The sequence below is a fragment of the Oncorhynchus tshawytscha genome, linkage group LG16 (genome assembly GCF_018296145.1).
Source record: "Oncorhynchus tshawytscha isolate Ot180627B linkage group LG16, Otsh_v2.0, whole genome shotgun sequence".
Taxonomy (NCBI): Eukaryota; Metazoa; Chordata; class Actinopteri; order Salmoniformes; family Salmonidae; genus Oncorhynchus; species Oncorhynchus tshawytscha.
The window spans coordinates 28,544,698-28,795,336 of record NC_056444.1 but is presented as its reverse complement, the minus strand read 5'-3'; the positions used below and the strand labels follow the sequence as shown (position 1 = coordinate 28,795,336).

The 250,639-nt window shown below is 43.2% G+C and overlaps 4 protein-coding genes across 8 annotated transcripts; 3 read left to right on the top strand and 1 right to left on the bottom strand.

Moving 5' to 3' along the window:
* Positions 1-7,324: 7,324 nt before the first annotated feature.
* Positions 7,325-17,849, top strand: LOC112253174 (hypoxia-inducible factor 1-alpha inhibitor). 2 transcript variants are annotated; one of them, XM_024425167.2, is made up of 8 exons: positions 7,325-7,776; positions 10,124-10,374; positions 11,418-11,566; positions 12,534-12,679; positions 12,908-13,014; positions 13,274-13,337; positions 13,626-13,736; positions 15,163-17,849. In XM_024425167.2, the coding sequence occupies exons 1-8, from the start codon at positions 7,588-7,590 to the stop codon at positions 15,217-15,219; spliced, it is 1,074 nt and encodes a 357-aa protein (XP_024280935.1). In that variant the 5' UTR covers positions 7,325-7,587; the 3' UTR covers positions 15,220-17,849. The 2 variants fall into 2 exon arrangements, with proteins under 2 accessions (XP_024280935.1, XP_024280936.1); XM_024425168.2 differs by lacking the exon at positions 7,325-7,776 and adding an exon at positions 7,794-9,698.
* A 94-nt stretch (positions 17,850-17,943) lies between these two features.
* Positions 17,944-52,156, bottom strand: LOC112247188 (1-phosphatidylinositol 4,5-bisphosphate phosphodiesterase epsilon-1). 4 transcript variants are annotated; one of them, XM_042299058.1, is made up of 32 exons: positions 51,890-52,156; positions 50,028-51,450; positions 39,226-39,502; positions 38,532-38,851; positions 38,163-38,308; positions 37,687-37,942; positions 35,802-36,022; positions 34,810-35,494; positions 34,418-34,597; positions 34,063-34,289; positions 33,798-33,920; positions 31,356-31,492; positions 30,420-30,658; positions 30,254-30,315; positions 29,984-30,149; positions 27,523-27,630; positions 27,219-27,335; positions 26,810-26,968; positions 26,520-26,649; positions 26,333-26,374; positions 25,877-25,977; positions 25,589-25,712; positions 25,295-25,435; positions 24,611-24,910; positions 24,039-24,202; positions 23,584-23,845; positions 21,936-22,054; positions 21,596-21,724; positions 21,195-21,431; positions 20,690-20,848; positions 20,323-20,547; positions 17,944-19,923 (listed from the first exon to the last, which is right to left on the bottom strand). In XM_042299058.1, the coding sequence occupies exons 2-32, from the start codon at positions 51,219-51,221 to the stop codon at positions 19,729-19,731; spliced, it is 6,945 nt and encodes a 2,314-aa protein (XP_042154992.1). In that variant the 5' UTR covers positions 51,222-51,450; positions 51,890-52,156; the 3' UTR covers positions 17,944-19,728. The 4 variants fall into 4 exon arrangements, with proteins under 4 accessions (XP_042154992.1, XP_042154995.1, XP_042154994.1 ...); XM_042299061.1 differs by having other exon boundaries at positions 17,944-19,919; XM_042299060.1 differs by having other exon boundaries at positions 25,589-25,694.
* Positions 52,157-52,572: 416 nt separating this feature from the next.
* LOC112247187 (ribosomal protein 63, mitochondrial-like) lies at positions 52,573-53,913 on the top strand. The gene is made up of 2 exons (XM_024415907.2): positions 52,573-52,723; positions 53,422-53,913. Exon 2 carries the CDS (start codon positions 53,466-53,468, stop codon positions 53,775-53,777), a length of 312 nt encoding a protein of 103 aa, XP_024271675.1. The 5' UTR covers positions 52,573-52,723; positions 53,422-53,465; the 3' UTR covers positions 53,778-53,913.
* Positions 53,914-56,648: 2,735 nt separating this feature from the next.
* Positions 56,649-141,966, top strand: LOC112253175 (potassium voltage-gated channel subfamily H member 1). The gene is made up of 14 exons (XM_024425169.2): positions 56,649-56,960; positions 62,258-62,381; positions 64,843-64,949; positions 65,333-65,461; positions 65,814-65,932; positions 66,374-66,541; positions 67,456-67,680; positions 80,199-80,356; positions 81,653-81,924; positions 98,213-98,424; positions 100,081-100,333; positions 106,553-106,749; positions 140,027-140,437; positions 140,548-141,966. The coding sequence occupies exons 1-14, from the start codon at positions 56,888-56,890 to the stop codon at positions 140,995-140,997; spliced, it is 2,898 nt and encodes a 965-aa protein (XP_024280937.2). The 5' UTR covers positions 56,649-56,887; the 3' UTR covers positions 140,998-141,966.
* Positions 141,967-250,639: the final 108,673 nt, after the last annotated feature.

Sequence of the window (250,639 nt, the reverse complement as noted above, 5' to 3'; positions counted from 1 at the left end):
TCCTCTCTAGGTTTCTTCCTAGGTTTTGGCCTTTCTAGGGAGTTTTTCCTAGCCACCGTGCTTCTACACCTGCATTGCTTGCTGTTTGGGGTTTTAGGCTGGGTTTCTGTACAGCACTTTGAGATATCAGCTGATGTACGAAGGGCTATATAAATACATTTGATTTGATTTGATTTGATGTTCATTATTATTAAACTCACCATCTGCACCTGCTTCCTGACTTCCTGCGTTTACGTTACAATCACATTGATGTATGGAAGAAATACTGTATGAAGAAATTAAGGAACTTTACGTCAAGCAACGTACAGGTAACTGCCAAAAATAATGGAAACGCTTGAGTAAATGAGGGATACAAAGTGTATTGAAAGCAGGTGCTTCCACACTGATGTGGTTCCTGAGTTAATTAAGCAATTAACATCCCATCATGCTTAGGGCCATGTATAAAAATGCTGGGCAGGCCATTATTTTGGCTACCATGGCAATGCTACCATCCACAGGGAACGAGTGGTCCCTGAATGGTTTGATGAGCATGAAAATGATATAAACCATACTGTATGCCATGACCGTCTCAGTCACCAGATCTCAACGCAATTAAACACTTATTGGAGATTCTGGAGCTGTGCCTGAGACAGTGTTCACCACCATCAACAAAACACAGAATGATGGAATTTCTTATGGAAGAATGGTGTCGCATCCCTCCAATAGAGTTCCAGACACTTGTAGAATATATGCCAAGGTCTATTGAAGCTATTTTGGCGGCTTGTGGTGTCCCAATGCCCTATTAAGACACTTTATGTTGGTTTTCCTCTATTTTGGCAGTTATAGTTGTGTGTGGTGTAACTTCAGTTGGGCTATCATACGGCCACGGTTCTCTCTCTCTCTCTCTCTCTCTCTCTCTCTCTCTCTCTCTGTCTCTGTCTCTGTCTCTCTGTCTCTGTCTCTGTCTCTGTCTCTGTCTCTGTCTCTGTCTCTGTCTCTCTCTCTCTCTCTCTCTCTCTGTCTCTCTCTCTCTCTCTCTCTGTCTCTCTCTCTCTGTCTCTGTCTCTGTCTCTGTCTCTGTCTCTGTCTCTCTCTCTCTGTCTCTGTCTCTGTCTCTGTCTCTGTCTCTGTCTCTGTCTCTGTCTCTGTCTCTGTCTCTGTCTCTGTCTCTGTCTCTGTCTCTGTCTCTGTCTCTGTCTCTGTCTCTCTCTCTCTGTCTCTGTCTCTGTCTCTGTCTCTGTCTCTGTCTCTGTCTCTGTCTCTCTCTCTGTCTCTGTCTCTGTCTCTCTCTCTCTCTCTGTCTCTCACTCATTGCTCATTGCTCTGTCAACTTTCTCTGTCTTTCTCTCTGTCTCTGTCTCTCTCTCTCTCTGTCTCTGTCTCTGTCTCTGCTCTCTCTATCTCTCTCAGCCATTGTTTCTGTCTCTGTCTCTGTCTCTGAAAAAGAATAACAGACAGATAACAGGAGAAAAATGACTCTGTCTCTGTCTCTGTCTGGTCTCTGTCTCTGTCTCTGTCTCTCCTGTCTCTGTCTCTCTCTAACTCTCTGTCTCTGGCTCTGTGGATCTGGACTCTCAACTCTGTCTCTGTCTCTGTCCTGTCTCTGTCTCTGTCTCTGTCTCTGTCTCTGTCTCTGTCTCTGTCTCTGTCTCTGTCTCTGTCTCTCTCTCTCTCTCTCTCTCACTCATTGCTCATTGCTCTATCAACTTTCCTTTTAAAATAAACTCATTATACACTGCATACTGCCTATCTCTTACAGCCATTGTTTCAATCTCAAGTGGAAAAAGAATAACAGACAGATAACAGGAGAAAAATGACAATTTCGCTCAAGTGATGGACAATTACATTTAATGCCTCCTGGAATCTCTAACTAATAGGATTGTAGGCTTAGTGGATCTGGACACACAACACCCAGAGGGGCCAGGGTCACTATGGATGAGAGAGAGAGAGCAAAGCCAAATAAAAGAGAAGAGAGGCCAGGAGACAAGAGACAGAGACCCTCACAGGATTCCATGAGAAGAATGGTTTAATAACTACTATTACTATTATATTGTTCTGTTTCTGATCTGCTATTGTTGAGTTGAAGGTACAACAGTAAGGAAACATTGAGCATGGGAACACACCAGGAGGCCATCATCAGTCCCGGGGTTGAATGGTGTTAATAGACAGACAATGAAGGAGAAGGAGAACAGAGAGGACAAGCATACCAATAACATGATGCTGCCACCACAATTTTACAGCCTTGCATTCACTCCACATTACTGGCCTGCATGACAAGCAAAAAGAAGGAAGCCTATTTTTAAAATAAATTTAAAATAATCAATTACTTTTGCAAGAAAGTTTTTACAAGACAACATATCAAATAAATTAACTTTTTGCCTTAAAATAAAAACATCAGGTTTGGGTCACATCCAGTGAAAAGTATTGTGGTGGCAGCATCATGTTATGGGTATGCTTGTCACTGTCAGGGACTGGGGAATTTGTCAGGAGCAAAATAAATACTAAAGGAGCAAAGCTCAGGTAAAAAGTAAGAGGGAAACTTGGCTCAGTCTAACCCTGGGATAGAGTTTTATTTTCAATGGGACAATTACACACATTTGAATGCCAAAGGCACACCAGAATGGTATTCTAAGAGGCGTTGAGGATTTCTGAGGGGTCCAGCTTCAGTCCTGACTTAAATTTGCTTGAAAACAGAGACATGGTTTGCATAGTCGATTATGGCAGCCCCCTGCACCTCTCTGATTCAGAGGGGTTGGGTTAAATGCGAAAGACACATTTCAGTTGAATGCATTCAGTTGAACAACTGACTAGGTATCCCTCTTTCCTTTCCTTTCCTTTTATAATGCTGCCCATCAATGATTCCCAACCAAATGTACTGATCTTGAGCAATTTTGTCAAAAACAATGGATATAATGTTGTCCTAAGAGTTGTGTGCAGATGGAAGAATCTTATTCAAAATGATTTGCAGCTGCAATTGCTGTAATTGCTGCCCAAAGTTACTTCCACCAAGTCTGGGGTGTGAAGATATACACAATCAAGACATCTTTGTTTTTCCATTTTTTATGAATTTGAATTTAAAATAATGTCTAGACTTTTTATTTCACTTTGAAAATATGGAGCAGTTCACTTTGAAAGTGTAATTTACTCCCTATTAAGAATAAATCTAGGCATTGTAAAAAGACTCCAACATCCGAATCAAGTACTGTTTTCCATGCTCCAGTTTGGCAGGCGGTACCAGTGCATCAAGGCTCGGACAAACAGACTCCTAAACAGCTTCTATCCCCTGGACATAAGACTATGAAATGGCTAACAACTACTGCTCTCCCTCTCCCACAGACTATCTACACTGACTCTTTGCCCATCCACAGGTCTCTACCCAGTCAGACACAACCTAAGGTTCTGCTACAATTATTATTGATTAGATGTATTACACCATTACGCTGCTGTCCATTGATTATTGATTTCCATTACCATTAGTATTTATATGTTTAACCTGTACTGGTCACGATTACTCCTGTATACGTATATTACCATAAGTATTTACAGTACTGTATATATTCCTGCTACCAGTCACTTTTCAGTCCTGTTTACATATATATCTTATTACCAGACACATTTTATGTATAAACCCACCTCAAACCACGGCCAGTACCCCTGCACATTGAATTAGTTACTGTATATCTTATTACCAGACACGTTTTATGTATAAACCCACCTCAAACCACGCCAGTACCCCTGCACATTGAATTAGTTACTGTATATCTTATTACCAGACACATTTTATGTATAAACCCACCTCAAACCACGCCAGTACCCCTGCACATTGAATTAGTTACTGTATATCTTATTACCAGACACATTTTATGTATAAACCCACCTCAAACCACGCCAGTACCCCTGCACATTGAATTAGTTACTGTATATCTTATTACCAGACACATTTTATGTATAAACCCACCTCAAACCACGCCAGTACCCCTGCACATTGAATTAGTTACTGTATATCTTATTACCAGACACATTTTATGTATAAACCCACCTCAAACCACGCCAGTACCCCTGCACATTGAATTAGTTTCTGGCACTGACCTGTAAATACAATACTTGCATTCTTGTTTCTTTAACTCTCATTGTAGTTCTTGTGTGGTTTTTATTCAGCCTTTTATTTTTTATTCTATTTTCTATTATTATCAAAATAGTTATTATCACTGCCATGTTGGAAAGAGCTCTCAAGGTAAGAATTTCACTGTAATGTTTTACACCTGTTGTATCCTGTGCATGTGGCGAATAAACTTTGAAACTTGAAACTGTAAGTTTTACAGTATAAAATATCACCTGGTATTTATGGCAAAATAATTATTAAAGGCCCCCTCCTCAAAGGTGGTTGGTACAAAAGGTACAGAAACTGGCCAAAGTTACACAGACAAAGTAAAGAAACATAGCCTTGATCAGCTGGTCAGACAACTGAGCAAAGTCAATGGTGTGCAATACAAATAGAATGCTATCTTCAAAGTGACCATAGAGTTTACCCAGGGGTCAATGAAGTAAGAGGGTACTGTAACCAATGTTTAAATATTGACAGACCATTTCAAAAGTATTTGTCTATCCCCTCCACCTAACACACATGCGGACAAATGCATGGACAGACTCACGTAGACACGCACTCCTGTACAGACATGCACGTGCGTACACACATATACATATACAGTATACACACACACACAGGGTTGGGTAGTAACGTATTACATGTAACAGGTATTAATAATGAAAATCATATTACAAAAATAAAGTAACTGTAATCATCCCAGATTCCTTTGGAAAAAATGTGTAATCAGATTACAGTTACATTAATATAGTGCATTCCAGATTTTGTTATGTTACAGCCTTATTCTAAAATGGATTAAGTTGTTTTTCTTCTCATCAATCTACACACAATACCCCATAATGACAAAGCAAAAACAGGTTTTTAGACATTTTCGCAAATGTATTAAAAATAAAAAACTGAAATATGACGTTTACATAAGTATTCAGAAACTTTACTCAGTACTTTGTTGACGCACCTTTGGCAGTGACTACAGCCTTGCGTCTTCTTGGGTATGACGCTACAAGCTTGGCACACCTGTATTTGGGGAGTTTCTCCCATTTTTCTTTGCAGATCTTCTCAAGCTCTGTCAGGTTGGATGGGGAGCGTTGCTACACAGCTATTTTAAAGTCTCTCCAGAGATGTTCGATCAGATTCAAGTCCGGGCTCTGGCTGGGCAACTCAAGGACATTCAGAGACTTGTCCCGAAGACACTCCTGTGTTGTCCTGGCTGTGTGGTTAGAGTTGTTGTCGTGTTGGAAGGTGAATCTTCGCCCCAGTCTGAGGTCCTGAGTGCTCTGGAGCAGGTTTTCATCAAGGATCTCCCTATACTTTGCTTCATTCATCTTTCCATTGATCCTGACGAGTCTCTTCACTGCAGCTGAAGAACATCCCCACAGCATGATACTGCCACCACCATGCTTCACCGTAGGGATGGTGACAGGTTTCCTCCAGACGTGAGACTTGGCATTCAGGCCAAAAAGTTCAATCTTGGTTTCATCAGACCAGATAATCTTGTTTCTCATGGTCTGAGAGTCCTTTAGGTGCCTTTTGGTAAACTCCAAGCGGGCTGTCATGTGCCTTTTACTGAGGAGTGGCTTCTGTCTGGCCACTGATTGGTGGAGTGCTGCAGAAATGGTTGTCCTCCTGGAAGGTTCTCCCATCTCCCCAGAGGAACTCTAGAGCTCTGTCAGAGTGACCATCGGGTTCTTGGTCACCTCCCTGACTAAGGCCCTTCTCCCCTGATTGTTCAGTTTGGCCGGGTGGCCAGCTGTAGGAAGAGTATTGGTGGTTCCAAACTTCTTCCATTTAAGAATGATGGAGGCCACTGTGTTCTTGGGGACCTTCAATGCTGCAGAAATGTTTTGGTACCCTTCCCCAGATCTGTGCCTCGACACAATCCTGTCTCGGAGCTCTGCAGACAATTCCTTCGACCTCATGGCTTGGTTTTTTTCTCTGACATGCACTGTCAAGTATGGGACCTTAAATAGTTATATAGACAGGTGTGTGCCTTTCCAAATCATGTCCAATAAATTGAATTTACCACAGGTGGACTCCAATTAAGTTAAACATATAAGTATAAACATCTCAAGGTTGATCAATGGAAGCAGGATGCACCTGAGCTCAATTTAGAGTCTCATAGCAAAGGGTCTGAATACTTATGTAAATAATGTATTTCTGTTTTTCATTTGAAATACATTTGCAAAAAATTCTAAAAACATGTTTTTTATTTGTCATTATGTGCTATTGTGTAGATTGATGAGGATAATTAGTATTTTAATCCATTTTAGAATAAGGCTGTAACGTAACAAAATGTGAAAAAAGTCAAGGGGTCTGAATACTTTCCGAATGCACTGTAAAGTTACAGTCAACAACTGACTACATATTTGATTACTCAATCTAATCAGGATGTGTGCTAGAAGTGTTTGCCTAAAACATAATAAAATAGTTGTGCTGTGCTGTGCTGAGTAAGCCAGACATCTTGGAAGTCACCTTTCAGTGGAAATTCTGTTCTAATCTATTTGAAATCTGATGCCAAATTTGCTTTCGACAGAACCATTTTGTAACCAAAACTTAGACCCGCATTTACTGAGACCTCAATCATCCCACATTTCATCAGGTTCTTTGTGTCGAAAGGACATTTTTCATTATATAGCATCACCCTGTTCACTTCCAAAGCACTGGGATACAGTATAATTTGATTTCTCTTTAGAGAGGGAACTGATTGGTGTGCAGCATAAACTGAGGAGGCAGAGATGCTGACAAACCAAGGAAGTAATCCAAAAGTAATCCTTAAATTACAAGTAATCCAATGAATTATGTTAGTAATGACTTTTATTGTAACGTAATCTGTAATTAGTAACTGATTACATTTTTTATGTAATCCATCCAACCCTGCACACACACACACACACACATACAGAGAGATGAGCAAATATACATAAAATGTATGTTATTTGCACCAAATTTCAACTCAGAATCCTATATTCTATGGGTGTCTCTCATTTCAAGATTCAAGTGAGTGTAATTCGGAATTGTTTGTATACACTGTGATGTCAGAAACCTGAGCAAAATCTATTTTTCTGACAGTTTTCGTTCTAATCAAATAGCAGTACTCTGACGCCATCTGATGGATGTGTGTGAAGTTGCTCTTTAGCAGTTAGTCATTCAGTACACTAGATGTCGCTGTATTCTCATTCTGGGTACTACACCTCGCTTGGTATTTCCCTTCCAAATACATTTTCGTCGTTAGTTTTTTTGCCTGTCACTGCCGTTCTTATTATACCTCAGTGGTCAATGGTTATTTACACATTTGGCTGGTGCTAGCAAACACTGAGCTTTGGAAGCTTGTCGGCTCGGTGTTTAAATGTATTGCATTGGGAAAGAAACAGACAATTTATGCATGGCAATGTTGTGAGCAAACACGTAGCATAAGTCCTAAAGAAGAGGTGCCAGTTTCTCGAGTCAAGAGAACATCTTTTGACAACGAGCGAGGGGCAATCTTGGCTTGGGTTCGGCACACGGGCATGGCAGCGGCAACAGTGGTCGAGAATGATCCAACGGCGAGCGAAGGCGGTGCCGCATCATTCTCGGAGCCGGAGGTCCACAGCCCTATCTGGAACGACTCTCAACTTCGAAAGTATCCTTTCCAGACCAGACCGATACCCAGACTCTCTCACACGGATCCTAGAGCTGAGATGCTCATAAACAACGAGGTAAAGTGACAGTTGACATGACAATTAATTTGCTGTCGTGTTTTTGTTCAAGTTTGACAGATAGCTCAAATTAAGTAACCCAATTGTATTTGTCAAATGCGCATAATACAACGGGTGTATACTTTACCGTGAAATGCTTGCTTGCTAGCCCTTCCCAACGATATGCAGTTAAAAAACAATACGAACAATTAAAAATAGTAACACGAGGAATAAAATATACAAGAATGGAGCTATAATATACAGTACCAGTACCAGATCAATGTGCAGGTCAAGGGTAAGATCAAGAGGGATTTGGTGAGGTGAGAAACAAAAATAACTAGCTAACGATGGCAATATGGCGAGCTGCTACTTTGTCAAATAACGTTAATCAACAAGTATTTTGTCTTGCACACACCACCTGCTTGTATCCTGTATGTTGTTAGTAAGATAGCCAATGTTCTCTCAACTGAATCAGCTGCTGGCAAGCCAGCGAACACGAAACATGTGTTTTTGACACTGGATTGGAACACAAGCTTGTCTGTAGCCTAGGTAACAACCCCTTGGTCCCCAAAACCAAGGCCAAAGAACACTGGACTTGACAAGTCTGCATGGCATGGCACTCTGCAGTGCAGATAATCCGTTTGCTGGTAACACACATCTGGCCTACCATAGACTATTTTATTTTCTTAAAGGTAGCAGATTTTTTTTCTTCTCCTGTCTGATACTATTCGTAAACTAGGTAATCTGGACCCCTTGTTAGCAATGGTCCTCTCAGTATACACGTGTCACCTCCTTTACTTTATGTTCAATAAGAAAACATGTCATGCCTCCTCTTGAATGCTTCTCTCCAAAAGTCAGTCTGCATTTACTACATCTGATATGACGTTGACTGGTTGATCTCTAACTTGGCCTACATCAGAGGAATGCAACAGTCACACCCTGTTATAACACTGAAATGCACGTACCACTAAATAAATCAGTATTTCTCATATGACTGTCTTTCGCATCCATTGATGTGCCGTTCTTTGAAATATGATTATACAATGCCAGAGATTAGGCTACAGCCTGGAAGATCAATGCTGGCTGTTAATGTGGCATGCTGGCAGCAGGTATGGTACTATGGATGCATATGGGGTATCTAGGCTATTACAGTGTAACTCTGAGACTGTTGACATAAGTGAACTGTAGTGAATATCAGTATATGTTCCATGCATGAGGCTAGCTAGGCATAACTGTTGTGTGCTGAGGGATCCATCTGCAAAGTCAACTTTTTCTGCATGCAAATCACAGGTTTTATTCCTTGGTCTTTATTCAGCTATGTTTATACGAGCAGTTGACTGCGTGTTTCAAATATTGATTTTTTTTTTGGAGGGGGGGGGGCATAGAATGGTTGTGGTTCCACAATTATGATCTGTGGTGAACTCTTAGTGAACACAGGTGGGAGAGGGAAAGAGATGAGGATGGAGGAGAGGGATCGAATTTTGACCAGCCTCATCAATGTTGACTAGGTGAATGAGCTGTATAATTCAGATTTACCGCGCGATAAACAGTAGAGTACCCGCGCGTTAAACAGTAGAGTACCGAATAGAGTAGACCAACAATTTGCTGTTGGCATGAAATTAGTTGAATAGCGTCTTATTGACCCAAGTTAAAAGTCAAACAACATAGTCTGTTGACATGGAGCTTCCGTATCCTATTCATAATTCACTCAGTATATTATACCTCTTGCTTCCGCCCTGCTTGCGGTCTTTGCTGTACGAGCTTCGCTAATGAAATACAGTGCAGCGGCACAGCGCGCATGTGCTACACAGCCTACGTTCCAGTAGTCACGTAGCACTTGCCACTTGTGTCCAATGGGACCATCAATCGCTCTGCTTGCCAGCGAACCGCAGTGTTGTTGATACACATGGCTAATGCAGGCTCTTCCTATTCGCCAGAGACAGGTGTGCCTTTCTTTGCTACGTGCCTAAGGATAATATGTGTAATGTATTAAAAGCTATTACATATTGATGAATTCCCCATGCATTTAATTTGTTCTGACTATAGCCTAACTATTCAATGCGTCAAAGGAAAACTTATTAGATAGTATATTGATATTTTATGGTCTGGTATACCACGGCTGTCAGCCAATCAGCATTCAGGGCTCGAACCACCCAGTTTATGATATTTAATGCATATAACGTTAGGCCTATCACTATTAGGAAAACATGTTAACAAATTCTGTTTAAAAAAGTTTAATACTTTTTGTATAATTTAATGAAAATTGTTGCTTGCTTCAGTCCTATATTATAAGGAATAAAAATATCAGAGTATATGCCGTCTTTTTCTAATCTAACAAATCTTCCTTTTTTGGGGGGGGGGGTTTCAGCAACCGGTGGTTTTAACAGACACCAATCTAGTGTATCCGGCTCTCCAGTGGGACATCCCATACCTGCAGGAGAACATTGGAAACGGGGACTTCTCTGTGTACATCGCGGAAAACCACAAATTCCTCTACTATGACGAAAAGAAAATGGCCAACTTTGAGAACTTTGTACCCAAGTCTCGACGGATAGACATGAAATTCTCTGATTTTGTGGAGAAAATGCATAAAACGCAGGAAGAGGGAGGAGATGAGAGGTAATGTTTTTGTGTAAATGGCTATATTAAACCATCATCCGAGGGAGGGTGATCTGCTGTTTGATCTGCTGACCTGCTGCAGGAGAGTTAGGTCCTTAGGGACATTTTATCAGTGCTTAATATGAGTGAAGGTAATATACAACTTCTCTTATTTGAGTCACAAAACATGTATAATATGGACAGAATCAGATTAAATGCTATCCAGTCTAGGTGTTTGTGTTGCAGGAGTGCCGGGCATTGCTCTTTAGACCAAAGTAAAATGTTGAGTGAGTCAAATTAAATCTAATGCAGGAACTGAAATAGCTAGCTGTCGAGAATGACTAAGCATTTATAAGGCATCTTGGGAACATTTTGTACCACTCTCACCTGACTGAGTTGCTTGGCCTGGGAGAGAGAGAGACACACGCACACACATATCACTTACTACACTGAGCCACTTCCTTAGAACTAATGCTTGCTGCTTGTGTCCATGTACTGTAGATTTGATCAGTTAAATGATGTTTTCTGTCACATAGTGGTGGTTTTGTGCAACGTTTGTTGCATGGCATTACTGTTTTCTAATTGAAATCATTCTTTGTGGTTTGGCAAGGAATGCTTTCTACTGAGCCGAGGTGAACATTTTATATTGGCAAGACAAGCTTTCATTTCTGGATGCATGTACAGTTGACTCCTGATAAGTGCAAACTCTGGAATTGCATTACAACTGTCCTTATTCAATTGCATTTCTCTTCATTCCTCTGTATATCTGTGTTAACCACTGGGCTTAAAGCAGCATATTCACTACAGTTCCAACCCTTTTGCTTTTATCAGTAGTTGACTCTACAGGTACAGCATTACCCCTTCTTTGGACTGTGTTAATGACAAGACTGTCTTGCAGGACAGTCTTATCCTTTGTGTCTCTATCCACATTCTGCTCCAACTAGCTCCAGGATCACTGTACTGCAGCTCCCTCTGTGGCTGTGCTCCTTCCAAAATATGTGCAAAGCAGAATATCCATTTCCGTCTCATCAGATGGTCTAATTCTATTATGTTCATCCTCCCAGGGTGTACCTGCAGCAGACACTGAATGACACAGTGGGCAGGAAGATCGTGGTGGACTTCCTGGGTTTCAACTGGAACTGGATCACCAAGCAGCAGAGCAAGAGAAACTGGGGCCAGCTCACCTCCAACCTGCTGCTCATAGGCATGGAGGGTAAGAGACCTAGCCCTGGCCTATAGGCATGGAGGGTGAGACCTAGCTCTGGCATATAGGCATGGAGGGTGAGACCTAGCTCTGGCATATAGGCATGGAGGGTGAGACCTAGCCCTGGCCTATAGGCATGGAGGGTGAGAGACCTAGCCCTGGCCTATAGGCATGGAGGGTGAGAGACCTAGCCCTGGCCTATAGGCATGGAGGGTGAGAGGCCTATAGGCATGGAGGGTGAGAGACCTGGCCTATAGGCATGGAGGGTGAGAGACCTGGCCTATAGGCATGGAGGGTGAGAGAGCCCTGGCCTATAGGCATGGAGGGTGAGAGACCTAGCCCTGGCCTATAGGCATGGAGGGTGAGAGACCTGGCCTATAGGCATGGAGGGTGAGAGACCTAGCCCTGGCCTATAGGCATGGAGGGTGAGAGACCTAGCCCTGGCCTATAGGCATGGAGGGTAAGGAACTAAGGGGTTTATAGGAATGAAGGTTAAGCAGGGTTTTCCCCAGGATGTTTTAACAAGGTTGGTTCTGCTGGGGATGGGAGGCCTGGAAGGGGTCGGTGCCCCCCTTCGGACTCAGAGAATTTTGCGTTTTTCTGCAGTCTAGGTCCATAAATTACAACAAATAGTTGCTTTTTTAAAAGGTACAAAATCAGCGCCGCTTTAAAATTCTTTGGGGAGAACCCTGGTAAGGAAGGGACCCTGTGGCTTTTAGGCATGGGGACCATGGCTAGCAGGTGATTTCCCTAGTCCTATTAGACAAGGAAATGATATACAGTATATCTACAATGTGGGTGCCATATATCGCTGATGGAAAGAGTGAACTACCCTGTCTCAATGTGCAATCAAAGGCCTTGTGGAAAGGGCATTAAGAAAGAAATCCACTCACCTTAATTTCAGCTGAAATTAGCTTAAGGGCATTGCTCCTCCAGAGACAGACAGGTAATCCTGTGATCTGCTCAATGTTTGTAGGCAACGTGACGCCAGCCCATTACGACGAGCAGCAGAACTTCTTTGCACAAATCAAAGGTTACAAGAGGTGCATCCTGTTCCCTCCCGACCAGTTTGAGTGTCTCTATCCCTTCCCTGTTCACCACCCCTGTGACAGACAGAGCCAGGTAAAACCTACTTTCTGATGTCATTTATTTGACCATTTTAAAACAATCAACCAGACGTGGATGCAATGCAATCATAGAGGATAACACATCAAGGAAAACGTATTTCCATTGTGGTCCCTTTAGAAACCGGTGTTTGATTTGATATGCAGTGGATTTTCTGTTTCTCAACTGTTTCTGTTTGTTTTGAATTAATCTTACTAACAGCAAGTTTGCTTTTGCCATTTGTAGGTTGACTTTGAGAACCCTGACTATGAGAGGTTTCCCAACTTCAAGAATGTGTCGGGCTATGAGACTGTAGTGGGCCCGGGAGATGTTCTCTACATCCCCATGTACTGGTAGGAGCTGCTTTACACTGTTCTACCTAGTATTATGTGTGTGGTGGGATCCCATGTACAGTACAGTGTGTATTGGTAAGAGTCGTTCTGTACCGAGTCTGAAAATAGACTGATTTTGATGCTGTTTTCTGACTGAGGATTCTGTCACTGAAATGTCAACACTGTGGCATTGTGGAACCAGACTGGTCAGTTTGACCTGTTGGTGACATTGTACATGATCTGATAAGTCTGCTCTGTTTTCGTTTCATGGCTAATTCAGGTGGCACCACATTGAGTCCCTGTTGAGTGGTGGAGTGACCATCACTGTCAACTTCTGGTACAAGGTACTGTATGTGCTCACTGATATATGCCAAAATATATCACCATATCAGTATCATCTTTACTACATTCATGTCAACTAATGTTGTGGCACCCTAAAGAAGGCACCATTACGGTCAAAATATTGGTGAAATGAATTGAATATCTTTGCATTGAAAGATGCATTTCTCACTGTGCTCTCTTTATCATTTTTAATTAGCTTGGATCACCTTGATACATCCCTTACTCATAGAAGTAGTATTAGAGGACATGTTATATTTCTGTCCTCACTAAATGATCTGTTATTCCCCCAGGGTGCGCCCACGCCCAAGAGGATCGAGTACCCACTGAGAGCTCATCAGAAGGTGGCCATCATGAGAAACATAGAGAAGATGCTGGGGGAGGCACTGGGAGACCCACAAGAGGTACTGAAACTGGACAGATGAGGAATATTTTGATGGGATTTATTTATGGGAGATCTAGTCTGGTATGTTAAAGCAATTGTACACGAGAGGCCGTGGGTTTGGACTTTTTTAGCACGGCTGTGCTGCGGTCGTAGGTACGAGGCAAAGCCCACCCATCACAATGCTTGTTTTGACCAACCCATTGTAGAAAGCCTGGTATTTTTGTATGCACTAGCTACTTTAGGCATATCTGTCATGACAGACATAATGTCATATCTGTCATGACAGCCATAGTGTCATATCTGGGCACGACAGCCATAGTGTCATATCTGGGCACGACAGCCATAGTGTCATATCTGGGCACGACAGCCATAGTGTCATATCTGGGCACGACAGCCATAGTGTCATATCTGGGCACGACAGCCATAGTGTCATATCTGGGCACGACAGCCATAGTGTCATATCTGGGCACGACAGCCATAGTGTCATATCTGGGCACGACAGCCATAGTGTCATATCTGGGCACGACAGCCATAGTGTCATATCTGGGCACGACAGCCATAGTGTCATATCTGGGCACGACAGCCATAGTGTCATATCTGGGCACGACAGCCATAGTGTCATATCTGGGCACGACAGCCATAGTGTCATATCTGGGCACGACAGCCATAGTGTCATATCTGGGCACGACAGCCATAGTGTCATATCTGGGCACGACAGCCATAGTGTCATATCTGGGCACGACAGCCATAGTGTCATATCTGGGCACGACAGCCATAGTGTCATATCTGGGCACGACAGCCATAGTGTCATATCTGGGCACGACAGCCATAGTGTCATATCTGGGCACGACAGCCATAGTGTCATATCTGGGCACGACAGCCATAGTGTCATATCTGGGCACGACAGCCATAGTCAGAGTTGGCTAAACCCAAGTACAAACATATATCTGTACCAGGCTGCCAAAGATCCCATAGACTCACTAGTTCCAGAACTAGAACATGACTAAATCACATTTTTTCTAGAACATCAAATGACATTTCACAGCTCTGAGATCCCAATGAGATTCCATTGAGAGGAAGATTCTGGCTGGTTCCATAACTAGAACATGACATCAGATGATTGACATTCCATTTGGCGGCTCCGTATTTAGTTGGTCCTGTAGGAATAGTGCAGAAAGCTTGCCATGCCCGGAATCCTTACGGCTCCGGAACGCTGACCCTGATAGCAACCCAATTACTGTGAATATTTATGGTCTACCTGATTTAGCACAGAGTGAATGGAAGAAGGGGGATGTGTGGTACAGCACAAAGACTAGAGGACAGGACACTCAGTGAAACAAAGCTATAGTATCTCACCTAGTAGTAGGCCCTAATAGGGTTTTCAACAATGGACTTGTTTTAGTGCGATTGTATTTTAATGCATCAATGTGCTTTCTGTTCTGTAGGTTGGCCCTTTATTGAACATGATGATTAAAGGCCGATATGACCAGGGATTCAGCTAGAGCTACTGCCTCAGAACTGTCTGTGTGTGTATTTGTGTGAGTGAGTGTGCCCAGGCCTGATTGTGTGTTTGTAGATGAGCATGTGTATGCAGACACGTGTTTGTGCATTCGGACTGTTAAGCTAGCAGTGACTTGGCCAATCAGCCATTTTGACTGTTTTGATTGTCTGGGAGCCATAATCATCACAACTTCAGCTACCAGTGGGAAGACAATAGTGGACAACGGACCAGCCATGGAGACCCACATGCAGTGTGCTGTCAGAGAGGGATGAACTGTGTAAACTACACAATGTAGAGTTGTGGTATTTTAGAGGGAGTGGAGTGATAGGCAACCGCTGTAGATGTCAAAGAATAAACCCCCAAACACCCTCAAAGTGGAAGTTGCCCATAATTAACCATTGATGCAGGGTCAGATATGGGACATTTTATCATCACACCCAATAGGATTGGGAAAATCTGATCCTAGATCTGTAGTTGGGGGCAATTTCTACCTTGAACACTAAACAGGTGTGTGTGTTGGGTGGTTGTTAGTCATAACCAACAAGATACTCCCTTGTCTATTTAACCGTTCCCCTGTCATTACAGTTTGTAACCATAGCAACACACCTGCAGCTTGAATATTAAATAGGGAATAGCTGTGTAGTAACTAAAGTAGGCCTACTTATTTTGTGACAAACTTCTCAATGAATTTGCGACACATGCACCCCGAAAGAGATGAGTCATATTCTTGTTCTGTTGACTAGGTCAGTAAGCTGATTTTTGTTTCTGTATAATTGCTGAACGTTTGTGCTATAGCCAACATACTTTTTCTTTGATGGTGTGTTTTTGTGTACATTCAGGCATAACTGATTTTCTGTTGGTGTGTTATTTTTTGTTGTTGTATATCTGTTATGATACATGGTACAATTAAGCTAATGAGGATGGGCTTAAAAGTATTTCAACTCATTTCAATTGCAGCTGGACAGTAAAATAAGAATATATTACACCTAACATGCTACCAGTGGAATGATTGAAGACATCTCACCAGTTTTCCTACTCATGCATCCTAAAACAAGTTTCCCAAACTCAGTCCTGGGGCCCCCTGGGTACAGGTTTTGGTTTTTGCCCTAGCTCTACACAGCTGATTCAAATAATCAAAGCTTGATGAAGAGTTGGTTATTTGAATCAGCTGTGTTGTGCTAGGACAAAAAACTAAACGTTCACCCAGGACCGAGTTTGGGAAACGCTGTCCTAAAAAACAGTCATGTTTTGCTCCGGTAACAGTCACACAATACGCTAACCCTATATTCATTTAAATTCAATATAATTTAAAATATATTCTACTTGTAGTTATTACAACAGTATTTCTTAGTACTTGTATCAAGAATGTACCTAGTGGATGGTTTTCATGCGTGTGTGCCTCTCTAATCTTACACTTCCCCTACTGTTGCTGTTTTTTCTCAATTATTTTCGGAAGGATGTCAAAGTGTGTGTAGAGTTCAGTTGAATTCCGGTTGTTATTGTGCCATTGTCAAGTGTTTCTAGTGAAGACTTCACTGGAACAGGTGCAGTTTAGAGCACAGGACTTATTTAAAGCACATATTGGCTGTCCTAGTGCTGTGTGCCAAACCAGGTGTGTCCTTACAGGGTTGTGGCTATTTCAATTTGGTCAATTCAGGAAGACAACAACTGTAATTTCAATTTTCTTCTATGATTTTCTGTGAGGAAAATGTGGAGTTGGAATTTTAGTTGACTTTCTTAATGTAAACGATGTTCAAAAAGTTGTATGTACGGAGGCCCTGGTGTGACATTGGTTTGACTTCATTTTAAGCTGCATCATATTCATTTGTTATTAAAACTAATAGCCCAGTTAAACCAGACTGACCACGGCTGTGTGAATGGTGAACACAGCATTCCGTCTGATTTAACTACTAGGCTAATATACTAATGCTGCATGTTCAATTCCTACACCTTCAGTGACTGACAAAATATTTCTAGGGGAGTTTCTATGTTCTGGCCATGTGTATTATAATTATTAGCATTTTTCCAACAGCATGTATTGTACTCCTCTGGCTTTCCAAAAACAAATATGGAATCCATCAACCGGAATGTTCATATCTTATTGTTTATATTTAGGCTAATATTCTAAGAATGTTAAAGTCCATCAAGTGGAATGTTCATATCGTATTGTTTATATTTAGGCTAATATTCTAAGAATGTTAATGTCAAGGGAGTGTATGCTTGATTGTTGATAGTATATCAATATTGTTGATGAATAGACTATTTCTTCAATGAATTATAATTTGATAGTTAAGTCTGAGGTTAAATTGCTCTCTTCTGTGTATTTGTTTCTCCTACCTGTGTGCCTAGCTTGGTTATGACATGGCTCAAGAAACAGCCAGAACAATGATATTTTTATTTAATTTTTGCATTATGTAGCTTTAAATGCAAAACCTGAACATGGTTAAATAAACTCTTTGCTGTGTTTTTTTTTATTTTACAAATACAAAACCGTTTTCTGGGTTCCTGCACTTGTATGATTTGAGTTTGTCTGCTCTATGTAATTTGCACTGATTTCAAAATGACTGCTGAACAAGGAGTTCTATTGTTGTGCTAGTGGCTTTGTAATAAAATCTTAAACTTTTTGATCAAGTTCTTGTATCAGTCATCACAGCGGTTTGGTGTCAAATTCAAGTCTGTCATTGTAGAGATTCATTGTGAGGAAATAGAGCAAAGGATACAGCTATAGCACTGGGAATGTTTAATATACTAATATGACAGTAATATCGCAGTATTGTACACCAGCAGTAATGTAAAATAGAGAAAAAAAATAAAACATGTTTGGAGTTAATGTAGAAATGTGTTTTGAGGGATGATGGGTGAAATTGTCTGTCTGATTATTTGAGTCTGACCATGGGAGATTCTCAATTGGGAAAAAGTCCTTCCTCTCCTCCGTGACCTGGAATCCAGTAAGGGTTTGGCATATGTAGGAGCGTGTTAATTTGTTAATAGGTCAACGAAGGAGTTTGGCTCCTCGACTGCCACCTCCGGCAAAGGATGTTCGGGTGTATCCTGCCACACCTCCTTTGAAACAACTATTATTTTCTCAGAGGGGAAAAGCATGTACACATTTAAAAATTATACTCTACCTATTTATCCTTTTATCTATAAAATGTCTAGCATAACTAGAATTTGTAAACCACTTTAAACATGTATTTTGGGATTCCACATCTAAACATAATTTGCCTGATGATGAGCACATTTATTTCCTGTTTTCATCTCCTCGACTCAAAGGAGGCGAGGAGAGGACGCGAGGAAATCTAATTGAGATTCTTCACATTTCCTCCAGCCACTTCAAACTTGCCAGATTGATGTCTTATGTATCCATCGGAAAGCACAATATCACCATCTGCTGGTCTGTCCTACAGTCAGTGTGTTTGTCTTTCATCTCCGACTGGATTCGAACCTGGGTCTTCTGCGTGCCACAAAGACAGAAAAAAGGAGAATGGAATGGACTCTAGCTACATGTGTATTTATCTTACTGTTTTTAACAGACAATGTGATTCCACCTCTGTAAATGTAATTTGCCTGATGACAAGTGCATTTATTTCGAAAAGGAGGCAAGGAAATCCAATTGAGATTCTCCCCATTTTCGTTAGGCATTTGCTTGGGGAACTAATGCAAGGCTTCAATAAATGCACATGCCGATAAGGTGCCATTTCCAGCTCTAGGTAGACGTAGATTAGGCTTATTGCCTGGTCCAAATCACATCAGACACCTAGGAGTTGCATGGCTCCAATTCCACATCTTCCCAGTGTCAGCCCATCTTGGATATCTTTAATTAGAGTGTGTGAAGGGAGATAAACACACAAACATTATATTACAAGCATACAATAATACTATCAATTGGACAATCGATAGCAGAGAACATAAAATATTACTTTTTACACTTCAGTCTGGTTCCCAGATTCCAAATTGGTTCTCTGCCCCAAATGATGATGCTAGCGAGGTTGTTTAGCTGTAAGTTATGCGGTAGACTTGGATTTGGTTGTACCATGGAGTTAGTTAGAGAAACTCAAGGGAGGGTTGGACCATAGAGTTAGATAGAGGACGCAACACTGCATCTGTCCCATTATGGCATCTATGAGACCATAGCCAGTGCCATCTCCATTTTGAAGTAGTCAATTTTCTTCTTCTACTACTTTATGAGTTGGTAAACAAACTGAAAGGGGTGCATACTGCCACCTGAAGTGTGTTGTCTGGATAGGTATAAAGCCAATGTTGGCAATATGCTGCCACCTGCAGTTATGTAATGTTTGTAATATTCATTGGCTGGTCCATCCTGATGACCTGGATGGAATTGTGTGATCCTTCCTTAACCCATAGGAAGTTCCACCCAGTTGACTACTTAAGAATTGTGAAAGTCCTCAATGGCGCTGCCGATGCTAAGACAGGCTTTTGGGCACTTATTTATCTCTATGAGTTGGACATAGAGATCCTATAATTCACTATGAATACACTGTGTGTAACGTCACTCTCTGGTCTCACTCAGATGCAGACAGCACACAGCCCTCTCATCATTGCTGTGCACCACCTCAGAGCAGGCGTGAGCCCCGATCCATATGGCCCGGCTCCGGCCTGTCAGTCGTTTCAACTCGCTCGCCAACGATATTCCTTTCCGCCGATCCTCGCAAACAGATCTGACACAGTCTTCATGCTGAGCTGTCTGAGAACATTGAAACTGTCAATTATGGCCAGCTACTCCAGAGAAATAACCCTAATTTTGGTCATTACAAAATAGAGGGATTTGTTAAGATTTTGAGACATTTGCAAACTGTTTTTGATTGGGTTGGTCTTGCCATCTTAAACAGAGCAAACATTTTTAGCTAAACATATTTACAGTTACTGACAAATTCAATAAATGTGGCCCATGCAGGAAATCTCATACATTTGGCTATCAACAACACTTGACGTATCTCACACACACACACACACACACACACACACACACACACACACACACACACACACACACACACACACACACACACACACACACACACACACACACACACACACACACACACACACACACACACACACTGTCCTCATCCTATATCCTCACCTCTTTTCCCTGAGCCTGCTCCCTGAGTCTGAGGATGAACTTCCCCTGTCCCCTCCACCTCCCCTGGGCCTGGAATACACATTCCTGGTCCAGGAGGATCCTCTGGGTGGGTCTGGCAGGGAACCTGCGCCCCAGGGGCTCCTTTACTACCTCCTCTATCAGAATGTAGTCACTTGCGTTGCCCGCTGACAGCAGGAGGCTGGACTGTCTGGCTTTCCTTAGTGTCTGCAAGTGAAATGGAGATCAGTTACACGGTTAAAGGCACGATCTGTAATTATAACAGCCTGCCCCTGCAACTTTGTTTGTTTGGTAAGTAATGGGGTTAAGGAAATGTAACCACTCCCGTGACTGACTCCCATATGCTTACCTGTCGGATGAGGTCATTGCCTGTGATGTGTCTGGGAGCTCTGAGGGTCACTGGTGATTGGTCAGGAGATACTCCATGTACTTCCACCAGAAAGGAATCGTCCTCCAGTCCACAGCTGACCTCCATCTCCTCTATAACTGGCTTCTCATCATTCACAAGCTGAAACAAAGGTGAATATTAAAGGTATGGTTAAGGTTGAGTCTTTTTTAGAGACATCAACAACAGTTCATTCATATCTGCGAAGAATGGCATAATCGGCGCATCCCACAGATACATTGAAAGGAACAGGGTCAGTTGCAGTGCAACGCCGCCAGAGCAGTTTTTGGGGTTGAACAAGCTGAACAGGTTGAGTAGATCAAAGAAAGAAATGTCCAATATCATTTGAATTCTAGGCTCTGAAGCAACAAAATTGAAAACTGTGCAATGACTTTACCAATTGGAAGTCATACATTTGGTCATAAGAGAACGGAAAAGGGATTTTGAGAAGGTTGAAATACAACCAGACCTTTTCTCTCGTTTTGAGGCATACTCTGCCAAGGTAGCCTTCGTCAGGGTTCCAGCTCTCAACAACCCTGAGTATCTCTTCCTCAGGCCTGATCGTCCTCTGCAGGAGAGGCCTCCGAACCTCACCCCGAACCTCACCCTGAGCCTCCCCCCTCTGACGGGGCAATGCCACCCTCTCTTCCATCAGGAAGTAAAAAGGGAGCGAGACTAGAGTAGAGGAGGAGAGGGATGGAAGGACCTGGGAGGCAGATATAGAGACAGAGAACGATAGAGATTAAGCATTATATTGCTGCAATTGCACTGTTGAAATGAATCTCGAAGATCCAAATGATCTTAACCCCCCACCAAATGTGTAGAATGCTGAGGTACAGTACATGGTGAATTGAAAGATGACATGCTTACATTGTGTAGGAGCTCTCTGGCAGTGGTCCTCTCACTCACACCCACCACCGTAAAAGGCTCAGGCCCAGGGACTCCATGGACGGTGACTCTGTACTGCACAGCAGCCCTACGCTCCTCTGTGCTGAAGAGCTGGGAGACACAGACACACAGACACACAGACAGCGTGAGTTTAGTGGTTAATGCACGGCTGAATCAAAATCCTGCACACTCTGTAGCTCTCAAGGACAGAAGTAGGAGAAAACCCCGCACTATACACTCACCCACTATACACTCACTACACACTATAGACTACAGACTCACCCACTATACACTCACTACACACTATAGACTACAGACTCACCCATGATGCAGGCCGTGAACCTGCTGTTCCGCTGTCTTCAGATGTACGGCTGTAGATGAACAGACTGGAGACTGGCAGGACCTCGTTGTGCTGATTCCTCAGCTGCACGTGTCTGTATCCTGCCACACACACCCCCACACAGTTTTGAAATGATTGCCACTGTTAGTATTGGGAAAATAATGCTCTCATTTGACAGCATTGCAACTTTTTCTGCCTTTCTTATAGTTCTTTTCCCCATGCTGTCTCTTTTAAACTGAACTTCACGTGGGCATAGAATTTTACCCATTTTGTGTGAATTCAATTAGCTAATCAAATTGAAAAAAGTTGTGTTTATCTCCAACAAGTCAGTTCGTCAAATTTCTGCCCTGCTAGAGCTGCCCCGGTCAACTGTAAGCGCTGTTATTGTGAAGTGGAAACGTCTAGGAGCAATAACGGCTCAGCCACAAAGTAGTAGGCCACACAAGCTCACAGAACGGGACCGCCGAGTGCTGAAGCATGTAGCTTTAAAAATCAAATGTATTATTGCATGAAATATGGATTAAAATGATATGCAGCCATAGTTCTACAACCACTGAATGCCTTCAAACGCAGCATGCCTACCCCCAGAAGAAAAATAAAAAATATAATGAATTATTTTCAGTTTTGAAACAGGGTTACAGTATTTTGAAAATGTCGGTTACATTTATTGCACATCAAACCCAAACTGTCTGACGATACTCATGACTGAAGCCTACCTTCACAGTACGACAGTATTCTGGACAAAAAGATCCAGGTATAAAAGCCTTGAATGGTCATGTGAAGACAAATAGGTACAGGTCATTTGCATGTATCCTATTTGTTTGCACATGGCCATTCCCTTGGTATACAGTATGCCCATTCAGTGTGCATTTTATTCATTTAGCAGACACAGCTTACAGTAGTGAGCGCATTCATTTTCATTTGTACTGGTCCCCCGTGGGAATCGAACCCACAACCCTAGCATTGTAGGAGCCATGCTCTACCAACTGAGCCACATGTGACCATTTGGTGCTCATTCAGAGGCATAGCAGAAGTGTTAAAGTTATAGTCCTTAATTAAAACTAAAACAAAGCATCCACCCCACCTCTGTTTTGGTGAAAAGCTGAGGGATGGGCCTGGAGAAAATATAACCACTCTCAAATTCAGAGACAAAAATATGGATGCAGGGACAGACCATCCACGAAATCAACATTATAGTTTTAACCATGTTTTGAGGCTATACAGTCTTTGCATTTACATTGTTTACAAACATTGGAGTTAAAACAAGCTTATATTTTTGGTTCTAATGGGATATGACAGTTGAACTAAGCTCATGAGGAATTTATAAGGTATATTATTATTTTTATTATTATATTCTTCAAGAATCAATGGGTATTTATTATTATTTATAAGTCCAAAAATGTATGTAGGAACTAAGAATTCTAGCTTTAATGTTAGGAAAGAATGTAGCCCCACTCACACCAGGTGTTCATGCTCGAAATGTCTCATGTGACAATGAGTCTCTTTTCATCTGAAATGACTATAGCTGTACCAGGTTTGGGTCTTCTAATAAAAACACACTCTTTGTGTGTATGCCAGTGTGTGGAAGATAAGTCACAGATTAAATGATGTAGCGTGCGTGTGTGCCTACCTGTCCTGAGTGCTCTGAGTGATATGATTCTCTGAGCGGTGGTCTGGGAGCTGTTGTGTTCCACCACGGTAAATCGTAGGAAGGCCAGGTCAGCCATGAGCAGGGGGAGGTGGAAGCTCTGGTTCCATATGGGGTTCAGGGGGTTACGGTGAACGGGTTTGGTACGGAAGTGACACCCGTCAGCCTGCATCCCCAGGATGTCTACCTCGATGCATGGACTGCCTGCTGTAGTCCCTGGGCATAGATTCTGACCAGAGATAATCTGGAAGGAATGGAAAGAGAGAAGGGGGGGATAAGCGAGAGGCACAGATAGAGAAAGACGTCAAGAAAAAATGTGTTGCACCAGATGAACTGACTGAAAAAGGAAACCGGTTGACACTGCTGCCTTTGAGGATCACTAGCTACTTGTTGTACACATGTATACATTCAATCCATTACCTCTGCTATGTACTCACAGTGAGAGACAACAGGACAGGGCTCATCCCCCTTGAGTCTCTGTCCAGGGGGCAGAAGTGTCCATAGAGTGGGCAGCTGGGGTCCCACAGGACCGGGGGCTTCAGGACGTACCCACAACCCCTGTTAGGCTCAAACATGGCGGCGTTCAGTTGCAAGGGAAGGTCTGTCAGAGAGAGAGAGAGAGAGAGGGAGAAAGAGAGAGAGAGAGAAAGGGAACGAGAAAGAGAACGAGAAAGAGAAAGAGAGAGAAATATGTAAACTATTGGAGAGACTCAAAAATAGGTTTGTGCGCCAACAACTAGACTTTCAGACAGACAATGTCATTTTCAAGAAGCATGTTGTGCTCCAATTTCAAATGACTTCTCTGAATCAACTTCTGAAATATTGAATTCGCCGAACCCCTTGTCCCTTTGTACTTTTGACTGAATGCAGACAGGGCCAACTCGTTCTGGCAATAGGCCAAATATCAGTTCCTCATATGAAGCTAGCCAAATGAATTTCCCACTTTCTCCCACATTTGGCATAATGAAGCAAACTTGACTTAGTTGACGACTCCTAGCGTCTAGCTCACCATCGGTCTGGTAGTTGAGAGCGACCAGCTGTATTCCATGCAGCCAGAAGAGTAGGGGACTAGGGTTGGTGGAGTCGATACGTGTGGCTGCTGGGTAGGTCCGCAGGAGCTGGGAGCTGGTGTGTTGGATCAGCTTCTGGGCGTAGCGGCGACACAGGCGTTTGGCGGCGTTCTCATTGACTGAGGAGACATGGTAGCACTTTGGGGTGTGGATGAGGGAGCTGAGAGAGGCATTACAGGTGTACAGAGGGGAGGTGGGTGGTTCTTCCAAGTTGGAATGGGGGCCCTCTGATGCTGCTCCTTCAGATTTAGGGGGAAAGGGTTATGAGAGGAGTGTGTGTGTTTTTAAAAAATTATAATTATTTTACCTTTATTTAACTAGGCAAGTCAGTCAAGAACAAATTCTTATTTTCAATGACAGCCTAGGAACAGTGGGTTAACTGCCTGTACCTTGTCAGCTCGGGGATTTGAACTTGCAACCTTCCGGTTACTAATCCAACGCTCTAACCACTAGGCTACTCTGCCGTGTCTGTGTATGTGTTTGTGTGTGTGTGTGTGTGTGTGTGTGTGCGTGCGTGCGTGCGTGCGTGTGTCCAGCCTGTCTAGGAAGAAGTAGCAGACCTTAACCATTGAGTTAGAACTACATTTTGATAGCTAGGCATGGGGCAGAGAAGGATAGTCTACCTCTCCCTGGGGTGCGCATCACTGTCGATGGGTCCCCTGGAACACCTTTCTCTGGATCTTTCCCAAAGATGTACCTCCTTCCCTTTCCTTTAGGAGAAAGAACTTCCTGTCTCTCTTTTCTCTCGCTGGAAGTGGATAGACCTGGGACACACAGACTTATACCTTCACAAGGAGATCTCACAAGTCAGGAATATTACGTTAACCTACTCTTGTGAATGTGAGACTGGAACACAAGGCCATTTACAAGGCATTGTATAGTTTGTTTATAGAAGATGATGTAGTGTAAGGAAAGACCTGGGAATTTGACAGCTTGGCAGTAGATCACCAGATCTGAGAGCTCCTGGGCTATCTGGCGTCCTTCCTTCTTGCTTCGAGGCAGCTTGAACTCTTCCTCCAGCTCCTTGCCAAATACATGTGTCTGGGTGAGAGAGTGTGTAAAAATACAAAAGAGACAAAACTCTTGTCTCATGATGTTATTAATCAAATATAACGGGAGAAACTGGTTCATTAAGAAAAATTCCAACAAGATAAATACTTTTGTATTTCTACGTCTGCTGGATCCTGAATGGAGGACAAACCCACTTCTGCTTTGTTGTGAGTAGCTCTCTCGCATTTCTTCATCTTCTTGGGGACTTCGTCACTGTGTTTGGACTTTCCCTCAGGCCTATCCTCCAGGATATTATCTGTATCAATGTAGACATTCCCAGCCAAAGACATTATTATTGCAGTATAAACAAAAACACACATTCATGCAGTGTAATCTAATTTGAGGTTTTCAGTGATCTAAGTGACATTAAAACATGTAGCCAAAAACTATTGGCTTTCAAGCAATCTCTTGTTGTTTTTGACCCACTTGGTAATCCAATTGAGTATCAGTGGGTACTAATTTAGTAGATAAGAAGCTTTGGAAAAGTCACAACACACAGCCAGTGTACTAGAGCACTGCACAAACAGAGCACAAATCTATTCAGCAATAGGACAACAAGCATGCTGTGGAATTGGCAAATCTTAAATGATTAATTTGATTATTTTTATTACCTTCTGGGAGAGAAGAAGCAGTAGATAAAGCCAAGGCGTCAGCTACAGAGGAAGAGAGAGTAGGGGGTCACAGGATAAGTAGAAGAATTGGGATAATCAACATTATTGCTATTTGAGGTTGTTACCACAGAAATGTCTCAACTATAAACTGGCATAAACTGGGATGCTCTTGGTGTTGTGACCATACCATCAGATAGGGATTCATACTCATAGTCGCATTCATCCTCATCCTCTTCTTCCTCCTGATCCTCAATGGTTGGGAAGGGAGGAGGCATCACACTACTGGCCTGAGAATGCATCTGGGCCAACTGGTGAGCCTGTATCAGGAAGAGTCATTTAGGACCATCTTAGTTCCTTCTAATTATGTATCCATGTGCCATCATTTTAGGTATATATAGCACATTATATAGATACCGGACTGGATCAACAACTGTTAAAAAAACTTTTGGTCAGTGTGTTCCTTATCAGTGGCCTTGCCTTCTGTTTGAGGATGTCCACTGGCGTCTGGTGAGCTTTTAGCTTCTTGTTCTTGAGGAGGATTTTCCCCCTCAGTTGCCATGGTGACGGCAGCTGTGGGTCGTCCGAGAAATCACTTTCGAACAGGAACTTTGTCACCAGCTTATCCCCAAACACCGTCTGTTGAAGGACAACACAAACACACCATCAGAGTTCCAATCTGTTCTGAGGGGAAGAAGGAGCCATTGTGATTGACCTGTTAATCGCAATGTAAGGTATATGTCCCGGGTGGTGGTTCAATAACTCTATGACTACCCTGAACCCTTAACCTCACCTCTACTTCTTTTCGTTAAACACCAACGAGCATCAGAAAGAGCCCATTTCACATCTCAACATTGAACTAGACAGGATAGTAAGTAGGCCTACCGACCTTGAATATGTCGGCCATCTTGCGTTGCTGCGGCAGGGAGCAGTGATTCTCTATGGACAGCATCACAGGTAGGTCAGAGGTCACGAAGGCAGAGCGGTTCACTGCCTCCACCACATCCTGCAGGAACGGAAGATTAATAACTCAACTCAATAAATTAAATTCAACTTAATTCAACCCAACTAAACTTAATTAAACTCCGCTCATCTCAACCCAAATCAATTCAACCCAAACAAACTCAACTCATCTCAGCTTAGGTAAACTAAATTCAACTCACTTCATTTCAACTCACTTCAACTCAACTCACCTTGAAGGGTATGCGGGTAGTGAGGGTGTGTCCATGGTAGATGATTGGCATGCCATCATCTCCATCCCAACAGTCCAGTTCAACACTCCTACATCCTTGGAGGAGCACCTGAGACAACAACAAACCAAACAATAACGTAGCGACCTGGACATAACACCTGGACACCTGCACAAAACACCTGGACACAACACCTGGACACAACACCCGGACACCTGGACACCTGGACACAACACCCGGACAAAACACCTGGACACCTGCACAAAACACATGGACACAACACCTGCACAAAACACCTGGACACCTGCACAAAACACCTGGACACAACACCTGGACACAACACCCAGACACCTGGACACCTGGACACCTGTACACAACACCTGGACACAACACCTGGACACGACACCTGGACACCTGTACACAACACCTGGACACCAGGACACAACACCTGGACACAACACCTGGACACAACACCTGGACACAACATCTGGACACCAGGACACAACACCTGTACACAACACCAGGACACAACACCTGGACACAACACCCAGACACCTGGACACAACACCCGGACACCTGGACACAACACCTGGACACAACACCTGGACACAACACCTGGACACGACACCTGGACACCTGTACACAACACCTGGACACGACACCTGGACACAACACCTGGACACCTGTACACAACACCTGGACACCAGGACACAACACCTGGACACAACACCTGGACACCTGGACACCTGTACACAACACCTGGACACGACACCTGGCCACGACACCTGGACACCTGTACACAACACCCGGACACCAGGACACACAACACCTGGACACAACACCTGGACACCTGGACACAACACCTGGACACCTGTACACGACACCTGACACCTGACACAACACCCGGACACCTGGACACAACACCTGGACACAACATCTGGACACCAGGACACAACACCTGTACACAACACCTGGACACGACACCTGGACACGACACCTGGACACCTGTACACAACACCCGGACACCTGGACACAACACCTGGACACAACACCTGGATACAACATCTGGACACCAGGACACAACACCTGGACACAACACCCAGACACCTGGACACAACACCTGGACACAACACCTGGACACAACACCTGGACACCTGTACACGACACCTGGACACCTGTACACAACACCCGGACACCTGGACACAACACCTGGACACAACATCTGGACACCAGGACACAACACCTGTACACAACACCTGGACACGACACCTGGACACGACACCTGGACACCTGTACACAACACCCAGACACCTGGACACAACACCTGGACACAACACCTGGATACAACATCTGGACACCAGGACACAACACCTGGACACAACACCCAGACACCTGGACACAACACCTGGACACAGCACCTGGACACCAGGACACAACACCTGGACACAACACCCAGACACCTGGACACAACATCTGGACACCAGGACACAACACCTGGACACAACATCTGGACACCAGGACACAACACCTGGACACAACACCCAGACACCTGGACACAACACCTGGACACGACACCTGGACACGACACCTGGACACGACACCTGGACACGACACCTGGACACCTGTACACAACACCTGGACACCAGGACACAACACCTGGACACAACACCTGGACACCTGTACACAACACCTGGACACAACACCTGGACACCTGTACACAACACCTGGACATGACACATGGACACAACACCACACACACCTGGACACGACACCTGGACACCTGTACACAACACCTGGACACCAGGACACAACACCTAGACACCTGGACACAACACCTGGACACAACGCCTGGATACAACACCTGGACACAACGCCTGGACACAACGTCTGGACACAACACCGGGACACAACACCTGGACCCAATAACTGGACACCTCTATGGCTTGGATCAGAAGGACACAACATCTAGATACCTCTATGGCTTGGATCAGAAGTTTTGGATCTCTTGATGTAATTGGCTAAGGTTTTGGACTAACAGGCGCAAGGACCCGGGTTCAAATCCTGGTAGGGCTTCCCCCCAAATTCATAACAATAAAGGCTTTTCAATGACAGTTTATCACCACAAAAGCTTTATTGCTGTACACTCAATGGGTTTGAATAAATATCACATGGAGTTTTATCCCCATCAGGGTAATACCAGTGTTCTGACTGTCACCTGGCTGTACACTCAATGGGTTTGAGTAAATATCACATGGAGTGTTATCCCCGTCAGGGTAATACCAGTGTTCTGAATGTCACCTGGCTGTACACTCAATGGGTTTGAGTAAATATCACATGGAGTGTTATCCCCGTCAGGGTAATACCAGTGTTCTGACTGTCACCTGGCTGTACACTCAATGGGTTTGAGTAAATATCACATGGAGTGTTATCCCCGTCAGGGTAATACCAGTGTTCTGAATGTCACCTGGCTGTACAGCTCCACAGACGACTCTCCCTTGAGTTGGTGGGAGGTCAGGTAGGTGTTGTGTGATGTAGCGATGTAGTAGTAAGACAGAGGGTAATGGAGCTCTTCAACATTCAGCGGAGACTCTTCCAGTTTGGAAGCAGAGTTGTCCTTGTCCATCAGATACCTTATAGCAGGGGAAAACCAGTCTGGGTCATTCCTTTTTGGCTCAGTTGGTAACAGCAGGTTCAATTCCCGCAGGGATCACAAATACATACAAAAAATACTGACCGGGCAAATCCCTCAAAGGACATCCAGCCAATCTGATGCAAAGTGGTAGATGGTTCAAATGTCTAGAACACACAACACATTAATTCAGTAGAAGATTGTTTGCCAAAGGACAAACGCACACACACACACACACACACACACACCGACACACTTCATCGTCACACACCTGGATGATTCTTAGGACTTCATCATGTGAGTGGTTCTCTCCCTGACAGTTGACCAGAAAGTCGTTGAGGTGCATGATGCTCATGCCCAGAGCTCCCAGCGAGGCACTCTCCACGCCAGTACCATTGGTCACGATGCTGGCAGAAGCTATGGCGTCTGAAATATGCTTCTGATTGTCTGACATGTGTCTCATGATCCAGATGGAAAGACCAAGGTCCAGGCCATTACGTGTCAGAAGGTCTAGGATGGCGGGGAAACACAAATAAAGACTTTTACACTTGACTTCAAAGCAAATATAGTAGCTGAGTTTATTTACATACACAGCCCTGATTGGCTGATAGGATGGTCTAGAGCTCACCCCCTTACCCAGAAGAATGGTCATTGGTCTATTATAATCAGATCAAATTGTGATGTCATGATCTGGGCCAAAAACTCCATTGCATCTCAACATGCTCAAATTCAAGTCATTCAAGTCAATTTCAGAGTGTTATTTCGACCTCAGTGTGGAAATAAATAAAACAATAAGAATATCATGTTTTTAACTCCACTGCCCCTTTAAGGGCTTTTCACACTGCACAGGCCGTCTTATCCTAGGGCTCAGAGATCCCTTTAAATCTGTAGTTCGAAGACTGTTATTCCTAGACTTGTACCAGATCTGTTTGTGCTTCTCTCACCAACTCCAGCAGTCCTTGACATGCCAAGCATGGCCATACAGCACATACAGATCTGGGACCAGGCTTCATTACTCCTAAATAATCTAAATTGAATTGACCCCAACTGGGCAGGTAACTCACCCAAGAAACTCACCCAAGAAACTCACCCAGGAAACACACCCCGGTAACGCACCCTGGTAATGCGCCCTGGTAACTCACATAGAAAACTCACCCAGGAGACTTACCCAGGAAACTCACCCAGGAAACTCACCCAGGAAACTCACCCAGATCTGGCTGTATTCCTGTGACTCTGTCGTCGATGCGGAGGTGAGTGTAGAGAGGAGCAGGCTCAGAGGCAGACTGACCACAGGACACAGCATGGGCATCAAACACATTCTTCAGGTCCTTACGACTCCGGACACTACATACCAACATGGAAACAAAAAGTTGGAGGCCCCAATTCACCCAATTGTAGATAATGTCAACTTCCTAGGACAGCTGGTGCAAATCAAACACACTACTGAAAGCCCTATCTGGAAATCCACAATCTGCCATTGATTAAATAGTGGCAATTTTGTACGATGGGAAAACACTTAGAAAAACACAGGGAAAATAATAAGGAATCTCACTGCTGTAACAGCTAATAATGTATTACACAATAATACTATATACAGTGCATTCTGAAAATATTCAGACCCCTTCCCTTTTTCCACATTTTGTTACATTACAGCATTATTCTAAAATGGATTAAACACAAACAATTCCTCATCAATCTACACACAATACCCCATAATAATAAAGCATAAACAGGTTCATAAACTTTGCAAATTAAAAAAAAAGAAATAAACATAAATAGCTTATTTGTATAAGTATTCGGACCCTTTGCTATGAGACTCGAAATTGAGCTCAGGTGCATCCTGTTTCCATTGATCATCCTTGACATGTTTCTACAACTTGATTGTAGTCCACCAGTGGTAAATTCCATTGATTGGACATGATTTGGAAAGGCACACGCCTGTCTATGTAAGGTCCCACAGTTGACAGTGCATGTCAGAGAAGAAAACAAGCCATGAAGTCTGCAATATTGAAGGTCCTCAAGAACACAGTGGTCTCCATCATTCTTAAATGCAAGAAGTTTGGACCCACTAAGACTCCTCCTAGAGCTGGCCGCCCGGCCAAACTGAGCAATCAGGGGAAAAGGGCCTTGGTCAGGGAGGTGACCAAGAACCTGATGGTCACTCTGACAGAGCTCCACAGTTCCTCTGAGGAGATGGGAGAACCTTCCAGAAGAACAACCATCTCTGGAGCACTCCACCAATCAGGCCTTTATGGTAGAGTGGCCAGACGGAAGCTACTCCTCAGTAAAAGGACATGACAGTCCGCTTGGAGTTCGCCAAAAGACACCTAAAGGACTCTCATACCATAAGAAACAAGATTATCTGGTCTGATGAAACCAAGATTGAACTCTTTGGTCTGGAGGAAACCTGGCACCATCCCTACGGTGAAGCATGGTGGTGTCAGCATCATGCTGTGGGGATATTTTTCAGCTGCAGTACTTCAGACTTGGGTGAAGGTTCACCTTCTAACAGCACAACAACTCTAAGCACACAGCCAAGACAATGCAGGAGTTGCTTCGGGACAAGTCTCTGAATGTCCTTGAGTGGCTCAGCCAGAGCCCGGACTTGAACCCAATCGAACATCTCTGGAGAAACCTGAAAATAGCTGTGCAGTGACGCTACCCTTCCAACCTGACAGAGCTTGAGAGGATCTGCAGAGAAGAATGGGAGAAGCTCCCCAATACAGGTGTGCCAAGCTTGTAGCATTATAACCAAGAAGACTTGAGGTTGTAATCACTGCCAAAGGTACTTCAACCAAGTACTGTATAAAGGGTCTAAATATGTGATATGTGAAATGTGATATCATTATAATTTTTTCCTCTGCCTTATCTCAGCTCACTGTTCACCATAGCAACACCCACCTGTAGCACGCGCTCCAGCAGGTACATTTCACTGGTCATCCCCAAAGCCAACACCTCCTGTGGCCGCCTTTCCTTTCAGTTCTCTGCTGCCAATGACTGGAATGAATTGCAAAAATCACTGAAGTTGGAGACTTATATCTCCCTCACTAACTTTAAGCGTCAGCTGTCAGATCAGCTTACCGATCGCTGCAGCTGTACACAGCCCATCTGTAAATAGCCCATCCAACCAACTACCTACCTCATCCCCATATGTTTTTTTTCTCTTCTCTTTTGCCCACCAGTATTTCTACCTGCACATCCTCATCTGTACATATCACTCCAGTGTAAATTGCTAAATTGTAATTACTTCACCACTATTGGCCTATTTATTGCCTTACCTCCTTACTTCATTTGCACACACTGTATACAGATTTTTCTATTGTGTTATTGACTGTACGATTGTTTATACCATGTGTAACTCTGTGTGGTTTTTGCTGGACTGCTTTGCTTTATCTTGGCCAGGTTGCTTGTTCTCAACTGGCCTACCTGGTTAAATAAAGGTGAAATAAATAAAAATGTGCAAACATTTCTAACAATCTGTTTTTGATTTGTCATGATGGGGTATTGTGTGTAGATTGATGAGTGGGGGGGACAATTGTATACATTTCAGAATAAGACTGTAACGTAACAAAATGTGGAAAAAGTCAAGGGGTCTGAATACTTTCCGAAAGCCCTGTAGATAGATAAATGTTGAGTTAGAGGAGATTACCTGAAGGACCTGAAGAGTTCAACAAACTCAGTAAAGCTCATGGTGCCATCTGATACCATGAGGTTCTGGAAGCTCTTTGATTGGCTCTTACCCCGGCTAGATAGTGTCTGACTTGACATATTACTGAAGCCAGTAGCCAAAGAAAATACACAAGAGATGTTATGTGTACTGAATTCCAGCATAAACATCAGCACAACAAATTAAACATGAAGCATATGCGCGCAAACGCACACAAAAGAATATACCACAGTTTATAGCATCTTACCCAGTTTGAGCTTTGTGATTGGAAGCTGAGGAAGAGATGGAGGAGGAAGAGGTGCTAATGGCCATGGAAGAGGAGGAGAGAGGCTCAGGGAAACCATAGGAGCTGCTGTCTTCCTGGTCTTGGTCCATGTTGTCTGTCAGGTCCGGTGCATTCCGCCCTAGGATATCCCAACCACTCGTCACCTTCTGTGACACCATCTCATCGTCTGTGGCATCCCCACTGTCCCCCTGTCACCACACACACACACACCAAATGTAGCTATTTTATTGAAACTGACTCAACATGTTCCTCCAACCCAGCTCAAGGCATTTGTGCAGGAGTTGAATCAATCGCTACTGCAAATATGGCTCCTTACCCTGGTCCCAACCTTCTTTTTATTTTTATTGGAGTTAACCGTCTTCTGATTGGTCACAGTGAGATGGTTGTTCTTCTGAGCTCCAGACTTCTCCATGCTACCAGCACCCACACTCCATCTCCTGCCCCCAAACAGCTCGATGGCCTGGGCTAGAGTTGGACCCTCGTACCTGCCATCCTCCTGGAAGAGAGATTAACATTTTCTTGGTACAAAATGGTAAATCACTCACATCTCCTCCCTCAGAGTTGTGGTGCTCGTGTCCAGAGCTCAGACTCGAGTCACAATTTTCATGACTGGTGACACCATTCACACTCTACCAGTAGGGACTGGAACACTTGACTCGGACCCGAGGTTTAGTAACTTGACTCCATCATTGCAATGCAGTCCCTCACCTGATAGAGGTTGACGTACTTCCTCCGGAGCCACTGCAGCCTTTGATCAGGGAACCTCCTCATCCTCCTGTGAACAGCTAACAGGGACTCCAGCCCAGCGTACACCATCCTAGCTGTGTTTCTCGGGGCCACAAAGTGTAATAACCTGTTGTCTGTTGTATGGAGCCCATAGAGCAGACTCACCCCACACTCCTCCAGGCTCAGTCCAAATGAGAGCTTGTTCTGCAGGCATACCGCCTGAATGTCAGCCCCAGGGTGGCCCATGAAGACAGCTTTCGCCACGGAGAGATCCAGGAATCCATCCGCCAGGCTGTTCAGTATTAGCTTCCCACAGTACCCTGACCCAGTGGGGCTCCGGAGCATTGAGGAGTCAGGGCCGGGGCTAGAACCAGGGAGACCCTCACTCTGGAGCTTGGCCCAGGTGAGGATACAATTGTCGGGTTGGAGTCGGAGCAGGCAGCGGGCGGTGAGGTGGGAGTCCTGGTCATAGTGGATCACAGTAGCGCCCTGCTGGAGGAAGTGGTGTACGTGGGGGTGGAGGGAGAGGACGTACCAGGGCATGAGCTCTGTACCGTGGGCAAAGGCCTTCTGAGTCCTCTCACCCATACCCTGGAATTCTGGGTCTTTGCCCTGTGATAGGTCAGATAGGTCACCCACAGACTCGGAGAGATCGCCCATGGTGAACCTGACCAGATAAGAGTGTTTTCAGGAGAGGAAAATGACCAAAAGAAGCTTTAAAAGGATGCAGATATTTTTATCTATAATAAGACACCAACACAAATATTTCTAAAGAAGCAAAATAAATGATAATGCATTGGCAATTATATTAAGAAAAATACGATGTAATATTGAAACGGGGAGCCAACTAGCAGGTGTTGCGGTATCAGTGGTTTCAGATTTTATTGACACTTTCTAGCACATTCAGAGCCAAAATCCAGCACAAACCACTAAAAAGTAGCCGAAAGTTAGGAGGGCCTACTGTGGACACCTACTGGTTGTGGTTGCCATCCTTGAAGGAGTTTTTACGTGAGCCAGTGATGCTCCCATCACCAGACCCTCCAGACTCCTCCCAATCCTCAGACTCCATACTGCGGTTGCAGCTACGGATGGTCTGGAGGATGTTGTTGATGGTTGCTTCCTTCTCTGCTTGGTTGAGCCCATCTGGCCCCGCCCGTTGCAGGAAGTTGTCCTGTCCGTTGTAGTCAGAGACAAACTATGCAGTAGCGGTGCATTGGTAAAATCACCGGGGAAGCCAAGCCAGAAAAAAAAGCCATATTACAACCGATGAGTTAGTGATAATTGCGTTGTTTGCTCTATAACCTGTTAGTTCATATGTCTTGACACCGTGCAGAATACACAGTGGCAGAATAAATCCAGCCACACCAAAACGGGAGAGCAACACCTGCATCGGTGATCTGAGCAGATTATATATTTGATACCATTCCACTGATACTGCTCCAGCCATTACCAGGAGCCCGTTCTCCCCAATTAAGGTGCCACTAACCTCTGTTGAGCTACATGTTGAACTTTCATCCTCTCAGGCCAAGGTCACAATGTATGAATTTATGGGTGGATCAGAATCGCCTTCATAATCATTGGCCATTGCGAAGAATTAAGTAAAACCACAAGTCCAAATCCCTACCTCCATCTATGACTAATTTAGCAAATCGCTAGCTAGCCACCAGAGGACAACAACACAATAATTACATTTTTTTCTGTCAATGACATTTGGCTTTTGATGTGATGTGATTGGTGTGAAGCCAAATCCAAACTGTCTTCCCTTGACAATTTTTTTGCGCCAGGACCATTCACAGTTGAGCTCACTCAGTTTAGCTCAATGCTGATTGGTTATTATTTATTTATTTTTAATTATGAAGGGAGGCCAAATGCTTTGCTTCCCTTGCATTCAATGCTACGGGCGGCAACAATGTTCTAGTCTTTTAGACCAGACAGCATCAGATAGATGGGCTACACATACAGAGACAGACGGGCTCTGTTTTGCTCGCTCGGATGCTTTCTCCAGTGAGATACATTCAGCCTCTTGCGAATTGAAGAAAATTGCCGGAAATAAATTATTTTGTATGTTTTTTTCTTTGTACATTTTTTGGGAATGAATACACACCACTGAAACTATGAAAAGAAGGCATGGTGGTGTTTAAGATGGGTGTCACGTCCTGACCTTAGTTCCTTTTTTATGTCTCTATTTTAGTTTGGTCAGGGCGTGAGTTGGGGTGGGCATTCTATGTTTGTTCTGTGTGTTTGGCATGGTTCCCAATCAGAGGCAGCTGTCAATCATTGTCTCTGATTGAGAACCATACTTAGGCAGCCTGTTCCCACCTGGTGTTTGTGGGTAGTTGTTTTCTGTGTCTGTGTTTTCACCATACAGAACTGTTTCAATTTTCATTTCTTTCCTGCACTTTGTTATTTTGTATTTTCTCGTGTTCTGATTTAATAAAGTTAACATGGACACGTACCACGCTGCATTTTGGTCTGATCCTTCCTACTCATCATCAGACGAAGAAGAAGTTCGTTACAATGGGAAAGGTTACTAAAGTATATTTATAATGAGTAGTGTTGTGTGGAGATTCACTTCTGGCCTGAATGGATGGTCACAAAAAGGTCAAATGCACTTGATACTTGGATAGAACACATTTAAATATTATGTAAATGAATATCAAAAAAGGAATAGGAAACAACTGTAGGAAACAGATTTAGTGATATCAACACTTAGTAAATGTGGCCCTAATTTCTAAGTATAAGGCCAAGATTCCTCTAGCCTGATTCTAGATCTGTTTGTATGGTCTTGCCAACTCCTATGGTCATTGTCACACCCCCCAAACAGATATGGGTTCAGACAAAAAATGCATAATTCCTCACCTCCACAGAGTCCCGTGAGCTGAGGCGCGGTCTGAGGTTGATCAGGCTAGCTGCTCCATCCAGGGCCTCCCCTAGCTCTCTCAGAAAGACCCCAGAGAAGGGCACCACCCTGCAGCCCGGGGTGTGGAGAGCACGCGAGACCACCTTCCTGTACTCTGCAGACGTCTCGTGGTGCGCCATGGCATCCTTCAGGGCACACATGGTCTCGATGTTCGACTGCTCCATGAACTGCCACATCTTTAGCACCTTGCGAGACCTGAAGGGTAGGATGGAGAGATGCTGCTGAGTGAGAATGGAAGGGCCAAAAGTGGACAGTTTAGGAGGCAAAGTTGGAGATGAAGACAGAATGAGCGTGAAAGAAAAATGGTGTGATGTTTATTTACTAAGCAGGAAATTATAGTGGAGCTGATGGATCCGAAACATATTTGCAAAAATATAAAATCAAATAATCAAATGTTCCCTAGCCCTGCTTCTACCTGAGTCCAGCCAGGAACTCCATGACAGTGTTGTAGTTTCCCATGTTCCAACAGCACCTGGCCACATGGACCAGACATGAGAACACCTCTCTCTTCTCCTCCATAGAACCTGCTGTCAGAATCATCCAGGTCACCCAGGTGCTCACCTGGAAACAGGAAAATACAGTAACTGTAAGTGTGACTAACTGGGTTTGAATCCAGAGTCACCTTTCTGCAACAGGGCTGTGTTAGCCCACTGAGCTCAAGCCAAGTTAATAGCTCTGGGAACCAACACTAGTCTTCAGGTCTCAGGCACAGTTACTCAACATATAGGTAGAAAATGTATTCCCCATGCTGAGACACATTGCAGGTTAGTTAGGTCTCTCTCACCTCATTGAACCTTGTGACCAGGTCCTCTACTGCGTTGTGGGGCCGACTGCAGCCAGCCATAAGATGAGGTTGTACAGGTTGGTGTTTCTGCCCCTGGGGCTGTGGCGGGTCAGGGCCCCCCAGGTCGAGGGTGAGGAAGCAGAGGTAGTCCTGGGGTAGGATCCGGCTGTAGAGCTGCAGCTCCTGATCCATGAGGATGTAGGCCATCTCCTCCGGGAAACTGACCAGGGGTTGGAGGTCAGACAGCTCCTTGTTGACCTTCGTCAGTGGAGCCGCCGGCACCACGCTGGATCCCACCATGGGGGAGTGCAGTTGACGCTCTGGGAGGGAGGAATAGGGAGAGGGAGGTGAGGGGTGAAGGAGGAGGGAGGAGGGATGGGAGGGTGAGTCAAGAGGGAGTTAAGAAAGGAGTAAAATACTGTAGATTGTTTCTGGACTCCTATATTGACTCTACTGGTAGACACTTCATGTAGAACTGAATCGATCAGATAACTGTAAGCAATATGGTTATAGCCATAGAATTAGGAATTAGAATACTAATAGTAATTTGATAGGATCTCTATAGTAACAGCTATCCTACTCTCTGATAAGACAGGTAGTATTTTAATTTTGATTAATATACATTTCATATGATTTATTATGTGACTTTACTTCATCAACTTGAATTTCATAAGATTCATATTGGTTATGGGACCTTTCAGGACAGCCCAGCCCAAGAGACTTGTGGTGATACAGGGAGGAGAGAAGTCATTGACGCCCGTGTTGCCGATGGACAGAACCACTTCCAGGAGGGTCCCTGAGATGTAGGCAGAAATGTCAGTCCTCTGTAGGGTTGCTCGGTAGCTACACGCCCCTCTTCCTTCCGGCCATGGCAATGTGGCCCTCCTCTCTGCAGACAGCAGCTTCCTGGAAGACAGGAGTAGAGCTCCTGAACTGGCCACCCTTACATCAGAACTCAGGGCATGGCATGCCTGGGAAGACATAGGAAGATACAGGGTCGCGTTCAGCAAGGCACACTGTAGCAAACCAAAACAATAATCTGTGTTCTCATTGGATATTTTCAGGTGGAAGTCACGAAGTTATAAAACCTTTTCTCCCTACTGAACACAACCCAGGCATCTCATCACCAAATCACACCACAGGAGGCTGGTGAGGGGAGGACGGCTCATAATAATGTCTGAAATGGAGTGAAAGCAGTGGTATCAAAGATTGAAACCATGTGTTTGATACCATTCCATTCATTCCGTTCCAATCATTACTATGAACCCGTCCTCCCCAATTAAGGTGCCACCAGCCTCCTTGAGAATTACAAACGTACAAGACACACAGTAGCCTTTCTCATAAAAGGTGCTAATATAACACAGTCTCTCTCTTTGTGTGTGTGTGTGTGTGTATGTGTGCGTGCGTGCATGTGCGTGTGTGTGTATGTGTGTGTGTGTGTGCGTGCTTGCGTGTTATGTATAGAATCAGGTAGAGCCTCTTATAAATGATTGTATTCCATTTCCGACCACCATAAAACTATCTGAAGTGTCTGTGTGCCTCTGAGAGTCGACTTGGCAGTTATTCTGAGTCTAAAATCAATATATTGGAGTTTGCCTAATGAATTTGCTTGGGCATTAAATCAGTGCTGTGAACATGAGGGTTCTGATAAAACAAAGATCTTCGGGCTGATCTGTGTATTTGACTTTGTACATTGTAGCATTATGGCATGTTAGTTGTTGGTAAACCCTCTGAACCTGGGAAGATTTTTTTAAATGATATTTCCTGTTTTATAAAGATCTGAACTTTGGGATCTTCTGTCTGTAAATCTCTTGTTTATAAGGATGTTCTCAGCTATCCAGGATTAAGGTTTGGGGCCCGTGAAAGGGCGCCTGTGGTGCAACACATTCCCCACCAACACCCCTCCCCAGGACATTCAGCCCCCACCCACCACCACCCCTCCCTAGGACCACCACACTACCCCAGGACATTCAGTCCCCACCCACCACCACCCCTCCCTAGGACCACCACACTACCCCAGGACATTCAGCCCCCACCCACCACCCCTCCTCCCTAGGACCACCACACTACCCCAGGACATTCAACCCCCACCCTAGGACCACCACCCCTCCCTAGGACCACCACACTACCCCAGGACATTCAGCCCCCATCCACCACCACCCCTCCCTAGGACCACCACACTACCCCAGGACATTTAACCCCCACCCACCACCACCCCTCCCTAGGACCTCCACCCCTCCCTAGGACCACCACACTACCCCAGGACATTTAGCCCCCACCCATCACCACTCCTCCCTAGAACCACTACCCCTCCCTAGGACCACCACCCCTCCCTAGGACCACCACACTACCCCAGGACATTCAGCCCCCATCCACCACCACCCCTCCCTAGGACCACCACCCCTCACTAGGACCACCACACTACCCCAGAACATTCAGCCCCCACCACCAGGAGAGAGAGAGGAGAGAAGTGGATCCAGCTGGCAGAACCTAACAGACAATATGCTTTAGCTAAACCATGTATTCCCTGGAGTCTAATATTCTGAAATTATATTCACATCATCATCACCGGACTTTAACCTCCTTTGGTTCCTTTAAAGGGTATGGAACTCATAGTCATGAATTAATTTATTCTCCCGAACACATAGATGAACACACCAATGAACGGACGCACGCATGCACACCACACACACACACGTATGTTCATTCTTTTAGAAAGTCTTCCATACTACATACTTCCATACGATATGTGCAGATATCTTAACCAGCAGGGTGTCTTCTTCCTTACAGACATTACATTACATTCTGTCTTGTTGAGGTTGAGCTTGAGGTGGTGGGGAGTCATCCAAGCTGAGATATCTGCCAGGCACGCAGAGATATTGAGAAAGTAGTTAAGTGTCCTCCACAAAACGCTGATAGGGGAGACCATGTGAGGATGTGACTGAGCTGAGTGACGTGGTGTATAGAGAGAAGAGAAGAGGAGGGCCTAGAATGCTCAAGTGTTTTGGAAAGAAAATAAGAAGGTATACTGGTATGTAGTTTTGGTTTCTTGAGGAAGGGAGTGACTCCGCCATTTTGAAATCAGAGGGGACGCAGCCAGTGGTCAGGGATGAGTTGATGAGAAAAGTAAGGAATGGGAGAAGGTCTCCAGAGATGGTTTGGAGAAGGGAAGAGAGGATAGGGTTGAGCAGGCAGGTTGACGGGCGAACGGACCTCACTAGTTGCAGGATTTCATCTGGAGAGAAAGGGGAGAAAGAGGTCAAGACAGAGTAGTCATGTGTGAGTGGGACCAGTGGATCCAATAGGCCGAGTGAATGAGGAGCAGATGTCGTCAATCTTTTCAAAGTGGTTGACAAAGTCTTCCACAGAGGGAGGGGGGAGGGATTAAGGAGGGAGGAGCAGGTGGAAAAGCGTTTCCTAGGGTTAGAGGCAGAAGCTTGACATTTAGAGTGATAGAAAGTGGCTTTAGCAGTGGATACAGAGGAAGAGAAGGTAGAGAGGAGGGAGTGAAAGAAGTTTCGTTTTCCTCCATTTTCACTCAGCTGCCCGCATGCATCCCTGTCCTGTAAGCTCGCAATGAGTCACTCAGCCACAGACCAGGAGGGGAGGGCCGAGCCGGCCGGGAGGAAAGGGGACAGTGCGAGTCATAGGATGAGACTAGGGTTGAAGAGGCAGAACCAGGAGACAGAAGGATTTAACAGAAGGGAGAGATTATAGGATAGAAGAGGAGTGAGTAGTGGGAGAGAGAGAGTGAAGATTGCAACGGCACATGACCATCTGGGTAGGGGCTGAGTGGCTAGGGTTGGAGGAGAGGGAGACAGAAAAGGAAACAAAATAGTGATCAGAGACCTGGAGGGGGGTTGCAGTGAGATTAGTAGGCGTGCAGCCTCTAGTAAAGACGAGGTCAAGAGTATTGCCTGTCTTGTGAGTTGGAGGGGATTGGGAAGGGTGAGGTCAAGAGTATTGCCTGTCTTGTGAGTTGGAGGGGATTGGGAAGGGTGAGGTCAAGAGTATTGCCTGTCTTGTGAGTTGGAGGGGATTGGGAAGGGTGAGGTCAAGAGTATTGCCTGTCTTGTGAGTTGGAGGGGATTGGGAAGGGTGAGGTCAAGAGTATTACCTGCCTTGTGAGTTGGAGGGGACTGGGAAGGGTGAGGTCAAGTGTATTGCCTGCCTTGTGAGTTGGAGGGGACTGGGAAGGGTGAGGTCAAGTGTGTTGCCTGCCTTGTGAGTTGGAGGGGACTGGGAAGGGTGAGGTCAAAAGAGGCAAGGAGGGGAAAGAAAGTTGGAAAGAAATTAAACGAAGGCAGACGTCAGGAGTACAAAGAGTGGTGAGCTATTGTCCGGAAATTAATTTATCAAGGTGTCAAGCTCATTAAGGAACTCTCTAAGAGCAAGTGGTGGGCGATAGATGACATCAATGTTAAGCTTGAGCGGACAAGTGACAGTGACAGCATGGAATTCAAATGAGGAGATGGACAAGTGAGTGAGGGAGGAAATGTGAGGGAGAAAAAAAAAATCTCCACTTAGGAGAAATGAGTAGCCCTGTGCCACCACAGCGACGACTAGATGCTCTCGGACTGAGAAAACATAGTCAGATGAAGAGAGAGCAGCTGGAGTAGAAGTATTCTCTGGGGGGATCCATGTATATGTCAGAGCCAAAAAGTCAAGGGTCTGAAGCGCAGCAAAAGCTGAGATGAATTTGACGTTCTTGACTGCAAATCGGCAGTTCCAAATGCTGCCAGAGACCTGGAATTCAACATGGTTTTTGCGTGCAGGGTACACTAAATTAGAAGGGTTGCAAACAAGAGGTGGGGAGCGTCTGTAAAGCCTACAGGGAAAAGTGCGAACTGGTATAGAAAACACACACAGTTGCCAAACCTACAATAGAGCAAAACGAGATCATCAGAAAATAACTAGGTAAGATACAATCTGTGCCCTTGAGACGTGGCCACATTGGTAAGAGCCAAAACCCTGGGTCGTATTCATTAGGGAATAAATGGAAGAAAATGGACTGAAACGGGGAGGGACTATACTTGGAATTGTCCAATAAGAGCAGCGTGTTTTTGTTTTCTGTTTCAAAATGTTTTCCCTTAATGAATCTGATCAGCATGCACTGCGCTGGACCAGAGGCTTCCACAGATGTTAAGAGAATGGCCTTCAATGGACCTCATTTGTCAGATGATTGTATCGTCAAATCTGGTCATTTCACTCAAAGCTCAGGATTTTGGTCGATTTGAAGATGATCATAGGGTGCAACGCAATTGTCTATAGTGGTGTCCTCCACTCATCTACACTCCATTCTGTACTGATCATAGGGAAGGTGAGAGCGATATCTTCTTAGTATTTGCATACACCAGTCGGACTGGTCCAGTCCATTTCTGTGGACAGGTTGTGGACAGGTGTCTTTTATACTGATAACAAGTTCAAACAGGTGCCATTAATACAGGTAACGAGTGTTAAAGAAGAAATTACAGGTCTGTGAGAGCCAGAAATCTTGCTTGTTTGTAGGTGACCAAATACTTATTTTCCACCATAATTTGCAAATAAATTCATTAAAAATCCTACAATGTGATTTTCTGGATTTTTTTTCTAATTTTGTCTGTCATAGTTGAAGTGTACCTATGATGACAATTACAGGCCTCTCTCATCTTTTTAAGTGGGAGAACTTGCACAATTGGTGGCTGACTAAATACTTTTTTGCCCCACTGTATATATCCATTGATTGTTGAAGAATATAATTTATAAATCCTTCATGAGCTTAGTTCAACTGTCGTACTCCATGACAACCCCAAATATAAGCTTGATTTATTCCAATGTTTGTAAACATTGTAAATATAAACAAACACTGTATAGCCTCATAACATGGGGTTAAAACAATCATGTTATATCATGGATGGTCAGTCCTTGCTTCCATAGCTCTGTCTTTTAATCTGAGAGTAGTTACATTTCTCCTGGCCCATCCCTCAACTTTTCACCAAAACAGAGGCTGGGCATCCATTTTGTTATTGTTTCATCTGTGGATTTTCCCTTTAAACAGCTGCATATTATCAATATATCAAAGTGTCACCAACAAAAAGGTAAACAATAGGCAAATGCAGCATATGGCATTTATTTCTCACATGTAAATAGCACTTTTCAGTAGTGCTCAAAGCATGCCATGAGTGCAGCATTTATTTTTCAACTCAAATCAATGAGCCCAATCAGTCCTCCATGACAACAAAATCATAAACATCAAGGAGGGGTGGCTAATAATATAAGGGCACAAGGCGAGACCCAAATGCAGACACAGAAGTCAGATGGTAGAGCTCCGATATTTATTATAACAAAGGGAGTAGGCAAAGGCAGGTCGGGGACAGACGAGACTTCATAAACCAGGTCCAAACAGTACCAGACGATAGGCAGTCTCGAGGTCAGGCCAGGCAGGGGTCAGAAACCAGATCGGAGTCCAAAAACAGTACAAGGGGATAGGCAGGTGGATAATCAGACCAGGCAGAGTGGTCAGGCAGGCGGGAGTCAGGACAGACAAGGGTCAAAACCAGGAGGACTAGAAATAAGCAGAGACTGGGAAAAATAGGAGCAAGGAAAAACGCTGGTTGACTTGGTAAGCAAGACAAACTGGCACAGAGAGACAGGAAACACAAGGATATATACACCGGGGATAAAATGCAACACATGGAGGGGGTGGAGACAATTACAAGGACAGGTGAACCAGATCAGGGTGTGACAAACAAGTCTTTAGTTTTGGGGTCATGCTCAGGCAAAACAATTTGGCTAATCTATACTTCCATATTTCCAAATCCTATTCTTGAAGATCAAGGGGTTTAACATTTATTGGAATGACTGTAATTCTGATAGACTTGTTTTTTAATGTAAAGATATCATTTAATGGTATTATTATTATATGTAGTAGAAATTTTTGTCTTCTTCTAAAGCCTCTACAGGGGAAAGGGGAAAGTAATCAGATAACATTACTGAGTTTGGGTAATCCAGAAGTTGTTAGTGATTACAATTTTGGATAGGTAACTAGTAACTGTAACAGATTACATTTAGAAAGTAACCTACCCAACCCCGTGTACAATGATTTATAGGCCTAAACCAATAATGAAAGATTATATCTGTCAGATAGTAATACATGTTTATTACCACCTGTAAACTAAACTGTCTATCAACAACTGATAAGCTCTTTACGACCCCTTTAGAAATGATACATTCAATGTTAAGTGTTACTCAAATACCGTTCATATTGTATATGGCTTAAAACTCATGTCAGTTTATACATTTCTATCTGTTTAAATCAAATGAAATAGAACGACAAATGTAGTCAAGTGGAACGAGAGAGAACACCCTAATACATTTCATCTTGATGTTCTGCTGCTGTTCGGGCAATTTAAAGGATTGATTGGGGACTTATTTGTGGAGGAATGTAACTTGTTTTTCTTGGTGATTTCTGATATTTTATTTGTGCTTCCCATGACTGTGTTTTTGTATTTTAATGTGTATATACAGTATATAATATATATATATATATATATATATATATTGCGCTTGGGTATAATGTGTATATTATGTTGTACATACAGGACACATTTGTAAAAGAGACCTTCAGTAGGTCTCAATGTCTTAAATAAAAAATATGTTTTTGTCAAATTGTGGAAGGTTGCTACAGATGTTGGCCATGGACCTATTGGCCAAGAACAGTCTATACATTGGCTAGAAACTATTCTGCCATATTACACCAAACCAGGGATACACATCCCTCTGCAATATAATCTTGTTAAGGTTTTTGGTATCACTTCAGCCATCCATACAGCCTTTCATAGACTATAATACTACAGCACTTGTCACAAGGATGCATGTAATATACTGTACTGCATGTTTGCAATGAAACCATCTGAAATGATAGTTGTGCCACAAGATCATGTACGGAACCCCTGTAACACTATAAGATATACTGCCATAAGCAACACTCTGCCTATCTTGTAGGGTTTTACCTAACAGTTGAACAGAGACAAATACGACCCGCATTTACCATCAGGAACACAATCACACTCTACCTTGAGCGATCACCACTGATACGAATAACTAAGATGATAGTATGCATAATTTGATAGAAAAGTCAGTTAAGTACTAGTGCTACTGCTTTCATTGAATAAACCATCTGAATGACAAAGAAAATATATTTGACTTACATTAGAAAATCATGCCTAATGCAATACAGCCTCCACAATTAGAGTATGTTTGAGACAGAGATATGTTTCAGACTGAAGAGAAAGAGCATGTCTGAAACCTAAGAGGAGAGAGAGGGAGCAAAACTAGAGAGAGGGGGTGGGGAAGCTCCCCTTATATGGTTAGGGAGACTTGACATCAGTCAGAGGAGTTATCAGGAGAACATGACCATTCTCTATAAAACACATCACGTTGCTCTTCTACACAAACCACTGCAGTTTGGGGCGATCCGTGAACATCTCTATATTGTGGAAACAAAGCCTGATGCTATCACGTTAGGTCGGCAGTGTCTGCACTCAAGAAAAGACTCACACAGGACACACACACGCACATGAAAATCACTCCTTAGCCTGAAGTGGCCCGCAAAAGCTAGCTTTTCCCGTTGTGTGAATGGTAAGACGCATCAGGAGGGTGATCACGTGTGTTAGAAAGGCTGGGGTAATGGGTTCGAGTCTTGGTATGGGCCGACTCAGGAGGAAACGGTACTCGCTAAGCAAGCAGCGTGAGGTCCTTTACACACACAGTTACCAATCACATTGTTTATTCAATTACCATGACTGCTATTTTAAATGCCAATTTTTTTCCCTTCATGAACTGATTTTCCCCTCTGAAATTCCCTGAATTGTCTTCATCCCTGACCCACACTATTGAGTTCAGTCAACCTTGAAATGACCTCTTTAAACCCTGATCACTGAAACAGATTCTGGTATTATTTTCTACAGAAATAACTTAACAAGGATCTTAGAGTCTTATTTTCTGCTGAGACCACTGTGGCTCAGTTCAAATATCTATTGTACAACAACAGTTGCAGTTCATTTCATGTCTTCTGCTGTCAGTTGAATCGGCCATGCAATTTATTTTCAAAAGGAGAGCATTTAATTGACCCTAATTCAAATAATAAAGTATTTATTACAGACTATAATTTATTGATAATTTGAATCAGGTGTGTCATTGCTTGGACTGGAGCAAACATCAGTGTTTTTCAGATTAGATTGGACACTTCTCTGTGCCAATGGTTTAAGTGAGAAGTAACAATATATATCATACCACTAGGTGGCAGTCTAATGTATTATTACCAGCAGCGTACAGTCTATTGCTGCTGCAGAATAAGTACTGAATGAGAAGGTCTGCAGTCCATTCTCTGAGGTTTACTGACTTCTAAAGGGGCAATCTGTGATTGGTAAATACTTTTCTAAAACGTTTGTCTCCAAAAGTGGCAGGGGCCCCACTTTGTTGTCATTTGAATCCCAGACTAGACTGCATCATAACCCCCTCTGAACTCATGCCACTCCTCATTCTCCCTTTTAGGAATGTACTCATAACTCTTTATTGTGTTGGACCACTGTACACACTGTCATGTTTTAACAACTTTACATAAAATAATTGAGGATAAAACATAATAAAGCCCAAAGGCATTTTTCCATTTGGGTTCCTGAGAAAATGCATTTCTTAAAAGTCAACACAGACATCACCATCTTCTCATGATTCCTGGTGAATGTGTAAAGCAGACTGAAGACAGACCACCCCCCTCATCTCCCATGATTCCCGGTGAAGGTGTAAAGCGGACTGAAGACAGACCATCCCCTCATCTCCCATGATTCCCGGTGAAGGTGTAAAGAGGACTGAAGACAGACCATCCCCATGATTCATCTCCCATGATTCCATGATTCCTGGTGAAGGTGTAAAGCGGACTGAAGACAGACCATCCCCTCATCTCCCATGATTCCCGGTGAAGGTGTAAAGAGGACTGAAGACAGACCATCCCCTCATCTCCCATGATTCCCGGTGAAGGTGTAAAGAGGACTGAAGACAGACCATCCCCTCATCTCCCATGATTCCCGGTGAAGGTGTAAAGCGGACTGAAGACAGACCATCCCCCTCATCTCCCATGATTCCTGGTGAAGGTGTAAAGCGGACTGAAGACAGACCATCCCCCTCATCTCTCATGATTCCTGGTGAAGGTGTAAAGAGGACTGAAGACAGACCACATCTCCCATGATTCCCTCATCTCCCATGATTCCCTGTGAAGGTGTAAAGAGGACTGAAGACAGACCATCCCCCTCATCTCCCATAAAGAGGACTGAAGACAGATCCCATGATTCCCTGTGAAGGTGTAAAGAGGACTGAAGACAGACCATCCCCTCATCTCCCATGATTCCCTGTGAAGGTGTAAAGAGGACTGAAGACAGACCATCCCCTCATCTCTCAGTTCTCTCTAATCATCCTTATATGACAGGTTCTTCTTTCAATAGGCTGTGACTGTTTTCACCTACTCTGGGTCTACCTACCAAACAATTACCACAGGTTGAAGCTATAAGTAGGCCAAGTACGCAAGTTGTTCCTTTTATTTCTCCTGAAGATGTTTTTGACTCAGCAGCACCTTAAAAACCAACTCTGGAGCGTGAGTGCTTTGTTTTCCACTGACTGTATTTGTTTTGCATGGTTGAGATTGTAACCATATGCCAAGTGATTGTGATGTAATGGTGTAGCCTAACTTTTCCATTGGGTGTGTACCCACTAGTGCAGAGCAGCCCAGGCCCTGTAGCTGTGTCGCAAATGGCACCCTATTGCCTTTATAGTGCACTACTTTTGACTAGGGCCCATAAGGCTCTGGTCAAAAATAGTGCACTATATAAGGAATATGGTGACATTTGAGACACACCTCTATAATACAGGCCTCTAAAGTTCTACTTAGTTAACCACCCCTCCCCTTTGCTCTCCTACCCAGCTGCCCCAAAATCAAATCAAATCAAATCCCCCAACCCCCATTGCCACTGCAGCTCAGTGAGTTTTGGCTGCAGGTTGGCTTTTATTGGGGTGACTCATATACTAGTGGCAGCTCTGCAGGGAAGTCACTACAAAGTCATACAATCAGATGTGAAACCTACACCTAACCTTAAGCAAACTGATAACCTTATGCCTAACCCTAAAATAAGACCTAAAAAGATACAACAACAACAAATTCATACATTTTTTACATTGCCACTGGCCCGTCTAGTGGAAATCACTCAGCTAAGCCTCCAAGATAAGATTCATCCCAAAATACGTCAACCTGAGTTTTGGCTCACTTTACATAGTGTAGCACTGTACCATTTTCTTTTTTTTTACACACGTTTCCTTTCTGAAACACACCGTGCATGTGTTTGTGTGGGTATGGTCTAGGTGTGTGTGTCCAGTGTAGTCTGGGGATTTTCCAAAGTAGTTTTAAACTAAAAGTGACACAGTTTTGCTCAATGGAACCATTAAAGCTAACTGCGTGTATGCTCTTACCTCAAAAAACAAGTCTCCTGTTTTTCCAAGGAGAAGTTTACACACTTGCAGATGTAGACTCTGAGAGGTTGAACTGTGTCCACTGTATCCCCCAGAAGTTTGGTGGCCATCCTCATCCCACACCTGGAGGGGCTCCCTTCTGCAGACAGTGTTCCACGCCTCCTCACCGATCCTCCCTGTGGGTAACGTCCTGATGATAGCCCTGGTTCCTGTACACATCGACTTCTTCACCCTCTGGTTTTCCCTCAAAAATCTACGGACCAGGACCGTCGAACACTCTTGCATATTATATGAAAAGTTATCCTCAGTCTCGCAGTCAGATCCTAACCCATTGTCTGAGGCCATCTTTAAAGCCGTGGGGCTTTTGGAAGGGCTGGCGGGAAGGAGTGCCAATGTAGAGCACATTTTAGTTTCGGCTTTGCCCCCTGGGCTGATGTGGCCATCTCTGAGTCTATGGACAGAGCTGGTGTCGGTGAATGTTGATGATGTCACCTCCTCTACCAGACAGAAGGCAAAGCTGCCCGTAGTGACTCCTGTGGAAGATGGCACTGAGGACATTGAGGATTCTGAGCCTGACATCTTGCCCCCTACAGCCTCCTTGCCTCTATCATAACCTAAGGAGGTACCAGGGTAGAGCAAGCCCTGAAACCAGTTCTTGTTACTGCCCCCACCTGATAGTGTCAGTGCATTACACAGAGGAGACAACTCCTCTGACTCCAACTCCATGACACTCCTGCATACATCTGTGTCGTGATGCACTACAGTACCTTCAATGCTCTGTGTAACATATCCTGTTTTATCAGCTGTGTACGTCTGAGGTGAAATCTCTGCTCTCTGGACTGCAGAGTTACTGTCAGGGTCCTTGCAAACGTCTGTGATCTGACTGCAGCACAGTACACAAGGCCCAAGGCCCTTCCTGCAGCTTGCGTTACAGCAGCAAACCAAAGGTTTACTGGCAGGCACAGTCACACACTCTCTCTGTCTCGATCCAGCATCCAGAGACTCCATTGCACGGCAGCCATTGCTGGAGTGTTTATCCGGTGGTGGTGGCGGTGCATCTGTGTTATCAGACTGGAGTTGAACTTGAACTCTCTGCTGGTCCCCATGTGAGCCCCTGGGCCTCACAGTCCCATGATCTATCTCCTTGGCACATGTCTCTGTCCTTTCTGTGTTGCTGGTAGAGAAATCCTCCATCTTGCTGGCCGGCCTGCCTGTCTGTGTCTTCCTCCTGGTCAGTATTCAGAGATGTCAGAGCATCTAGAAACAGAGGTGGGTGCAGGTGGAGTCCACAACAGCTGTGAAAGCCAGGAGAGTGAAAGTATTTTGTCAATGCTGCATGTTGTTAAGGAGATGTGTCCCTCATGGCACACTTAGAGATTAACTTTGCTGCTGTGCCAGCCAGGCAGGCACACCCCTCGTAAATCTGCAGGAGACAGCAGGAAAACCCAAGTTAGATATAAAATGGCACTGGATACAATGCACCAAGGGAAGTGACTATAATTTGATGATTGAAGGCAGATATACCATACAATCAGGCTTTCCTTCCTTTCCCTGCCTATAGCCAAACAAAGCGAGACAACATTATTAAGAACATATTATGGGGTAACTGTAACAGAGCTCTGTGCAGTGACCTACTCTATGCGCATTAAAGCTCCTAAAGTGGTGAATGAAAAATAGTTAATAGAATATTGTACCCCATTCTCTTCTGCTACAGTAGCCTATCAAAAACCCTGCATTATCAAAGGTTTGTTTGCATGGGATTATCACATGAAAACCTTGTTAGAATAATCAAAAAGTCACAAGACTAAAACTTCTCAAACTTTTCAGCCTGTGATCTTGTTGAATGATTAGGTTTTCCTTACCTTAGTGTGGTTGACTTGTGTCTCTCCAGTTTCCTTTCCAGCTGTCCAGATGCGTCCCAGGTCCTTCTCTATTCCTGGTATTATAGGGGGGCTGTGAGGAGAGGAAAAGAGAGGAATCAGGGGAGTGGGAAAAAGGGAGTCACAGAAACAGGGATCTCACCAGGCAGGGCTTTCGTTACAGAACTTGGCAGGAGCTTTTTTCCTTTTTTATTCTCACAGCTAACTGGGTTGTTTTGCAATCACACTGGACAGGACCTAATGCTAATACCTTCACAGCGTTTAAAGTGGCAGTCACTTAAATAGACTTGCTTTTATACTCCCATCTATTCAATATGAACTTTGTACCATCAGGTCAATATGGGTGTACAATCATGAGTTGCTTGCTCATTCAGAAAGTAGACACACAAAATAAGGTAAGGTTAGGATTTGGTTAATGCAACACGTGCCTACTTTGCAATTACCTTACTTTCCTATTTTAGCAGATTAGATTTGAGCAGCTTTCTAAAGGCATTAAATAGTGCCTCTTTGATTTTGAAGAACATGACATTTGATTAACTTATCATAATAAAAACATATGAAACCAGAGGGTTGAAAACATTCCGTCTCTGATGAAACAACTGGATGACTGTTTCTGTGTTCTTGTAACCAACTCTGTATAATAGCGCCTCCAGCTGGAATGGAATCCTCATTACATGTGAAATGGTTTGATTCCTCCTGCATACCGTAGAATTCGCGGAAGAAAGAAATGTCTTTCAAACCGACTGGGGTCACGTTTTGCACGAATTACATGAAGACAACATCAATATTGCTGGATTTGTATCGGATAAGTGACAGGTAATCCAAAAGAAATGGAGCTAGGAATATTTTCCTAATAAATTTTTTTTTTTTAACGCGTTTGTAGTAGCTAGCCAAGCTAATGCTACCAACTAGCTAGTAGCATTTACTTTGATAGTGAACACAGCTAGCTATACTTATCGCGTCAATGATTTGATAAATTATTCGGGGTTTCACTCGTAAAATTATATACTCTGATTACTTGGATTAGTCTGAAAATGGGAAAGACCTGTCCATAATAATAACCAAATGTAAATTAGCTGCAGATGCGTCGTTTTTGTCAAGGATAGGGGGACAGCTTCTGTGCATGCGCGGTTCTGTTTGACATTTTTATGGCATTTGTATTTATAAAGTATTCCAGAGTTTTGGAAGAGTATACCCATATATCTCTAGTAATTTTATAGTTTGCCAAATGTAATATGGTCCCGTGTGGCTATACGAAAATAACCATATTATACACCCATTAGAAAACTCACTACTGTAATCCTGAACCTGCTAAATGACTCACGTTAAATTGTAAAATGTAACTTCTTAATTTTTTTTTTTTTAATGATAACATTTCAGGGGGAATTACATTTAATTCCAATGATGAAATTCCCTCCATTGTTTTGCCACTACCACCTAGCTAGTGATCAATGCTCCTCTCCTGTAAGATGGAGCCAATACCCACATTTTTCTCTGTTTCTATCATGTTGTAGTCTATAAATCCACAACTTGCTGAGAAGAACCACCATCCTTCACAATGTTCCTCACCATGGCCCTGCTGAGGAAAGGCATCTCTGGGAAGCAGTGGATCGGGAAGTACCGCCGGCCACGTGCCATCACCTGGCAGATGAAACGCAACATGCTGGTGCACCTGGAACGCGAGGCAGAGAATGAGTATTGGATCTCCAGACCATACATGACCCCAGAGCAGGAGAGAGGACACGCCGCTGAGCGCCGAGCACAGAACTGGCTCAAAATTAAGGAGACCAAGTTTCAAAAGTTTCCAGAACATAAATATGTTGCGGATCATCTAAGTCACCTCAACACAACCAAGACATGGTCCAGTTAATAACGGGGAATATTGACTTTGTGTGGGGGGATGGAGAGAGGGCATGCATGTTGACTCCGGTGTGAAATTTATGTAATGTATATGAACTATGGAGTGTTGGAAATTCTCTATAAAGCCAGCTCTGATTTAAAAACCACCTGTTCTTTGCTTCATAATACATTTCAAATGTTCTTGTGCATACATCAGTGGGTATCAAACCTCTCCTTTGGTACCCCCAGATGTTTCACAATTATGTTGTAGGCCTGAACTAGTGTAAAGGATGCCATGCTGCTTGCTTAGCATGCTTCCACTTCCTCTTGATTCAGCTCAAACCCAACACCTCTGTCTCACAAACATGTGTCTGCCCTCCTGAAGCATCTTACCCATTCGTGCCACCGCAAAGCTAGCTTTGGGCAGCGCAAGTGGAGACACTTCAGGCTGAGGAGTGTGTTTCCAGCTCCCATCTGCTACACTAGCTCATATGATTCACCTATTAAAGGTCTTGATGATCAGTTGACAAGTTGAATCAGGTGTGCAAGCTCTGGAGTAGTTCAAGTAGCCTACATGGAACGGCTCTATGTCCCGATGAGAGGTTTGAGAACCACTGGCGTACTTGACGATGATCTTTCAGAATGTGTTTAAACAGTTTAGGATGCAAATAGACCCACAACTTGTACAAAAGAAGGCTCATTTCACTCTCAAAGGTGCAGGATACCCACGGTGACGATTAAAACCTTCCCCAAACAGAGACCATGTATTGATGGCAGCCTTCCTGCAAAACTTAAAGCGCGAACCACTGCTTTTAATCATGGCAAGGCGACCGGAAACATGCCCGAATACAAACAGTGTAGCTATTCCCTCCAAGGCAATCAAACAAGCTAAGAGTCAGTATAGCGCCAGTATAGAGACAGTATAGACACAAAGTAGAGTCGCAATTCAACGGCTCAGACACAAGACATATGTGGCAGGGTCTACAGTCAATCACGGATTACAAAAAGAAAACCAGCCCCGTCGTGGACGCCGATGTCTTGCTCCCAGAGAAAGTAAACAACTTCTTTGCTAGTTTTGAGGACAATACAGTGCCACTGACACGGCCCGCTACCAAAACCTGTTGGCTCTCCTTCACCGCAGCCAAAGTGAGTAAAACATTTAAACGTGTTAACCCTCGCAAGGCTGCCGGCCCAGATGGCATCCCTAGCCGCATCCTCAGAGAATGTGCAGACCAACTGGCTGGTGTGTTTTGGACACATTCAATCAATCCCTATCCAAGTCTGCTGTTCCCACACGCTTCAAGAGGGCCACCATTGTTCCTGTTCCCAAAAAAGCTAAGGTAACTATCAACTAGTGCCCCGTAGCACTCACTTCTGTCATCATGAAGTTCTTTGAGAGACTAGTCAAGGAGCATATGACCTCCACCCTACCTGACACCCTAGACCCACTCCAATTTGCTTACCGCCCCAATAGGTCCACAGATGACGTAATCACACTGCACACTGCCCTAACCCATCTGGACAAGAGGAATACCTATGAAAGAATGCTATTCATCGACTACAGCTCAGCATTTAACACCATCGTACCCTTCAAACCCGTCATTAAGCTTGAGCCCATGGGTCTCGACTCCGCCCTGTGCAACTGGGTCCTGGACTTTCTGATGGGCCGCCCCCAGATGGTGAGGGTAGGAAACAACATCTCCACCCCGCTGATCCTCAACATTGGGACCCCACAAGGGTGCGTTCTCAGCCCTCTCCTGTACTCCCTGTTCACCCATGACTGCGTGGCCATGCACGCCTCCAACTCCATCATCAAGTTTGCAGACGACACTACTGTGGTAGGCTTGATTACCAGCAACGACTAGACGCCTACAGGGAGGAGGTGAGGGCCCTCGGGAGTGTGGTGTCAGGAGAAGGTCAGTACAGGTGCATCAAAGCTGGGACCGAGAGACTGAAAAACAGCTTCTATCTCAAGGCCATCAGACTGTTAAACAGCCATCACTAACATTGAGTGGCTGCTGCCAACACACTGACTCAAATCTCTAGCCACTTTAATAATTAAAAATGGATGTAATACATGTATCACTTTAAACAATGCCACTTTTTATAATGTTTACATAACCTAGACTACTGGTCTCATATGTATGTACTGTACTCTATACCATCTACTGCATCTTACCTATGCCATTCGGCCATCGCTCATCAATGTATTTATATGTACATATTCTTATTCATTCCTTTACACTTCTGTGTATAAGGTAGTTGTGAAATTGTGAGATTACTTGTTAGATATTACTGCACAGTCGGAACTAGAAGCACAAGCATTTTACTACACATCTGCTAACCATGTGTATGTGACCAATAAGATTTGATTTGATTTGTTTCTCAAACTCGGGTCCTGGGGCCCTGTTACACTTCTTTTATTTTTGCTTGAGCAATACACAGCTAATTCAAATAACCAACATTAAGATTTGATTATTTGAATCATCTGTGTAGTGCTAGGTCATAAACCGAAATGTGTACCTGGGGGTCAGGAACGAATTTGGGAAACTACTTTTCTAGTGGATGTATAATATGGTTCTTTCAGGAGTGTATACCATATATCAGTGGTTCTCAAACCTCTCCTCAGGGATCCCCAGACGTTTCACAATTTTGCAGCAGCCCTGAATTGGCCCAACTAACTCGCCTAGTCAAGAGTTTGATAATGACTTGAGAAGTAGAATTAGGTGCGCTAGCTACGGAATAGATCAAATACATGGAACGGCTGGGGGTCCCCGAGGAGAGGGTTCAGAATCACTGCCATATATCACCGGCAGATGGCACTCGGAGTTTGAATGAAGAACCACAAAAGCCCGTGGACCACAAATCAGGCGCGCCGCTGCGCTCAAACAAGCGCGGAGGATAATTCCCTATGCGCGTCCTGACGTGCTGTTGGCGCTTGCTAGACAGGGGAAGCGCAGCCAGCGACTGGGAGAAGTCTTTGTAGCAGTAGCAGCTATAGACGAGCTCTTTATCTAAAGCTCACTCACTCCGTACAGATAAAAGGGACCATGAAGACAGACGTCTGGAGTTATAGTTTTGCTGACAGCATACAGCCCCACCGACAGCTTCCACACACGGACGACTGAATGACGAACCAGGATGGCCGGAGGAAGGAGAGGACTTGTAGCCCCTCAAAACACTTTTTTAGAAAATATTGTCAGACGATCTAACGGTAAGGACCATGCTCCAATGAGATGTGTAATGCCTATGATAATTATCTTGAGAATGGAGTATCCCTAAAAAACTTTTCTGTTGGGGTTTTAAATATTTGGCATGTAAAAAAGCATACGAATGGCTAGGATCGAGAAACTGCGCGATTTTTCTTCCTCGACGTCGTCGTGACTTGGATTCTTCGGAATAACCATAACACAAATGGAAACATTTTCCATGTCCTTTCCAAACATCTATGCTTAGTAAAAGTTGTATGGTAGTTTATGAACTTATCAAATGGGATACAATTACTAGGCTATTTGTCAGGCACACCTCTTGTTTTTACAGTCAGGCTTGGGCACATCCCGTCCCCAGAAAGTCGCTTCTTATTTGATCCTAAGTGCAACCTTACTACCCTGGAATCAGCAGCAACGCACAATTTTGAAAATTATGCAGCCTAAAAATAGCCTAGGCTATTTCTCCGTAGTCTGCCTATACAGTAAAATAAATCTTGAATAAACACATTTTTATATACTAAATAAAATAGGATGATTAAATTGCACTTTAAAGTTGTTTGGCCTGTCGGCTAGTTAAACTATACTATTTGCTTATCGTTTTGAGAAAATACACCCGAAATAATAGCCTCTTTGTTCCATCCTCTTTATTGGTGTGTCTTTGAGAGGATGGATATAGTCGTTGTTTTCAACATGTAGTCCAACCTTAATACACAGGGCCCATACATGTTTTTTCTTCACAACAGTAGCTAGTAGCTACGGTGTATGGGTCTCATTATGCACATGATTATGCATCGATTACGCATGAAGATACTTTTGGTCATGTAGTGTATGTGGACACCTGCTCCTAGAACATCTCATTCAAAATCATGGCATTAATATGGAGTTGCCCCCCCCCCCACTCTTGCTGCTATAACAGCCTCCACTCCTCTGGGAAGGCATTCCACTAGATGTTAGAACATTGCCGCGGGGACTTGCTTCCATTCAGGCACAAGAGCATTAGTGAGGTCGGGCACTGATGTTGGCCGATTAGGCCTGGCTCACAGTCCTGTTCCAATTCATCCCTAAGGTGTTTGATTGGGTTGAGGTAAGGGCTCTGTGCAGGCCAGCCAATTTCTTCCACACAACGATCTCAACAAACCATTTCTATATGGACTTCGCTTTGTGCATGGCGGCATTGTCATGCTGAAACAGGAAAGGGCCTTTCCCAAACTGTTGCCACAAAGTTGGAAGCACAGAATCATCTAGAATGTCATTGTATGCTGTGCCGTTAAGATGGCCCTTCACTGGAACTAAGGGGCCTAGCCCGAACCATGAAAAACAGCCCCTGACCATTATTCCTCCACCAAACTTTACAGTTGGCACTATGCATTGGGGCAAGTAGCGTTCTCCTGGAGTTTGCTTAACTGCATGGTCAATCAATTCTGCCAAAATAACAAAACAAAGTACATAGTTATTGGTAGCCTTCCAAATGTATGAAAGAAACACAAATTAGTTGGACAGGTGTAGGTGGGATGGAAGGAGACATCCATATCCAATGAGGCAGCAAGGCGGGGCCAGGTGGGCAGGCTACATTACCCATGTGCAATTGCACCAGGCCTACATGTTTGAGGCACACCCCAATTTTGGGGACACCCCTCTCATTCATGAGCATCCCTCCTTGGACAATCAACTACACCTTTGCTTTTGTAAGAATGACCTTATGTAATACCAAAATAAACTAATTGAATGGCACAGTCCTCAATCCATTAAGGTTTTCTCCTCGTCAATTCAACATTTTCAGAAAATACTGTTGTCAGCCATTGTTGCCCAACTGTAGTCAATTGGGGCAACATAGTCTGGTTAGTGATGTATAGTGGTAACCAATGAGTAGAAGCACCAACCAGGGTTGTGTTTATTAGGGAAGCATTACAGTTTGTGTAACTCTAGGTGTACAAGTCCATTTTCTCCTGTTTGGTTCCCTAATGAACAGGACCCTGGGTGAAGCACGGCAGCCATTATACACCAAGCTACTCCACACACCAGTCATAGCAGGGCAGGGCAGAAGGAGACACGTGGCATGGATTAGAGTGGACTCATTGATCCAAGTTCAGGAGGAAGAGTGAACAAGGGCATTAGTATGATGCATTGAGACCGGGCCATAACCCAAGTTGTGTAGCTAGTTCATTGTGATTTTGCAAAGTCACACAACTACTCCTTTTTAGTTCAAGAGCTCAAATAACGTGTGTAACTCAATATGTTGACGTGTGAAATGTTGGTTGTGGAAAAAGCATTGCAAAAATCACTCAAATGAAACGTACCAGTTTGTTTGAAATAAGTTTGTCACTGTTACTTTAACCATTTTTCTTTTCAACTTTTCAGTATGGACATTATCACATAGACAGACAGGTATAAACCCAAGCCATGTTTTGTAGTGCTGCTGCTCATGTTTTCCCCCTAATCTCACCGTCTATTAACTCCATGTACTATGTCTGTTGTTCTGTACCAATTGCTGTTCATTTGCAAAGCAAATGAATCCAAGTCTATGACATAGGCTTAAAACCCTGGCCTGGGGACAGACACCTGCTTCTTATTGCCACCTGTTCTCTTTTCATTTAACATCCTTAACTTCTACTCATTTTGGTTCATAGACACTACCCAGTTAAAGTTTCGGAGACGTTCTGTGCTTGTAACTGTTTGTGACTGTTAATTCAGTTCCTAGGACCCTTGTTCTTTGTTGGGGCATAGATGACGGATGTTTAGCTACCTATCAGCGACGACATCCTACTGTTGTTTTAAAAAACATTGTAAAATAACGTTGGCATGGAACGTTCTTCTTCATAGCGCTGTAGTTGTGCTTGTGTCAGTTATGTTAGTGTTTGTCTTCATTTATCTTGGGGAAGTTTGTAGTTTGGTAAGATAGTTTGTGTATTTTCTATTGTTGAGTAGTACATTTCGTTTGTGTTTCGTTGCCATTCCATGTTGATTCCGTGTGACTTTTTGACACCACAGACATGGCATAATTTTGTTATTTAGTATGCTACTGTAGCATGCCCCTTTTAATGGATGCCAGGTTGACTATGTACTGGCAGATTCAATTGTGCTTTTTTATAACAACAATGTAAACAACATATTGTGCAATAGTGGAGGAATCAACAAAGAGAGAGATTTCCCTGTAGTCTGTCAGGCATGTACCTGTGTCTGTCAGTCCCCTAATCTCAGAGCTGACAGGCCAGAAACCTCCCGGAAGTTAACGACAAGGAGACAGAGCTGAAGCACACACACACACACACACACACTGTGCTATATTGTCTTAGTGATCAATACAGAAGCTATACTATTCGATACAAACTGCCAGCACAGCAGTTTCATAAATGAGACAGACAACACCATGTTTACGGTATGGAACAAATATAAACTCATTTGGGTACTATTGTGTAAACATGTTTTCTCATGGTAATGCTATTTTGCCTTCAGAAATGTTAAATCCTGCCCAGCAACAATACAAGGCCCAGAGTACCTGGAGGAATTTACAGTAGCATGTCTTTTAAAAGCTGCATGGAATGAAATCTTGAGTCTCGACATACACTGCTACGATAATTATTCTCCTCTTCCCATTTCCCCCCCTGGATTCTAACCTACTTTCAAGAGGGTGTTTGTGATGAGCGAGAGCGTGCGCACAAGTGTGTGTGTGTGTGTGTGTGTGTGTGTTGCTTCAGAGGATTGGAGTGAAGTTAAGTTTCCCTTTGAACATGCAGAATAACAGAGATCAGTGTTGTTCATAGGTATTACACCCAACTCATATTGGGACAGGGATGTAACTGCACAGTGGTGTGAATGTACAGTATAACTCGGACTCAGTCTTTCTTCCTTTGTGTTCTGCAGTCAGCAAAAAGGGTTCAATCTGGATTTTATATTTGGTGGAAACCATCCCTAAGATTTGGAAGTTTTCTATAATCCTTTGTCAGAAGTATCCTTAGAGTTGCCAGTCTATCTACTCTGGAACACAGCAAATGAACTGTGTGTGTGTGTGTGTGTGTGTGGCCAGTCCTGTGCATGAGTCCTGTTGACTCCAGTTAGGTAATACGGTCAATGGTTGAAGCTTTAGGTGCAGACTTTCCTATTTCCTAGCTCTGTAGCTGTCTGAGTAGCTCCTATGTCAGTCATTTGTGAATGGATCAAAAGCCTATTTGATCCTCATCACATTGACTCTTGTATTGTTTTTTTAGAGCTTGCTTTTCCTTCCTGCCCAAAATCACAAATTCATACAAATGTGATATTATACATGTGCTATCTAGCGGCATAGAATCGCCATTGTCAGCATAGAAGTGTGCTGTGGTAAGCTTCAGTGAGTCTGTTGGCTGGGACAGACAGGCGTTTCTATGCCTTTCTGTATATCTGAAGGGGTATTACATTACATAAGGGAAAGAAACAACAAACGATCATATTTTATAATCACCTGGTAGTATTTGTTAACCTGTTGATGTTTAAGTTTACTTTAAACCTCTGAGAAGTTAATGTTCTCTGTGAGAAATCATCAATTGTACATGTACTGTACCAGGAACACTTGGAGTGGGATTTTGACAGTGCTAAAAATGGTATCACTTTACATACTCAGCATCATAGCTATCTATTTCAAAACAAATCTACACTCTTTGATTTAAACCCTGTGTGGATTGTCTACTTTCTCATAGGTACAATGAGTGGTTTTGAAATAAATGCTGTTGTCTCCAGTGTTGGGAGTGACTTCTCTAACACAATCTGCACATTTTTGTTCGGTCAAAATGAAGCCCCAGGTGTCATGCATATGTAGGCATTATGTCATGCTTATGCAGGCATTATGTCATGCTTACGTAGGCATTATGACAGTCTTATGTATACCCCTTCCAGCCTAACTGAAACTAACCCTCCCCACATGCAGTGCTTACTTACTCAGCATTAAGGGTAAGGATGGTCTGAGACTGAGTACAGTAGCCGTATGTGAAGGATTATTCTGCTGCTCTGTTTTCACACTGTACTGTAGTGGCTTCCATCGTGCGATATGACTGTGCTGTCGCCTGTCGATGCCGACCCTGGATTGGTGTCAACACCATTTCACTTCAGTTTTTTTGGAACTCACTGAAATTCAATTCATGCATTTGGATTTTCTTTCCAAATTCTGAATTCAATTCAGTTCCTCATCATGACTGTACTGAAATGTAATTGGTCCCAATCCTGCCCGCCTCCACTCTTTTTCCCCACCCCACGTAATGTGTTGTTGATAACTTTGAGCAATCTCAAACGAGTGAGCCTTACCTTCTACTCTGTTCCCCCTCATCTTTGACAGATACCAATTTTGTTCTTGGGAATGCTCAGATCGTGGACTGGCCCATCGTCTATAGCAACGATGGCTTCTGCAAGCTGTCGGGGTACCACAGGGCAGAAGTCATGCAGAAGAGCAGCACATGCAGGTACAGTAAACTGCCTTCCATCTGTTTTGTAGATTTATTTAACAGCAACACTGAACAATAAGCGCCTACATCTCAGAAAACACTGAGGTGCAGTAGTGCCAGAGTTAGCTTTCTTGTACTTGTTGTTGGGTTCTTCTTCTTCAGCTCATTTTACTCCATCGTTCCTACATGCAGAATTATTTTCAGATAATGTATATTCAAATACCAGATTCTTTGCTTCGTTGATAACCTCTTTTACTTCAGCCCAACAGGATTATATAATTATGCAGAAAAATTTACATTGAAAAGAAAAATTGAGTAAAACAAGAGAATCACCTTTCCTTGCCAAACTAAAGCCCATACTCTACAGCTAATCCCAGTCAGCAAAAAATAAGAAACAAACCCCTATTCAGACTCTCCGAAGGTGACTTGTTCAATGTCAGCAAGCTCTGCTTGCTCAGCTCCTAACAAAGCCAGATTAGTTGTTGTGTGAAAAAGCATGGGTGTTTTTAAAGCTCTTCTTACGCATTTTACAATTGCTGGGATAAAGGTATTATATTCCTTATTTAAGGTACTATTCTCTGTTCTTTAAGTTCAAACTAAAGTTGTGAGAACAATGAGCACATCTTCCATATAAAAACAACTGATAACTTGACACCAATACACTTTTCATAGTACTGAGCCGAACTGTACTGGGCGGGCCTGGTGACGCATCACCATAGATTCTCAGACTGTGTTGGGAAGGACAACATGATAAAACATCTGAGCCAACACATTGTTGTTTGGGTCGACCATATAGTGGGGAATCAAACACAACATTTCGGGAACCTTACGGTAACCTTTGTCTGGCAATTCTAGCTGAGAAGAACCTCCGTCTGAAGGGAACGGCACCGATCCTAGCGCGTGATGTGTCGCGACATGTTCCTGTCAGGAGTGATGTCAGATGAAGCCGACAGTCTTAGGGAGATGTTGCACCCTAGCAGTTATTGTCCAATAAGAAATGCTTGTCTTAATCTTCTTTTGCAAAACATTTTGCTGCATTGTGCCCTAATGAACACAACCCAGACTGTCGGTGCATGGTGTGTCAAGATATGTTCCTGTCAGGAGTAATGTCAGAAGAAGAGACTAGTCTTTGGGAGCCGTTGCGTCTTCACTCCTCTCGAGCAGCCCCCAAAATAGTCTCATTAGAATGACCCTGTCATTCACAATTCAAAGCTAACTGAACTCCAGACTTATTTATAGACACACTGGAACAGACCATACCTCGAGAACTGCAATCAGTGGTGTGAAACCAGAGTGTGTTAAACCAGAGAGAGTTAGAGAGAGAGAGTGTGTGTGTGTGTGTGTGTATATATATATATACAGTACCAGTCAAAAGTTTGGACACATCTACTCGTTCAAGGATTTTTCTTAATTTTTTACTATTTTCTACATTGCAGAATAATAGTGAAGACATCAAAACTATGAAATAACACATATGGAATCATGTAGTAACCAAAAAAGTGTTAAACAGAGTTACTTGAACTCTGTGAAGCCTTTATTTGGGCTGCAATTTCTGAGGCCAGTAACTCAAAATAATTTTTAGATATGTATAGTGTAATTGATGTGTAGATATGTGTAGTGTAAATGATGTTTATTGATGTGTTCGTGCAGGGCTCATCTGATAAAGAGACCTTGGTCTCAGCCTGACTCCCTGCTTAAAGGTTAAATAAAGTGTGTGTGTGTTGCTACAGAGCTGACAGTTGGCTGGCTGATCTTTCTCATACCTTTCTTGGAAAGAACCTCTAGCCCACTGTGTAGCATCATGATCAGTATGCCACCACTGTGCTGCTGGAGCATTCTAACATTCTATGGCGGCAGCACCTCTGGGACCACCAGGCCTTTCACATGATCAATTCCACCTCTAGCACACCTGAGTCTAGCTAATGAACCAACACATTAGTTGTTTAATCATCAAGCCCTTGACTAGTTGAATCAGATGGGCTTGAACAGATCTACTAGGCCGGTGTCTACAAACACTTCCTTAGGTGAGAAACAAGACAATCTGCCTGCCACACCTCTCTGCCCACACGGGTGTAATCTGTGATGGGATCTGGGATTTGACTCGCTGATGTTGAGTCACTGTGAGGCCGAGGGACAGAAGTGTGTGTGTGTGTGTGTGTCTTGGAAGAGTCCCCTGATGGTGTCATCTCTGTTAGCATCTACAAGCATCAGCCCATTCGGCCCACAGGGACAGGCCTGTAAGGTAGGCAGAACGTTTAGGCAATGAATACTCCCGGGGTGGGGGGGCGAGAGAAATAGACAGTTAAGAGTCAGAGCGAGGGAATGAGAGAGAAGTGAAAAGGACAGAGAATTCAGATAATGACATTGTTTGTGCAATCATATGAAAAACTGGTAATTACACTTAACACACCCTCTACGTACTTGAGTTTTAATGTTTTTTTTTGTCATAAAAATAAACCCATTGTTTTGTGTTTCCTAGCTTCATGTACGGGGAGCTCACAGACAAAGATACTAGCCAGAAAGTACGGCTAACGTTTGAAAACTACGAGATGAATTCGTTTGAAATACTCATGTATAAAAAGAACAGTAAGTACCAATTGAATATATATATTTTTTAAAGCCTCATAATGCAAATGTATTCAGCCATTTCTTATGAATATGTACAATGATGTTCCAACGCCGCATGGAACCGCACGGACGCTGGCGATCAGGGGCCGCATCCACAAAGCGTCACAAGTGGAGTGCTGAGTTAGGATCCAATTTGTCCTGTAGATCATAATGAATCAGGGGGGACCTGATCCTAGATCAGCACTCCTACACTGACATGCTTTGTGAATACAGGCCCAATTATAACTCCCCAAATATGTTACTGTTCATGGTTGTGTTCCCCATTTGATCGATTTGTATCAAACAAATACTGCTGTAGATGAATCTGTGTTTATTCACCAGTGTATGTTCTCTTGTCTCAGGAACACCGGTATGGTTCTTTGTGAAGATAGCCCCTATACGAAACGAACAGGAAAAAGTGGTGCTGTTTCTGTGCACCTTCAGTGACATCACAGCCTTTAAACAGCCAATAGAAGACGAAACCTCGAAAGGTGAGTGACAGTTTGAGTGGCAGCAGAGGATGTGATCCTACTGTACCTTCCTGGGATAGTCCCCTATAGATTATACAAATCAGTCTTTATTATACAAAGCTTTTTAGGGTAGTCTGTGTGTGTGTGTGTGTGTGTTTTACAATAAAATATCATAACATTAGTATTAAAAAAAACGTTTTGTCTAAAGCCTTTATCAGGGTGTTGCTTTTTATCGAAACACATTGTTTCATTAGTAATATCACTCTGACTAATTAATAAGTTCAATCTTTATCATCTTTTGTAAAACAATTAGCACTCTCATTATCTTCACACAGACTGCTAACCCCAAAACATGTTTTTTTTGTTGCCTCAGGTTGGGGGAAGTTCGCTCGGCTAACTCGTGCTCTGACCAGCAGTAGAGGAGTGTTACAGCAGCTACAGCCTACTGTACACAAGGGAGAGAACGTTCACAAGCACTCCCGCCTAGCTGAGGTACACTCATAGTTCTGTCTGTTGGGAATGTTTATATCTCTACTCTCATAAAGCTAAGGCATGCGTCTGTATTTATGTCTGTTGTGAATGTTTATAACTCTACTCTCATAAAGCTAAGCCATGCGTGTGTATGGGGGAAGATGTGTGTGAGCTTGTTGCCATTCCGTTTGGCTATGGGTGAGGCATGGGTGAGGCATGTGCCACCTGTGCTGTGTATTCATTTGTCTCTGTCCTTTGTGATTACAGAGATGCACTGAAATGACACATGTACACTCATATACACACTCGCGAGCACACATACACACACACTTTTCTCCCACACACCATATATGGATGTAACAATCTGTAAGCAACCTTTAAGTGAACTGTAACCTCTCTGTTTACCCCAAACCCTTCTTTGATTTTATTCAATCAAACTCATCAAAGATATACAATCTGCAGGTCCTCCAGCTGGGCTCAGACATCCTCCCCCAGTACAAGCAGGAGACTCCCAAGACGCCGCCCCACATCATCCTCCACTACTGCGCCTTCAAGACCACCTGGGACTGGGTCATCCTCATCCTGACTTTCTACACCGCCATCATGGTTCCTTACAACGTCTCCTTCAAGGTCTGAACCTTTGAATTGAATTACATATCATTTATCCCTGACCAAGATGGCTGCCATTATTTACATTTTTGTCATTTAGCAGATGCTCTTATCCAGACCAACTTACAGTTAGTGCATTCATCTTAATTAATATAGCTATGTGAGACAACCACATGTCACAGTCGTAGTAAGTACATTTTTCCTCAATAAAGAAGCTATCAGCAAAGTCAGTGCTTGTTGGAAAAGACCAGCGCAAGAAATATAGTGCATTATCCTATCTAGGGTGCCATTTGGGACTTGACCAAACTCAACCATAACAAACAGTATATTATCAACACATTCTAGAGCTATGCAGGCTTGTGACATCAACCACTCTATTTTATGTTATGTTATAACTGTCTCTTCTCTACAAAAATAAAGATCCTGTCCTTAGGGATACAATATAGATGTAATAATTTATTATAAATGTAATAATCTCGGCTGTATAGTGGATTCTTTCCCCTACTGTAACACAGATTCTCTGCTCTACTAAGATTCTCTCTGCTCTACTAAGATTCTCCCACCTCTACTAAGATTCTCCCTGCTCTACGAAGATTCTCCCTGCTCTAAGAAGATTCTCTCTGCTCTACTAAGATTCTCTCTGCTCTACTAAGATTCTCTCTGCTCTACTAAGATTCTCTCTGCTCTACTAAGATTCTCTCTGCTCTACTAAGATTCTCTCTGCTCTACTAAGATTCTCTCTGCTCTACTAAGATTCTCTCTGCTCTACTAAGATTCTCTCTGCTCTACTAAGATTCTCTCCGATACTATACCAAAGATTCTCTCCGATACTATACCAAAGATTCTCTCCGATACTATACCAAAGATTCTCTCACCTACAACACCAAAGATTCTCTCCCCTACTATACCAAAGATTCTCTCCTCTCCTCTTCCAGACCAAGCAGAACAACGTGACGTGGTTGGTGGTGGACAGCATTGTAGACGTTATCTTCCTGGTGGACATCGTGCTCAACTTCCACACTACCTTTGTGGGCCCGGCCGGAGAGGTCATCTCTGACCCCAAGCTCATCAGGATGAATTACCTGAAGACCTGGTTCGTCATCGACCTGCTCTCCTGCCTGCCTTACGACGTCATCAACGCATTTGAGAATGTGGATGAGGTCAGTAGTGTGTGTGTGTGTGTGTGGTGGGTGTTCGTCATCGACCTGCTCTCCTGCCTGCTCTATGAACTCATCAATGTCTTCTAAAATTTGGACGAGGTCAGTCAGGTCTGACAATATATTGGTAATTTAGCTTTTTATAGCTTTTACCCCACATCCCTGGTGTGCCCCTGCCAACACCATGCTTTACCCCACATCCCTGGTGTTGCCCCTGCCAACACCATGATTTACCCCACATCCCTGGTGTGCCCCTGCCAACACCATGATTTACCCCACATCCCTGGTGTTGCCCCTGCCAACACCATGATTTACACCACATCCCTGGTGTGCCCCTGCCAACACCATGAACAACATCCCTGGTGTTGCCCCTGCTAGCACCATGCTTTACCCCACATCCCTGGTGTTGCCCCTGCTAGCACCATGCTTTACCCCACATCCCTGGTGTGCCCCTGCTAGCACCATGCTTTACCCCACATCCCTGGTGTTGCCCCTCTTAGCACCATGCTTTACCCCACATCCCTGGTGTTGCCCTGCTAGCACCATGCTTTAACACACATCCCTGGTGTTGCCCTGCTAGCACCATGCTTTCATCCCTGGTGTGCCCCTGCCAACACCATGCTTTAACACACATCCCTGGTGTGCCCCTGCTAGCACCATGCTTTACCCCACATCCCTGGTGTTGCCCCTGCTAGCACCATGCTTTACCCCACATCCCTGGTGTGCCCCTGCCAACACCATGCTTTAACACACATCCCTGGTGTGCCCCTGCTGCACCATGCTTTACCCCACATCCCTGGTGTGCCCCTGCCAACACCATGCAACACATCCCTGGTGTTTGCACCATGACATGTTGCCCCTGCTAGCACCATGTACCCCACATCCCTGGTGTGCCCCTGCCAACACCATGCTTTAACACACATCCCTGGTGTGCCCCTGTGCACCATGCTTTACCCCACATCCCTGGTGTTGCCCCTGCTAGCACCATGCTCATCCCTGCCCCTGCATGCTTTAACACACATCCCTGGTGTTGCCCCTGCTAGCACCATGCTTTACCCCACATCCCTGGTGTGCCCCTGCCAACACCATGCTTTAAACACATCCCTGGTGTTGCCCCTGCCAACACCATGCTTTACCCCACATCCCTGGTGTTGCCCCTGCCAACACCATGATTTACCCCACATCCCTGGTGTGCCCCTGCCAACACCATGCTTTACCCCACATCCCTGGTGTTGCCCCTGCCAACACCATGCTTTACCCCACATCCCTGGTGTGCCCCTGCCAACACCATGCTTTACCCCACATCCCTGGTGTTGCCCCTGCCAACACCATGCTTTACCCCACATCCCTGGTGTTGCCCCTGCACCATGCTTTACCCCACACCTGCTAGCACCATGCTTTACCCCACATCCCTGTTGTTGCCCCTGCTAGCACCATGCTTTACCCCACATCCCTGGTGTTGCCCCTGCTAGCACCATGCTTTACCCCACATCCCTGGTGTTGCCCCTGCTAGCACCATGCTTTACCCCACATCCCTGTTGTTGCCCCTGCCAACACCATGCTTTACCCCACATCCCTGGTGTTGCCCTGCTAGCACCATGCTTTACCCCACATCCCTGGTGTTGCCCCTGCTAGCACCATGCTTTACCCCACATCCCTGTTGTTGCCCCTGCTAGCACCATGACCTAGTAGTCTAAGCCCAGTGAGCCATTTGAACCAGCCATTAAATTATTGAAATGTCAGAGCGTTTCTTTTCCTGTCTGACCATTTAAGTTATGTTTGGCTAATGACGGCACCTACTGTCCTAATACTTACCCCTCCAGAAACCCAACACCGCCTTTTCTCAGTCTTTTCCTGACTACCCAGAGCGCCACCTGTTATATTGGCTTATTTTACTAGATGTGTGTGTCTAGATATGAGTTCAACCTGTTGACCAGTTTATATTACTGGAAGTCAGGCTCCATTTGAATGACCACAAACCTGCTGGCATTTATTCATCTTATGGCAGAGCCATATTCAGTTATAAGGGTGGGTTGTTGGTTCTAATATGTGACTCCGTCTTCTGTGTGTGTGTGTGTGTGTGTGTGTGCGCGTCACACTAAATAAAGACCCCTCTGGTTTTTACGGTTCTCTGAGTCTCCACCTTTACGACAAGAAGCTGCTCACCAAGAGATAACAAGGGGATGCAAGGAAAGGGAGGATTCTCTTTGAATAGAAAGAAAATATCCTCCAAAGAGAAACATATTAGCCCCGTCCCTCCTACCCTCCTCACACATTATTAAATGATGAAATTAAACCCATTTATCCATGAGTGTTAAATCATTGAGTCACAGGCAAATCCCTTGCAGAAAAACCACATGATTTCACTTGTGGAAAATCACATGACTTGTGTTTTTGGAACACTTTACATGTGATCATGTTTTCACATGTGTAGTTCCATGTTATCACATGTTGTTTATATGTTGTCACATGTTATCAAATGAACTTCATATAAGATTATCTGATCACATTAAACATGTGTTTTTGGAACACTTCACAAATGCATGTTTTTTCCTTAATTAAGGGGGATTATGACTGACTGCTGCAGTAATAGGAAATATAGGCGGAGTTTACAAAACATTACATGCTCTTTCTATGACAGACTGACCAGGTGAAAGCTATGATCCCTTATTGATGTCACTTGTTAAATCCACTTCAATCAGTGTAGATGAAGGGGAGGAGACAGGTTAAAGAAGGATTTTTAAGCCTTGAGACAATTGAGACATGAATTGTGTACATGTGCCATTCAGAGGGTGAATGAGCAAGACAAAATATTTAAGTGACTTTGAAAGGGGTACGGTAGTAGGTGCCAGGCACACAGATTTGTGTCAATCACTGCCACACTGCTGAGTTTTCACGCTCAACAGTTTCCTGTGTGTGTCAAGAATGGTCCACCACCCAAAGGACATCCAGCCAATTTGACACATCTGTGGGAAGCATTGGAGTCAACATGGGCCAGCATCCCTGTGGAATGGTTTCGACACCTTGTAGCGTCCACGCCCTGACAAATTGAGGCTGTTCTGAGGGCAAAAGGGGGGGGCAGCTCAATATTAGGAAGGTGTTCCTAATGTTTTGTACCCTCAGTGTATTATTGCTGTCATTTTAAATCTATGAAGTGCTATGTCATTTTTGGTTACTTAGGGTCAGTCTCCTTACCAGATAATTCTGTAGTGTGTCAGTAGTCACACACTCCAAGGTGATGATGGTATCGATAGATTTGGAAACACCTGTTTCAGATCTGTAAGTCAAGGTAAACATGTCTGAGGCACAGGGTTGGGTTCCATTTGAATTTAGTCAATTCATGAAGTGAACTGATATTGCTTTTGAATGAGGCAAATGGGAATTGAACTTTTCATTTAAAAAAAAACTTGAAATAGAATTGACACCAACCTTAGATGAATAATTGGAGATGACGCCGATATATTGTAAGTCCCAGAGTGTCTTGGGTATGAGTAACAGACATTTCTGAGTTCCTAATCTCGGAAACCCAGAACAAAAACCTTGCGTAATTGCGTCAGATGCTGGATTTAGTTCTGTGCGAAGACGTGTTCTAAAACTTCCTAGAAGGAAGAGTGGAAACAGAGCGGTAGCATCCCTCCTCTCTGGTTGCAAGTTACGGGCAAGTCTATGGGCCAAATGTCTCCCCTCCCATTTCGAAAATTTGAAAGATATGAACACCTGTGAATCGTGATTGGTCCAAATGATTAGTGGCAAAATATCTGCATACCAAAATAGAATTCCTCATTAGTCGTCACATCCACACAGTCTGACAGACACTACGATACCAGTTATGTATACCCTGTCTGTCACTCTTTTCCTTTTGAGATGAGCTGGCTGACATACATTTTTCTCTTCAGGGGAAGGGTTGGGAAACAGATCGAGGTCACTGTGAGGGTAATTAGTCATATTGTCCCCTCCGTTATTACCTTGTGAACAGGGTAGGGTAGGTTACTTTTTAAATGTAATCTGTTACTAGTTACCTGTCTGTTACTAGTTACACCACTACTGTCATCCTTACCGCCAAGCAGTAATGTCACTTTTGGATTACCCAAACTCAGTAACGTAATCTGATTACATTCAGTTACTTTTAGATTACTTTCCCCTTAAGAGGTATTAGAAGAAGACAATATATGCTACCAATTGAACGACATCTATTGCAGGATAAATCAATGTTAAAGTTTATATAGCTGGCCGTATATGGATGTTATATTTTACTTTATGGGTTGGTTATGTAGGCTTCTTCTAACCCATCACTTTCTACTACATATAATAATAATACCATTAAATGATATATATATTATAGAATTTATAAATCCAAAAACGGATGTAGGAACTACAGATAGACTTAAAAAGGGGCAATCGAAAGTGTTTGAGCATTAGCTCTATGGATATATTTTTTTTATCAGCATGAATTAGATTGAGTCATAAAAGCTCTACTTTTATTCTATAGGCTGGGATCCACACTATGCAGCTGTTGCAATAGGCATTTTTTTCTGGGTGTCCACTGGTTTCAAAAACAATGATTAATAGGCAGCTTAAACTTCTTGATTTGAACCATTATTGAGTTCAAATATACATTTTGATTTGTGAACAAGCCATCCACAACAACCACAATCCGTCAGGCGCAAATAGCTAAATGTGAGGGCAGCAGTGTGATTCACATCAATGTGCTTTGTAGATATCAATAATACATGATATCCATATCGCTGTAGACTACACCACTACTGTCATCCTTACCGCCAAGCGTTTATTCAAGTTGGATGATCTTTGGATGCCGACAGCAGTCACACCATTGGAAGACATAGCTTGGACTGTAGCCTACAAAAGCCTGTTCCTATGATCCATCAAATACATGTGGTGTGTCGTGATAGTGGTCTCTGACTTGTGGTCAGACTCACTCAGGTGGAAAAAACCTTTTTCAATTCTGATTTGAATGTCATTGAGAAAACAGAGAAGTATCAAAGATCTTTTTTTCAAACATCCTTTCTGAATTTAAAAGTAATCCTCAAAGTAATCATCTAGTTTTTCAAGTGTCTGTAATCTGATTTACAACATTTTTGCTGGTAACGGATTACAGTTGCCGTTTTTTTGCAATCTCTTACATGTAACGGATTAAATGTAATATGTTGCTCCCTAACTCTGCTTGTGAAGAAGATCTCATAAAATGGAGCTGGGAGAAGAGTCTGCTAGCCTAATTCTTTGTGTTTTACATGTGAATTCTACCCCTAGCCATCAGTACAGCATTTGGTTTGGAGACTGCCGTCTCACTGAAATGCATTGTTAGTTTCTCAACGTGCAAGGAGAGAGATGTAAAGAGACAAAACCAAAAAAGTATCTTTGTCTTTTCTCTCTCTATCTCCCCTTTTCTATAGATTTTCTTTCTTCTAAAAATAACTTGTCCGCCTGGTTTGACGTCTGCTTTAATTATGTGTCAAGGGATTCGGGATTTCTCCTGTCGTCATGTAAATGAGATCTCTGGTGGAGGGGATAGCTGCTGTACCATAGCGTTAGCACAGCTAGCCAGCTGCACAGCTACATAACTAGAATTAGCGTAGCCTTCAAAGTGTAGCCGTAGTGTTAGCAGCGCCACTAGCCAGACGCACAGCTACAGAACTAGAATTAGCGTAGCCTTCAAAGTGTAGCCGTAGTGTTAGCAGCGCCGCTAGCCAGACGTGCAGCTGCAGGACTGGATCTACGTATGTATGAACATTTACCAAACAATGTGTGATTGGCTATGCAGAGGAATATGTACATAGGCCTACACATATACAAAGAGTACATCTCAGATGTGTGTGAGAGAGGTCTAACATTAATTGGTCAAATGGAGCTCTGACCAAACAGGAAGCTGAACCGTAACCCGGAGTCATTTAAGATACAATAAATCCCTCTACAATTTTTTAATATTTTACCTTTATTTAACTAGGCAAGTCAGTTAATTAAGAACAAATTCTTATTTTCAATGACGGCCTAGGAACAGTGGGTTAACTGCCTGTTCAGGGGCAGAACGACAGATTTGTACCTTGTCAGCTCGGGGATTTGAACTTGCAACCTTCCAGTTACTAGCCCAACGCTCTAACCACTAGGCTACCCTGCCGCCCCACAATCAATACACTCCATTTCCCTTCCCCCAATTTAAGCCAAATCGGCACCTCTAAAGTTTCCCACAATAAATCCCACAGCCAATTATTGTTAAAAACAGTGCCAAGTCTATCTAATGGATAGTAACATTGAATAAAACATGATATTGGTGTTTTTTTGAAGTCTTATTGTTCAGTATTGTTCAGGTCCATTCTGATCTCAAGCTATTTCTCGTGACAGATCTGAGTCCGTATTCAGAGTCTCAGAGTAGGAGTGCTGGTATAGTTAAATAAAGGTTAAATAAAAAAATCTATAAATATAGGAACAGTTTTGCTTTTTAGATCAGAATGAATGAATGATTATATGGACAGGTGGAACTATATCCTTGATAGATTTACATTCCTATTCTGACACGCTTAGTAAATACAGCCCTGGAGGTATTCACTGCTTATAGAGCAGGCCATCCATTGCCATTTTAGAGGTCCGATTTTCTCCGTGCAAGCCTTTTATTATAACGTTTATTAATAACGTTCACTCCCTTAGTGAATACGGCCTGTGACGCTACTGGATATGTGAAAGCACAGGGTGTAATAGAGGGTCAATGCACGTAAATGCCATTTAAGCACCTTTATAGTTTGAATTATAACATTTAGTGCATCTCTGGCTCATTGTACCATGCAGGGTTTCGGTGTCAACAGATTTACAGATGGATAATGATACACTACCAGGCCTATTGATTACTCCGGTCACCTTCATTATTAGCATGCACTGCACAATGTGCACACTGTTCTCTCTCTCTCACACACACACACACACACACACACACACACACACACACACACACTGTTGCCCCTATAGGCCCAGGGCAGGGGTGTCAAACTCATTCTCCAGAGGGCCGACTGTCTGCAGGTTTTTGGTTTTTCCTTTTAATTAAGACGTAGACAACCAGGTGAGGGCAGTTCCTTAATAATTAGTGACCTTCATGCATCAATCAAGTACAAGGGAGGAGTGAAAAACCCCAGGCACTCAGCCCTCGTGGAATGTGTTTACATGTGGCCTAGGGCTACAAACGGTTGCTACCTTCAGTTGTCATTTAGACAAACCAAACTAGACTCAAGTTAGGAGCCAGTACCGTGTGTGTGCATGCCTCCGTTTGTGCCTACATCTGTGGTAGCGTCCTGATGTGTCCCTTTGTGAGTTGTTGGTGGATGAAGGACTTGGCTGTGTCGGTGGTATAAAGTGCTGCAGTGGTGCTTAACAGGCTGATGCTAACAGGACTGTGAGAGGCACCAAGTCTATTGTATATGCAGGTACAGCACTTTGTCGGCCTCTAGTCTTTCAGCTTCTCAACTCGCGCCACGGTTAATGCTGACAGACACCAGGACATTCACTGTCAGCCTGATGAGGCTCTGTCCTGCCAGTTGCTATGGACAGGGAAAACGAGGCTCTGTCCAGCCAGCTGCTATGGACAGGGAAAACGAGGCTCTGTCCAGCTAGCTGCTATGGACAGGGAAAACCAGGCTCTGTCCAGCCAGCTGCTATGGACAGGGAAAACCAGACTCTGTCCAGCCAGCTGCTATGGACAGGGAAAACCAGGCTCTGTCCAGCCAGCTGCTATGGACAGGGAAAACCAGGCTCTGTCCAGCCAGCTGCTATGGACAGGGAAAACCAGGCTCTGTCCAGCCAGCTGCTATGGACAGGGAAAACGAGGCTCTGTCCAGCCAGCTGCTATGGACAGGGAAAACCAGACTCTGTCCAGCCAGCTGCTATGGACAGGGAAAACCAGGCTCTGTCCAGCCAGCTGCTATGGACAGGGAAAACCAGGCTCTGTCCAGCCAGCTGCTATGGACAGGGAAAACAACATATACATTTCTGTATGACTGGGGATTCATGTGGCCTAATGTCATTAAAGGGCTTGATCATCAAGTAATTTTAGTACTTTTGGTTGTACATTTGCTCACGTGAATCATCTAAACAAAGCAAAACAATAAACATCCCTTTTTCAGGACCCTGTCTTTCAAAGAAAACTCGTAAAAATCCAAATAACTTCACAGATCTTGTTTATAAAGGGTTTAAACACTGTTTCCCATGCTTGTTCAATGAACCATAAACAATTAATGAACATGCACCTGTGGAACGGTCATTAAGACACTAACAGCTTACAGAGGGTAGGCAATTAAGGTCAGTTAAGAAAACTTAGGACACTAAAGAGGCCTTTGTACCGACTCTGAAAAACACCAAGAAAGATGCCCAGGGTCCCTGCTCATCTGCGTGAATGTGCCTTAGGCATGCTGCAAGGAGGCATGAGTACTGCAGATGTGTAACAACAGCTGCGCAGGATCGGTACATCCGAACATCACACCTGCGGGACAGGTACAGGATGGCAACAACAACTGCCCGAGTTACACCAGGAATGCACAATCCCTCCATCAGTGCTCAGACTGTCCACAATAGGCTGAGAGAGGCTGGACTGAGGGCTTGTAGGCCTGTTGTAAGGCAGGTCCTCACCAGACCTCACCGGCAACAACGCCGCCTATGGGCACAAACCCACCGTCGCTGGACCAGACAGGACTGACAAAAAGTGCTCTTCACTGACGAGTCTTGGTTTTGTCTCACCAGGGGTGATGGTCAGATTCATGTTTATCGTCGAAGGAATGAGCGTTACACTGAGGCCTGTACTCTGAAGCGGGATTGATTTGGAGGTGGAGGGTCCGTCATGGTCTGTGGTGGTGTGTCACAGCATCATCGGACTGAGCTTGTTGTCATTGCAGGAAATCTCAACACTGCGTTACAGGGAACACATCCTCCTCCCTCATGTGTTACCCTTCCTGCAGGCTCATCCTGACATGACCCTCAAGCATGACAATACCACCAGCCATACTGCTCGTTCTGTGTGTGATTTCCTGCAAGACAGGAATATCAGTGTTCTGCCATGGCCAGCGAAGAGCCCAGATCTGAATCCCTTTGAGCACATCTGGGACCTGTTGGATCAGAGGGTGAGGGCTTGGGCCATTCCGCTCAGAAATGTCTGGGAACATGCAGGTACCTTGCTGGAAGAGTGGGGTAAGAACGGGCAAATCTGGTGCAATCCATGAGGATGAGATGCACTGCAGTACTTAATGCAGCTGGTGGCCACACCAGATACTGACTTTTACTTTTGACACCCCCTTTGTTCAGGGACACATTATTCCATTTATGTCAGTCACATGTCTGTGGAACTCAGTTTATGTCTGTTGTTGAATCTTGTTAATTTGCTGAAAAAAATGCTTTATACCTACAAGGGATAAGTACAGCATTACTAAGATATGTTTAGTTTGAAAGTTAGCTAACACATTCAATTCAACAAAGAGCACAACCGAAACAGTCCTGTCTGGTGCAGACACAAAAACAGAAAACAACTACCCACAAAACACAGGTGGGAAAAGGCTACCTAAGTATGGTTCTCAATTAGAGACAACGATAGACAGCTGCCTCTGATTGAGACCCACATACGGCCAAACACACAGAAATAGAAAACATAGAACAAAACAGAATGCCCACCCCAACTCACGCCCTGACCAAACCAAAATAGAGACATAAAAAGGATCTCTAAGGGCGTGACAGCAGTCTATGGCAAACGTGTCTGTTTCGAGTCTAAACTGCCACTACAAATAATCAAGTGGAAATGTTGACTTTCTATTACATGTACTAGGAATAGCAATGTTTTTTTCAGTTTGCAGCTAAAAAGCCACAGTAATCTGGGGACGGAGTAGAGTTGAGATCGTATAGGGTGGAGCCTAATCAATCAAAGGAGTTATTGAGAACGGAGGACAACTCCAATCAGATGCTTACATATTACATATCTTTGTTTGCAATCATATCATGAGTGACCTGCATAATTTACACATATAGCTTAAAATGGTCTTTCCGTCATTCTCTGTGCCCCAGATCACACAGCAGAGGCCTCAACTCATGACAATCCAACCTTGAACTGGCTCAAGCTGTACCCATAGTAGCAGATATTTCTCTGCTCTCATTGCTCAACTGAAAGTTGTATCAGTTTCATTTCAGCCAACGTCTGCAATGATGCATGTATACGGAAATCAGGATGACTACATAATCTTGAGACAGAAGAATATAATTGTCTCACTGCCTTTGAGCTGTTTGTCTTTTAACCCCCAAGGTTATTATAACATTCTACTCTGATCACCAAAGAGAAGGCGTGCCATGCAATTCATTATGTACTATACCCTTGCGTCTAAGATGTATCTTGCGCTCACATCTTGCATATTGAATGTAAATGCATGTATCCAGAAGAATTCGGAATTCAATTTGTGACTTCGACCACCTCCATGGCCTCGCATCTCCTCTCTCTCCAGCCATGTCATCTTATCAGAAATTACAGGTCTACAGATCCTTACAAAAATTACCTAAACTCAGCAAAAAAAATAAACGTCCTCTCACTGTCAACTGCATTTATTTTTAACAAATGTAACATGTGTAAATATTTGGATGAACATAATAAGATTCAACAACTGAGACATAAACTGAACAAGTTCCACAGACATGTGACTAACAGAAATGGAATAATGTGTCCCTGAACAAAGGGGGGGTCAAAATCAAAAGTAACAGTCAGTATCTGGTGTGGCCACCAGCTGCATTAAGTACTGCAGTGCATCTCCTCCTCATGGATTGCACCAGATTTGCCAGTTCTTGCTGTGAGATGTTACCCCACTCTTCCACTAAGGCACCTGCAAGTTCCCAGACATTTCTTTGGGTAATGGCCCTAGCCCTCACCCTCCGATCCAACAGGTCCCAGACGTGCTCAATGGGATTGAGATCCGGGCTCTTCGCTGGCCATGGCAGAACACTGACATTCCTGTCTTGCAGGAAATCACGCACAGGGGGAGCAGTATTGCTGGTGGCATTGTCATGCTTGAGGGTTATGTCAGGATGAGCCTGCAGGAAGGGTACCACATGAGGGAGGAGGATGTGTTCCCTGTAACGCACAGTGTTGAGATTGCCTGCAATGACAACAAGCTCAGTCCGATGATGCTGTGACACACCGCCCCAGACCATGACGGACCCTGCACCTCCAAATTGATCCCGCTCCAGAGTACAGGCCTCGGTAACGCTCATTCCTTCAACGATAATTGCGAATCCGACCATCACCCCTGGTGAGACAAAACCGTGACTCGTCAGTGAAGAGCACTTTTTGCCAGTCCTGTCTGGTCCAGCGACGGTGGGTTTGGGCCCATAGGCGACATTGTTGCCGGTAATGTCTGGTGAGGATTGTGCGTTCCTGGTGTAACTCTGGCGGTTGTTGTTGCCAACTTGTACCTTTCCCACAGGTGTGATGTTCGGATGTAACGATCCTGTGCAGGTGTTGTTTCTCGTGGTCTGCCACTGCGAGGACGATCACCTGTCCGCCCTGTCTCCCTGTAGTGCTCTATTAGGCGTCTCACAGGACAGACATTGCAATTTATTTTAGGGACCCTGGGCCACATCTGCAGTCCTCATGCCTCCTTGCAGCATGCCTAAGGCACGTTCATGCAGATGAGCAGGGACCCTGGGCATCTTTCTTTTGGTGCTTTTCAGAGTCAGTACAAAGGCCTCTTTAGTGTCCTAAGTTTTCAGAACTGTGACCTTAATTGCCCACCGTCTGTAAGCTGTTAGTGTCTTAACGACCGTTCCACACGTGCATGTTCATTAATTGTTTATAGTTCATTGAAAAAGCATGGGAAACAGTGTTTAAACCCTTTACAATGAAGATCTGTGAAGTTATTTGGATTTTTATGAATGTTCTTTGAAAGACAGGGTCCTGAAAAAGGGACGTTTCTTTTTTTGATGAGTTTATTTGCAGCTTCACTGTAATATTTTGGGATGTGCATTGAAATTGGTCAACTGAAATTGTTACTAGGTAACATGTCCGTCGCATTCCAACATGCTCAATAAACCACAGTCGTAATAAAAATCAAGTCTAACAGAGATTAGGTTTAGTGTCGCAACCTTTTGTATTTTTTTTATCACATTATCTTTTTTACATTGTGATTTACCTAATAATTTGTATATGTTTAGTTTTTAAAATTTGATCTTCTTTTCGGTTTTGATCATGCTCACTACTTTCTTTCTTTTCTTCTTCGTCCCCCTGTTTCATTCTGTTTGCATGGTCCTTCTACCTGTGTTTATTTGTGGAACGTGAAGAACTGGAACCATCGAGCTGTCACTCAAGTAGGCCTTTCATTATCAAACTCACTGAGTTGGTTTGGGTAAACATATGATGCAGTTGTGTTAATCCTGGTATATGTTTGCACCTGAAGTAATGGCTCTTAAAATACCGGACAACCCTACTGTTTCCATAGAACTGAGACATTATTTAAATCTCTCTCTCTCTCTTTCTCTCTATCTCTTTCTCTCTCTCTCAGGGGATCAGCAGTCTGTTCAGTTCTCTGAAGGTGGTCCGGCTGCTGCGTTTGGGCAGGGTAGCTCGTAAACTGGACCACTACATTGAGTATGGAGCCGCCGTCCTCGTCCTGTTGGTGTGTGTCTTTGGCCTGGCTGCCCACTGGCTGGCCTGCATCTGGTACTGTTCTGACTGATTTACTGTATATTAAAAGTAGATTCAGTGAAATGATGTTGTCACGAGCAGCATTGCAATAGCAACATGCAAGACTTTGCTCTCACAGAGTCACACAAAGTATCTGAGCATGTGCACAGGTTCACTGCACGCTGTTACAACATGGTAGGTACGGGACAAAACAGAGGAGAAGTTTAAGCTCCTGCTTCAACGGTCTTATTTGCGGAAATTGTCCCACTATGCTGTTCACATTGTGCATCTACGTCATATCGCTGAGTCTGCCTTTAATGTGTTATGACAGTACTTTCCAACCCTCTCATCCAGGACCACCAGATGTTGCAGATATTTGCGGTAGCCCTAAACTGGCACACCTGATTTTAACTAGTCAAGCCTTGACGATTAGACAACAAAGATGTAAACCGTCTGGTGGTCCCCAAGGAGAGGGTTGGCAAAACCTGTTATAGGAGTTATTCATGTGATAGGAAGCCATTACGTTGGTACCCTTCAAAATAAACTTTTATCATATTTTGATATATGATCACAGTAGTCAAAACAATCTGACTACTGTATTTGTTAATTGCATATTTCTTCAGTGTTTCTTAATCCATCCCCCTCTGATCCCCAGCTGTGGCATGCTTTTGTTCTACCACACCTAATTGAATTAATCTAGAAGATTAGTTGTGGATTAGTGTTCAAGTTGAATCAGATGTCCTAGCGGTGGATTAGAACAAAAATACAAAACAAAAGGACTTGGGAGACAATGAGTAACAGGGTTGAGAAACAGCACCTTTAAAAACCACCATGCTCTGTAGTGTTGACAATGTCATGTGGGAGAAGTACGTTTCTGTTTCTCACCAGCGTTGACATGCATTATTTTCTTAATCCCCTAAGCAAAGTGAACCAACCTCTGACCTGTGTTGTAGAGGTACCCTTAACCCTAACACTAACACTAAACCTAACCCCTACCCCTAAACATAAACCTATCCCTTCCCTTACCCCTTAACCCTAGCCCCTAAACATAAAGCCTACCACTAAACAGAAACCTATCCCTTCCCATCCCTTCCCATCCCCCTTAAACCTAACCCCTACCCCTAAACATAAACCTAGCCCCTACCCCTTAACCATAACCCCTAAACCTAACTCCTACCCCTAACATGGTTCTTTCTCTTCTCAACCTAACCGGTATCACCTGGTTGGTTGTCTAACTAGGCTTTAACAATAAAGGATACATTTTTTAAAGCAAACTTCCATTGTTCTACCAAGAGTGGCTGAATATCTTTTTATCTTGACTGACTATAACAGGTACAGTATTGGTGACTATGAGGTGATAGACGAGGAAACGGGCATCCTGCGGACAGACAGCTGGCTGTACATGTTGGGGGAGACGGTGGGCTCTCCATACCGCTTCAACGCCAGCGGGACAGGGAAATGGGAGGGCGGCCCCAACAAAGACTCGGTCTACATCACATCTCTATACTTCACCATGACCTCTCTGACCAGTATAGGGTTTGGAAACATCGCCCCTACCACCGATGGAGAGAAGATCTTCGCTGTCGCCATGATGATGATCGGATGTGAGTACATGGGATCTAAGGCAATGTTTCCCAATCCTCTCCTGGAGTACCCCCATCCAGTCCACATATGATGTATTCCAGAATTATCGCCGCTGATTTAACAGATGGGCTTGATGGTTAGGTGACCATTTGAATCAGCTTTGGATTCTGGAATACATTCTGGACTGGCTGGGGGAACTCTGAGAGGTTTGGGAAACAGATCTAAGGGTTAAGGTTCCTTTATGTTTGCTTTTTCCCCTTGTGGTAGCATTCTGAATGAATAAATGATGCTCTCAAGTCTCATGATGTTGTTGTTAGAATTGAATTTATTGATTCTATATAAACAGAACACTGGAGCAACTCGATCTGGTAATATTGTCATGTTCACCCCATCATACATTTGGGCTCCACTGACCCTAAAAGGCCAAGGCAGTCAAAATTCAGTTTTTCCTCAGTTTTGTATCATATTGTACCTCAGCTGATGAAACTAACACTGTAAAAGTCAAATTTGATCGTTGTTATTTCCTGATAGTTGCTTGTTGAAAATGCAATCTTACATAGGAACTTTTAATTAGCAGGTTTTTCATCGGTGGAGTTTTGGCTTGCCTGGTGATGTCACCAGGCGGTATAAATTTAATAGACCAATAACAAAGAGCATTCCAAACCTCTCTGTCAATATTAGCTAGTTTTCACATTTACATCACATTAGGCTCCTCCATCACTTTGGCGCTATTCCCTTCCCCACTCAGACCACTCCCAGTGAGTCCTAGCAAAATTATTGCTTGAGAAATATATATATTTTAATGGAAAACTATTGCAGTAAGGTACTTTATTGTTACCCAGAAATGATTTGATATTGAGATAAAAATGGCTCTATTGGGCCTTTTAAGGTCTCTATTTTGAATTGATTTGACCAACCCATTATATCATGTCCCCTTAAACTGTCTGAATCGATGGCCCTGCACTTCATCCAGCCAGGAAACAGCGAGCACAGCAAACACTCTACTGTCCCCAAAACCATTTTCTGACACTATTTCGCATCATTATATTTGCATCACAACAGCATGAGCATTTGTATGCAAATAACAAATGTTGGCCACTCCTGAGCTCTTTGAAATGTTCATTCAGGGGTGATGAATCATATCATATCTGTCAGTGGTTATGGCAACATTTAGGGAATGATCATCACCTAGCCATCCTTTTTATTCCATCCATCCATTTCGCAAGGCTACGTCTAAAGACAGCCAGAGACTGACACACGCATGCCATATAGGGCACAGACCGTAGACCAGTTATATGGCTGGCTGGCTCTCAGTTGTCTAGGAGTAGCTGCAGCAGGAGAACCAGGAGAAATATACTAGGCAGGATCAATTGAGCCGAGCAATCCCCCTGCAATCACTCACTACCTCCAGCACCGTCTGCCTCAGCTGCTCTTACACTCTGTGTGCGTCCCAAATGGCACCCTATTCCTTACCTAGTGCACTACTTTTGACCAGAGCCCTATGGACCCTGGTCAAAAGTAGTACACTACATAGGGAACAGGGTGTCGTTTGGGACACAGACCCTGTTTCACTCACTACTTTACAGCACCCACTGAACAACAGGTTCAGATGCACTCCCTGCACCTCACCCTCCGTTTCCATGGTGAGAGACAAAGAGGGAGACGGTGAGAGGTACAACGGTTGTACAGGTGCATTTCAATACTGAATTGGTTTCTCTCCTTGTTTCCATTTCATAACCTGCAGAGCTCCAAGGTTGTTTTGTGCACCATTGTGGCATAAATGAAGTCCTAGTAGGGATTCTATACACTTTAACGATGGAGACACAATCCAAGAGTTGGGGTTTGTGTATTGTGAAGGTCATGCTGTAGGTTTTGTTCTGAATAGAAAGAAGCTTGGAAAGGCATCAGAAGATTCAAGTGGAATGACTACTGTATGATTGTATTCAGTTTAAACCCTGACAGACTATTTCATTATTCGCTATAAAAATGTCAGACTCGGCATGATTCTATTTTTACCAACTGCTGTGATTTGTTATTGGCAGCAGCCGAAGATCACATCATTGACAGGGGAATTATACAGCTGTCTTGTCACTATAGTAACGGTTTGCCCTGAGCATTATAGGGTTTTTGACAACTGTCTGTAAATTGTCTTCAAAGAAAGACAGCTGTTGGCTGATTCCATTTAAAGCAGAATCACTGACAGAGCAGTGGTGTTATAACAAGTCCTGATGGAGAGATTCAGATGAAACAGGGACAAAGGTATTAACACACACAATGTACTTAAAAAGATTAGGACTTTCGGATGCCTTGGATTGGTGACTCTTTACTGTAGGTGTCCTGTCTTTATGTGTTATGTAGCTGTTATAAAGTATTATGAATGCATTCATAAGGCCCCCTATAGTAAAGTGCTACCAATCTTAGGCATTCTAAAATATTTTGAAGTACATTATGTGTGTTAATACCTTTGTCCCTGTTTCATCTGAATCTCTCCATCAGGACTTGTTATAACACCACTGCTCTGTCAGTGATTCTGTTTATTGGTTTATTCAGATACCCATTAGCTTTTGCCAAAGCAGCAGCCATTCTTCCTGGGGATGCATGTTTAATGTATAGTACAGGTACGGTATATTTTGTAGACTGTGTAATCACTTTTTGTGGCTAGTTGCAGTTTCTGAATATGAACATTAGCATATTATTGTCACATCATATGGAATATTGATTTGCTGATGCATTCATATACCCAGAGGGACAATGACGTGGCTGTTGCATTGATGACACACACACACACACTCTCTCTCTCACACACACACACACACACACACACACACACACACACACACACACTCACACACACACACACACACACACACACACACACACACACACACACACACACACACACACACTCACACACACTCTCTCTCTATCTCTATCTATCTATCGCAGAAGTACTTATTAGGTTCTCACTGCCAAGAGAATGGTACAGTAACACACACAAAGAGCAGAGCAGGTCTCTTTCCACTGCCTTTGATCCCGTGCCATACAGAGCTCCAGGTGTTACCTTCCATCCTGTCCAAGCACCCCTAGTAACATGGCTCCAGGTGTTACCTTCCATCCTGTCCAGGCACCCCTAGTAACATGGCTCCAGATGTTACCTTCCATCCTGTCCAAGCACCCCTAGTAACATGGCTCCAGGTGTTACCTTCCATCCTGACCAAGCACCCCTAGTAACATGGCTCCAGGTGTTACCTTCCATCGTGTCCAAGCACCCCTAGTAACATGGCTCCAGGTGTTACCTTCCATCCTGTCCAAGCACCCCTAGTAACATGGCTCCAGGTGTTACCTTCCATCCTGTCCAGGCACCCCTAGTAACATGGCTCCAGGTGTTACCTTCCATCCTGTCCAAGCACCCCTAGTAACATGGCTCCAGGTGTTACCTTCCATCCTGTCCAAGCACCCCTAGTAACATGGCTCCAGGTGTTACCTTCCATCCTGACCAAGCACCCCTAGTAACATGGCTCCAGGTGTTACCTTCCATCCTGTCCAAGCACCCTAGTAACATGGCTCCAGGTGTTACCTTCCATCCTGTCCAAGCACCCCTAGTAACATGGCTCCAGGTGTTACCTTCCATCCTGTCCAGGCACCCCTAGTAACATGGCTCCAGGTGTTACCTTCCATCCTGTCCAAGCACCCCTAGTAACATGGCTCCAGGTGTTACCTTCCATCCTGACCAAGCACCCCTAGTAACATGGCTCCAGGTGTGACCTTCCATCCTGTCCAAGCACCCCTAGTAACATGGCTCCAGGTGTGACCTTCCATCCTGTCCAAGCACCCCTAGTAACATGGCTCCAGGTGTTACCTTCCATCCTGTCCAAGCACCCCTAGTAACATGGCTCCAGGTGTGACCTTCCATCCTGTCCAAGCACCCCTAGTAACATGGCTCCAGATGTTACCTTCCATCCTGACCAAGCACCCCTAGTAACAAGGCTCCAGGTGTTACCTTCCATCCTGTCCAAGCACCCCTAGTAACATGGCTCCAGGTGTTACCTTCCATCCTGTCCAAGCACCCCTAGTAACATGGCTCCAGGTGTTACCTTCCATCCTGTCCAAGCACCCCTAGTAACATGGCTCCAGGTGTTACCTTCCATCCTGGCCAAGCACTAGTAACATGGCTCCAGGTAGACCTTCCATCCTGTCCAAGCACCCCTAGTAACATGGCTCCAGATGTTACCTTCCATCCTATCCAAGCACCCCTAGTAACATGGCTCCAGGTGTTACCTTCCATCCTATCCAAGCACCCCTAGTAACATGTCTCCAGGTGTGACCTTCCATCCTGTCCAAGCACCCCTAGTAACATGGCTCCAGGTGTTACCTTCCATCCTGGCCAAGCACCCCTAGTAACATGGCTCCAGATGTTACCTTCCATCCTGACCAAGCACCCCTAGTAACATGGCTCCAGGTGTTACCTTCCATCCTGTCCAAACACCCCTAGTAACATGGCTCCAGGTGTTACCTTCCATCCTGTCCAAGCACCCCTAGTAACATGGCTCCAGGTGTTACCTTCCATCCTGTCCAAGCACCCCTAGTAACATGGCTCCAGATGTTACCTTCCATCCTGTCCAAGCACCCCTAGTAACATGGCTCCAGATGTTACCTTCCATCCTGTCCAAGCACCCCTAGTAACATGGCTCCAGATGTTACCTTCCATCCTGTCCAAGCACCCCTAGTAACATGGCTCCAGGTGTTACCTTCCATCCTGGCCAAGCACCCCTAGTAACATGGCTCCAGGTGTTACCTTCCATCCTGGCCAAGCACCCCTAGTAACATGGCTCCAGGTGTTACCTTCCATCCTGGCCAAGCACCCCTAGTAACATGGCTCCAGGTGTTACCTTCCATCCTGGCCAAGCACCCCTAGTAACATGGCTCCAGGTGTTACCTTTCATCCTGTCCAAGCACCCCTAGTAACATGGCTCCAGATGTTACCTTTCATCCTGTCCAAGCACCCCTAGTAACATGGCTCCAGATGTTACTTTCCATCCTGTCCAAGCACCCCTAGTAACATGGCTCCAGATGTTACCTTCCATCCTGTCCAAGCACCCCTAGTAACATGACTCCAGGTGTGACCTTCCATCCTGTCCAGAGAGAGAGAGCGTGAGAGAGAGAAACTATTTGAGGTTTATAATTTCCACTTTGAAATTTCAGACTTGATTTTCCCTTACAAAAAATGTATCCTCATGTAGCAAACTGGGGCAAATGAAGATCCTACATCTGTATCTGTCCACTAAGAAGTTAGGGAGTCTACAGTAGAGAGGAGAGAGAGAGCTCTAGTCTACAGTAGAGGAGAGAGAGAGAGCTCTAGTCTACAGTAAAGAGAAAGCTCTATTCTACAGTAGAGAGGAGAGAGAGAGCTATAGTCTACAGTAAAGAGAAGAGAAAGCTCTATTCTACAGTAGAGAGAAGAGAGAGAGTTCTAGTATACAGTAGAGAGAAGAGAGAGAGAGCTACAGTAGAGAGGAGAGAGAGTTCTAGTATACAGTAGAGAGAAGAGAGAGAGCTACAGTAGAGAGGAGCACTGGAGTCACATGGACCTGTGTAGTATCTGATCATCTTCAAAGGCAGCAGTGACAATGTAATGATATAATATTCTGTCACATATGCTTCACATTGCAGACAGCATGCAGGACATTTTTTATCTTTATTTATGCAGGGAAGTCCCATTGAGCCCTGCTTCAAATCCTCTGTCAGAATACTATTTTATAGCAAATTAACGGACAAAGGATTTTTAAAGTTGCCGTGGGGACTTTTTCGCTAAGAATGGCTCAACATTTTGTTTGACAATAAGGTTTATCGCACCAATATGAGCCAATTTCATATTTGTGCAATTAATGATAGGGATGGTATGGACACAATTTTACAGTAACAGTTTTGCTTTGGAAAGCTACATTGAGTAAGACTATGAATACCCTCTTCATACTGCATTCTAGGCACATTTGTGTGTGTGAATGCAAGCACTATAGGGGGGATTGGGGTAAGTTGAGCCATTCTTTGCATTCAGCATCACTCCATCGAGAGAAATGTAGTATTCGTTCTAACAAAGATATCTCCATATATTTCCGGATGTTGTGTATTCCTGGAAATAATCAGAATGTATGTAAACATTACAGTTTTGAAAACATAGCTTGTCCCAAAAAAAGTGGGTTCTTGGCACAACTTACCCTAGGTATGGAGTAAGGTGAGTCACAGGACAGGGTTAGTTAAGCTACCTAAAAGTTTCTGCACTGAATGAAATATTACCACTACTTTTTAAAAACCATGCATATCTTTATTTCCCAAACATAATTCATCACATGCATATTTTAACACAGGCTTTACACCTAACAAACACTGTGTACGCTTTTAGCATAGGCCAGGCGCTGTGGTTACCTCATATTCCAGCAATAATGCCTTGTATTACTCCTGGGAAGAAGACACTTCAGTTTGCTCAACTTACCATTGGCTCAACAATAAGAAAATAAAAATATATCCCTTTTTCTCCCCAATTTCGTGATATCCAGTTGGTAATCAGTTTTGTCCCATCGCTGCAAGTAATCAGTTTTGTCCCATCGCTGCAACTTCCGTATGGACTCGGGAGAGGCGAAGATCGAGAGCCGTGCATTTTCCGAAACACGACCCTGCCATGCCGCACTTCTCACTTAACCCGGAAACCAGCCGCACCAATGTATTGAAGGAAACACCGTACACCGGGCGACCGTGTCAGCATGCATTGCGCCCGGGCCCACCACAGGAGTCGCTAGAGAGTGATGGGACAAGGACAACCCGGCCGGCCAAACCCTCCCCTAACCAGGACGACGCTGGGCCTATTGTGTGCCACCTCATGGGCATCCCTGTCACAGCCAACTGCGAAACAGCCTGGGATCGAACCAGGATCTGTAGTGACGCAGCTAGCATTGCGATGCAGTGCCTTAGACCGCTGTGCCACTCGGGAGGCCCCCAAAGCAAACATTTAGACTATATTAGCCCACACAGCTAGAAGGATGCACTTTCTTGCTAGGTTTAGGACCTCATGATGAAATGTATAGAGACCCTATCTGATGTATTGAACAGTCTTTAAATGATCTACTTTGGTTTAGATATAAGCATCATGAAACCTCAAACAATAAATTCATTTGACTTTGTGAAAATAATTTGGACCTTACATTTTCCATCTGGTTGCTTCTTTTATGGACTCCATGAAATGATGACCTCTTCCTAAATATTTGGTCAAAATATACATTTTGTGTATTGTGTCCTAGAAACAAAGGTGGCTCAACTTACCCCTTTGAAACAACTTACCCCACTCTCCCCTATACAATGTCTGTTTTTTGTTGTTTTATATACATCATTACGGAAAATGATGGTATTGTATATCTGCAGTATCCTATACATCAGTGTTTAGATAGAAACACAGTGACTGGAGTGTCTCAGGAGATAAGTTATGTCTGCTGTCATAGATCATAGTGACAACACTTTATCACTGCGTCCTGTGATGAAACTGATGCTTTTGCACATACACAAATACACACACTTGGCAGATAGGTAAAATCAATACAAACCAGTGTAGCTGCACTCTAAAGTGGGGAGAGAAATGTAATTTAAACTGTGTTAACTGCTATCTCCTGCTACAATGATGGGAAACTCAATTTCAACATGGCACCCATTTCAGGCGATAATTTTGTTGTGGTCCCTCTGGCCTCAAATAGAGTACTTTGTCAAATACTGTTGGCATTGCAGAATGTTATAGGTGGTGTTTGGTTTGGAAAACAGGAGCATCAATGTCTCAAAGCTATCATCTTCCAGAAAATTGCCACAGCTATAATAAGCTGTTAAATTAGCTCAATTGTTCATTGTGTAATCATTACATTAATTTACATGGTGTAAAGAAAATATTTCTGCAGCTCTTCTTATGACAGCCTTATTACTCAATGAGACACCCTTCACACTCTACTCTGAAGAAACACGGTTTGGATTCCTATTTCTTTGGAAAGGAATAAGCATGAAATTCAAACAGATTTTTACACAGAAATCTGACCAAACCCTCCATTTGCCCTTGTAGTAGAACCAATGAGTAAGGCATACGATTATTGTTATTTTGCAGAAAGCAGAGATTGGAACTAAAGCATAGAAAGTTTGTATGTGTGTAAGAGAGAGAGCTGACCTTTTTCAATCAGATGCAGTTCTATCAACCTAAGCAGTCTTGTTAAACCTTGTTAGTTCGCCATAGTCTTTCTGACAGCCCACAGAAAGGCTTCCCTGCTAAAGCTGCACAAAGCCTGTTGAAAAAGTAAACTCTTTGTATTATGAATCTGTAGAGCTAGAGTGGGGTCCCAAATTATTGTCACCCTCGATGATGATGAGCAAAAATTACTGTATTAAATAAATCATTAAAATAATAATAATAGGTCAGAAATAGATTTTGTTTAACAAGTGATTTTTTAAAATGTTTTTAAATCAAATCAAATGTATTTATATAGCCCTTCGTACATCAGCTGATATCTCAAAGTGCTGTACAGAAACCCAGCCTAAAACCCCAAACAGCAAGCAATGCAGGTGTAGAAGCACGGTGGCTAGGAAAAACTCCCTAGAAAGGCCAAAACCTAGGAAGAAACTTAGAGAGGAACCAGGATATGTGGGGTGGCCAGTCCTCTTCTGGCTGTGCCGGGTGGAGATTATAACAGAACATGGCCAAGATGTTCAAATGTTCATAAATGACCAGCATGGTCGAATAATAATAAGGCAGAAAAGCTGAAACTGGAGCAGCAGCACGGTCAGATGGACTGGGGACAGCAAGGAGTCATCATGTCAGGTAGTCCTGGGGCATGGTCCTAGGGCCATGGGGTCAAATTATTGACACCCCTTATGAAGATAATGGCACTGAGCCTTTTTCTAAAATCTTTTATGAGTTGGGAGATATCTTAGACCAATTCTCCATACAGAATCCTTCTAGACCCTCCTCCTGCACTTATGGACTGCCCTCTTCAATTCAAACCTCAGGTCTTCAATGGGTTTCAAGTCCGGAGACCTGATGTAGATTTTTATGGCCAATTAACCAATTATTTCTGGATTTTGATGTGTGCTTGGGGTTATTGTCTTGCTGGAAGATTCACTTGTGGCCAAGTTCCAGCTTCCTGGCAGAGGCAACCAGGTTTTTGGCAAAAATATCCTGGTACTGGGTAAAGCTCATGATTTCGTTGAACTCAACACCGGCCTCAGGACCAGTGGAAGTAAAAATAGCCCCATAACATCAAAGATCCACCAACATATTTTACAGTAGTTATGGGGATATTTTCTGCTCATGCGTTCTCATTTCGACACCAAACCCACCACTGGTGTGCGTGGCCAAAGAGCTCTATTTTCACGTCATCTAACAAATGTTAACACCTGTAGTGTTATTGGCACTTGGATTGAAACTGGTGCTTTGGTCAGATGACATGAAAACAGAGCTCTGGACTGTCAGATCAGAGTAAATAGGCATTTTAACATCATAGATTTAGCCAGTGGTAACTTGTAGAATGGACACCGGCTGGAAGGTGGTTTTAACCAATCAGCATTAAGGATTTGACCCACCTGTTGTATAATGCTTAATAAATTAACACAGATGTCATGAGTATCTGTGCATTTTTCAGCAATTAAAGTGTAGCTGTCACGCCCTGGTCTTAGTATTTTGTGTTTTCTATATTTATTTGGTCAGGCCAGGGTGTGACATGGGTTTATTTTGTGTTGTGTTTATTTATGGGGGTTTTTCGTAGGTTTTGGGATTGTGGCTTAGTGGGGTGTTCTAGCAAAGTCTATGGTTGCCTGAGGCGGTTCTCAATCAGAGGCAGGTGATTCTCGTTGTCTCTGATTGGGAACCATATTTAGGCAGCCATATTCTTTGAGTGTTTTGTGGGTGATTGTTCCTGTCTCTGTGTTATTGTCACCAGATAGGCTGTATAGGTTTTCACGGTCCGTTTCTTGTTTTTGTATTGTCGTGTTTCTGTCGTCATTAAACATGTATCGTATTAACCACGCTGCATTTTGGTCCGACTCTCTTTCGACGGAAGAAAACCGTAACAGTAGCTATGCAGATTAAAATATGATTTAATTTGTTGAATTCCTGCAGAATACCGTTACTGCATTCTTAACTGTTGATACATTAAATATTCTAGTGGTGATCTATAAGCTAACAGGGGAATGATCGGTTATTCTAAAAATTCCAAATGCTGGAACATGCGTATGACATTCACAGGTTGATTTATAAAGGCTGAAACATAAGGTGTTGTAATTCCGCAATATCCACCCCTCCAAAATAAAAACCTGGAGACATGTATTCATGTAGAATCCCTGATTCCAGTTGTTGAAGACATCCATACTGATTGGAGACCTTTTAGTTCAATGTTTTTCAACCTCCGGTCTGTAGACTGACACCAATCCCTCATAGTTAGCTAACACTGATTGAATTTAAAAGTAAGCCCTGAAAGAAGGAAGTACCACATCTTGCCTGTCCCTGGTGGACAAAAAGTTTGAGAAACACCGCTTTAGACTGTGCAGGAAAAGGTTGAACTACCAAAGGTTGTAAAACTGAGTCATTTGATATCCATGTAGTGACCTAAAGGCTTGTCATGCAACATAGACCATGATACTGATAGACAGGCACGGTCAGAAGAGCTCTGCGTTTCTGTCACCACCTCTAAAGCTCTGTTTCCTGTTTCCTCTATGCGCACATGCACACACGCAAGCAAAACTGCCACCCTGTCACTAATGCCGCATAAACACTTCCTCACAAACTGCATGTTTGTCACTTTGGTTCTTGACTCTTCTTTTCTATGTTTGTCCTCAAAGATGCAGGATACCTCTGTCTGAACCTTCAGTGAATCTTTGATACATTTACAGATCAACAAGCTTTGATAACTTGACTTAAAGGATGTATTTCAGCTACTTACAATTACGTAGGCTGACACATTTTAGCACGTTTCTAATACTGGATCAATTCCTGGATCAATTCCTGAAGTCTGCCATCTGTTAACTTTAAGCTTTTCTCCTTAAATGTGTAATATTCTTCTCTGTGAAGCTAACTTTCTTGGACTCTTCCCAACAAACCGGGAACATTAGCTAAGATTCCCATTTAAGTTATAGTTAGATCGTAACGTTAGATAAAATCCTAACATTAGCATGGTAACATTTGATATAGATTTTTTTTGTCTTCATTTAAATATCCTTGGAATGTTTTCCTTACATTCACTAAAATGTTAGGCACAACATCTGCAACAACCACCACAGAACATTCCCCAAAAGTTAGGTTTCCAGTTAATATTAACAAAACAAATCAAAGTTTATTTGTCACGTGCGCCGAATACAACAGGTGTCAACCTTACAGTAAAATGCTTACTTACAGGCTCTAACCAACAGTGCAATTTCTAAGTTAAAAATAAGGTATTAGGTGAACACTAGATAAGTAAAGAAATAAAAACAACAGTAAAAATACAGTGAAAAATAACAGTAGCGAGGCTATATACAGGCACCGGTTAGTCGGGCTGATTGAGGTAATATGTACATGTAGATATGATGGCAGGTAGCTTAGCCCCAGTGAAGTACGGGGCCGTATGCACTACCCTCTGTAGTTCCTTGCGATCGGAGGCCGAGCAGTTGCCGCACCAGGCAATGATGCAACCAGTCAGGATGCTCTCGATGGTGCAGCTGTAGAACCTTTTGAGGATCTGAGGACCCATGCCAAATCTTTTCAGTCTCCTGAGGGGGAATAGGTTTTGCTGTGCCCTCTTCACAACTGTCTTGGTGTGTTTGGACCATTGTAGTTTGTTGGTGATGTGGACACCAAGGAACCTGATGCTCTCAACCTGCTCCACTACAGCCCTGTCGATGAGAATGGGGACATGCTCGGTGCTCCTTTTCCTGTAATCCACAATCATCTCCTTAGTCTTGGTTACATTGAGGGATAAGTTGTTATTCTGGCACCACACAGCCAGGTCTCTGACCTCCCTATAGTCTCGTAGTTGTCGGTGATCAGGCCTACCATTGTTGTTTCGTCTATAAACTTCATGATGGTGTTGGAGTCGTGCCTGGCCATGCAGTCGTGGGTGAACAGGAGGGGACTGAGGACGCACCACTGAGGGGCTCCAGTGTTGAGGATCAGCGTGGCAGATGTGTTGTTACCTACCTTCACCACCTGGGGGCGGCCCGTCAGGAAGTCCAGGATCCAGTTGTAGAGGGAGGTGTTTAGTCCCAGGATCCTTAGCTTAGTAATAACACAATGTACCAGTAATGTTTTCCTTACATTCACTAAACTTTTAGGCACAACATCTGTAAACTACCACAGAACATTCCCCAAAAGTTCTCATTAGGTTTCCAGGTAATATAATAACACAATTTACCAGTAAGGTTTGGAAAGACACATGCCTGTCTATATAAGGTCTCACAGTTGACAATGCATGTCAGAGCAAAAACCAAGCCATGACGTTGAAGGAATTGTCCGTAGAGCTCAGAGAGGATTGTGTCGACGCACAGATCTGGGGAAGAGTTCAAAAATATTTCTGCAGCATTGAAGATCCCAAAGAACACAGGTCTCCATCATTCTTAAATGGAAGAAGTTTGGAACTGCCAAGACTTCCTAGAGCTGACTGCCCGGCCAAACTGAGCAATCAAGGGAGAAGGGCCTTGGTCAGGGAGGTGACAGAGCTCCAGCGTTCCTTTGTGGAGATGGGAGAAACTTCCAGGAGGACAACAATCTCTGCACCATTGCACCAATCAGGCCTTTATGATAGACTGGCCAGACGGAAGCCATTCCTCAGTAAAAGGCACCTGACAGCCCGCTTGGAGTTTGCCAAAAGGTACCTAAAAACTCTCAGACCATGATAAACCAAGATTCTCTGGTCTGATGAAATAAAGACTGGCCTGAATGCCAAGTGTTACGTCTGGAGCAAACCTGTCACCATCCATATGGTGAAGCATGGTGGTGGCAGCAGCATACTGTGGGGAGGTTTTTCAGAGGCAGGGACTGGGAGAGTAGTGAGGATCGAAGGAAAGATTAACTGTGCAAAGTACAGAGAGATCCTTGAGGAAAACCTGCTCCAGAGCACTCAGGACCTCAGACTGGGGCGAAGGTTCACCTTCCAACAGGACAACGACCCTAAGCACACAGCCAAGACAAAGCAGGAGTGGATTTGGGACAAGTCTGTAAATGGTCTGCCTGGTGGCAAAGAGAATAAAATAGCTGGCTTGGGAACCAGACATTGGAGGTTCAAACCCCACATGTGCACTTTGTCAACATATGAAGTGGAAACAATATGGTTATCTGTTTTATTTAAATGCTGTTCAAATGTACTATTAATGAAATGAAAATGCCATGTGTCTCTATATTACCTTCAAATGTGAATTGCCATTAAATCTGGAGAGAAACAATGGGGATGTATGTATTCCAATCTGCTTTAAGGAGCTACAGCTGAGCATGTTGTGGTAATATTAGGTAATAATTTCAAGAACATTTAGAAAATGTTAAATTGTTAAAGTACCTGAGGACAGGCAAAACAAGGTAAAATGCACTGGAGTGTATTCATGGATGCAAAGGGAAGCCAGGCTTCTCCGGGAAATGTACTAATTATTTTATGTTTTTTTGTCTCTGAGTTTAATTATTTACATTCGCAAGAGGCTGAATGTACCTCACAGGAGAAAGCATCCATGTGAGAAAAACAGATCCCCTGTAACGGTTTTCATATAGTGGTGATGAAGGAGAGTCGGACCAAACTGCAGCGTGTCGATTGCGATCCATGTTTAATATAACAAAGAAACACGAACTTACAAAAAACAATAAACGAAACCGAAACAGCCTATCTGGTGCAAACTAACAAAGAGTACACATAGGACACTAAGGACAATCACCCACGACAAACTCAAAGAATATGGCTGCCTAAATATGGTTCCCAATCAGAGACAACGATAAGCACCTGCCTCTGATTGAGAACCACTCCAGACAGCCATAGACCTTGCTAGACAACCCACTAAGCTACAATCCCAATACCACCACCAAAACCCCAAGACAAACACACCACAATTACAAAACCCCCATGCCACACCCTGGCCTGACCAAATACATAAAGATAAACACAAAGTACTTTGACTAGGGCGTGACATCCCCTCTGTATTTGTAGCCCATCTATCTGATTCTGTCTGGTCAAAAGTAGTATGACATTGTTGTCGCCAGTAGCAAAGAAACATTGTAGAATCATCCACGCAACTGGACAGTTTTTGTGTTTTGAGAACGTATCTTTTGTGATGTCCCCACAATGTTGTCACCAGACTGTACCCACAACACAATGAAACATTCTGGGAACCATTAAATAACAGGCTAAATGTGTTCTAGGTAGGGCTGTGACGGTCATTACATTTTGTGTGGTTATTGTCATTCAAAAGTCTGGTATCATGGTTCAGGTAATTGACCGTTAATGAACATAAACACGTTTAGCATCTCCAGGCATACAAGCAGCTGATGTGCACCTTTTGGAACGTCTACATTTCAATAAAAGTATAATAAATACATTTAATATATACCATCACAATACATCCATTATTGATTTCAGTCAGGTTTAAAGAAACATGATATGAAGAAAATGTATTTCAGAAGAACAGAATGAGTTGGTCTACTGTTAGTTATCTGGCTATGCTCCATACCATAGGCTGTAGGCTTGTTCATTTAGCTGACAATATATTCTTAAGTCCCATGCAATTATTTTATATAATTTCATAGTAATAAGAATAGAATTGAACTGAGCTGAATAAAATTGCAAGGATATTTTTCCCATTCCGGAGCGTGTGTGCATATGAAGTGGCTATATCAAGCTTAAAAGTGGTCATTTAAAACTAGATTTAGAGTTATTTGGCAACTTTAGTTGTGAATGATACAAACCTTAGAAGTCAAAACATATATAATACATTTCAAGGGCTGCATGATATAACTATAGGCTATTGATGATTTGAGAAAGTAGAAAAATAGCTTGCGCTCTGTTCCTTGCCTCAGGCTCCACAGCTGTTCTCTCATCAACTGATCATATTTTCACCCATCAGACTATTCTCAATTGAATCTTGTCTTTCGATTTAGAATAACCATTTATCAAATGGGCAGGAACAGGGACATGCATATCATCTTTATGCAGTCGAATAGTGAATGGAGGCCACGTGAAATCTGTTAGGGAACATCGATAGTAACAGGTTTTCGCAACGAAACCTTTCACTAAAACTGTTGACAGCCCGTCTGCCCGCTCGAGAAAGGAATAAAGGAGCGAGCGGGGGGGCTGGAAACATGGTGGTGAGATATTCTGAATAGGTAATAGGTATAGTAATGTGTCACCCAATGAATTATGAAAGTATAAAAAATGTCCTATTACTAGGCTATTCAAAATCAAATGCACTAATTGTAGGATAACTGTAAGCCGCCATGCACAATCAATTAACCAACCACATCGCCTTGGGCTATACGTTGTCTCCCAGACCCATGGATAGACATTTTGGAGCGTAGCACAAGGTAACCAGTCCACCCAGTATGCATAGTAATACAGTCCACTCAAAGGCTAGACCAATTATTTACCAAATACATCTTAAATCAGTTTAGTTTATGTTTTTCTGCTATGCGTAATATGCGGTAGGCTATGCACTGTATAATGGCACAATCATTTTAATTGTTTTTTTTGGGCTCATAAACCTATGCGTAAACTATAATATGAATATGAGTGTTTTGAATGAATCATCCCATTAGAAAGCACTGTCCTTTTTGTTGTGTTAGGCATTGAAACATCCACAACAACCATGTTTTACACTGTTTCAACCTGCTGTTGAACTTCTTTCTTCAAATTGGTCACAGTGAGGTGAGTTTTAAAAGTAGGATAGGCCCCTGTTTGGATAAGTGTTTGATGTGATTTTTGATTGCATATTCTTTGATGTTAGAGTGTTTAGAGGGACAATAGAGCCATAAGTACCAGGACATTATGACCTGATGGTTGTTATCAAATTGGGTACTACCAAAGCATGTCCAGCATGCATAAAACGAGAATACGGTGACTCAACTGTCACGTGGAATTCTACTGTGGTCACGATTCAGCCCTAGTTCTAGCTCTTGCAACATCAGGTGAATGTTTTATACAAAATGTACAGTTTTGGTGTTATGAGAACATTTGCCGAGACCTAACGAATGTTCTGGGAACTTTCACACAACCTATTTTGGTTTGCAAGGTAATCTTCTCTAAATGTTCTCAATATTTCTCCCTCCTCGTCTTTCTTTTTTCTCAGCCCTTCTTTACGCCACCATCTTCGGTAACGTCACCACCATCTTCCAGCAGATGTACGCCAACACCAACCGCTACCACGAGATGCTGAACAGCGTCCGTGACTTCCTCAAGCTCTACCAGGTGCCCAAGGGGCTGAGCGAGAGGGTCATGGATTACATCGCCTCCACCTGGTCCATGTCCCGGGGCATAGATACTGAAAAGGTATCTCAAACTGTAAGCCTGACATTCATTACCTTGGCTTGCATGCTGTCCCCCCCCACCCCCCGCGTTGGTTGGTTGGTTGGTTCTGCATGGTAGCTTCCGCAGCTAGCTGGCCCCTTTGTATTGTGGTGATTGTGGCTCTGTGTTTCGATGTGCTTGACCAGTCCACTTGGGGTGGGAGTGTGGGGGAGGGTGTTGGTGTTGAGTTAATGGATAATGCTTTGTAACTGTCATATTAACTAATTATTATAATTTGTCATGACAGCTGGTGTTAGTTTATGACAAGTGACTGTTAAGACCCTGTTATGACAAAAACCTTGGCTGATTAGCCCAACTGGTGGTATTTTTAACCAATGTGAAATTTGTGTCCAATTAATTAAATGCCTGAGTGTGACATGGTTTTAAACCAATTATGTGCAGTTTACAGAAAAAACAGTGAGGAAATCAATGTAAGAAATGTGTCTAATAAGTGAACCATTTGACCCAGCGTTGTCCAGGTTTGGCCAGGGTAGGCTGTCATTGTAAATAAGAATTTGTTCTTAACTGACATGCCTAGTTAAATAAAAATATAAAATATAGGGTGTTGTCCTTTTGGGGCTGCCTGATAGCTGGGGTGAGTATGTGCAGTTCAGTACAGTCTTTAGACACATTCCTATACTGTATGCTTTGGGATTACCTCAGTGACCGTAGAAAGCAACACTATGTAAGCTTCCAGGCACATTTCTCCCACAGCGTAGAGAGAATGGATGAGGGAAGGAGGGTAAAATCCTTTAAGGATTCTCTGCTATCACACATGGACTCACCTCAGCCTCCCAGGTGTTTAACTGTGGCTGTTGCTGTGACAACAACAGTATCCCAGCCAGGCCTGTAGAGAGGAGGCTGGTTTGAGTGGTAGTTCTGGGTGATTCTTAGTGTGCTCTGTTCACATACTTAACTAACCGTAACCCATACCACTAAGCTTAACACATTGTTGGGGTTAGTCTATACACTTATACTTCAGTTTTTTCCTTTTTTTAAGACAGAAAAAGAAGATTAAAATAACAGGATTTTAACATTGATGTACTGTTGTATTTTCTGTGCCCCTCTAACTTGTACTTTTGCCCAATGTGCACCATTACTGTATGATGATGGTGGTTGTTGTTGATGCACTGCAAAAAATATAATCTTAGCTAGATTTAAAAAAAAACTTGTATTGAGTTATAATGCTCTTAAAATTACTTTTTTCTTATCAAGATAAATTATCTTACCGCATTGGCTTGATAGAAGTGGAGTATGATAATTTTAATAGTGGGGTTTTTATCTTATTCCACCTTATATCAAGTCTTTTTTAGGTTAAAATAAGACAAGCGATCTGTCAATGTGGTAAAAAATAATTTATCTTGGTAAGAAAAGAAATGTACTTTTAAATGCATTATCACTCAATACAAGATTAAAAGTCTAGCTAAGATTTAATTTTGTTGCTATTATTATAAGTATTAGCAATCTGTTTTTGGTTGGTTGCCTTGTTGCGACACCCTTAGAATATTTCACAATAAAGATTTTAAAGTAATATATCTAAACGCTGTCATGGCTGCCAGTCAGAAACTACTGGTTCACCAAAGACCATGAGTTTGGAAGGTGATACAATTAGGTTATTTAACTCTTATCCCTCTGCTCTCCCTGTCCCAGGTATTGCAGATATGCCCTAAGGACATGAGGGCAGATATCTGCGTCCACCTCAACAGGAAAGTCTTCAAAGAACACCCTGCATTCAGGTTGGCCAGTGACGGGTGCCTGCGTGCCCTGGCCATGGAGTTCCAGACTATCCACTGTGCCCCTGGCGACCTCATCTACCATGCCGGGGAGAGTGTTGACAGCCTGTGTTTCGTGGTGTCAGGATCCCTGGAGGTCATCCAAGATGATGAGGTGGTGGCCATCTTGGGTGAGTAGTTGTGTATTAAACAGTATGACGATGTAGGATTACATGGAGGCCATCTTGGGTGAGTAGTTTTCTATTATACAGTATGACAATGTAGGATTACATGGTGGCCATCTTGGGTGAGTAGTTTTCTATTATACAGTAGGACGATGTAGGATTACATGGTGGCCATCTTGGGTGAGTAGTTTTCTATTATACAGTATGACGATGTAGGATTACATGGTGGCCATCTTGGGTGAGTAGTTGTGTATTAAACAGTATGACGATGTAGGATTACATGGTGGCCATCTTGGGTGAGTAGTTTTCTATTATACAGTAGGACGATGTAGGATTACATGGTGGCCATCTTGGGTGAGTAGTTTTCTATTATACAGTAGGACGATGTAGGATTACATGGTGGCCATCTTGGGTGAGTAGTTTTCTATTATACAGTAGGACGATGTAGGATTACATGGTGGCCATCTTGGGTGAGTAGTTGTGTATTATACAGTATGACGATGTAGGATTACATGGTGGCCATCTTGGGTGAGTAGTTGTGTATTAAACAGTATGACGATGTAGGATTACATGGTGGCCATCTTGGGTGAGTAGTTGTGTATTATACAGTATGACAATGTAGGATTACATGGTGGCCATCTTGGGTGCTTTGCTGCTGTCTATTGTATAGGATGGTTTGCGGCTATTTTGAGTGAGTTGCTGTCCATGGACCAGTGCTTAAGTTGAGCCGGTGCACATCGGTACCGTGGTGTTCATCGCTACCTTGTGTGAAAGGAGCTATAGTCTAATCCCAAAGACAGTCCCTGTAGAGACATTACCAGAGTGTTAATGTGGGAGTGGAGGGTGAAGGCTACATACTTAAATGTTGAGTGGCTGTAAATCACACCTTGTTATTGATCTGAGTGATGGATTCTTTGTTATTTCTCGTATTATGTTTTGGTTGTTCTCCATGGTGGTGGGTGGGTGGGTGGGTGGGTGGGTGGGTGGGCGGGGGGTCGGGGGTGGGTGTGTTGTGTGTGTGTGTGTGTGTGTGTGTGTGTGTGTGTGTGTGTGTGTGTGTGTGTGTGTGTGTGTGTGTGTGTGTGTGTGTGTGTGTGTGTGTGTGTGTGTGTGTGTGTGTGTGTGTGTGTGAGTGTGGGTGTGTGTGTGTGTGTGTGTGTGTGTGTGTGGGAACAGGTGGATGTGTGTGAGTGCATGTACAGACCGTTAGACTGTTGCTGGGCAAACAGCCAACATTGCCAGGCAAACATACACACCAACATAATAAAAAATGGTAAACAGTAAAAATGCAACACCATCTCCTACTAACTACTATCTCCTACTAACTACTACTAACAAACAGTAGCTGTGGTTATTTTCTATTGTGTTGCTGACCTGGTTAGTTCATGTAGATTGAACCCTGGGTGATGAATTAGCTACTGCTGTAAATCACAGTCTCATTAAACTAATGGCAGCTGCTATACAGAATCATTGCTGCACCAGCTGCTGAATGTAGGTCTACGTAGCACCGTGATCATTCTATTAACTAATTAACTCTAGTTGCTTACCTCATTCGCTCTTGGTTTGTCAGAAGGGGGTAGATCAGCTTTAATGTTGCAGATAGGTTGTAGCTTCCATCAATGTAATTGTTTGCATCAATTCCAATCCCCCATATATATATATTATACATATTATATACATTTTATGGACACAGTCTATTTTACAATAGTTATATTTAGTTTGTTTTCACTCCTGTCCTTCCTCTACCCTCAACCTCTCCCATCTATTTCTGATGTCATTCCGGTTTGATTTCTATTTGCAATATCGGTCAAACTTTGCTCTTTCACAAAAGTTCTGAACCTATGTACGTTTTACGGACACAGTATGTTTTACATGAGTTATCTTGTTACTAGTTGTTATTAGTCCCAACCTTCAGCTCCATTCAACCTCCCATCTATCTCTTAAAACCATCCAGTCCCAACCTTCAGCTCCATTCAACCTCCCATCTATCTCTTAAAACCATCCAGTCCCAACCTTCAGCTCCATTCAACCTCCCATCTATCTCTTAAAATCATCCAGTCCCAACCTTCAGCTCCATTCAACCTCCCATCTATCTCTTAAAACCATCCAGTCCCAACCTTCAGCTCCATTCAACCTCCCATCTATCTCTTAAAACCATCCAGTCCCAACCTTCAGCTCCATTCAACCTCCCATCTATCTCTTAAAACCATCCAGTCCCAACCTTCAGCTCCATTCAACCTCCCATCTATCTCTTAAAACCATCCAGTCCCAACCTTCAGCTCCATTCAACCTCCCATCTATCTCTTAAAACCATCCAGTCCCAACCTTCAGCTCCATTCAACCTCCCATATATCTCTTAAAACCATCCAGTCCCAACCTTCAGCTCCATTCAACCTCCCATCTATCTCTTAAAATCATCCAGTCCCAACCTTCAGCTCCATTCAACCTCCCATCTATCTCTTAAAACCATCCAGTCCCAACCTTCAGCTCCATTCAACCTCCCATCTATCTCTTAAAACCATCCAGTCCCAACCTTCAGCTCCATTCAACCTCCCATCTATCTCTTAAAACCATCCAGTCCCAACCTTCAGCTCCATTCAACCTCCCATCTATCTCTTAAAACCATCCAGTCCCAACCTTCAGCTCCATTCAACCTCCCATCTATCTCTTAAAACCATCCAGTCCCAACCTTCAGCTCCATTCAACCTCCCATATATCTCTTAAAACCATCCAGTCCCAACCTTCAGCTCCATTCAACCTCCCATCTATCTCTTAAAATCATCCAGTCCCAACCTTCAGCTCCATTCAACCTCCCATCTATCTCTTAAAACCATCCAGTCCCAACCTTCAGCTCCATTCAACCTCCCATCTATCTCTTAAAACCATCGAGTCCCAACCTTCAGCTCCATTCAACCTCCCATCTATCTCTTAAAACCATCCAGTCCCAACCTTCAGCTCCATTCAACCTCCCATCTATCTCTTAAAACCATCCAGTCCCAACCTTCAGCTCCATTCAACCTCCCATCTATCTCTTAAAACCATCCAGTCCCAACCTTCAGCTCCATTCAACCTCCCATCTATCTCTTAAAACCATCCAGATTGGATTTCTATTTACCATATATTTTTCTACTTTGCTGTGATGTTTCACAAGATCTTTTTAGAACGACCTTGCAGTTGATTCACATTTCCACAGCTGTGGAGAACAATGATAGTTTTACTAGAATTGAATCTAGCTGTTTTTGCTGTTCCATTTTTGCCTCTCTATCACTGCCTTGGTTTGTTTTAGGCTGTAAGACATGAAAGCCTTGCTTTTTTATTCAATCCAATCTGATTATGCTGACAAACTCATCAACTCCAAACCCATCGCAAATGATATGTTAGATTTGTTTGTTCCAAAATTTGAGTGTGAATTTACATTGTTAGGACTGACTACCAGCAACCGACAAACTATAAGTAAGTAAGGAGCCTTGGCTTGTGTGAGCCAGAACAGCCCATAGGAGCAGGATCTCCTCTTTCTGTAGCGTGAGGCAGCTTGATGTACAAGTACCCCCCCTGGACAGGACGCTGGGCTACCGCTGGGCCCTACCCCCAATCTATCTCCTTAATGCTGAGTGCCAAGCAGAGACGCATCAGGTCCCATTTTTACTCTCTTTAGTATAACTCTGCCGGGAATCGAGCTCCCAATCTTCCGGTCTCAGGGCAAACACTCTAGCCACAAGGCCACTGAGTTAGTTCAAACTACTATCATACTGTTTTATATGGGGCCATACACACACCCAGGTACGCTCTGTAATTCAATGTTGGCCGTGTATTTGATGGTTGTTGGCCGTGTATTTGATGGTTGTTGGCCGTGTATTTGATGGTTGTTGGCCATGTATTTGATGGTTGTTGGCCATGTATTTGATGGTTGTTGGCCATGTATTTGATGGTTGTTGGCCATGTATTTGATGGATGGCCGTGTATTTGATGGTTGTTGGCCATGTATTTGATGGTTGTTGGCCATGTATTTGATGGATGTTGGCCGTGTATTTGATGGTTGTTGGCCGTGTATTTGATGGTTGTTGGCCGTGTATTTGATGGTTGTTGGCCGTGTATTTGATGGTTGTTGGCCATGTATTTGATGGTTGTTGGCCATGTATTTGATGGTTGTTGGCCATGTATTTGATGGATGTTGGCCGTGTATTTGATGGTTGTTGGCCATGTATTTGATGGTTGTTGGCCATGTATTTGATGGATGTTGGCCGTGTATTTGATGGTTGTTGGCCGTGTATTTGATGGATGTTTGTATTTGATGGTTGTTGGCCGTGTATTTGATGGATGTTGCCAGCTTTTCAACAACGTACCGTAAAGCTGAGGCAAATGTCCGCTTTAATTAGGAAGAGACTGATATAAACAGATGGCGTGTATTTGATGGATGTTGGCCGTGTATTTGATGGATGTTGGCCGTGTATTTGATGGATGTTGGCCGTGTATTTGATGGATGTTGGCCGTGTATTTGATGGATGTTGGCCATGTTTTTGATGGATGTTAGCCGTGTTTTTGATGGATGTTGGCAGCTTTTCAATAACTGTACCGTTAAAGCTGCTTTCTTGAGGAAACTTTTACTTACTATGACAGTGATATGTGGTTGTCTCACTTAGCTATCCTATGATGAATGCACTAACTGTAAGTCGCTCTGGATAAGAGTGTCTGCTAAATGACAAATGTAAATGTCAGCTTTAATTACAAAGAGACTGATTCTGGATGCATACACTGTGTTTGTGTTTGTGTGTGTGTGAGGGAGGGAGAGATTAGTAGTCTAGATGAGTAGATCAACTAAAATCTAGCAGGTTGGTGTTCTGTGTTGTGCTGTTCTGTTTTGTTCTAGCTTGTGTTATACTGGGCTGTGTTGTGTTGTGTTGATCTGAGCGGTGCTGTACTGTGCTGAGCGTTACTGTGCTATGTTCTTACTTTGTGCTGTGCTAGTCAGAACTTCTCTGGAGAGTAGGAGATGATCCTGACTTAAATAATTATAATAATTCTATCACCATAGATTATCCGCTACACCATAATGACTGTTTTTCAGTCAATTAACTTCTATTGGGATTTCTTTGCAGTATGGTGATTAGCAAAGTGACTGATGGGAGAGATTTCCTGTTTCTTTTCCCAAATGAATATAGAATATTTTTAAGTGTTTGATTACGAGAAGACGTGTTTGTGTGTGTGTGTGTGTGTGTGTGTGCGCGCGCCAGAACTAGGTTCAAATACATGTGTATTTGGGTATTTTGTTATTTAAATACTTTTTTGTGTATTTGAGTGTTTCCAAATACATTCCAAAATGTATTTGGAAACACTCAAATACTTGTTTTCAAATGTATCGTTGAAAAGTAATTGAAATACCTGAAATAGTATTTGAACCAAGGTCTGGTACGTGAGCGTGTGGATGTGTAATTGAATGCATGTCTTGTGCAATTGCATGAAATCTTAAAAAGTAAGATTCAAGTAGGAAAACATCATTAGGTAATATAAGGAATCATCTTTTATAATTTTGCAATGACAGCATCAAACATTTTCCCATTCACTTTCAATCATTCAACAAAGATATCAAAGCCCTTTTGAATATTGTAGTTTAATAATTTCAATTATTGTCAGTTCATAGACAGCTGTACTGTTAGGTATTGTTGTGAAATGTCTTCTCTTGTTAATAAGCTCATCCATTTTAAATGCAATTTTACAGAATCACAAATAGGATCCTCTCAGAAGCCAGACCCAATGATCAGAACAAATGTATATAGTGTCTGTGAATGATTTGTCAATTCACTGAACATTGATATGATTCACATCAACACGTTTTATATTTCAGCCAGTAAGATTAATGGGTTCAAACAGGCTTTCGTTGCTGTGACTGACAGGGTTTGAGCCAAAACACTTTGTTATCCTGCTGAGCCAAAGCCTAGGCATTAATTATGGGAGCAAACGTTCGTCTTCTCATCTCCGGCATAGTCACTGGGATAAACTAACTATTGATATGTCTCAGAAGTAAATGGGTAAATACTCAGTTGTAAACCGGGCATTTTAGCTGCTCTCTGCAGGTAAAAAAAAAAAATCGGAAATCTTTCTAAAGTATTAAAAAAAGTAATTCATAAGTAAATCTCAGATGGAAAATCTGTTACATTTAAGAAGTAATATCTTAATCGGTTCTCTCTCTCTCTCTCTCTCTCTCTCTCTCTCTCTCTCTCTCTGCAGGTAAGGGGGACGTGTTTGGGGATGTGTTCTGGAAGGAGGTGACGCTAGCCCAGGCGTGTGCCAACGTGCGTGCCCTGACCTACTGTGACCTCCACGTCATCAAACGAGACGCCCTGCAGAAGGTTCTGGAGTTCTACACGGCCTTCTCTAACCACTTCTCACGGAACCTGCTGCTCACCTACAACCTGCGGAAGAGGGTCAGTGTAACTTATTGGACCATCCACTTATCTTCTAGCCTCATAGAACCAGCCTAATAACTGTTCACCAGACTCGTTCATCTAAGTGATCAGGCTGGTTCACCAGGCCACTCTTCTTCCTCCCTGCCTATCAAACTCATCTTCTTTTCTCATATCTGTTGTTATTTTATCTTCCTTGTCTCCTATGCCTGTCTTTCATGTCTCTCTCTCTCTCGCTCTATATATATATATTTCTCTCTGTTCTCCCTTCTCATCATCCGCACAGGGCATCTAAGGCCAGGATTGAAATCAGATCAGCGGTAAACCCACAGTGACCGACAAACGCATAGCCTATCATTGCTTTTGTTTAGGATGTGTCAGAGGTTTCAATGCATTAGAGTGGTCAAATCCAGAAGAGGCTCCTCCTATCGCGAACATTGCCATAGTCACATTAGTAGAAATCCCTGTTAAATGCAGCCATGTTACAAGTTTGAACACTGGAATGTATGCTTTAATCTACACCTCGATTAGGCTGATATAAATCTGTATTCTTTTTGTTTAAAGGGAACTTTCACAATTTTCGTAATCTCCAGCACCACCTCAACATCAACATGTGAAAATGGCAAAAAAATGTACTAAAAAAGATACAGGAAGATAAGTGTTCCCAATGACATCATCGGTGTGCTTTGTGTGATTTTCAACCGATTATGAGTTGGCATTGCCTGCTAATTGTCTACTAATTGGTTGAGGATGTCATTGGAAACACTTATCTTCCTCTATCTTTTTTATTACAAAACATAGAAACGTGCCATTTTCACATATGTTGATGGGGTGGTGCTAGAGATGAACGTGAATTTGATTTTTTTTTTAATTTCCCTTTAAATATTTTCAATTTGACTGTCATTATTTCTATATAGCCTACACGTTCTTGTTCTGAACTACTAACGTGGGTGAGATACAGTGCATTCAGAAAGTTTTCAGACCCCTTGACTTTTTCCACATTTTGTTACGTTACAGCCTAATTCTAAGATGGATTAAATTAAAATTTTCCCAATCATCAATCTACACATAATACCTCATATTGACAAAGCAAGAAATGTTTGCAAATTTGTAAAATAAAAAAATAAAAACAGAAATATCACATTTACATAAGTATTCAGACCCTTTACTCAGTACATTGTTGAAGCACCTTTGGCAGCGATTACAGCCTTGAGTCTCTTGGGTATGACGCGACAAGCTCGGCACGCCTGTATTTGAGGAGTTTCTCCCATTCTTCTCTGCAGATCCTCTCAAGCTCTGTCAGGTTGGATGGGGAGCGACGCTGAAAAGCTATTTTCAGGTCTTTTCAGAGATGTTCAATCCGGTTCAAGTCCAGGCTCTGGCTGAGCCACTCAAGGACATTGAGACTTCTCCTGAAGCCACTCCTGCATTGTCTTGGCTGTGTGCTTAGGGTTGTTGTCCTGTTGGAAGGTGAACCTTCACCCCAGTCTGAAGTCCCGAGTGCTCTGGAGCAGGTTTTCATAAAGAATCTCTCTGTACTTTTCTCCGTTCATCTTTCTCTCGATCCTGACTAGTCTCCCAGTCCCTGCCACTGAAAACCATCCCCAGAGCATGATGCTGTCACCACCATGCTTCACCAGGTTTCCTCCAGAATAACGCTTGGCATTCAGGCCAAAGAGTTCAATCTTGGTTTCATCAGACCTGAGAATCTTGTTTCTCATTGTCTGAGATTCCTTTATGTCTTTTGGCAAACTCCAAGCGGGCTGTTATGTGCCTTTTTACTGAGGAGTGGCTCCGTCTGGCTACTCTGCCACAAAGATGTGATTGGTGGAGTACTGCGGAGACGGTTGTCCTTCTTTAAGGTTCTCCCAACTCCATAGAGGAACTCTGTCAGTGTGGCCATGGGGTTCTTGGTCACCTCCCTTTCTCCCCTGATTGCTCAGTTTTGCCGGGCGGCCAGCTCTAGGAAGAGTCTTGGTGATTCCAAATAGAGGTCGACCGATTAATCGGAATGGCCGATTTAATTGGGGCCGATTTCAAGTTTTTATAACAATCGGAAATCTGTATTTTTGGGCGCAGATTTGTTTTATTATTATTACTATTATTTTTTGTACCTTTATTTAACTAGGCAAGTCAGTTAAGAACACATTCTTATTTTCAATGACGGCCTAGGAACAGTGGGTTAACCGCCTTGTTCAGGGGCAGAACGACAGATTTTCACCTTGTCAGCTCAGGGGTTGCAATCTTGCAACCTTACAGTTAACCAGACCAACGCAATAACGACCTGCCTCTCTCTCGTTGCACTCCACAAGGAGACTGCCTGTTACGCGAATGCAGTAAGCCAAGGTAAGTTGCTAGCTAGCATTAAACTTATCTTATAAAAAAAACAATCAATCATAATCACTAGTTAAATGGTTGATGATATTACTAGATATTATCTAGCATGTCCTACGTTGCATATAATCTGACTGAGCATACAAGCATACAAGTATCTAAGTATCTGACTGAGCGGTGGTAGGCAGAGGCAGGCGCATAAACATTAATTCAAACAGCACTTTTGTGCGTTTTGCTAGCAGCTGTTTATGCATTGCGCTGTTTATGACTTCAAGCCTATCAACTCCCGAGATGAGGCTGGTGTAACCGAAGTGAAATGGCTAGCTAGTTAGCGCGCGCTAATAGCGTTTCAAACATTACTCGCTCTGAGCCTTCTAGTAGTTGTTCCCCTTACTCTGCATGGGTAACGCTGCTTCAATGGTGGCTGTTGTCATTGTGTTGCTGGTTCGAGCCCAGGGAGGAGCGAGGAGAGGGACGGAAGCTATACTGTTACACTGGGAATACTGAAGTGCCTATAAAAACATCCAATAGTCAAAGGTTAATGAAATACAAATGGTATAGAGGGAAATGTTCCTATAATTCCGATAATAACTACAACCTAAAACCTATTACCTGGGAATATTGAAGACTCATGTTAAAAGGAACCACCAGCTTTCATATGTTCTCATGTTCTGGGCAAGGAACTGAAACGCTTTCTTAGATAGCACATATTGCACTTTTACTTTCTTCTCCAACACTTTGTTTTTGCATTATTTAAACCAAATTGAACATGTTTCATTATTTACTTGAGGCTAAATTGATTTTATTGATATATTATATTAAGTTAAAATAAGTGTTCATTCAGTATTGTTGTAATTGTCATTATTACAAATAAATAAATAATAATCTGCCAATTAATCGGTATCGGCTTTTTTGGTCCTCCAATAATCGGCATCGGTATCGGCATTGAAAAATCATAATCAGTCAACCTCTAGTTCCAAACGTCTTCCATTTAAGAATGATGGAGGCCGCTGTGTTCTTGGGGACCTTCAATGCTGCAGAAATGTTTTGGTACCCTTCCCCAGATCTGTGCCTCAACAGATTCCTGTCTCAGAGCTCTACGGACAATTCCTTCGACCTCATGGCTTGGTTTTTGCTCTGACATGCACTGTCAACTGTGGGACCTTATATAGACAGGTGTGTATCTTTCCAAATCATGTCCAATCAATTGAATTTATCACAGGTGGACTCCAATCAAGTTGTAGAAACATCTCAAGGATGATCAATGGAAACAGGATGCACCTCAGCTCAATTTCGATTCTCATAGCAAAGGATTTGAATGCTTTTGTAAATATGGTATATCTGTTTTTTATTTTTAATACATTTGCAAAAAAAATCTAAACCTGTTTTTGCTTTATCATTATGGGGTATTGTGTGTAGATTGATGAGGATTTTTTTTACATTTAAACTATTTTAGAATAAGGCTGGTATGTAACAAAATGTGGAAAAAGTCAAGGGGTCTGAATACTTTCAGAATGCACTCAGGATAGGTGTGGTTTCGTGACAAGGGCCACTTGGTGTCTTTCATATATATCTCTTATTTTTATTTTATTTCTAATTTAATATTTTCTTCTTGTCTATAATATTTTGTACTTTGTCATGTACTTGTACGTTTTATGTGGAATCCAGGGAGAGTAACTTCTGCGTGTGCAGTAGCTGATGGGGATCCTTATAAACTAAATCGTAAGAGCAGCCGCCCTCTAATTTAACTTGTTCACGCTACAACGTTCCCCTAGGGCACCCCCCCCCCCACGCTCAACTCAAAAGATGGCGCACAGAATGCAAAAATATTCTTAGAAATATTTAACCTCCACACATTAACAAGTCCAATAGCTCAAATGAAAGATAAACACCTTGTTCATCTACCCAGCGAGTCAGATTTCTAAAATGTTTTACGGCGAAAACATAGCACATATTTATGTCAAACCACCACCAAAGACACAGCCAATATATAGCCATTTTGTCAAACAAAAGATGCAATCACAAACGCAGGATTAAAAGAAATATAATTCACTAACCTTTTGAAAATCTTCATCAGATGACAGTAATAGGACATGTTACACAGTACATTTATGTTTTTTTCAATAATATGCAATTTATATCCATAAATCACCGTTTACATTGTTTAGAATTTTCTGAACATGGCGTCAATGTCCGGAGAAATTATATATAACTCCGCCAGATAACGCCAGATAACAGCAATACACATCATAAACTTTGACTAAATATACATGTTCTACATATAGTTAGAAAGATACACTGCTTCTTAATGCAATCGCTTTGTCACATTTCTTTTTAACGTTACAGAAATCGTTCATTTTTCAATAATCTGAGACGGCGCTCAGACATAAGCAATATTTCTCCGCTATGTTGGAGTCAACAGAAACACAAAATTACAACATAAATATCCCCTTACCTTTGATGGTCTTCGATCATAATGTAGTGGAAGAAGTCGGGTGAATACTTACCCATAACATCGTTTGGTTTCAATTCGTGTGTCTTTGTATTAGCAAATGCTGCAAGTTCCAGCTGAAATACTACCAAAAATTACTTCTGGTCACGAACAGTTGCGCATCAAAACTTCAAAATGACATATTATATGTCGACTAAACTGGTCAAACTAAGTGCAGAATCAAGCTTTAGGATGTTCTAAACGTACAAAACTATTATCTAATCTCTCGGACGCACGTGCTTCTTGGCAGGCGATCTGGAACAAAGGAACGTGTCTCCCTAAAGCGCGCTCTCGTAACATTGAATTTTCTCGCGACACTCAGTCTTTTGCCTACAAAAGGCTCAAAACACGCGGGATTTGCACAATTAAACGCTGTACTGAATGAGGACATCTAGTGGAAGACATAGAAAGTGTCTCCAGATCCATAGCTGGTTGGGAAGGGTGGGGGCGATGACGTCAAAGTTGCCCCAAGTTTGAGGCTCCCAAAAATAGTTTGGGAGATTGCCTGCCCTGTGAGTTCTGCTATACTTACAGACATAATTCAAACGGTTTTAGAAGCTTTAGAGTGTTTTCTCCAATAATAATAATCCAATAATAATTATTATATGCATATATTAGCAATTTTGGACAGATTTCTTTTCAGTTTACTATGGGCACGCAATTCCTCCAAAGGGGGCAGTATTCTGCCTAGCCTTAACTGGTTTTAACAGCCCCTACGTAGTTACACCGTAGACACCAACTAAACAAATGCAATATATGCTCTGCTATGTTTTTCAGGCTAACCCGAGTAACCACTGATCTAATGAATCCTGACGTAAGCTTCTAATCTAATCATTATCATCTCATCTCGGGGCGGCAGGGTAGCCTAGTGGTTAGAGCGTTGGACTAGTAACCGGAAGGTTGCAAGTTCAAACCCCCGAGCTGACAAGGTACAAATCTGTCGTTCTGCCCCTGAACAGGTAGTTAACCCACTGTTCCTAGGCCGTCATTGAAAATAAGAATTAGTTCTTAACTGACTTGCCTAGTAAAATAAAGGTAAAATAAAAAATTTAAAAAATTGTTACAATCAGAGAAAAGTCAATAGCAGATTACAACTTGGTATTTTGAAGTCCATATCACTTTTATATTAGCAGTATCAGCATAAACTGTTATAGACGAAATTCATGCCGATCACCTTCTAGATGTTTTTTCTTTGGAATGAATGAATCATTAATTGGTAATTCTGAGATCTTAGATGATAGATTGTATGATGGTGGATCAGATCAGATGAGATCAGATGTACAAAGCTTACTTATGATGGTATTGTGACAGGATGTACCAGGGCTGCAGCAGAGGTGCGTCTGTCTGTGTCCTACTCTGCACTGTGATGTGTGATCTTCTCTCTGAGCATGATGTGAGAGCTTTGATATTTGGTATTTTATTAAGATCCCCATTCTCTTCCTGGGGTCCAACACAAAACAAGAAACATGACGTAATACAGGACATTAATAGACAAGAACAGCTCAAGGACAGTACTACGTACATTTTAAACGCCTACCTACAGGATCAATGCATAGAGTATCTATGTCAAATAGGGGAGAGGTGTTGTGCCATGAGATGTTGCTTATCTGTTTTTTGAAGCCAGGTTTGCTGTTCATTTGAACAATATGAGATGGAACAGAGTTCCATGCAATCATGGCTCGTGTTACTGTGTTTTCTTGAATTTGTTCTGGATTTGGGTACTGAAAAGACCCCTGGTGGCATGTCTGGTGGAGTGTGTGTCAGTGCTGTGTGTAAGCGACTATGCAAACTATTTTGATTTTTCAACACATTTAATGTTTCTTATAAAAATAAGTGATGCAGTCAGTCTCTCCTCAACTCATAGCCAAGATAAACTGGCATGTATAGTATTTATATCAGCCCTCTGATTACAGTGAAGAGCAAGATGTGCCGCTCTGTTCTGGGCCAGCTGCAGCTTAACTAGGTACTTCTTTGCAGCACTTGACCATATGACTGGAAAATAATCAAGATAAGATCAAACTAGAGCCTGCAGGATTTTCTTTGTGGAGTGTGGTGTCAAAAAAGCAGAGCATCTTCACAACCACTGAATCAATATGTTTTGACCATGACAGTTAAAAATCCAATGAAACACAAAGTAATTAAGTCTCCTCAAGTTGCTCAACAGCTGTTGTTACTTTGTGAACTGAGCACAGACTCACCACTTAACCACAGCTGTGTGCTGTACTGTGGGATAGATAGCTTACTCATCGCTGCAAAACGCTGGCTATCAAGGCGCTCTTGGACCTCAGCCTGGCATGGCTCAATCAATACACCAATGACTGATTTAGGGGAGAGGGAGAGAGGGAAAGGGAGGAAGGGAGAAATGAAAAGGTTGTAAGAACCATTTGGATAGTTGAAAATGTGTGCAGATTATTTACAAATATTCTAATTTTATAATTTTCACTACTACATTTCTAGATGATAATGTTAATGATAATGATACATGCCTGTGATTAAACCTTTGTTCATGTAAGACTTTTAAATGTTGCAAATTCAATCAAAAAGCCAAAAATCATGTTTACGTCGATAAGGTATGGTGAAAACAATGCTAACTCAACACAGTTCTGCCTGATGAGCTGGATAGATGCCTGAACTACAGTACCAGTCAAAAGTTTGGACACATCTACTCATTCAAGGGTTTTCTTTATTTTTTACTATTTTCTACATAGTAGAATAATAGTCTAGACATTAAAATGATGAAATAACACATATAGAATCATGTAGTAACCCAAAAAATGTTAAATAAATCCAAACATATTTATATTATTTAAAGTAGCCACCCTTTGCTTTGATGCCACTCTTGGCATTCTCTCAACCAGCTTCATTAGGTAGCTGGAATGCTCTTTCAACAGTATTGAAGGATTTCCCACATATGCTGAACACTTGTTGGTTGTTTTTCCATCACTCTGCGGTCTAACTCATCCCAAACCATCTCAGTTGGGTTGAGGTCTGGTGATTGTGGAGGCTAGGTCATCTGATGCAGAAGGAACTGGAACGTCTCGCTGTGGTTCCCTGACACATGTAGGTTGATGGGGGTGGTATTGTGGGTGACCCGGCCTATAGAGTTCCCATCCAGTGCTCTAACATCCATGGGAATAGAGAGGGGCTGAGTGGGGATATCCATAGCGGAAGCCAGGCTACGTCCATAAAGCTCTCAACAGCCCCAGAGTCGATGAGTATCCGGAGAGATTTTGATTGGTTCCCCCACAGCAACATGGCATGAAAAGGGATGTGAGTAAAGGGAGAGAAAAGTTCTCTGTATGACCCACCAGAGTACTCGCTCCTACCGGTGGTCTTTTAGTGGACAGGTGGTGAGGAAATGACCCGTAGTCCCGCAATACAGGGAACTCTTAGTGTGAAGCCTGTCTAGCCGTTCAGCTGGAGACAGCCTAGCTCTGCCTAGTTGCATAGGCTTGGGAAGAGTTGAATCGTCAGTCTTCGGAGACTCTCGTGGAAACTCGGGTAGCCTCGTGTTCTCTTGACAATGTAGCCGTCGGGGACTTCCGGGATGCCTCGGAGGCGATGTGGAATCCTTGGACGGGCAAGTGAAGTCGAATCTCCTCTCCTTCCTTCGTTCTCGTAGTCCCCCATCGATTCGAATGGTCAAGGCGATGAGCAAGTTGAGATCCGTCGGTAGTTCCCGGGCTGAAAACTTGTCCTTTACTTCCTCCGATAATCCGTGCAGAAACATGTTGATCGCTTCTGGGTTCCAGGCACTCTCAGCCGCCAACGTGCGAAAATCCACTGCGTAGTCAGCCACACTACAGTAGTCTTGACATAGCTGGAGCAGCTTACGAGCAGCCTCTCTACCGGACAACGGAGAATCAAACACCTTCCGAACTTCCTCCACAAACTCCTCCAGACTGAGGCAGATGGCGGATTGCTGCTCCCACACCGCCTGACATCATCGTTAGGATGTACGCTATCCTCGAAAGGTTCAAGGGGAACGAAGAAGGCTGCAGCACAAAAATAAGGGAGCACTGGGAGAGAAGCCCGGCAGGATCTGGAATCTCCAGCATAGCGCTTCGGAGGAGGTAAGCGGAGTTCTCGGGACACTGGGGTAGGCTGGGAGATTACGGGCGTGATCCGCTGCCCAGTGGGGAATCTGCGGAATTGCTCCAGCAAAGTATTGAATGCCTGGTCATGTCATTCTGCCAGGGTATGGAGTCCCTCCATAAGACCTTGAAGTACCTCCTCGTGTTTTCCAATGGTGTCTCTTTGCAGGGAGACAGTATTGTGGAGCTGGTGTGAGTCTGAGTCTGCTGGGTCAGTCATGGCCAGTTTGTTCTATCGGGTTTCAGGTATGACCCAGATGCAGACAGTGTCGAAGTAACAAAAGTTTTTATTGCTAGTAATGGGTCAAACAACTGGTCAAGGGCAGGCAGAGGTCAGTAATCCAGAAAGGGTGCAACAGGGACAGAACAGCAGGCAGTCTCAGGGTCAGGGCAACCAGGGTTCAATAATCCAGAGAGGTGTGGCAAGGTATAGAACTGCAGGCAGGCTTAGGGTCAGGGCAACCAGGGTTCAATAATCCAGAGAGGTGTGGCAAGGTATAGAACTGCAGGCAGGCTCAGGGTCAAAGCAGGCGGAAAGGTCAAAACCGGGAAAGACTAGAAAACAAGAACAGACAGGAGCAAGGGGACGAATGCTGATAGGTTTCACGAAACAAAACAAACTGTCAAAAGACAAACATAGAACAAAGGTATAAATATACTGGGGATAATGCAGAAGATGGGCGACACCTAGAGGAGGGTGGAGACGAGCACAAAGACGGGTGAAACAGATCAGGGTATGACAGAATAAGTAGGTGTGTCCAAACTTTGGACTGGTACTGTACATTGATGCAAACTGCCTGATCAGCAGACTAATGTCTAGGAAATGCTGTGTCTTTGTAAGCCATACATCAGCATAACATTTTAGCGTAAATATTCCTCTACGTTATGTGTTTGATATATTGATTGATGGAACAATCTACAGAATACCCTACAATTGGAACGCATTGGTGCCTTTCAGGCAATTCAGATTGTTGGAGGATCTCTTCATTGAGGAATGTGTTTTTTTAATGATTTGTGTTTTATTTTTATTTTTTTATTGTTATTATTTTTCTTCTGCTCCTCGTAATGTAATTCTGTGTAATTTTTTAGGGGTCTGAATGCAGTGCTCCCTCGAAAAATAAACATTGGTCTCAATGGGACTCTCCCTGCCTAAAGAAAGGTTAACACAAAATATTATGGAAGAGTCAGTCAGACAAAAAGTGTAGTTGGTGTTATTCAATTTAAATGAAGGACAATTGCATGTTGAGTAAAATTATGAATCATATCACTTCATCAGTAAATAATATAAGGGTTAATAATCTTAGATTTGAACATATGTGGCTATCATTTAAGAAAATCCTCAATTACCTCAAATGTGTCATTGCTGTTACCGTCATTGGTGTTACAACTCCTACTGGTGGCACAATGCAATCATAATGGTCAAAAATATAAACAATTATTAAGCTGCCATATTAGTTGATTTAGAATACATTTAAAAAAACAAAACATTTTGAAAAGTGTTTTCCAAAATGCCATGCCCAAATACCACTGCAATTCATGAATGACCCAGCTACAACCAAACATGCAAGGTGTTTAATTTAATTAAGGACAAGTTTGTAAGCTACAGTCGCAATGCAAACACGCAATACTGAATTGCAAGCAGGTGTTGTAGCTACATATAGTTTAGAATACATATAATGTACTGAAATCACAGGACAAGGGATTTTTTAAAATAAAGGCTTTGAGAGAGTCCATGTAAACTCACTCATGGGGAAGGCAGTACACAGACTTAAGTATTAATAACAAAAGTTATGATAAATATTGTTATTTTCCAATATGCTCAAAGCACTTGACATTGTGTAGGGTAAACTCATCCCATTTCATCTACTGCCACAACACATCAGTCAACAACACGTACTTCAGCTGGCTAGCTCTGCACTATCAGTGTAAAACCATGCTGAGATTACAGTGTTTGTGTGTCTGTGATAGAGTGCATGCGTGTGGATGTGTGTGTACATTCGTGCGTGCATCTGTGCGACCGCGCATAAGCCTTGATTCTGCTGTAAATGACCTCCGCATGTGAGTCAATGCAGATAAGACAACCATACACAGACAATGGGATGCTGCAGCTATCTATGGCCGTGGAGGCTGCTGAGAGGAGGACGGCTCATAATAATGGCATGGAAACCACGTCTTTTGATGCCATTCCATTTGCTCTGTTCCAGCCATTATTATGAGCCATCCTCCCCTCAGCAGCCTTCACTGATTTACGGTGTCCATTTGCGACCATCCGGCCTCTCTGAGGGCTCAGGTGGGATAGGAGATAATCAATCTGTTCTTGCACTCCATAGCTATAACTCTCTGTAACAGGACACAGATCCAGAGGAGACACCAATGGGGGCTCTACCCCTGTAACGTGGCCCCCTGAGAATTCCACAAATTAATCTATGTCAAAAGTAATGCCCTTACAGGTCAATTAGGTCCCTAGAGTGGCACTGTAATGTGGATTGGTATTGACTTGACGGGGTCCATGATGTTATCTGACAGATCTGTTGATCATCTGTCTCTTGTTTACTAGTTATTATGATCGCTACCATGTCTTTCAAGGTAGGTTTACAGGCCTTTGGGGTGTGTTTGTGTTTGTGTGTGTGTGTGTGTGTGTGTGTGTGTGTGTGTGTGTGTGTGTGGTGTAAAGGGTGAGTGATTACATAGCAATGTAACAGAGGTTAGAAAAGGTTACTTGGCACGCTTCACCCGGTTCTCTCTCAGGAGCCAATCAGTGAGCAGATTGAGTGGAATGTCCTTTTGATTGGTCACATAATGCAGGACCACTGACTGTGATGCCCCATCCTGCGCCAGTTGAGCTAAATCCATTACTAACATGCCTAACAAAACCTCCAAACACCACTCAGTTTTAAATCCACTGACAACATAGATCCATGTTCCGTCTGAAGCTGCCATGACCAGTTTACGCCATAGTGGCCTATTGTGACGTTCATTAATTTCAACCTATTGGCCCCTGAGATGCCAAACACCATTGGGGGAAAGTGGTGCATGGGCCACGTTTGTTTTAGAGATTAGCTGAGATTGTAAAACTCAAGGTCTCTAGAGCTTACCTCATCTGCTTTGGTGAAACCCAATACTTTGATGACCATGGAACGTTTTGTTTCCAGAATGTATTAGCTTACCTGAGGCTTCCTCCACACAGCTAGCGCTTACCGTAGCACTGAGTGAAGCGTCGGGGGACTTCCCTGTGCTTACTGATGTCATTCATATGGTATTTTGGGGCGGCAGGTAGCCTAGTGGTTAGAGTGTTGGGCCAGAAACTGAAAGGTTACTAGATCGAATCCCCGAGCTGACAAGGTAAAAATCTGTCGTTCTGTCCCTGAACAAGGCAGTTAATCCACTGTTTCTAGGCTGTCATTGTAAATAAGAATTTGATCTTAACTGACTTGCCTAGTTAAATAAATATATAGTGCTCCCTCTCCTGTGTGTATTTGCGTGCTGACTTATTACAACTCTTATCCTGGATGCAAATTGTTGTTTCAATATATTGAGTATAGTAGACTTTTTAGAATGTATGTGATCTGCTTCAACACAAAGCAGTAAACTGGAAATTCGCAGCAGCCGAATGCTTGGAGAATTGAAGAGTGGACCATTAAGGCAGGTAGCTTTAGTTTGGTTTCCTGGTGCTGCTCATTGCTGCTAATTCAATAGCCTTAGTATAAATTCAAAAGCCAGCCACTACAGACATTTGATAACATGGACTATAAATCAGTCAGATCTAAAAAGAAAGAAAGAACAGACTGACTGCACTTAGTTGGCCAGTTGTATCCATAGAGAACTATTTAGTATTTCTATCTCAATCTATGAACAGTATTGTGCTATTGAGACTTACTAGGAAGATTTGGTGCATTGGGTTGTGTCTGTCCACAGTAAATGCTACAGTACCGATGAACCCTGGCAGGCTGAACTTACCCCTCAGACCCAGACTTGGCCTCACCCTTCCTCCTCCTCATCCCCTCCTCCTCACTCGTCTGTCCATTCCTGCCTCATCAGCACCAAACTCTGCTGAGCCTATGCCCTGATCTCTGCTGATCTCATCCTTTCTGCTCACTAAACATCCCAAGAGCGACCACCTTACCCTTCAAAGGACCTTACCCTACCAAGGAAATCTGTAAAACAAAGTTTGCCGCCTCTGTGACCTTTAAAACAAAGTTTACTTTCTCTGTTGTTAACAGAGCTTTTCCTACGAGGGCAGTGTAATGAGCTTACAAAAGCCCGCCATTTGTCAGCAAAACGCCCTCTCATCCATATGAAACACCGCTATGTGGATTGAGACTTTAGACATGATCCCAAGGAAATGAAAGGATGGCAGATAAGAAGCTACAGAAAGGAAGAGGGAGGATAGAGCATTAGAGAAGGGAAATAGGGAAGACTGAAATGGATAGAAGAGTTGCTGTATGAGAAACCAAGTGGTGGGCTGCTGTTTTATTGTTTCCTCAGAATTAAGGAGTGGGCCTTTTTAAAGAGAGGCAAAGTGCTATAGAGGAAGAGAATTGGGAGAACAAGGGGAAGACTGGAATGGAGACTTGCTGTAGATCGGAGTGAAGGGGAAGGATTTGAGTGGCTAGAACATGTTGATTCTGAGTTGTAGTGACAGTCTCTGTCTCCCACCATCTGCAGCAGTGTGTTTAATGGCTGGTCTCCGGGCAGATTTATAGACCTTAACTAAACTTGGGTGATTTATTGAAACAGACCTCCTCCTTCCTAACAACATCAATCTCACCTAGGAGCTAGGGTTGTACAGACGTATCAGAAACATGTCTTCTACCAGACCATTTTCTGTCCATGGGCGCGGCAGGGACAGAAGAGCATTTACAGAATGGTGCATGCTGGGTAATGGGAGTTAGAGGACAGAGTAGTGAGAGAGGATATCACACATCATTAAAATAAATGTTTAGTATATAATAATACTATAATAATATAGTAATATGTATCTTCATGGGATATTACTTTAGTAGAGTAGAATGTCTGACTTTGTGAGAGTAGGAAAACGTTATATGGTAATAATACAGTGGCTTACGAGAGTAAAAACAGAACTTGAACGTACATAACTATACTTTGTAGAGCCACCCTTTGCAGCAATTACAGCTGCAAGTCTCTTGGGGTATGTCTCTAAGCTAAGCTTGGAACATCTAGCCACTGGGATTTTTGCCCATTCTTCAAGGCAAAACTGCTCCAGCTCCTTCAAGTTGGATGGGTTCCGCTGGTGTACAGGAATATTTAAGTCATACCACAGATTCTCAATTGTATTGAGGTCTGGGCTTTGACTAGACCATTCCAAGACATGTAAATGTTTCCCCTTAAACCACTCAAGTGTTGCTTTAGCAGTATGCTTAGTCATTGTCCTGCTGGAAGCTGAACCTCCGTCCCAGTCTCAAATCTCTGGAAGACTGAAAAGTTTCCCTCAAGAATTTCCCTGTATTTAGCGCCATCCATCATTAATTCAAATCTGACCAGTTTCCCAGTCCCTGTCGATGAAAAACATCCCCATAGCATGATGCTGCCACCACCATGCTTCACTGTGGGGATGGTGTTCTCGTGGTGATGAGAGGTGTTGGGTTTGCGCCAGGCATAGAGTTTTCCTTAATAACCAAAAAGCTAAATATTAGTTTCATCTGACCAGAGTACCTTCTTCCATATGTTTGGGAAGTCTCCCACATGCCTTTTGCCAAACATGCCAGACGTGTTTGCTTATTTTTTTCTTTAAGCAAATGGCTTTTTTCTGGCCACTATTCCGTAAAGCTCAGCTCTATGTAGTGTACGGCTTAAAGTGGTCCTATGGACAGATACTCAGGGTTATCTTTGGTCTCTTTGTTGCCTCTCTGATTAATGCCCTCCTTGCCTGGTCCATGAGTTTTGGTGTGCGGCCCTCTTTTGGCAGGTTTGTTGTGATGCCATATTCTTTCAATTTTTTAATAGTGGATTTAATGGTGCTTCATGGGATGTTCAAAGTTTCGGATATTTTTTTAGGACCCAACCCTGATCTGTACATCTCCACAACATTGTCCCTGACCTGTTTGGAGAGCTCATTGGTCTTCATAGTTCCACTTGCTTGGTGGTGCCCCTTGCTTAGTGGTGTTGCAAACTCTGGGGCCTTTCAAAACAGATGTGTGAATATATACTGAGATCATGTGACACTTAGATTGCACACAGGTGGACTTTATTTAACTAATTATGTGACTTCTGAAGGTAATTGGTTGCACCAGATCTTATTTAGGGGCTTCATAGACAAGGGGTTGAATACATATGCACGCACCACATTTGTTTTAAACTTCAACAATTTGGACTATTTTGTGTTTGTCCATTACATGAAATCCAAATAAAAATACATTTAAATTACAGGTTGTAATGCAACAAAATAGGGAAAACACCAAGAGGGGTGAATACTTTTGCAAGGCACTGTACTGATCACCTTAGATTTCTCAGCTACATTAGAATGTGGCAAGGGTCAGCAAAGGATTCATGTTTTTTTCCAGGGCTGTGCAGTCTAATGGAAAATACCATTACCATTGAAAGATGTTAGTTGTGACAATTACAGTTGCATAAGCCACACCAGTGTATTTTATGCAACCCAGGTTTTTGGGACTACCATTAAATCCGAGAAGCGTGATTCATTTTAATCAAAGTGGATGATGATGAATAATCTGTCATTATATCATATGGTTATGGGTGTGTGCGTGACCTGTATGAGCAATGATGAGCATATGTTGAACGCTCAGCTTTGTCCTCTGGCATAAGGGCTATTCATCACCAACCTGTTGTGTCATTGATTGGAGAGACAACCAGCAGCAGCATCCAATTCCTCAGAGATATGTTACTAATTATGAGAAATAACTGTTGTTATATGGAAAAATGTATTGGAAGATGGTAACGCTGGTATGCACACACATTTCCTGTATTATGAGTGCTTGATTTTATTTACAATGTTTCAGGACATAATCAAATCAAATTTCAAATCAAATTGTATTTGTCACATGCGCCTAATACAACAGGTGTAGACCTTACTGTGAAATGCTTACTTACAAGCCCTTAACCAACAATGCAGTTCAAGAAATAGAGTTAAGAAAATATTGACTAAACTAAAGTGTTTTTTTATTATTATTATTTTTTTATTAAAACGATTACAACCATATTATAACCTGCACCCACGAATTGAAATGCCACCAATGGAACTGAGGCATATTTGCTCGACATAGCATATTTCTATCTGAACGTTCCAAAATCGTTCCAAAATGTTGCATCCTGCTGAACGCGCCTCAGATTTGCCGGATGGGGGCTGATGTAATCATTGTGATAGAACCAAGAAAATGCATAATAGTATAACATTGCTCTATTATATAGTCAGGTGAAATCAGTTGAAAATGTCAGACTATTTATAATGATAGAGCTAATGTTATTAATGGATTCCAAATTGCAGTTCGGAACGCTTTTAAGCTGACAAATAAAACACACTTCAACAATCAGAGAGATAATATTTAGCATTTTACATAATATAACAAAGTACATTACAGTTGTGTGAGAGCATTTTGCATTTCCACATAATATTATAAATACGTTATATTACATCAGTTACCACTTATTCATTGTAAAATTCTTTATTTTGAATCTTTCTGAGAGAGAGAGAATTTAAGAGTTTTAGCTTATACAGCACCTTTCTCTGACCCAAAGTTAAGGACTTATTTAATGGAGAGAAAGATGCAGATATTCATAAATAGCCCATAAAAACTGAAATATGACATTTACATAAGTATTCAGACTCTTTACTCAGTACATTGACGAAACACCTTTGCCAGCGATTACACCCTCAAGTCTTCTTGGGTATGACACCACAAGTTTGGCACACCTGTATTTTGGGAGTTTCTCACATTCTTCTCTGCGGATCCTCTCAAGATCTGTCAGGTTGGATTGGGAGCATACTGCACAGCTATTTTCAGGTCTCTTCAGAGATGTTCGATCGGGTTCAAGTCCGGGCTCTGGCTGGGCCACTCAAGGACATTCAGAGACTTGTCCCAAAGCCACCCCAGCGTTGTCTTTGCTGTGTGCTTATGGTCGTTGTCCTGTTGGAAGGTGAACCTTCGCCCCAGTCTGAAAACCTGCTCAGGACTTCATCAAGGATCTCTCTGTACTTTTTTCCGTTCATCTTTCCCTCGATCCTCACTAGTCTCCCAGTCCCTGCCGCTGAAAAACATCCCCACAGCATGATGCTACCTCTACCATGCTTCACCGTAGGGATGGTACAAGGTTTCCGCCAGAACGCTTGGCATTCAACCTATAGAGTTCAATCTTGGTTTCATCAGACCAGAGAATCTTTTTTCTCATGGTCTGAGTCTTTAGGTACCTTTTTGCAAACCCCAAGCAGGCTGTCATCTGCCTGGCCACTCCACCATAATGGCCTGATTGGTGGAGTGCTGCAGAGATTGTTGCCCTTCTGGAAGGTTCTCCCATCTCCACAGAGGAACTCTGGAGCTCTGTCAGAGTGACCATGGGGTTCTTGGTCACCTCACTGACCAAAGCCCTTTTCCCCCGATTGCTGTTTGGACGGGCGGCCAGCTCTAGGAAGGGTCTTGGTGGTCCCAAACTTCTTCCGTTTCAGAACGGTGGAGGCAAATTGTTCTTGGGGACCTTCAATGCTGCAGAAATGTTTTGGTACCCTTCCTCAGATCTGTGCCTCGACACAATCCTGTCTCTAAGCTCTACGTACAATTCCTTCGATCTCATGTTTTTTTTTTCTTTCTCTGACATGCACTATCAACTGTGGGACCTTATGTAGACAGGTGTGTGCCTTTCCAAATCATGTCCAATGAATTGAATTTACCACAGGTATACTCCAATAAAATTGTAGAAACATCTCAAGGATGATCAATGGAAACAGGATGCACCTGAGCTTAATGTCGAGTCTCATAGCAAAAGGGTCTGAATATAAAGTAAATAAGGTATTTCTGTTGTTGTTTTTTAATACATTTGCAAAAATTACTAAAACCGTGTTTTTGCTTTGTCATTATGGGGTATTGTGTGTAGATTGATGAGCGTTAACAAAAGGGGAAGGGGTCTGAATACTTTCCGAATGCAGTATATTTAATATTCTGAGAAATGTATTGAATTATAGAGAGTTGGGAAGGAGCTGTGTGAGTGAACAGGAGTGAACAGGAGCTCCACATGAGGTAAACTACCAGGGTGGCAGATAATCCTGTGTTTGTGTGTGTGTGTGTGTGTGTGTGTGTGGCAGGCTATGGAGGAGGAGGAGGGCTTCAATAACGGTTCAATGCAGGAAGCAATTTACAATCAGCAGCAGTGTTTGGGGCAAAGGGAACCGAATGCTCAATTCTGAGGGGACTAAAAAGGATGGCAGTATGTGAACATCAATCTTGGTCCACTGTCACAGTTATAGTGAAAACGAATTAATCGTAGTAATGAAAAGTACACCCTTCCACGATTAGGGTGGTCAATGAAATTTACGGTTGCAATATTGTCACCTAGCCATCTTCCCCAGTGGGCAAAACTGGTTGCATCAACATCATTACAACCCGATTTCACCCTATAAATTGGTTGCAATGACATTCAACCAGATTTAAAAATGAAAGGAGGGCCGCACACTCCATGAGCTCAGATGCTTTAATACCATCGTTTAGGCAGCCAATCTGTCTTCATCAGGGTATAGTAATTGGTTGTAATGACATCAATTCAAATTAAAAAAGCAAGTCGAACACTCGTCTCTCCTTGATGTGGATTGATGTCATTCAACCCGCTTTGCCCACTGGGTTCCTCCTCTTATTTAACCATAGTTTGGACTTCTGCTCTTGTGAATGGCAGATTTCTTTTCTGTTCTGCCTTTGGGGAAATCAAAGGACCACATTTTAAATGACATGGACAACATGCCACTATAAAGACAGCTTAATGACAAAGTGTTGGTGTGAAATATCACAGAAGCAGAGTTTTGACAGAGTTTTGATTTAGGAGTGGACTCCTAAATGGCACGCTATTCCCAATATAGTGCACTACTTTTGACCAGGGCCCATAGAGCTATAGGGAATATGGTACCATTTGGGACGCCGGCTGTGTAAGAGACAGAGGACATTTGAGAGGATCAGTTGTGCAGTCGATCGCAAAGGCACACACTCTGCCACTGCCTTCCCTTGCCCTCATTCTAATGCTAGCGCTAATCCCATGCTGGTCCAGGCAGGAACACTCAGCATCTACACTCTCGCCTCAGCATCTTCAACGCGGGCTTGGAGTGCTATACTCTTCTTCGGCTGTCCTCACTGGAGAACCCTTTTTAGTTCCAGGTAGAATCCTTTTTGGGTTCCATGTGGAAAGGGTTCTACTTGGAACCAAAAAGGCTTCTTTAAAGGGTTCTCCTATGTGGACAGCCTTGTAACCCTTTTAGGTTCTAGATGGAACCTCTAAGAGTGTAGCATATGGAGCGGGTGGGTTTCTGGTGAGGGGAGTGGTCATTTCGATGTCAGGGTGGATGGTATGAGGGTTTCTGGTGAGGGGAGTGGTCATTTCGATGTCAAGGTGGATGGTATGAGGGTTTCTGGTGAGGGGAGTGGTCATTCAGATGTCAGGTTGGATGGTATGAGGGAGATAAAAAGGGCAAGGGGTGTTAGATTGAGTTGAGAGGGGCTGTGTGTGTGTGTGTGTGCTCCCACAGGGCTTCAGATGGTGTTTGCCAGTTGGTGAAATATGGGTGGGGGGGTGGAAGTGGTGGTTGATGGGTACTGTGGTCTGGGTAGGGGGCACACTGCTCTCTCTATACTGCTGTCAGCATGAGTGGTAGAGAGCCAAAGGCCATGCTAAAGAGTAAACCAAACAAAATACTGCACACAGGCAGAGGGAGAGGGAGAGAGACAGAATCTACTACTCTGTTAGGCCAAACGAGGGAGTAGAAGAGAGAAAGAGACGCCAATGTTGGGATCACACTTGAATACAAAATATATACAATATATTGTATGTGTCATTTGGTTTAATTCCAACAGATTGGTATGGTATAAGTTTAAACTCTTATCTGGTACAGTTTTTTCATTTGTATCTTCTGTTGCGTAACAGCATTCAGAGAAAAGACGGATACATTAGTGTCACACATCAATGCATATCATACGTCTAATGAGCCTCTGAAGACGACATGAATACACTACAGCATCAACCTACTTTGTGTTTTGTTATGGCTGAGTGGACCCAGATGCTGATGGCAAGTCTTAGAAGAAGTAACACCCTGTTGGCATCGCCATGGATACAATAAAGTGGTGAGTCGTCCATGCCCATTGATCTATCGAAAGAGAATCAAAATGACACTGCTTGCTTTGCCTTTAGGGGTCTTCTGCTACACATTCAAATGTCTTGGGTTTGGGTGCAGTATTACTCTGAAAAGACTGTCTTTCAGTTTCAAATTGTGAAAGTGAATTATAAATATCAATGATAAGCTAACAGATAAAGCACTTTTTTACACAACTTTTAATAAAAAGTTGGGTAGCATTATTTATATATATATGTGTATATATATATATATATATATATATATATATGGTAATTTAATAGCCATGGTCATTTAATTGTGCACATAGGGCGGTGCACAATTGGCCCAGCGTCATCCGGTGTGGGCCATCATTGTAAATAAGATATATATATATATATATTAAATGACCATGGCTGTTGTTTTGTCTTATGCAGACTGGATTTGCTCTGCGTTAGCTTGAGTGGTTCATGAGGCAGAAGGCTATGTTAGCATAGCGTCCCCATGAGAAAGTAAGGCTTGAGCCATAGGCGAGTTATGAACTTTCAGACCGCGCCATGGGAGTTCCTTACTGACTGAGCACATGTCTGTCCCAAAATACACAAGCACAAATACGCACATCAACACTGTCTGTGCATGTGTGTGTGTTACCCTTTCTGTGTACCCGGTCTCTGTCTTTTATCTAAAGATAAAAGTGCAACACTAACACCTCAATACCTCAGGCCACAATTTTTCTTTGTACACAACATTCGTCTTGACTGCTCTGCACAAAGCAAGACATGTCTTGACTGCTCTGCACACAGCAAGGCATTGGTTCCTCCCTTGAGGTGATATGGAATATTAAAGCAAACAAAGCAGACAGCAACAACGAAGAGAGTTAGATAACTATGGTACAGTCAGTGGCGACCCATCATTCGGGGCAGGTGGGGCCGAGCCCCACATTTTTAGCAACAAATGGGGCTTGCCTGTTTTGCATGTTATTTTGGCATTAATACGTCACATATCAGTTTGTAAACAATGTAAAAATATATATCATTGAGTTAATAAAACCACATACGCATCCGAGTGGCGCAGCAATCTAAGGCACTGCATCCCAGGGTATCACTACAGACACCCTGGTTCGAATCCAGGCTGTATCACAACCGGCCGTGATTGGGAGTCCCATAGGGTTGTGCACAATTGGCCCAGCGTCATCCGTTGTAGGCCATCATTGTAAATAAGAATTTGTTCTTAACTGACTTGCCTAGTTAAATAAAATAAACATTTACAAACATGGTCTCTTTTTTGTTTTCTTGAGTAAGGCAGCTCCAAAATGCAGGTGTTTCAGTCTAGCTCAGTGCTTTCTGTGGTGGTGGGGCAAGCTAGCAGAAAATACAGAGCGTTGTGCCATGATTGGCTCAGTGTTCTGCCACTCATGAGGACACTACGTGACCGCCAAGTCTAAGGGTAGAGCTTGGAAAATCTTAGCTAGCGGTGATCATCATGAATCAAGTCGACAATCAACTGGCAAATCCTTTTTGATCCTTTAATCCCCATATGAAGAGAAATAATGAAGAGACATTATAGATAAAACATATTACTCATCGGCCATTGGACATACCCATTCCACAACAAGTTGGAAATCGCAAATTCAACAATGAGTGGTTTGGAAAGAATCAGTGGCTAACTGCAAGCATTGCAAAGCAATCATTAGCCTTCTATTCAGTGGAGTGGCTGTGTGGTCCCAAGTCTAAGATTAAGGGTCTGTTTTCCTAGTATAAAATGATAAACATTCAACATTGGCAATGCTGGCAGTGAAGCATGATTTGTGCCGCGCTCAAAACAACTGTTAACTCAGAACTGCAAAATATGACAAGTGAGTTCAAGACAACTGGGAAGTGTAAAAATGTATTTTTACTACTGGGGAAAATTTGTTTTGAACTTTGATACTAGAGGTTGACCGATTTATGATTTTTCAACGCTGATATTGATACCGATTATTGGAGGACCAAAAAAACCAGCTACCGATTAATCGGATGATTTTTATATATATTTGTAATAATGACAATTACAACAATACTGAACGAACAATGAACCCTTTTATTTTAACTTAATATAATGCCTAAATAAAATCTATTTAGTGTCAAATAAATAATGCAAAAACAGTGTTGGAGAAGAATGTACAAGTGCAATTTGTGCCATGTAAAAAAACATTTTAAGTTCCTTGCTCAGAACATGAGAACATATGGTAATTCAATATTCCCAATTCTTCAATATTCCCAGTTAAGAAGTTTTAGGTTCTAGTTATTATAGGAATTATGACGCGTAAACTATTTCTCTCTATACCATTTGTATTTCATATACCTCATGTACATTTCAAATCCGCTTGTCGTCTCCTTATGCCATAGTTTGTACATCTCAATTGTCAGTAGCCATATCAGCTATGTTTTTTAAGGCAGTAAATGAGGTTGAATGAACTGTTTCTCTTCCAGACAAGGCTCCACTGATAAACCGGTTGTGACGGTGGTAAGGTGTTGGGACTCTGCTGTTGGGACAGCTTTATGTAGGCACTAATAGTTTGTGGGCACCGTTTGTCACCATTATTGTGCAATTAATGTATTGTTTAGTGTTGTGTAGGGGCTTTGCTGGAATGAATCCCACAAAAAAAAAATCATGCTTGTTTACATGCTAAAATCGCCACTGGGTAAAGTACAATATGTTTGCTTCCATACTGTACATCCAGTATTGTTGTCTGTATTTGTATCAGATAAATCAGGTGTGTGTGTGTACATGTGCATGCCTGTGCAGCCTGTTCGCTCTGACTAGATTTATGATAGTACCCTTTTTTGGAAGCGATACCTCCGATACGTATCAAATGTTACAAATGGTCTGGTTACTTAAGACCACAGGTTACTTTAGACAGAAACGAAAGTAGGGAGGTTGGTTGGGGAGGATGGGTGAGCGTATAAGGCACATGTCTATCAAACCAAAGGTTGCGTCTTGAATCGGGTCGGGACAGCTTTAGCATCATAGCTAATTAGCAACTTTAGTTAACCACAACCATACCAATTTGCAACTACTTAGCATGTTTGCTAACCCTAGACTGAACCACGTAAGGCTAACCTGCTAGCTATGTTACATTAACCTGCTAGCTATGTTACATTAACCTGCTAGGTAAGTTACATTAACCTGCTAGCTATGTTAAGCTAACGTGCTAGCTAAAGTTAGCCACAAATGTTAACACAACAAGACATATGATACTGTATGACCGCTAAGAAATTATTTTCCAGGGTAGTTAGCATTAGGAAAAAATACAATTTGTTCCCTAGACCTAGCTCAATATCAAGGCATTGGATAAGAACGAGACTACAGCATCTGTAAAGTGACCATTAGACTTGTAGGGGCGACAGTTTTTAATACATTTATAATTTATTGTTCTCACGTGTCAATAGAGAACCAAAGAGGTGCTACATTTTGGAGAATTTCTGACAATGCTCACATCTTTTTCAGAGTTCAAAACTTGGCCCAGCATCTCCATTGCTCAGCAACTCAACAACACAGCTGGCCGCCTGCACCAGCCAAACAGTCAAAATAAGTGTAGTGTATGAGATCAAATCTAGGCTACTGTACATAGCTATATGTTGGTATTCAAGCTGAGGTTAATCAATAAATGCATACAGATGATTGTCCAACGTGAAACAATGGGTCGGTTGTTAATAGTGAGCTGTTTTCGATTTGATAAGCCAATGATTGTGGTTTTGATTAGTTAGCTAGCTAGCTAACATAACATTATACATTGTTATGAGAGCACCTCCTCTAAGAGTATGAATTAGACTGTTAGAGATGGGTTGAATCCTATACAACCTGAATACACTGTTTGAAGTACAAGACACCAACCTAGCTACTGTAGTAGGTCAAAGCTGTGTGCTGGAAAACCTTGGTAGAGTATGGGTGAAGTAGGTATTGTGGTGCTCATGTGGATTTCCTTTATTTTTAGGCTTCAGACCAATGCCTACTTCTCCCTTAAAACATGTTTTTCTTTTGTCTGTAATACTGTACGGTCACTATTCCAGCAGTGCAACGCCACTGGACCATTTGTGAATGGCGCTGGAGAGGCTGGCTGACGTTTTACTTGCTCCTAACCAACTGTTATTTAATTAAAAAAAAAAATTGTAACACTTATTTTGTACATAATATTGCTGCTACCGTCTCTTATGACCGAGAATAACTACTGGACATCAGAACAGCGATTATTCACTACGATCTGGTAGATGCTTCTTCCTTTAACGAGTCTGACGTGAAGGATATACTGCTTTCCCGGGAACAGGCCCAAATCCCCATCATTTGTGTGAAGAAAAGACCGAGCGTGGTGGTTGAGCTGCCTTCTGAGAATTCGTAGGAGTATTTGAGCGAGTAAACCCCCACTGCCATCCGTTGTATTGGCCAATGTGAAATCATTGTAAAATAAAATCGAGGACTTATGAGCAAGATTAAACTGCCAACAGGACATTAAAAACTGTAATATCTTATGTTTCACCGAGTCACGACTGAACGACGACATGAATAACATACAGCTGGCGGGTTTTACACTGTACAGGCAGGATAGAACAGCAGCCTCTGGTAAGATAAGGGGTGTCGGTCTTTTGTATATTTGTAAACAACAGCTGGTGCACGATATCTAAGGAAATCTCGAAGTTTTGCTCGCCTGAGGTAGAGTGCCTCATGATAAGCTGCAGACCACACTATCTACCTAGAGGTTTCATCTGAATTTTTAGTCCCTGCCTACATACCACCACAGATCGATGCTGGCACTAAGACCGCACTCAATGAGCTGTATATCGCCATAAACAAACAGGAAACCGCTCATCCAGAGGCGATTCTCCTAGTGGCCGGGGACTCTAATACAGAGAAAATTAAATCCTTTTGACCAAATTTCTAACAGCGTGTTAAATGTGCAACCAGAGGGGGAAAAACTGTAGACTACCTTTACTCCACACACAGAGATGAGCACAAAGCTCTCCCTCGCCCTCCATTTGGAAAATCTGACCATAATTCTATCCTCCTGATTCCTGCCTACAAGCAATAATTAAAGTTGGAAGCACCAGTGACTCGGTCAATAAAAAAGTGGTCAGGTGAAGCAGATGTTAAGCTACAGGATTGTTTTGCTAGCACAGACTGGAATATGCTCCAAAGGGACTGTATGTAAATTCCCCAACCAGAAGCCATGGATTACAGGCAACATCCGCACTGAGCTAAAGGGTAGAGCTGCCGCTTCAAGGAGCTGGAAGCTTATAAGAAATCCAGCTTTGCTCTCTGACGAACCATCAAACAGATAAAGCGTTAATACAGTTAGGAAGGACGCCTGTATCTTTGTAGTGACTGGCTGTATTGATTAGAGGTCGAACGATTAATTGGCATGGCAGATTAATTTGGGCCGATTTCAAGTTTTCAAAACAATCGGTAATCTGCATTTTTAGACAATGATTATGGCCGATTACATTGCATTCCATGAGTAAACTGCGTGGTAGAATGACCACCTGTTACGTGAGTGCAGCAAGGAGCCTAGGTAAGTTGCTAGCTAGCATTAAACTTATTTTATAAAAACAATCAATCTTTACATAATCACTAGTTAACTACATATGGTTGATGATATTACTAGGTTAACTAGCTTGTCCTGCCGTTGCATATAATCAATGCGGTGCCTGTTAATTTATCATCAAATCACAGCCTACTTTGCCAAACAGGTGATGAATAAACATAATCTTTCTTAAAATCAATACACAGAAGTATATATTTTTTAAACCTGCATATTTAGTTAAAATAAATGCAATTTAGCAGGCAATATTAACTAGGGAAATTGTGTCACTTCTCTTGCGTTTATTGCACGCAGTCAGGGTATATGCAACAGTTTGGGCCGCCTGGCTAATTGCAAACTAATTTGACAGAATTTTACATAATTATGACATAACATTGAAGGTTGTGCAATGTAACAGCAATATTTAAACTTAGGGTTGCCACCCGTTCGATAAAATACGTAACTGTTTCGTATTTCACTGAAAGAATTTCCGGATTTGACCATATTAATGATCTGAGGCTCGTGTTTCTGTGTGTTTATTATATTATGATTAAGTCTATGATTTGATATTTCATAGAGCAGTCTGACTGAGCAGTGGAAGGCAGCAGCAGGCTCGTAAGCATTCATTCAAACAGCACCTTCCTGCGTTTGCCAGCAGCTCTTAGCAATGCTTGAAGCACAGCGCTGTTTATGACTTCAAGCCTATCAACTCCCGAGAGTTGGCAATACTACAGTGCCTATAAGAACATCCAATAGTCAAAGGTATATGAAATACAAATGGTATAGAGATAAGTAGTCCTATAATTCCTATAATAACTAGAACCTAAAACTTCTTAACTGGGAATATTGAAGACTTATGTTAAAAGGAACCACCAGCTTTCATATGTTCTGAGCAAGGAACTTAAACAAAACACAACACTTTCTTCTCCAACACTGTGTTTTTGAATGATTTAACCCAAATTGAACATGTTTCATTATTTATTTGAGACTAAATAAATATTATTTATGTATTATATTAAATTAAAATAAGTGGTAATTCAGTATTGTTGTAATTGTCATTATTACAAATATATATATATATACAGTATATCACAAAAGTGAGTACACCCCTCACATGTTTGTAAATATTTGAGTATATCTTTTCATGTGACAACACTCAAGAAATGACACTTTGCTACAATGTAAAGTAGTGAGTGTACAGCTTGTATAACAGTGTAAATTTGCTGTCCCCTCAAAATAACTCAACACACAGCGATTAATGTCTAAACCGCTGGCAACAAAAGTGAGTACACCCCTAAGTGAAAATGTCCAAATTGGGCCCAAAGTGTCAATATTTTGTGTGGCCACCATCATTTTCCAGCACTGCCTTAACCCTCTTGGGCATGGAGTTCACCAGAGCTTCACAGGTTGCCACTGGAGTCCTCTTCCACTCCTCCATGACGACATCGTCGTCATATATACAGTATATCCAAGCTAGTGGATAGCTTGGATGCCCCACTAGCTTGGATGCCAAGCCACATCTCTGACTTCGATGTTCATGACACCATCATTTCGCTTGGGGGTTGGAGGCTTAGAACCCTGTAGAGAGATCTGATATTCTATGTGGTTACATCTGTGTTTGAAAATCACTGCTCGGCTCAGGGACCTTACAGATAATTTTATGTGTGGGGTAAAGAGATGAGGTAGTCATTCACAAATCATGTTAAATACTATTGTTGCACAGTGTCCATGCACCTTATTATGTGACTTGTAGAAGACATTTTTACTCCTGAACTTATTCAAGCTTAATACTTTCTGAAGGCACTGTATATGTGGGCTAGTGACAGAGTTAATGTTACTGTCACGTTATGACCTTAGTTCCTTTGTTTTGTCTTTGTTTTAGTATGGTCAGGGCGTGAGTTGGGGTGGGCAGTCTATGTTCTTTTTTCTATAATTTGGGATTTCTGTGTTTGGCCTGGTATGGTTCTCAATCAGAGGCAGCTGTCAATCGTTGTCCCTGATTGAGGACCATACTTAGGTAGCCTGGTTTCACCTTTGAGTGGTGGGTGATTATTTTCTGTTCTGTGTATTCACCGTACAGGACTGTTGCGTTTAGTTCGTTGTCGCTTTATTGTATTGTTCTTTAGTGTTATAGTTATAATAAATATCATGAACACTTACCACGCTGCGCATTGGTCCTCCGATCCTTCCTACTACTCTTCCTCGTCAGAAGAGTAGTACTCCTCCTCGTCCTTCCTACTACTCCTCCTCAACCATTACAGTTACAGTGTTTGCCATGATTACCCCCCTTATGATGAGAGTCACTGGCTTAACCTAAATTAAGCTTGCCTCCTTACATAAAATAAAAAATACCCAATTGACGTGAAGCTTTTGTTCTCTGAAGCAGCCAGCTGGCAATTCAGCAGCTCACTGAATAATAGATGCCAAGCCACATCTCTGACTTCGATGTTCATGACACCATCATTTCGCTTGGGGGTTGGAGGCTTAGAACCCTGTAGAGAGATCTGATATTTAACGCATTACTTGGTAAGAGGAATTATAATAGCAGAAGATGTTTGGGATGTATATTGTGCAGATTTTAGCATGTAAATCTTGGTGGGGCAAACTGCCGCAAATTTTTTGGGGCAGCAAAACAGTTCATTCAGCCTCATTTACTGCCTTTAAAAAAACATAGCTGACATGGCTGACTTGCTTAAACAAATGTGGTTTCACTGACAATTGAGATGTACAAACTATGGCTTAAGGGAACAATGAGCGGATAAGAGGCAATCCGAGCTAGGACGGACGTAGTTATTGCTCTTACATTATTCTCCCTGTACATCAAGTCAGAACTGTAGGATAAATAAAGGGGGCATATAAGCAGACAATGAAAGCTCTTACAATATTCAACGATTACATTTCTCTAAAACAGGCTATAGGCTACATGTGCACCACCAAGTCAGAACAGTAGGCTAAGTTATGAGGGGGGGAAGGGACCAAATTATTAGGGTGAGACACATGGGCTACTAACAGCTTACTACACAACATACACTTATGTATTCTGTGGCCGCGAAAGTAATGCTATCTCCCTGGCATATTACATCATTCATGCAGCAACTTACAAGACATTTTTAGACTTACCTTGTTGTGCTGTGCTCACTTGAACAGGGCGGTGGCGCGGCGGTCCTTTTGGGCTCTAGAAAGAGGCTGGAGTTCCCCACTTTCCGAGTTGGATGATCGTTGAAAATTATTTTCCCAGTCAAAGGTAGTTTCTTTCAGAGTTCCCAGTTGTCTTGAACTCACTGAAGTCTGATATTTCCCAGTTCCGAGTTTCCAGTTGTTTTGAACGCGGCAGAAGTCATGCTGGATTGACAGCATGGCCAATGTATTCAAACTTTAGCAATTTGATATCACGAAATTGGGGAGAAAAAGAGGGTAAAAAAATAAAGGATAAACATTCACATACAACGCCATGGGCCAGAAGCTACAATCTTGTCTCTTATCTGCAACTCTCCTACCGAAGGTCGAGAGCCAAGCCGCACTGCTTCTTGACACACTGTTCGTTTAACCCGGAAGCCAGCCGCACCAATGTGTCGGAGGAAACACCACCGAGCTGATGACCGAGGTCAGCTTGCAGGTGCCCGGCCCACCACAAGCAGTTGCTAGAGCACCATGAGACAAGGAAATCCTGGTCGGCCAGACCCTCCTCTAACCCAGACGACGCTGGGACAATCGTGCGCTGTCCCACGGGCCTCCTGGTCACACATCCTGGGTTCAAACCCAAGGCTACAGTCGTGCCTCAGCATTCATGGATTTTGCCATTTCTAACTTCTTGTGTAATGGTTATGTCCAATGGCCAATGAGCACCAATACGTTATATAATCTATAATTTATCTTCATATGACAAGGATTGAATATGATTTGTTAGTAGATTGTTGACTTGATTCATGATGACGACTGCTTATCTAGCTTGCCAGCTATCATTTTGAAAGTATGATGTTAACATGATCAGTCCAATCCAAGCTTGCCAGCTATCGTTTTGAAAGTATTATGTTGACATGATCAGTCCAATCAAAGCTAAGGCAGATATAACATTATTTGAAGTAATTTTATCTGTTGCCAATGACCTTGAGCCTTTTAAGATGGGCACTTCTATTGTAAGTCTATGGCAGCACCCAAGGGCTTGAATTTTCAAGCTTTACTCATAGTGTCCACTTGAGTGACAGAACACTGAGTCAATCATGGCGCAACTAGAGAACATTGCCAACCCCTACACTCCTTATTTTCCACTGGCTGCCCCACCACCACAGAAAGCACTGAGCTAGGCTGAAACGCCTGCATTATTCTTTTTAAATCTAATCAATCTACACACAATACGGGTAAAATAATGACATAATGACAAAGCAAAAACAGGTTTTTAGACATTTTAGCTCATTTATTAAAAATGAAAAACAGATATACGACATTTACATAAGTATTCAGACCCTTTACTCAGTACCTTGTTGTGTCACCTTCGGCAGCAATTACAGCCTCGAGTCTTCTTGGATATGACGCTACAAGCTTGGCACACCTGTATTTGGGGAGTTTCTCCCATTCTTCTCTGCGGATCCTCTCAAGCTCTGTCAGGTCGGATGGGAAGCGTTGCTGCACAGCTATTATTAGGTCTCTCCAGAGATGTTTGATCGGTTTCATGTCCGGACTCTGGCTGGGCCACTCAAGGACATTCAGAGACTTGTCCGAAACCACTCATGCGTTGTCTTGGCTGTGTGCTTAGGGTCATTGTCCTGTTGGAAGTTGAACTTTCTTCTGAGTCTGAGGTCCTGAGCACTCTGGACCATGTTTTCATCAAGGATCTCTGCTCTTGCTCAGTTCATCTTTCCCTCGATCCTGACTACTCTCCCAGTCCCTGCCGCTATAAACCATCCCCACAGCATGATGTTGCCACCACCATGCTTCACTGTAGTGATGGTGCCAGGTTTCCTCTAGACGTGACACTTGGTATTCAGGCCAAAGAGTTGAATCTTGGTTTCATCAGACCAGAGAATCTTGTTTCTCATGTTCTGAGAGTCTTTAGGTGCCTTTTGGCAAACTCCAAGCAGGCTGTCATGTGCCTTTTACTGAGGAGTGGCTTCTGTCTGGCCCCTCTACCATAAAGGCCTAATTGGTGGAGTACTGCAGAGATGGCTGTCCTTCTGGAAGGTTCTCCCATCTCCACAGAGGAACTGTGAAGCTCTGTCAGAGTGACCATCGGGTTCTTGGTCACCTCCCTAATCTAATCAAGGCCCTCCTCCCCCAATTTCTCAGTTTGTCCGGGCAACCAGCTCTAGGAAGAGTCTTGGTGGTTCCAAACTTCTTCCATTTAAGAATGATGGAGGCCAATGTGTTCTTGGGGACTTTCAATGCTGCAGACATTTTTTTGGTACCCTTTCCCAGATCTGTACCTCGACACAATCCTGTCTCTACGGGCAATTCTTTCAACCTCAAGGCTTGGGTTTTGTTCTGACATGCACTGTCAACTGTGGGACCTTATATAGTATGTGCCTTTCCAAATCATGTCCAATCAATTGAATTTACCACAGGTGGACTCCAGTCAAGTTGTAGAAACATCTCAAGGATGATCAATGGAAACAGGATGCACCTGAGCTCAATTTCAAGTCTCATAGCAAAGGGTCTGAATACTTATATAAATAAGTTATTTCTGTTTTTGCAAAAATTTTAAAAATCTGTTTTCGCTTTGTCATTATGGCGCATTGTGTGTACATTGCTAGGAATTTGTATTTATTTAATCAATTTTAGAATAAGGCTGTAACATAACAGAATGTGGGTAAAGGGAAGTGGTCTGAATACTTTCAGAATGCACTGTATATATATATTGTTTTAGCTAAACAGGTGGGGCTCTGTCCCACCTGCCCTGTTGTGAAGTAGTTTAACAAACTACTAATGATAAACCAGCAGATTGGACTTTTGGGTAAAACTTTTCTACAAGCTTGCAGGTATAATGATTTATAACTTGTTATGCATTTCGCATATGTCTGCAGGGTTTGGGGTTTCACTCAAATGTAATAGTTTTCAAATGCAATCTAGAATGTGCTGCTAAATCTTTGTCTCCATAGATGTGAGGATAGCCATACTAATCTATTTGTTGTTTAATATTTCAGTCTTTGTGTGTGTGTGTTTGTGTGTGTGTGTGTCCAGTGAATCAATAAGTACATTTTTGCAATGAATATCATAAGATGAGCTCATTTTCATAAATACTTTGTTTAATATCTCCTGTTCGAACATTGATTGCATGTAGTTCATATTTTTCAACTCCATTGCATATATTATCCATCTTTCTCTACCTCTTTAGCTCTCTCTTTCCCATAGACTTCCAGTCATTGCGCTAACGCTAGTTAGCATTGGCTCGCAAAGCTGCCTCTTTCTTCATACTGAACACAGAGACATAAAAATGGCATTTTCAAGTTCATCTGGCTCAAGTAGAAAAGAGTCTCATTGCCATTAAAGTATCCCTTTAATGAGGAAATCAATCTCAGACCTTTATTTTTTTATGTATCATGGCCATGTTTTGATTTATTTTGATCAATATTGTTTTGCCTTTGCACAAGTCATGCGAGCGTTGCTTTGAAAAACATGCCCTATCAATATCATGTTGACTTATAATTTTGTCTAAATGTATTGTGTATGTAGACTTTTGTAAATATTGTATGTCGAAAAAAATTTGTCAACTGTGACTTACTAATTGATTGCTATCCAATTGTCTAATTGAAATGACCAATTATTGCCAATTGTTGTTCACTCAAACTTGTATGAATAGAGACTGCAGGAGTTTCCTCACACAGCACACCCTTGAAAAAGACCAAGTTGAAACGTTAGGTGTTTGTGCTGGCTCTAAATAAATGAAAATACGAAGCATAGAACTTTGATATTTTGCATGTGCTTTTCCTTATGAATATATATTTACAAATCCTAAGAAATGTGTTGACCATGAATGGTTAAAGTAATGTAATTTGTGGGACAACATGGACAACATTTGCTGTGTAAAATAGTGTATCAACATAAATACAACAATCTTTTTCTAAATGTCACCCAGAATCATCAAAAATAGCTGCTTTGTGTTTTGGTTAAAGTTCTGCTAAAGAATGATTGAGTTTCTGTCGAGAAAAAAGTCTAGAAACAAGAGGAGCCGTTTATATTTCCTTTGAGGGATTCCTTAAAAGGCATTATTTGCTGTGTTTTCAGTCTGATGGGATTAAATTAGTAATGCACTGTACCTGCACTTCCATGCTTACCTACTATAGATACTTACCTGTGTGCTAGTCTTAACTGTCAGAGAAGCTCATCATCGAACAGAGCTGAATTTGGTGCAGAAACACATTGACGTTTTTTTCACTTACTTTTATTTTATTTGTTATTTTATTTGAAAGTGCACCTTCTGGTTTATTGGTTAGTTCTCCAGATAGCTTAGCATAATGTGGTTAGACATACCACCCAATGCACAACATGAGCTACATAACACAGGATGGAGTTCATAGTAGAATTGAACTAATCAAGAGCCTGTTGTCTCTCTACAGATTGTGTTCAGAAAGATCAGCGATGTGAAACGAGAGGAGGAGGAGCGCCTGAGACGAAAGAATGAGGCGCCCCTCAACCTCCCGCCGGACCATCCGGTCCGTCGGCTCTTCCAGCGGTTCCGGCAGCAGAAGGAGGCCCGTGTACATCAGGAGCGGGCTGACCCATCCGATGACCTGGAGAGAGGCCAGACCGTTTATGTTGAGCCCATTCCCATCCATGAAATCATCACCACCACCAGCATTGTCACCGTCACCGAAAGTCCAGCCACGCCCATTCCTTCAATCTCCATCTTGGCGTCCACAACCTCCGGCCCCTCAGAAAAAGCCCAGCTCCAGGCCCCGTCTCTCCAATTGTCCGAGCCAGCCAAGGTCAAAGGCTGGGGTCGCTTCAAGGAGTCCAACTGGAACAAGGTATAACGAGAAACATAACATATTTAGACCAGGATTCCCAGCCTCCGATTGAATCCTGGCATTAGCTCTCCAGCCATCTGCATTAATACATTATATTCTTAATTTCCAAGGTGTCCAAAGCAGAGTCCATGGAGACGCTACCCGAACGGACCAAGGCAGGGGCAGCCCACGAGTCCCAGACCTCGCTCAAGAAAACCGGCTCGTGCGACAGCGGCATTACCAAGAGTGATCTGCGCCTGGACAACGTGGGGGACGGCGCCCGAACCACGGGCAACACGCCACAGGACCGCAGCCCTGTGGTACCCCCTGAGGTGGCCAAGCAGCACGCCTTCTACCCTATCCCAGAGCAGACTCTCCATGCTTCCCTCCTGGAGCTCAAGCTGGAGCTCAAAGAAGACTTGAAGGCCTTGAACACCCGCATGGCCGGCCTGGAGACTCAGCTAGCAGAGGCTCTGAAGCTCCTCAAGGCTCAAAGGAGAGCTCCCAGCTCCCCCAAGCCTCTCTTTGAGATCTCCAGACCCACCTCGCCAGACTCGGACAAGGAGGACATATTTTCGTAGAAGCAGAGGGGCTTATGTTGAGTGTGTGAAGATGGTTAACAGATTCAGAAAATCTTTATTGTCCCAATACTGGGCAATTTGGTCATAGGGTCAGAGATGTTGCAAGTTGTTGGCGTGTCTCAGCTGAGGCCTTTGCTTAGCCCTCACCTTGTTGATGCCTGTGAAGAGCAGCAGATGATGATGCTACGATGCTGTTAATTTTAAGAGAACCTGGTGGTTTTACCCCTGTGGGCCATGGAACCTTGGAGTTGAGCCCGTTGGTCACTTTGAAGATTCTGGGGTGAGTGCGGTGAAAGGGTTTCAAGGCACAGTGCAGTGACCTTAAGACCACCATGAGTTTGGCTACCCTCTGTGACCTACAGACACAGGTTCACACCTATACTCCTGTACGCTTGTGTTGTGCTAGTCTGCTCGCGCACATCGGCTGTATATTTTGGTAGAGACTTTATTTTTTTTTACCAGTCTATGGAGTAAGAGCAGAGCAGCATTGAATGTTGTATTGTTCACCTTCATTATCCTTGTAGATCTCCAGGGGGATCACTATCTATCAGTGGTTCTCAGATTATCTATAAGGGGTGAATACATATTTTACTTTCTTTGTGCCACCAGTGTACAATAGATTCTGTATGTATTCACAATGTCATTCTATCACCCTGTAATACTTTACAAGACTTTCTGTATACACTATATATATATAAAAGTATGTGGACACCCATTCAAATTAGTGGATTCGGCTATTTCAGCCACACCCGTTGCTAACAAGTGTATAAAATTGAGCACACAGCCATGCAATCTCCCTAGACAAACACTGGCAGTAGAATGGTCTTACTGAAGAGCTCAGTAACTTTCAACGTGGCACTGTCATAGCATGCCACTTTTCAAACAAGTCAGTTAATCAAATTTCTGCCCTGCCCTGGTCAACTGTAAGGGCTGTTTTTCATGGTTCGAGCTAGGCTCCTTAGTTCCAGTGAAGGGAAATCTTAACTCTACAGCATACGATGACATTCTAGATGATTCTGTGCTTTCAACTTTGTGGCAATAGTTTGAGGAAGGCCCTTTCCTGTTTCAACATGACAATGCCCACGTGCACAATGCAAGATCCATACAGAAACGGATGCCGAGATCGGTGTGGAAGAACTTGACTGGCCTGCACAGAGCCCTGACATCAACCCCGTCAAACACCTTTGGGATGAAATGGAACGCTGACTGCGAGCCAGGCCTAATCACCCAACATCAGTGCCCGACCTCACTAATGCTCTTGTGCCTGAATGGAAGCCCCTGCAGCAATGTTCCAACATCTAGTGGAAAGCCTTCTCAGAAGAGTGGAGTCTGTTATAGCAGCAATGTTCCAACATCTAGTGGAAAGCCTTCCCAGAAGAGTGGAGGCTGTTATAGCAGCAATGTTCCAACATCTAGTGGAAAGCCTTCCCAGAAGAGTGGAGGCTGTTATAGCAGCAGAAGTGGGGGACCAACTCCATATTAATGCCCATGATTTTGGAATGTGATGTTCTGCGAGCAGGTGTCCACTTACTTTTGGTCATGTTGTGTACCTTGAGGGGAGGTGGGGGGGTGGGGGGGGGGGTTGCCTTTATAAATGCAAAAAGGCTATACATGCATTCAACACAGGTGGTACTGCACACTGAGCTTTGCACTTGCTATAAATCATTCAATATAGATATTGCTCCTGGCATACTATCAATGCATTCATAAACACACAGGTGGTTCACAGAATATATTACTTTGGGTTTGTTTTTCCAACGTTACTACTGTACTCTGTGTCATCGTCTTCTTTAAACCTGATGGAGGAGGCTGTGTTCACCAATCAGAGCTCAGCACCGTCACGTTTAGCCTATCAATCTTCTGGTCTGTGCACAGAGAACCCTGACTGGCTGATCGAAGAACAGCATGGTCTTTATAAAGAACTCAAACTCCAACCCCCTTTCAGACTGACCAACCATCACCGTATGTCTTAGCAGTTCTCTATTCAATATGATATCCATAGCCAAGTAACCAACAACCAACCACCTTTTGTTGACTGCTTGGTCAGTGTTCTTGGCCGATGGTTCCAGTGCTGGGAATGTCTCTGAACTGTTTCAGTTGCACTAACAACACTCCACCTCGCCATGTTGTGCTGTTTGCATGTGGAGGAGGTTGCTTTATTTAGCTGATTCTTCGTTTTTTTTGTTCATCTAACCGATGGCATTTGTAACTGTGTCTTCCTACAAAAAAAGACTTCACTGCAAAGCATGACTTGCTGCATGACTCGCATTGTTAAACATACATTCATTTCAGTACTGTTTGGCCCTGCAGCTTGCCTTAGGCTAGCTTACTGTATAGTACTGTGAACTCCATTGCTGAATATCAAAGGCAGACATAACTTTGAGGCCTGTGAATTAGTAATCAATGTAAATGTTTTAAATAGATACACAGGACATGATACACAGGACATGCACAGATACACAGGACATGTAGGATGACCTTCTGTCACTAATTGGAAACTAGCAGTGCCAAAGCTCTCAACCACTGTGCTCACATCTTCAGTGAGTTTAACATAACTAATCACATCCTATCAGTGTCATCTTAATATACAGTATGATGATGATGATCTTGCTGTTAACTGCTGCCAGAGTTCCTCCTGTGACTATATGGGACTAACTGGCATTCGTGCCCAGTCTCTTGCATGCAACAAGACAGTGTTAGCCTGTATTCAAGCCTCGGCATTAGTTTGGGTAGCTAACGTGAGTCTTCAGGTCTTTGGCAAGGTTACCAATCCTGTGAGTGGGGTTCACTAAACCAGCTTCAGTACATTTATATGTAGTTCATTATCAGTCTTAAGTGAGGTCTCCACGGTTCAGTGTTCCCATTGGGCTACATAACGCTACATTGGGGTACATAATGGCTGCATTGTGCTACAAATTCCGCAGATGGCTACAAACATAGACAGCCGCAACACTGCACTCAATTAATTATGTAGTAAAAGAGCAAAAAATCATATCTCTGCTGTAACTGCCTGCGAATACAATGCGTGAACAAAATCCAACCAATATCGTGATCGTGTTACATTAGGCTACATTTTGATGATTTGTTCATGCTGCAATCTGAAGGAAACTACGACTTATGAATGTTACCATGTTTATCTTTCACCATACACAACATGGAATGTGGAGGGTCTTCACTTACAGACAATATTAGCAATAATTATGAATAGTATAATTACGATCCTGGACAGATATTAATTGTAGTCAACAGAAGCACACTACGTAAAGCCAATATGTATAGTGCTTTATGACTTGTCATATGCATATATGACCCTTCAAAATGTGTTGTTATAGGCTATGTTATGCATTTATATTAAGCATTTCTTTCTGAAAATAGCTGTTATGTATTAAGGATCACTATGAGATAAGACATTGTAAGGATCATATGCATATTGCAAGTCTTATAATGCATTATAACAACATCATGCATTATCCGTTTTGGCGTTAAGTAAAGTGGTACCCTGTAACCTATACAGTTATGATTGTTTACTGCTCACCCGAATGACCCCTATTGGTGTCAATGTGTTACTATTTTCTAGTAAATTGGAAACAAATGCACACACTTTACTTAAACATACCTTAACTTTGGCCTAGATTCACGGTCTCCCTGATACAGAGAAGTGAACATGAAGAGAGGATAGCTTGTTTATTTTTTAACACATTTAGCTTGACATATGGTATAGTAATGTTTAATGGGCCAATGCCTGAGTAAGGGGGTGTTGTTTGAACGAGAAAAAATGAGGCTGTACTCTATGCATTATAATGCTCAAATGTTTCTAAATATTATAGCATGCTTTTGTTAAGTGTCCCAATATGGCCACCGTGGGCAACTACAACAATGATGTCATTTGGTTGGTGCATATTGATGTAATGTAACTTTATTCTTCAATATGTTTCCATCTGAAATCACATCATCAAATGTACATCAATAATGCATTTACCACACTTATATGGAAACTTGATGTACATTCTCATGCCAGCTGCTTTGATGCATGTGTGCAATATTTGATGATAAACTTTTAGAAGTATTTATTCTTGGCTTAGTGTGTTCGCCTGCATTAATGGGTGATCCCTATGTGTTGGGTTTTATTACTGTGATGACATCACAGAGGGGAAGGGTTGTTTAGAACATCAATTGATAGAGAGCTCTGATGGATAGCATCACGATTGGATCATTTGGGTCTCTCAAAGTTTTCTCCTAGGTTCCTCCCCCTTATCTACATTGATTGGAAAGACTTGACAGTTAAAACCTTATGGTGGACGCTGGTCATTAGGCTATCTTTAACCTGGTCAGTTCTTTCAGATCAGTGTAATAAACTAGAGGAAGCTATGAGAGAACTGACATTTTAGACAATTGAGAAAGAGCCTACCAGCTATTCGGTTAGTCCTTGTCTGCGTCCCAAATCGCACCCTATTTTCTATATAGGACACTACTTTTTAACAGGTCACCTGGTCAAAATAAGTCCACTATATAGGGAATAGGGTGCGATTTGGTATGCAAACTTCCATGCATGAGCCTGGTCAGTAAAACCTGATCATCACCAACACCTTGTTTAACGGCCCAGACTCCCTGAGCACCAAAAAACCCTTAAACTTGATTCTCTGTTGCACTCCTTAAAACATGTGAGCGTGATTACTTCAGACCAGTTTAAACAACATTAAACTATTTTTGTGGTCAGCTCAGGGTTCCTGCCTAGTGGCACTATGTATGTACATACTACTTTGGAATGTCATAGTGAGAGAGAGAGAGTGAGAGAGAGAGAGAGAGAGAGAGAGAGAATATTGTTTACACTTTACTTTAAGGGTACCAACAGTATATAAGGACTTTAACACATTCATAATGAAAATATTTTTTGACCTACTGTAGTTGTCATAAGCATTTAGTAAAGGTACTGTATATGTGCTGTATATGGGTTATGCATATTATTATGAAGTGCTTATGTAGATACCCTTCAAGTAAAGTGTTACTAAAAGATCCAACATTAATATAAATATATCATGAGGACAGTAATGTCACGATACTCATACGTTCCCTGTAATGATACTGTACATGTAATTATTGTAAGCACAAATGAGAGTATTTGTAATGATATGTAAAATACTATTTATAATAAATATTTTATACATAGCAGTCTGTCGTTTGGTTTTGAAGGGGGGGTTCTTAATTTCAAACACAATTGTGTGATGTTGAAGAAATAAGAAGTTGATGAAATAATAATCGATTGTTTCCCCTTTAGAATAAACTAAGTAGACATAGCTCCATCCATAGGTTAAGCCGCCAACAAGAATAAGATACAGGACAGTCTATCATCAGTAGAAAACCAAACTCTTGCATACATGATGTCACACTTACAGTACAGTGATAAGGCATCCGGCCTATGATCTGGGTCGTCCAGCTGGGCAAACCATAAAATATTATTTTTGGAAAACTAAATTCTAATTGGACTATTATATATATATTTACCCAACTGTACACAACCCTGGAAAGCATAGCATTTAGTTAAGGGAACACAATGGTGTGCAGGTGAGAGTAATCATGTTGGGTGTCACGACTTCTACCCAACTTTCGACCAGCTGGTGGACCTGTCTATCCGTCTGGACAACCTGCTGGCTACTCGCGGACGTCCAGATCGGGGTCCGATACCCATGGAGCTGGGAGGGGCTGTAACGGTTCTCTTGTGGTGAAGGAGAGTCGGACCAAAATGCGGAGTGTAGATTGCATTCCATGTTTAATAAACAAACGTAAAAACACGAATCAATACAAACACTACAAAACAAAGAACGTAAATGAACGTAACGAAAACCGAAACAGTCCTATCTGGTGCAAACACAGAGACAGGAACAATCACCCACAAACACACAGTGAAACCCAGGCTACCTAAATATGGTTCCCAATCAGAGACAATGACTAACACCTGCCTCTGATTGAGAACCATATCAGGCCAGACATAGAAATAGACAAACTAGACATGAAACATAGAATGCCCACCCAGCTCACGTCCTGACCAACACTAAAACAAGGAAAACACATACGAACGATGGTCAGAACGTGACAGTACCCCCCCAAGGTGCGGACTCCGAACGCACAACCTAAACCTATCGGGAGGGTCTGGGTGGGCATCTGTCCACGGTGGCGGCTCTGGCGCTGGACGTGGACCCCACTCCATAATTGTCTTAGTCCACCTCCTTAGCGTCCCTTGAGTGGCGACCCTCGCCGCTAACCTTGGCCTAGGAAACCTAACAACGGACCCCACTGGACTGAGGGGCAGCTCAGGACTGAGGGATAGCTCGGGACTGAGGGGAAGCTCAGGACTGAGGGGAAGCTCAAGAGGAAGCTCAGGACTGAGAGGAAGCTCAGGACTAAAAGGAAGCTCCGGCAGGTTGATGGATCTAGCAGATCCTGGCTGGCTGGTAGTTCCGGCAGATCCTGGCTGACTGGCAGATCCTGGCTGAATGGCGAATCCTGGCAGACTGGCGGATCCTGGCTGACTGGCAGTTCTGGCAGATCCTGGCTGACTGGCGGATCCTGGCAGACTGGTGGATCCTGGCAGACTGGCGGATCCTGGCTGGCTGGCGGATCTAACTGATCCTGGCAGACTGGCGGCACTTGCGGCGCTGAACAGACTGGCGGCACTGGGCAGACTGGCGGCACTGGTGGTGCTGGGCAGACTGATGGCACTGGCGACGCTGGGCAGACTGACGGCACTGGCGGCGCTGGGCAGACTGATGGCATTGGCGGCGCTGGGCAGACTGACGGCACTGGCGACGCTGGGCAGACTGACGGCACTGGCGGCGCTGGGCAGACTGACGGCACTGGTGGCGCTGGGCAAACTAGCGGCGCTGGGCAGACTGGCGGCACTGGGCAGACTGGCGGCACTGACGGCGCTGGGCAGACTGGCGGCACTGACGGCACTGGGCAGACTGGCGGCACTGGCGGCGGTGGGCAGACTGGCGGCACTGGCGGCGCTGGGCAGACTGGCGGCACTGGAAGAGTCTGGTTGACTGGCGGATCTGGAAGAGTCTGCAAGGAGCTGTCTTTCTGCAAGGAGCTGTCAGTCTGCACAGAGCTGCCAGTCTGCAAGGAGCTGCCAGTCTGCAAGGAGCTGCCAGTCTGCAAGGAGCTGCCAGTCTGCACGGAGCCACCAGAGCTGCCAGTCTGTAAGAAGCCGCCAGAGCTGTCAGCCTATATGGAGCATGCCACCGGAGGGCTGGTGTGTGTAACTGATCCTGGCAGACTGGCGGCACTGGCGGCACTGGGCAGACTGGCGGCACTGACGGCACTGGGCAGACTGGCGGCACTGGCGGCACTGGGCAGACTGGCGGCACTGACGGCACTGGGCAAACTGGCGGCACTGGCGGCGCTGGGCAGACTGGCGGCACTGGCGGCGCTGGGCAGACTGGCGGCACTGGAAGAGTCTGGTTGACTGGCGGATCTGGAAGAGTCTGGTTGACTGGCGGATCTTGAAGAGTCCGGTTGACTGGCGGATCTGGAAGAGTCCGGCTGACTGGCGGATCTGGAAGAGTCCGGCTGACTGGCGGATCTGGAAGAGTCCGGCTGACTGGCGGATCTGGAAGAGTCCGGCTGACTGGCGGATCTGGAAGAGTCCGGCTGACTGGCGGATCTGGAAGAGTCCGGCTGACTGGCGGATCTGGAAGAGTCCGGCTGACTGGCGGCACTGGAAGAGTCCGGCTGACTGGCGGATCTGGAAGAGTCCGGCTGACTGGCGGATCTGGAAGAGTCCGGCTGACTGGCGGATCTGGAAGAGTCCGGCTGACTGGCGGATCTGGAAGAGTCTGGCTGACTGACGGATCTGGCTGCTCCATGCTGACTGGCGGCTCTGGCTGCTCCACGCTGACTGGCGGCTCTGGCTGCTCCATATAGGCTGACAGCTCTGGCGGCTTCTTACAGACTGGCAGCTCTGGCGGCTCCGTGCAGACTGGCAGCTCCTTGCAGACTGGCAGCTCCTTGCAGACTGGCAGCTCCTTGCAGACTGGCAGCTCCGTGCAGACTGGCAGCTCCGTGCAGACTGACAGCTCAGTGCAGACTGACAGCTCCGTGCAGACTGACAGCTCCGTGCAGACTGACAGCTCTGTGCAGACTGACAGCTCCTTGCAGACTGGCAGCTCCTTGCAGACTGACAGCTCCTTGCAGACTGGCAGCTCCGTGCAGACTGGCAGCTCCTTGCAGACTGGCAGCTCCTTGCAGACTGGCAGCTCCTTGCAGACTGGCATATCTGGCTGCTTCATGCAGACTGACAGCTCTGGCTGCTCCATGCAGACTGGCAGCTCTGGCTGCTCCATGCAGACTGGCAGCTCTGGCTGCTTCATGCAGACTGGCAGCTCTGGCTGCTCCATGCAGACTGACAGCTCTGGCTGCTTCATGCAGACTGACAGCTCTGGCTGCTCCATGCAGGCTGGCAGCTCTGGCTGCGCTGAACAGACAGGAGACTCCAGCAGCGCTGTAGAGGAGGAAGGCTCTGGCTGCGCTGAACAGGCGGGAGACTCCGACAGCGCTGGAGAGGCGAGGCGCACTGTAGGCCTGATGCGTGGTGCTGGTACTGGTGGTACTGGACCGAGAACACGCACAGGAAGCCTGGTGCGGGGAGCTGCCACCGGAGGGCTGGTGTGTGAAGGTGGTACTGGATAGACCGGACCGTGCAGGCGCACTGGAGCTCTTGAGCACCGAGCCTGCCCAACCTTACCTGGTTGAATACTCCCGGTCGCTCTACCAGTGCGGCGAGGTGGAATAGCCCACAATGGGCTATGTAGGCGAACCGGGGACACCGTGCGCAAGGCTGGTGCCATGTAAGCCGGCCCAAGGAGACGCACTGGGGACCAGATGCGTAGAGCCGGCTTCATGGTATTTGGCTCGACGCTCAATCTAGCCCGGCCGATACGCGGAGCTGGAATAAACCGCACCGGGCTATGCACCCGCACTGGAGACACCGTGCGCACCACAGCATAACACGGTGCCTGCCCGGTCTCTCTAGCCCCCCGGTAAACACAGGGAGTTTGCACAGGTCTCCTACCTGGCGTAGCCATACCCTCTGTGAGACCCCTCCAAGAAATTTGCTTCGCCAACCTCATTCTCCGATAACCTTCCGTGCACTGCTCCATCGAATCCCAGGCGGGCTCCGGCACTCTCCCTGGGTCTACCGCCCACCTGTCTATCTCCTCCCAAGAAGTATAGTCCATACTGTACTCCTCTTTGGGCTGCTCCTGTTGCCTCTTCTCCTGCTGCACCTGTTGCCTCTCCTGCTGCTCCTGCCTGTTGACACGCTGCTTGGTCCGGTTGTGGTGGGTGATTCTGTAACGGTTCTCTTGTGGTGAAGGAGAGTCGGACCAAAATGCGGCGTGTAGATTGCGATCCATGTTTAATAAACAAACGTAAAAACACGAATCAATACAAACACTACAAAACAAAGAACGTAAATGAACGTAACGAAAACCGAAACAGTCCTATCTGGTGCAAACACAGAGACAGGAACAATCACCCACAAACACACAGTGAAACCCAGGCTACCTAAATATGGTTCCCAATCAGAGACAATGACTAACACCTGCCTCTGATTGAGAACCATATCAGGCCAGACATAGAAATAGACAAACTAGACATGAAACATAGAATGCCCACCCAGCTCACGTCCTGACCAACACTAAAACAAGGAAAACACATACGAACGATGGTCAGAACCTGACAGGGGCGGTGCGCAGGGAGACCGGAGAGGGTTTCCGCTTGTGCACCATCTGTGGCCGCAGAGGTCACACTGCTGGTCCGTGCCGGGTTGGTTCCTCTGGGAATCGAGGCAGCAGGCAGGGCGCTCTGGCGTCACCACAGGTGAGCTGGCACCATTCTCACCCAGAGTCCTCTGTCGCACATATGTTTGTGTCTGTCACTTTCCTGAGTTTTCCCCGCATTCCCAACATAAGTCGCTCGTAGATTCAGGCGCGGCTGGGAATTTCATTGATAGAGCGTTAGCTCATAGTTTAGGGACCCCTATTGTCCCGTGGATGTGCCCTTCCCCGTTCACTCCTTAGATAGTGGACCATTAGGGTCAGGGTTAATTAGGGAGGTCACCGCTCCTTTGGGCATGGTGACGCAGGGGGGTCATACAGAGAAAATGAGTCTCTTCCTTATTGACTCTCCTGCGTTTCCCGTGGTGCTGGGCCTACCCTGGTTAGCTTGTCATAACCCCACTGTTTCTTGGCAACAGAGGGCTCTCACGGTGTGGTCGAGAGAGTGCTCAAGTAGGTGTTTAGGGTGCTGCTACGGTGGAGAGTCCAGATCAGGTCTCCACCATGCGCATTCCCCCTGAATATGCCGATTTGGCTCTCATCTACTCTAAAAAGAAGGCGACTCAATTACCACCTCATTGACGGGGCGATTGTGCGATAGATCTCCTGGTAGACGCTGCACTTCCCAGGAGTCACGTCATATGTCTCCGAATCCCTGTGTAAAGGGTACATTCTGTCCTCCAATTCACCCGTCTCCTCGAGTTTCTTTTTTGTGAATATTTTGGAATATTTTGTTTTTTTGTAGTTTGTATGTGAGTTCTTATTAAATACTCAGTTTATACCAAGTTCGTTCTCCTGCACCTGACTTCCCTGCCACCAACACGCACACCTTACATTGGGTAACAGACAGACGAGGGGTTAAATCTAGCTGCCTCCTGAAAGAGTGCAATGTTTACTGAACGCTCAAGCACCTGATTTAAAAACATCAAATTAACATTAAATTTACACCACACCGGGCCCTCATCCCCCGACTGAGGGATGGAGAGGGAGACCGAGAGAGAAAGAGACCGATGTCCACAGAGAGAGAAAGACAGATTCAGTCAGGTAGAGATATAAAACAAAAGATAAAAAACAAAGTGAAATACAGAAAAATAGGGAGTGAGGGATCTAGTGACAGAGGAATAGACAATGGCCCATTTCGAACAGACGTCAGTCACTGCCAACCCAAAGATTAGGGCGATGAACAGCCTCTATACAAGCAGGCCCTTGGCGGTTGCCACATCATTAAACAGAACAGCCTAAATGACTAACACTAACATTAACACAGGGCTCCGAAAGATGGATGGGGCACCCTTTGAAGCCACCGCAACCGTTACGTGTGATGAAATTATTGCTGTACTGGTAATCCGTCACTAATAGGGTTGTGTGGCGGGTTTCTTATCGTAAGCTTTTTAAGATTTAACGCTGCAGATCGTATTATGTTTTTGGCTGGATCTTTGAATTCTTGGAACGTTATAAGACCTAAGGCTGTGTACCAAATGGCACTCTATTGGGCCCTGGTCAAATGTACTGCAATACATAGGGAATAGCATGCCATTTAGGATGCAGAATAAATCCCTTTCAAGGTAGTGCTAGGCTGGTCTAATTAGCAGGGTTTCTCCCGTGACCCTCCGTGTTAGTTAATCTGATTTAAACCACAGAGATCTGCTGATTCCTTTAGTGCTACGAGACAGATACAGGATTAGCGCAGGTAATGCTAACTAGTGCTAACATGGAAGACAATCAAAATAATATACTGAGATGGTTTCAGCCATTCCATTCCAGAAAATGTACAATGCTGCTTTTGGGAAAACAGATCCAAAACTTCCCAGATGTTGGATACTGCAAACTTCAGTCAGGTTATCAACATATTAAAACTGATCTAGGATAGTAATGCAGCAGTTCCCATTGGACTCCTGAGTGGCGCAGTGGTCTAAGACACTGTATCTTAGTGCTAGAGGCGTCCCTACAGACCTTGGTTCGATTCCAGGCGTTATCACAACTTGCCGTGATTGGGAGTCCCATAAGGCGGTGCACAATTGGCCCAGCGTCGTCTGGGTTTTGCCGGTGTAGGTCGTCAGTGTAAATAAGAACTTGTTCTTAACTGACTTGCCTAGTTAAATAAAGGTAAAAAAGTTTGACGTCCGGGTTTCCTGTAGTCACTTCCTTATAGTCTGTAAATGAGTCCAGTGTTTTTTTCTACACAGCAGGTCTCATTGGTAGCTTGATGGCCAGGTTTCCGACAGCAGACTCAGCAGAGCAGAGGCTGGTTTAGGGAGAGTCCACTGTGGCTTGGTTTAGGGTGGGTTGTTCCACCCACGTAGAGTCCACTGTGGGGTGGTTTAGGGTGGGTTGGTCCACCCACGTAGAGTCCACTGTGGGGTGGTTTAGGGTGGGTTGGTCCACCCACGTAGAGTCCACTGTGGGGTGGTTTAGGGTGGGTTGGTCCACCCACGTAGAGTCCACTATGGGGTGGTTTAGGGTGGGTTGGTCCACCCACGTAGAGTCCACTGTGGGGTGGTTTAGGGTGGGTTGGTCCACCCACGTAGAGTCCACTGTGGGGTGGTTTAGGGTGGGTTGGTCCACCCACGTAGAGTCCACTATGGGGTGGTTTACAGTGACGTAGTGATACATAAAGGTGGGTAAACTATAAACTCCAGTTGGTGATCGAGATAAGACGAACAACAACCAATATAAACCAGAACATTTTTTAAATTATTATTTTATTTTATTTTTCCTTTATTTAACTAGGCAAGTCAGTTAAGAATAAATTCTTATTTTCAATGACAGCCTTGTTCAGGTGCAGAACAACAGATTTTTACCTTGTCAACTCGTACAACCTTGCTGTTACAAGTCTAACACTCTAACCACTAGGCTACCTAGTATAAAATATGACATTTTCAAAACGGTATTGTTTGTCTGCATTTACATGAGGTTCTAATGGGAAGGCTTAATGTCATTTTCTATAGTAAAATCAGGTTATCCTTATCAGAATAGTTCATTTGGACTGGACACTAGAAAAGTATAGAAAAATAGGATGTGGAGATGCATATATTGAAATGTGTTATCTTTTTAATCACATTCATGTTCTTAGTATCCCATATGAGCTGCACTGCAATTATGTTTTCTGTACTGTAAATTGCTAAAGTGCACCAGTGTAAAAGGCCCTTAGTTGAATCTTAAATGTTGTTTTCTGTGCCCATTTGAAGAGTAACAAGATATGAATGTGTTTGATAAGGTTAAGGATTCTCTCAGGGGTCCCTATTTACATTTCAGAGGACCCCACATTATGTTATTTATAGAATTTATAGCAGCCTATCTTTTGATTATAGCTAGCTTAATTTCAGTCAACTGCTCCTGCTGAGGTCAGGCTCCGTTTAACGTTAGTTTCTAACTTCATCCGCTAACTATCTGGCTAACATTAGCCAGAGCCCTTGAGCTACCTACCTAGCTAGCCATCTGACTGAAATATCAGCGACTATTTATTTACCAGTTGTGCACTCATTCTCCGATAGTCAAGGATTTTTTTATTTGGGGGATGTCTGTTGACAAGGCAGGAGTCGAGGGCTGTAAAAAAAAATCCCACTGTCAGTGGCCTCTCTCTGCCACTTGTCACTGTTGGTCTGGGCTGAGGTAGTTTGTCACGTCTCGGCCTGTGCCGTGGGTGGAGTTTTCCATTGGACAGAGTGGTGAATGAATGCGCTGCTAACAAGGTAAATTTGGGAGGGTAGCATGCGAACGTAACAAGCATACCCGAATTACGATTCCACTCGTTCGCAGACTGGGTTGTGGGTTGCGTTCGCAGAGGCAGGCGTGATTAGAACTCAGATCAAGAATATTAGTGTTCTGAAAGTTGATCAACGCTGGGAACGCAATAATAAGTTGGTAAACGATCATTAGCAAAATAAAAAGGTGCGTAAATGCTATTTCACAAATAAAATAGTGCGTAAACTACATTTACCCTCCACTACATCGGCCCAGATTCACATAACACTTCTTACGCAAAAACTTAAGAAGATTCTTAAGAAAAAAAACAAGAAGTTCATAAGATATCCGTAAGTGCAATTCCTCAACAATATCTTAAGATTTAATGATTTTCTTAGGAACTTCTCAAATATCTTACAAGTCTTCCGAAGATGTTTGTTGCTAGGCAACCGTTTTAGCTAACTATCGAGCTAGCAATGGCAATCATGTAAGCGTATTTCTTACTGAGATTACTGTTCAAAAATATGTTTTTGGGTTTAAAATAATCAATACTGAAACTTTCAGATTGAGTTTGTGAGTGAATTAAACATATTCAATTGCTTTCATGAGCTTTTTCTCTCACTGCCCTGAGTTTAAGACAAGGGTTTAGCTATCTTGGAACTAAGAACATCCCTGGTGGTTAAGAACGGGTTGGTTTCCCTACATAGCAGAGTCCACTGTGGGTGGGTGGTTTAGGGTGAGTTGTGTTCCCACTCCAGCAGAGTCTGTGGAGTTGGTGATTTAGGGTGGGTTGTGTTCCCACTCCAGCAGAGACTAGAGGGTTTGTGATTTAGGGTGGGTTGTGTTCCCACTCCAGCAGAGACTAGAGGGTTTGTGATTTAGGGTGAGTTGTGTTCCCACTCCAGCAGAGACTGTGGAGTTGGTGATTTAGGGTGGGTTGTGTTCCCACTCCAGCAGTTGGTGATTTAGGGTGGGTTGTGTTCCCACTCCAGCAGAGACTGTGGAGTTGGTGATTTAGGGTGGGTTGTGTCCCCACTCCAGCAGAGTCTGTGGAGTTGGTGATTTAGGGTGGGTTGTGTTCCCACTCCAGCAGAGTCTGTGGAGTTGGTGATTTGGGGTGGGTTGTGTTCCCACTCCAGCAGAGTCTGTGGAGTTGGTGATTTAGGGTTGGTTGTGTTCCCACTCCAGCAGAGACTGTGGAGTTGGTGATTTAGGGTGGGTTGTGTTCCCACTCCAGCAGAGACTAGAGGGTTTGTGATTTAGGGTGGGTTGTGTTCCCACTCCAGTCCGATATGGGCAAAGCAATAGAGGAAGGCTAACATGGGTGGAGCCACTGCACACCAACCTGGAGATGGAGACAGAGAGAGACATCCTTAGAGGCCGGCAACACACACACATTCACCTGTTTACAGTACACACATCATTTCACAGTACATAGGCATTCATAGCACCTGATATGAACATTTTATAACATTGTCATTTCTGAAATACCGCCTACAGAGAAGACATAAAAGTCTCTTTGTATTGTCAATTCTGTCCCAGATCTGAATAAGTCCCTGATTAGTGGAGAATAATGTCAATCGACAGTTCTTCTGACCTCCAGGTCCTGATTTGAGAAAAGGAACTCTGTTAAATGTACAGGTAACTGCCAAAATATTGGAAAGACTTGAGTAAATGAGGGATACAAAATATATTGAAAGCAAGCACTTCCACACAGATGTAGTTTCTGAGTTAATTGACCCTTCACTAAGCCCCGCCCAAGAATTTTGGGTAACCAATCGCAGTGTTCCAATGGAAAGGGAAAGTGGGATACCTAGTCAGTTGTACAAATGAATGCATTAACTGAAATGTGTCTTCCACATTTAACCCAACCCCTCTGAATCAGAGAGGTACGCGGGGCTGCCATAATCAACATCCACGTCTTCAGCGCCCGGGGAACAGTGGGTTAACTGCCTTGCTCAGAGGCAGAAAGACAGATATTTACCTTGTCGGCTCGGGGATTCGATCCAGCAACCTTTTGGTTACTGGCCCGAAAGGTTGCTAGGAAAGCAACTGTCGTCAAGTCCTACAAGCTCACATTTAAATTGCATGAAAGCCAGTGAGGGCCATGGCCAAAACTAAGTGTTTTCATCCAAAAACAAATTTAATAAATGACTAAATAATTGGTTGAATGGGGAATTGGACTTCCCGAGGTTGCAGCAGTAACCAATGGGGGCGGGGCTTAGTGAAAGGTCAATTAAGCAATTACCATCCCATCATGCTTAGGGTCATACAGAAAAATGCCCAGTTGCCCATTACTTTGACTACCATGGCTGGAAGAGATCTCAGTAACTTTGAAAGAGCGGTCTCAAAGGAGCATAGGGGGTTGAAAGGGTGTGTGTGTGTGTCTCAGTCACCAGATCTCAACACAATTGAACACTTATGGGTGACTCTGGTGCAGTGCCTGAGACAGCGTTTTCCACCATCAACAAAACACCAAATTATGGAATTTCTTGTGGAAGAATGGTGTCACCTCCCTCCAATAGTTCGAGAGACTTGTAGTATCTTTGCCAAGACACATTGAACTGGTTCTGGTTGCTCGTGGTGCCTAACGCCCTATTAAGACACTTTTGTTGGTGTTTCCTTTATTTTGGCAGTTACCTGTATGTTAAACAGGACCTGCAGTTAAGGTTGTGTTCAATCTGCATAAACAGTGGCTGTTTTAAAAATGGCCCTTCTTATTGTACAATTTCATAGTCAGTTCATCTAAGTCTAACCCAGAAGCCAGTTCTGAATAAAATGACTGCTCCTCCTCACCTCTCGTCTTTCCCCTGCCCGTCCTCATCCTCCTCCCCCTTGTCCTCCACTCCAGACCTGGCTCAGCTCCAGCCTCTCACCTTGGTGCTCCAGCCCACCCCTGTGCCCACGCCACTAGACGTCCTCCGATTCTCTCTGCCCTGATCAGACTCTTATTATCATCTCATCACTGGCTCAGAGACAGACTGCCCAGTCACAACGGGAGCTACGCCGTGTCTGAGCCAGAACAGATCCAGGAGAGAAGAGAGAGATGGAGAGACAAGGAGGGCGTGCAGCATAACCTAGGTCTTCTGCACAGATTCTGTCAAACCTGGGCCCTGACAGTTAATCTCAGTAATACAAAAATAATGGTGTTCCAAAAAAGGTCAATTTGCCAGGAAAACAAATACACATTTTATCTAGACGATGTTGCCCTAGTGCACAGAAAGAACTACTGTATACCTACCTTGGCCTAACATCAGCACCACATGTAACTTCCACAAGACTGAACAATCTAAGAGACAATGCAAGAAAGGCCTTCTACGCTATCAAAAGGAACTTAAAACTCGACATCCCAACTAGGATCTGGCTAAAAATAATTCAATCAGTTATAGAGCCCATTGTCTTCTATGGTTGTGGGGTCTGAGGTCCACTCACAAAATCGGACAAAGACCCAATTGAGACTCGGCATGCAGAATTCTGAGAAAAAAAGTACTCTGTGTACAATGCAAAACCCCAAACAATGCATGATGAGCTATACCCCCTACTTATCAAAATCCAGAAAATAACTGTTCAATTCTACAACCACCTAAAAGGAAGTGATGTCCAAACATTCCACCACAGAGCCCCCACCCATAGATGAACTGGTAATTCATTCATGTTAATGAATTACCGTCATGTGTATGGAAGGACTCTGTTTCTGTATATAACCAAACTGAAATGCTGAATTGTTTCAATCACTTTATATCATCTGGTAGGCTGTTTAATTCAGTATCCTCTGTCTCTGTACAACCCTGTGTGGATGAACTGGTGAGAGCTGGTCAAAGTTTGAGTTTGTTTACATTCTCAGTGCAGGAGGTACATAAAGCCCTGAAATCCTTAGATCAGAGAAAGCCTGCAGGTTCTGATCCTTTTGATCCCTGCTTTTTAAACCTGGCAACTGATTTCATAGCTGAACCACTTACATATCTTTTCAATCTAACCCTGGAATGTAATGAAATTATAATTTGTCCTACCATTTGTAAAAGGGGGAGATCCAACTCTTTAAAATAATTATAGGCCGATCTCAAAGCTGTTACCCCTGGCAAAAAATACTTGAAACCCTTGTTAGTGAACATCTAAAATATTTTTTATATACTAACTCTATTTTATCAATGCACCAATTGGGCTTCGGGAAGAAGTATAGCACAATTACAGCAGCCATTAAGATTTTAAATTATATTACTGAAGCCCTTGACATAAAACAGCACTGTGTCTCACTTTTTATTGATCTATCGAAAGCTTTTGATACAGTTGATCATGCTATACTAAGGCAGAGATTGTCAAGCGTAGGTCTTTTGGAGCATGCAGTTGCATGGTTTGCTAACTATCTGTCTGATAGAACTCAGTGCACTCAATTTGATGGGCTTATGTCTGTTAAATTGTCTGTCTGTAATGGTGTACCCCAGGGCTCTGTACTTGGTCCCCTCTTATTCACTATTTATATACATAATTTTGACAAACGTTTGCAAAATGCGCAACTTCTCTTTTACGCTGATACTGCTATTTATTGTTGTGCCTTTTCTCTCACAAAAGCTTTCTATAACTTGCAACCTGCTTTTTATACTGTTCAACATACCATACAAAATTAGGTCAAAACTGAGCTGCACATCCTAACCTCCTGCCAAATGTATGACCATTTTAGAGAGATATATTTCAAACATATCACACAGACCCACAAAGTATTTGAAAACAAATCAAGCATTGATAAAATCCCATATTTGTTAGGTGACATATCGAATTGTGCAATCACAGCAGCAAGATTTGTGTCCTGTTACCATGAGAAACAGGGCAACCAGTGGAGCACAACCAACATTGTAAATACAACTAATATTTATTTGTTAATTTATTTTATTCTTACTACAACTACTTGCACATTGCTAAAACACTGTACATAGCTGATCATATAACACTTGATGTCTTTATCATTTTGAATCCATTGTTTACTGTTCATTTCAACAACAAAAAATGTTGTTGATGTTTTGTGTCTTCTCACTTTTTTGCAACACGTTTCCATGCCAATAAAGCTGCATTGAATCGAATTGAGAGAGAGATAGATACACACACACACAGAGAGAGAGAGCGAGAGAGAGACAGAGAGGGAGACAGAGAGAAGTGCCAGAAGAGGAGTTGAGACTGGCCACAGTGGGAGCTAGCTACAAATCTGAGCCAGAAGAGGAGTTGAGGCTTGCCACAATGGGTGCTAGCTACAAATCTGAGCCAGAAGAGGTTCCAAAGAGGAGAGAATGATACTGGTCAGAATGAGATGCTGAAGCCAGATGCGGCAATGGTGGGTCAGAAGAGACATACACATGACAGCCAGAAGAGGTTCCCAGACCAGCCACAGTGAAAGCTAGCTACATAAGTATCTGCGCCAGAAAATGAGAGGTAGAGAGAAACCCTGACTATGTTGTCAGAATGTGAAGCCAAAGAGGAATATGACAATGGTGTGACTTGATTCACATAACTGAACAGAAACTATAACACAAAATATAATGTAATTACTATTAGTTCATCGATAAACAACATAAAAAAACAGACCTTATTCAGTTCATGGCTATGGTAATTTAGAAAGTTCTGAATGTTCAGTACAGTAGTGTATGTACATCTCCTATACATGTTAGAGGACCAAAATGTTCAATCTGATCCCAGCACTGTTTAGAGGGCTTTAGAAGAGATCCATTGTCTTTGCAAAAAATACATCACATCATATCCAGATCAGTATCATTAGGGACAGGCAGGGAGGCTATGATAGGTCATCAATGGGGAAACAGCCTGTCATGTTTGAGATCTGCTCCTCTGACAAACAGGACTGACAATCTGATACCTGTACATTCCTTAGAGAGTTCAGACTATTACACATGATCTAAAAGTAGCATGTAGCCATTTGTTCAGGGATTCCATACCATGTTCTCATTGCTCAGGGATTCAATGCTATGCTTTCATCGCTTGGGGATCTGATGCTCTCAATTACACAATGAAGCCTATTAATGAATAGTAATAATAATTTGTTGGGTGCTTCTTTGTGTGTATTATACACGTGTGAATTGGATGTGTTCTTTTTGCATATCCAACTCCCCCTGATACACTCTCAGAGATTGGGGCCACGGCCAGGGTCGCCCTGGAACAATTAGTGGTAAGTGCCTCGCTCAAGGGCACATAGACAGATGTTTCACCTTGTCAGCTCAGGGATTCGAACTAGCAACTTTTCGGTTACTGGCCCAACAGCTAGGCTCCCTGATGCCTTTTAAATGAAACACCAACATTAGCGCTGACCAATGCCACATTACTGCTGATCCTTAAGTGTGTAGGGGTCATGAACCAAGCTGCTGCTCATTACCTAGCTAGCTAGTGTAAACTTTTGAATTTGACATGACAGCATCAAGCCAGCTTTCATAACCAGAAATCAGTTATTTTGATTTCCTATGACATCTGTTATGTTAAGTCATGTCATGTTAAGTCATGTTAATAACTAACACTAGTGTTACCAATCAGACACTGACTGTACTGTGCACCTGCTCTTATAATCTCCACCACTTGAGGAAATTGCTTGGCACATAAGACAGACAATAGTCAAAGGAAGGCATTCACACACTATTACAAAAGACAACACTCTCCCATGCTTGTTTTTCTCGCTCTTCCAAATTGATACCAGTCCTAACAATGTAGCAGAGAGTAGCAGTCCTAACAATGCAGTAGAGTAGCAGTCCTAACAATGCAGTAGAGTAGCAGTCCTAACAATGCAGTAGGGTAGCAGTCCTAACAATGCAGTAGGGTAGCAGTCCTAACAATGCAGTAGAGAGTAGCAGTCCAAACAATGCAGTAGAGTAGCAGTCCTAACAACAATGCAGTCCTAACAAAGGTAGCAGTCCTAACAATGCAGTCCTAACAATAGAGAGTAGTAGTCCTAACAATGCAGTAGAGTAGCAGTCCTAACAATGCAGTAGAGTAGCAGTCCTAACAATGCAGTAGGGTAGCAGTCCTAACAATGCAGTAGAGAGTAGCAGTCCTAACAATGCAGTAGCAGTCCTAACAAGAGTAGCAGTCCTAACAATGCAGTAGAGTAGCAGTCCAAACAATGCAGTAGAGTAGCAGTCCTAACAATGCAGTAGGGTAGCAGTCCTAACAATGCAGCAGAGAATAGCAGCCCTAACAATGTAACAGAGAGTAGCAGCCCTAACAATGCAGCAGAGAGTAGCAACCCTAACAATGCAGTAGAAAGTAGCAGTCCTTACAATGCAGCAGAGAGTAGCAGTCCTAACAATGCAGCAGAGAGTAGCAGCCATAACAATGCAGCAGAGAGTAACACCACTAACAATGCAGTAGAGAGTAGCAGCCCTAACAATGCAGAAGAGAGTAGCAGTCCTAAAAATGCAGCAGAGAGTAGCAGTCCTAACAATGCAGCAGAGAGTAACAAGCAGCAGTCCTAACAATGCAGTAGAGCAGCCCTAACAATGCAGTCCTAACAATGCAGCAGAGAGTAGCAGCCCTAACAATGGCAGTAGAGTAACAGTTCTAACAATGCAGTAGAGTAGCAGTCCTAACAATGCAGCAGAGAGTAGCAGTCCTAACAATGCAGCAGAGAGTAGCAGTCCTAACAATGCAGCAGAGAGTAGCAGCCCTAACAATGCAATAGAGAGTAGCAGTCCTAAGAATGCAGTAGAGAGTAGCAGTCCTAACAATGCAGCAGAGAGTAACAGCCCTAACAATGCAGTAGAGAGTAGCAGTTCTAACAATGCAGCAGAGAGTAGCAGCCCTAACAATGCAGCAGAGAGTAGCAGTCCTAACAATGCAATAGAGGGTAGCAGTCCTAACAATGCAGCAGAGAGTAGCAGCCCTAACAATGCAGTAGAGTAGCAGTCCTAACAATGCAGCAGAGAGTAGCAGCCCTAACAATGCAGTAGAGAGTAGCAGTCCTAACAATGCAGTAGAGAGTAGCAGTCCTAACAATGCAGCAGAGAGTAGCAGTCCTAACAATGCAGCAGAGAGTAGCAGTCCTAACAATGCAGCAGAGAGTAGCAGTCCTAACAATGCAGCAGAGAATAGCAGTCCTAACAATGCAGCAGAGAGTAGCAGTCCTAACAATGCAGCAGAGAGTAGCAGCCCTAACAATGCAGCAGAGAGTAGCAGTCCTAACAATGCAGTAGAGAGTAGCAGTCCTAACAATGCAGCAGAGAGTAGCAGTCCTAACAATGCAGTAGAGAGTAGCAGCCCTAACAATGCAATAGAGAGTAGCAGCCCTAACAATGCAGTAGAGAGTAGCAGCCTTAACAATGCAGCAGAGTAGCAGTCCTAACTATGCAGCAGAGAGTAGAAGCCCTAACAATGCAGTAGAGAGTAGCAGCCCTAACAATGCAGCAGAGTGTAGCCGCCCTAACAATGCAGTAGCGAGTAGCAGCCCTAACAATGCAGTAGATTAGCAGTCCTAAAAATGCAGCAGAGAGTAGCAGTCCTAACAATGCAGCAGAGAGTAGCAGTCCTAACAATGCAGTAGAGAGTAGCAGTCCTAACAATGCAGTAGAGAGTAGCAGTCCTAACAATGCAGTAGAGAGTAGCAGTCCTAACAATGCAGCAGAGTAGCAGTCCTAACAATGCAGCAGAGAGTAGCAGCCCTGACAATCCTAACAGCAGAGAGTAGCAGCCCTAACAATGCAGTAGAGAGTAGCAGCCCTAACAATGCAGTAGCCCTAACAATGCAGTAGCAGCCCTAACAATGCAGTAGATTAGCAGCCCTAAAAATAGCAGCCCTAACAATGCAGCAGATTAGCAGTCCTAAAATGCAGCAGAGAGTAGCAGCCCTAAAAATGCAGCAATAGCAGCCCTAACAATGCAGAGAGTAGCAGTCCTAACAATGCAGCAGTCCTAACAATGCAGCAGAGAGTAGCAGAGTAACAAGCAGCCCTAACAATGCAGCAGATTAGCAGTCCTAACAATGCAGCAGAGAGTAGCAGCCCTAACAATGCAGCAGAGAGTATCAGTCCTAACAATGCAGCAGAGAGTAGCAGTCCTAACAATGCAGCAGAGAGTATCAGTCCTAACAATGCAGCAGAGAGTAGCAGTCCTAACAATGCAGCAGAGAGACACAGAGGAGAAAGAGAGAAAGCGAGAGAAAGAGAAGCCCATAGGGAAATCAATACTGTGCTCTGTGAATGTGTGTTATTGAAGCAGCTTACTCAAGCCAGCCAAACAACGCCAGTATGTTCGGGGATAGAACTCACGCATACTTATTTACTATTCCAGGAACAGCATTTTCCAGGGAAGACCAGGCTTCTGAAACCCAGATCGAGCCCTAGTTCCTGCACCCTAGACACTCATGTCGATTTGAGATAATTGGATAGGTGGAAGAAATATAGTATGATGACCCAGACAATATAGTATGTCACTCAATCAGAAGTCAAGATAAAGCTATTACTGTATTGCTTTGATCTATATCCAATCCTCTCAGATCTACAGGAGTGCCTAGGGAGTAGGGTGTTGGGCTAGTGAATAGTTGTTGGGCTAGGGAGTAGGGTGTTGGGCTAGTGAATAGTTGTTGGGCTAGGGAGTATGGTGTTGGGCTTGTGAATAGTTGTTGGGCTGGGGAGTAGGGTGTTGGTGTTGGCCTAGGGAGCAGAGTGTTGGGCTAGTGAGTAGGATGTTGGGCTAGGGAGTAGGGTTTTGGGCTAGGGAGTAGGGTGTTGGGTTAGGGAGTAGGGTGTTGGTCTAGAGAGTAGGGTGTTGGGCTAGGGAGTAGGGTTTGGGATAGGGAGTAGGGTGTTGGGTTAGGGACTGGGGTGTTGGGCTGTAGAGTGTTTGGCTAGGGAGTAGGGTTGTTGGGCTAGGGAGTAGGGAGTAGGGTGTTAGGCTAGGAAGAAGGTGTTGGGCGTAGGGTGTTGAGCTAGGGAGTAGGGTGTTCTGCTAAGGAGTAAGTTGCTGTGCTGAGAGTAAGGTGTTGGGTGTAGGGAGAAGGGTGTTGGGCTAGAGAGTAGGGTGTTGGGCTAGGGAGTAGGGTGTTGGGCTTGGGAGTAAAATGTTGAGCTAGGGATTAGGGTGTTAGGCTTGGGAGTAGGGTGTTGGACTCAGGTATAGGGTGTTGGGTTAGGGAGTAGGGTGTTGGTGTTGGGCTAGGGAGCAGAGTGTTGGACTAGTGAGTAGGGTGTTGGGCTAGGGAGCAGAGTGTTGGGCTTGTGAGTAGGGTGTTGGGCTAGGGAGTAGGGTGTTGGGCTAGGGAGTAGGGTTTTGGGCTAGGGAGTATGGAGTAGGGTGTTGGGCTACGGAGTAGGGTGTTGGTCTAGAGAGTAGGGTGTTGGGCTAGGGAATAGGGTGTTGGGCTTGGGAGTAGAATGTTGAGCTAGGGATTAGGGTGTTGGGCTTGGGAGAGGGGAGTTGGGCTAGGAAGTAAGATGTTGGGCTAGGGAGAAGGGAGTCGGGCTATGGAGAAGGGAGTTGGGCTAGGGAGAAGGGTGTTGGGTGTTGGGCTAGGGAGTTGGGCTAGGGTGTTGGGCTTGGGAGTAGGGTGTTGGTCTAGAGAGTAGGGTATTGGGCTAGGGAATAGGGTGTTGGGTTTGGGACTAAAATGTTGAGCTAGGGATTAGGCTTGGGAGTAGGGTATTGGGTGTTGAGCTATGGAGAAGGGAGTTGGGTTAGAGAGAAGGGAGTTGGGCTAGTGAGAAGGGAGCTAGGCTAGGAAGTAAGGCATTGGGCTTGAGAGAAGGGAGTTGGGCTAGGGAGTAGGGTGTTGGGTGTTGGGCTAGGTAGTGGGGTGTTTGGCTAGGGAGTAAGGTGTTGGGCTAGGGAGTAGGGTGTTGGGCTCGGAAGTAAGGTGTTGGGTGTAAGCTGTTTGGTGTTGGGCTAGGGAGTAGTTTCTTTGACATAAAATCATTGTAGAGCCATCACTTTCATATACAAATCCAGTCTTAAAAACTTGTTATGGACTAGGTCCCTGTGGCGGGATCAAATCAGCGGAAATTTTAGAGCGCCACCTAATAGTTTTCGATAAAACTCAAACTTTCATTAAAACACACATACAAGGTACTGAATTAAAGCTCGTTGTGAATCTAGCCACCAAGTCAGATTTGTAAAATGCTTTTCGGCGAAAGCATGAGAAGCTATTATCTGATAGCATGCACCCCCCAGAATACCAGACCGTCAACAAAACAACAGATTTCGCGGTAGCCGGCGCTACCCAAAACGCAGAAATAAAATATAAAACATTCATTACCTTTGACGAGCTTCTTTCTTGGCACTCCTATATGTCACATAAACATCACAATTGGGTCTTTTTCCCGATTAAATCCGTCATTGTATACCCAAAATGTGATTTGCTGAAGACCGGTCTGATCCAGAAAAATGCCCCTTTACAAGACGCAACGTCACTTTTTAAAATTACAAAAGTTGCCTATAAACTTTTACAAAACACTTCAAACTACTTATCTAAACCAACTTTAGGTATTAATAAACGTTAATAATCTATCAAATTGATCATGGGGCGATCTGTATTTGATAGCAGCAAGTCTTGAAATCATACTCCATGTTTTCACTTTCATAACATCCTGTGGTGTACTCGATGAAAGGAAGTGCTTACACGTCACAAAACCAAGGATAAAGCAGCCCCAAAATGACAGCATTGGCGACATCGTGTGGAAGCTGTAGGCGTTTACAGGGGATCTCCATGTATTTTCCTCAGCCTTAGACAATACATTGACTGGCGGATGAATATTTTTTTTGTATTTTTGGTGAACAGTTTTTCGAAGGATTTTGACTCCTAAACACGTTCTGTTATAGCCACAGACACGATTTAACCAGTTTTAGAGACTTCAGAGTGTTTTCTATACACACACACTTATCATATGCATATACTATATTCCTGGCATGAGTAGCAGGACGCTGAAATGTTGCGCGATTTTTAACAAAAAGCTGTGAAAATTCGCAGCCTCCTTAACAAAGCCCTGGCAGAAGAGGTAATGAGCTTTGGCCTTCAGTGCTTGATCCCCTCTCGCTCTCTCTCTCTCTCTCGCTCTCTCTCTCTAAAATAAGTTCCCATCTTAGTGTGATCAGGAAACTTTCTCCAGGGCCTCTAGTGGTTAAGGGCGCTGTACTGCAGCGCCAACTGTGCCACCAGAGACCCTGGGTTCGCGCCCAGGCTCTATCGTAAACGGCCGCGACCGGGAGGTCCGTGGGGCGACGCACAATTGGCCTAGCATCGTCCGGGTTAGGGAGAGCTTGGCCGGTAGGGATGTCCTTGTCTCATCGCGCACCAGCGACTCCTGTGGCGGGCCGGGCGCAGTGCGAGCTAACCAAGGATGCCAGGTGCACGGTGTTTCCTCCGACACATTGGTGCGACTGGCTTCCGGGTTGGATGCGCGCTGTGTTAAGAAGCAGTGCGGCTTGGTTGGGTTGTGTATCAGAGGACGCATGACTTTCAACCTTCGTCTCTCCGGAGCCCGTACGGGAGTTGTAGCGATGAGACAAGATAGTAGCTACTAAAACAATCGGATACCACGAAATTGGGGAGAAAAAGGGCTAAATTTCAAAATATATATATATTTTTTAAAGGAAACATTCTCTATTTTTAGGGAACCAGTATTTTCTTTACACATACAGGTAACTGCCAAAACATAGGAAACACTTGAATGAGGGATACAAAGTGTATTGAAAGCAGGTGCTTCCACACTGATGTGGTTCCTGAGTTAATTAAGCAATTAACATCCCATCATGCTTCGGGTCATGTATAAATATTTCCAGTTGCCCATTATTTTGGCTACCATGGCTAGAAGAAGAGATCTCAGTGACTTTGAAAGAGGAGTCTCAAAGGAGCATAGGGGGTTTAAAAGGAGCATAGGGGGTTTAAAAGGAGCATAGGGGGTTTAAAATGAGCATAGGGGGTTTAAAAGGAGCATAGGGGTTTAAAAGGAGCATAGGGGGTTTAAAAGGGCAGTGCAGTTTTTTTTAAATGACATTTATACACTACGGAATTGTGAAAATGATGATAAGGCCCTTTTTGTAAAAAAAAAAATGCCTTGAATTTCAGCCTGTTCAGGTAGGATAGAGTTTTTGGCAATCTGATCTGACTCTTCTACACATTTAGCCATAGGGCTGAGGCAAATGTTTGCAGTTTTTAATATGATAACTGATGATCTATGGGCTCCACCCTGATTGGTAATTTGACCATGCTTACTTCAAGTTTAGATAGCTGGCCGCTAGTTTGCTAGACAATCCTATCTGCCAATCAGGGCTGTATATGTAAATATATTAACATTTGTATAAACACACGATCAGACTGAGCATTTCAAATGGTAAAAGGAGGCTCATGGAAATAAATGCAAAAAATATATATTTAAAAATATATAGTTATTTTCATGAAATTAGTGATTTATTCCATTAAATGTCTTTATTAAAAAGCCTGCATGGGGGCTTTAAAGGGTGTGTGTGTGTGTGTGTTTTGTTGTGTGTGTTTGTCTCAGTCACCAGATCTCAACCCAACTGAACACTTATGGCAGAATGGTGTCGCATCCCTCCAATAGTTCCAGACACTTGTAGAATCTATGCCAAGGCTCATTTAAGCTGTTCTGGCTCAGCACCCTATTAAGGTGCTTTATGTTGGTGTTTCCTTTATTTTGGCAGTTAACTATATCTTTCCTTTAAATAGATAAAGGGAAAAAAGAGATGGTGTTTTGGTGATTATGTAGCTATCGGGCGAGGGACTATTTCTCTATTTTTTGGGCTTGTGATTTTCATCTAAAAACAAGGGTAATTGAAAGAGAGCATGAGGTACTAAGTGACACTGCACAGAGCACCAAGGGTAAATGCTGGGGGTGAACCAACTCACCCTCTCTGTCTGTCTGTCATTCTCCCTCCCTCCCTCCGTCCGTCCGTCCGTCTGTCTGTCTGTCTGTCAGTCTGTCTGTCTCTCTCTGTCTCACAATCTCTCTGATTGGCTGTCTGTCTCTCCCTCCCTCTCTCTGCCTCTGTCTCTCTCTCTCTCTGTCTCTCAATTCAATTCAAGGGGCTTTATTAACATGGGAAACGTGTTAACATTGCCAAAGCAAGTGAGGTAGATAATATACAAAAGTGAAATAAACAATAAAATTAACAGTAAACATTACACATACAGAAGTTTCAAAACAATAAAGACGTTACAAATGTCATATTATATATATATGTGGGCAGTGTGCACATAGCCTGTCTTCTCTTGAGAGCCATGTCTACCTACGTCAGCCTTTCTCAATAGCAAGGCTATGCTCACTGAGTCTGTACATAGTCAAAGCTTTCTTTAAGTTTGGGTCAGTCACAGTGGTCAGGTATTCTGCCACTGTGTACTCTCTGTTTAGGGCCAAATAGCATTCTAGTTTGCTCTGTTTTTTTGTTAATTCTTTCCAATGTGTCAAGTAATTATCTTTTTTTGTTTTCTCATGATTTGGTTGGGTCTAATTGTGCTGCTGTCCTGGGGCTCTGTGGGGTGTGTTTGTGTTTGTGAACAGAGCCCCAGGACCAGCTTGCTTAGGGGACTCTTCCCCAGGTTCATCTCTCTGTAGGTGATGGCTTTGTTATAGAAGGTTTGGGAATCGCTTCCTTTTAGGTGATTGTAGAATTTAACGGCTCTTTTCTGGATTTTGATAATTAGTGGGTATCGGCCTAATTCTGCTCTGCATGCATTATTTGGTGTTCTACGTTGTACACAGAGGATATGCAGAGTCTCAATTTGGTGTTTGTCCCATTCTGTGAAGTCTTGGAAGTGAAATTTTGTGAAGTCCTCTCTCTCTCTCCCTGTCTCTCTCTCTCTCTCTCTGTCTCTCACACACACACACACACACACACACACAGAGAGAGAGAGAGAGAGAGAGAGAGAGAGAGAGAGAGAGAGAGAGAAGAGAGAGAGAGAGAGAGAGAGAGAGAGAGAGAGAGAGAGAGAGAGAGAGAGAGAGAGAGAGAGAGAGAGAGAGAGAGAGAGAGAGAGAGAGAGAGAGAGAGAGAGAGAGAGAGAGAGAGAGAGAGAGAGAGAGAGAGAGAGAGAGAGAGAGAGAGAGAGAGAGAGAGAGAGAGAGAGGGGATCAAGCACTGAAGCCCAAAGCTCATTACCTCTTCTGCCAGGGCTTTGTTAAACCAGACGAGATGAGATCTGCAGACACTCATTTAGAAGGCACACCAGGGGTATTGGGCTTTGACCACGGCCAGGAGAAAAATAGGCCTCTAGCTACCACAAACAGGGGAATACAGGAGGGGACTTTAGATCACCTCAACAGTACGGTGGTATTACACATCCAATAAACACTCCAATAAAAGATTAAAAACAATATTTAACCACACTTCTACAGATCATCAATGGAGAAAAAGGACTACACACTACCCCCTACCCCATACACACCACCTCCCATTTCAAGATGGCGACGAAAGACATAGCATCTCTGCTTCTAGCTCCTAAGCAGCTTTGCAGTATTTTGTTTTTGTATGTTATTTCTTACATTTTTAGCTCGATAATGTTTTTTGTGTTATTACATACAGCCGGAAAGAAATGTTGGATATCAGAGTGGCGGTAACTCGAACAGGAATACGACTTTACTGACTTGGGTCCTTTGTTTGTACCCCCCAGGGCAATTGAACTTTCCCAGAGGCTGCTCCAAGATGCCGCCAGCGGGGTAGAGGTATTCGGAGTGGACTTCTAGTTCGGCTCAGGAGGCGTGCACACCATCCACCGCTTCCGAGTATATTACTCACTAATGTTCAGTCTCTGGCAATAAAGTAGATGAGCTCAGGGCGAGGATCTCCTTCCAGAGAGACATCCGTGACTGTATCATACTCTGTTTTCAAATCAAATCAAATCAAATGTATTTATATAGCCCTTCGTACATCAGCTGATATCTCAAAGTGCTGTACAGAAACCCAGCTTAAAACCCCAAACAGCAAGCAATGCAGGTGTAGAAGCACGGTGGCTAGGAAAAACTCCCTAGAAAGGCCAAAACCTAGGAAGAAACCTAGAGAGGAAACAGGCTATGAGGGGCGGCCAGTCCTCTTCTGGCTGTGCCGGGTGGAGATTATAACAGAACATGGCCAAGATGTTCAAATGTTCATAAATGACCAGCATGGTCAAATAATAATAATAATCACAATAGTTGTCAAGGGTGCAGCAAGTCAGCACCTCAGGAGTAAATGTCAGTTGGCTTTTCATAGCCGATCATTTAGAGTATCTCTACCACTCCTGCTGTCTCTAGAGAGTTGAAAACAGCAGGTCTGGGACAGGTAGCATGTCCGGTGAACAGGTCAGGATTCCATAGCTGCAGGCAGAACAGTTGAAACTGGAGCAGCAGCACGGCCAGGTGGACTGGGGACAGCAAGGAGTCATCATGCCAGGTATGCCAGGTAGTCATGCCAGGCACGGTCCTAGGGCTCAGGTCCTCCGAAAGAAAGAGAGAATTAGAGAGAGCATACTTAAATTCACACAGGACACCGGATAAGACTCCCATTCGGAGTCAGTGTCACTGTGAAAGAAAATGTTCAGTTAGAATAGTTTCACATATGAGCCCTGTATCAACAGGTATAATAAACAGATATATATAGAGAGTTGAAGGTTGAATATATTAGGTTGAATATATTATTATATTATTATTACCTGCTAGATCTACTGTCTCTTTTATATTATGACATTTCAGCTAGATCTACTGTCTCTATTACATTATGACAGACCAGCTAGATCAACTGTCTTTATTATATTACAACAGACCAGCTGTATCTACTGTCTCCATTTCACTTTGGCCATTGATGTGGTCCTGCCCTCTCCTCAACATGTGGGTTCATGTGGGTTGGGGTGGGGCGGCAGACACACGCATCTCACATTTCATGACATTACATGTTTATATATTGCTTCTAAAATTAAAAGAAAATCACAAATAATATTTTATATTATTAATTTCAAACAATGGCATTAGCATGATAAGAACTTACCAGTCCAAAACGATGTCCTCTCCCATTCAAAAAATATTCCTCCACAATCACTAAATGAATCGTCCGACAACAATCTCTGTCTCACCTTCCCAATCAATTTATTCTAAAATTGTGTGTACATCTGTATATCTAGACTTAGTTTTAGCTTTCCCTGACTTAGTCGCCATAATGATTGATATATAAACAGCTGAATCTGCGTGTTCACCAAACAATGCAGTGCGTAATATTTGTTTCTCCTTCCGGTATGAAACTTCAATAGCGAATGACTCACTTTACGCTGGAGCTTACTACATGGGTTGGTCTTGCAACACATAAACATGGCGTATTGCCATTTAGCTCAGCTCATTGGCTATCTACCCAGATAGATTTCAAGACGATCAGTGGTTATTGGGTTAAAAGACAGTCAATTAACGAAACAGCGGGCAAATCATTGGTGCACAATGATGTCATGACTTGTTGTCTTCAAATCGGTTTATTTCAGTCAATACGTCCCGCGAAATGGCCCATCAGGTTTGATTGTGTTACAAACATCCTGATTGTGTTACAAACAAACCAGTTGATTGCAGTGAAACCAAACATGACTGGAAAAGTCATGTTCTGTGTGGGTTATTTACCTGGAATGTGTCATCGAAAATGGAATGAGACGGAATTTACGACACAAGCGGTTCACAAAATGTTTCATGTTAGGCTATAAAAATTGATTTTATCAAACAAAAGATCATTCATTGTGTAACAATGAGCATTGGAATTGCAAACAGACGAAGATCGTCAAATGTAAACTATTTATTTTAATGCAGTTTGTGATTATGTTACGCCTGTGCTGGTTAAAATGTTTTTTTTTTATGGGGCTCTATGCTCAGATAATCACATCGTATTATTTCGTAGTAAATCCTTATTTAAATCTGACAACGCAGTTGGATTAGCAAGATTCTAGGCTTTCGATACATGTGAGACACTTGTATTTTCATGAATGTTTAATATGACTATTTATGTAGCGATCACCGTATGTTGTGGAATTTCAGCCCGCTAGTGGGTTACGTGCGCAGAGAGGTTAAAACCTGCCCAAAACAGAAACCGTGGATAGATGGCGGCATTCGCGCAAAACTGAAAGCGGGAACCACCACATTTAACCATGGCAAGGTGACTGGGAATATGGTCGAATACAAACAGTGTAGTTATTCCCTCCGTAAGGCAATCAAACAGGCAAAACGTCAGTACAGAGACAAAGTGGAGTCGCAATTCAACAGCTCAGACACGAGACGTATGTGGCAGGGTCTACAGACAATCACGGATTACAAAGGGAAAACCAGTCACGTCGCGGACACCGTCGTAATGCTCCCGGACAAGCTAAACACCTTCTTCACCCGCTTTGAGGATAACATAGTGCTACCAACACGGCCCGCTCCCAAGGACTGTGGACTCGTTCTCCATGGCCGACGTGAGTAAGACATTTAAGCGTGTTAACCCTCACAAGGCTGCTGGCCCAGACGGAATCCCTAGCCACGTCGTCAAAGCATGCGGACATATTCAATCTCTCCCTATCCCAGTCTGTTGTCCCCACTTGCTTCAAGATGTCCACCATTGTTCCTATACCCAAGAAAGTAAAGGTAACTGAACTCTATGACTATCACCCCGTAGCACTCACTTCTGTCATCATGCTTTGAGAGGCTAGTTAATTAAGGATCATGTCACCTCTGCCTTACCTGACACCATTGACCCACTTCAATACATACCAGCCCAATAGATCCACAGACAATGCAATTTCCATCTCAATACACTGCTCTATCCCATCTGGACAAGAGGAATACCTATGTAAGAATGCTGTTCATTGACTACAGCTCAGCCTTCAAAAGCATAGTACCCTCCAAGCTCATTAAGCTTGGGGCCCTGGGTCTGAACCCCGCCCTGTGCAACTGGGTCCTGGACTTCCTGACGGGCCGCCCCTAGGTGGTGAAGGTATAAAACAACACCTCCACTTCGCTGATCCTCAACACTGGGTCCCCACAAGGGTGAGTGCTGAGCCTCCAACTCAATCAAGTTTGCAGACTACACAACAGTAGTAGGCCTGATTACCAACAATGACACCACAGCCTACAGGGAGGAATTGAGGGACCTGGTAGTGTGATGCCAGGAAAATAACCTCTCCCTCAACTTCAACAAAACAAAGGAGCTGATTGTAGATTTCAGGAATCAACAGAGGGAGCACGTCCTTATCCACATCTACGGGACCGCAGTGGAGAAAGTGAAAAGCTTCAAGTACCTCGGTGTACACATCCCTGAAAATCTGAAATGGTCCATCCACACAGACAGTGTGGAGAAGAAGGCGCAAAAGCACCTCTTCATCCTCAGGAGGCTGAAAAATTTGGCTTGGCCCCTAAGACCCTCACAAACTTGTACAGATGCACAATTGAGAGCATCCTGTCAGGCTGTATCACGGCCTGGTATGGCAACTGCACCGCCCGCAACCGTAGGGCTCTCCAAAGGGTGGTGCGGTCTGCCCAATGCATCACCGGGGGCACACTGCCTGCCCTCCATGACACCTACAGCACCCGATGTCACAGGAAGGCCAAAAAGATCATCAAGGACATCAACCACCCGAGCCACGGCCTGTTCACCTTGGTGCCATCCAGAAGGCGAGGTCAGTACAGCTGGGACAGAGAGACTGAAAAACAGATTCTATCTCAAGACCATCAGACTATTAAATATCCATCATTAGCTGGCTACCACCCAGTTACTCAACCCTGCACCTTAGAGTTTTCTGCCATATATACATAGACCTGAAACCACTGGTCACTTTAATCATTTTTACATACTGCTTTACTCGTTTCATATGTATATACTGTATTCTATTCTACTGTATTTTAGTCAATGCCAATCCGACATTTCTCATCGTAATATTGATATATTTCTTTATTCCATTGTTTGACTTTAGATTTTTGTGTATTGTTGTGAATTGTTAAATACAACTGCACTATTGGAGCTAGGAACACAAGCATTTCACTAGACCCACAGTAACATTTGCTAAATATGTGTATGTGACCAATACAATTTGATTTGATTTGATTTATACACTACCTCCAATACACTATGCAAAATACAAGACAAAGAAGTTTAAACATGTCCAGCAGAGAGGGCTACACACTACCCCCAATACACTACCCCCAATACACTACCCCCAATACACTACCTACAATATAAGACAATGAAGTTTAAACACTTCTAAAGAGCAGAGGGGATTGTAAAAACGGATACGGCAATAACACATACTACTCAATACAAAACAATACAAGTGAAGGTGGTTTATGCACACTTGTACTGATCAGAGATGGGGTACATACTAACCCAATACAAGACAATTAGATTTACACAGACATCCAAAGAGCAGAAAGGATTACACAGGACTCCAATACAAGACAGGAAGGTTTAAACATGCTTCAACAGTAGACCACAAAGGGGTTTACACTACCCCAAGACAGGACAGGGCGGTGTAAACACACTACTATAGAGCTGAGTATCCTGACAGCACTACAAGCCCAGTGTGACTGGACATTCTCACTCAGCCTCACCACTGCTTTTAACAGCAGGCCAGGAAACTGTTTAGATCTTTGCTTAAAAGTCTAGCGGAAAAGGTTTATGCACTCTCAAGAATGTCCACATTTGGTTTCCTCAGAGACAAGAGGGAGAGGTAGAGACAGAGGTAGAGAACGAGAAACAAGTTGCTAAACGTTTTTGCTAGGCCTCAGAATGGTAGGTTAGGGGTTACGTTTCGAAATCTGAAAATGTACAGGGATGAAGTGAGGAATAGAAACTGATTTCAAAAGAGAAAGAAGAGGGACAGACAGAGAAAAGAGAGAGATGTGACTGAGGAAAGAGAGAGATGTGACAGAGGAAAGAGAGAGATGTGACAGAGGAAAGAGAGAGATGTGACAGAGGAAAGAGAGAGATGTGACAGAGGAAAGAGAGATGTGACAGAGAAAAGAGAGAGATGTGACAGAGGAAAGAGAGAGATGTGACAGAGGAAAGAGAGAGATGTGACAGAGGAAAGAGAGAGATGTGACAGAGAAAAGAGAGAGATGTGACAGAGGAAAGAGAGAGATGTGACAGAGGAAAGAGAGAGATGTGACAGAGGAAAGAGAGAGATGTGACAGAGGAAAGAGAGAGATGTGACAGAGAAAAGAGAGAGATGTGACAGAGAAAAGAGAGAGATGTGACAGAGGAAAGAGAGAGATGTGACAGAGAAAAGAGAGAGATGTGACAGAGAAAGAGAGAGATGTGACAGAGGAAAGAGAGAGATGTGACAGAGGAAATAGAGAGATGTGACAGAGGAAAGAGAGAGATGTGACAGAGGTAAAGAGAGAGATGTGACAGAGGAAAGAGAGAGATGATGTGACAGAGAAAAGAGAGAGATGTGACAGAGGAAAGATGTGACAGAGGAAAGAGAGAGATGTGACAGAGGAAAGAAAGAGAGATGTGACAGAGGAAAGAGAGAGATGTGACAGAGGAAAGAGAGAGATGTGACAGAGAAAAAGAGAGATGTGACAGAGAAAAGAGAGAGATGTGACAGAGGAAAGAGAGAGATGTGACAGAGAAAAGAGAGAGATGTGACAGAGAAAAGAGAGAGATGTGACAGAGGAAGAGAGAGATGTGACAGAGAGAAAAGAGAGAGATGTGACAGAGAAAAGAGAGATATGTGACAGAGAAAAGAGAGAGATGTGACAGAGAAAAGAGAGAGATGTGACAGAGAAAAGAGAGAGATGTGACAGAGAAAAAGAGATATGTGACAGAGAAAAGAGAGAGATGTGACAGAGAAAAGAGAGAGATGTGACAGAGGAAAGAGAGATGTGACAGAGAGAAAAGAGAGAGATGTGACAGAGGAAAGAGAGAGATGTGACAGAGGAAAAGAGAGATGTGACAGAGGAAAGAGAGAGATGTGACAGAGAAAAGAGAGAGATGTGACAGAGAGAAAGAGAGAGAGATGTGACAGAGAAAAGAGAGAGATGTGACAGAGATGTGAAAGAGAGAGATGTGACAGAGAAAAGAGAGATGTGACAGAGGAAAAGAGAGATGTGACAGAGGAAAGAGAGATGTGACAGAGAAAAGAGAGAGATGTGACAGAGGAAAAGAGAGATGTGACAGAGGAAAGAGAGATGTGACAGAGATGTGAAAGGAAAGAGAGATGTGACAGAGGAAAGAGAGAGATGTGACAGAGGAAAGAGAGAGATGTGACAGAGAAAAGAGAGAGATGTGACAGAGAAAAGAGAGAGATGTGACAGAGGAAAGAGAGAGATGTGACAGAGAAAAGAGAGAGATGTGACAGAGAAAAGAGAGATATGTGACAGAGGAAAGAGAGAGATGTGACAGAGGAAAGAGAGAGATGTGACAGAGAAAAGAGAGAGATGTGACAGAGGAAAGAGAGAGATGTGACAGAGGAAAGAGAGAGATGTGACAGAGAAAAGAGAGAGATGTGTGTTGTGTCTGAATTTCAGTTCATTACATCATGTGAACAGACATCGGCCTAAACCCGGGTTAGGGGACACCTCCCCTGCAGCACCCCTGAGTGGGGTCTCACCTCCCCTGCAGTGCCCCTGAGTGGGGGTTCACCTCCTCTTGCTGTAATAGTTTCAGCCCACTGCCAGCCGGAAGGTTGGGACAGGATTAGAATGGGATTATGAACAAGGACAGACCCAAGACTAACAAGGTTTTAAGGCCAATTTTGGCAGAGACACACCTACAGTATGTAACATTACAAACAATAGTACACAAGTATAAACACCATGGGACCATGCAGCCATCATTCTGCTCAGGAAGGAGACGCGTTCTGTCTCCTAGAGATGAACGTACTTTGGTGCAAAAAGTGCAAAACAATCCCAGAACAACAGCAAAGGACCTTGTGAAGATGCTGGAGGAAATAGGTATAAAAGTTTTCTAGAGAAATGTCCTCTGTTCTGATGAAACAAAGATGGAACTGGTTGGCCATAATGACCATAGTTATGTTTGGAGGAAAAAGGGAATGGTTGCAAGCTGAAGAACACCATGCCAATTGTGAAGCACGGGGGTGGCAGCATCATGTTGCGTGGTGCTTTGCTGCAGGAGGGACTGGTGAACTTCACAAAATAGATGGCATCATGAGGGAGAAAAATGATGTGGAAATATTGAAGCAAAATCTCATTACACCAGTCAGAAAGTTAAAGCTTGGTCACAAATGGGTCTTCCAAATGGACAATGACCCCAAGTGTACTTCCAAAGTTGTGGCAAAATGGCATAAGGACAACAAAGTCGAGATATTGGAGTGGCCATCACAAAGCCCTGACATCAATCCTATAGAACATTTGTGGGCAGAACTGAAAAAGCATATTTGCATCTTCCCAGTAGCAATCTAATTGTATTTGAAATTACCACTGTAGCTGGCCTTTACCAAAGTCTTCAGGCGGTAACCCTTCCTTCCTGCTAGAGTCGTGTCAATGTCAAGGCACAACATAAAAATATTCAAAACCTTTTGCAACAGGCCTCCCGAGTGGTGCACTGCATTACAGTGCTAGCTGTGCCACTAGAGATTCAGGGTTTGAGTCCAGGCTCTGTCGCAGCCGGCCACGACCGGGAGACCTTGGGGTGGCACACAATTAGCCCAGCGTCGTCCGGGTTAGGGGAGGGTTTGGCCAGCAGGGATGTCCTTGTCCCATTGCGCATTAGCGACTCCTGTGGTGGGCCGGGTGCAGTGCATGCTGACACAGTCGCCAGGTGTTTCCTCTGACACATTGGTGCAGCTGACTTCTGGGTTGAGTGGGAATTGTGTCAAGAAACAGTGCGACTCGGTTGGGTTGTGTTTCAGAGGACGCACGGCTCTCGACCTTCGTCTCGCCAGGGTCCGTATGAGAGTTGCAGTGATGAGACAAGACTGTAACTACCAATTGGATACCATGAAATTGAGGAGAAAATGGGGTAAATAAATAAATAAATTAAACCTTCTGGAACAGATAACAAAAATGAACATTTCTCATTGGTCAAGTTAAGGTAGTTGTCTTCCTGTTTCATTCCATTTTATTCCGTTTATTGCCTAATAAACATGACCCAGAGTGGAGGGTTTGTGATTGGACTAGAAACGCCAGTTTGATTACTGTTATTAAGGATTCAAATCAGAGACCTGTAATTAGCCAACATGGCTTCCTTTGTGTGCTGATTAGCATCAGAGAGGTCTGCATTAAGTACAAATGGGGTGAAAAGGCCACTCAGGGTCTGTAATGCGCTATGTAGGTAATAGAGTGCCATTTTTTATGGACTCAGTGATGAGGCAAAAAAAATGAGCGAGGTTGTTAAGGTATACAGATGTACAATCCTAATTTGAGCCAGTTTGCTACTACAGGAAATAATAATGTAGGGGTTGATACATTTTTCATTAGGGCAATTCTCAGCAACAAGAATGTGATCAAATTAAGATCCTATATCTGTATTATTCTAGTGATTTCCACAATGCAGCTTTCTACTGCAATAAAATAATTTAGGAGGTAGAGAATAAAGAGGTGTGGCTTGTGGAGTCGTGAGTCATTTGCAGTCCAAATCCATTGCAGCTCAACTATAATAACCTAGGTGCCTACAGAGCAAAAGAGGGATTATGGGTTCAATGTAATGGTTACTGCTATATCCTCGAAACTTGAAATATTCTACAAGATATATATTCTTAGAAACAGGTCTGCAACCGTTTTTAAACCTCTCGCGACCCCAATTTGGGTCCTAAAACCACGACTTCAGAATTGCTGCCTATGACTAATGCATCATCAGCACTTGAGTGCAAGACTGGTATTATTAGTAAGTGTCTGGGGCTCCCTTTTCCAGTCTATTACAGGAAAACTGACATTAACCTAAGGCACATACTCCAAGACTTGAGAATCACTGCCTCAGACTTAAATGACAGCCTATTTCCTATAGTGCCCTGTGGGCCCTAATGAAAATAATGCCTCATATATTTATATCACAGTAACTATGCGGCGTAGTGTGTTACTGATGGTAGGCTTTGTTACTTTGGTCCAGCTCTCTGCAGGTCATTCACTAGGTCCCCCCGTGTGGTTCTGGGATTTTTGCTCATTTTGTGATCATTTTGACCCCACGGGGTGGGATCTTGCATGGAGCCCCAGATCGAGGGAGAGTATCATTGGTCTTGTATGTCTTCCATTTCCTAATAATTGCTCCCACAGTTGATTTCTTCAAACCAAGCTGCTTACCTATTGCAGATTCAGTCTTCCCAGCCTGGTGCAGGTCTACAATTTTGTTTCTGGTGTCCTTTGACACCTCTTTGGTCTTGGCCATAGTGGAGTTTGGAGTGTGACTGTTTGAGGTTGTGGACAGGTGTCTTTTATACTGATAACAAGTTCAAACTGGTACCATTAATACAGGTAACAAGTGGAGGACAGAAGAGCCTCTTAAAGAAGAAGTTACAGGTCTGCGAGAGCCAGAAATCTTGCTTGCTTGTAGGTGACCAAATACTTATTTTCCACCATAATTTGCAAATAAATTCATTAAAAATCCTACAATGTGATTTTCTGGATTTTTTTTCTCATTTTGTCTGTCATAGCTGAAGTGTACCAATGATGAAAATGGCAGGCCTCTCTCGTCTTTTTAAGTGGGAGAACTTGCACAATTGGTGGCTGACTAAATACTTTTTTGCCCCACTGAATATCACAATAACCATAATGGTCATATATTTACATCACAGTAACTATGATGGTCATATATTTATATCACAATAACTATGATGGTCATATATTTACATCACAGTAACTATAATGGTCATATATTTACATCACAGTAACTATAATGGTCATATATTTACATCACAGTAACTATGATGGTCATATATTTACATCACAGTAACTATGATGGTCATATATTTATATCACAATAACCATGATGGTCATATATTTACATCACAGTAACTATGATGGTCATATATTTATATCATAGTAACTATGATGGTCATATATTTATATCACAATAACCATGATGGTCATATATTTATGATGGTCATATATTTACATCACAGTAACTATGATGGTCATATATTTATATCACAGTAACTATGATGGTCATATATTTATATCACAGTAACTATGATGGTCATATATTTATAGCACAATTACCGTGATGGTTCTATATTTACATCACAGTAACTATGATGGTCATATATTTATATCCCAGTAACTATGATGGTCATATATTTACATCACAGTACAGTGTGCTATAAGGCCTAGCTGCCACAAGACTGCCTGGTGGTCCCAAAACAATAGAAGAGGGAGGGATGATGGACAGTGAGGTTCTATTGCTGTAGTGTAATGGAGAGGTAGGGTACTTTACAGTAAAACAAGTAATACTCTCCTTTACCCAGTGTTACTGACAGTAACCTATTGGCACCTGTTGTATTCGGCGCATGTGACAAATCAAATTTGATTTGATTTGATATGCCATACAAGGTTCTGCCAGAGGGCTGGTGGTCCCCATGCAGCAGAAGGGGGGTGGGGAATGGGAAGTGGGGTTGGAGTGGAAGCAAACCCTGAGCCCTAATGAGGCCAGGATGACTGTGGGCAGGGCTGGTAGCTCTGTGATGTCTCTGTGATGTCTCCCATCGTACAAATCCACACATGCGCATACACACACACGGACACACATGCATGCATGCGCGCACACACATATGAATACATGCACACACAAGCACGCACACAAACACACTCATCTGTGTTGATGAGGCTCCTTTGAATTCTCCCTATCAGAACACAGACAATATAGCCTGGATAAAGATGACTGGAACACAATAGACATAGCCTGGTAAAAGCTGATGGGAACACAGTAGATATAGCCTGGTTAAAGCTGACTGGAACACAGTAGCTATAGCCTGGTTAAACTGACTGGAACACAGTAGATATAGCCTGGTAAAAGCTGATGGGAACACAATAGAGATAGCCTGGTAAAAGCTGATGGGAACACAGTAGAGATAGCCTGGTTAAAGCTGACTGGAACACAGTAGCTATAGCCTGGTTAAACCTGACTGGAACACAGTAGATATAGCCTGGTTAAAGCTGACTGGAACACAGTAGATATAGCCTGGTTAAAGCTGCCTGGAACACAGTAGACATAGCCTGGTTAAAACTGACTGGAACACAGTAGATATAGCCTGGTTAAAGTATCCTGAATGCAGCACTCATTGAATGCAGCACTCATTTAACTAGGCTAGAGAGGATGGATGTCGGAACATTTCAGTGGGCTCATCACCCTATGATGATGTCACATCACCATCAATGCAGAAGAGAATTTAACAGCATTATAGTGCATCACCATCAGCAAATACAGCCAGGGGGACTAAAGTATGTGATGCCACACCACCCTCCATACTGTTAGTACAACCAGGGGGACTAAATTATGTGATGTCACACCACCCTCCATACTGTTAGTACAACCAGGGGGACTAAATTATGTGATGTCACACCACCCTCCATACTGTTAGTACAACCAGGGGGACTAAATTATGTGATGTCACACCACCCTCCATACTGTTAGTACAACCAGGGGGACTAAATTATGTGATGTCACACCACCCTCCATACTGTTAGTACAGCCAGGGGGACTAAATTTTGTGATGTCACACCACCCTCCATACTGTTAGTACCACTAGGGGGACCAAATTATGTGATGTCACACCACCCTCCATACTGTTAGTACAGCCAGGGGTACTAAATTATGTGATGTCACATCATCCTCCATACTGTTAGTAAAGCCAGGGGGACTAAATTATGTGATGTCACACCACCCTCCATACTGTTAGTACAGCCAGGGGGACTAAATTATGTGATGTCACACCACCCTCCATACTGTTAGTACAGCCAGGGGGACCAAATTATGTGATGTCACACCACCCTCCATACTGTTAGTACAGCCAGGGGGACTAAATTATGTGATGTCACACCACCCTCCATACTGTTAGTACAGCCAGGGGGACTAAATTATGTGATGTCACACCACCCTCCATACTGTTAGTACAGCCAGGGGGACTAAATTATGTGATGTCACACCACCCTCCATACTGTTAGTACAGCCAGGGGGACTAAATTATGTGATGTCACACCACCCTCCATACTGTTAGTACAGCCAGGGGGACTAAATTATGTGATGTCACACCACCCTCCATACTGTTAGTACAGCCAGGGGGACTAAATTATGTGATGTCACACCACCCTCGATACTGTTAGTACAGCCAGGGGGACTAAATTATGTGATGTCACACCACCCTCCATACTGTTAGTACAGCCAGGGGGACTAAATTATGTGATGTCACATCATCCTCCATGCTGTTAGTACAGCCAGGGGGACTAAATTATGTGGTGTCACACCACCCTCCATACTGTTAGTACAGCCAGCGGGACTAAATTATGTGATGTCACACCACCCTCCATACTGTTAGTACAGCCAGGGGGACTAAATTATGTGATGTCACACCACCCTCCATACTGTTAGTACAGCCAGGGGGACCAAATTATGTGATGTCACACCACCCTCCATACTGTTAATACAGCCAGGGGACTAAATTATGTGATGTCACACCACCCTCCATACTGTTAATACAGCCAGGGGGATTTAATGATGTGATGTCACACCACCCTCCATGCTGTAAGTACAGCCAGGGGGACCAAATTATGTGATGTCACACCACCCTCCATACTGTTAATACAGCCAGGGGGACTAAATTATGTGATGTCACACCACCCTCCATACTGTTAGTAGAGCCAGGGGGACTACATTATGTGATGTCACACCACCCTCCATACTGTTAGTACAGCCAGAGGGACTAAATTATGTGATGTCACACCACCCTCCATACTGTTAGTACCACTAGGGGGACTAAATTATGTGATGTCACATCACCCTCCATACTGTTAGTACCACTAGGGGGAACAAATTATGTGATGTCACACCACCCTCCATACTGTACTAAATTATGTGATGTCACATCATCCTCCATACTGTTAGTACAGCCAGGGGGACTAAATTATGTGATGTCACACCACCCTCCATACTGTTAGTACAGCCAGGGGGACTAAATTATGTGATGTCACACCACCCTCCATACTGTTAGTACAGCCAGGGGGACTAAATTATGTGATGTCACACCACCCTCCATACTGTTAGTACAGCCAGGGGGACTAAATGATGTGATGTCACACCACCCTCCATACTGTTAGTACAACCAGGGGGACTAAATGGTACACAGAACCATCCGTATCTGTAATTGAAACTAATGAGGCGATGAGAATAAGATATTTCACAAGACGAGGATAGTAGTACAGTGACAATGGAGACTAAGTGTGCATCCCAAATGGCACCTTATTCCCTACATAGTGCACAAGGGCCAAAAGTAGCACACTATACAGGGAATAGGGTGCCATTTGGGATGCACACTAAAAAAGCAATTCACATTTCAGGGCTAAACTTTTATAAAATCCCCAAATGCTTGCAGACAAAATAATAAATCACTCTAAAAACCTTAAATTGTCCCACAATCTGGGAGGCAGCGCAGTGAATCGTTGCCTTGTGCTGAATGTTCGCTGTGGACTTAATTATTAGACAGCACAATCATACCTGGAGTTGATCTAAATCTGGAACAGTAGTGAAACGGTGTGTGTGTTAGATAAATCACTTCAGACCCACTCAGCACCAATAAAACACATGTATGATTTAAAGCTATTGATCTCATGTTAATTAAATGCATTGCAGTTCCCCACCTGGACTGGATGGTTGCCATGTAAGCCTGTATTCCACTGGAAGCTGTAGGTAAGACTGGATATGTCATATACAAATGGTAAGCTAGCTCAATATTCGACTTGATACTGTGTTGCATTGCGTCTGTGCAACAATAACAGTGGATATAAAACTCATTATTTAGGCTATATTTTTCTACCGTTTTTACAGTACTACAAGCTGTCTTTTGCCCAGTAGGCATACGAGGCAGATCATAGTCTAGTATATGGTAAAGCAATGGAACTGTTCTCTCTGAGCTACAGGTCTAAAGCATTCTGCTTTTCTCTTCTTTTGTTCTTTTCCCCCCTCTCTCCTTCTCTGTTATGGTCCCACTGTGTTACTCCAGAGGCTTATTTGGACAGTCTGGGTTCCTTGCGTCACAGTTGATAGGAGAGTGGGAGTAGGGGAGTAAAATGGAAAGAGAGTGCGAGAAGGGAGGGGGAGAGAGAAGGGGAGATAGGGGGAGGGAGAGAGAAGGGGAGATAGGGGGAGTGAGAGAGAGAGAATGGAAGCGAGAGAGAAGGGAAGAGAAGGGGGGGGAGAGAGAGAAGGAAAAGAGGGGGTGGAGAGAGCGAGATAAGGGAAGAGGGGGGTAGAAAAAGGAGGGCGAGAGGGCTAGAGAGAAGGAGGGAGAGAGAAAGGGGTAGAGAGGAGGGAGAGAGCGAATGGGGTAGAGAGAAGGAGGGAGAGGGAATGGAAGAGGGGGAGGGAGAGAGAGTGGTAGAGAGAAGGTGGGAGAGAGAGAGAAGGGAAGAGAGGGAGGTAGAGAGAGAGGTGTAGAGAGAAGGCAGGAGAGAGAGAGAAGGGAAGAGAGGGAGGTAGAGAGAGAGGTGTAGAGAGAAGGCAGGAGAGAGAGAGAAGGGAAGAGAGGGAGGTAGAGAGAGACGTGTAGAGAGAAGGCAGGAGAGAGAGAGAGAGAAGGGAAGAGAGGGAGGTAGAGAGAGAGGTGTGAGAGGAGGGAGAGAGAAAGGGGTAGAGAGAAGGAGGGAGAGGGAATGGAAGAGGGGGAGGGAGAGAGAGAGAAGGGAAGAGAGGGAGGTAGAGAGAGAGGTGTAGAGAGAAGGCAGGAGAAAGAGCAAGAAGGGAAGAGGGGCAGGGGGTGGGAGAGAGAAATAGAGATAGATAGAGAGTGGAAAGGCAGAGAGAGAGACAGAAAGAAAGAGAGACAAAGACAGAGAAGGAGGAGTGTGGGGTGGTTTGGAGAGGGTCTTGGTCTCTGTCTCTTCATCATTACCAGACAAGACAGACTGATTGTTTCCTGTTAAATTGCCCTTCATGTTGCTATTATAGACACGTTCAAGCACCTGCCGCTTGGCGTCATGACAACATCCCACTTAGACCGGTCCAGACGTCAACAAGTACCATTGGTGCGTCCCCCGAGGGTTTTGATTGGCAGGCAGGAGGCACAGGAGAGCTGAGAAATGTCTCCTCATGCATTGTGACGAATGATTACACATTTTTCATCTGTCCAATCTGGCTCATTGGAACGGAACGTGACATGATAGAAACTCAAAAGCCCAGTACAGTCAAAATTGTGATTTTCCTGTGTTTTATATATACTTCCACACTATGAGGTTGGAATAATATTGTGAAATTGTGAAAATGATGGTAATGCCCTTTTCGTGTTGAGCTGTTTGAAAAGATCGCCTGAAATTTCAGCCTGTTTTGGTGGGATGGAGTTCTGGCCTGCCTGGTGACATCAACAGGTGGCAAATTAGTTAATAGACCAATAAGAGTCTCTGCCAATAAGAGCTAGTATTCAGTTTCTCTCTCTCCACTCAGACCACCCCCAGACAGTCTTAGCCAAATTGTTGCTTGAGAAATTGCTCTTTGCTAAGAAACATTTTTGGTTTATTAAAAAAAAAGTAAAATAATGTAAAATAATCACAGTACAGTTCAATGATATTGAGATAAAAAAAAGTCTGCATTGGACTGTAAAGAAATAATGAGAGCAAGGATGTGAGATTAACGTTAAAGCAAAACCCTTGTGTGAAAAGGAAAAAGCATATACAGTAATTGCCATAGGATGGTGTCACTGAAGCACATAGAGACATGGATAGAGAGAGAGATTAAGCCCCTTGAATTGAATTGAGAGAGAGAGAGATTAAGCCCCTTGAATTGAATTGAGAGAGAGAGAGATTAAGCCCCTTGAATTGAATTGAATTGAGAGAGAGAGAGAGAGACAAAGAAACAGAGCGAGTGTAACGGGATTCTTCTGTTGAAGGAGAGGCGGACCAAAACGCAGCGTGGTTATTGTGATACATCTTTAATAAAGATGAAAATAGAACAATATACAAAAAAATAACCAAGAAACCGTGAAAAACCCCAAAACAGCCCTATCTGGTGTAACAAACCGAAAGACAGGAACAATCACCCACAAAACCCAACACCAAACAGGCTACCTAAATATGGTTCCCAATCAGAGACAATGACTAACACCTGCCTCTGATTGAGAACCATATCAGGCCAAACATAGAAATAGACAAACTAGACATGTAACATAGAATGCCCACTCAGATCACACCCTGACCAAACAAAACATAGAAACATACAAAGCAAACTATGGTCAGGGTGTGACAGCGAGAGTGAGAGACAGAGAGACCACAATAATACTTTTACCCTGTCACCATACAGTGGGTAAATGCAAACATTTCCCGGGACTGACATAAAACCTGGTGTGCCATCTACCTGGCCCACCACTCCACCCTGGACTTGAACAGCCTTTACGACCAGGTCCACCTCTACAAGGCAGCAGTCCCAATTTTTGCCAGGACCCTGAAGGACGTCAACCTCAACTGGAGACCCAGCACCTCACACAAGAGCAACAGACGCCCTGCCGTGACCAGCGAGGCACCCTCCCAGACCTGCAAGACCCCCTCCCGAAGGACCTGCACCGAGAGAACCCACGCCAAGAGGACCTACACTCAGACCACAGTATCACCTGCAATATCCCCACCCCAACCAGCCGAGACCCCATCAAACAAACCCTGGCCACACCCTATATAAGCCCCCCAGATCAGACCTATGCCCCCCCTCCCCATATGCCCAGGCCGTGAGCAGAGCAACAGTCCCAACCCCCACTAATACACTCGCCCAAGACCCATCCTGCGACCAAAGAAGTATCAGATGCTCAACATGATCTGCTCATACCAACTGTAGTGGTCTGGGCCTAAACCCCTTGAAAACAACACTAGACACTATAGAACGCAAAGCTTTTACTATCTCATCCTGGAATATACAAGGTCTGAGGTCATCTGCCTTTGGCTTAAACATCTGGAAGAAATTGGAAATACAGACATTGTCATCCTACAAGAAACATGGTATAGATGAGAAGGACCCACTGGTTGCCCTCTAGCTTACAGAGGGCTGGTAGTCCCATCTACTAAACTACCAGGTGTGAGACAGGGAAGCGACTCAGGGGGTAGGCTAATTTGATATAGAGCAGACCTAACCCTCTATTAAATGAGTCAAAACAAGAACATTTTACATTTGGCTAGAAATTAATGAGTAAATTATCTCAACAGAGAAAATGTACTCATGTGTGCTACCTATATCCCCCAAAATAATCCCCATGCTTTAAATGATGACAGCTTCTCCATCCAACCATTTCCAGGCTCAGGGACATGTACTAGTCTGTGGCTACCTAAATTCCAGAACTGGACAAGAATCTGACACTCTCAGCAACACGGGGACAAATACCTACCTGGAGGTGACAGCATTTCCTCCCACATATGCCCCCCTAGACACAACTAAGGCAAAACAACAAAAACGGGTCACAACTCCAGCAGCTCTGTCACACGCTGGGTCTGTACATAGTCAATGGTAGGCATCGAGGGACTCTTACGGTATATACACCTACAGCTCATCTCTTGGCAGTAGTACTGCAGATTACTTTAGCACTGACCTAAACCCAGAATCTCTCAGAGCGTTCACAGTCAGCCCACTGACACCCCTATCAGATCACAGCAAAATCATAGTCTACTTGAAGAGAGCAATACTCAATCATGAGGCATCAAAGTCAAAGGAACTGCATAATAATAAGACATTCTATAGATGGAAGGAAAGTATTGTAGAAGCCTACCAAAAAACAATTAAGCAACAACAAATTCAATCCCTTCGAGAGAACTTCCTGGACAAATCGTTTCACTGTAACAGTGAAAGTGTAAACTTTAGAAAGTTAACAAAGATTACAAATGGTTTGATGAAGCATGCAAAAACCTTAGAAAACATTTTAGAAACCTATCCAACCAAAAACATAGAGACAGAAAATACTTATTTTCCACCATAATATGCAAATAAATTCATTAAAAATCCTACAATGTGATTTTCTGGATTTTTTTTCCTCCATTTTGTCTGTCATAGTTGAAGTGTACCTATGATGAAAATTACAGGCCTCTCTTATCTTTTTAAGTGGGAGAACTTGCACAATTGGTGGCTGACTAAATACATTTTTGCCCCACTGTATCTATCCAAAACAGACATGTATAGATAAACTACTTCTCCAATCTTTTTGCATCTATAGCAAAGAACAAAGAGTAAAAACATATACACGATCAAATACAAATCTTAGAATCAACTATTAAAGACTACCTGAACCCACTGAAATCTTCAATTACATTGAATGAACAACAGGACAAGTTTGGTGATTATCAAAATCCAGATAGCAGTTAAATTCTACAACCACCTAAAAGAAGCAATTCCTGAACATTCCATAACAAAGTCATCACCTACAGAGCTGGTCCTGGGGCTGTTCACAAACAGACCCCACAAAGCCCCAGGACAGCAACACAATTAGACCCAACCAAATCATGAGAAAACAAAAAGATAATTACTTGACATTGAAAATAATTAACAAAAAAACAGAACAAATTAGAATGCTATTTGGCCCAAAACAGAGAATACATAGTGGCAGAACACTTGACCACTGTGACTGACTCAAAATTAAGGAAATCTTTGACTATGTAAAGACTCAGTGAGCATAGCCTTGCTATTGAGAAAGGCCACCATAGTCAGACCCGGCTCTCAAGAGAAGACAGGATAGGTGCACACTGCCCACAAGGTGGAAACTGAGCTGCACTTCCTAACCTTCTGCCAAATGTATGACCATATTAGAGACACATATTTCCCTCAGATTGCACAGACCCACAAAGAATTCGAAAAACGAATCCAATTTTTATCAACTCCCATATCTATTGGGTGAAATACCACAGTGTGCCATCACAGCAGCAAGATTTGTGACCTGTTGCCACAAGAAAAGGGCAACCAGTGAAGAACAAACACCTTTGGGAATACAACCCATATGTTTATTTATTTTCCCTTTTGAACTTATATTTATTTGTACATCGTTACAACACTGTATATAGCCTTGTGTAATGTAATGTTTATTGTTTATTTTTTATTTCACTTTTGTTTATTATCTATTTCACTTGCTTTGGCAATGTAAACCTGTTCCCCATGCCAATAAAGCCCTTTGAATTGAATTGAGAGACAGAGAGAGAGATAGATAGAAGGAGAGGGAGAGACACGCAGAGAGAAGCAGAAAGAAAGAGAGAGACAGAAAGACAGTGAGCATTTTTATAGAGACAGAGAGAGAGAGAGAGATAAAGAGAGAGAGACAGAGAGCGACAGGGATAAGGCGAGAGAGACAGAGAGACAGAGAAACACACACACAGAGAGAGGGAGAGCGAGAGAGATAAAGAGAGAGACAGAGACAGAGAGACAGAGAGACAGAGAAACACACACACAGAGAGAGGGAGAGCGAGAGAGATAAAGAGAGAGACAGAGAGCGACAGGGATAAGGAGAGAGAGACAGAGAGACAGAGAAACACACACACAGAGAGGGAGAGCGAGAGAGATAAAGAGAGAGACAGAGACAGGGATAAGGAGAGAGAGACAGAGAGACAGAGAAACACACACACAGAGAGAGGGAGAGCGAGAGAGATAAAGAGAGAGACAGAGAGCGACAGGGATAAGGAGAGAGAGACAGAGACAGAGAAACACACACACAGAGAGAGGGAGAGCGAGAGAGATAAAGAGAGAGACAGAGAGTGACAGGGATAAGGAGAGAGAGACAGAGACAGAGAAACACACACACAGAGAGAGGGAGAGCGAGAGAGATAAAGAGAGAGACAGAGAGACAGGGATAAGGAGAGAGAGACAGAGACAGAGAAACACACACACACAGAGAGAGGGAGAGCGAGAGAGATAAAGAGAGAGACAGAGAGTGACAGGGATAAGGAGAGAGAGACAGAGAGACAGAGAAACACACACACAGAGAGAGGGAGAGCGAGAGAGATAAAGAGAGAGACAGAGAGACAGGGATAAGAGAGAGACAGAGAGACAGAGACAGAGAAACACACACACAGAGAGAGGGAGAGCGAGAGAGATAAAGAGAGAGACAGAGACAGAGAAACACACACACAGAGAGAGGGAGAGCGAGAGAGATAAAGAGAGAGACAGAGCGACAGGGATAAGGAGAGAGAGACAGAGAGACAGAGACAGAGAAACACACACACAGAGAGAGGGAGAGCGAGAGAGATAAAGAGAGAGACAGAGAGCGACAGGGATAAGGAGAGAGAGACAGAGACAGAGAAACACACACACAGAGAGAGGGAGAGCGAGAGAGATAAAGAGAGAGACAGAGAGCGACAGGGATAAGGAGAGAGAGACAGAGACAGAGAAACACACACACAGAGAGAGGGAGAGCGAGAGAGATAAAGAGAGAGACAGAGAGCGACAGGGATAAGGAGAGAGAGACAGAGACAGAGAAAACACACACACAGAGAGAGGGAGAGCGAGAGAGATAAAGAGAGAGACAGAGACAGAGAAACACACACAGAGAGGGAGAGCGAGAGAGATAAAGAGAGAGACAGAGCGCGACAGGGATAAGGAGAGAGAGACAGAGACAGAGAAACACACACACAGAGAGAGGGAGAGCGAGAGAGATAAAGAGAGAGACAGAGAGCGACAGGGATAAGGAGAGAGAGACAGAGACAGAGAAACACACACACAGAGAGAGGGAGAGCGAGAGAGATAAAGAGAGAGACAGAGACAGAGAAACACACACACAGAGAGAGGGAGAGCGAGAGAGATAAAGAGAGAGACAGAGAGCGACAGGGATAAGGAGAGAGAGACAGAGACAGAGAAACACACACACAGAGAGAGGGAGAGCGAGAGAGATAAAGAGAGAGACAGAGAGCGACAGGCATAAGGAGAGAGAGACAGAGACAGAGAAACACACACACACAGAGAGAGGGAGACGAGAGAGATAAAGAGAGAGACAGAGCGCGACAGGGATAAGGAGAGAGAGACAGAGACAGAGAAACACACACACAGAGAGAGGGAGACGAGAGAGATAAAGGAGAGACAGAGAGCGACAGGGATAAAGAGAGAGACAGAGACAGAGAAACACACACAGGAGAGAGAGAGATAAAGAGAGAGACAGAGAGACAGAGAGACAGAGAGACAGAGAAACACACACACAGAGAGAGAGAGATAAAGAGAGAGACAGAGAGCGACAGGGATAAGGAGAGAGAGACAGAGACAGAGAAACACACACACACAGAGAGAGGGAGAGCGAGAGAGATAAAGAGAGAGACAGAGAGCGACAGGGATAAGGAGAGAGAGACAGAGACAGAGAGACAGAGAAACACACACACAGGAGAGCGAGAGAGAGGGGAACAGAGGTAAAAGAGAGAAAGCGAGGTTGAAAAGAGCTGAGTGAGAGAGGAGGGAACAGGTGGATCAAGGGAGAGAGGTGGAGGAAAAGAAGGGAGGGAGGAAAGAGAGAGAGATGCCAGACTCCAGGGTGGGTCTGGAGTCTTGCTTTAGGCATTAATTGACTGGAAAAGAGTGTTTCCCGGGAATATTGGAGAGGGTTGGGAGCTGGCACAGCCTTGCAGCAGATGTCCACCTGGCTATGTCCACTCTCTCCCCGTCACAATGTCACCAGCTACCCAGCACAGACAGCACAGTGCAGATTCCACCACAGTCCAAGCCAGCAAAGTGCAGCATCCAGCACGGTATGCAAACTACTGCAACACAGTCACAGTACAATGTTACAACAACAGTCGCGGACAGCCCCCACCCTGCAATGTTCGGCGTTTGTAATAACAAAAAATGAAAACATCTACAGTCTTCTACCCAGTGTTCTTGTTCTTTAATCTTGAAAATTCTGAACTAAAATCTTGCGTACGTGCTTCAGATGCTCGTCCTGGTGGCAGACATGTTAGAGAAGACACTAGAATGAGGACCTGAAGCAGAGTGGTTTGAGAGTTACAGGCTATGGGCCAAATATCCCCTCCCCTTCTGAAAGATGCCAACACCGGTGAAATGTGTGATCTGTGATTTGTCCAAATGATCAGTGACAAAACATTTGCACACCGGAACAAAGTTATACAGTATGTTGCCAGTTATGTTACATGGGTCTCTCCACAAGGGATTAGTTTTATTTAAACCTGGTATGACCCCAGGCAGGTTTTGTGCCAGCTCCATCAAAAAGATGGTAGAGAGGGGAAAGGAGAGAGGGGAGAGATGAGAGGGGAGGGGGTAGAGAGGAGAGGGGAGAGATGTGAGGGGAGGGGGTAGAGAGGAGAGGAGATAGAAGAGAGGGGTGAGATGAGAGGGGTGCGGTAGAGGAGAGGACCTAGAAGAGAGGGGTGAGGTGAGAGGGGAATAGAAAGGGGAGAGGCGAAGGGATGGGAGAAATGTTGGATGGTTTTATACCAGAGAGTAGTTTAGGTTTTAGACTGCAGTAAAAAAAAATGTATGATTCTCAGGGAAAGAGCTTTAGTTGGAGAAATGAAGCCTACATAGTTCTGTGAAAGAACATGGGTCTGGAGAATGTGGTTTACACATTGTGAATGAAAAGAGCTCTCACAAGGACAGAGGATGTGCACGTTATGTTAGAATGTTCAGAGCAGGAGTCTTTCTTTTAAGTACCATTACCTCACTGATGCAATGAAGTCAAGTCAAGTATTTAAAGGCATTTCACGGAAATAACAACACACCTTAAAAGATGAAAAATAGGAACAAAACAAGGAATGGGTACAATCACCTCTTGCTTCATTTGAAACGATGTAATGGTGTGGTTAGGTAAGTGAATCGGTCAATGTATGGTCGCTAGACAAGCAGATTTAAACCCCCCCAAAAGGCTGAAATAACATCCCCCTGTAGTTCAATAAAGGCTGAAATAACATCCCCCTGTGGTTCAATATCCCCCTGTGGTTCAATAAAGGCTGAAATAACATCTGTATGAACCTTAATCCCCCTGTGGTTCAATAAAGGCTGAAATAACATCCCCCTGTGGTTCAATATCCCCCTGTGGTTCAATATCCCCCTGTGGTTCAATAAAGGCTGAAATAACATCCCCTGTGGTTCAATATCCCCCTGTGGTTCAATATCCCCCTGTGGTTCAATAAAGGCTGAAATAACATCTGTATGAACCTTAATCCCCCTGTGGTTCAATAAAGGCTGAAATAACATCTGTATGAACCTTAATCCCCCTGTGGTTCAATAAAGTTCTATTCTACTTCATGTGGCAGAAAGTCGTACAACACAGGCAGTAACATACAGATGATTTGTAATGATAAACCATATTTTCAATGGGGATTCAGTCGGTATGCATGGACACAAATGGCTATCATAACAATCGCTTCTGCATGGAGAGTTCACAGTACAGAGGTGTGACCTGTTGCAACCTCTATAAACACTGTGATTTTTATTTGACCCTTTTGGTCATCTATGGACGTTTGAGCATCTTGAAGAACGATCTGGCCTTAATGGCCATGTACTCTTATAATCTCCACCGAGCACGGCCAGTAGAGGACTGATCACCCCTCAGAGCCTGGTTCCTCTCTAGATATTTATGCCTCTAACTTTCTCACTCATATTTAGTCATGATTCATTCATGATTATCCGTAATCTTGGTAGCATTCACATGAATGTAGAAGTGTTCAGAAATATATTCTATTCTTATTTACAATAAAAGTGACTCCAAAACTAAACAAGGTATTATATACCATTCATTTCTATTGGGCCTAACATAATCTGAAACACAACCAAAACAAACTGCAAATGCATCCAACAACTTTGTCAAGCATCACAAGCTTGATGGAGTCATTGTGTGCTAGAAATATGGGAACAAATACTAATCGTTTTACTACTTTAATATTTCTCCAAATAAATATTGCATCTCCAAAATGGAGGACCCAAATGCCAGGGGTGAAAGTAGAATTCATTTCTTCCCGGTATGTGACCTCCGTACCGGAATCGTTTTTGTTATGCCTAATCATAGAACTCCATATAGAATCCCAATTTATTCAATATGATCTCACTGCGCAAAGGTGTCATTTAAAATGTATCAAACAGTCATGTCAAAGAATCACTTCATAGGGCTCCTTTACCAGGCTACCCGCACATGTTGATCCACTCACAACATATTACCAGCCTCCTAACAGTGGTGAATGGAAAGAGACATCTGTTACATAAAACACCACAAAGAGTTATGACATTGACCATTGTCATTAGGCCAGAATTGATGGGTCCACTGCTGCATCTCGGTGTCGGCCATTCATCTCTGTCTTGGCCAAATGCCGGTGTTTTCATCTAACCACATGGCATTTTGGAGTGTAGGTACCACCTCCAGTTTCCTAGACATTTTGTTTTAATTATTGTGATAAGCTCATGTTTTACCAGTACGGCGCGTACCCACACTATTTATTTTGTCAGGACACAGTACCGGACCGTACCGCCTTACTTTCACCGCTGCTAGATACTGTACATAAAGTGGTTTCATTTCTAAACGGTAAAACAGATAAGGAGGAAAAAAATATAAAATAAAAAGGTGCCATTCTGTACTGTCACCTCATATGAAACATTTGATCTAAAATCAAAATGCTGGAGTATAGAGCTAAATAAAAAAATTCAGCTTCACTGTCCAAATAAATACTTAGGGGAGTGTAGGTTCATACTGAGACCTGGGCTCTGTACCAAGTGACTTCTTATTTACTTTATAGTGCACTGGGGCCTATAGAATGGTAGGGAGGGAGGGAGGTAGGTAGGGAGGTAGGTAGGGAGGGTCCTACCACTGGAGAATGGGGTTTGGTGTGTGGTGTGTGTGTGTGTGTGTGTGTGTGTGTGTGTGTGTGTGTGTGTGTGTGTGTGTGTGTGTGTGTGTGTGTGTGTGTGTGTGTGTGTGTGTGTGTGTGTGTGTGTGTGTGTTTGTGCGCGCGTTTGATGGTAGGCCAGACCATCTGTCTCAAGTCCATCTCAACAAGTGGAATCAGTGGCTACAGCAGTATGGTTAGGTTAACAGCAGGGTTAGGTTTAAAACCTCTTCAGGATTGGTTTGTCCCCTGCAGGACGGTTCAGCTAACGTAGGCTCATGCGATTAGCATGAGGTTGTAAGTAACAAGAACATTTCCCAGGACATAGACATATCTGATGTTGTCAGAAAGCTTAAATTCTTGTTAATCTAACTGCACTGTCCACTTTACAGTAGCTATTACAGTGAAAGAAAACCATGCTATTGTTTGAGGAGAGTGCACAGTTTTGAACATGAAAAGTTATTAATAAACAAATTAGGCACATTTGGGCAGTCTTGATACAAAATGTTCAACATAAATACAATGGTTCATTGGATCAGTCTAAAACTTTGCACATGCACTGCTGCCATCTACTGGCCAATATCTAAATTGCACCTGGGCTGGAATAATACATTATGGCCTTTCTCTTGTATTTCAAAGATTATGGTACAAAAAAGTAAATACATTTTTTTCCCCTTCGTATTATTGTGTTATGAATATTGTGTTACATTCTCATACATTCCTTTCACATTTATACAAACTTCAATTTGTTTCCTTTCAAATGGTACCAAGAAAATGCATATCCTTCCTTCAGGGTCTGAGCTACAACCAGTTATATTTGGGTATGTCATTTTAGGCAAAAATTGAAAAAAAGGGGACGATCCTTAAGAGGGTTTAAGAGGGTTTCTCTTTATGCTGGTATCAAACCTTGGGTTGCACAGGCCTATTGCACTTTCTATATTGTACATCAGACCAGTCTGGTGAGGGTGGGAGAACATGACAAGAGGGGTCACCCATAACAAGGAATGAAGGGATTCAGTGCTATATTAAAGTGCTTGATACAATACAATTCAATATAACATATAAAACATATAAACATATAAAAAAGACAAAACCAGATTGAGCAAAAAAATACATAATTTTTTATTGAACTTCCTCATCGGTAGTCCCTCCAGCTCTCTTAATTAGGCCCCCACTAACACCCACTGCCAATGCTTTATACTACTCTTTACCATTCATACCAAGTGGAGCCAAGGTCTTACGTTTTGATATCCACCTGGATTCAGCTGCTGTTCTCTGGCTTATGGTCCAGGAGGCCTTCATCTCCAGACCGGTAATGTGGAGGGAGTTTGTAGGGTGGTTTTGAAAAGTGTATGTTTGTAATATGTTTTTTTCAATTGTGTAGAGGTGCTGTTTAAGGCGTGTCAAGACTGTGTGACTGGTTTCTCCTATAGAAATGTTGTGGCATAATGTGCATGTTATGGCATAGACAATGTTGGTACTATGAATGGTCATGAGTTGTGGGATAGGACTGGAGGTTTGTGCATGTGGATTTTGAATGTGTTGTCTATAGTACTGTTGTTCAATAGGTAGTTTAGAGTGGGTTTATTAGAACATTTTTCATAGACTAAGAGATCCCTTAGGTTGGAGTTTCTGCGAAATACTGATATAGGTCTGAATTCCTGGAGAGGGTGAAATGTACCCAACAACCCCCACCCTGTATCCTCTCTCTACCCAACAACCCCCACCCTGTGTCCTCTCTCTACCCAACAACCCCCACCCTGTGTCCTCTCTCTACCCAACAACCACCCACCCTGTGTCCTCTCTCTACCCAACAACCCCCACCCTGTGTCCTCTCTCTACCCAACAACCCCCACCCTGTGTCCTCTCTCTACCCAACAACCACCCACCCTGTGTCCTCTCTCTACCCAACAACCCCCACCCTGTGCCCTTTCTCTACCCAACAACCCCCACCCTGTGTCCTCTCTCTACCCAACAACCCCTATCCTGTGTCCTCTCTCTACCCAACAACCACCCATCCTGTGTCCTCTCTTTACCCAACAACCACCCACCCTGTGTCCTCTCTCCTCTACCCAACAACCACCCACCCTGTGTCCTCTCTCTACACAACAACCACCCACCCTGTGTCCTCTCTCTACCCAACAACCCCCACCCTGTGTCCTCTCTCTACCCAACAACCCCCACCCTGTGTCCTCTCTCTACCCAACAACCCCCACCCTGTGTCCTTTCTCTACCCAACATTCCCCACCCTGTGTCCTCTCTCTACCCAACAACCCCCACCCTGTGTCCTCTCTCTACCCATCAACCCCCACCCTGTGTCCTCTCTCTACCCAACAACCCCCACCCTGTGTCCTCTCTCTACCCAACAACCACCCACCCTGTGTCCTCTCTATACCCAACAACCACCCACCCTGTGTCCTCTCTTTACCCAACAACCACCCACCCTGTGTCCTCTCTCCTCTACCCAACAACCACCCACCCTGTGTCCTCTCTCTACACAACAACCACCCACCCTGTGTCCTCTCTCTACCCAACAACCCCCACCCTGTGTCCTCTCTCTACCCAACAACCCCCACCCTGTGTCCTCTCTCTACCCAACAACCCCCACCCTGTGTCCTTTCTCTACCCAACATCCCCCACCCTGTGTCCTCTCTCTACCCAACAACCCCACCCTGTGTCCTCTCTCTACCCATCAACCCCCACCCTGTGTCCTCTCTCTACCCAACAACCCCCACCCTGTGTCCTCTCTCTACCCAACAACCACCCACCCTGTGTCCTCTCTATACCCAACAACCAACCACCCTGTGTCCTCTCTCTACACAACAACCACCCACCCTGTGTGCCATACAAGCCCAATAACCACCCAGGGCCAAATGCAGATTCAATGACACACAAACATGCCCTCTCCAACCTTTACAAACCTTTCAGAAACACAACCAAGCGCTCTCTGGTAACAGTACAAATGAATTAAAAAATTTCACTTTTCTCAAAAACAGCTGATATTTTCCCTTGTATAATGAACTTTTTACTGATGATAATGTGTCGAACGAGGATGAAGACATTTTAAAAAAGGAAATCAAGCAATGGTAATTCAGTACTTATCTACAGTATCTGATATGGAAGATCAGACTGATTCCCTTCAAAGGAAAATGTACTCAACCATAACGATGAGAATATTAATCAAGTTACAGAAATCACATCTTATCACCGTTAGGGGCTGTGCCATCACATATTTGTGGAACACATTCAACACAGCCTTCGCAGATCCAAAAACCTTATCTTTATTATAATATTATCAAACAACTGAGGATTTTTACATCTTTGTCCTCACTGATATGTTGGGACTGAATCAGTCAATCTAACGGGAAGTCAATCGGAAGTAAGCCAGTGGTCAAACCGGAGTGTGACAGAGTGTCAGGGAGATGTAACAGGTGGGTATTCTTGGGTTGATATAGTAGATTGCTCACCTTGTATGAATACCCTCTTCCACATGATCCTGCACGGTTTTTATAGCTTTGCTGTAAATCACAGTCAACACAGAGGAGAGTGTTCAAACATAAACAATCAGAGTCAGACACCATCAAACCCCCCCACACAGACACCATGAAACCCCCATACAGACACCATCAAACCCCCATACAGACACCATCAAACACCCCCACACAGACACCATCAAACCCCCCACACAGACACCATGAAACCCCCATACAGACACCATCAAACCCCCCCGCACAGACACCATCAAACACCCCCACACAGACACCATCAAACACCCCCACACAGACACCATCAAACCCCCCACACAGACACCATCAAACCCCCTCACAGACACCATCAAACCCCCACACAGACACCATCAAACACCCCCACACAGACACCATCAAACCCCCACACAGACACCATCAAACCCCCCACACAGATACCATCAAACCCCCGCACAGACACCATCAAACACCCCCACACAGACACCATCAACCCCCCACCTCACCATCAAGCCTGCCCACACAGACACCATCAAACCCACCCACACAGACACCATCAAGCCCCCCACACAGACACCAGCAAACCCACCCACACAGACACCATCAAACCCACCCACACGGACACCATCAAACCCCCCAAACAGACACCATCAAACCCCCACACAGACACCATCAAACCCCCACACAGACACCACCAAATCCCCCACACAGACACCATCAAGCCTGCCCACACAGACACCATCAAACCCACCCACACAGACACCATCAAGCCCACCCACACAGACACCATCAAGCCTGCCCACATAGACACCATCAAGCCTGCCCACATAAACACTATCAAACCCATGACACCACCAAAATCACCCACACGGACACCATCAAACCCACCCACACAGGCACCATCAAACTCATCCACACCATCACCTTTTGGAAACAGAAGATGCTCTACAGGAATGAGTCCATCCAAATCATCTTGGCTCCTGGACCCTGTCCGCACATTTCAATGTTGCAGTGGACAATGATTTATAAGTGCTCAGATAATCCCTACCATTGTGTCGCTGAGTTGTCATAGTACTGCTGCAAATGTACATTGTCCCAGGGGCATTGGCAGTTATAATGTAAGTAATCTAATTTATGTCCCTCTAACTTCCCCGAATGCCACTGTCAATCCTATAGCTATTGTATGCAGTAATCATACGCCTTTGAACCTATGTTATACTGTTAGCACTGAAGCGGTTTGCCGCAGTAGGAAGTCCACTGTGCGCAGCTCACCCTGCACTATCAGCTCAAACATAATTATCCCTGTTATGTCTACCTCTGATAAGCTTCCCAGTAAAGCAATAAAAACAAGAAATCCCTGAAAGGTACTAAACATAGCCTACATTAACATCCTGCATGTAGCCTAAGAAACAAGGTTAATGGAATTGATAACTTGCTAGTAACAGATAACATTCATATACTGACTATCTCTGAAACTAACTTAAATGATACATTTGATGATACAGTGTTAGAAATATATGGGTTTAATAACCTCTTCAGAAGAGACAGTAATGCCAATGGTGGACGAGTTGCCATTTATGTTCAGAGTCATATTCCTGTAAAGCTTAGAGAGATTCAATGCTGTTGAATGTCAAATGCTGTTGAAGTATTACAGCTACAGGTTCACCTGCCTCACCGAAAGCCCATTCATGTGGGAAGCTGCTGTAGACCACCTAGTGCTAACAGTCAGTATCTGGATAATATGTGTGAAGTGCTTGATAATGTATGTGATATCATCAAGCTGCCCACTGAAGGAAAAGCTTCGAACTGTCACCAGTGCCTGCAACCTGGTTTAGGTTATCAGTCAATCTACCAGGGTAGTTACAAACAGCACAGGAATGAACTCATCCACATATATTGATCACATCTTTACTAATGATGCAGAAATCTGCTCTAAAGCATGATCCAAATCCAGTGGATGTAGTGATCACAATATAGTAGCCGTATCTAGGGAAACCAAAGTTCCAAAGGCTGGGTCTAATATAGTGTATTAGAGGTCATACAATACGATGTAAGAAGGTGTAAAGAATATTTGTTGGTCCGTGGTGTGTAATGAGAAGCAACCAGACGCTGGACTTTACACATTTAGGATTTTAAAATTCCATTTACTAATAAACATACACCCATTAAGAAAATGACTATAAAAACTGTAAAATCCCCGTGGATTGATGAGGAATTGAAACATTTTAAGGTTGAGAAGGATGAGGCAAAAGGAATGGCAAATAAGTCTAGCTTCACAGCTGATGGCAAACTTACTGTAAATTGATAAATCAGGTGACTAAACTGAACAAAAAGAAGAAACTGTACTATGAAACAAAGATAAATTATATAAATCTTTGGAACACCTTAAATTAAATTTTGGCCAAAAGGCAAACTCAGCTCCATTGTTCATTGAATTAAATGGCTCATTCATCACAAAACCAACTACTTTAATGCTTTTTTCATTGGCAAGATGAGCAAACGTAGGCATGACATGCCACCAACAAATTCTGAATCTACACATTCATGCATAACTGACCAAATTTTGAAAGACAAGCATTGTAATTTTGAATTCCCTAAAGTGAGTGTGGAAGAGGTGAAAAAGTATTATTGTCTATCAACAATGACAAGCCACCTGGGTCTGACAGCTTGGATGGAAAATTACTGAGGATGATAGCAGACGATATTGCCACTTCTATTTGCCATCTCTTCAATCTAAGCCTACAGGAAAGTGTGTGCCCTCAGGCCTAGAGGGAAACAAAAGGCATTCCGCTACCCAAGAATAGCAAAGCACCCTTTACTGGCTAAAACAGCCAACAAATCATCCTGTTACCAACTCTTAGTAAACCTTTGGAAAAAAATTGTGTTTGAGCAGATACAATGCTATTTCACAGTAAACAAATTAACAACAGATTTTCAGCACGCTTATAAGGAAGGTCATTCAACATGTATGGCACTTACACAAATGGCTGATGATTGGCTGTGAGAAATTGATAATAAAACAATTGTGGGAGCTGTTTGGTTCGACTTCACTGCAGCTTTTGACACTATCGATTATAATCTGTTGCTGGAAAAACGTATGTGTTATGAATTTACATCCCCTGCTGTATTGTGGATTGAGAGTTAACTTATTAAAACACATAGGGCGTTCTTTAATGGAAGCCTCTCCAACATAATCCAGGTAGAGTCAGGCATTCCCCAGGGCAGCTGTCTAGGCCCCTTACTTTTTTCAATATTTACTAATGATCTGCCACTGGCTCTGAGCAAACCTGTGTGTCTATGTATGCTGATAACTCAATGATATACACGTCAGCTAACACAGCAAGTGAAATCACTGCAACACTTAGAAAGAGCTGCAGTCTGTTTCAGAATAGGTGGCAAGAAATAAGTTAGTCCTAAATATTTATACAACTAAAAGCATTGTATTTGGGACAAATCATTCACTAAACCTAAACTAAAAATTGTAATGAATAATATGGAAATTAAGAAAGTTGAGAAGACTAAACTGCTTGGAGTAACCCTGGATTGTAAATTGTCATGGTCAAAACATATTGATGCAACAGTAGCTAAGAAGGGGAGAGGTCTGTCCATAATGAAGTGCTGCTCTGCCTTCTTAACAACACTATCAACAAAGCAGGTCCTACAGGCCATAGTTTTGGCGCACCTGGACTACTGTCTGTATGGTCTGGGGCTCCAAAGAGGACAATTACAATTGGTCCAACAAGGCTGGCCCTTAAATGTACACGGAGAGCTAACATTAGTAATATGCATGCCAATCTCTCCTGGTTCAAAGTAGAGATTGACTTTGTCAATACTTGTATTTGTGAGACATATGTACATGTTGAATGCACCGAGCTGTCTGTTTAAACTACTGCCACACAGCTCAGATACCCATAAGACATGACACCAGAGGTCTTTTCACAATCCCCAAGTCCAGAACAGATTATGGGAGGCGCACACTACTACACAGAGCCATGACTACATGGAACTCTTTTCCACATCAAGTCAGATACGAAATATCAGATACAAAAAACAGGTAACACTACACCTTAATGAACAGCTGGTATTGTGAAGATGCACACTCACACATAGGCACAGCCATATGCATACAAACACACATGATAATATATGCACTATACACACACATTGTAATGGATTTTGTGCTGTAGATATGTGGTGGTAGAGTAGTGGCCTGAGGGCACACACTTAACGTGTTGTGAAATATGTTGTGAAAAGCATGGTAATGTTTTTAAATTGTATATAACTGTCTTCATTTTGCAGGACCCCCGGAAGAGTAGCTGCTGCTTTGGCAGGAACTAATGGGGTTCCATAATAAATACAAGTACAAACCCACCCACATGGAAAGACCAGATGCATTTCACCCATTCTTAGAGGAACAGTTGATAATGCAGCAGAAAAGTGTTTAGGACTGTTCTACAGACAGTTAAGGAACAGTTGATAATGCAGCAGAAAAGTGTTTAGGACTGTTCTACAGACACGAGTTAAGGCGATGTCCGGGAAATCCATAGACTCCAATTCATTATATAATCTATTCATTCACAATCATTCATTCATTCACAATAAAACAATTCACTCATTCACAGTAATTCATTCACACATTCAAAATATTTAATTCATTCATTGACAAGAATTTATTCAATCACACATTCACAACAGTTAATTCATTCACAATCATTTGTTCATTCACACATTCACAATCATTGATTGAGTCATTCACAATCATTTGTTCATTCACACATTCACAATCATTGATTGAGTCATTCACAATCATTTGTTCATTCACACATTCACAATCATTGATTGAGTCATTCACAACGATGTACTCTCACTAGCAATAGATGGATAGATGATGGGAGAAGAGAGGAGGATCTCCAGTCCATTCTTCACCAGCACCCCCACCCAGTCCATCAGGGCCCAGTACTGCAGATAGTCATGTCCTCCATGCCAGAGACACACGAAGCCAAATACTAGAACTGTGGAGAGCATCTTCAACAGCAGCCCGCTGCGAGAGCTTCCTAGTGGGATGTAAATGTACCTGCAATAGGGAGGGCGACAAAGACAGCAACCATGGGTAGCATGGACTTCACAAAGACATGATACACAAACCACAGACCTACCAGCTCATGAAATCGGGCAGTAAAAAAACAACACATATCTGGACAATTTGAAATAGTACAGTGCATTCAGATCTGACATTTCAACATCCACCTCCAGGGGCAACTCCAACATACAATCTACATTCATCATCCAAACAGTAAGAACAGCCCATGCATAACAAGACCAGGGATGCATAGACAAATACACTATGATGAATGTATTTCATTAAAAAAACGCCATAGCTTGTCACCTGCAGAGAGACACCCACTAGAACGAATGATGAACCTCTAAATCAGAAAGGAGAGATTTCCCCAATGTTCTATTGCTCTACACAGGCTCTTGGGTACAGCAAGAGTTAACCACCCAGTGTGTGTGTGTGTGTGTGTGTGTGTGTGTGTGTGTGTGTGTGTGTGTAAGTAGGGTATGATGAGGGGTAGCAGGACGGTAATACTTGTGCTCCAACACTCTCTCCTCTTCCGTGTTTTTCTAGTTCGGTTTTTTCTTTGCCATTCTGAACCGAACTGGCAGAGCTTGACATTAACCATGGTTCCATTTCAAGGCTGAGGGAACACAAGTCCTTCTTTTGGAGAAGCGGTACTGGGTAGGCTTCATGAAAGCCTTCATGTAATTCTCTGAAATTCAGGCCACTAGCGTTACACAACAGACACAGGATAACAATCAGATTCACAGGTATTTGAATCAAAGAGGAACAGGCAGGTGCCCTGGTTGGCATAACCAGGGCACCTCAAACATCATTTTCTTTGTGTGCGTTTGTTTTGTTCAAGACTAAATTGTCTGTGCAGTCTGTTGATGCAGGCCTAACCCGATTCAGAGGGGTTGGGTTAAATATGGAAGACACATTTCAGTTGACTGCATTCAGTTGTACAACTGACTGGGTATCCCCCCCTTTCCTTCCGTCCTTAACCATATGAAGAGGAAAACAGAGGCAAAGCTATGGAGAGACTCTTTTAGATAGAGAGAGAATGAGAGAGGGAGAGAAAGGGAGAGACTTTGAGAACAGGATTTGAGATTAGGGGGGGTTCACCTCCTCTCCTCTTCTGTGTCATCTAAACAATAAAAAGGTCTGTGTGTGTTCGGAAGGCTGCCCGTTGTCATCCGCTCTGCTCCTGCAGAGTCTCACTAATCTCCATGGGAGACACAGCGGTCGACCTGGCACCCAAGCATACAACACAACCTTCCTATCGCGAACACAGATCATACTACAGCTTTCACACAGAGAGCCAATGTACCACAGCAAAACTCAAATGTACAACAGCAAACACACATTGTCTAGTTAGTTAGAGCTGATTCTCCTTGTCATTTTCAACTTGTTCATCCATGGATGGAATAAAATACTGTTGACTGTACCCAATCTGCCAACACAGGCCTCCTAACACTAACATGGATTAGAAAACAACTTTCACACAGCCACTAACGTTTTTATTTACCACAGCAACACTTACATCTTGTTAGATCACTTTCTGTGACGGTCAGATTCGCACCGTTCATCCCTGCTAAATCAAACAGGCCACTGCTATAATGCTCAATGCAAGTATCAAGCATTGTATAAAAGAGAATGGAGGAGAATAATACCCGTTGCCTGGCGTCACCATTCTGCTCGTAACACAGACAAGGCAACCTTATTTCCAGTTTATGACCCAGAAACATTGTTTGCCATCTACCAATCTGCCTTCTTTGCGAGGCATTGGAAAACCTCCCTGGTCTTTGTGGTTGAATCTGTGTCAATCCCAGAACAGCAAAGGACCCAGTGAAGATACTGGAGGAAACAGGTACAAAAGTATCTATATCCACAGTAAAACGAGTCCTATATCTACATAACCTGAAAGGCCGATCAGCAGGGAAGAAGCCACTGCTCCAAAACCTCCATAAAAAAAGCCAGACTACGGTTTACAAATGCACATGGGGACAAAGATTGTAATTTTTTGGGAAATGTCCTCTGGTCTGATGAAATAAAAATAGAACTGTTTGGCCATAATGACCATCGTTATGTTTGGAGGAAAAAGGGGGATGCTTGCAAGCTGAAGAACACCATCCCAACCGTGAAGCACGGGGGTGGCAGCATCATGTTGTGGGGGTGCTTTGCTGCAGGAGGGACTGGTGCACATCACAAGGTAGATGGCATCATGAGGCAGGAATACTTTGTGTATATATTGAATCAACATCAGTCAGGAAGTTAAAGCTTGGGCACAAATGATCTTCCAAATGGACAATGACCCCAAGCATACTTCCAAAGTTGTGGCAAAGTGGCTTAAGGACAACAAAGTCAAGGTATTGGAGTGGCCATAACAAAGCCCTGACTTCATCCTATAGAACATTTGTGGGCAGAACTGAAAAACCATGTGCGAGCAAGGAGGCCTACGAACCTGACTCAGTTATATCAGCTCTGTCAGGAGGAATGAGTCAAAATTCACCCAACTTATTTTAGGAAGCTTGTGGAAGGCTACCCGAAACGTTTGACCTAAGTTAAACAATTTAAAGGCAATGCTACCAAATACTAATTGAGTGTATGTAAACTTCTGACCCACTGGGAATGTGATGCAAGAAATAAAAGCTGAAATAAATAATTATTTAGATTATTCTGACATTTCACATTCTTAAAATAAAGTGGTGATCCTAACAGACCTAAGACAGGGACTTTTTACTAGGATGAAATGTCAGGAATTGTAAAAAACTGAGTTTAAATGTATTTGGCTAAGGTGTATGTAAACTTCCGACTTCAACTGTAGATATTCCATTAAAAATCAGCCGTTTCCAGCTACAATAGTCATTTACAACATTAACAATGTCTACACTGTATTTCTGATCAATTTGATGTTATTTTAATGGACAAAAAATGTGCTTTTCTTTCAAAAACAACTACATTTCCATGTGGCCCCAAACCTTTGAACGGTAGTGTATATACACTGCTCAAAAAAATAAAGGGAACACTTAAACAACACAATGTAACTCCAAGTCAATCACACTTCTGTGAAATCAAACTGTCCACTTAGGAAGCAACACTGATTGACAATAAATGTCACATGCTGTTGTGCAAATGGAATAGACAACAGGTGGAAATTATAAGCATTTAGCAAGACACCCCCAATAAAGGAGTGGTTCTGCAGGTGGGGACCACAGACCACTTCTCAGTTCCTATGCTTCCTGGATGATGTTTTGGTCACTTTTGAATGCTGGCGGTGCTTTCACTCTAGTGGTAGCATGAGACGGAGTCTACAACCCACACAACCTGCTCAGGTAGTGCAACTCATCCAGGATGGCACATCAATGCAAGATGTGGCAAGAAGGTTTGCTGTGTCTGTCAGCGTAGTGTCCAGAGCATGGAGGCGCTACCAGGAGACAGGCCAGTACATCAGGAGATGTGGAGGAGGCCGTAGGAGGGCAACAACCCAGCAGCAGGACCGCTACCTCTGCCTTTGTGCAAGGAGGAGCAGGAGGAGCACTGCCAGAGCCCTGCAAAATGACCTCCAGCAGGCCACAAATGTGCATGTGTCTGCTCAACCGGTCAGAAACTCCATAAGGGTGGTATGAGGGCCCGACATCCACAGGTGGGGGTTGTGCTTACAGCCCAACACCGTGCAGAACATTTGGCATTTGCCAGAGAACACCAAGATTGGCAAATTCGCCACTGGCGCCCTGTGCTCTTCACAGATGAAAGCCGTTTCACACTGAGCACATGTGACAGACGTGACAGTCTGGAGACGCTGTGGAGAACGTTCTGCTGCCTGCAACATTCTCCAGCATGACCGGTTTGGCGGTGTGTCAGTCATGGTGTGGGGTGGCATTTCTTTGGGGGGCCGCACAGCCCTCCATGTGCTCGCCAGAGGTAGCATGACTGCCATTAGGTACCGAGATGAGATCCTCAGACACCTTGTGAGACCATATGCTGGTGTGGTTGGCCCTGGGTTCCTCCTAATGCAAGACAATGCTAGACCTCATGTGGCTGGAGTGTGTCAGCAGTTCCTGCAAGAGGAAGGCATTGATGCTATGGACTGGCCCGCCCGTTCCCCAGACCTGAATCCAATTGAGCACATCTGGGACATCATGTCTCGCTCCATCCACCAACGCCACGTTGCACCACAGACTGTCCAGGAGTTGGCGGATGCTTTAGTCCAGGTCTGGGAGGAGATCCCTCAGGAGACCATCCGCCACCTCATCAGGAGCATGCCCAGGCGTTGTAGGGAGGTCATACAGGCACATGGAGGCCACACACACTACTGAGCCTCATTTTTGACTTGTTTGAAGGACATTACATCAAAGTTGGATCAGCCTGTAGTGCGGTTTTCCACTTTAATTTTGAGTGTGACTCCAAATCCAGACATCCATGGGTTGATAAATTTGATTTCCATTGATAATTTTTGTGTGATTTTGTTGTCAGCACATTCAACTATGTAAAAAAAAAGTATTTAATAAGAATATTTCATTCATTCAGATCTAGGATGTGTTATTTTAGTGTTCCCTTTATTTTTTTGAGCAGTGTATATTATTTATATTCCAGACTCAGGTTCGGAAGCTCATTTCCTGTAATTCTATCTGTTTTGGGGTTTTATACAGTGTATGTATTACCTGTTTGTCATTTAGCAGACACTCTTTTCCAGAGCGACTTACAGTAGTGAGTGCAGACATTTTCATACTTTTTCCCCGTACTGGTAGCCCGTGGGAGTTGAACCCACTACTCTCGCGTTGCAAGCACCATGCTCTACCAACAGAGCTCATTTGAATATTTCTACTACTGTACATTGCATTTTAGTCATTCTGTTTTTACACACTGCATACTTATTTACAGTATTCTACTGCTCTAGATATTCGTAGTTTATCTTATGTAAATTAATCTGGTGCAGTTACGTATAGAATGCATTTGGATTACAGTTACAGCACTATTTGGGTTTTTAATTGGATTAGTTCCGACATTTCATAATGTCTTTCTTTTTACGATTTGGAGAATGTGAGTATTGTTTTGTATTGCTAGGTATAACTGCACTGTTGGAGCTAGAAACACAACATTTCGCTGCACCTACGATAACATCTGCAAATCTGTGTCCGCGACCAACAAACATTGATTTGAAATATAGCGATTTAGGGGCAGACCAGCTAACCTCACAACAGCAGTAACAAACAGAATAAGGGGGAAACACTGAATCTAGTAACTGCTCCTCCATCTGAAATATTACACGTAAATTGGAATGTCACATCTCTAGATACACATCCCTGGTTACAATGACTGGTTCCTACGAGGTCATCTGTGACAGTGAGTGTGTCTCAATTGGCACCCTATTCCCTATACAGCACACTACTTTTGACCAGAGCCCTATGGGATGCCATTTGGTATGCAGCAAGTGTGATAATGACCACTATTTCAGACGGGGAGAGAACTCTCCTGTTGTTATTACCAGAGCTCTGTGTATGTGTCCCCTGGGGCCTTCTCTAGAATCTCACTGTGTTGCTGCTTAGACCTGGGTTCAAATACTATTTGAAATAATTAAAAATACTGTAGCTGGGCTTGCTGAGGTTATCTGTTGCAATGGAATCAACAGCAAAGTCTCAAAAGCCCCAAGCCATGCCCATCTGGCACTCCAGGCAAGCTAACTCATTTTGAAATGACTTCAAATAGTATTTGAACCCAGGTCTGCTACTTTCTTACTGTGCTGCTATGTCACAGGGTTAGCTAGCGTGCTGCAGCTGAATTGACAGCCTGCTAAAGATGTGTGTGTGTGTGTGTGTGTGTGTGTGTGTGTGTGTGTGTGTGTGTGTGTGTGTGGTGTTTGCATTAACATCTGCTAACCATGTGTATGTGACAAATAAAATTTGATTTGATTTGATTTGATTTGTGTGTGTGTGTGTTTGTGCGCGTGTGTGTCCTGGAAAGCTGCAGTGGAAACAACTGATTATCTGAGACAGTCTCCCACTGGCAAATCAATACATCAATACATCACTACATCTGAATCCTGAGCCTGCATTTGGGCTTTCCTTTGACAAAAAACTTCCAGTGTTTACCTTTGAAATACACCGCAGATGCAGAGATGAAGCATACGTATAGTAGGTAAGAAACAGGGAATATTATGGCCACAAAAAACCTAGTTAGCTTTGTTTCGAAATGTATAATACAATGGAATGGAAAACAACGTATTCAATCCCCTTCAATAGGGCAGTTAGATCTGTACTGGTACTGTCCCTTCCTTCCATTTAATCTTGTTCAACAGCTGTTCACTGGTTTAAACACCCCATTACTCATTCTACAGGGCCCAGGCTGCTTTAAAGGGATACTTTGGGATGTTGGCATTGAGTACCTGTCTCTATTTCACCAGAGTCAGATGAATTTGTGGATACCATTTTTATGTCTCTGTGTGCAGTTTGAAGGAAGTTGCTAACTAGCGCTAGTGCAATTTCTAACTAGCATTCGCGCAATAACTGGAAGACTATGGGTATCTGCTAGAATGCTAGTATATACCCATAGAATTCCAGTCATTGCACTAACACTAGTTAGCATTGGCTCATGAATACCACTAACTTCCTTCACACTGGAAACAGAGACATAAAAATGGTATCCACAAGTGCATCTAACTGAGGAAGTAGATAAATGGCCTCATTGCCAACATCCTAAAGTATCCCTTTAACATGTGTATCAAGATCCCTCAGATGGGCTGAAGCTATTTGCATGGTGACAATGTTAAACCTACAGTCTGGGATTGGTACATACATTTTTGGTCTTTAACATGTATAATATACAGTGTACCCACTGATAATGGAATCCCTGATTGTGGCATTAAGAGAGCTGATGAAGCCTTATAGTGGTGTATGACTGGAGACGATGGCGATGATGCAACAGGCCGCCTACCTTGGGAGAGAACACAGACATTTGCATGCCTTAAGAAAGGCATCGCTAGTGAGTCATCCTGAAGAACAGAACCTTTAACACCTACACACTCAAGACCGGGAACACAGGGATGCTACAGACAATTAAATCAGATTTAAAATGGCATTAGAACTACTTCAGCGACACTTTGGCGAGCAGGGGACGTGGGTTTCGGCATATCATTTGGTATCGACACTGCCGAGCACTACAATCAGAAAACCTTTAATCAGAAGAAGCACTTAAGAGTTTCATTACAAAGGTAGGGAATATGAAGACAGGGAAAGTGCTACAGATGGAAATTGTTTCAGTGTTGAGACCTGAAGGGTATCTAACTTCCATTATTATGATATGGACATGGATAATAATGATGGTCATGGATAGGGTTTATATAGTGCTATTTCAAGTGTTCAAAGCAGTTAATCTCTAGTAGTTTTAAGTAATTCTAAGTATTTTATGTTATGGCAGAGACCATGATTGCATTCTTACAGCACAAGAATGCTTTATCTAGTCATTGATTTTGATTGAATTGGGCAGGAAATATTTTACTTGTACTATATCTGTAATTATGTACAGATGTAGGATTTTAATTTTAGCTAGTTTGCTACAGCAGGAAAATGATCCTGCAGCAAAGGAAATGTGAATTATTATGTGAATTATAATTAATGGACATTTTTATAGGGGTTTGCTACATTTTTCAGAAGGGAAAATCAAGTTTTACATTGCCTGCATTTCAAGAAAGTTCTTGGAACAGGGTGATCAAATTAAGTTCTTACATATGTAGTCCCAGACCTAGATTAAGCCTACTCTTACACAGAAAAACACTTTGCTCTTAGGGCCGGTTTCCAGGACACAGAATATGTCTATTGCTGCACTAAAAAACACTTTTCAATTGAGACCTCTAATTGAACGTATATGCCAGTCCAGGACGAGGCTTACCCTGGGTCCGGGAAACTAGCCCATAGAGTTTAGGCTGATGGATCTATTCTATGGGGACATTATAGCAGGTGGCTGACCTGGTAATTATGGTTTGCGAACCAAAGTTGAGGAACCTTTATCTAAACCTATTCACTAGACCAGAGCATGGAGCCCAAACTAACACATTCAGAGCTTGGTGTCCATCATTATAAACACTGAAAAGCTGAAAGTAGAAATGAACACACATTCATTATACATCTGTTTCATATGCGCATATTCAAAGAATTGGGCATTTTTCAAACAAAGCAAACAACACAAAAAATATGTCATACAAGTGGTTCACCTGCGATGGCACTACACGGCGTAATAATGACTATATGCAAATACAGCAGGGGATCAAACATCTTTTGTTCGCTGGAGAGCCACATTGGCACAAGCCTATGTAGGTAGTAATAACGGTGTTGTTTTGTACAGAGAATTTCATTGAGCTCTTGAAAATGCAACAATGAATGTACTCACAGGGAGTATAATAAATGAATGCATTATGAATTCAAACAACGCTTCCCAAATGTACAAGGACACACAGTATTTCTATGGTGATTTGTTGTGTGTGGAAAAAAAAGCTTGCCACTGATTCAGAACTTTCAATGTGAAAATGTATCTCATGTAAGGTATGTGCAGTGGTGTAAAGTACTTAGGTAAAAATACTTTAAAGTACTAACTAAGTAGTTTTTTGGTGGTATATGTACCTCACTTTACAATTTATTTTTGGCCATTTTTTACTTCACTACATTCCTAAAGAAAATAATGTACTTTTTACTCCACACCCAAAAGTACATGCTTATCAAAACAGGAAAATGGTCCAATTAGAAATGATTACTTTTGATACTTAAGTATATTTAAAACCAAATACTTTTAGACTTTTACTCAAGTAGTATTTTACTGGGTGACTTTCACTTTTACTTGAGTAATTTTCTGTTAAAACCATTTCCTGCAGTAGAATAACAAAAGCGCCCTCTAGTGGCCTCAGGGGTGGAATGTTATTCATATTTTCAGAATTTCCAAATGAAAAAAATAAAAAAATAATGCTGAAAATCTGGTGTTTCTATATCAAACGGTTTTGTTATATTTCAGTCATCTGTGATGTATATAAAGTGTAATATTGGGATGCAAACCTCAAATTGAATATATATCCAACATGTGTCTTCTTTTTTAAAAGTCCATAACCATGTGTGTGAGGTGTATACTTTTGTTTCAAAATAGATTATTTAAGACTACCAAGAAACAGTCTGTGTTACCCTGATTTAGCCCACAGGAGTAAAAGGTTTTAATTTATCTTTATTTTTACACAAGTATGACAATTGGGTACTTTTTCCACCACTGGGTATGTACATGTATGTCAATCTTTTCAAACCAAGCTCATGACTTGTGGAGTCCAGCATAAGGGTGAGTACCTACAAGGTAATTGTTTTAAAAATCTGTGGTTCAAGTGGTTGATTTGACAAAAAATATAAAATAATATATATAATATACAGTGCCTTGCGAAAGTATTCGGCCCCCTTGAACTTTGCGACCTTTTGCCACATTTCAGGCTTCAAACATAAAGATATAAAACTGTATTTTTTTGTGAAGAATCAACAACAAGTGGGACACAATCATGAAGTGGAACGACATTTATTGGATATTTGAAACTTTTTTAACAAATCAAAAACTGAAAAATTGGGCGTGCAAAATTATTCAGCCCCTTTACTTTCAGTGCAGCAAACTCTCTCCAGAAGTTCAGTGAGGATCTCTGAATGATCCAATGTTGACCTAAATGACTAATGATGATAAATACAATCCACCTGTGTGTAATCAAGTCTCCGTATAAATGCACCTGTACTGTGATAGTCTCAGAGGTCCGTTAAAAGCGCAGAGAGCATCATGAAGAACAAGGAACACACCAGGCAGGTCCGAGATACTGTTGTGAAGAAGTTTAAAGCCGGATTTGGATACAAAAAGATTTCCCAAGCTTTAAACATCCCAAGGAGCACTGTGCAAGCGATAATATTGAATTGGAAGGAGTATCAGACCACTGCAAATCTACCAAGACCTGGCCGTCCCTCTAAACTTTCAGCTCATACAAGGAGAAGACTGATCAGAGATGCAGCCAAGAGGCCCATGATCACTTTGGATGAACTGCAGAGATCTACAGCAGAGGTGGGAGACTCTGTCCATAGGATGAACTGCAGAGATCTACAGCTGAGGTGGGAGACTCTGTCCACACCAAACATGTGGAAGAAGGTGCTCTGGTCAGATGAAACCAAAATTGAACTTTTTGGCAACAATGCAAAACGTTATGTTTGGCGTAAAAGCAACACAGCTCATCACCCTGAACACACCATCCCCACTGTCAAACATGGTGGTGGCAGCATCATGGTTTGGGCCTGCTTTTCTTCAGCAGGGACAGGGAAGATGGTTAAAATTGATGGGAAGATGGATGGAGCCAAATACAGGACCATTCTGGAAGAAAACCTGATGGAGTCTGCAAAGGACCTGAGACTGGGACGAAGATTTGTCTTCCAACAAGACAATGATCCAAAACATAAAGCAAAATCTACAATGGAATGGTTCAAAAATAAACATATCCAGGTGTTAGAATGGCCAAGTCAAAGTCCAGACCTGAATCCAATCGAGAATCTGTGGAAAGAACTGAAAACTGCTGTTCACAAATGCTCTCCATCCAACCTCACTGAGCTCGAGCTGTTTTGCAAGGAGGAATGGGAAACAAATTCAGTCTCTCGATGTGCAAAACTGATAGAGACATACCCCAAGCGACTTACAGCTGTAATCGCAGCAAAAGGTGGCGCTACAAAGTATTAACTTAAGGGGGCTGAATAATTTTGCACGCCCAATTTTTCAGTTCTTGATTTGTTAAAAAAGTTTGAAATATCCAATAAATGTCGTTCCACTTCATGATTGTGTCCCACTTGTTGTTGATTCTTCACAAAAAAATACAGTTTTATATCTTTATGTTTGAAGCCTGAAATGTGGCAAAAGGTCGCAAAGTTCAAGGGGGCCGAATACTTTCGCAAGGCACTGTATATACAGATTTTAAAAACAATTACAGAGATACTATGTAATTGAACACAGGTTGGTTATCAGTGTTTTACAGGTTCTATCCTGAGGCCTGCAGTCGCTGTTCAGACATGAGTACAGTGCAAACACACACACACAAAGATAAGTAGTCATTTTTTACACACACACACACACACACACACACACACACACACACACACACACACAATTACAGTGCCTAAACCCTCTCCGATTCCTCTCATTAACCCAATGTGTCCATCCCAAACAGGGCAGGGTGCCAGAAGAGAAGGAATAGGTGAGAATGAATAAAAAGTATTGAAAGACACACACTTGCGTTTCTTGCCACAGTTTTTCCAATCCACTTTCCCACCTTTACAAACATCCATTATGTTCATTTGAAACAGGCTGTTGTTGCAGGGGGGCATCAAAACCATCTATTTTGTTTTTGTTGCATTTTTTAAAATTCTGTGGTATCAAATTTCTACACACATTTCAATCTTGTTGTATAACACTTCTAACGAAATTACTCTTAACGTGTCTATAGAACATTTTCCAATTAAAATGATGATACACATTTCTAGGAAATGTTGAGTACTTGAGTCTCACCTGGTGAGCTAGTGATACAGAAATGTTGTTACCAATTCAGTTACCATGTCAGTTCATTGAAAACCTCCACCAGGCACAGCTAGAAGAGGTCCCCCACCAGGCACAACCCTGATAGCCTGGTTCCTCTCTAGGTTTCTTCCTAGGTTCCTGCCTTTTTTTGGGAGTTTTTCTTAGCCACTGTGCTTCCACATCTGCTCTTTGGGATTTTAAGCTGGGTATGTGTATAGCACTTTGTGACAAAAGCTGATGTAAAAATAACTTTATAAAATAAATGTGATTGAATGATTGAAATTAAAGAGCACAACTACCTGTGAAATGAATTAAGAATTTAAATCTGTTTGGCTGTTACTTTGAATTGTTTGTCATCATCGGCCATCCCTTTGTCTCCAGGGCCCTACATGTTTCGACGTCAGCAGGTGTTCAGAGACAGGAGGGGAAGGAGAGATCATGACAGTATCTTGCCCCAGCATTTCATATGTTTCTGTGGATTTAGTGCAAAGCCAAAGTTTTATGAACAAAATGGCAGGAGGATTTGAGGTTCAATGTGATTTATTACCTCCCATTTTACATGCTGAAAATGAAAATAGACTCAATGTTCTACACTATTTTGCTTTCTACACTATTTTGTCCATTTGAAAAGGGAATTGAGAACATAATATTTATCATCACATGATTGTGTCTAGTGTCAGTCTGACACATATCTAACATTTATAAAGAAGTGAGGCGTGCTTCACTCGTGACTCAAACTGGCCTGGCCCAGTCACAAACACGCACTCACTCACAGTTGGAGCCAGTTGAAAGTGAATCCAATTGTCTGTTTGATGTTAGTGTGACTGCTCTGAGGTCTCTAGATAATCCCTACCTCTCTGCCACTGACACAGAGAGGTGTCACACGAACATCAAACAGACAATTGGATTCACTTTCAACTGGCTCCAACTATGAGTAAGTGCATTTTAAAGCTCACTTTAATGAACAATACCTTTAAAGGCTTAATAGCCTTCATAAACCATTTATTAACCTTAATAGTATTCATTGACCATTTATAACCCGTAAGTCTTCATAAACCATTTATAAGCCTTAATAGAATTCATAAACCATTTATAACCCTTAATAGTATTCATTGACCATTTATAACCCGTAAGTCTTCATAAACCATTTATAACCCTTAATAGCCTTCATAAACCATTTATAACCCGTAATAGTATTCATAGACCATTTATAACCCTTAATAGTCTTCATAAACCATTTATAACCCTTAATAGTATTCATTGACCATTTATAACCCATAATAGTCTTCATAGACCATTTATAACCCATAATAGTCTTCATAGACCATTTATAACCCTTAATAGTCTTCATAAACCATTTATTACCCTTAATAGCCTTCATAAACCATTTATAACATTTAATAACCTTCATAAATGCTACTTCTGAAGTCTTAATTTCTTGTTATTTTTTGGGGAGGGGAAATTATGTGTTTATTATTGTATTGCTAGATATTGCTGCACTGTTGGAGCTAGAAACATTAGCATTCCGCTGCACCTGCGATAACATCTGCAAAACTGTGTATGTGACCAATAAACTTTGATTTGATAAAGCCTTGATATTGCTTGCGAAATGGCATTCCTTGTTATACAAAGATTAACAACAGAGTTATCCCTCATTTGGCAAAGCACCAGATTAAAGTACGACTTTGCTTATAAATGCGTATGAAGGCTATATAAAGCATCTATACATTGTTCATTTAAAACAGCACCCATATTTTCCTATTATTTCGATGACAATATTTTTGAAAGAAGTCTTGGTCGATATACACTGAGTGTACAAAACATTAGGAACACCTTTCTAATATTGAGTTGCACCCCCTGAACCGCCTCAAATCGCCTGGGCATGAATGCTACAAGGTGTCGAAAGCGTTCCACAGGGATGCTGGCCCATGTTGACTCCAAAGCTTCCCACAGTTGTGTCAAGTTGGCTGGATGTCCTTTGGGTGGTGCACCATTCTTGATACACAAAGGAAACTGATGAGCCTGAAAAACCCATCAGCGTTGCACACTCAAACGGGTGTGCCTGGCACATTCTACCAGACCCAGTTCAAAGGCACTTAAATGTTTTGTCTTGCCCATTCACCCTCTGAATGGCACACAGACACAATCCATGTCTCTATTGTCTCAAGGCTTTAAAATCATTTAACCTGTCTCCTCCCCTTCATCTACAGTTGTTAAAGTGGATTTAACAAGTGACATCAATAAGGGATCATAGCTTTCACCTGGATTCACCTGGTCAGTCTGTCATGGAAAGACCCGTTCCTAATGTTTTGTACACTCAGTGTAGCTAGATAGGATGTATTTATTTATTTGACAATTTCACACAATACAATCATTGAGGATGACACAAAAATGTAAAAAAACAAACATATTTCCATTGTGGTCCTCTTAAATGGTTAAAAAAATGTAGTTCTAGTCTACACAGTACTGCTAGTTTAATAGGCATAGTGGTTACACATACAGTAGAACACATAACAGTACAAAGGATGACATTGTCATAGCCTAGGCCCTAGAGCAGGACTCCTTCAGTAGATAATCAATATCAGGCTCCTGAACTGAGCTAGATGATGGTTGATGATGGTGATGCCAGGTGAAGCTTCACGTTCGGACGGGAATGATGTTGCTCAGTCTTGATAACTGTATACAGCGTCCCAAATGGCACCCTATTCACTACATGGTGCACACATTTTACTAGAGCCCAAATGGCCCTGATCAAAAGTAGTGCACTAAATAGGGAATAGGGTGCCATTTGGGACTGAGACAGTGGATTGTCTCATCCCAGACGTATCACGCCATATAGTCACCTAAGTGGGTCAGATCAATCCCAAGCAGGACAAAGTGTTCATGAGAGGGCATTCATATATTGGCAGAACAGAGGGTTGGAGGCACAGTGTGTATCCCAAATGGCACCATATCCCCTATGTAGTGCACAACTTTTTACCTGGGCATTATATAGGGAATATGGTACCATTTGGGACGCATGCCCAATCACCACCCCATCAAGACAGCACCCAGTGCCCAGTTTGTCCACGGTAATCTAATGTATGTTCCAATCTCCTTCCAGAAACCCAGATTAAAGGGAGACACCTGGACAGGAAGATGTGAGGCGACTTGAGGCTGCTTAACTTCTCTCTGATTGGTGAAGGTCGGAGAGTCAGAGACAGGGGTAGGAGATGAGAGAGAGGCAGCCAGAAAACTAAATTCCATGGAATATGTTAGCTGTCTGGAAAGTTAGATCAGAACCACTTTCCTGTGAGGGCTAATGAGAGGGCGTAATGAGTGTGTGTGTGTGAATGTGTATGTGTGTGCATTCAGTGTCAGGACAGTCTTCTGTAGAATACATCAATAGCCCTTATACAAGGAAAACCATCCCAAAAATTCCATACAGAAACTGTAATCATGATTGAAGATTCAATACTACATTTCCATACCAGTCAAAGGTGTGGAAAGGTGTAGGAAATTGACTATGTGCAGCTCAATAAGAAAACTTCAACTGAAATATAGTCTATTTAAAGTATAATTCTGCATTCCTCAGTTTACTGTTGCTATCTGCACTGTTCAGAAAGCCTCTGATCACCCCACAGAGGCCTACAACAAAGTTTAACGATTGCCACAAATCCTGCCTGCACTCTATGTTGCCATTATGGTTTTTAAGAGGAATCCAATTCACTCAGCATCGAGCCAGCAATAAAACAACTAAATAGATTAAGAAGAACTCCTTGCCTCAGCAATCCAATAATGTGGGTTCCTGTGTTGTCAGGTAGTGATTCACAGAGATAGAGCTTGCTTGGTGGTGCCCCTTGCTTAGTGGTGTTGCAGACTCTGGGGTCTTTCAGAACAGGTGCATATATACTGAGATCATGTGAAAGATCATGTGACACTTAAAGTCCACCTGTGTGCAATCTATTTAACTAATTATGTGACTTCTGAAGGTAATTGGTTGCACCAGATCTTATTTAAGGGCTTCATAGCAAAGGGGGTGAATACATATGCATGCACTACTTTTCAGCTTTTAATTTTTAGTAATTTTTAGCAAAACCAGTTATTTTTTTAATTCACTTCACCAGTTTGGACTATTTTGTGTTTGTCTATTACATTAAATCCAAATAAAAATGTATTTAAATTACAGGTTGTAATGCAACAAAATAGGAAAAACGCCAAGCGGGATGAATGCTTTTGCAAGGCACTGTAAGTGTTTGTACCCCTGTGTGCTGAGGGTGTCGGATCCTTGTCCAGTTCTGGCATTTTGGTCAATACAAACTAGTACATGTCCCTGAGCCTGGAAATGGTTGATCTCCCCCTCTAGGATGGAGAAGCTGTCATTGTTAAAATATGGGATTATTTTGGGGGGATATAGGTAGCACACATGAGGACTTTTTCTCTGTTGAGGCAATTACCTTATTAATTTCGAGCCAGATGTAAAATGTTCCTGTTTTAAATCATTTATTAGAGTGGGTTATGTCTGCTCTATACCAAATTAGCATACCTCCTGAGTTTCTTCCCTGTTTCACACCTGGTAGTTTGGTGGATGGGACTACCAGCTCCCTGTAAGCTACCATGTTTCTTATAGGATGACAATCTGTTTTTCCAATTTCTTTGATGAAGTCTGGTTTCCTGCTCTTTAGGCCAAATGCAGATGACCTCTGTCCTTGTATATTCCAGGATAAGATAGTCAAAGCTTTGTGTTCCATAGCGTCTAATGTTGTTTTGTGTTGTTTAGGCCCGGACCATCACAGTAGGTGTGAGCAGAGCATGTTGAGCATCTGATACATGGGGATTGGGCAGGTGTAATAGTGGGAGATGGGCCTGTTGCTCTGCGCACGGCCTGGGCATATGTCCTGGGGTGGCGGGCATGGAGTAGGCAGAAGGGGTATTGGTCTGATATGGGGGGGCCAATATAGGGTGTGGCCAGGGTTTGCTTGGGGTGGTCTTACCTGGTTGGGATGTGGCTGGTGATGCTGTGGTCCGGCCCTAGGCCCTCTTGATGTGGGTTATCTTGGTGCAGATTCTTCGGGAGGGGGTCTTGCAGGTCTGGGAGGGTGTCTCGCTGGTCTGGGCGGGGTGTCTGTTGCTCTGTTGCTCCTGTGTGAGGTGCTGGGGCTGCGGTTGAGGGTGATGTCCTTCAGGGTCTTGGCAAAGTTGGGATTGCTGCCTAGTAGAGGTGGACCTGGTCATAAAGGCTGTTCAAGTCCAGGGTGGGTTGGGGGTACAGGTAGACATTAGAATGTTTGCATTCCCCCGCTGTGGCAGGGTGAAAGTCTTTTTTGGTTACAGGGTGGAGATAACCACTTGAGCATTTTCAATCACTCCCTTGAGTGCTGTTGCCACCCTTTCCTGCTGGGCCCTCAGGTCATGTGTGCCTGTGTGAATTATGATGTGGCTGGGGGACCCAAGTCTGTCCTCTGACAACAGCTCCAGGGCATGCCTAGTGTTTGTAGACCAGAGTTTAGCCACTTTGTGTTTGGTCAAAAAGCTGATCCTCTTGAATGTATTTGCCATTTGAGTCAATGAGGAGTACAATCTCACAATCCCTGTTGGGTTGGTGGGTCCTGTGTTGTCTGTCCCATTGTGGTGTTGAGGTTGTGGTCCGGGTCTGAGGTGGGCTGTTCTGCTGGCTCGTCTGGGGGAGTGTCCTGCTCTGTGTCACACCTCAGCTTTCTGAACTTGTCCTTCAGTGCCATGTGTGCCTCTTTAAGTTCTCTCATCTCAGTCCGTAAAGCAGCCAGCTCTCTTAGACAGTTGTCCATCTCCACCTTCTGCCCTCCGGGTCTTGTTGAGGGGGGGGTGTTGTTGTGCTGGTCTGTTTTGTGGGCTTGTTCTGTCTGGATTGTGTGGACTGGCTCTCTGAGCTCCACCATGTCTCTCTCCAGCTCTGTGAATTTATCCCTCTCAATGATGGAGGAGTCATCACAGAGGGAGAGCTTTTCCATGTTGTGCTCTCTCTTTGATCCCATAAAAGTCCTGCTGGAACTGCATGAGGAGTCCTTGTAACATTACTGTACCAAACTTGTACATGCTGACAGAGGTTGTTTCAATACCCTCAATGTCTAGTAGTCTGAGTTTCCAACCTGGGCCAAGACCCTTTCTCTTGACATAGGGGTAGTGTGCTCTTATAGCACTGTGCCATTCCAGGGGATGGTCTGTGTGGGAAATTAAGTTGATTACATTCCCCTCATTGTAGCAGTCAGCAAATAGTGTCTCTGGATTGTCCTTGAGGAGCTTCTTTTTGTACTAATTCCTTGCATTGTTATTTTTTGTATCCTGTAATTGTAGTGACCTCTAGACAGGGATTTGTCATTGGGGAAACTTTCCTGCCATTGTTGGGCTCAAGAGTTTTCACACATCTGACTTCACATTTCAGTGCTATTTGAAGGTGATGCCAGGTCTGTTCTGTCCGAGCAGCTTGGTATCTTAGTTTACTTATTAACTTAGCTTAATATATCAAAATTACCTAGAGATTATTGTCGTTTACTTTGTGGCTTCAGAAATAGCTTCAGACTGAATATTACTCAATCAGTTCTGTGTTGGATGGTATTTCCTGGTTCCGCTGTGTTTCTTCTGCAGGTTTTGGATTGTTAGAAGTTTTTTCTTGATAGTCCTTGGTAGTAATAGTCCATTCAGTTAAGCTTGTCCAAATCAAGGTTTTAGGTATGGAGTTTTGATTTGGATTGAAGGTTTTGATGTTAAGGTTAGTATCCTGTATAAGTCCTTGCAAAAAAAAATCATAGTTTATCTACATTTATCCAACTCTAATTCTATATTTTTTGCAGAAGAACTCAGGAGCCCATGTGCTCTCTCTAACCACATAATTACCTTCACTTGTTTAGCCAACAGAAAGACAGGCTGGCCAGATAAACCTGTCCAAGGTAATTAATGGCGCAGATTCATCAGCTTTCTTAACTAAACTCAGACATAAATCCTCAAGTTAACACAACACTTGGTGCCTGAGTTGCACAGTACAGTTTTGAGCCTGCCTGTAACACAGACTGCAGGCAGTACAGTTTCTTGGAGCCTGGTCAGCTAACACACACACACACACACACACACACACACACACACACACACACACACACACACACACACACACACACACACACACACACACACACACACACACACACACACACCGAGTTTAGTATACTATGACACTTCAAAAAGCCCTTCTGCCTCCAATATTCCCTTTCTACTTTGGGGGATTGGGACTCAGTAGTGAACAGCAAGACAGATGCTGTTGGGATGGAAGTCTGTGCCAAGACCGGGGGCAGGACAGGTTCAGTGTCAACACCAGAAGCCAAAACCATGTTAGACACCATGGAACCGGAGCCACCGGCCAAATCCTACATTTCCTGTAGCCGCCAGTATCCTGTAAGGCCTAATTTATCATGGAGGAACATCGGAACCCCTTCCTCTCCCTCAGCACCCTATCTTTGCCCCCCTATTTGTCTGTGTTTACCTGAAGTGGAAGTGCCAATAAATCTATGTCGGTCATTTATCCGACAAGCGCACGGCAGGAGCTGAAGTCAAGATACATTTATCAAACTCCTTGAGAACTCTGCGACACCATTTAACAACGCTTCCATGGGACAGAGGTGCATTAGAATAAATTATAACGCAACTGAGATGTGTTGTAATTAAGCAATAAGGCCAGAAGAGTTGTGGTATACGGCCAATATAGTACGGCTAAGGGATGTTCTTATGCACAATGCAATGCGGAGTGCTAGGAGACAGCCCTTACCATGATATATTGGCCATATACCACCAACCCCTGAGATGCCTTATTGCTATTATAAACTGGTTACCAATGTAATTAGAGCAGTAAAAATAAATGTTTTGTCATACCCGTGGTATACGGTCTGATATACCACGGTTTTCAGCCAATCAGCGTTCAGGGCTTGAACCACCCAGTTTATAATAATATATAACGTATTATGCGGCTGCCTTCCATCGTACTAAAGTGTATTATAGTATGCTATTAACACTGCTGCTTGGAACAAAGTTGAAGGAAACACTGCTGTTGTTTTATTACCTTGGTCTCAGATAAGAAAGCTTTAAAATGGAAATGGACCTGGTAACCCAAAACGCAGGACATTGGGAACCCCAAACATCATACAGTGAGTGATCTTGTCTCTGTGTGTTGTCAAATTAACTCTGAGTGCTTGGTGTGCTCTAGCTTCTATCAAATGAACCATGTGTAGAGACAGTCTGTCCTTATTATGTGACCTGGCCAGGAAAAACTTCAGGACCTAATGACAAGACATAAGACACCACGGTGCTTGGGCATAGAGTAGTAGGATGACGCTGGAATGTATAGCGGCCATTTAATGGGCTCCTGACCAACTCTGCTACTTTTGTCACGTCTGCTCCCGCTCTCCCCCCCCCCTGGCGCTTGAGGGCGCCAGGCTGCCCTGCATTATGCACTCCTTCCATCCATTACGCACACCTGCCTTCCCTCATCACACGCATCAGGGATATTAGACTCACCTGGACTCATCATCTGTTTATTACCTCCCCTATATTTGTCAGTTCCCCTGCTCTGTTCCCCGCTGCTGCATTAATAGTTATTTTCTTTGTTACCTGTTTGTTGACGTTGTTCCTGTCTCGTTCCATGTTCATTATTTATTAAATGTTTTACTCCCCGTGCCTGCTTCGTCTCCCTAGCATCATTCCATGTGACAGAATGCAGAAGCCATCACACGAAGCATCGGAGAGTCCTGGCGTTCCCTGTTGGTATGGTGGCATCGGCTCTGGGTCGCCACCGATGGAACCAGGGGTGCCTAGCCAGCTCGTCCGGCTTCCATGCCCTAGCTGACTTGAGAGGTTACCTTGCCCCGGTTGGCTCGGATGGTGCCCATTCCACATTGAGCCTCAGCCGGATCATCAGTTCTTGTTCGCCCAACTGGTCCAGGAGTTTTTTGTTTGTTTGTTTTGTTGGTGACGTCGGGGTGGATTCCGTCGCCGATGGAACTGGGGGTGTCTAAGCCAGCCCATCGGGCTTTCACGCTGGCTCGAGAGGTTTCCTTGCCTCGGTTGGCTCGGCAGCTTCTCATCCCACATCACGTCAATTACCCACACCTGCCTTCCCTTGTTACGCGCATCAGCGATATTGGACTCTCCTGGACTCACTCATCATCTGTTTATTACCTCCCCTATATTTGTCAGCTCCCCTGCTCTGTTCTCTGCTGATGCGTTGATTGTTTTTTGTCTGTGTTATCTGTTTGCTGACGCTGTTCTTGTCTCGTTCCATTTCCATTCTTTATTAAATGTTTGACTCCCCGTACCTGCTTCGTCTCTCCAGCGTCATTCCATGTGACAACTTTGTGTGTTTCTTTGCGCTGATAGTAACTTTTTGTTATTAATTGTATTACTTCCTGTTGTACTTTTTATTTTTCTACGCATTGTTAGGAAGGCCCGTGAGTTTCACTGTTAGTCTACACTTGTTGTTTACTAATAAAATGTGATTTTATTTAATTCACATGGTGCTTATAGGGTACGGTGGTTGGGGTCCCAATCTCCTGTCTTTCGAGTAACGAGGAAACTGGCTCATATAAAAGCAGGTTGATGTTTTCCCCCCAGCCTGAGATCAAGTTAATAAAAAGAACAGAAGCATTTTCCAATTTCTTCTAGACTTCTAGAACAAAAACGTCCCCGCCAGCTTGGGAGATCACTGAACCCATGGTTTCCACATGGAAGACAACAGAAGACCTGCTACATGCTTCCCTTAGATGGCTTTAAGAGACCATCCATCAGCCTCTCAGCCTACAGGGTCTTTGTCAGCCGTCTTTTAGACATGTGTTCATAGCAAATAGGAACCCAGTCAACGCTAAAATAAAAACAGGAAGTCAACCAGGCCATCATGACATATTGGCCACACATTATTAAAGACTTCTGTGATATATAAAATGGCGATGACAACCATACACATTTTATTCCAATGTAGGCTACTTTAAGTGTTATTCAAGTGAAATTCCCAAGATTTTCAATGGGTAGGCAAACTTAGGCAAGTCTGCCACCTGTAGGATAAATTGGTCACAGCGCCTTACATCAGCGTTGTAATCAAATCAGACAGATTGGATTGTTTGATGCCTGTGATGGATTTAGACTGCCTTATCAAGCTTACCTGCTGACGCATGAGAACTTGCATCACACACACACACACACACACACACACACACACACACACACACACACACACACACACACACACACACACACACACACACACACACACACACACACACACACACACACACACACACAATCTTGGCTCATTCTGGTGCAGGCCAAGATAAAAAGGATCTGGTTGTGTATTCCCATTCCAGCCTCATCTCAAGATCTGCAGTGAGAAAACTCTTGATCTGACCTAAAATAGATTGTGTGCCTGTGTGTGTGGGCCTGATTATGTGTGTGTTCTAGCCTCACCTCCACATCCCGGCATGATGTTGACACAGCACGGTAGCTTCGAGGGGGGGTTGCAGCCCATCCAGTCCAGCTAGCAGAGATGGAACGCCATACAGGACCAGGTACTTCACATAGGAGAACTGGACTAACGTCAGGGCCAGCCCACCTGAGGGAGGTAGAGAGAGAGATAGAGTAAAGGAGAGGCAGAGAGATATAGGTTAGGAGAGGGAGCTATACATATACACCAGTCAAAAGGTTGGACAGACCTACTCATTCAACGGTTTTTCTTTATTTATACTATTTTCTACATTGTAGAGTAATAGTGAAGACATCACAACTATTAAATAACACATACGGAATCATGTAGTAACCAAAAAAGTGTTAAACAAATTTTAGATTCTTCAAAGTAGCCACCCTTTGCCTTGATGACAGCTTTACACACATTCTCTCACCCAGCTTCATGAGGGAGTCACCTGGAACGCATTTACTGGACGACAGGTAATGTTTATATTCTACTGTTTAGAAACGGCAATGGTGGTTTGATTGAAGTAAATTAAAAGTCACATGAACTGCCAGGATCAGCTTTTGATATCATTTTATACTGTACATTAAGTCAATCAAGTCAGCTCCACTCGTAAATTGGTATTTCAATGACGGTTTGAGATCCGCACGCTCAAGTAGAATTTCTGTGCAAGTCTTTGACATCAACGAATGATTAACGCAAAAGTCCAAGTTATGCCCTCAATGAATAGGACATTCCTAAACAGAAATACATTATCCTGAATAACTGTTAGCTGAAATAGAATCAAGAGACTGTCAGTGTTACTGTAACAGTACAGAAGGTCTGTTGCTGATGACAAGTAACACTGTCAATACATAGAGTCTCAATACATAGAGTCTCTACTACTGATGACGGTGATGAGAAACAGATCTTTGCATATTCATATTTGATAACATGCTGCTCCTGTGGGGCTGGGGAGACCTACATACAGTAATACTGTAGTGTGGTTGGTGTTGTTGTTAAATTAATGAGCTACGTAAATAGATGCAGACGAAACAGCTTGGTTCATAAAAATATACACTTGAGTGTACAAAACATTATGAACAGCTGCTCTTTCCATGACAGACTGACCAGGTGAATCCAGGTGAAAGCTATGATCCCTTTTTGATGTCCCCTGTTAAATCCACTTCAATCAGTGTAGATGAAGGGGAGGAGACAGGTTAAATGTTTAAAGCCTTGAGACAATAGAGACATGGATTGTGTATGTGTGCTATTCAGAGGGTGAATGGATAAGACAAAACATTTAAGTGCCTTTGAACTGGGTCTGGTAGTAGGTTCCAGGGTTTTCACACTCAACCATTTCCTTTGTGTATCAAGAATGGTCCACCACTCAAAAGACATCTAGCCAACTTGACACAACCATGGGAAGCACTGGAGTAAACATGGGCCAGTATCTCTGTGGAACGCTTTTGAGACATTGTAGAATCCATGCCCCAATGAACTGAGGCTGTTCTGAGGGCAAAAGGGAGTGCAACTCAATATTAGGAAGGTGTTCATGTTTTGTACACTCAGTGTACATCATTCATGAGAAGAGAAGATATCATTCTGTGTTATGGTGGATTGGCATTGGATTGGCATCAACATGTCAGAAAAATGTGAATTTTGTTCCATTTCAAATGTACAGTATAGCTGACAGCCATGCCCTTTCTCTAACCTGGCATCTGCATCTAGATTGCTGCCATTACTTTGTCTAATGAAGTAATTACAAGCATAGCACATCTAAAAAAAATAACCACAGGGTAGTATTACTATGCAAAAGACGAGATTGGTAAACTTGTATTGCCTGATTACATGCTGCGCTATAGATAAGGAGTGGTATGGGGCTGCAATTCCCCTCCATGGACTGCAGTTATTAAAGTGCAGCATCAGCAGTCAATTACTGTAACGTCCACCTAACCAGCGCTGTGTTGCCATGATACACTAGCTACATCTCTGCAGCTTAATTCGTGTCCTGATAGGCTGAGAACACTATTGGGGACCTCCTTGTAAACAGCGGACATTTTCACATGATCTATTTAACAAAATATATCTCACATACAGTTGAAGTCGGAAGTTTACGTACACTTAGGTTGGGGTCATTAAAACTCGTTTTTCTTGTTTCTTGTTCACAAACTAGTTTTGGCAAGTCAGTTAGGACATCTACATTGTACAGATTATTTCACTGTATCACAATTCCAGTGGGCCAGAAATATGCATACCCTATGTTGACTTACCTTTAAACAGCTTGGAAAATTCCAGAAAATGATGTCATGGCTTTAGAAGCTTCTGATGGGCTAATTGACATCATTTGAGTCAATTGGAGGTGTACCTGTGGATGTATTTCAAGGCCTACCTTCAAACTCAGTGCCTCTTAGCTTGACATCATGGGAAAATCAAAATAAATCAGCCAAGACCTCAGAAAAACAATTGCAGACCTCCACAAGTCTGGTTCATCCTTGGGAGCAATTTTCAAATGCCTGACGGTACCACGTTCATCTGTACAAACAATAGTATGCAAGTATTAACACCATGGGAACACGCAGCCGTCATACCCCTCAGGAAGGAGACGCGTTCTGTTTCATAGAGATGAACGTACTTTGGTGCTAGAAGTGCAAATCAATCCCAGAACAACAGTTAAGAACCTTTTGAAGATGCTGGAGGAAACAGGTGCAAAACTATCTATATCCACAGTAAAATAAGTCCTATATCGTCATAACCTGAAAGGCCGCTCAGCAAGGCAGAAGCCACTGCTCCAAAACCGCCATAAAAAAGCCAGACTATGGATTGCAACTGCACATGGGGACAAAGATTGTACTTTTTGGAGAAATTAAGCACGGGGGTGGCAGCGTCATGTTGTGGGGGTGCTTTGCTGCAGGAGGGACTGGTGCACTTCACTAAATAGATGGCATCACGAGGGAGAAAAATGATGTGGATATATTGAAACAACGTCTACAGACAATCGTCAGGAAGTTAAAGCTTGGTCGCAAATGGGTCTTCCAAATGGACAATGACCCCAAGCATACTTCCAAAGTTGTGGCAAAATAGCTTAAGGACAACAAAGTCAAGGTATTGGAGTGGCCATCACAATGCCCTGACCTCAATCCTGTAGAAAATTTGTGGGCAGAACTGAAAAAGCGTGTGTGAGCAAGGAGGCCTACACTCCTGACTCAGTTACACCAGCTCTGTCAGGAGGAATGGGACCAAATTACACCCAACTTATTGTGGGAAGCTTGTGGAAGGCTACCCAAAACGTTTGACCCAAGTAAAAAACAAGGCAATGCTACCAAATACTAATTGAGTGTATGTAAACTTCTGACCCACTGGGAATGTGATGAAAGAAATAAAAGCTGAAATAAATCATTCTCTCTACTATTATTCTGACATTTAACATTCTTAAAATAAAGTGGTGATCCTAACTGACCTAAAACAGGGATTTTTTACTAGGATGAAATATCAGGAATTGTGAAAAACTGAGTTTAAATGTATTTGGCTAAGGTGTATGTAAACATCCGACTTCAACTGTATATATTTTACCTTTATTTAACTAGGCAAGTCAGTTAAGAACAAATTCTTAGTTACAATGAAAGCCTACCGAGGAACAGTGGGTTAACTGCCTTGTTCAGGGGCATAACGACAGATTTTTACCTTGTCAGCTCAGGGATTCGATCCAGCAACCTTTCGGTTACTGGCCCAATGCCCCTGGGACATGATAAGATATCACGGAAGGGATTAGCGTTTTTCATCATGAATTTTGTCCTGGATGCCGCTCTGCAGTGGTCACTAGTTGGCACAGCCACAAAGTCATCACACACTGCCAACCCTAATGCCTAACCCTAACCATAAGACCAAAAAGCATATTTTGGTTTTCATGAATTTTTACAACATAGCCAATTTTGACTTTACAGCTGGTCCATTTAGCAGAAATCACAAATTTCTGCCTCCGGGACCAGACTTATCCTAATAAATGTCAACCTGCTTTGGAACACAGACATTATCTCTCTTCTCCCTATCAAACTAGCAACATATTTTTTCTTGCCTGTCATCAGATTCTTCCTAGCTTCAGTGTTAGCCTTTTTCCCCTACTGTCTTGTCCCACTGGAAAACTCTATGTACTAGGAAACAATGCTGTGTGAGAGCATCACACCCACTACTTTCCCATCTCTACAAGGCATCACCTCCTGCAGTGCGTAGTATTTGAGGGGATGGGTTTTTCCTGCAGTAGAAAAACAGAAACGCATGAAGTACATTGTGATAGCCCAATAGGAGCTGCTGTGATCTGGGTTGAAATACTATTTGAAATCTTTCCAACGACTTTAGCCATGCTTGATTGAGCTTGCCTGTTGAGATGGAAGCTTATAGGTAAGTCCCAAAAGTGTAATCCCCTCCCACCTGCCCTCCAGGCAGGCTAAAGAAAATGCTAAAAGATTTAAAATACTATTTGAACCGAAGTCTGTTGCAGTGTGGGATATGAAGTATGGTGACTGTAGACTCAGTAGAATTACAGCAACAGATCATTGCAGAACTTTGTCCACCAGAGTTTAATTTAGCTCTTCTAAAACTCGCTCAGTCAAAACTTCCCCCAAGGCATCGAGAAATCCCTGAGCCTTCACACTCACAGAGTCTATAACTACACAGGAGAAAGAGGAATCACTGAAATCAATCTTGCAACACTGCCTTGTGTTTGTCAATGTATTATGAGAAAATGTGATGTTTCAATGAGGAAAGAAAAAGTTGTAACCTCTTGATCTTGCTCCATTACTCATTTGCACAACAAGAGGTAGACCAGAAAACCAAAATTGTTTCTGTGAAAGTTCCCAGAACATTCACTAGGTCGCGGCAAATGTTCTCATAACACAAAAAACGTCCAGTCGGGCTGATGATTACACACTAGAATGTTTCGCCTGATGTTGCACGAACGTTCCTAGAACTAATTTAATCTGTTCTTTAAAGGTTCCCAGAATGTTTCATTAGGTTGTCGATGACAACATTGTGGGGACATGTTCCCAAAACTTTCTTATCAAGTTCCAAAACTGTCCTATTGTGCAGATGATTCTACAATGTTTGTATCAGGGTGAACAAAACATTCCTATAACGTTGTAAGAATATTGACAGAACGCCGGGTCTAAGTTCTTTAAAGGTTCCCAGAACATCTACTTAAGTTCTGGGAGTTGTCTGGGATGTTGTAAGAATATTGACAGAACGCCGGGTCGAAGTTCGTTAAAGGTTCCCAGAACATCTACTTAAGTTCTGGGAGTTGTCTGGGATGTTGTAAGAATATTCTTGGGATATTCACATAGATTGCACAGAACATTCCCACAATGTTGAACAATGTTCCACAATTTTAAGCTTTTATGACGTTCATAGCATATTTGTTTTAGTTTAACATAATATTCCATTGATGTTCACGCAATATACATTTTATCATGTCTTTGAAGTCCTCAAAAAACATTTAGAAACATTTAGAAAATGTTATATTCAAGTTTGAGATATTACCACAACATACTCAGTATGCAAATTTGTAGCTCCTTAAAGTAGATTGGAATACATCCCCATTATGTTTCTCTCCAGATTTAATGGCAATTCACATTTGAAGGTGATATAGAGACACATAGCATTTTCATTTCATTCATATAACATTTGAACAGCATTTAATCATACAAACACAACCATATTTTTTTACACTTTATATGTTGACCATCTAGAGTTTGAAACTGTAATGTTTGGATCCCAGGCCAGCTCTTTAATCTTCTGCGCCACCAGGGAAGCTCTCTTACATCTTCTTTTTTCAGTATATAGCCATGGCAGTATGGTCAAGTCAGGAATCCAATGCTTACTATTATGTCAATCCAGACACAAAAAACAATTGCTGAGTTATTAAAATGTTCCCACCCTCTTCATATGCTGTGTACTCGTAACACTGTATTTTACACAAGAATACAAGTTAAACCTAAAACAAATATGCTATGAATGTCAGAAAAACAGACTTACTTGAAAATTGTGGAACATTATGCAACATTATGGGACTGTTCTGTGCAACCTTTGTGAATATCACAATAAGATTCTTGCAACATTTTTTATTTTACCTTTATTTAACTGGGCACGTCAGTTAAGAACAAATTCTTATTTTCAATGACGGCCTAGGAACAGTGGGTTAACTGAGTTGTCATCACAACTGAGCATTTATTGTGTTTTGGGAACCCCCTTGTAATGTATCCACACTGTTCCCACAACCTACTTAAATGTTCTGGGAAACTTTAAACTCAGGTAGGCTATTTTTCCTAACATTCTTTCAACATCAAATGAATGTTTTCTTTTGTACCCTGATACAGACATTACCAGAATGTCACCTGCACAGTTGAAGTGTATTGGGAAACTACAACCTAAAGAAACATTCTGGGGACCTTTAAAGAACAGATTAAATGTGTTTCTCAAAATGTTCTTGTAACACCGGGTGAATGTTTCTTGCATCCTAAAATACATTTTGTAAGAATCATCCCCACCTGGACAGTTTTTGTTTTTTGGGAACAAATATTTTGTGATGTTCCCACAACCTAATGAAACATTCTGGGAAACTTTAAAGAACACACAAAACGTGTTCTGGAAATGTTCTTGCAACATCAGGCAAATGTTTTGTGTAAACATTAAATAATCATCAGCACGACTGGACAGTTTTTGTGTTATGAAAACATTTGCCACAACCTAACAAATATTCTGGAAACTTTCACAGAACCAATTTTGGTTTGCTGGGAACACATTACTGGTACATTGTGTTATAACCTTGAAACCTAATTAGAACTTTTGGGGAACATTCTGTGGTGATTGTTACAGATGTATCAACATTTTTATGAATGTTAGGAGAACATTCCAATGATAATTAATTCAAAACAAAACATTTATTTTATTTTATAAAATGTTGTTTTCAGCAACATTCTTTTAATGTATTTAACTTAATGTGAATCTTAGCTAATGTTCTGGGAATGTCCACGGTTTGCTGGCAGTATGCCTCCTCTGCCTGGTCCCAGCTTCTCTGAGACCAGGCTGTGAAACGAGGTGTCCAATAAGAAATAGTAGGGCTGTGTTCAGGAGAGCACAACATTGTAACTTTTCAAATACTCCGAAGGACAGACATACATACCTCAGTGACATGTAGAATATGGAATCGTGTCAGCTCTATTCATGACATTTCTATCTGCAATGTTCAGTGTCAGTATGTTGCACCCTGCTAAACGTGACACAATGTGTGTATTTTGCAAAAGGTATAAGAGTTGTTTTGTTTTTGTTTTGATTGTAACAAGAGAGAGACATAGCAGTAGCTCTTCTTCTAGGACAGGTATTCCCAAACTGAGGTACACGTACTCCCATTGGTACGTGCAATGCTGTCGGGGGTATGCCAAATAAAAATGTGATTCACATAAAAAATTTTTTTTTAAATAATCGTTTTTACATGTTTTTCTTCACATTTTCAAACAGTCCATTTATATTTTCCAACGGGGCTACGTTTTATTCTTGCCTGAGTAGTCTTGTTTCACTGCCAAAAATAAAAGTCAACCATTTAGTGTTCAACGAAATAACGACACAATGTCAAATACAGGTAGCCTAGTCAAATAATTACCATCCAATCACATTAACCATTACTCTCTTGCGGGAATTCTACTAACGGTCCGTATGTAGCCAAACGTAGCTGCTGCTCATGTTGGTATCTGTATTGATGGTGCAAAAGCAATGACAGGGAGAAATAATGGAGTGGTAACGCACGTGCAAGCAGTTGCTCCCAATGCCACTTGGGTACACTGCAGCATCCACTGAGAGGCTGTTGCTGCCAAGGGAATGCCTGACAGCTCAAAAGACGTTTTGGACACAACAGTGAAAATGGTTAACTTTGTTAAAGCAAGGCCCCTGAACTCTTGTGTATTTTCTGCACCATGCAATGATGTGGGCAGTGACCATGTAACGCTTTTACAACATACAGAAAGAAGTGAGCTGGTTATCAAGGTGCAAAGTATTGACGCGTTTTAAAAAAAATTGAGAGACGAGTTTAAAGTTGTCTTTACTGACCGTCATTTTCACTTGTCTGACAGCTTGCCTGATGATGAGTTTCTCACACGTCTGGCCTATCTGGGTGATGTTTTTCTCGCCTAAATGATCTGAATCTAGGATTACAGGGACTCTCCGCAACTATATTCAATGTGCGGGACAAAATTGAGGCTATGATTAAGAAGTTGGAGCTCTTCTCTGTCTGCAATAACAATGACAACACACAGGTTTTTACATCATTGTATGCTTTTTTTGTGTGCAAATGAACTCAAGCTTACGGGCAATGTCAAATGTGATATGTAGCGAAGCACCGGAGTGAGTTAGCTGTGCTATTACGCAGGTACTTTCCAGGAACAGATGACAAAAACAACTGGATTCGTTATCCCTTTCATGCCTTGCCTCCAGTCCACTTACCGATATCTGAACAAGAGAGTTTCATTGAAATTGCAACAAGCGGTTCTGTGAAAATTACATTTAATCAGAAGCCACTGCCAGATTTCTGGATTGGACAGCGCACAGACTATCCTGCCTTGGTAAATCGCACTGTTAAGACACTGATGCCCTTTGCAACCACGTACCTATGTGAGAGTGGATTCTCAGCCCTCACTAGCATGAAAACAAAATACAGGCACAGACTGTGTGTGGAAAATGATTTAAGATTGAGACTCTCTCCAGTACAACCCAACATTACAGAGTTATGTGCATCCTTTCAAGCACACCCTTCTCATTAACCTGTGGTGAGTTATTCCCAATTTTCAATGAACAAATAAGGTTTTATAAGTAAGATGGTTATATAAGTAGCAAAACTTTTGATTATTATTATATCATTATTTGTGCCCTGGTCCTATAAGTGCCCTTTGTCACTTCCCAAGAGCCGGGTTGTGACAAAAACTTCTTCAGGCTAGGGTCTATTTTTCTCCACTTCCTGTCTGACTGACATGCCCAAAGTAAACTACCTGTTACTCAGACCCAGAAGCCAGGATATGCATATAATTGCAGCTCCCAGAATGCAATTCCTATGGCTTCCACTAGATGTCAACAGTCTTTATTCAAGGTTTCAGGCTTGTTTCTTCCCAAACGAGGAAGAGTTTTGAGTTTAGGTACAGGGAGTCAGAGTTGGAAATCAGTCTGTGCGGTTGCGATGAAGTGGACGAGGACGAGCACTTGCTAATTTTACTTTTCTATTGAACACACTTCTTTCCGTATGAAATATTATAGTTTATTTACATTTTAGGGTACCTGAGAATTAAAGAGAAATTTGACTTGTTTTAACAAAGTTTAGCGGTAGCTTTTTGGATTCCTTTCTCTGCATAAAAAGTAAGTGAATATTTAATCTGGGCTTGGGATTGCAAATCAGAGGAAGATTTTTGTGATATTTTACTTTGTGATTTTACGAAGCCTGTGCTAGTTGAAAAATATTTTGATGTGGGGCGCCGTCCTCAAACAATTGCATGGCATGCTTTCGCTGTTTTGCATTTTGTAAATCGGACAATGCAGTTAGATTAACAAGGATTTAAGCTTTTAACCGATATAAGACACGGGTGGGTACAATTTGTGGAACGTTCCAACAGGAATATGTTCCAAAAACTTAGTAAAAACAAGGTTGTCAACAAACAACGCATTCAAAGTTGTATCGCCGAATAAGATACCGGGTAGGGAGTGGGCTATTTCATTAAGTTTTTAACTCAACACATTTATTCCGAAAAATGTCTGTCCTCACTTTGGTAGCCAATGGACAAACATTAAGAATACGTTATGTGGCAAGTTGATGCCTATTCGGTAGCTAGTTAGCTAGGTGAATTGATCGTGCTACTTTGCATGCGTTGTTTGTTGGCAACATTGTACTTTACAAAATTTTTGGAACAGATTCCTGTTGGAACGTTCCACAAATTATACCCACCCTAAGACACTTGTATGTGCAGTACCTCAATGTTTAATTTCCATAATTGTTAGTTGTCGACAGGTGTCCCGCTGACGGGATGCCTAGCCCTAAGAGGTTTTTAATAAATATATCGTATAATGTGTGTGTGGCAGTCTTACAATGATGACAAAAAACAACATATGAGAGTATGCTGACCCTGGTGCTAGAGGGGGTATGCAGCTGGAGGTTGAATGTTTGAAGGGGCACGGGACTATAACAAGTTTGGGGACTACTGTTCATTGACAACACTCATTCTCTCTTTGAAGACAAACACTGCAGGAATTTGGTTGCTTCCCTTTGAAGATGCAGAGACATCACGTCTCATCACCCCTACCTACCCAATCTGGTGCTGTGTGTATGATAGTCCTGTGTGTGAAAATAAATCTGCATATTACAAAACAAACAAACAAGGAACCAACGATTAATCCCCAATGGCAATTCAATAATGAATCAAATCATGAGAGAGAGAGAGAGAGACAGAGAAAGAGAGAAACATCTGGAAGGAGTGGATGGTGATCATCAGGATGTTATAATTGCAGTAAGAGAGCCATTATTGATATTTATTGCATGTTAAGCTCATCAGAAGGTGATTAATTGGGGGAGAGAGTGATTGGGGGAGAGACTGCAATCACTGTGTAACACGGTTAAAGGGATACTTCGGGATTTTGGCAATGAGGTCCTTGATGTAGAGGCCCATAGACTTCCTGTCGTTGCGCGAACGCTAGTCAGCATTGGCTCACGAAACTACTTTCAACTTCCTTCATACTTGACACAGAGACATAAAAATGGTATCCACGAGTTCATCTAACTCTGAGGAAGTACCCTGAATAAAAATATAAACACTGAACAAGGCAGAGCTTAGTTTATTGTTATGGAAAATTAGTTGTTTTGGATAGTTTTGAAAGTACATTGAAAAGTTTCTTAGTAACTAGTGTCATAACTCTCCTGTGACGATCTGAAGGATTAGGTTACTGTGGGTCAGCTCTACACTGTGCTCTCTCTCGTAGAGAGGAGAGCGGGAAGTCAGCTGTTTTATGGCAGTTGTAAAATACGCTGCCTCTGCACTGTAGTGTGCGAGATTGGAATGTAAACTCCCTCCCGGGTCATCGAGGGCCAGCCAGCGTACTCAGTGAGACGCCTCCTGAGGGTTAGACGATGGGGCAGTGCTTTCCAGTACCTGGTTGACTGGGAGGGTTATGGCCCGGGGGAGAGGTGCTGGGTTCCCGCTAAAGACATCTTGGATCCGGCCCTCATTGCCGACTTTCACTGCTGGCCCCCTAGGCAACCAGGTATCCGCCCAGGTGGAACGCCAGGTGGTGTCCCTAGTGGGGTGGGGGGGGTACTGTCACGCCCTGATCTGTTTCACCTGTCCTTGTGCTTGTCTCCACCCCCCTCCAGGTTTCGCTCATCTCCCGATTATCCCCTGTGTATTTATACCTGTGTTCTCTGTCTGTTTGTTGCCAGTTCGTCATGTTCGTTCAAGCTTACCAGCATTTTTCCTGTCAGCTCCTATTGTTTCCCAGCCTCTCTTACCTCGTCCTTCAGGTTTTTGACCGTTGCCTGTCCTGACCCTGCCCCGCCTGCCGTCCTGTACCTTTGCCTTACCCTGGATTTTCGATCCCTGCCTGCCTTGACCTGTCTTTGCCTGCCCCGGTTGCCACAATAAACATTGTTACTTCGACATTCTGCATCTGGGTCTTACCTTGAGCTCTGATACAAATACTGGTGAGTCAACTAGCAAAAGAATGGATGACCTGACCAGAAAGGTCCAGGACCAGAAGAACAGTTTGCAGTTCTCCCAGGGTCAACTCGATGAGTTTAAACATGATAATGGCAAGATGACAGCAACATACTCTTGCTCTTGCTCTTTTCATTATTATGTCTATCTCTGATAAGCTAGCCAGGAACGGGCTGAAAATAGTCCATATTAATATATGTAGCCTGAGAAATAAAGGTTAATGAAATCATTAACTTGCTAACATCAGATAACATTCATATATTAGTAATTTCTGAGACTCAGATAATTCATTTGATGATACAGCAATAGCAATTAAAGGATATAACATCTATAGAAGAGACAGGAATGCTTGTGGGGGAGTTGTTGCTGTATGTATAGAGAGTCATACCTGTAATGCTTAGAGAAGATCTTATGTCAACTGTTATTGAAGTGTTGTGATTTCAGGTTCACTTGGCACATCTGAAGCCTTTTCTTTTGGGGTGTTGCTATAGGCCACCAGGTGCAAACAGTCAGTATCTAATTACTATGTGTGAATTGCTTGATAGTGTATGTGATGTAAACAGAGGTCTACTATCTTGGGGACCTGAATATTGACTGGTTTTCATCAAGCTGTCCACTCAATAGAAAGCTTCTCACTGTAACCAGTGCCTGTAATCTGGTTCAGGTTATTAATCTAACTACCAGGGTGTTTACAAACACTACAGGAACAATATATTTGTATAATTCTGTTCTAAAGCTGTATGCATACCCATTGGATGCAGTGGCTATATCCAGGAAAGCCAAAGTTCCAAAATAGTGTATAAGAGAACATACAAAATATTATGCTGTGTCTCCTATGTGGATGATGTAAAACATGTGTTGGTTTGATGTAATTAATTTATTTATGAATTTATGAAAATGCTTCTTCCAATTATTGATAATGGACTGTTAGAACAATTAAGGCTCCATGGATTGATGAGGAATTGAAAAAATGTATGGTTGAAAGAGGTGGGGCAAAAGGAGTGGCTAATAAGTCTGGCTGCACATCTGACTGGCTGATTTACTTGAAATTGAGAAATGATTTGACTAAACTCCACAAAAAGAAGAACCTATATTATGAAGCCAATATCAATGATATAAAGAATGATCGAAAAAAAACTTTGGAATACTTTAAATTAAATTATGGGCAGAAAGACTAATTGAACTCCATTTTCATTTAATCAGATGGCTTATTCATCACAAAACCATTTGATTTTGCCAATTATTTTAATGATTACTTCATTGGCAAAGTGGGCAGGGAGCCATTGTACTCATGTATAAAAAAACTAGAATGAAAGAAAAGCATTGTAAGTTTGAATTTGGTCATGTTAGTGTGGGAGAGGTGGCAACAATTGTTACGGAGTCTAGATGATAGGTATTCGACTAGCCGGACTGTTCCCCGGACTCCAGGTGTAGGGATTTGTACAATGCACAACCAAGGCTATTGAACTTGACATTGGTGTCTGTCTTTATTCCTTTATCCAACATATCATACTGAAACATGGTATCAGAAGTGGCTCGGAAAACACACGTTTGTTATTTTTGTAGCTAAGTACAGTATAGGCGCAGTTACGTTCCATATGCGAACACACGCCGTTTCCTACTCACACACTGATCAACTCTTTGTTAGCTGGCTAGCTAGCATCACTACCTACCTCGATGACTGAGGGCAAAGAAATCTATGGCAGCGAACATTCCGCCACCAAATCCCATGGTTCTCACAGGGGACTGGAATACTAATTGGGACAACTTCAGGGATGAATTCGAGGACTATGTGCTGGCGACCGGTCTACATGAGAAACCCAACGAGGTACAAGCTGCAACTCTGAGGAGTTTAATGGGCAGCGAATGCAGGCATATCTACCGGCACAATCTCACCCTCACAGCTCTACAACAGTGTGATGCAAAGGCTATATTGGATGCATTGGAGGATTACTTCAAACCCGCCAGAAACATAATTTACGAGCGGTTTGCTTTCGGAGGCTGCAAACAGGAAGAGGGTGAGTCAGTACACAACTTTGTAACCCATTTGAGAGAAAAATCCGCCACTTGAGAATACGAGGGATTGAAAGATGAATTGATTTGTGACAAAATAGTACTGGGAATTGCAAATGAGGATACACGCCGGCGTCTACTGAGAGAGAGAGGCTTAACATTAGTAACTGCCATCAAAATGTGCCGTACTGCTGAAGTCACTGACATGAGAATGAGAGCAATGGAAATCGAAACCCCATGCTCCGACGTTGATACTGTTCACGCTGTTGCTAGGCAGACATTCAGACAAAACCAATCGAGGCAGAGTAATTCACCACGAATGGTGAACACAGTGAGCCCCGTAGCATGTAAATACTGTGGGAATACACACAAACGTGGCAAAGAGCCCTGCCCTGCCTACGGAAAACCATGCAGAGCTTGTGGAACTAATAATCACTTTGCAAAAGTGTGTCTCAAAAGCAAAAGAAGGGTGAGTGAGGGCAAGATTCTCTGTGTTGATGATGTCACTCAATGTTCAGAGCTGAACAGTGAAAGTGACATTTACATGCATGAATCCATTGGGGCTGTACACTCAAGAGGGAAGAAATGGTTTGTGACACTACGATTACACAACAAGCAACAACAATGTCAACTGGATTCCGGTGCTACATGCAACATAATGAGCTACAAAGAGAAAATCAATCTGGCACCTGACACACATCTATTGCCCAGCGATACTAGACTAAAGCTGTACTCAGGAGAGCTAATGAGCTCTATGGGCACCTTTGAGGCCGAATGTGTTATTCGGGGACGCAAACACAAGCTGGATTTTGAGATTGTGAAAACCAGTCAACATCCTCGCCTCTCAGGCTCTACATGTGAATGCCTGGGACTGATACAGTTCACTGTACCAAATGACCTGCACATTGTGGATCATGTCTAGCATGGACCCCTGTCCAAAGAACAACTACTCAGCAGATATGACGATGTATTCAACATGCCCGTTGAATCTGTGCCTGGGGAGGTACACTTTGAAGTGGATGAGAGCATCACTCCAGTCCAGTATGCTCCTCGCAATGTGCCCATTGCAATGAAAGTGGCTGTGAAGGTCCAGCTGGACAAGTATGAGGCCAATGGCCACATGACATCTGTGACTGAAACAACTGACTGGATCAGCAATATGGTCATAGTGAAAAAAACAGAGAAGCTGAGGGTCTGCATCGACCCAAAGCATCTGAACCAAGCACTGAAACGATCCCACTTCTGACACCATGTTTCAGTATGATATGATTGTTATTGACCAATAATGACAAACCTCCTGGCATTGACAAATTAGATGGAAAGCTATTGAGGAAGGTAGCTGACTCTATGGTCACTCCTATCTGTCATATCTTTCATCTGAGCCTAGAGGAAAGTCTTTGTCCACAGGCCTGGAGGGAAGCCAAAGTAATTCCGCTACCCAAGAGTGGTAAAGAGGCTTTTACTGGTTCTAACAGCAGAACTATCAGCTTGCTGCCAGCTCTTAACAAACTGTTATATTGCAGTGCAGCCTTTGATATTATTGACCACAACCTGTTGTTGAAAAAAACTTATGTGTTATGGCTTTTCAACCTCTGCCATATCATGGATTCAGAGTTATCTCTCTAATAAAACGCAGAAGGTTTTCTTTATCAAATCAGATTTTTTTGATTACATACACATGTTTAGCAGATGTTATTGCGGGTGTAGCGAAAAACTTGTGTTTCTAGCTCTGACAGTGCAGTAATATCTAACAAGTAATATCTAACAATTTCACAACATATACCCAATATACACAAATCTAAGTAAAGGAATGGAATTAAGAATATATAAATATATGGACAAGCAATGTCAGAACGGCATAGAGATACAGTAGAATAGAATACAGTATATACTGTACATATGAGATGAGTAATGTAAAGTATGTACACATTTTTAAAGTGACAAGTGCAGTTGCCGTACCAGGCGGTGATACAGCCCGACAGGATGCTCTCAATTGTGCATCTGTAAAAGTTTTAGGTGCCAAGCCAAATTTATTCCGCCTCCTGAGGTTGAAGAGGCACTGTTGCATCTTCAACACCACACTGTCTGTGTGGGTGGACGATTTCAGTGTGTCAGGAACTTGAAGCTTTCCACCTTCTCCACTTTAGTGGAAGCTTCTCTAATGTCAAACATGTAAAGTGTGGTGTACCGCAGGGCAGCTCTCTAGGCCCTCTACTCTTTTCTATTTTTTACCAATAACCTGCCCCTGGCATTAAACAAAGCATGTGTGTCCATGTATGCTGATTATTCAACCATTTGCGCACCAGCAACCACAGCTAATGAAGTCCCTGAAAACCCTAATAATTACAGTCTGTTTTGGAATGGGTGGCCAGTAATAAACTGGTCCTGAAAATCTCTAAAACTAAGAGCATTGTATTTGGTGCAAATCTATACCTCAGCTGAATCTGGTAATGGATGGAGTGGCTGTTGAACAAGTTGAGACTAAATTACTTTGTGTTACTTTAGATTGTAAACTGGCATAGTCAAAACATATAGATTCAAATGGTTGTAAAGATGGGGAGAGCTATGTCTGTAACAAAGAGCTTTTTTGACATCACACTCCAAAAAGCAAGTCCTGCAGGCTCTAGTTTTGTCTTATCTTGATTGTTGTTCAGTCGTGTGACTGAGTGCTGCAAGGAAAGACCTAGCTAAGCTGCAGCTGGCCCAGAACAGAGCAGCACATGTTGCTCTTCACTGTAATCAGAGGGCTAATATCAATACTATGCAAACCAATCTCTCTTAACTAAGAGTTGAGGAGAGACTGACTGCATCACTTCTTGTTTTTATAAGAAACATTAATGTGTTACACACACACTTACCCCACCAGACATGAGCACCAGTTCTCTGTAGCCGATGTGAGCAAGACCTTTAACGAACAGGTCAACATTCACAAGGCCGCAGGGCCAGATGGATTACCAGGACGTGTACTCAAAGCATGCGCTGACCAACTGACAAGTGTCTTCACAGACACTTTCAACCTCTCCCTGACCAAGTCTGTAACACCTACATGTTTCAAGCAGACCACCGTAGTCCCTGTGACCAAATCAAATCAAATCAAATGTATTTATATAGCCCTTCGTACATCAGCTGATATCTCAAAGTGCTGTACAGAAACCCAGCCTAAAACCCCAAACAGCAAGCAATGCAGGTGTAGAAGCACGGTGGCTAGGAAAAACTCCCTAGAAAGGCCAAAACCTAGGAAGAAACCTAGAGAGGAACCAGGCTATGTGAGGTGGCCAGTCCTCTTCTGGCTGTGCCGGGTGGAGATTATAACAGAACATGGCCAAGATGTTCAAATGTTCATAAATGACCAGCATGGTCGTATAATAATGAGGCAGAACAGTTGAAACTGGAGCAGCAGCACGGTCAGATGGACTGGGGACAGCAAGGAGTCATCATGTCAGGTAGTCCTGGGGCATGGTCCTAGGGTTCAGGTGCTCCGAGAGAGAGAAAAAAAGAGAGAATTAGAGAGAGCATATGTGGGGTGGCCAGTCCTCTTCTGGCTGTGCCGGGTGGAGATTATAACAGAACATGGCCAAGATGTTCAAATGTTCATAAATGATCAGCATGTTCGAATAATAAGAAGGCAGAACAGTTGAAACTGGAGCAGCAGCACAGCCAGGTGGACTGGGGACAGCAAGGAGTCATCATGTCAGGTAATCCTGGGGCATGGTCCTAGGGCTCAGGTCCTCCGAGAGAGAGAAGGAGAGAATTAGAGAACGCACACTTAGATTCACACAGGACACCGAATAGGACAGGAGAAGTACTCCAGATATAACAAACTGACCCTAGCCCCCGACACATAAACTACTGCAGCATAAATACTGGAGGCTGAGACAGGAGGGGTCAGGAGACACTGTGGACCCATCCGAGGACACCCCCGGACAGGGCTAAACAGGAAGGATATAACCCCACCCACTTTGCCAAAGCACAGCCCCCACACCACTAGAGGGATATCTTCAACCACCAACTTACTATCCTGAGACAGGGCCGAGTATAGCCCACAAAGATCTCCGCCATGGCACAACCCAAGGGGGGGGCGCCAACCCAGACAGGATGACCACATCAGTGAATCAACCCACTCAGGTGACGCACCCCTTCCAGGGACGGCATGAGAGAGCCCCAGTAAGCCAGTGACTCAGCCCCTGTAATAGGGTTAGAGGCAGAGAATCCCAGTGGAAAGAGGGGAACCGGCCAGGCAGAGACAGCAAGGGCGAGAAACCAAGAAAGCGAAGGTAACCTGCTTAAATGACTACCGCCCTGTAGCACTCACGTCGGTAGCCATGAAATGCTTTGAAAGGCTGCTCATGGGTCACATCAACACCATCATCCTGGAAAACCTAGATCCACTCCAATTAGCAAACTGTCCCAACAGATCCACAGATGACGCAATCTCAATCACACTCCACACTGCCCTTTCCCTTCCGACAAATAGAACACCTACAGTTGAAGTTGGAAGTTTACATACACCTTAGCCAAATAGATTTAAACTCAGTTTTTCACAGCTCCTGTCATTTAATCTCAGTAAAATTCCCTGTCTTAGGTCAGTTAGGATCACCACTTTATTTTAAGAATGTGAAATGTCAGAATAATAGTAGAGAGAATAATTTTTAATTTCAGCTTTTATTTCTTGCATCACATTCCCAGTTGGTCAGAAGTTTATATACACTCAATTAGTATTTGATAGCATTGCCTTTAAATTGTTCAACTTTGGTCAAACGTTTCGGGTAGCCTTCCACAAGCTTCCCACAATAAGTTGGGTGAATTTTGTCCCATTCCTCATGACAGAGCTGGTGTAACAGTCAGGTTTGTAGGCCTCCTTGCTCACACACACTTTTTCAGTTCTGCTCACACATTTTCTATAGGATTGAGGTCAGGGCTTTGTTATAGCCACTTCAATACCTTGACTTTGTTGTCCTTAAGCCATTTTGCCACAACTTTGGAAGTATGCTTGGGGTCATTGTCCATTTGGAAGACCCATTTGCGACCAAGCTTTAACTTCCTGCTTGATGTATATAATATCAATATATCCACAAATTTTCCTCCCTCATGATGCCATCTATTTAGTGAAGTGCACCAGTCCCTCCTGCAGCAAAGCACCCCACAGCATGATGCTTCCACCCCCGTGCGTCATGGTTGGGTTGGTGTTCTTTGGCTTGCAAGCCTCCCCCTTTTTCCTCTAAACATAACGATGGTCATTATGGCCAACCAGTTCTATTTTTGTTTCATCAGACCAGAGGACATTTCTCCAAAAAGTATGATCTTTGACCCCATGTGCAGTTGCAAACTGTAGTCTGGCTTTTTTTAACGATGGTTTTGGAGCAGTGGCTCCTTCCTTGCTGAGCAGCCTTTCAGGTTATGTCGATATAGGACTCATTTTACTGTGGATATAGATAGTTTTGCACCTGTTTCCTCCAGCATCTTCACAAGGTCCTTTGCTGTTGTTCTGGGATTGATTTGCACTTTTCGCACCAAAGTAAGTTCATCTCTAGGAGACAGAATGGTTCTCCTTCCGTATGACGGCTACATGGTCCCATGATGTTTATTGTTTGTACAGATGAACGTGGTACCTTCAGGCATTTGGAAATTGCTCACAGACTTGAACCAGACTTGTGGAGGTCTACAATTTTTCTTTCTGAGGTCTTGGCTGATTTATTATGATTTTCTCATGATGTCAAGCAAAGAGGCACTGAGTTTGAAGGTAGGCCTTGAAATACATCCACAGGTACAACTCCAATTGACTCAAATGATGCTAATTAGCCCATCAGAAGCTTCTATAGCCATGCCAAAATTTTCTGGAATTTTCCAAGCTGTTTAAAGGCACAGTCAACTTAGTGTATGTAAACTTCTGACCCACTGGAATTGTGTTAGTGATTAGAAGTTAAATAATCTGTCTGTAAACAATTGTTGGAAAAATGACTTGTGTCATGCACAAAATAGATGTCCTAACTGACTTGCCAAAACTATTGTTTGTTAACAAGAAATGTGTGGAGTGGTTGAGAAATGAGTTTTAATGACTCCAACCTAAGTGTATGATCGTGGACTACAGGGCCGAACAGGCCCCCATTCACATCGACGGGGCTGCAGTGGAACGGGTCGAGAGTTTCTAGTTCCTTGGTGTCCACATCAGCAACAAACTATCATGGTCCAAACACACCAAGAAAGAAACATACCAGTGTCTTTTCTATGGAAGTAAAGTAATATCAGGCATGAGTGCGGCTTGTGTAGTGCACTTGCTGTTTAGAAGGTGCTTCAAGGTGATGTAAAACACCATGAGCCCATAGCTAGTACTATTCTCCTGCAGAATATAGGGAAACATTTGTTGCCTCAACCCAGCTTTACATATCCAGTAGTTTAAAAATATACACCACATTTTACAGTGGCTGATTAGATTTGATGACTACTGCGCATCCAGAGACAATTTCTCTGTCTTTCATTAAAATGTTGATTTAATTCTAATTTCTCCACATGTAGAGAAGGAAACTTTATCTCCTTTCTCCTAACGCAGTTAAGGAGATACTTCAGGATTTTGGCAATGAGGCCCTTTCTCTATACTGAACAAAAATATAAACGCAACATGTAAAGTGTTGAGCCGAAATAAATGATCCCAGGAATTTTCCACAAAAAGCTTATTTCTCTCAAATGTTTACATCCCTGTTAGTGAGCATTTCTTCTTTGCCAAGTTAATCATTCCACCTGACAGGTGTGGCATATCAAGAAGCTGATTTAACAGCATGATCATTACACAGGGGTAGCTTGTGCTGGGGACAATAAAGGACCACTCTAAAATTTGCAGTTTTGTCACATAACAAAATGCCACAGATATGTCAAGTTTTGAGGGAGAGTGCAATTGGCATGCGGACTGCAGGAATGTCCAACAGAGCTGTTGCAAAATAGTTGAATGTTAATTTCTCTACTAGAGAATTTGGCAGTACGTCCAACCGGCTTCACAACCGCAGACCACGTATAACCACGTCAGCCCAGGACCTCCACATCCGGCTTCTCAACCTGCGAGATTGTCTGAGGGGGGCTGAGGAGTATTTCGGTCTGTAATAAAGCCCTTTTGTGGGAGGTCCTGATTGGATTATCCTTGCTTCCCAGTTGGTGGGCTTGGCTTGGCTCCCACCTATGGCTGCCCCGGCACAGTCATATGAAATCCATAGATTAGGGCCTAATTTAGTTATTTCAATTGATTGATTTCCTTCTGTGGCCTGTAACTCAGTCAAATCTAAGAAATTGTTGCATGGTTCTGGTATTTAGTATTTTATTAGGATCACCATTAGCTGCTGTGAAAGCAGCAGTTACTCTTCCTGGGGTCCACACAAAATATGAAACATAAAATCAAATCAAATTTATTTATATAGCCCTTCGTACATCAGCTGATAACTCAAAGTGCTGTACAGAAACCCAGCTTAAAACCCCAAACAGCAAGCAATGCAGGTGTAGAAGCACAGTGGCTAGGAAAAACTCCCTAGAAAGGCCAAAACCTAGGAAGAAACCTAGAGAGGAACCAGGCTATGAGGGGTGGCCAGTCCTCTTCTGGCTGTGCCGGGTGGAGATTATAACAGAACATGGCCAAGATGTTCAAATGTCCATAAATGACCACAATGGTCAAATAATAATAATCACAGTAGTTGTCAAGGGTGCAGCAAGTCAGCACCTCAGGAGTAAATGTCAGTTGGCTTTTCATAGCCGATCAATAAGAGTATCTTTACCACTCCTGCTGTCTCTAGAGAGTTGAAATCAGCAGGTCTGGGACAGGTAGCACGTCCGGTGAACAGGTCAGGATTCCATAGCCGCACAACATGACATTTTACAGAATGTTAATAGACAAGCACACGGTCAGAACTACATCTATAATAGACAAGCAGACAGAACTACTACTTTAAAAAGGCAGTCGTAGCCTACATATCAATAACTACACACAAACGATCTATGTAAAATAGTGGAAAGGCTTTATGCCGTGAGGTGTTGCTTTATCTGTTTTCTTTAAACCAGGTTTGCTGTTTATTTGAGCAATATGAGAAGGAAGGGAGTTCGATGCAATAATGGCTGTATGCATGTATTTGTATTTTATTGTATTTGTCACATGCGCCAAATACAACACCTTACCATGAAACTAAAGTTTAAATAAGTAACACAATTAAATAACAATAATGAGGCTATATTCAGGGGGTACCGGTACAGAGTCAATGTGTGGGGGTACAGATTAGTCGAGGTAATTTGTACATGTAGGTAGGGGTAATGTGACTGTGCATAGACAATAAACAGTGAGAAGCAGCAGTGTAAAAACCTAGACTTGGCGCTCCGGTAAATCTTGCTGTGCGTTAGCAGAGAGAACAGTCTATGACTTAGGTGACTGGAGTCTTTGACAATTTTTTGGGCCTTCCTCTGACACAGCCTAGTATATACAGTGCATTCGGAAAGTATTCAAACCCCTTCACTTTTTCACATTTTGTTACGTTACAGCCTTTTTTACGTTATCCTCATCAATCCTCACATAATACCACAAATGACAAAGCAAAAACAGGTTTATAGAATTGTTAGAATTGATAAAAAATTGAAATATTAAATTTACATCAGTATTCAGACCCTTTACTCAGTACTTTGTTGAAGTACCTTTGGCAGTGATTACAGCTTTGATTCGTCTTGGGCATTACTCTACAGGCTTGGCACACCTGTATTTGGGGAGTTTCTCCCATTCTTCTCTGCAGATCCTCTCAAGACCTGTCAGGTTGTATGGGGAGCATCGCTGCAAAGCCATTTTAAGGTCTCCCCAGAGATGTTTGATCAGGTTAAAGTCTGGGCTCTGGCTAGGCCACTCAAGGACATTCAGAGACTTGTCCCGAAGCCACTCCTGCGTTGTCTTGGCTATGTGCTTAGGGTCATTGTCCTGTTGGAAGGTGAACCTTAACCCCAGTCCGAGGTCTTGAGGGCTCTGGAGCAGGTTTTCATCTGTACTTTGCTCCATTCATCTTTCCATCGATCTTGACTACTCTCCCAGTCCCTGCTGCCACCACCATGCTTCACCGTAGGGATGGTACCAGGTTTCCTCCAAATGTGACACTTGGCATTCAGGACAAAGAGTTCAGTCTTGGTTTCATCAGTTCAGAGAATCTTGTTTCTCAGGTTCTGAGAGTCTTTAGGTGCCTTTTGTCAAACTCCAAGCAGGCTGTCATGTGCCTTTTACTGACAAGTGGCTTCCGCCTGGCCACTCTACCAATGAAGTGCTGATTGGTGGAGTGCTGAAAAGATGGTTGTCCTTCTGGAAGGTTCTCCCATCTCTACAGAAGAACTCTGGAGCTCTGTCAGAGTGACAATGGGGTTCTCGGTCACATCCCTGACCAAGGTCCTTCTCCCATCTCTACAGAAGAACTCTGGAGCTCTGTCAGAGTGACCATGGGGTTCTCGGTCACATCCCTGACCAAGGCCCTTCTCCCCCAGTTTGGCTTGGCGGCCAGCTCTAGGAAGAGTCTTGGTGGAGTTAATGGAAACAGTATGCACCTGAGCTCATTTTCGAGTCTCATTGCAAAGGTTCTGAATACTTATTTAAATAAGGTATTTCTGATTTTTTTTAAAGACATTTGCAAAAAACCTGTTTCCACTTTGTTATTGTGGGGTATTGTGTGTAGATTGATAAGGCAATGTTTTTCTTTAATAATTTTTAGAATAAGGCTGTAACATAACAAAATGTGGAAAAGGGTCAAAGGGTCAGAATACTTTCTGAATGCACTGTAGGTTCTGGATGACAGGAATCTTGGCCTCAGTGATGTACTGGGCCGTAAGCATTACCCTCTGTAGTGCCTTACGGTTGGATGCCGAGTAGTTGCCATACCAGGCGGTGATGCAAACAGTCAGGATGCTCTCGACGGTGCAGCTGCAGAACTTTGAGGATCTGGGGACCCATGCCAAATCTTTTCAGTCTCCTGAGGGGGAAGAGGCGTGTTTGGTGTGTTTGGACCATGATAGTTTGTTGATGATGTGGACACCAAGGAACATGACGCTCTCAACCTGCTCCACTACAGCGCCCTGTCAATGAGAATGGGGGCATGCTCGGTCCTCCTTTTTCTGTCATCCACAATCATGTCTTTTGTCTTGATCTCATTGAGGGAGAGGTTGTTGCCTTGGCACCACACAGCCAGGACTCTGACCTCCTCCCTATAGGCTGTATCATTGTTGTTGGTCTACCAATGTTGTGTCATCTGCAAACTTAATGATGGTGTTGGAGTCGTGCCTGGCAATGCAGTCATGGGTGAAGAGGGAGTACAGGAGGGGAGCATGCACCCGAGGGGCCCCTGTGTGAGGATTAGCGTGGCAGATGTGTTGTTACCTTCCCTTACCACCTGGGGGTGGCCCGTTAGGAAGTCCAGGATCCAGGTGCTTAGCTTAGTGATGAGCTTTGAGGGCAATATGGTGTTGAACGCCGAGCTGTAGTCAATGAATAACATTCTCACATAGGTGTTCCTTTTGTCCAAGTAAGAAAGGGCAGTGTGTAGTGCAATAGAGATTGCATCATCTGTGGATCTGTTGGGGGGGGGGTATGCAAATTGGAGTGGGTCTAGGGTTTCTGGGATAAAGGTGTTGATGTGTGCCATGACCAGCCTTTCAAAACACTTCATGGCTACAGAGGTGAGTGCCACGTGTTGGTAGTCATTTAGGCAGGTTACCTTAGTGTTCATGGGCACAGGGACTATGGTGGTCTGCTTGAAACATGTTGGCATTTCAGACTCAGGGACAGGTTGAAAATGTCAGTGATGACACTTGCCAGTTGGTCAGAGCATGCTCGGAGTCCATGTCCTGGTAATCCGTCTGGCCCCGCGGCCTTGTGAATGTTGACCTGTTTAAAGGTCTTACTCACATCAGCTACGGAGAGAGTGATTACACAGTCGTCCGGAACATCTGATGCTCTCATGCATGTTTCAGTGTTACTTTTCTCGAAGCGAGCATAGAAGTAATTTAGCTCGCCTGGTAGGC

Coding starts and splice junctions, on each gene's coding strand:
- LOC112253175 (XM_024425169.2), top strand. CDS start 56,888: ATGGCCGGAGGAAGGAGAGGACTTGTAGCCCCTCAAAACACTTTTTTA. Junction 98,425..100,080: donor CTGAAAAGGTATCTCAAACT/GTAAGCCTGACA, acceptor TCCCTGTCCCAG/GTATTGCAGATATGCCCTAA. Junction 100,334..106,552: donor TGAGGTGGTGGCCATCTTGG/GTGAGTAGTTGT, acceptor CTCTCTCTGCAG/GTAAGGGGGACGTGTTTGGG.
- LOC112247187 (XM_024415907.2), top strand. CDS start 53,466: ATGTTCCTCACCATGGCCCTGCTGAGGAAAGGCATCTCTGGGAAGCAG.
- LOC112247188 (XM_042299058.1), bottom strand. CDS start 51,221: ATGGAGGATTTCTCTACCAGCAACACAGAAAGGACAGAGACATGTGCC. Junction 33,921..34,062: donor AATCACAAAGCTCAAACTGG/GTAAGATGCTAT, acceptor TACTGGCTTCAG/TAATATGTCAAGTCAGACAC. Junction 19,924..20,322: donor AGCAGGCTCAGGGAAAAGAG/GTGAGGATATAG, acceptor CAATGTTCTCAG/ACAGCTCAGCATGAAGACTG.
- LOC112253174 (XM_024425167.2), top strand. CDS start 7,588: ATGGCAGCGGCAACAGTGGTCGAGAATGATCCAACGGCGAGCGAAGGC. Junction 7,777..10,123: donor AGATGCTCATAAACAACGAG/GTAAAGTGACAG, acceptor GGGGGGTTTCAG/CAACCGGTGGTTTTAACAGA. Junction 12,680..12,907: donor CCTGTGACAGACAGAGCCAG/GTAAAACCTACT, acceptor TGCCATTTGTAG/GTTGACTTTGAGAACCCTGA.